General features: G+C 42.6%; 3 protein-coding genes across 10 annotated transcripts; 1 reads left to right on the forward strand and 2 right to left on the reverse strand.

Moving 5' to 3' along the window:
- The first annotated feature begins 19,979 nt into the window (after positions 1-19,979).
- SH2D3A (SH2 domain containing 3A) lies at positions 19,980-60,126 on the forward strand. Of its 2 annotated transcripts, none has more exons than XM_089486325.1 (10): positions 19,980-20,345; positions 38,042-38,169; positions 39,992-40,416; positions 41,593-41,690; positions 44,290-44,852; positions 47,292-47,407; positions 48,988-49,159; positions 51,269-51,380; positions 55,713-55,904; positions 57,743-60,126. In XM_089486325.1, exons 2-10 carry the CDS (start codon positions 38,056-38,058, stop codon positions 57,892-57,894), a joined length of 1,944 nt encoding a protein of 647 aa, XP_089342451.1. In that variant the 5' UTR covers positions 19,980-20,345; positions 38,042-38,055; the 3' UTR covers positions 57,895-60,126. The 2 variants fall into 2 exon arrangements, with proteins under 2 accessions (XP_089342451.1, XP_089342458.1); XM_089486332.1 differs by lacking the exon at positions 19,980-20,345 and adding an exon at positions 30,160-30,201.
- Positions 60,127-60,580: 454 nt separating this feature from the next.
- Positions 60,581-166,967, reverse strand: TRIP10 (thyroid hormone receptor interactor 10). Of its 2 annotated transcripts, XM_089486339.1 has the most exons (15): positions 166,822-166,967; positions 99,600-99,715; positions 95,480-95,536; positions 91,809-91,956; positions 90,567-90,629; positions 88,178-88,282; positions 86,819-86,947; positions 84,607-84,753; positions 83,726-83,929; positions 77,014-77,193; positions 73,248-73,357; positions 65,526-65,658; positions 64,575-64,699; positions 63,353-63,483; positions 60,581-61,750 (listed from the first exon to the last, which is right to left on the reverse strand). In XM_089486339.1, exons 1-15 carry the CDS (start codon positions 166,843-166,845, stop codon positions 61,602-61,604), a joined length of 1,821 nt encoding a protein of 606 aa, XP_089342465.1. In that variant the 5' UTR covers positions 166,846-166,967; the 3' UTR covers positions 60,581-61,601. The 2 variants fall into 2 exon arrangements, with proteins under 2 accessions (XP_089342465.1, XP_089342472.1); XM_089486346.1 differs by lacking the exon at positions 77,014-77,193.
- Positions 166,968-175,311: 8,344 nt separating this feature from the next.
- LOC149323034 (retinol dehydrogenase 8-like) lies at positions 175,312-217,538 on the reverse strand. Of its 6 annotated transcripts, none has more exons than XR_016272367.1 (8): positions 216,374-217,237; positions 200,507-200,611; positions 197,909-198,070; positions 197,258-197,437; positions 194,732-194,825; positions 191,370-191,553; positions 182,841-183,227; positions 175,312-176,573 (listed from the first exon to the last, which is right to left on the reverse strand). XR_016272367.1 is itself a non-coding variant. In XM_089486357.1 (8 exons), exons 2-8 carry the CDS (start codon positions 216,429-216,431, stop codon positions 182,997-182,999), a joined length of 1,014 nt encoding a protein of 337 aa, XP_089342483.1. In that variant the 5' UTR covers positions 216,432-216,570; positions 217,510-217,538; the 3' UTR covers positions 175,312-182,996. The 6 variants fall into 6 exon arrangements, 5 of the variants coding, with proteins under 5 accessions (XP_089342483.1, XP_089342492.1, XP_089342517.1 ...); XM_089486357.1 differs by adding an exon at positions 217,510-217,538 and having other exon boundaries at positions 175,312-183,227; positions 216,374-216,570; XM_089486366.1 differs by lacking the exon at positions 216,374-217,237 and adding an exon at positions 217,510-217,538 and having other exon boundaries at positions 175,312-183,227.
- Between the last annotated feature and the right edge of the window lie 39,965 nt (positions 217,539-257,503).

The following is a 257,503-nucleotide window of genomic DNA, read 5'->3' on the forward strand; positions in this document are numbered from 1 at the left end:
ACATGAAGGCCAGCAAGGTCAAGTCAGATATGGCAATGCTCTCTTGGAGCCCTTTCTAATAACTAATGGTGTGAAACAAGGTTGTGTTCTCGCTCCAACTCTATTTACAATCTTCTTCAGCATGATGCTCCAAAGGGCTATGGCAGATCTCAAAGAAGAAGACGATGGCATTTACATATGCTACAATACTGATGGTAGCCTGTTTAACTTAAGCCGCCTGAGGGTCCGCACTAAGACTCTAAACTATCTAGTCCGTGAGCTGCTTTTTGCTGACGATGCTGCCCTCGTTGCCCATACGGAAGCAGCTCTGCAGCGCCTAAATCTTGCTTTGCAACAGCTGCAGAGCTCTTTGGACTGGAAGTCAGTCTGAAGAAAACAGAAGTTCTCTACCAGCCGACACCTCAGGAAGAACACTACCATCCCCACATCATTGTAGGCACATCTGTGCTTAAGTCCATCCAGCAGTTCACCTACCTGGGAAGCATCATCTCCTCAGACGCCAAGATTGATAAAGAGATCGATCACAGACTGGCAAAGGCATATAGTGCATTCGGAAGGCTCCATAAAAGAGTCTGGAGTAACAAACACTTGAGGCGAAGCACAAAAAATCAGTGTGTATAGAGCCATTGTACTGTCTATTCTCCTCTATGGGTCTGAAACATGGGTCACCTATCGCCAACACCTACAACTCCTTGGATGCTTTCATCAGCGCTGTTTACGCACAATTCTAAATATACACTGGACTGACTATGTGACGAATGTTGCTGTCCTTGAGCAAGCAGGGATCACCAGCATTGAGGCCATGCTATTGAGGACGCAGCTGCGCTGGGCAGGACACATTTCTAGGATGAAGGACCATCGCCTCCCAAAAGTAGTATTCTACGGTGAACTCGCCACTGGTCAGTGCGTTGGATACTGGCCAGTGCATTGGATACTGGTCAGTGCATTGGATACTGGTCAGTGCGTTGGATACTGACCAGTACGTTGGATACTGGTCAGTGCATTGGATACTGGTCAGTTCGTTTTTGGATACTGGTCAGTGTGCTGGATACTGGTCAGTGCTGTTCTGGGCCTTGGTCGGACCAGACCTGTTCTTGGAGGGCACTTGGCTTGGGTCTACCCAATTTCTCAGCATCACAATGCCAAGTGTGTGGAAGTCCATCAAAAAGTGTGGCGGGGTAAGCAGAGGTGGAGCCCTGAGGTGACCATTGAGGCCATAGCTCTGGACAGCCATCCTTTCTCTGACTCTCATTCCTCTCTTGCCTCTGCAGAGGGCCAAGAAGACTGTGGTGAAATGGTTTTCCTGCTCCATACGACCAGTGGATGAGGAGGACGATGCCCTGTCTCTTCCCCTTCCAAGGTAAGTCCCCATGTCCTTCCATCCTCCCTCCCTCCCTCCCTCCCTCCCTCCCTCCCTCCCTCCCTCCCTTCCTTCCCTCTGTTCCTTCTTTCCTTCCTCCCTCCCTCCGTTCCTTCCTTCCCTCTGTCTCTACTTCTTACTACCTCCCTCCGTTCTTTCTGTCTCCTTCCTTCCTTCCTTCCTGCTTGCTTGCCTGCCTTCCTTCCATCCTTTCTCCCTTCCTCCCTCCCTTCCTTCCCTCTGTTCCTTCTTTCCTTCCTCCCTCCCTCTGTTCCTTCATTCCCTCTGTCTCTACTTCTTAATACCTCCCTCCCTCCCTCCCTCCCTCCCTCCCTCCCTCCCTTCTGTTTCAACTTGTCTGCCTCTTTTCCTTTCTTCTTTCTGTCTCTTTCCCTTCCTTCCTTCCTTCCTTCCTTCCTTCCTTCCTTCCTTCCTTCCTTCTTCCTTCTGCCTCTACTTCTTACTGCCTCATTTCCTTCCTTCTTTAATCTGCATCTTTTTGACACTGATTTTTCCCCACTTCTTTTCAACCAAATCCAGTCGGCGCAAGGGGGAACCAGAAGCGGATTGGAATCAATTCAAATTTCCCCTTCGGCCACCTAGGACTGAATGCTTTTGAATTGATTCATTGGTGAATGGGAACCACAAGTGGTTTATTTTGATTCGATTCCATTCTAGAAAATGTGATTGGGGCAAATGTAGGGAACCATGATCCGATGTCGAATCGATCCATCGATTTGGATTGGAGACTGATTTATCTGTAAGTGGGAATGAGGCCGCTGTTTGCTAGAGAGAGGTACTGTATATACTCATGTATAAGTTTAGAAATTCAGGTCGAAAAATTGACCCCAAAAACCCTGAGCTGACTTACCCATGGGTCAATGTAAGTACTGTATCTTAAAGCAAGTGTATAATCTGTCCTGGAAGCACCGACCCCACCTACTCTCTCATCCATCCATTTTTAAGAGTGAGGACAAAGAGTTATGTCTGCTGGAATTTTGTAAGTGCTTTGACATTGTTTTGCTTTGCTTCAACCTTTGGATCCTTTGTTAGAATGCCCTTAAGTTTTAGCCTCAACTTATCCACCGGTCTTAGTAAAATCCATCATTTTGGCCCCAAAACCTGGCCTCGATTTATAGGTGAGGTCGACTTATAGTCGAGTCTATATGGTAGATCTGCTGGTGTTTTCATATCGTCCTTTGGGAAATGGGGAAAGGCTGAGTGGAGCTTCCAAGGAGTTTCTTTGGGGAATTTTTCCAGATCTCTCTCCTCTGCGCTAAGGTCTTTTCCTGTCTCCACGCTACGGCTTTTGCAGATGTCACTTTTGGGCTTTCTAGACGGTCAGTGGTGCTAGGGATATCTGGAGTGGTCACACTGAATGGCCTTTTCCTGTCCCCATTTCAGACTTACGGAGCCGCAAGGAACCTGCGTCAAGGAGGAGGACGTCGCCTATCATGCGCTTTCCATGGAGGTCCATCCCTCTGTGCCGGTAAGGAAAGAGTTTTTCAGACTCACAGAGGCCCCTGTGAATACAGAAAACCCGCAAATGACAAAAACATCGTGTTTTTACCTGAGAGGACACCTCTCTAGGAATCTCTAGGTCCTCCAGTGCAACTCTGTGGTCAACGTCCGACAGAGAATGACCATAGAACTGCACTGGAGGAGCTACAAAGGCCTAGTAGAGTATTCTCTCCAGTAATCTCTAGGTCTTTCAGTGCAACTGTTAATTAACGTTGACCATAGTGTTGCACTGGAGGACCTAGATATTCCTAGAGGGAACATATAAATCAAATCCACGAATAATCAAATCCACAAATATCAAAGCCGCAGATATGGAGGGATGAGTGTATACACACACACAAAGTGGGTCCTTGTTATCCACTGAGGTCTGGTTCCAGGATTCCCCCGTGGATAACAAAATTAATGGATGCTCAAGTCCCATTAGATATAATGGCAGAGCAAAATGGTGTCCCTTATATAAAATGGAAAATCAAGGTTTGCCATTTGAAATTTATACTTTTGTGGAATATTTTCAAGCTGTGTGTTCTTGAATCCATGTTAAATAAAAATCTATGGATAAGGAGGACCGACTGCATGTGTGTGTGTGTGTGTGGAAAGCGAGTCTTGGTGGATTTCACTTCTCCCCTCCCTGCACTACTTGTTTTCAGGATACAGACTTCCATAGAGAGGAGAATGAGGCACATTGCCTTAGGTCCACTTTGGCCAGGTACTCTGAGGGCAGTTAACAGTAACAAAAGGGAAGGGATGGGTGCTGTAATGCCTCACCCTGGAGAAATGGCTGGGTGCTTCTGGAAGGAGCACTCCCTTCATCAGTCCATGGGCTTCCATAAGGATGCCCTTGAGGTCCCTCAGTGGGCTGTCTGGAGCATCATTCTGGCCCCAGAGGGATGCTCTGAAGGTGTCACATTTCATGAACTTTTCCTGCCCCCATTTTAGACATCCGGAGCCAATAGGGCTGCATTGAGGAAGAGGAGATCTCTCAGAGGTTTGACAGGGGGAAGATTCGCTCCTTAGAATCATAGAATCGTAGAGTTGGAAGAGACCACAAGGTCCATCCAGTCCAACCCCTTTCTGCCATGCAGGAACTCTCAAAGCATCCCGGACAGATGGCCATCCAGACTTCCAAGGAGGGAGACTCAACCAAAATCTCAGAGGAAGGGTTGTGTTCCACTGTTGAACAACCTTTAGTGTCAGGAAGTTCCTCCTAACGTTGAGCTGGAATCTCTTTTCCTGTAGCTTGCATCCATTCTTCCCAGTCCTGTTCTCTGGAGCAGCAGAAAACAAGCTTGCTCCCCCCTCAATACAGCATCCCTTCAAGTATTTAAACAGGGCTATCATATTACCTCTTAACCTTCTCTTCTCCAGGCTAAACATCCCCACATCCCTGAGTCTTTCCTCATGGGGATTCATAGTTTCCAGGCCCTTCACCATTTTAGTCGCCTTCCTTTGGACACGCTCCAGTTTCTCAGAAAGGAGAGTCTGGTTGACCCACAGAGGGGTCTCATCTTTTGCCATTCTGGACCCATGGAAGAGTGCCCAATAGAGTCTTGAGAAGGGACCATGATCTGTGGTCAGGCACGGAAAGATCCTGACCTCCTCCTTTTCCAGGACGTTTCCTCCTCCTGTCCAGGAGGAATCCCATAAGGTCTTCTGTTATGAGTGTGACAAAGAGGCCCATTGAGCGGGGTGGCCATGACACCTTCCAGGACACGTCCTACTTTTCAAGCGTGCAAATGGAGCCTTAGAAGGTGGCAGTTACCTAATTTCCCCCCTCTCCTCCCCCCCAGGGAAAGAAGGCTCTTCATGAACCTTGCATGTTCTGCAATCTGGATCCTTCAATTGCCAAGATCGTTGCAGGCAATGGAGCCGAGAATAATTTAGAATTAATCTTGGATCACTATTTAGAGTCATCCGAAAGGTAGGCGGATTGCCTGCTATTCTCCCACGCATCCCTGGGGCCCTGAGCCTATTTTCCATCTCTGGGGCTGGAAGTCCAGTAAGCATGCGACTTACCACTCCTTTCCTATTTCTCTTGACAGCCACTGTTATAAGTACACGCATAGCGTCCTGACTTCATCCAAATGCGACCTACACCATGCGCTGTTATACCTCTTAGCCGATGTGAATGACTCCTCTTGGAATAAGGATTACTTTGGGAGGAAGGTAAGGACATCACCCAGAAGGGGTCTTTCCTGCTGACCCTCCCATGGCTGCTCCACATGGAGCAAATTCAAATGCTCCCCATCTGCGCCTTGTTTTTGGGAGTTGGGGAGGAGAACCGGGTGACCCTCGATCTCTGTTGAGACCAGAATCTTCTTCCTAACTCAGGTGAGGGCGATCAAAGCTCTTGGCTTAATCGTAAATGACATCGTGTATGATGAGATGCTGGAGCCGTGGATACCCATCCTCTCGAACACCTTGTTTTATATCATGCGTACATCCAGTGTCCATGATGAGACCCACAAGACGTTCGAAGAGTAAGCTGTGTTACAAGTAGAGGCTGGGGGAGTAATGGTCAGTGGTGGTTTCTAGTCCGCTGGATGTGGCCAGATGGAGGAATGCAAATCTCTCTACTGAGCAAACAGGGTTTTCTGTTGACTTAGTGAGGTGATATTTGCTCCCTTTTCTCTGCAGGGAATTAAGTCACATCATCAATCCTCTGTTGGAGAGGTACATGCCCGACATTGAGGTCTTGCTTGATGTCACCCGTCGGGGTGAGTATTGGTTCCCTCTGTCTCTCTCTGGGGGAGAGTGCCTTTCCCCCTTCCCCAACCCCTGAGCTGTGGTGATTTCTCCACCCCAAAAGAAAGGGAGAATGGGATTGTTCACAGCTTTACTGGGGTAAACTATAGAGGAAGTCTGTATGAATGTCCATGTGGGATATTACAACCCATGGGCTTCAAAGGGGAAGTCAAAAACATCTCTGTTTTCTCTTCTTTTCCAGGCATACGAAGCCAGCGCTCCCGCAGAGAAGAGACATGGGCTGTATAAGCCTGAATGCCTGGCCGAGGGAAGAGGTGCCTCTTAGGAATCTCTGGAGGATCAGTGGAGGCTTCACCGGGGCAAATTCTCCTCTTCCCTGCCCATCGGACCTCTTGGCACCAGGGAATGGCATGGGGATGGAAGGAGGAGAGCGAACAGAAGGAGAGGAGGCACAGGAGCCCCAGCTGCCCAGGGAAGGGGGTGGCTGCCTTTAGGGCCTCAATGGTCAAAAAAGATGGGGCTGGAAGAGAAGGAGGGGGAGGGATTTTGTCCCTGATGGCGGTGCGGGTGCATGCATACCATCATTGGGGACAATATGGGCTTGCCATCCGCGGATACTAATATCTGCAGCCAGGCTGAGGCCGCGTGACCCATTCATTTTAATGGTGGTCGCCCCTAGAATGGCCCCAGTTCCCCCCTAGAATGATGGTGGGGTCTCTTTCTTTGAGAAATGTCTCCCAAACAACGCTGGGCAGCTTGATGGGAATGCTTTAGCAGCTGGAGGTTTCGCACCATTGGGAACTGCCTTGGGACCATGGATAGTTTCTTTAATGGACTGAAAGACAGTAATAGATAGCACCATTAATCTGGGGATGGTCTTGAGGACCATGGATAGCACCATTAATGGACTGGAATGGTCTTCAGGACCATGGATAATACCATTAATGGACTGGGGTGGCATTCAGGACCATAAGCATCTTTAACAAATTAAACTCCTCTTGGCATCCAGGGCCCTGAATCAAAATCTCCAAAGCAGGACGATTTTGCCCCATTTGGAGACAGTGCAAAAAGGGGCTGCGCTGCATCCCTCTCCAAAGAAACCCCCAGATCTTTCTAGTCCATTCCAGGGATTTCCATTGCTGCAGAGCCTCCTTTTGCCTTCCTGTTCAGTGCCAGGCTTCCCAAGGGACTGGGTCCCTTTTTTTTGCAAATCTGGGAAGGGAAGGAGGGTCTATTTAAGGCTTGGATTCAACAGCCTTTTCAGCAGCCACTCCAAACATTTGTAATGATCTGCCTTATTACATCTCTCAACGCCTTTAAAAAGGCAATAAAGATGGATCTCTTTTGGCAGGTCTTCCCAGACTGACCTCCTAATAGAACAGGACTATTTGTCCATCCAAACCAGCCCCCCCCCCCTCAATGCCACTCCTGTTTTAATTGTCTTAAATAACGTTATTGTTTATTGTATGGATTTATTGTTATGATTTATATGTGAAGGTGGGAGGGGAGGAGGTTTGGGGAAATTAAGGGAATGTTTTTATTATTGATTATATAATTTATATTTGAACTTTACCGTTCCCATCTTAACCCTGAAAAAAGGAGAGACAGGAAACAAATAAATATTTTGTTGTTATGTTGTTGTTGTTGTTGTTAAATTGGATCCACCTTACCTCTTCCTCTGGAATTTGCATTTTTGCAGCTAAGAAGGAAGGAAGGAAGGAAGGAAGGAAGAGAGGAAGAAGTGGAAAGTTTTTGCAAGCGTACATGGGCGCAGAGAATTTTGCAAAAAAGCATTGCAATTTTGCAAACTTTATGCATGGACTTTGGGGATTTTTGGGGGGTGGTGGGAGGTGGAGTTCTAGGGGGGAAATTGGGGGGGGGTCCCAAGGAGGAATAAGTGGGGAACATTAAGTGGGGGTCGTGCCTCTATTCCTAATTTGTTTAGAATCATAGAATCATAGAGTTAGAAGAGACCCCAAGGGCCATCCAGTCCAACTCCATTCTGCCATGCAGGAACTCTCAGTCAAAGAATACCCAGCAGATGGCCATCCAGCCTCTGTTTAAAGACCTCCAAGGAAGGAGACTCCAGTACACTCAAAGGGAGTTTGTTCCACTGTCGAACAGCCCTTACTGTCAGGAAGTTCCTCCTAATGTTGAGCTGGAATCTCTTTTCCTGTAGCTTGCATCCATTGTTCCGGGTCCTGATCTTTGGAGCAGCAGAAAACAATATGACATCCCTTCAAACACTAAAACAGGACTATCATATCACCTCTTAACCTTTTCTTCTCCAGGCTAAACATCCCCAGCTCCCTGAGCCATTCCTCATAAGGCATGGTTTCCAGACCCTTTCTTTCCTGCTGCATTGAAGCAGTGTCATATTAAGGATGAATCAAGCTTGACTTCTGCTGCTCCAGAGAATAGGGACCCAGAGCAATGGATGCAAGAGATTCCAGCTCAACATTAGGAGGAACCTTCTGACAGGAAATGCTCCCCATCTTGGATTCTACTGCAATAAGGGGGAAAATAGTAATTCCGCTTGTCTTTCTCAGGTCCGTTTCAGGTCAAATGTAAAATGGAAGATGTACAGATGTAAAAAGGAAGAGGAACTGCAACTACTGTATGGCAATGTGTCTGCCTGTGAGAATCTTGCAAGTTCCTTTGAAACATTTTCCTCATTATTAAATTGTAACTTCCCACTCAGTGCAGCATGGTAATTTGAATTACAAAGAAGTACCATATTTTCAAAATTGTACAAGTCTACAAATCTTAATCTGTTACCCCTACATTAATACCATTAATAATCTGTTTAGGATGGAATGACTGAATAGCTACACAAAGTCGGGGATGCTTTGACTGAGATTTCCTGCATGGCAGGGGGTTGGACGGGATGGCCCTTGGGGTCTCTTCCAACTCTATGATTCTATGATCAGTTGCAAGAGGTAATGTCTACCTAAACTGTCTACCTTTTACACAGTCAAGGAGAGTGAAGGACACATGTCACATCTTTAGGCTTTGCCTCCTATGGTTGAACATCCATCCTGCTTATTAAGAAAGGACTCTTTCAGACTGGCGATTTGTGCCAGTTCCTGTTGAATAATTTCATGTTGCTTTGTGATAGTTCATACTGCTTAGTGGCACTTTTTGCCACTTCCCTGTCCAAATGTTAAAGGCATCATTTGTGGGTCATTCTGTTGTGTGGATGAGCAAAGGGAGCTCTGGTCGTAGGTGGAAGGAATCTCATCCACATGGCAGCAGCAGCAGTGGCAGCAACAGCAGCAACAAGAGGATTTACTTCTTTCAAAAATGGTGTGATCTGCCCCTTTTGCCTCTCCTGCCAGACAGAAGGAGAAGGGAACAGGTCCAGGGACACAGTGCTGGAAAAGAGGGGATATAATCTGCATTTCATTTCAGGAAACCATGATTAAATGGATTCACTGCCCTCGACATCTGACATGGGAGTATCACTAACTGCTTGGCAGTCCACTGCCCTACAACATGAAGCGGGCATCAGAGTGGCTAACCTTCAGCAGGAAACTTGCTTTGATGCTGGTTTGCATCCCTGTCATGCTGCCCATTGGCTTCTTCCCTGCACTTACCTACCAAGAAAGGGCAAGAGAGGTGCGGCATAATAATAATAATAATAATAATAATAATAATAATAATAATAATAATAATAATAATACCCCACCTATTTTCAAGTCATGGATGCTTGAATCTGTGGATAAAGATAAAGATAAAGCAGGGGGCTGCCTGTATAAAGAGGCTGAGTGTCCCTTATCAAAAATGTTTAGGACCAGATGTGTTTTGGATTTTTGAATATTTGTATATACATAATGAGCTATCTTGGAGATGGGAACCAGGTTTAAATATAGCCTGATAATTTTATACATAATATTTGTGAATGATTTTTGTGAAAGAAACAAGGGTTGTGTACACTGAACCATCATAATGCAAGGGTGTCTCTATCAGCCGTCCATGGAAAAAGTTTTGGATTTTGGGATATTATAAAAAAAAACAACCTTGGCTTTTAGGTAAGAATAGAGGGGGAGTATAAAACAAGGGGAGAGAGCCTAAGGCATTAATAAAACAAGGGCCAAGATCCTGCACCAGATACGTCTCTCAGTTCAACTACCCCAAAAATCCACTTTAGAAGCCATGCAGATGCATCAACGCAGAGATTTCTGAAACTCTGGGAAGCAGGGTGATGAGTGAAGCATTTCCAGCCCTCTCCTAAAATTGTGGTGTTTTGCAACAGGGAGATGTTGGGACCCCTTCCTGGCACCTTGGAAATCCCTGTGTTGTTGTGGTTGCCTGGCTTCTTAGGTAGGTTTTTTTCTTGGGGAGGGGAGCACTCTCCCTTGTTACGCTGTATGTTACATTTGTTTACTACTTAGAAGGTGGTCTGTAAATGGATAAATGTTCCTTAATTAATCAACAATAAAATTACTGATGTAGTCTAGCTAGTGCTGAAGGCAACCCCAGACACCGAGTCATTTATAAGCTGGTTAATTGCAGGATTATTTGTCCCTGTTAGCTTTGTAGTACAATTTGTTTAGCTGTTTGGTGAAAGATGTCAATGCATTTAATTGCCAATGCTGTGCCAGCGGGATCTTAGCAGCAGCCAACAAATTCATCATAACATGTCTCTGTTGAAATGCAATCTCTTCCTTCAGGTGCCCAGCTAACTCTTCGTGTGAATCCAGTGGGATAACTTTCTGTTCATATATATTAGTTGTTATTTTCAACTCTTCTCTTCAGTAAATGAGCATTTTATTTTGTGAGCAGTTCTGCGAACCATGCAAAAAGTCAGTATCTATATCATTATATTGTCATCACTTAAAAACTCTCAAATCACCTTAGAGAGGTGGGATTAAATAGCAATGGTAAGAAGTTAAAGCATGAGCTTAAAAGTTCTATACTGCCTGAGTATTCTGTTGATTAGTAGCAAATAGAGTTGTTGTTGTTGTTGTTGTTGTTGTTGTTGTGTGCCTTCAAGTTATTTCTGACTTATAGCTACCCTAAGGCAAACCTGTCATGGGGTATTCTTGGCAAGATTTGTTCAGAAGAAGTTTGTTATTGTCTCCCCTTGAGTCTGAGAGAGTGTGACTTGCCCCAGGTCACCCTGTGGGTTTCATGGCTGGGCTGGGAACTGAACTCTAGTCTCCAACAAACATAGTCATAGTCCAACACTCAAACCACTGTTTGCCACGCTAGCCCTAACTAAAGGAGATCCATTCAATGAATTGTTGAACGATTAGTTAAAACATAAGTAAATCCTGTTGACACAATGGGTCTACATTAAGTAGGCTTAGCAACGGAATTGAGGCCATTGTTTGTATCTAATTTTTTTAGAATCATAGAATCCAAGACATACAGGTGGATTGTCATGGATTGGGTATCTCATCTAAACTAGATTAAACAAAAGGAAACCAAGAAATGGAATAGGAACCCTGAGTGCCCTGTTTGACAGATCATAGCATAAAATTTACAGCATGTATCCTAGGTTGGTAAATCATATTGGGGCATTCTATGCAAGAAGCCTTTTTGTGACTGAAGATGTGACAATTTTTAGACATCTGCGTAAATCTGAAACCTACTACTGTCAACGTATTTTTGCCACTTCTAATATACCGTGACATACAGGCTCTAGGACAAAGCTTCTTAAGTTTTTAATATGGGGGGTTGACAGTTCAGTTTCATGAGTTATATACTCAACTTTCTATGAAAGTCAGTGTGTGACTTAGTATAAATGAACAAGGACACAGACCATTAGTGAAACGCAGAGCCTGCAGAGTGTCTGAAAGAAGTGAGTGTTGCTTTTGAACAAAATCTCTGCTCCCCCCTCCTGCTTTTTTGGCCAAATGCATCCACAAGAGGTCATTCTTGTCCATAAACTGCACCTTGGGCAGCCAAAGAGGTGAGAGAACTTCCCTTGCTGCTTCTCCCTGTGCAAATGTTTGTTCATTTGGCTGAGGTTCAAGTTCTTTTCATTGCAAGCACCAGCTTGGTAGGTTATATACAAATAACCAACATGGCTTCTTGGCACAGCAATATCTCACAGGATTGTGTTGAGTATAAAATAGGAAGGGAGGGATCATGTGTGCTGTCTTGAGTTCCTTGGAAGAAAGGCAGGAATTAAGTGTAGAAGGAAATAAAAATAAAAGGCCTAGCTAAATATTAAATGTTGATGTTGTGTGCCTTCAAGTCATTTCTGATTTAAGGTGAACTTTTCACAAAGTTTTCTTGGCAAGGTTTGTTCAGAGGAGGTTTGCCTTTGCCCTCCTCTGAGACTGAGAGAGGATGACTTGTCCAAGATAACCTAGTGGGTTTCTATGGCCAAGTAGAGATTTGAACCCTGATCTCCAGGGTCATAGCCCAAACTTTCAAACCACTACACCAAGCTGGCTTTCTATTAAATCTTTATCTGTCCCCAGTTGACAGTCCCAAAGTCTGAGCATCACAACTGAGAAGTACTGTACCAACAGGAGTTACCACTTTCCTCATCTCAGAGGATGGGGCAGCCTAAAACGATGGTGAGAGAGGGACCTAAATATCATTTGACCTCTTGGTTGAGCTTGGCAAAGTTACCTTTTTGGACTAAAACTCCAAATAGTCCAGTATTGAGTCTGGTAGCAGGGGATTTATGACAGTTCTGATCCAAAAAAAGTAACTTTCTGTAAGTCCTATTTCTTAGGGTGCATCTACTACACTATAGAAATAATGTAACTTGACATCACTGAGGCATTGGTTATTAATTTGATTTACCTCTATCCATTTTAAAGCTGAATTCGGGCAGCATCTTGATCTTATCAGACTTTTTTGCTGCTGAATCTGCTGCCCGAATACAGCCCAGGTCCATCCCCACTTCCAGAGATGCTCCACCAGCCATTTTCTTAAGTCAGAAAACAGTTGGATCCAGAAAGAACCGGGTGGAGGAGCTCTGGAGCCAGGGATGGACCCAGGCTGTATTTGAGCAGCAAATTCGTTGGCAAAAAGCATCTAATAAGATCAGGATGCCGCCCAAATTCAGCTTTAAAACGGATAGAGGTAAATCGATTTAATAACCAATAACCTCTATATCTCCATCTTATTGTATCCTGGGTCTTGTAGTTTTATAAGGTCTTTAGCCTTATTTGCAATAGCGTACTGGTACCTCACACAACTATAAATCCCAGGATTCTGTAAGATGGCAATTAAAGTGGTGTCATGATGCCTTACAATCATATCCATATCCACGGATTCTTTATCCCCAGATTCAACCATCCACATCTTGAAAATATTCCAGGGGAAAGAAATTCCAAAAAGCAACCCTTCATTTCACCATTTTATATAGGGGGACACCATTTTATTCTGTCACTGTATTTAATGCAGTGCTTCTCAATTATTTTCTGTCATGCCCCCCCAGGAAGAAGAAAACATTTCGCGCCCCCCGCGCGACTGTAAATACTGTAGTATCATTTGTCTATAAAATTGTTATAAGTACACCTCTGCATAACAGAGCCTCGCGCCCCCCTTTACGGAGCCTCGCGCCCCCCCTGGGGGGCCCGCCCCACTATTTGAGAAAGGCTGATTTAATGGAACTTGAGCATCCATGGATTTTGGTATCCATTCTAGGTCCTGGAACCAAATCCCAGGGGATACCAAGGGCCCATTCTATAGCACATCTCTGAGTTTGTGGGCATATTTGTGATGTTGTTTGTGAAGGAATAAATGGCATGCCCCTCACTTCTGTCTCATTTTTCCAGATCCACATTTTGCCCAGTTACCATTTTTTACTAAACCCCAGGGGATACCAAAGCCTGCTGTAGTACATCCATGAAGCCAGTCTGTGCATCGTTGTTTTAAGCAAACAGTACAGTAAAATAATTTGGGCAACATTCATTTTATTACTCTGAAGCCTGTATATCAACCCACCCCCAAATAAAATTGTACTTTTGGTTGTTGTTAAATAAATAAATAAATTCCAAGCACACAGTGTGTAGTCCAACTAGGGTGAGGCTATATGCCTGCATGTGGAAACAGGCTTTTGTGTGTGTAATCATTAATACAAAGATGCAAGTGACATGCATGTTTTCTCAGACCAGTCCAGCTGCAATGCCTGCATAGCTCGCTCTTTTAGAAAAGAGAGTATCCCGCATATCAGCAGTTCAGAAAAGAGGGTGGCAGGGAACAGGAATCAATTCCCCTGAACCTCTTTCCAGCCAAACAATTGTTTGATAGGATTTAAGCTTTTAAAAGGAGTGCTGAGACAGCTTTGATTGCTCTGCCTATGGATCAAAGCCAGTGTTGGTAGAACAAAAACAAAAACGTGTGCTTCAGCAGAAGTGTGAGCCCACCTTTCATGTGAACCTTTGTCAAGGGTTCAAAAATGGTTCAGTTCTGGCGGACAATGGCTAGTTTTATTTTTCCCCAGGGTGGGTCCAAAATGGTACCATTCTTTTGAATTGCTCCTTTTAAAGTAGCAGGACATAATTGAAACCTTCGACCCTTTCGATTTGCTGGCATCTGACCCAGCGGTTAAATATTTTAAGTATCCAGGCTAGGACATTCTCCAGGACTGAGTCATCACTGTAAGTATTCAACAGAGGAGAGGATGCAACAACACGAAGGGCAGAGGTAGAGTGCATCAGTACTCATGACAACAGTGGCTTTTGTAAAAGTTGAATAGTTCTGGGTGGAATCAGGATCTCTGGTTAAATACAGTACATGGCTGGATTTTTAGCCCTCAATACTAGTCAGACAATGGCTAGTCTAGGGGCTTTATCGCACCAGCTCCATTCTCACTCCAGTTGTACTTTTCTGTGAAAACAGAATTATATCTGTTTGTACTCACCGCACAACCACATATCACTGCCATAGCATGACTGCCACCTTTGTGCTCTCTTTCTAACTAATTCTTAACTTTGCCTCTTTGCCCTACACAGCATGGCTTCCAGTTTATATTTTAATTTTTTTTACACTTTTTAACTCAATTCCAGAGTGTCATTTTGGCTTATGGAGGCCCTAAAGCGACCCTATCATGGGGTTTCCTTGTCAAAATTTGTTCAGTAATCAAAAAAGGTAATGAAAAGGGACACTCTAATTGTGGTAGGGGACACAACAGTTACGAGTTGGAAGCATTGTCATGTGAAAAGTATCACCAAAGTCACTTTGTTCCAGAGCTAAACACAGTTTAAAAGCAGCACATAGTAATCTAAAATGAACTTAGCCTTGAATGGCTATTGATTACCTTATCTCACTATAAGATGCAAAGTGGCACTACTCCTGCACCTTTTAGTATTACCTTTCTGATCCTTCTTGGGAATAAGTATCTGTTGTTGTTGTTGTTGTTGTTGTTATTATTATTATTATTATTCAATCAATCAGTCAATGTTTATTGATTAGCCCATGGGCCATGGCAAAAAAATACCACAAAGCTAAATACAGGGATGACCTAGTTAATGGAGTGCAAGTGGTGGGATCCTTAGGAGGGAGTGATCATGCACTCCTGGAGTTTGTTATACAATGGAAAGGAGAAGCCAGGCATAGTCAAACACGCATTCTAGACTTTAGGAATGCTGATTTAGTAAACTTAAAGAAATACTCGGGGTGATCCCATGGTCAAGAATACGAAAAGAGAAGGGAGTTCAAGACAGATGGGAGTTTCTCAAAAAGGAGATACTGAAGGTACAATTTCAAATAGTTCCAATGAGGAAGAAAAATGGGAGATGTCTCAAGAAACCAGGATGGATGACTAAGGAACTTTCAACTGAGCTAAGTTTGAAACGGAACATGTATAAGAAATGGAAAAATGGGGAAATCACCAAAGAGGAATTCAAAGAAATAGCAGGCATGTGTAGGGGTAAAGTCAGAAAAGGTAAGCACAGGATGAACTCAGGCTTGCTAGAGAGGTTAAAAAGAATAAAAAGGGATTTTTTGGATATGTCCGCAGCAAAAGGAAGAAGAAGGAAACGGTAGGGCCACTGCGTGGAAAAGATGGCAAAATGCTAACAGGGGACAGAGAAAAGGCAGAATTATTCAACACCTTCTTTGCCTCAGTCTTCTCAGAAAAGGCAAAGGGTGCTCAACCTGAGGATAATGGAGCAGAGGACAGAATAGGGGAATTTCAGCACAGAATAAGTAGAGATAGTAGAGAAATACCTTGTTAATCTAAATGAATTTAAGTCTCCAGGACCAGATGAACTACATCCAAGGGTACTAAAAGAAGTGGCAAATGTAATATCGGAGCCATTGGCAATAATCTTTGAAAACTCTTGGAAAACAAGAGAAATCCCAGCAGACTGGCGTAGGGCAAACGTTGTCCCCATCTTCAAAAAGGGGGAAAAGAGGATCCCAACAATTATCGTCCAGTTAGTCTGACATCAGTTCTAGGAAAGATTCTGGAGGAGATCATTAAACAGAGAATCTGTGAACATCTAGAAAGCAATGCCACAATCACAAAAAACCAACATGGGTTTCAGAGAAACAAGTCATGCCAGACTAATCTAATCTCTTTTTTTTGATAAAATTACCAGCTTGTTAAATTTTTTCATTTTTATTCATTTATATCCCACCTTTCTCTCAATAATGAGACTCAAGGCAGCTAACAACATATTTAAAAACAATAGCTTAAAACTATACAAAAGCTTCAATTAATAATATAAATATATTTTTAATAAACAATTAAATAATTGATAAAGTTATTAACATTTGAGGAGGGAACAAGCTTGTTTTCTGCTGCTCCAGAGACTAGAACGCGGAGCAATGGATGCAAACTGCAGGAAAAGAGATTCCACCTCAACATTCGGAGGAACTTCCTGACAGTGAGGGCTGTTCGACAGTGGAACAAACTCCCTTGGAGTGTAGTGGAGTCTCCTTCCTTGGAGGTCTTTAAACAGAGGCTGGATGGACATCTGCTGGGGATGCTTTGATTTGGATTTCCTGCATGGCAGAATGGGGCTGGCCTGGATGGCCCTTGCGGTCTCTTCCAACTCTATGATTCTACAATTCTATGAATTTGACCCTTGACTGGAAGAACACCAGTCATCAAAATGAATGTCCTGCCCAAATTAATATTTCTTTTTCGTAATCTGCCCATTGTTACAGATTAAAAAAAAAACATTTAGAGACAGGAACAAAGAATTAAGGAATTTTAGGGGGGGGGGCAGAATTAGATGGAAAACATTAAAAGATTATAAAGAAAGAGGAGGATGTCAACTACCAGATTTAGAGCGATGCCACCAAGCCTGTGCCCTGTTATGGATAGAGGATTGGGTGAAATTTAAAAAACGAAAAGCTACTGGGTTTAGAAAGTGCAAATCTAAGATTATGGGCTGCATGTGTTTCTGTGGTATAATAAAATACAGGTGAATAAAGAATTCAACAATCACATCATAAGAAAGGCATTATTAAAGATTTGGTATCAAATAAAGAGCAAATTTTTATCATAAAATACGTATATGGATCTCAGTCCAGGAAACTCTTTTGGGGAGATGGGAAACAGTTCCACATTGGATAACATATAAAGGACTAATTATCAAAGACAGAAGGTAACAAATAAGACCAAGGGGAGGAATGAGAAGAACAGAAAATTAATGTGCAATGGTTCAGTTATCTCCAAATCAAAAGGAAATTCAATGAAGATTTTGAGGAAAATTCTAATGAGATGGATAAAATATTCTGGTCCCAAGAAAACAAAAAAGTAACTAAATTATACAAACTTCTTTTACCAAGAGATCTAGAGGCTGAATTAGTTCAACCATCAATGATACAATGGACGCAAGATGTGGTATATGGTATAATATTCTGTTAGAGAGATGGGAAAATGCATGGAAAACAACCAATAAATCCACTGCATCAGAAGAGTTAAAAGACAATTTTCTTAAGATGTTTAACAGATGGTATTATATGCCCTGGAAACTAGACAAAATTTAACAAGGATAACAATAAATGTTGGAAGTGTCAGGAAGAAATAGGTATATTATACCACATGTGGTGGACGAGCCCCAAAATAAAGACATTTTGGGTAAGAATACATACAAACATACAAAAAAATGTTCAGCTTACACTTTCCACTCAATCCAGAGATCTACTTTCTCAAGTGCAATACTAAATAAAGAAGATGAGGTTAGATAGTGGAGAATTTTATTATAGCTAGTAACAGCTGCTAGATTAGTTATAGCAAGGAAACAGAAAACAGAAACTATTCTATCTATAGAGGAATGGCTTCAAAAGATTCACAAGATGAGAGAAATGGATATATTAATGCATTTAATAAATAATAAATCAACACAAGAAGTTGAAAATGAATGGAAGCCAATGGTTAAATACTGGACGGGGATATGAGACATAAACTGTAGTTTACTATAACTCACTGTTATAATACAGTAAATACTATAACAATACTATAACTACCAACAATTTGAAATATTCACCAAAAAAGTGATATGGGAGAGTATAAATGTGACATACTATATAGAAGTAATGTAAAATGCTTGTAGACAAATGATAGTAAGTGGATAATAGCTGTAAGTAGCAAAATGCTGTAAGAGGTGCTGTGGCATATATAAGGTCCATCAATAAGAATTTTAAGTTACTAAATCAAATGAGGAGGTGGCAATAGATCGATATAAAAGAATTCATATAGGAATAAGGAGAAGTAATTAAAAAGGTGGGAATGTGATATTTATGTCTAAGATATATGGCTGTGCAATTAATATAATCAATGTAATATGGACTAATATTTTACTTACCTCTAGATTTCATGTTATGTCTATGAGGTAGATACATTATATAATATATGAGGTGAATTATGCTTGTATTTGTAAAACCACCGTAGCGATGGAAGAAACAGAAAGTTGGAGAGAGTGAAAAAGAAAGGAAGAATAGAAAAGAAAGAAAGACAGCTCTCTTTTATGTAATAGACAGTGTTTGTGTTAGAATGAAGTTTCATTTGTATTTCAGTGAATTGTCCCAATATTGAATAAAAATATTAATTAAATACTGTATATATATATATGAACCACATCTATGTGCCTCTCTGTGAGTTCGGTTGCTCACAGGTGTCAGCAGCTGAGTTGATGGTGCAAATGTATTCAAAACAATATTCAAGGCATGCAGAGTTTCATCCTGATTTATCCTAGGTCTGTCCACATTCGTTTATTCACACAGCTGACAATGCAAATCTTTTAGGGAAAAACCAAGGGGAAAAAACCCAGCATCAATTATTCTGGGTTAAGTGGGGGTTTTGGCAGCCCTCCGCCCCAAAATAGAAACTTCATCCGGTGCATTGAAATGCATGTGAACAACAAAGATTCAATGCAGGTTCTACCTGGATTATTTTCACTATCTGAGGCTCCATGCACACTGGAGAAGTGGTACCATTCCCAGAATTCCATAGCCTTGAGCCATGGCAGTTAAAGCAGTTAAACTGGATTATTTCTCCAGTGTGGATGCACTGGGGAATACTTCTTCATAGGGAACTATAGAACACTTACTCATAGGGAAACATATATTCCCCTATGGGCAAGTATCCTCCTATGTTTCTCTAGGGACAAATGTTCTCCTACATTTCCCTATGGGTAAGTATCCCTTGGCATTTTAAAATCATGCAAGCCTGGCTTTATGTGGGCGGGAGGGTTTGTTTTAGATTTTTAGACTGTGTTTTAGCTTTTGCATGTCTTGAATTTTAACTTTGTAGTGTTTTAATTAAAGGTAGGTAAAAAGGTAAAAATATTGTGTATATGTGTGTGTGTATGTAGGTATGTGTGTGTATATATAAATATATATAATATATATCATACACATATATGTATGATATATACACATTTTATATATATATATATATATATATATACACACACACACACTTATATGGAATATATATATATATATATGAATATATATGTGTGTGTGTGTATATATATATATATATATATAGTGTTTTAATTAGGTTACTTTAATTGTTTTTAATTGTTTTTGTTTTAATGTGCTTGTATATTGTGAGCCGCCTTGGGTCCCTTTTTGGGGGAGAAAGGTGGCATAAAAATAAATTATCATTAATAATAATAACAACCACATTTATTTATTTATTTATTTATTTACCCATGGGCCAGTGTCTCCCTCTGGGCAAGCCCTGCCGGTCCCTCCCTGGGAGTCCAGTGGTGAGCAGCTGAGGAGGAGGCAGGAAGGCAGGCGCAGGTGGGGCAGGAAGGCAGGCAGGGAGAGCCCCAGGCTGTCTCCCTCCCTCCCTCCCTCCCTCTCCAGGGCTCCTCCTCCTCCTCCTCCCCCCTTGCCTCCTTCTTCTGCCCAGGAGGAGGCATCCCCAGAGGTCCTCCCTCTGGAGCAGCAGGACTCAGGACGCCTGGCTCCCTCTCTCTCGGAGTGTGTTGCACTTTGTCCTCCCTCTGGCCCCCTTCTCCTCCTCCTCCTCCTGGGGAGGACACCTGGCAGCTTCTCCTTCCCCAGGACCTGTCCTCCTCCCTTGCTGCAACCTCCCTGCTCCAGCCTGCCTCCATTTTGAGCAGGAGAAGGAGGAGGAGGACGCAGAAGAAGAAGAAGAAGAAGCCTGCTGAGGAGGAGTGTTTGGAGCTGATCTGGGCCCCTGTCCTCCCTTTTCCGGGACTGCCCTCCATTTGGCAGTGCCTTGGCTCCTCTTCCTCAGAAGAAGACCCTTTCCCCCAAGCCTCCTCTTCTTGCCTGGCTCTTCTGGGACCCCCAACCAGCCCCACTTTCTTCTCTCTCTAGGACAGCCTTGGCCCTGGTCTGCCCCCCTCGGAAGAAGGTAGGTACCTCGGTTCCCCCCCCCCCCTTTTTTTTTTTTTTTTTGGAAACCTGGGTGGAATATTGAAACCTTTCTTTAAATATAATATGGGGTTCAGTTTTGTGCCCCATTGAATAGAAAATGGAGTTTTGCTTTCTTTCTATCTTTTGCTGGAAGCTCAGTGTGATCAGGCGTCCTCCTTTTCCAGGATCTGTCCTCCATTTCCCCCATCTTCCCAGGAGGAATTTCAGAATGTCCTCCCTTTTGAGAAGGACCAAGAAGCCCATTCAGGGTGACCAGGGGTCCTCCTTTTCCAGGAGCAGCCCTCCATTTCCCCCTTCTGTCCAAGAGGAGTTTCAAAATGTCCTCCCTTTTGAGAAGGATTAAGAAACCCATTCAGGGTGACCAAGGGTCCTCCTTTTCCAGGACAGGTCCTCTGTGCCCACCTTCTGTCCAGGAGGAATTCTAAAGGGTCCTCCATTTTGAGCTATGACCATGAAGCTTTGGCTTATCTTTATAGGAGTGGTTTTGGTTGGTCATGTCCTCCATTTTTCTCAAGTGCCCTACATTTCGCCCTGTCCTCCTTTGTGGTTAGGACGTCCGGTCACTCTGGATAAGCAGACACCCAGCCTCTATCATCCAAATCTGAGGAGGCAGTGGGTCTTCTGCCCCCAACTGAAGTGTGGGAACCAAATCTGACTTTTCCCCTTTCTGTACTTATGAAAACATGAGTTTTCGGCTGCCAGATCCAGGGCATTGCCCAAAGGAATGTGCGCAAGAATGTGTCCTGAACATGTTAATCTTCTCAGCTTGCAGGAATCGGAGGGAAAGAAGGGACAGAACCAAATGTGGAAGCATGCTTTCTGTCCTGTAGGAAAATGTTCTTTATATGGTACTGCCAGTTTGCATGATAATTGGTTGATATTGTGCTTGTGTGCCTTCAGGTCTTTCCCGACTTACTGCGACCCTATCATTGGGGTTTTCTTGGCAAGAGTTTCTTTGGAGGGGGTTTGCCATCGCCTTCCCCTGAGGCTGAGAGAGTGTGACTTGGCTAAGGTCACCCAGTGAGTTTCATGGCTGAGCAGGGATCCAAAACCTGGTCTCAGAGTCATAGTACAACACTCAAACCACTATGCTATGCTGGCTCTCATATATATATAGGTTCTCCACATTTGCGGCTTTAAGAATCTCCAGGTCCTCCAGCACAACTCTGCCAGAAGTTGATCATAGAGATGCCCTGGAGGACCTAGAGTTACTAGACAAAACACTTCTCTAGGCATTTGTGGGTCCTCCAATGTAATTCTGTGGTCAACTTCTGGCAGATGTTGACCATAGAGTTGCACTGGAGGACCTAGAGACTCCCAAAGAGCTGTTCTCTAAAAAAAATCAGTGGTTTTTTATTTACATCTTTCCTACTTTCACAGGAGTCTTGTGTCCCTAACCTCAGAGAATGTGGAAGGCCTACTGTATAATATAATATAATGTATGATAATATGTACATTAATGTAAGCTAAATATCCCTTTTACGAGCTAAGAAGCATAAGATATAAATGGAGGTTGTGGTGACATTCCTAAGTGTGGTCTTTCTTTATGAAGCAGTTGGAGAATGAATGAAAGTACGCAATGCACACACATACACCTGTGCATGTATTGTATATTGAAATGGTTTTATTTGTAAGCCGCTTTGATTGTTTGCTAACAGAAAAGCGGGATACAAATAAATTATTATTATTATTATTATTATTATTATTACACTGAACACACAATTCTTGCTTTCCACTATGAAAGCTGTTTGCTGATCATTTCCTTCTGCCCTTGCTCCAACTAACTTTCTGATCTGGGAGAATGGCTGGTGGCAAATGAGAAGGAAAAATGGCTCCTACAGCATTTTGTATGGATTCAGTGGCAGATCGCATGTTGATCCACAGGTCTGCTATTGTTGCATCTAATTTTACATTTAGAAATGGGCTGCATCTGCACTGCAGGAATAATGTGATTTGACGTCATTTTAACTGCTGTGGCTACATCCTACGAAATCATGGGATTTGTAGTGGCACCACAGCTCTTTGACAGAGAAGGCTAAAAATCTCATAAAACTACAAACCCCAGAATCCACAGCGTTGCAGTGCAGATTCAGCCCTGCTTGCACAGTCATGTCAGTAGTGGATTGGGAGCCAGCGTGGTATTGCGTGTTAAAGTGGACTTGGGTAGAGATGTGATGGATTTGGGGGGGGGGGGGTAATACAGAGTGGGAAACGCTTCCCAAGCCCAGAGAAAAAAAATTAAAAATGGATGATGGGATATGTCAGTATATGCCAACAGATATGGAAAACAAATGGATTATGGAATATGTTAACAGATAAGGAAAACAAAACAATGGTCAACAGATTGGAAACAGTCAATATGCGCCCCATCCACAAAAAAGGAGACAGAAGAGACTGCAGCAACTATAGGACCATAGCCCTGACCTGCCACACAAGCAAAATTATGCTCAAAATTCCCCAACATAGACTCGAACCATGCATGGAGAGAGAAATCCCAGAGGTCCAAGTGGGTTTCAGGAAAGAAAGAGGCACTAGACACCACATTGCAAACATACAGTGGGTAATGGAGCACACCAAGGAGTTGCAAAAGAAAATCAGCATGTGCTTTATAGACTATTGCAAATCCTTTGACTGCATAGCTCATGTATGGTTATGGCATGCCCTTAAAGACATGGGAGTGGCAGGCAATACATCTGATAATCCTAATGAAAAATCTGTACTCATCAGATTTTCTTTGATGAGAGAGAAATCTGTCAGAACACAACACAGAGAAACAGAATGGTTTCCAGTTGGCAAAGGGGTCATGCAAGGCTATATTCTTTCACCCTGTCTGCAGAACCTATTACATATGAAAAATAGGCTTCAACACAGAAGGAGGAGGAGTGAAAATAGGAGGAAGGAATATCAACAGTCTAAGGTATGCAGATGACATAATACTAGTAGTAGAAAACATCACAGACCTAGAGTAACTACTAAGGAAGATCAAGGAGGAAAGCTCAATGGCACGCTTATTGTTGAACATAAACAAAACAAAGATAATCATCACTGAGAATTTACACAAATTCAGCCTAGACAATGAGGAAATAGAAACAGTAAAAGAGGTCTCATACCTAGGTTCAAACGATTGGAGCAAGGACTGCAGTCAAAAAATCATAGGAAGATTAAGAATGAGGAGGGCAGCTATGAAAGAACGAGAAAAAATCCTAAAATCGTACAAGCCATTGTATTCCCTACTACCATGTATGGATGCAAGAGCTGGACATTTAAAAAAGTGGATAGGAAGAAAATCAATTCATTCGAAATGTAGTGCTGAAGAAGAGTGCTGAGCATCTTGTGGACAACCAAGAAGTCAAACAAATGAGTCCTAGAACAGATCAAACCAGAAATCTCTCTGGAAGCCAATATGACTAGACTAAAGCTGTTGTACTTTGGCTACATCAAGAGAAAGCAGGACTCATTGGAGAAAACAATAATGGTAGGAAAGGTGAAGCAGAAAGAGAGGAAGGCCAAATGCTAGATGGATGGACTCTATAAAAGAGGTCATGGGTATGCATTTGCAGGAACTGTGCAGAGCAGTGGAAGCTAGGGAATCTTGGGGATGTCTCATGTATAGGGTTGTCATGGGGTGAGACCAACTCAAGGGTGGATAACAACAATGGAAAACTTTAGTTTGGAATCATGAATAAAATATTTAAGGCAAGGTATTAATATAACAACAACAACAACACCAATTTATTTTGGCCATTGACCAGTATATAAATAAGTACAATCATTAAAACAAGGAGCAAGGTTAATCTCTTCCATGACTATTAACAATTTGACGGTGTATCTTACGCATAAAACTTTGCTACTTTAAGTATAACAGTTTGGTTCTTACTATCCAACAGATAGCATAAAAAAGAACATCTGTCTGGGAAATTTAATTAGAAGGGGGAGGTAATCAGCTGGTGGTGAATATCCTTATAAAATTGACAACACAAAAGTACATGAGCTGTAGTTTCTATAGCACCAGTATCACAAGGACAGAACTGGAGGTCATAGGGAATTTTCCCATATTTCCTTTCCAGTACTGTTGTTGGGAAAACATTGAATTGAGCTAATGATAAAGGTCTCTTAAATTTAGGGACTGTAATATAGGTATGTAGCCAGATTAGAAGCCAGCATTTGATTGTTTGCAAATGTGTAATTGGAAAAGGTAGCAGGTATCTGACCTTCTATATCTAGAATCCTTTGCCTTTCAAATGATTTTGCTTGATCTAGTCCAAACTAAGAATGGTGTCTCTGGAAAATCCCTATAGGCTCAGTTTCTCATGGATAGCTGTTTTCCAAGAGGATATGTATATTTACTGTTGTTGTGATCTTTCAAGTTATTTCTGACTTATGGCGACCCCAAGGCAAACCTCTCCTAGGTTTTTCTTGACATGTTTCTCCAGAACTTTGCCTATGCCATCCTCTGAAGTTGAATGAATGTGACCCAGTGGGTTCACATAGCTGAACTGGGATCCAAACCATGTTCTCCAGGGTCATAGTCCAACAGTCAAAACCACTCTGCCACACTAGCTCTCTGGCTTCACTAAATACCGTGTAGCAAGTCACCTCATTGTAATTCCATCAGTTCCCTTTATGGCATTTAAAAAAAAATCTGCCTGGTGTTGCACAGGATTAGAGGAGACAAAATACTTTCTCTTGTTTTATAAATGTTTGTACAGTGTATTTGCTTTTGAATACCAGGGGTTTGTTTTTGAGCGCACATAAAATGTATGGGATGCAAAAATGTTACTCGCCACCAGCTATGCCTAGTTGCATGGATGTATCTGGCAACTTCTTGCATAGTTGCTGTCCTCCTAAGAATCCACCCAAAATGCCATGACATTTGATTCAGAATGAGGAGTGGCTCTAGGGTTTTTCAGAGGAAGCTGAGAGCTGAATCTGTGTTAAGTTGTCAGTGTGGGACTGGGAGTGTGATTCAGATCAGTTGAGTGACAGGGTGTGTGTCAGGAAGTTTACTCAGTTTGCTTCCCTCAGAACAATGTCTGGACTTAGTCCTGGAGGGACTGAGTTCATACAAAATTGAGGAAGTATCCTTTTTCCCCTTTTTGGTTGCTGCAGATGCTTTGTCATGTATTAAGTATTATTCATGGTGATGTAAAAAAATAACCCTTCTTCTGCTGTGTCTGATATGTAATCGTGAGGTTGTGGTTTTCCCTGTAACTGGTTCTATCCAGATGAGCTAGCTGCATTCTGGAGGATGGGGATGATAATAAGAGATACCAGAATCCAAGATGAAGTGAGTGTGATGAGTCTGACATTGAAATATGAAGACAAATAAATGAGGATCCATTGCCTCTGGGAAAAGAAAATAACTGGTTCCAGCAGTGGAATGTGCTCTTGGAGCAATTCCAGATGAACTGGCAAAACATCTGAATTAAATTGTTATAAATAAGATCACATTAGCACATTTGCATAACATGACACTACCTCGAACATGCCACATTATATGATGATACCTTAGCGATCTCTTAGGTTCTTTGATAGTATCTGAATCATTGGTGTTACAAAATACCAGTCAATAATATCAGGTAGAATGTGAAACTAAGAATAGAAACCACTACCATCGCTATCAGATGCTGCTCTTTTCCTGAAGATATCAGAATCTATAATTTGATACAGAAAGACAACAGAGGAATTAGAAAGAAATAGAAATGGATCAAGTGGAAACTCACTGGGTGACTTGGGTAAGTCACAGTCTCTCAACCTTAGAGGAAGATAGAGGCAAACTCTCTCTGAACATATCTTGTCAAGAAAAAAAAATGTTTGCCTTAGGATCACCATAAGTTGGAAATGACTTGAAGGCACACAACAACAAAGGGGAGAAATTTTTTTCAGTTATACAGTCAGCTTTCTGTATCCACAGATTCTGCATCCATGGATTCAGCCATCCACAGCTTGAAAATACTGAGGCTTAGTTGCAGTAGTTATGGAGCTAAGAGTTTGTGACCAAGGCTTAATGTAAAAGTGTGCTCTCAGGAAGGATTTGGAAGAAGCAAGGCAAGTGGTCTTGAAGGTTTTTGTGAGAAGCAGTGGCAGATGTAAGGGACAAGGAAGAGAGAAGATGGTAAAATTATTTGAGGAAGCTGAATGCTTTTGTTAGCTGAAGGTGTATGAGCTGTGGGCCAGAACTCATAGGCAAGAAAGGCTGTGTGTTGGTATGAGGTTGAATAGGAGAGAATTTATTTGCTTTTATCACAGGGGGACAACTGTGGTTGCCTTGGGGTTAGTTTTCTGCCAGGCAGGGAGCATAAAACCACCAATAAATGAAAGAAAAAACTGGAAGTGGCTTGAAGTTTAACACATTGTAGGCTCCTTAGAGCACTGTTTCATGGAAAGAAAGAAAGAAAGAAAGAAAGACTCTACCAGTAGTTTTTAATGCTGAACTGTGCAAAGAAGTGGGGGTGGGGATTTTAATATATTTAAAGGTGAAATGCCGTTCTGGAAAATTTACAGGAGAAGCAATTTGCTGGCCCTTTTTGGCAGAAAATTCTAGGGAGTTTGGAGGGATCAAGGACCACAAAAACAGCCCCAGTGGAGGGCTCACTTTTCCCATCCTCTGCAAACTAGGTCTTTCTGAAATGAATGGAGTCAAATGCTCTGCTGGTGAAAAAAGAAGGGTTGTTTTCTTTTGAAATTTGTTAGGGCTGGATCTCCCTCCTTTCTCTGTCTGAAGTTTTGTTGCAACTGGTGCATGAAGGTTTGACAGCTTTCTCTGTCTGAGGATCTGAGTTGCTATTTCAGGATAGGGAAGGACTGGCAGGAATATTTGACAGCTTGCCTTTGGATATATTCAAGTTTACAAGATGTACTTTAAGAACATTTATTACGGTGATGTAATATACCTTTTAAATGAGCAGAGGTTTTAAAAGCTGCTCTGGACAAAGTGCATGTGGCCCGATTTGAACACACACACATACTTTCATTCTCTTTCTTCAGTGTCACCACTCTCAAGAAAGGTGTTGCAGCTAAAGATTGTTGTAGTGTGCCTTCAAGTCCCAACCTATGGTGGCCCTAAGGTGAAACTATCATGGGGGTTTCTTGTCAAGATTTGTTTAGAGGAAGTTTGCCATGGACTTCTCCTGAGTCTGAGAGCATGTGACCTGCCCAAGAGTTGCATGGCCAAGCTGGAAATCAAACCCAGGTCTCCACTGTCATACTCCAACACTCCTTGCAGCTGAAGGCCTTCCACATAAGTGGCCTTCCAGCAAACACTTGCCCCTTCTAAAATGGCTATTGTTGTTTGATTTCAAGTAGTTTTTGACTTATGAAAACTCTGAGGTAACTCTATCATGGGGGTTTCTTGGCAAGATTTGTTCAGAGCGGATTTGCCTTGCCTTTTTCTGAGGCTGAATGAGTGACTTGCTGAAGGTCACCCAGTGGGTTTCCATGGCTGAGTGGGAATTTGAACCCTGACCTGCAGAGTATAGCCTCAAACCACTACACCATGCTGGTTCTCTGAAATGCTTGCTGCTAGTTGGAATAAGGAGTAAAATTCAATAAGAAAGGGGTGGGTGGGGGTGGCTGAGCAATCTCCAGCAAGGAACATTTCCTGTCCTATTGTATGGCTCATTCCATTTCTCTGTGTGTTGATTCCAGCTATCGGGGTGAATATCAGGAGCCTGGCAGCTAGGAAGTTTATATTATGTGAGTTTGTGCATGAAGGGTGCATGTCAAAGATATAGCTGAGTTAGGGGCAAAACAGACCGGCATAAAAAACTGGCTTCCGGGCATCTTGGGAGCATGGCATACAGATGACACACTCCCCCAAGACACTGGCTTCAAGCCAGGCAGCTGCCCACACATAGGCTGGCTTATGGGCATTCCAGCAAGGTGGTATTTACACACCACATGCCACCAGAGCACCTTAAAGCCAGCTTCCTGCCATGGCAGAGCAGAAAGCCAACTTTTTGCTGTTTGCCGCTCCTTTTTCAGCCAGCAAAAAGGCAGATTGGGGCTGCAATGTGAGGTTGCCACAGGGGTAGTCTGTTTTGCCCATTAGTCTGTTTCAGAATACAGTGGACTCTTGTTATACGCTGGGGTTTTGGTTCCAGGATCCTCTGTGGATAACAAAATCTGTGGATGCTCAAGTCCCACTAAATATAATGACATTGCACAATGGTGTCCCTTATAACAAATGGAAAATTAAGGTTTGATATTCGATTTTTTAAAAACATTTTCAAACCATGGATGCTTGAATCCATGTGAGCCAACTGTATAATGGAATAGGGGATGGGGAAGTAAAGGAATCAAGCAGCACCTTTGAGGCTATTTTATTGTGAGCTTTGTGGATGTCAGTCTGCTTCTTGAGATGCACTTGCAGAGATGTAAGTACAGTCACACATATACTGAAATTGCTGGGTTTTGGTGGGGTCAGAGACCAACAGGATACAGAAAGATGGAACCTGTGACTCAGGTTGTGTCTCTCAAAGAGTTATGTGCAGTGATGATACATACATTTCTCTCCAACAGTTGGTCTGTAGTCCTGAGATGTGATACTTAGATCAAGGCTAAGGAAGTACTTAAAGCAATACTGAAGAAGTGCTGAAATAATTATTAAGGCTACTTGTGCAATATCTGACGCAATGCTCAAAAAAAGTGTGAAAAGTCAGTTCTCTGAGCCTGGGAAATGGTTTGGAGGAGGTTCCTTATGTACATACGCAGTTGTGAAGACCCAGATATTAATATTTGTAGTATCCCAGGAAACCATTATTTCTGTTCATTCCTCTGGTAGCGGATAGTCATTTGTCAATGTACTACTATTCACCTCTTTCTCTTTCTAATCCTCTCTTGAAATGTGTGAATAGCTACTTAAAGGTCATTGATTATATGTCCAGGAAGTTTGGAGCATGGTCATTTCTAACATCAAACTTGTGTCCATTTATTCTCTTTTATAGAGACTGGCCAATGTAGTGTGTATTGCTGACAAAGGATGGTATTAGGGGATGAGCAGCTAAGTTTACCCCTGATGTTGTGAGTCATGTTATTAGGACCATAGTGTTGGTGGCAGGGTATATGTAGGGACAGAGTTGGCATATGGGTTTGTGCCGGGGTCTTGTCCCTGTATCACCATCCATGGTGTGTGTCCTGTTGTTAAGTGAGTAACTGTTTGAGCTTGGAGGGCTGTCTGTAAGCAAGTAAAGGCCTGCTGTACGGTACCTGCAAGAGGGCTGTCCTTCATATCAGTGACAAGAATCTTGACCAACTTTCTTTTTATATTAGATCATGCTACAAAAGCTGGAAGCACCATATTTTCTATTTTATCTTTCCTTTTTTTGTTAGCAAGGAAGAGGTACATGCAGACACGTATACACACTGTACTCAAGTTCATTTGAGCCTGTTATCTTCTCAAAAACATTCCATCATGATGCCCCAGATGTGTGTGTTTAGCTTGGCTGGAGGCCTGTTTTGCTGGATCAGATCAGTTCAAAGAGATCTGTATGAAGAGCATTCCCATATTCCACTGGAGGAAATGTTTTTGTACTCCAGACTTCTGTAAACAGTTGAGACCTTGCCAACTCCCTGAAACAGCATCTAAACAAACATGTAATAGCTTTCTTCTGGGGGGGGGAGTCCAAACCGAAGTTCTGCTTTTTTCCCCTGACACATCTTTGTGACATCCATTTCCTCTTCCATTGACCCTTTCCATTGCCTTTGCTGTCCTTTTAAAAGGAAGTACTCTCTGCAGGCTGAGAAATGCAAGAGCAAAAGCAGTTGGGCGGCTGCTGGAAAGAGGACCATTCTGTGCAAAAATTTGTACCAGGAGTTCAAATGCTGGGAGGAAGGTATGTACTGTAATGCCTTCTGCTCATTTATTTTAAACACTTAATTTCCCCCAAGGGAAAAAAAAGTCCTGATATCTTCTGCCTTGTTTAATCAGAGATGTATAGAAATGGTTGGAATATGGCTTTTTTCCTGGGTTCAATTTTCCATGCCAAATCTCATTATTTCTCTGGGCTTCTTCACCCGACAAAAGAATCAAGCAGAATGGGGGGGGGGGGGGAGGGGGGAACATCTTATTTTGGATTTGTTGTTGTTGTTAGTTGTCCTTGAGTCCACCTCAACTCATGGCGACCCTGTGGATGAGACTTCTCCAAGACCCCCTGTCTTCCATTGCTCTGCTCATGTCCTGCAGGCGGAGGCCTGTGGACGCTCTGATTGAGTCCATCCATCTGACATGCAATCTCCATCTCTTTCTGCTGCATTCTACCTTTCCTAGCCTTATTATCCTTTCTAATGATTCAGGCCTTCTCGTGATGTGGTCAAAATACAACAGCCTCAGTTTCATCATCCTGGCTTCCAGGGAGAATATGGGTTTGATCTGTTCAACAACCCATTTGTTTGTTTTCTTGGCCATCCATGGTATCCTCAACACTCTTCTCCAGCATCACATCTCAAATAAGTATATTTTCTTTCTGTCAGCTTTCTTCACTGTCCAGCTCCTACATCCAGACATGGCAATGGCTTGGAAGATCCTCTTTGCTCTTTAGGATCTTGTCATAGCTGCCCTTCCCAATCCTAGCCTTTTCTATTTTTCTCAGCTGCACTCTCCATTCTGGTTAATATTTTATCCATGGGATAGGGACTTGGATTATTTCCATTTTCTCATTATCTAGGATGAATTCTTGTAAATCTTCCATTGCCATTATTTTTGTTTTCTTAATGTTCAACATCACTTTCCTTCTCCACCCACTTCTATAATTGCTCTAGGTCTTGGTTGGTTTCTGCTACTAGGTTTGTGTCATGTGCATGTCATAGGTTGTTAATGTTCTACTTCCACTCTTCACTTCTCCTGCCTCTGAATCTTAACCTGTTCTCCATATGATGCTTTCAGCATACAGGTTGAATAAATAGGGTGATAGTATGCAACCTTGCCTGACCCCTTTTCCGATTAGGCACCATTCTGTTTCTGCATACTCAGTTCTGATAGCAGCCTCTTGTCCTGAGTACAGATTACACATCAAGACAGTCAAATGTACTGATACTCCCATTTCTTTGAGAGAATTCCATAGTTTTTTGTGGTCTGTGAAGTCAAAGGCTTTCCTGTAGTCAATAGAGCATATGCAGATTTTCTTATGGAATTCCCTGGTGTACTCCATTACCAGTTCCTATAAATCCCAGGAGTTGTCACCCCTACTTTTCAAAGTAATTTTTACAAGTTGTTAAAGTGAGGCATGCTCTCTAGAAACGATATCAAGGACATATTCTGTCTAGAATCAATATCAAGGGAAACCAGTTCTGTGAGTTTGCTCTAAAACACATTGCAGAAATAATCCAGGTTGAGACTGCTCAATGCTAGGGAATTCTGGGAACTGTAGTTTTGAGAGACATTTAGCTTTCTCTGTCAGAGAGCTCTGGTACCACAATAAACTACAATTCCCAGGATTTGCTAGCACTGATCCAGGGCAGTTAAAGTGATCACAAACTGGATTATAAATGCAGTATGTTTTGGACCTAAGTCTTAGAAGCCATCTTTATTTGGTCTGATTAGTGATCTGTGTGTGTCTTCTTGTAAAGGCCCAGAAAAGTATGGGAGTAAACTGTTTTTTTCCCCCACTTCTTTTATTTTTTGGAAACATTGAAAAATGGATTATGGAATATATTATTTTCTAATGATAAATCAAATGTTTAAAACAAGTCATCTTGTAAAAGTAAACTGAGGATCAGATAATTCCAATTCTTCATCTTGGTTATTGAGAATGAATACTTTATGTCTGCCTGATACTATGGAGACTAAAAGAGACAAAATAGTTTTCTTTGTTTTTGCTAATGTTGATGGTTTCTTCTGTTTTTATTGTGGTTTTTTTTTGGTGTGGTTCTCATCAACAGGAAAAACCAATTTATAGTTCAAGTGTTCTGTTCAAGATTGTGTCGCTTCATTTGTAACTAAAAACTAAAAAAACCCTAAATTCCAGTTGTAACTACTGTGTGAATAAACTGCACCGTTTAAAAACCTTTTTACCTTTTTAATAAAAATTGCACATTTAATATTCCAAACATGAAAATTTTAGGCCACACCAATTTATAGTTGTTATTGTGCGCCTTCAAGTCCTTTCCAGGTTATGACAACCCAAAGGCAAACCTTTCACAGGGGTTTCTTGGCAAGATTTGTTCAGAGCTGCTTTGTCTTTGCCTTCTTCTGAAGCTGAGAGAATGTGATATGCCCAAGGTAACCCAGTGGGTTCCCGTGGCTGAGTGGTGATTTGAACCCAGTTCTCCTGGTCCAACGCTCAAACCACTGCACCACACTTGCTCTCTTAGGTATAATATATTTCATATTCCTAAAGTAACTAAGGGCCCGTACACACAGGCCAAAATAAAGCTGCTTCTGGTCACTTTGGAGGTATGCTGTTTAAATGATGCATGCGTCCTAAGAGGCCAGAAGCTGTGCCAAAGCTATGCTCCAGTCCTAAGAACTGGAGCATAGCTTTGATGCAGCTTCTGGCCTCTTAATATGTGTGTGTCATTTAAACAGCATACCTCTAAAGCAGGGGTAGGCAACCCTTTTGAGCCGGGGGCCAGGTTGCTGTCCCTCAGACAACTGGGGGGCCAAAGCCAAAAAATAAATAATTAAATAATTTTTTAAAATTTTAAATAAATAAATAAACCAGGACAAATGTAGGGCAAACTTTTCAAATGGTGGACACTTTTTTTAAAAAGTGGAGGACACATGAAAAAATTTGCTGATTTTTTTAAAAATGTTAATATAAATGCATGTTTTTGAGGCTTCTATAGACAATTGCCCCTGCGCGCGAATGGCCAAAGGCCCCGGCGGCAATCGGCGGCAGGACCGGGCTGGGGCCGGTCCCAAGGCCTCGCCGGGCCGCATCCGGCCCGCGGGCCGCAGGTTGCCTACCCCTGCTCTAAAGGGACCCGAAGCAGCTTTATTTTGGCCTGTCTGTACGGGCTCATAGTGACTTTAAGTTTATAAAGAGCATCATATTGTATTTTTTCCAGTTTTGACAAAACATTCTGTTCCGCCCACCAACTCCTCCCCCTCGGAAACCAAACTTTAGTTTCAAAATTTCCAGAAATTTTACATCTCTAATCTTTTCACAAACCTCTCTCAGTGGAGTTGCTTCCCAGCTTAAACCATGGATGTGATGTGTTTAATATGCACAAGTGGCACTTTGTAAACCAAAAGTACAGGGCATGCTTGAAAGAAAACTGAAGGTGAAATCTGATAGGAAGGCAATTAGCATGCAAAAGGCAGAAAGGGAGAACTGGACTCGTTCCACAGGCCAAAGCAAAAACATGCTGGATCCTGTTTTAAGGTACATCTTAAGATCAGTATTTGAGCAGGATGGTAGAATAACACCAAGAATGTGGCTGGAATTGGTAGTGCATTTTTCTTTGTAGAAGTATAAAGAAACATTGTTAACAATATATTTCTTTGCAGGTGTGCTCAGACAGTTATCCTGCTAAATACCAGTACATTGGCACACTGTCAGGTAAATAGATACAGGAAAGAACCACAGCCTAGGGTCCAAAACATATTGCAGAAATAATCCAGTTTGTGACTGCTTTAACTGCCTTGGCTCAGGCTAGGAAATCCTGGGAATTGTAGTTTATTATGGCACCAGAGCTCTCTGACAGAGAAGGTGAAATGTCTCACAGTTAAAGCACTCTCAAACTGGATTTTTTTCTGCAGTGTGTTTTGGACCTGTGCGAATAATGTTGATTTTAGATGTTAAAAGTTCCCCCTTGTTACTATTTATTTATGCTTATTGTAATTATTTGTGTAGCATACATTTAAAATAACTGTATAGATTGAGTGTTCCTTACCCAACATATCTGGGACCAAAAGTGTTTTGGATTTTGGATTTTTATGGATTTTGGAATACCTGTATTTGCATATATAGTGGGCCCTTGGTATCTGCTGAGGTTTGGTTCCTGAAACCCCTGTGGATACCAAAATCTGTGGATGTTTAAGTCCCATTAATTACAATTGATAGTTAAATGGTGTGCTTTATATACAATGACAAAAACAAGCTTTATTGTTTGTAATAAATTATATATTTTTAATGTTTCCAAACCTTGGATGTTTGAATTCATGGGGGGGGGGGGGAATCCATGGATATGGTGGGCCGACTATATGTACATAATGAGGTACTGTATCTTGGAGATGGGACCCAAATTGCATATACACCTTATAGCCAGAAGGTAGTTTTATTCAATATTTTAAAATAATTTTGTGCATGAAATAAAGTCTGTCTACAACAAACCATCACAGTGCAAAAGTTTCACTATCTCAGCAATTCATGAAGAAAAGTTTTGGTAGTACAGATTTAAAACAGATGATTTTAACAGAGACATGTTGTCAGGCAGATTTGGGCAGGGGATTCATAGCATACCTTTTGGCTTGTGTTTCTTCACTTGCTGTGAGCATGGTTTTGACTGCATAGCATAGCCTGTCGTCGCCTACCCACCCTTTTCTGTTAATGACTAACTCTATCTTAGGCAAATAGCTGTCATAGTTGCACTTGCAACAAACTTGTTACTGCCGCCGCTGTTCCTGCAGGGCTATCCTAACCAGCTGCTCCACTGTAATTGGTAAAGTTTGCTTCATTGATCTCTTGTGATATTACAGAAGATGCCGAGGGCTTCACAAACTGTGATTGAGGACTTGTACACTAGTGCTCTCTGTGGCTCCCAGGGGTTAATGGGTGTGTGTGTGTCACAGTATTTATATTCAGTATACAGTATATCATCAGCTGATATGCAGGGGGGGGGGGGGGAATTGGCATCATACATATAAAACAGGTGCAGCTAGAAAAGGTGTGGCAGCCAGTTTCTTCCTGGGCAACTGCAGAGGGCTGCACTATCCAATTTTTTATTTAAAATTGCAATGGAAAGTGACTTCTAATTGAAATTTTGGAGGATTGATTGGTTTAAACCAAATTCTAATCTAACCAAGATCTAATCTGCACAGTAGGATTAATCCAGTTTGACACTGCTTGAATTGCCATGGGCTCAATGCTATGGAATTCTGGAGTTTGGTCTTTTGTGAGATATTTAGCCTTCTCTATCAGTGCACTCTGGTGCCACAAGAAACTATAAATCCCAGAATTCCTTAGCATTGAGCCATGGCAGTTAAAGCATAGTCAAATAGGTTTAATTCTGCAGTGAAAATACACGAGATTGTTTATCATTTAAAACCATTTCAAATAATTGGATAGAACTGGGGGAAATCAGTTATGACACAAAGGCTTTTAAAAGAAGCCATCACTTTGATTTGGTGCCAAAATGACACCAGCTTTAACTGTTCAGCCTCCAAAGGGATGGTTGTTGATAGCGGGGTTGCAAAGGCAAAGAAGACCCTCCCACATCCTTCCACAAGTGTATTTCTCAAGCTGGTGGTCACAGAGAAGGACCCTCCTCAGTTCTCAGGTTGGCATATATGGGCAGAGGCACTCATTGATGTATTGAGGTCCCAAGCCATTTAGGGCTTCAAAAGTTCAGATTGTTGAGAACCCTTAAATAATCATGCCCTAGAACATCTTATCACAGAACTGAACCTAAGGAAGCAACACAGGGCTTAAAATTAAGTGGTGCTATCCAGGAATTACTGTAAGATATGAGTGTTGTTGAGTCAATTGGAAATGGTGATGACAGGGTTATAATGTGTAAGTGAACAAGTGCCATGAATGTCCAATAAAGTCAGACTTGATTTTGAAATAGGAAACTTCTCTAGAATGGGGGAGCAATTAAAAAGGAAGTGGAAAGAAAGAATTAAGAAGGTCAGATCTTAGAAGCTCAGCTAGAATGTGAACTGCAGGTCAGAAAAGACAAGATGAAATCCAAGAGGATGATAAAATAATTTGTTGTATGGAAAAAGAGGCCCAGGTTAAGTCTTTCCTACCTACCTGGGGCATCCCCTGATGCTGACCTGCAGTTGGGGAGACTCATGTCAGGTGAAAGGAAGTATTTCTCCAGACACCACACAGGTAAACTATGGGATCTGCTGCCGTGAGGTATAGTGATGGCTGCTGATTTGGGCTTTAAATGGCTTTAAAAGAGGTTTAGACAAATGTATGAAAGCTGACTGTCAGCGGTGGCTACTAATGGCCAAGTATTATTTTTACCACCAGAGACAGTGTGCCTGTCAATACCAACAGTTTGAGAATGCAAGTGGAAGAGAGCTTTGGGACCCATATTTTTCTGAGTGGCTTCTCATGGGCAGTGTTGCGCTTCACTGTGGGAACAGAACACTTTAGTCTGATACTTTAGTCTTTTGGTGTTATGATATATATAGATTGTTTACTCTTCTTTCATCTTAAATTGTTGAAAGTAGAGTGTAGTAATATGTGCTACAAGATCAAATTTTAAGTGCCTCATTGTGCATTTATAAATTTGTGGTTTGTTTGTTTTTTAAATCCCATCTTTTCTACAAGAAACTCAAAGTAATTAATATAGTTCTCTTTCCTAAACCAAATTTATCTTCATAACAAGGCTGTGAGATGGGTTCAATTGAGAGAGACTGGCTGGTTTAAAATCACCCAGGGAGCTTCAGTGCTGGGAGATTTCAGCTGGACCCCTTTCCTAAAGTGACACTTAAGCCACCCAAAAACTATGGAATGACCTGTCAGAGGAGATCAGTCTTATTACCACCTTAGATGCTTTTAAGAAAGCTGCGGGCCTTTCCATCTGACCCTGTGTAAAATAGCCCCATCCACCTCAAGGCTCCAACTCATTGATTATGACTAGATAAGGAATTTTAACTTTTAATTCTATTATTGTATTATGGGAGGGTTATTTTTGTTGGATTTATTATTGCTGATTGTATTTGTATTGTGCTGTATTGCTGATTGTATTTTATCCCATTGTACTGCCTTGATTCATAGGGAGAGGTGGGAAATATAATTCATTTATTCATTTATTTATTATTGAGTATAGCAATAGAAATAGCATTAAGTTTCTGTACTGCTTCATATTGTACTAAGTAGTATCTAAGCGTTTTACAACGTGTAAGCTATTTGCTCCCAACACGCTGGGTACTCATTTGTACCGACCTACAAAAGGATAGAAGCCTGAGTCAACCTGGAGCTCTAGGATTGAACTCGTTATCTTGTGCCTGCAATACTGGCTGCAGTACTGCCATTTAACTATGGCATCATCCGGGCTCCCTAGACTTAAGGGACTATACTCTATGATAGCATACATATTAAGGGCATGGCATGGCATGGCATGGCCTTCAGCAAAAGCATGTTAAATTTGAAGGGTATTTTTGTAAATTGAATATCCATATAGGCAGTCCCCCCAAAAAAAAATATTTGTTCTCTTTTGTGTATCCTACTTGCATAGTACCTCCTTGCCCCAATACTTCTCTTTTTCAGAGTGAAACCAGGTAGTAGCATTTGCTAGGGAGCTTGTATGGAGTAGTGGTTTCAGTGTTGACTTTGGAGACCACGCTTTAATTCCCTGCTTGGCCATGAAACCCATTGGGTGACCTTGGGCAAATTATACTCTTAGCCTCAGGGGAAAGCAATGGCAACCTTCCTTTGAACAAATCTTCCCAAGAAAAACCCATCATAGGTTTGCCATAAGTTGGAAACAACATGAAGGCACACAATACACTGAAACGTGATATTTGCACTAACTTCGTATTCCTTTTGATTTCTGCAGAAGGCGTATTTCAGATGAAAATGGAACTGGTCAGTGAGAAACTAAGGAAGGAGCTTGAAGAAGAGTTGAAACTTGGCACTGAGCAGCTGCGCAGCCACGCCTGGTACCATGCCTGCCTGCCACGTCGGGTAATAGCCCGAAGTTAGTGTTTGAAGGGGAGGGAAGAGGGGCAACTCTTAATAATATCTTCCTGGTGCTTTCTACTTTCTGAGTTGCAGAAGTCGCCTGAAAGTACACAAATTATTTCAAATGGATAGGCGTGCTGCCACCAGTGTAGACTCATTGGTAGTGGTGCTTGTAGTGCGTTACCTATCCAGCAAGAATCTGTTCTTTTGTAAAACAGTATTTGGCAGAGATGGCAATGGAATATCCCATCAGTGTTACCTGCCTAGTGTGCACCTCCAGATGGAGGCTGGCTAATTCTAGAGTGGTCTGTTTTATCAGTATCTGGTTCTAAAGGGTTAGATAGGTTGGGAATTCATCTGTGCCATTTTGATGGCAGTTTCTCAAGCTACCCCTGTCATAAATGCCTCAGCTTAAAAATGACCCCCTGCCCTCCAACAACCAGGCATTGATGAAACAGGCCATTCTAGAAATAGTGATCTATCTGGAGGAGCTTGCAAGATGGCTTGTTTGTCCTGTGGTAGTGCCACTGAAGTTTGTCACCACCATTCATCTTCTGATTGAGGAATATTGGATGCCTTCCTGTACAAGCAACAGAACAGCCAAGCTGTTCACAAAATGGGCCATTCCATTATAGAAATGCCTGTCTTTATTCTCTCTTCTTTAGCTTTTTAGAAGTATGGTGAGCCCTTGGTATCTGCTGGGGTTTGGTTCCCCCCCCCCCCGCCCCAATGGATACCAAAATCCATGGATGCTCAAGTCCCATTAAATACATAGTAAAATGATGCCTCTTATATAAATCGATAGATTTGCTTTCTGGAATGTATGTTGTTGTTGTTGTATTTTCAAACCATGATAGTTGAATCCATGGATAAAATATCTGTGGATACAAAGGGCTGACTGTACTGGTGAAATGAACTGTTCCAAGTATGGAAATGGTTTAAACCAAGTGTGGGTAAAGTAGTAATGTGCCCCCCTCCCAGGGTTGTTTGTTGTACCAACCCCCCTCACCCTTACAGGGGTCCAAAAACTGCAAAAAACAAAATAATTTTGTTTTGATCAAAAATGTCATCTTGGGGGCATTTCCCCATGTTTTTAACCCCAGGGCCCTTTAGGCCTGAGATAATTTTTTAAAAGGCATCTTCTGGACCTACAATGATGCAGGAGGACTTAAAATATGATTAAAAACATCCTTTTATTCCAGAAACTATTTTAGGGCAATTGTTTGCGAGGATCTGCAGTGGATGAGTGCAGCCCTCCAAGGTCTTTGGGTTGTGTGTGCTAATGCAGCCTCCTTGCCTTCCATGATTGTATATCTCTGATTTGAACAAATACAATAGTTTATGCATATTGGTTAGTAGAATGGGCGGTGGGAGAAAGAAATATACAGGGAAATGGGTTTGTGCCTATCATCAGAGCATTTACAGCTCTATTTCACTTCTGTAGAAGTTGACACAGACCCATCAGAAGGTTCCTCCAAAGAAAGACCTCACTTTATATTCAAAGCTGTGCTTCATGTTTACATTAGCAGATCTCATGTTCAAGGAGAGGCAGGATTGGTGCTGCTTTTAGGTTTGACAGAAGATGACTGAAGTTCTTTGTATCATGGTGATGGAAGAATCAAGGATTACAAAGCTATTAAAGATACAGGAGTGCCATGCTGGGCCTAGTGATGCTGCTAACTGACTCTTTAGTATCATTCAGTTGACTCCTTAATTCCTTTTCATCTGCTAGAGTGTTTCCATCTTGCTTGAACATCAATGCTAGCATGTCGACCATCCACTTTAGCAAATGACGCCCTTCCCTCTTTTTCTTCTCCTGCTGCAGGAGGCAGAATCCCTGCTGCAGGATGATGGTGATTTCCTGATCCGAGACTCTCGCTCCAGCCAAGGTGACTATGTCCTGTCGTGCTCCTGGGGTGGCAAGGCACTGCACTTCAAGATCATCCGCGTGGTACTTCGCCCCCGGAAGGGCTATTCCCGAACACTATTTCAGTTTGAACAGGAGCAGTTTGACAACGTCCCTGCTCTAGTGCGCTTCTATGTGGGCAACCGGAGGCCCATCTCGGACGTCTCGGGAGCTGTGGTGTCCCGGCCAGTCAATAGGAGTGTTCCCCTCCGGTGTATCAAGGAGCGCTACAGTGACACTGGCCAGCCCCCTGGACTCAGCAAGGAAGATGGGGTGCCCCTTCGACGGTTTAGCTTTCGTGCAGCCCCAGCTGCGGAAGAAATGGGAGAAGGGAGCCTACTCAGGTGACAAACAATTGCAGTCATGCTGTGGGAGAGCTGGCACCTGTGGGAGAGCTGGCACATAGGGTTGGGGCAAAGTTGTGAGGGTGGGCATGCCACAGCTTTCCTAACCTGTGAAGCAATGCATACCAGGTACCATTGAAATAACTGAGATTCATACTGAAGTTACCCTGAGCAAGTCTGCAATAACTTTATTATGGTCAAAGATCAGCAAATCAAAAATAAAATAGCTCATATAACAAGCTACTCAGTTTTAAAAACAAAACAAGGAGATACAAACTTCCCAACTAACAGATTAAAATAACAACATTTAAACTGCTAAAAGAATAGTTCAGGTAAAATAGCAAAAGAATAATACCATTCAAGCAAGTAATGAGAAATGAGAAAGCTGATGGCATACTAGCAGACCTATCTCAATAAGATCTGCTATCCTTGGTTTATTATACTTTTTCTGCAAGTGATAGCACATTGTGCTGCTTTATATGTGATCAGTGAGTTCCAGTCTGATAATAAATATTCTAAATAAAAAGCTTCAGATCTTCCTGGTTTTCTTAAAAGAATTGGAGTAATCAGATCTTTACAGAAAGCATAGTAAAAGGGACAATAAAATAATACCTGGGCACAGTTTCCACATTTCTTGTGTTACAAGGACATAATTGCTCCTGAACAGGGATCTTACTATATCTGCCCTTACCCTGGGCAAGTCTCTATTCTCATCCAGATTTAGCATCAAACATTCTAATTGGAATGAGGCTTCACATATACTTAAGTGTGTAAGAAGTGCCCAACTGAATGAGACCATCTCACCCATCATTCTGTTCCCATAGTGACCTATTAGATGCCTATGGGAAGCTCCAAAACAAGGCATGAGGGCAATAGCATCATCCTGCTCTTGTTTCTTGCACCTGAGGTTGAAAAAACACCACAAGCCATTGTAACCAGTAGACATTTACTGTATAGACCTGTGTGCCTTCCTCCCATCCTTTTCTCTCTTAGTCTCGGATAAACATGTGGGCAGCCCTTGTGCTTTTACACTCTTGATACCTCATCTGTATGAGGCCTATGTTTGAGTTTGAGGTAGGCTGCCGAGGCCCTTTTCTGTGAGATTTTTTGAAAGACATATTTTATGGAGTGGAATAGGTCAGTAAGATCTTTTTTTCTCTTTCTCCTCTTGTACAGGTCAAAAGATCGAAGTGGAAGTGACCCCAGCTGTCTAGACCAACTTGGACTGAGACCTTCCTTGCAGAGCGCCCAGTCAGACAGCAATTTACTGTCAGGTGAGAGCTGACTAAAAATGAGCAGATCGAAACAAGCTGAAAGAACTGGTAGAGTTCAGCTTCTATTTTATTTGCAGCATAGTCATCACTACACTTAAATGGTTGGATTTTCATAGAATCTCTCAAGAGAAGAGGGTTTCTCATTTATGTAGGGCAACATGTTCCCTTGACTTATTGTTCTGTTAGTTGTTTCAGCCACTTATTCCTGGTATCTGTCTTAATTTAAGCAGGGCAACAATGGGCTGTATGCAAAAACAATGAAGTTATCATGCCCCATAATTTCGCAGTGGGACAGGATGTGCAGAGCAAAATATCCACAAAGTGGCTGCTATGGTGGATGTGCTTATTGACAAAATACCTGTTTTAGAGAAGCTGAACTTAGGTTGAAAGACAAGCAGCCAGCTCAAGAGATTTCATACAAGGAGTCTGAGCTCCAAGATAGCAGGTCATTCCTTTGAACTTGTGATTTTCTGCTCCAGCAAAATATCCATTTCACAGCAATACAAAGAAGAAGAGATAAAAGTAACTTGAACACACCATTAACAACAACCACCACCAAGTTTTAAAGAAGGCACATAAAATTTCTCTCCCTACATGAGAAACAAACACACAGAGAGGAGTCCATATTTTAAGCTTGCTTTTAATTTTACTGTCATTTAATTCTTTTAAACATCTTTTTATAAATAATGTTTACTTGAATCTTGTTTTTTAAATGCCTTGGATCCTCCATAAGAAGAAAATTGATATAAATTGAATCAATCAATCAAATAAATAAGGGCTGCTCACTACCCTCAGGAGTTTATCACACAGAGGCAAATTGTTTAAGTCCCATGCAGAAATGGTATTTAAAATCTCTTTCCATTCAGATTATTTTCGCGTTATTTCTCTTTCACACAGACGTCGTCTGAAAAACAACCCACATTTGCAGGTTTCTTCTACTTTCTGTCCGGGTTAACCCCGAACATCATGTGAAAAACAACCAGCAAAGGCCAAGTTTCTGCCTCCATGTGATAAACTCCTCAGATTGGTTCCCACAACTCTTCAAGTCCCCCTAGCTGGCTATATCCAGCCACTGTTTTAGCTTATAATTTCTCAGCTATGCTGCTGGCTGTCTGCTGCTTTTCCTGACTCTCTTTTAAAGGTGTTTTTGGAACATTTCGAAGTGAAGCACTAGCTTCTAGTTATGCACAGTCTTCTTAGGAATGCTCCTGGATCCACTTGGGGCTTAGCAGCATTCATGGTAAATGAAAATGGAGGTGCCTGGAGAGCCTTGCTTCACATTTTAAAAACATTTTTAAAACCAAGTGGGTTTAAGATGCCCAGGGAGGTGTCTGGCAGCACATAGGTGTCTGTGTACTTCTGACCCCCCTCCCCCCAACACACACCTTGCACCATGTAGATATATTGGCTGGGTTTTGTAAGAGCTTAAAAAACCCTTGGTCACACAATATCACTTCAATAGTACAAGACACAAGTAGGTCAGCTTAGAAGACAAGCACTTCATGAGCTTGATGTCTATTTTTTAAATATTTTATTGCTTCAAAAACAGAGCACTCTCTCTCTTTATGATGTTAGTCATTCATATGAATATACATTGTTTTTGAAAGAGTGTGATTTATGTCTAAAATTGATTGACTTGACAGCAATACACAAAAATAAATACAACCCCTCTCCCTCCAAAAAAATACCAAGGTGCATTGCAAAGCTACAGAGTAAGTTGTTCATGTTTCTGAATGCATTATGTTGATTTCTCTTGCAAAATTGTTTCTTTGATTTAAGGCAAACTGACTGGAAATGATGGGAGCTGAGGTATATGAGAATAATAGATAGTGGTGTAAACATGCACACCAGTCAAAAAGACACTAGGTTGAGCCCGTAGCTTAGGGCCCCTTTCATTTCCATTGTAGTCTAAGCTTGTTTTTGTTTTTGTTGTTGTTATATTTGGAGAAAAGGAGGGATATAAATATTTGAAACTCAAGGCAGCTTATAACAATATCATATTTGGATGTATAGTCGGCCTTCCTTATCCATGGATTTCTTGTCCACAGATTCAAGCATCCAGAGCTTGAAGATATTCTAAAAAAGTATAAGTTTCCAATAGCACACCTTGATTTTCCATTTTATGTAAAGAACATCATTTTGCACTGCTATTATATTTAATGGGACTTGAGTATCCACGGGTTTTGTTATCCATGGGGGATCCTGGAACCAAACCCCAGCGGATAACAAGACACCACTGTATATTTTCTAGGACTGATAGCAATAGCACTTTACATTTCTATACTGCTTCATAGTGAACTAAGCAAGTTTTAAGTTGATTACAGTGTGTTAGCCAGTTGTCCCCCAAAAGCTGGATACTCATTTTACCAAACTACGAAAAGATGGAAGGCTGAGTCAACCTGGAGCCCTGTAGGATCGAACTAACAATATTGTGGCTGCAGTACTGCCATTTAACCACTGCACCACCAGGGCTCTTTATATTTGTTTCTAATATATTTGTTTCAGTTACTAAAGTAGCAGGGCTTAATTCCTGACAGTTAGAATGTGGGCAATCCCTTCTGCTACTCAGCTTAGCTCCCACTCTTTCTTTTCTCCAAAGGCAGCCCAGAAGCTTCACCTGGATGCAAGAACCAAACTCACCTCCCTCCTTTATCCCCGGCATTCCGCACAGGGAGCGACCCTGTCTTGAGGGCAAATGCCCCATTGTCTCACCCGCTGGGAGGCCCAGCACTGAGCAGCTCCGAAGGGCGTCTCCACTCCAAGGCTCCCCCCAAGCCCCTGAGGGTCCCATCCATGCTGGTGAGCGACTATTGTGAACTGGTCCCCAAGCCTCCTGAAGGCCCAAGAAGCCACGTGGAACGCCTGCAGTCAGAGGAGAGGTGGCGTGGTCGGGCACACATCACAGAGACGGCCTTTGGGTTCCTGGACACTGAGGTGACCCCTTCTCCCCTGCCCCACTTGGTGGAAACTGAAGAAGAGCCAGAATTTGAGAGGCCTGAGCTGGAGGGAGCCTCCTCCTTTCATCCCCATGACTTCTGTTCACTCCTCTTGAGTCCCGACAACAAACCCTTGGAGCCCAGTACCCTCAAGCGCCTCAAGGAGATATTTGCCCAACATGACTGTCATGCAACAGCCCTTCACATTCTTCAGATGGACTGCCAGGTGAGAGGACGTTGGTAGCTAGCAGGAAACTTGTCCTGTTAGTCCCAAGTAGGGACAGCCTGCTGAAGCAATTGTTGAATGGTGACTCAGTACCTTGGCAAATCTAATTGTTTCAGTGGGCCTACTAATGATAATACTCAGGCCAAAATATTCATTCTTGTGATACCCAGTTAGGCACTTTGCTTTTTTTTTGGACTAATTTTACAGAGAACAGATTATGCCCAAATCAGCTCTGAGGGCTTGCAAATGAGATGGGATGTGAATGCTGATTTTTCAGATGCTCTCTGCTGGGCCACAGGGCGGGCTGCTGTTTAAAACAACTGGTCCAGGAAATGGTGAGGATAGGGAGAATTCCTTCTAACATTTGGGCCACAGTCTGTTACTTGGAAAAATTACCTTTTTGGACTGTAACTCCCAGAATTGACCAGCCAGCATGGGCAGTGTCTGTGCTGGCTGGATAATAAAGGAGATATGGGCCCAGTACATACTGCCAATCAGCGGCGTACCAGGGCTGATTCTAGGGTTAGGGACCGCGCAGCAACTGCATGGTCCTTAACCCTAGAACGTAATGGCAGCATAACAATGGCGGCGCCCTGTATACATGGGCACCACCATTGTTATATGAGTGCCGCGTGGCATCCGCACGTTGCTGTGTGGCGCTTACGTAATGAGTGCACCAGTGACGCACTTGTTACACCACCCCTGCGGCTTTAAAAGAATCCTCAGTTAAAACCTGACAATATAGTTTTAACAACAATTAGAATAATCATATTTTAAAAAGTATAAAATTAATTGAAAAGCAAACAAAAGTTTTAAAAAAAGCACACACTGTAATAAGAAGCCTCCCTGTGAGCAATTACATATTAAAAGACTGCTTAAGCCAAACGGTCTTTGAATGCCAGCAAAAAGGGAGCAGGGAGGGAGCCATTGAGAAGGTTCTCTTTTGTGTCTTCACTAGGCATACGATAGACATTCACTCTTTAAAGACTTTTCTATGCACTGCCTGGGACAACTGTTTTTCTTAGTGGGCTAGATTACACATTTTGACAGAGTTCTGCAGCATACAAGCAAGGTCTGGCTACCAAAGGCAGAGGCAGCTCAAGGCATTTTGATTTCTGATTTCCCACACACACAAAAAAACCCCTGCCATTTTGCTGGCCTTTACTGTTGGCAGAACTGTGCTGTCTGGAACAGTCTGCCTTATGCACTTTAATTATGAGGCCTCTCTTTTACAAGTGGCAGATCTATCTCTAAGTGACAGAATTCATACTTTGTGAATGAATGAGGAGGCTATATTCATTTATTTTGATTTATATCCTGTTGGGATGAGGTATTATCTACTCTGAGAGCTAAACTGATAGAGTAAGGTATACATTTTATTTTTAAAAAAGTAATGCATCTTAGAGCAGGACATTCTTCTCCCTTTAGCCCTTTTGCTTATTTTCACCCATGTGAAATCAAACAATTGATTTCAATGGTTTCTGTGCATACACATATTTAGTTTTTCCTTATCCAGGCAGAAGATGTGTGTATATCTATAGCAGCAGGCTTGTCATGAGGGTTTTTACAAAAACCTAGGACCCTCTCAGGGAAAATGAAACAAGAATTATGCTCATGTGTGCAAATGTGGAACTGGAAAAGAGGCAGGGAATGTCATGTGGTCAGGTTCTAGTTGTTCATTTGGAAATGGGGTGAGGAATACTAGTATTTGTTGCAGCTCCTTATGATATTTAGCAGAATGGTCTAAAGGTTATAATGCCTCCCTGTTCTGATGGCTTAATGCTGCTTGCAAACACACTGGATAAAATACATGACTAATGGCTGGCATCCGGTTCAGTATCTATGCTGTTGTAAGCCAGACGTAAGCCATTGTAAATATTGAAATTCACATTTATTGTCATTGCACCAGTGCAACAACTAAAAGTCCCCCCAAAAGCCCACTTTAGAAGCCAGACATCAGGATATCCAAGGTGCTGGGGAGTGGCACTGTGAGTGAAGAGGCTTCCAGCCCTCTTCTGGAAGAAAAGGGCTTTGGTTACAGCTATTGTATTTGTTGCAAAACACCTTGCTGCTGGGAGAGGGCATGCTTCTTCACTTACTGCTGGGCTCAGCAGTGTCTTCAAAATCCCAGTGTTGGTGCTGCTGCCTGGCATCTAAAGTGGGTTTTCAGGGGTTGTTTAAGTTAGTGACCATTGTCATAGCTACCTTGCTTGATCTAGGACCTCCCCTGATTATTTCTACTCTGTTGCTTGCCATGGATGCTTGATGTTTTTCTTCTGCACAAAAATAGCCTCTTTTCATACAGAGCAGATTTTCTTGCCATCCTTTTGGGGAGGATCTGGCCTGCAGAAGAAATTTCCCCAGGAGAAGAGAAAGGAGGGAAGAAGTCAATTGTCTCTATCTTCTAATCCATTGTTGAATGCCCCATCTATTCCTCAGGCTGCCAGAATAATTGGCATATCCAAGGAGCAGCGACGGGCAATGGGGGTGAGCTCGGGTCTGGAACTCATAACTCTACCTCAAGGACATCAGTTACGGCAAGACTTGCTGGAAAGGTATTGAGCTGCGTGTGCTGTGTATGGGTGTGTGTAGTGTGAGTAACAGTGTGAGGTCTTTAGCATGGCTGTCTACAGGAATCAGCGGCTTGTGGCTGAGGCAGCTGCCTCTTGGGTATGTCAGGGTAGCCAATTCAATGGGGACATTGTGATGTTTGCTAAAGAATTTGTAGGGTGGTGGAACTAAATTTTCCTTGGATGAGTGTTTTAAAGACCTTTAAGAAACACTTACATTGGTCACAGTTTTTGTGTGTCTCGAGACAAAGATGCACAGCTGTATACCATGTGGTGACTTAGTAACAGCAAATGTATTTGTAACCTCTGGCCATGTTGTTTGTCCCACCAGATGGCTACTACATGTCACTCTAAGTTGGATAGTTACTAGGAGCGTAATCCTCTATGCATCCTGTCAAATCTCACACTGTGGTTGAGATGCAGTTCTGACTAATATAAATTCCAAATTCTAAGTGCTTTGTCATAAAGGGTTTCAGCCCTTGCCATCCCAAAATTTCTTTTGGACGCCTGAATCTAGTGTAACATAATGGCTAAGGAAGTGGCAAGTTTCTAGTTCATTGGTTACAGTACTTTTTGAATGAATTCATTAGATGAAGCCACTCTTAGTCCCTTATCTATAGTGTGAGATTGTACTACTTGTCTACTTTACTGATTCTGAGTTCTGAGAAATTACAGCATACATTTAAAGCAGTTAAACACTTAAGGGTGGTTTAAAATTCTAAATGTTATTTTGCTGATGTGCAGGAGAAACTTTAATTGCAAATTGGAGCATGTTATCTTATGACTTAGGGAAACTAGAATAGATCCATTGAAACAACTGTTGACTGGTGAGTCAACACATAGGTTAATCCCTTTGATTCAGCGATTCTACTATAATTGGGATTAACAATATAGTCCATTGTCTTGAGACGTATAGTATTCCCCCCCCCCTTCAGTAAAACCTATTTAGCGCTAACTGGTGTATGTGTAATTCCATTTGCTGTGCCACAGCTCCCTCTGGTGCCACACATAGTGGTGGTAAGGAGAAAGCTCTGAAAGCTTTCAGTGGGATTTGGACATGCTGTCACTTGTTTTTGGCTTGTTGTCATTGTGAGAATTGGTGGAGAAAGGAGGCTTTTTAAACAGGTGGCTACCTCTCTGGGGTGTTTTAGTTGTGGATTCCTTCTGTGGTTGGGGGTTGGACTATATGGCTCTTAGGGTCCCTTCCCACTCTGTTTCAATTACTGTTCCCCTGTTACTGTTTTCATGTGCTTTCAGGTCAGTACATACTTATGGCAATCCTCTCATAGAGTATTCTTTCAGAGGAGTTTTGCCATTGCCTTTCTCTTAGGGCTGAGAGAATGGGTTTCCATGACCGATTGGGGCTTTGAACCCAGGTCTCCCAGAGTCCTAGTCCAATGCTCAAACCACTGCATCACACTGGTTCTCCTGTCCTGAATTCTGGAGATGTGAGTTTCAGCTGACAGCCCTGGAGGAATGTATCCTAAAAAAGTATTTTGTCTTGAGAGAGGCAGCTGCCTCCTCCACATGCTTGAGATTCCTTTGTCTTCTTCGTCAATCTTCAGGCACCATCTCATTGCTCTGGGCATCGCTGTGGACATCCTGGGCTGCACAGGAGCAGTGGATGAAAGGGCAGCCACCTTGGACAAAATCATCCAGCTGGCTGTGGAACTGTGGAGATCAGCTGGGGACCTCTTTGCTCTCTCTGCTGTGATGAAAGCCCTGCAACTACCACAGGTGAAGAATGGGTTTGGGGAGGAAGGGAAGAGCAGCATAGCTGTGGAGGAGACTTCGGGGCATCTGCTTGATGTTTTTGGCTACTGGATGCACGGAGTGGGATGTGAAAAGTCACAATCATAATGTAGATTCTTGCTCAAAAGGAAGGGTTTGATTAATGTTGTAGATGTCCCTCATTCTTAGGATGGACCATGTCTTAAGGTAGTCCTACTAGTAATTTGTGTGCCTTTTAGCTGGTACATATTTAATTTCTGCTCACTCTTCCCTGCCCGATTCCACTTTCAGCTGATGACACTGATAGAGAGAGGGCTCCTGCTGTTTGAAAGTGTTGTGCAGCTATTTTGTCTTTCTTACGGGATTTAATCTAGTATGAAAAAAACAACAACTGAAAGCAAGAGAAAAACATAGGGAAAACAAGGGAGGCCTGCAACTGGGGATGGTGTTCCAAGGTGAAGAAAGAAGTGCAGTCTAGAAGTGCAAATAAAACAACTCTCATTTTTCTAGAACTCTCTGGATAAGGGTTGCTTTAATGCATCATTCACTCCTACTGCACAGTCTCTATTCACTGCAGTTGGAGTTCATGTGGGATTTTCTTGCAAAAACTTTTGATGCTCAGCACCACATGGGTATGCTGCTACCAGTGCTCAAGGCATTGCCCAGGAGGCTTGCATGCTCTATCCCCAAGGCTAACTGCTCATGGCCTCCAATCACATTCCTATCCACCTGTACCTATTGACCCTATTGAAATAAATGATTTCCAGCAGAAGTTGACCACAGAATCATGCTGGAGGGCCTCTTGCACAATTCTGTGGTCAACTTCTACTGGAAGCATACCACGGAATTACACTGGAAGACCTAGAAAATGCCTTGAGGGAACATATTTTTTCAAACACGGGTAAGTGAAATCATGGGTACAGGTTCTGCAGATATAGGGGTTATACTGTAGTTTTAGGATGTCTTGTTTTAAAAACTTCTAACTGAAATGCAGGTTATAAATATTTTAAATTAATATTCATAGAATCTGCTAATAGAGCTATACTTTGAATGAGGAGATTCTGGTGCTTAATAGCCATTTTATCTCAATGAACCTTTATACAGTAATTTGCAGTAGGTGAAAAGTGCTTCCTTCTGTTGATTTTGAATTTACTGTTTGCGATCCAATTAACAAAGCTCTAAATAAAATGCAGAGATGTATGGAAGTTTGAATCTTCTAGTCATAGGGTATGCTTGCTTGATTTACTGCCTTGTCCCCGATAGACCCATTTGGTTCTTGAGCTAATCTGGAGAGGCCATCCTGATAGCACCTCATGCTCCTGAGGTCTGGGCATTTAGCATTGTGATACCCACTGTGGCATAGCCTTCCTTCTGAAATTCAACATGTGCCAGCAATGTCCACACAAGTGCCTTTCAGACATGTGGAAACATTATGTAGTTTTGCAAATCCAACCTGATATTTATTTCATAGAAACAAAAGTACTGTATTTTAATTTTATTATGTGGTGTTTTATGTTTTCTTATGGCTATAATCTCCTTTATAAGAATTTATAAATAAATGCTCCAAAATCTGAAATTACCACATATAGTCCACATGTCTGAAATTGTGGTATCTTTGCTTTCTAATTGTTCAGTAAGCACAAACTGTTTCATATTTTATATTGGGTATAAAATTACCTTTAGGCTATGTCTATAGGGTGTGCATGAAACATAAATGAATTTCATGTTTTGACCTTGGTTCCATCTCCAAGATACCTCATTATGTATATGTAAATATTCAAAAATCCCAAAGAATATGAAATGCAAAACATCTCTGGTCCCAAGCATTTTGGATAAGGGATACTCAACTTGTAATAAGAAGCCAAGCAGCAGTGAATCATTAGGGCAGACACTATAGAAGCAGGGAAGCTGTGGTCTTCCAAGTGTTCTTGGACTCCAGCTCCCATCATTCCTAATCACTGAGCACAGATTCACCATCCTGGTGTAAAACATTTATATTCCATTTTACCTCGACTGAGCTCCACACGCTAGCAGACCATTTTCTCAGTTTGAATGAACCTACACGATAAGGACCTGGGATAGTAAATTCAGTTATTTCTCTTACCCCTGGTATAGATCACACGACTGGAACAAACATGGAAGCTCTTGCGCCAAAGCTACACCCAAAGTGCCATCATCTTTGAAAAAGAGCTGAAGCCTCTCATGGGACGCCTGAACAGGGCTGAAGGTGAGGTTGGGGTAGACTTTTCAGCCATTTTGGAGGCAAGGGAAGGATTGAGGGCCACTTAAGTAGAATTAGAAATAGAAACTTGTGACGAGTTTACCAAGCTTATGTGTCTCTAAATAGGCTCTCAATGTCTGAAATCAAGAAAATGGACAATAAAGCATGCTTAACCACAGCTGCATTTGCCCTGCAATTCAGGGGAGCAGCAGCCAAGGAAATCCCCAGAAAGTGACACTACTGAGTCCAGCTTCCACAGCTATACTGTTCAAATCAAACTTAAATTCAACTTTATTTTTTGAAAATGTGTCTAGCCCTTTTAAAGATATTCCTGTTATAAATGTGTGACCAAATCCACATTTCAGAGGTGAATAATAATTTTTAATGATCAGTCATAGTGTTTTTACACATCCTATTTAGATTGCTCACTGCTGTCCCCATATCACACACAGATGCACTATGGAAAGAGTTGGCACCATAAAAACGTCAGAAGGAATTCTGCAGAATAAGGGGAATCATGCACATTGACATTGGAATAATCCCTAGAGGTTTCAGAATTCAGCATTTGATGTTACAGAATCTGTGTCCCTTTGGTGCAAAATTAGGAGGTATTTTCAGCACAAGATATACTCAGCTCTTACCTTTCAAAGATGTAGATGTCTGGAAAATCAGTATGCAAAGGGATCTTGTAGCACCTTTAAGACTAACTGTAAGAAGTTGGTAACATGAGCTTTCATCAGCTCTCGTTGTTAGCTGCCCTGAGTGTATCTCAACTCATGGCAACCCTCATTGATGATTCATGGATGAGACATCTCCAAGCTCCCCTATCCTCTGTTGCTCTGCTTAGGATTTGAATCTACAAATTAGAGAGGCATGTAGATTCCTGCCTAATGGAATCCATCCATCTAGCCTGCAGTCTTCCTCTTTCTACTACCCTCTCACTTTCCTAGCATTGTTGTCTTTTCTAATGAAGTCATGCCTTCTCAAGATGTGGCCAAAGTATGACAGCCTCAATTTGATCGTCTTGGTTTAAAGGGAGAGCTTAGGCCCAATTTGTTCAAGGACCCATACCTTAAGTCTTTTTGGCTGTCCACAGTGGTTGTGAAGACACACCCAACTAAAGGTGGTGGCAGGTTTGGGTGTGCAACGCCGGTACCCTGGTGAGATCAAACTCTTCTACCCAAAAAAGGCTCTGAAGCTGAATGTAAAGTTTAAAAGGGGGGAAATTTAATTTAAAGGACAAAATAAAGAGTTTTCTCCTCCCCAGCTCTAAACAAAAGGTACTTTACAGTTGCAGCAATCTTCAGGTTGTCATCTTTCTGGGTCTGATGGTTTGCTCTCCTCACTCAATGGAGCTGGTGCAGGGTCTTTCAGCTCCTGGATTCCTCTATTTTCTTGCTGATGGTAACTAATTCGGCTGGGGTGTAATAAATGCCCTTTCCGGCTGTCTGGGCCTGCTTGCCACCAAAAGACAGCTCTCTGCTTGCTCTCAGCAAAGACTGCTCCCAACTAAAACTTCTAGCTACAGCAGAGCATGCTGGGAAAGGGCAAACCAAACCTGGAAATAATGCAGGGGAAACCTACAGCTCCTCCCACAAACTAATACAATAAACTTTTCTACACTAAAATAATCTATGGCCTGAACCAAAACAAAAGAAAATGCAGGGGGAAGTCCAATCAGTCCTGGCAGGACATCACAGTGGTGGTGAATATACCTCTAGTACTTAAAAGAAGCCTGAGTCTTTGGTTAAGTCCCCATAAACACTTGTACTCACAGCTGTTGGGGTCAGAAACTTTGCCTCTTCCTTTGTTGCCAGCACATTGGACTGGCAGTTGAATTCTACTTCAGCGCTGGCAATAAAATGACATCCTCCATGACATCTGAGGCAGAAGGCTAATTTACGAGATCCAGAACAGGTTGGGTGGAGAACAAACCTCTGCTCTTCAAAAAAGGGGAACTGCTGGGGAATTCAGGATGAACAGCTCTTGCCCCAAAATTGCTGCCCAAGGCAGTTGCCTCATTTTGCTTAATAGCAGAACCAACCCCTTGTCTGGCCCTAACTAGTCACTTTCATCCCCTTTGATTTTACTTACTTTTTTTATTCTAGCTATAAGATACTTTAAGAGAGAGAGAGAGAGAGAGAGAGAGAGAAATGGTACAGTTGTTTTAAATAACTTCTGCTAGTAATACTATTTATGCAAACGGTGGTCCAAAAATGTGATGTAGAACATGGCCAAATAGTTATGTTTGCAAAATGGTATGCCCGCACTACAGGTGTAGTCCTAGTTGAAGCATGTGAAATGGAAAGTAGCCGACACTGAAACAACATCACCATGCAAGCACACTGCATGGTTTGCAAACACATGTGACATGGCAGTCAGGTTGGTCAAGACCTCCAACACAGGTTGAATATACCTGATCAGGCTCTAAGGATTGTCTTGAAAATGTGGGTTGATGAAGGAAACATTTGGCACAAATCCACAGTTATATGTGGCCTTGAATTGTCAACTTATGGTGATACTGAACAATCATGTGACTTAACCTCCAAGAGGCGTAAGATGAAGTGTAGCCCATGGGGACATGCCATTAAATTCCCCTTGTACAAAGCACCACAAATATGTTTGGCTTGTCACTGTAGCTGCCAGTGGGCTTCTAGTCAATATTTGAGGTGGTCATTATGACATTTAAAGCACTAAATGGGTTGAGACCACAATATTTGAAAGTCTCTCTCCCTATAAGCATCCCCCTGAGGACTGAGGTCTGTTGGAGGGGTGCTCCCCTGTATCCCAGCAGGGGGACAATAAACTGAGAGGATGTGGGAGGGGAGGACCATCTTACCTGTGGTACCCCAGTTGTAGAATGTCCTCTCCTTAGAGGACCAGGTGGCACTAATGCTGCATCATATAATCATCAGTAGCTTAACAGATTTATTCCAAAATACCCATGCACATGGATTTAAATTGGTTTAAATGTTGAGCCGCTTTAAACTTGTTACCATGTTATGTTTTTAGTGTATTAAAATTATTTTTTATTGTTTTTAATAATTTAAGCTGTTTAAATTGATTTTACTTGTACGCTTCCATGAAATATCGTGATGTAGGTGGAAGATAAATATTTTACTAAACAAAAACAAATACCATCACAGGGTCAGAACAGTTTATATAACTATTAGTCTGTCAATGTGATATTTCTTTTGTTTGTTTGATTGATAAGGCAGTCTTCTGCAGGGTGGCGCCCTCCAGATTGGTTGGAATATGTGCCCCATCATCCTCAGAAAGTGTGCTGTTTGGGCTAAGGAGGGTTGTTGTCTAATGTGTCAAAGGAGAAAATAAGGTTGGGGAGGCTAAGTTAGATGTGTTCATATGGATATTTATTTTGGTTTGAGCTGCATTGGTCTCTACTGGGAAAAAGCAGAATATACATTAAATGAACAAGGTGGACTCAAGACAATAATACTTGAAGATTTTGCGTGTGTGGGCCCCATGGTAGACTGACTCTAATAGGATGGTAGTGCTGTACACAGGTTTTAGGTTTTGGTGTACACCACCAAGACTTTCTGCATATTAAATGTTGTAAGTGGGCATGGATATATACAACCAATTTACCACAGCATGGGTGTTATGATGTGCAGGCTTCTCCTTTAGCTGGATGGCCTCTGGACAGCCATGTCAATCTCTGTCCTTCCTGAATCCTTGCAGTTAAGGCATGGTTGCTATTCTGTTGTACAAGGAAGTTGGGCTCTGAAAGGTTTGCAGTGAAGACTAAACTGCCTTGCACCAAGTTTGACTGTTGGTCCATCTAATCCAGTGCGGTCTTTTCTGACCAGTAGCAGCACTGCAAGGACTCAAGCTCTTTCCCAGTTTGTCTCCCTAGGATCCTTTTAACTCATGGGTGGGTAAAGTGTTGTATGCCCACTGCATGTGGCCCTTAGAGCTCTGCTACATCCCTGTGCTACCCAATATTTTTTTGCAGATTTTCTGCCTAGCTCTTCAATGGCTCAAGATCACTACAAAAAGCAATTTTGTTCTCCCGCTGGAATCTCCCTCACCGAAGGGAAAAAATGATTGAATATTGGCTGAAATCAAATATTATGTCACTTCAGGTCACATTGGGTGTGCCAGTGCAGCCTTCTAGGGTTTGCGGCTTGGAGCCAAAAACTGGTTCTGTTCCCCTCTGCATCTGTCCACACTTGTTTTAACTGGAAGGACTGAGTGTGGGGCTTCTTCATGCAAGACAGGTGTCCATCCACTGAGTGAAGGAGTCTCTTCCCAGAAGGGATTCAATTCACTGAATCATTTCTGTAAAGGATCTATGACAGTTCTCCCTCTGCCCCACAGAAGATCTAGTCCTTGCCCCAAAGGAGGTTGCAGTTCCCCACATCTTGCCCCTCCTCTGCCTTATGGAAGGAGAAGAACTGTGGGGCGACAGTGGAGACACATGTGATGTTCTTCTACGAACGCTAGCAGCTGCCCGCTTCATTGCCACCAATGCCAGTGCCTATCATGTCAGTGCTGAGATTAGGCTCCAAGGTAAGAGAGCTCTTCATGGGGAAGAGGGTGCTCAGAACAGAGAAAGCCATGCTGACCTTTGGGTTCAGGCTGGCCATTTCTTCTTTTGATGTGTCTCTGGGGTTGCTCCTTTCAAAATACATGGGGCTACTTCCCTCTACTTTCATTGCAAAGTAGACTCAACTAAGAGAGATGTGTCTAAGGATCAAGTGCGCTCCAGAGCTGTGCATGGATCAGTAGGTATGCTTCTTATGGTCAACTATGCCATCACTTACTTTTTCAGTGACCTGCAGGGTGTAAGTCTACTGCTTGATTAATTAGTATTGTAGGATGCGCTCTTGTTCACTTTTTCTTCATCCTAGTCAGATCGGTTCAACTTGGCCTTTAGTAGTTACATTGTCCCATTTCCTTCTGTTGCAGACACAGAGCCCATTTCTTCCCCTTTGGCTTCAATAGAGTAGAGGTGGGTAGACTTAAGGCTTGTGAAACATATGTTGTCCTAAACCCAGCTGAAAGTAGATTTCTTGAATCTGTAGGGCTTACATATGTGTGGATTTACTAGTTTCTCACAGATTTAGTTGGTCTACTTTAGTTGAGACTAGCAAATGTATTTAGGCCAGATGAGGGCAAAATGGAGCTATCCAGATGTTATTGGACTGTAGCTCCTGCTGTTCATCTGTGCTCGCTAGGGCTGATCAGCGTTGTCATCCAGCAGCAACTACACTGTGGTTTTTAAATAGAATCTCAACCTTTACTACCTAGAGTCTGTAGAAAAGGATAAACACGTTGAATTCAGTATTTAGAGCTCAGGATTTTGTTATTTGGTACAGAACTTACTGGTTTCCTACAGACACCTTTGCTTAGAACCTTGCGTCTTTATTGCAGCAATATAATTTCAGGCAGGAAAGCATCATTTTGTTGGCTGTTGTTGAAAAACCAGCATCTGAAATCCTTGCCAAGCTACTAACTTGCAGAAATCAGTAGGTCTGTGCTTTTCTGCCCGCCTTTGAAATAAAAGATAATCAAGCAAGAGACACATCTTGTAGTAGCAGGTATTTAGGATAAAAACCTGAAATGGTGATGAATTTTTGAAAGTCTTGGTTGCACCATATTTTAGGATCAACCCTGAAAGAACGGGTTTCATTCTTTGGGATCTGTGACTTCTGCTAAGGATCTGGGGCTTTTCTTGCTCCATGAAAAAAAGAAGTCTAGCTGCCCCTTTCATTCTTCTGTGTCAGCAAGCCTAGCCCTAGACAAACTTTGTCGTCACCCAGCTCCAACTAAGAAAGACTTGTTACATTTTTGTTCAGTGGTGACAAGATGGCTACAGGAGCTTGTTAAATTCATTTCACTGCAGGCCAGAACAAAATCAAATGTGGGACATGTTATATCTGTCAACATGAAATCCTGAGGTTATTTTGCTCAACATGTGAACACAGGTTGAGGCATGCTTAGCATTCCTGTTTTTGCAGCTAACAGTTATATACTAGTAAGTAAAAGTCAGTTGAAGAAGTTAAGAACTGGATCAGATTGGATCACATCCCTGCTCCTTTGTGTCATGTGTAAATTGTGGGATCCTAGAATATGATTCAGCAGGGAGACTTTCTGTTAACACTTTTTTTTGTGTTCTAGATCAGCTTTTCTCTATAACTTGGGTAATGAAACCTCCCCTTGTATCATTTTCACTACTCTGGAGCTGTGACACAATGCCTGTCCCCACTTCTTACTTGCAGGATGACACTTTATAGCTGCTTTAACAGGAGATATTACAATTCTAGGGGCAATCACTATGTATGTGACTAAGCTTTACAGACCTCTGTGATCTGTGCTCACACTTCCTTTGTTTCTTCTTCATTTAGGGTTCCAAGCCACTCCAGAGCTCCTGGAAGCATTTCGGACAGAATTCTCTCTTCGTTTATTCTGGGGCAGTAAAGGAGCTGAGGCAAACCGGGCTGAGAGGTACAAGAAATTTGAACGGATCCTGACTGTCCTTTCACAGAAACTGGAGTGAAAGACTCATGAAAGAATTTTGTTCCTCTGTGGCACCAACTAGGAGTGGAAAAGAGAAACAAAAGGAAGAGCTACCCACTGCTTGTTGAATAAGATCCACAGTGAGCTGAAACCTGGGAGTGTGACAGGCACTGAATGGTGTAGAGAATACTGTTTACAAGGAGCAGGAAGCACACCAGTGATACAGATTGTACACAAGAGGAAAATGGCCTTATTTCCACAACGGCAGGGCAGAAAAGGTGGTTCGTTCCCCTTAAACATGGTACCTTTTTTGCTAGTACCAGCAGCCTCTTCAAAGGGCTTGATATATAATAAGGAAAGGAACGGATAGCTCTTTGTTGGTATGTGGTGTTGGAAAGTACTCTTGTTTCCACCTACTGCAAACCAGAAGTTTAGCAGACTAAGATTACTGGGAGAGGATAAAGTCACAGAATCCCCCATTTGCCTTGGTAACAGTTATGATCATGGAGAGGGTGGGGAGAGGATTCCTTTGTGATTCTTGGCACCTTTGAAACAGGGCAAGAAAAGGAAATGTACCTTAAAATGGGAGAAGAGTTTACATTTTTGTGATCTACTGTACTTTTGTTTTTCACTCAGCCCCCAAAGTGTAGCAGATGTGAAATAGTTACTCAAAAAAGAAGACAGAACTGAAGTACAAAATCTGTTTGAGCATTTGGAATTTACTCAGTCTTCTTGTTGAGTGCCTTCAAGTCATTTCCAAACTATGGTGACCCTAAGGCGAACCAACCTATCATGGAGTTTTCTTTGCAAGATTTGTTGAAAGGAGATTTGCCATTGCTTTCCTCTGAGGCTGAGAGCATGTGACTTGCCCAAGGTCACCCAGTGGGTTTCATGACCAAATTTGGTATCGAACCCTGGTTTCAAGAGTCATAGTCAAACCTCTACACCATGCCGGTGCTCTACTCAGTCTAGAAAGTTTGTTTTCAGCACCAGAACTGGGATGTGTACATAAATTTGTATACAACTCCCATTTTTAAATTTCGGGAGCTAAATTTATGAGGCAAAGAAAGCTTTTTGCTATTGGTAAACCTACTGGGAGTTAGAAACTACTCCTGACCTGCATGCTTTGTCTTGATAGAAAAAAACATCTGTTTCTACCTACTCAGTGGTAAAGAAACTCTGCAAGTAACAGAAAGATTGCTAATTCCTTCATAAAACAACCCCACTAAGGGAACCTGTCTCCACAATGTCCTGAGGTTGCTATAGAAGGGAGACACTTAGGTAAGGCCACTTGGAGCAAGAAGAATGAATCCAACTGGCACAGCAGCAAAGACAACTGATAGAACAGGAGGTAGGTGAAGTTTTGCTGCAGGATACTTCCCTATCCATCTGTCTCTCATTCAGGAAGCCATCCAAATGAGATTAACAGGGTGTGCAGACTGGCCATTAAGGCCACCATAGGGGTAGAATGGGGTGTGCTGTCTGCACAATGCATGCCCGGACTCTACCACCATGCTGGCGTGATGCCACATGTCACATGGTGCGCGGCATCCCAGTGTTCTTCTGGCGCTGCGTCCAAATGACACAGCACCAACAGAGCACAGAGAAGCTGCAGCACTGGTGGCTAGGGCACTCTTTTTGAAGAACAGAAAGGAGCCGTGGAAAGGCCAGATCGGAGCTGCAGCATGTAGTTGCCACAGCCCCAATCTGGCGCTAAAAGGGGCGGCCTGTACAGCCTCTAAGACCTGTTTTTTGCTAGGAGCTCCTGCCTAACTTTATCTGATTTTTGGAAGCTAATCTGCAACATTTTTTATTCTTTTTTCCTTCTTAGGTATGCATCTTTTTATGGCCACAGTAGCGTAAGCGGGGAATGCTCTCTGTGGTACAATTCAAAGACATGTTAGTCTGGAAAGTCAATATAACAAAGGGATCTTATAGCACCTTGGACACTAACTGAAAGAAAGAAGTTGGTAGCATGAGCGTTTGTGGGCTTGAGCCTACTTCCTGTGCACTGGAGCAAATAGGCTTGTGTCTACGAAAGCTCATGCTACCAACTTCTTTCTTTCAGTTACTCCTAAAGGTGCTACAAAATCTATTAACTGTTCCTTCTTCTTCATGGTCTCTGTGACGCACACATATTGGGTTGTTCTGTGCCTGTGTAGATTTTATATTTTTGGCTTAAAACAGGAGGGCAGCTCAGGCTCACAGGCTACAACCCTCCCCCATTGGTTGTATCAGTGCAGGATGTGATAAAATAAAATAACTGAGGGTGGCAATAGTCTTCCAGCTCCTGAATGACTACATACAAATCATAATCTAGTATTTTTATAAACGTTTTTAAAAACCCACGCTTGCGAGGCCAGAGAAACAAACAAGAAGTCAACTGCACAGGCACCCACAAGTTACTTCTGTCTACTATTTACATAAAGTGTAAAAAGGCACCTGGAAATACATTCTACATTGCCAGAGAGGGGTTCAGGCCCCCTCTGCGCTGTCCACCAATGCACAAAGGAATTAGAGAGCCAGGGATGTGGTTGGTTTTTACAGATTATGTGAACAAAAAGCTAAACTGAGTGGTAAAATAAAATTGGTCACTGTATAAAAAGGCTAATTCATTAGCGTCCTCATCTTTAAAAACACACAAATACATAAGTGGGGGTGGAGATGGAGGATGGGACAGGAGAAAATCAGGACACCCAACTTCCCTGACAGCAAAGGCTTTGAAGGAAAGAGGGGGAAACAAACTTTATTTAAGGAACAGGCACTTTTGAATGGCTGAATGGTTCAGGCCAATCATATCCAGGGAAAATAAAGTGCATTTCAAGAAAAAAATAATCTGGACATTGGTTTGATGCCAGTATGGCATCTGGCCTGACTTCTATGTAAAGATCCTCTAGGTGGTACTTACATCTCACTTAGACAGCTATGGCAGCTGATGTTCTCTGCTATGCAAATACTCTCAACTCCCTCACCATCCTGAACCACACACAAAAGGAAAGCCAAAAGGCAGATGCAGCAGCAGCAGTTGTGAAAGTGAAAGTTAGTCTTCTAACCTAACCCTCTCCACACTCATACTTGGCACCCTAGTGTGTCATACACACGCACACATGTCCCTCTCTTGGCTTATGGGCACAGTTTCATGAAAGCAGCATAAAGCAGTTACTGAGATCTAGAGGATACAGTTCTGCTCTGACAACTTGACAAATGAGGGGAAGGGACAGGACCACTACCACATTGGGCTGGGGGGAAAGGAGTCAGTGCAGCTATGAGAGGGAGCTATGTGCATGCACCTTAGAGCTCAAAAAAGAGGCTCTCCTTTATGCAAAATTGTGTAACCACTGGCCAAGGAGAGGAGGGATGGCACTCTTTTAACTCTTCCTTCTAGTGCACATTTTGCAAGGAGTATAGTTTAGCTCTGCTTGCCCTGAAGGTATCTGGGGAGGGGGGGTGAGGGAGAGGGATAACGACGGTTGGGTGCCTGGGCAAGACAGTCAACCCCCTCTCTTGTGCTCTTATCTTGTTTTTGAGTAGGCTATAGCCTACTGTATTCTATTCAACAAGGCTATTCTTGTCTCCCACAGCTCTGCAGTAATGATTTGGCATGAGATTCCTTCCTTTTATGGTGCTTGTTCACAGCAGGTACTGTGAAGCTCTTCCCAGTCAAATGAAACACCACACCTCTTCCTCTCATGTTCTGATGTTGCCTTCCAAGCTGCCATTCCTGGGATGCCAAAGCCAACTCCCCACTCAGTTTACATTCACCCGCAGGTAGGAGGTAGGGACATAACCTTCACCCCCTTTGCTTCGCCGTACACGCGTCCATCCATCCCCTTTGTCCTCCTCCATCAAGCTGAGCTCTTCACCCTCCATCATGGAGATTGTGCCCTCACTGGAACCTGGAGGGGAAAAAACCCACCAACAAACATGTGTAAGGTGAAATTAAGACTAACCAGAAGGCAGAAGAGTAAAAATGAAATGGTTGTAAAAAGACATTCAAATAATGAACAACCTTAGCATTATAGGTAGAGGAACAGGACAAAAACAAGTGAACAAAAAACCCAATTATTCTCCTAAACACTTCAAAGTCCAGGATTATTCAGTGTTCAATTTCTGGCCCATCAAGCTGAAAGCAGTAGTAACTATAGCCCATGCATTGGTCAGTCAAAATTTCTGTAAAGGTTTTTTTTTTTACATCTCTCTCCATACTTCACAATGCTTTATTAGTTAGCTAAAGACTGCCAGTTTAAAAAAATAAATAGAATTGTTTATAAAATTCAATGATATAAATAACTTACAACTGCAAAATACCAAACACAAATACAGATAATGCATGCCTCTATACTTTACATTGTCACTGGTCCCAACAAGGACAACAGGGATATACCTATAGGTGCTCCCTGCACAGCATTATGGAGACTTTTGCCATTTTTCAGGCCTGGAAGAGCCAGTAGCATTCCAGGGAGACAAAACTTTTTGCCTGCAGAGGCGCTTTTGTTGACAAATGCTGGCATAAGCTCCAGTTACACCACCAGCATATAAATTTTGGGTGACATTGTAGAAGAAGGTATTCTGTACTTCCTTGGGCAACAACAACTGAGGGACTTAACCCCATGCCCCTGGTGACAGAAGGGCACCCATGTGTATTCCACTGGACTTCATGTACCAAGGGAAAACTGTGGAGGAGGCTGCTCCCTTCTCTAGTGAATGAGAACAGCTGGTCTGCATCCAAGTGCACCTCCACAGATAGTCAGTGAATGAGGGTAACAGCGGCCCCATGAGCTTCACCCGATAACATGAATGTATACTGGTGGGAGCAAATGGGAAAGAGGGAACCATCTCTGCTCCCTTGGACAATGAATGACATAAGGATTTATGCTCTGCTAGTGTGCTTAATGTGTAAGTTTAGCCTCCTGAGAACTTAGCCTCCTGAGAACCTCACTTTTCAAAAGGCCTATTCTCATAATATTACCTGCAGCAATATGTCTAAGAAAATATAGGAGGCCTGGGAACAACAAGGCTCCGGTAAATGGGTCTGAATAGTCCCATTGGAAGAAAAAGTTACAGTACGATACATGTTTTTAACAATGGGCAATGCCATCTGTAATCTAAGAGGCCAGGAGAATGGCCATTTCAAGAGAAGAAAAGTCATTTCAATGGTCTAAATAGCATGTTTTAATTAGCATACTTCACAGGGTTTGCAAAATTCAGTTTATCTGTTCAGGTGCTTTGATTGTGAGTTCCTGCATGGCAAGGGCACTGGACTTGATGGCCCTTGAGGTCTCTTCCAACTCTATGATTCTATTATTATTATTTTATCTACCTCCCGCATCCTTTCCAATGTGAGGAAAGTGATGTTGACCAAAACCAATCCATCCCACCCTGCTGCATCTTTCACAAGCAATCACTCCAAAGTAGCCGAGTTGGAAACAACTCACATACAACCCCAGACTAGGGTAATTCACTCTGAATGCAGCAACAGGGAAACTTTGAGTACTTACCTTCAAACTGATAGAGAGCCACACAGGTACCAATCGGTGAAGCCAAATCCTCCTCAAAGTCCTCCTCAAATTCTGTGTAGATGGGCTGGTTGAGTGTGTCCTGGCTCTCATCAGAGTGAGTGGTTTCGGGGCTGTCAGGGGAAGAAAAAAACAGCAATAAGTGGCATGAGAGCTTCCATCTGCAGACCTGGTTCTCCCACAAGCAACTAGCATGCAACACGGCCAAGAAACAGGCCTGCTAGAATTCATCCACAACTTCCAATGAGAAATGCTAACATTTCTAATTTCCAAATCATGCTCTTTAAAAAAAAACAAAAAACCCTGAAATGCTTTTATTTAAAAATTTACAAACACAAAATTGCACTGGCCTGCTGTTTGAAGGACCCTGAGAGCTATTGTCCAAAGAAAGGGAACATGAAAGACAACACTTTTCATATGACAAAATTCCTCTGGAATAGAGGAAGGCAAAAGGATCTAACCCTCCTTTTGGTGGGTATTGGGCAGATGCGGGGGAAGGAGCCTTTCATATTGTGGCTCCTATCTTCACTTAAAAGGAGGACTGATCTTTCAGTACAATGCACAATGAGTAAAGCAATGGGTTTCAATTTAGGAGGAATCTCCCAACAGGCTTCTATCCCAGAAAATTTATCCCAGTCTGAGGTTTTACAACATAAGATGACTGAAACAAACAATATTTCAAAGCAGGGCCAAAAATCATATGGCCCTCCAGATACTGCTGGGCTGCAGGTTGGCATGCAACAAGCTCTGGGTAGGAGCACATGATTCCTAGTCTTCTGTTCCAAAAGGATAAGCATCTCCATTTCTTTCAGAAACAACAATGACGGAATATGCAGCTAACAGCTTTCTGTTGGTTCCCTTTCTACCCTTTAACATTTGGGATTTAGAGAAGCGAGAGTAAAAGTACTGTTTAGACAGAGGCAGGCTGGGGAAGAAAAGCCACAACCTAAAATAGCTGCGATCTAAGGATCTATGTGCTGCTCAAGGCAATTTTCAGGTTTTTGTCCCATTAAGAGGGGCAACTCAATTCATGGAGATCGTGCCAAAAGAGCAAGTGATTTTAGCAACTACAAAACAGCTCCCAGTGATACAGAGATTCAAATATCCAGAGCTTATCTCTTCTCCTGTTCATGCAGAGGGTTTCTTTCCAACAACATTAAGTACAGCCACCTTGGCTTCTATATTCCCCATACCCAGCTCTTACCTGTCCTTCTCATGGGAGCAGTTGTTGTTGTTCAGGGAACTGGCATGATCCAAGTGGCGGCTGTAGCGTGTGACTGTATCAGGCCGGTTACTCAGCATCCTGTTTTCTGCATCTGCCAGCCAAGCCTACAGGGGCCAAAGAGAAAGGTGGGAATGAAGGCTCCATGAGGTGTTTTCCTAATGGCCTACATAACAGCAATTGTCCATGGCCTCTGTTCACAATCCTCCCTGTAAGTTGCAGTTGCTTGAAGGGTAAAAAAGACTTGCCTGGTTTTACCACAAGATGTGCTGAACAGAACTGCTCAGACTTTCTCTGTGATTAACCCTTCCCATGTTCTAACCATGTCAGAACTGGGAGTGGAAGAATCAAAATTGGCTCTTTCTCAAGTAGCCACTTTTCACAGCTTCATGGAAGAGAAGTTAACATAAGGTAAAATAAATAAATAAAAGTGTAGGATTTATTAGCTCCATTTCTACTAATAATTGCTGTCCAAAGTGAAGTACAAAGATGAAATTACATTAACCTTATAAAACATAGACAGCAGACTATAGGATAAAACTGGTGTTTGTGTGTGTGTGTGTGTGTGTGCAGGGACGTAGCCAGGATTTTGGGAAGGGGGGGTCCAGACTAAGTGCCACCATTATAATGGGGCTTGGGTGCGGTGGCGCGGCAGCACACACCATTCATTTTATCTAACGGAAGGGGGGGTCCAGACCCCAAGAACCGCCCCCCCTGGCTACGACCCTGGTGTGTGTGTGTGTGTGTGTGTGTGTGTGTGTGAAGTGCACCATCAGTGTAATCCAGACTTTTAGAGAGAGCAGAGTCTTTAAAAGGACATCCTTGACTTGGGATGCAGCAACACCTGGGATGTGGACATGGTGTTTGGATAACTGCAAGGAGAAGCACAGCGAGTAATACAAGATGAACCCTCCCTCCCTGTCAAGTCCTTACTTCACATTTCTGGATTTCTAGGCGCAATCTCTCAATGTTGCCCAGTGTCTCTGAAATCTTTGGCTCAAGACTACTTGGGTCTCCCATCTGTGGTGTCTTCTGATAAACATCTTTCATCTTATTTAAGGCATCCCTGGAAGAAGAGCAAGAGTAGGTTACCAGGCTAAGACTTATGGCACTGAGGGATTATCAAGAAAGTTGGCCCCCAAAATCTAAGGCATTTGGAGTGGAATGAACAGATGATCCTAAGACAAAATCCATTCAGAAGCATTACTGTTTGCTTTGTTGGCTTGGACAAGCCTCCAAACACCATCCAGCTCAGCTTAATCCTTTGTCCCCTCATAAACACACACGAAAAAATATTCCTAGCTGTTTCCAAAGCTGTTTCTTAAGAGTCTTGGAGCACCTATCAGGTTTTGTGGAGTAGAACTCATTTATCATCAGAAGCACTAAGTGTTATCCTAAATGTAAACAGTGTGGTTAGAGGTGAATGAAATGCAAAAACAACGATATTTATGCTAAAGATGTATGTAAAATAATGGCAGCCACTATTCACAAAGCAACTATTAAGACAAATATCCTCACACTGATAAACCAATTTGTGTGATAGTAGTGTGATATAAATTCTGAACGGAGAGATTTTAAAGATCCCACTGCATGTGTTAATTAGCCTCACAGTGCCAGTTTCTAAAAAGCCTTGGCATACTATGCTTTTGTACACCAAAGCAAAATAATGGCACACATTTTTTCAGTCTTAAACACCCATTTACTGTCCCTCTGCCAAAATACTGATTAACAAACAATGCCTTTGTGGTTTTTCAGCAAGCCTGGCTATAATGTTCTTGTACTGGAAATGGCCAAAGATGGACAGGTTGCTTACCTGTAACGGTATTTCTTCGAGTGGTCATCTGCGAATACATACAAATGGGTTGTACTGCACCTGCGCAGTGCCTTCGGAAACTTCTGGAATCACTAGGCAAAGTACACTTTGCAACATGTTGAAACTTTTTGGCGGTAACCCTGCCCATCCCCTATAAAGCCTCCGTTCCCGCTCTTTTCCCCAGTTCCGCAATTTTCCGCCGTGTAGGCGACAAAAAATGAGCCAATCAGAGCAGGACACTGAGGGGAGGATGGGCGGGATTTGTATGTATTCGCAAATGACCACTCGAAGAAATACCGTTACAGGTAAGCAACCTGTCCTTCTTCTTCGTGGTCTCTGCGAATCATACAAATGGGTTGAGACTGGCAAGCAAGGTCAGTGGAGGCGGGAGTGTCATGATACTTCAGTGAACCAACAAGTTAATGGTCAATAAAGGATAACTGAACACAAGTATAAGAGTTGATGGTTTGTTTATAAACCTGCAAAGAAATCCCACCTCATGAAACAAGCCCAAACGAGGGCATCCAAACACCAAGCATTGAGTCTTTCGAGAATGCCTAGTCTTGTGCTGTCTGCCTGGAACACAGTAGACAGCTAAACATAATCAATGTAGTCCTGATACCAACACAGCCCTCCCGAAAGCTGCATCCCTTTTGGCTCTAGTGTCCAACCTGTAGTGTTTAATAAAGGTTAAAGGTTGTGACCATACAGCAGCCTTACAAATGTCGTCCAAAGGAATACCAGACAGGAAGGCAGAAGAGGCCGCTACTGCCCTTGTGGCATGGGAGCGGATCCTGGTCGGCAAGGGCTTGCCCAAAAGCTCATAAGATAGGGCAATAGTACTAGAAACCCACTTAGAGAGTCTCTGAGCCGACACGGGCAGTCCTCTCTTCGGTCCCGAGTAGCACTGGAACAGTCTCTCAGAGCGGCTCGAGTCCCTAGTTCTGTCCAGGTAAAAGGATAGGGCCCTACGGACGTCCAGGGAGTGGAGGGTCCTCTCGGTATCGGTAGTCGGGCTCGGTGCCAGGGTAGGTAGCACAATATCCTGGCACATATGGAAGGTGGAAACAACCTTGGGTAAGAAGGTAATATCTGTCCTGAGAACTACCTTGTCCAAGTGAAATCTAAGGAAGGGCTGGTCCCGGCGTAAGGCACAAAGCTCGCCCGCACGGCGGGCAGAAGTGCTAGCCACCAGAAATACCGTTTTCCAAGTTAAAAGTCTAATGTCAGTGGTGGCTAGAGGTTCAAATGGTTTAGACTGTAAGGCCCCCAACACCGTCTCGAGGCTCCAAGCTGGAGTCGGTAAGGATACCTGAGGGTGTAAGTTATTGCATCCCTTCAGGAATCCCTTGACCAGGGGGTCCTTGAAGAAAGAGGGCTTGCCGTCAAACTGGAAGGAAGAGCAGATAGCGGACAGGTAGCACTTAACAGATGTGATACAGAGGCCCGCATCAATCAGGGACATCAGGAATTCCAGGACCACCGGTGTCGTCACCTGGGCTAGGGAGAGGTGTCTGTCAGACAGGAACCGAAGAAATCTGTTCCACTTAAGGCTACAGGACTTCTGGGTGGCCGGTTTTCGGGCAGCCAAGATGACATTCCGTACCGAGGCCGGTAGCTGGGCTAGGGATGGATTCTCCATGCCACCAGGGGAAGGCCTCGATGTCCGGATGTCGAACTCGTCCTCCCTGAACCGTGAGGAGATCTGGCTTGGGCTCGAGCCGGAGAAAGTTGGCTCGAGAGAGGTGAAGAAGGCAAGGAAACCAGGGCTGTCCTGGCCACCAAGGCGTGATCAGGATCGCGTTGGCTGCATCTGAGACCATCTTGGAGACCGTCCTGGTGATCAACGGGAAGGGGGGAAAGGCGTAGAGTGCTATCCCCGACCATCGGAACCCGAATGCATTCCCGAGGGAGTCATCATCCGGCGTCCGGGAGCAGAACTGGGGACAATGGGAGTTGTACACGGTTGCAAACAGGTCTATCTGTGGGGTTCCCCATCGGACAAAGAGGTCGTGTACAGTCTCTGGGTGGAGTCTCCACTCGTGGCATGACGAGGGGGACCTGCTTAGTAGGTCTGCATGAGAGTTCTGGGTGCCCGGTAAGTGTACTGCTTGAAGCAAAATGTCTCGGGCGATGCACCAGTCCCAAAGTCGGAGCGTGATGTCTAGGAGGGTGCGCGACCTGGTGCCTCCTTGTTTGTTCAGGTAGTACATCACCGTGGTGTTGTCTGTCCTGAGCTGGATGACCTTTCCCGACAATGAGGACTCAAAAGCTTTTAAGGCCTTTTCCACCGCCAACAGTTCTAGCGCGTTGATGTGGAGTGCCCTCTCGTCCAGGGACCAGATGCCCTTGGCCCACAGGTCTAGGGCGTGGGCTCCCCATCCTTCTTCCGATGCATCCGTGGTCAACACCAACTCTGGCTGGGGCGGCGAAAAAGGCATACCGACGCAGACGTTCTGGCAGTCGAGCCACCAACGGAGGGAGCGTATGACTGGTCTTGGTGCGGTGAGTCTGCGGGAAGGGGGGTCTCTTTCCAGGTCGAAGACCGACAGGAACCACAACTGCAGCGGTCGAGAACGAAGTCTTGCCCACGGAGTGACGAATGTTGTTGATGCCATGTGGCCCAAAGCCACCTGGACGTCCCTGGCCATAACCCGCCTTTGGGTGGTGCACCTGCTGACGGCTCGGACCAAGGCCTGGAAACGGTCTGGAGGCAGGTATGCCGTACAACTGTCTGAGTCGAGGATGGACCCGATGAACCTTATCCGCCTGGTGGGGAGCAGTTGGGATTTTTCGAGATTGACCACCAGTCCCAGGTCCCGTAAGAGCTGGAGTGTCTCTGAGGTGTGCCGTTGCAGCTCTTGACGTGAAGGGGCCACGAAGAGCCAGTCGTCCAGCTACGGGAAGACCCTCATGCCGTGGCGATGTAGGTGAGATATCACGGGCGCCATGCACTTGGTGAAGATGCGAGGAGCTGTAGATAGGCCGAAGGGGAGGACGTTGTATCTGTATGCGTTCGTCCCGAGGGCGAACGCCAGAAACCTGCGGTGGGACTCTCGGATGCTGACATGGAAATAAGCGTCCTTTAAGTCGATCGTTGCAAACCACAGGTCCTGCTGCAACAGAGGTAGAATAGAAGCAAGCGTTACCATCCGGAAACGGCGATAAGACAGGTAAGCATTCAATTGTCTAAGGTCCAATATAGGCCTGATTCCTCCGTCAGGCTTCGGGACCGTAAAATAACGGGAGAAGAAACATCTAGGGATGTCGACGGGATCGACAGGGGAGATGGCGCCTTTGGCAAGAAGGGTGCGTACTTCGTCGAGAAGGGTGTCTGAGGGGTGTGTGGACAGGATAGCTCCAGTTGGTGGGAGCTCTTCAAATTCAAGGGCATAACCCCTACAGACGATGGTGAGGGCCCAAGAATTGGTGGTGATTGCGGCCCAGGTCTTAGAAAAAGGCCTCAGTCTGTCCAGGAAGGAAGGGACAGGAGAAACGACGGAGTACGCTGCGTCCCCTCAGTTTCTTTTCTTATTTGGGTCCGAATCTTGCCTCCTGTAATTCTTTTTGTATTTGGGCCCAGACCGACGGCCCGAGGAGGAGGAAGACTGGGACGGAAAGCGCTGTCTGGCCTGATCCTGGCGCTGGAAAGGCCGATCCTGCTGGTAGGGTCTCTGGCCCTGGCCATACCACTGGCGTACCGCAGTGAAGCGCTTGTGAGAAGATGACTGGGGGGAAGAAGACATACCGTGCTTCTTAGCCGCGGTTCTCATTCTATATTTGAAATTGAGCTTCTCGTCGGTCTCGCGATGGAAGAGGCCATCCTCATCGAAGGGCATGTCCTCGATGGTAGAACGAGCATTTTGGTTTAGGTCCGAAGACCTTAGCCAGGCGTGTCTGCGGAGTGCTATGGCAGCCGCCATGGACTTAGCAGAACAGTCAGTGACATGTCTGGCTGAGGTGATGAGCCACCCTCCAATCGAGTGGGCCTCGTCACGGACCTCCGAGAGGATAGCCTGGGACTCGTCAGGTAAGTCCGGTATGAGGGGGGAGACTTTCTCCATGAGCCACTGGATGTACGCACCCATGCATGCGTTGTAATTTGCCACCCTCATGCCCAGCGCCGAAGAGAAGTAAGCCTTTTTAGCCAAGGCGTCGATCTTCTTGGCCTCCTTGTCCGAGGGCATTAGGGAGGCCTTCGGGGTGGACGCACGCTGAGAGCCCTCTACAATGGCTGAGTTTTGTTTGGGGTGGCCAAACAGCCAAGATGGATTCGTCGGCGAGATTCTATAGAGGGACTCGACCTTCCTGTTATTTGATGCCGTAGATGCAGGAGCCTCCCAAGAGCGCCTGGCCAACTTCTCCATGGAGGGAAGAAGAGGTATTGCTGGCGGGGTAGGCAGTCTACCATGGACTCGTCTCTCGATCGGGTCCGACGCTTCCTCCTCGGTCTGGGAGATTTTAATATCCAGAGCATTGCTCATTTTAATGACGTGCTCCGCGAAGTTTCGGACGTCGTCTGACGGGGAAACTGCACCCGGCTGAGCAAAATCCTGGTTGACCGACTGATAGTCATCGTCCCGGGAAGAGAGTGAGTCACGTCTTGGACGATAACGGACCTGGGAAGATGCCTCCTCGTCCGACTCGAGGTTCACGACGTCCGGATCAGTAGTGGCTTCCACGCGACGGGGTGAAAACGCCGATACCCTGGAGGGTCTAGAAGAGGCTCTCGGTCTGGGCCTCCGATCTCGGTGCTCGAGGAAGGACTCGACATCATCCTGAGGGACTAGCTTATAGTACCTGCCCGTCTCAGAGTCATAGTAATAATCAGGCTCAGGGTCTCTGGATGGGGACGGTGAAACGACCCGACGTGTGCGGGTAGGCATCGGAGTAGGAGAGCGACATTCATCTCTGGAGCCAACAGGAGAAGCAGGTTCCGAGAGGAGTTGGACGGCCTCCTCACAAGTGTGATGGAAGGTGGGTAGAGGTCGGGACCCCAAGGCCAGATCGAGGGGACGATCTGAACGGCTGGTACCGGTGTCATGTGTCTTGGAGGTCGAGCTCTTTGCCCTCTTGGCCGCCAGGCGCGGATCTGATGGTCGTGAGTCGGTATCCGACGGTCTGCAGTCGGCATCCGAGCGCCTGCGTACGGTGTCGGAGCGGACTTCGGAGCGGACTTGGAGAGTGCCCTCCTGGTCTCGTTCCAACGAGTGGTGTCGTTTTGGTGCTTGATGGTCGTCATCCAAGGAAGAAGAACGGGGCGGGGCCTCTTAGAAGAAGCAGAGGCTGCCGTTTGAGTTGGAGACTTGGTCGCTCCCGGAGACGTCAGGGTCTTGGTAGTCGAAGGTCTCGAAGCAGAACCCGACTTCGAAGTGGTAGAAGTGGGTGCCTTCGGGACAGAGGATCTCGAGGCAGAACCCTTATGGGAGCTCGAGTCCTTGTCAACGGTCCGGCTCTCCTTGGGGACCTTCTTATGTTTTTTGTCCTTCTTAGGGGGTTTGGAAACCTCTTCGGACGGGCCTTGGGACTCAGATGGAACATCCACGGCGAGAGCCGGCGGATCAGCCAATGGCGGCTGAGTTGGAGTCTCAGTAAGGGTCGGCAGGGGAGTTGCGGTCGAAGACGAAGCTCCCACAGAAGACATTGCCCCCGAAGTGAAGACTTTGGTATAAATCGCGGCCTTCAATCTGGTCTCCCGATTTTTCCTCGCTTGAGGGGTTAGAGACTTGCACAAGGCGCAAGAGGCTGGGACGTGAGTCTCCCCTAAACACAGAAGACAGGATGAATGGGGATCCTGGCCGGGAATCTTACCCCCACACACGGAGCACTTCTTAAAGGGCACCGATGGCATGATCCGAAGAGCGAAGTCAGACGGTCCGGTTGGCAATGAGCGAGGAAAACAAGCCGAGGGAGAGACAAGCGCGAGGTCAAAACAGTCCGGGGTCTTAATAGCCAAAATCAGTTCAAGGGCAGGGCAGAGAAGAGTCAAAAAACGGTCCGAGGTCAAATTTTCCAGTGATTCCTTATCTGAGATAGAGAGCGAAGTTCCTAGTGGCAGCTAACGCGGCGGAAAAAAGGAACTGGGGAAAAGAGCGGGAACGGAGGCTTTATAGGGGATGGGCGGGGTTACCGCCAAAAAGTTTCAACATGTTGCAAAGTGTACTTTGCCTAGTGATTCCAGAAGTTTCCGAAGGCACTGCGCAGGCGCAGTACAACCCATTTGTATGTATTCACAGAGACCACGAAGAAGAAATTATTTTCCCCCAACTCTCCAAGATAGAAGACATGGTGGATATTAGTATTTGAGGTTGCAAGCTACTGAAGGTTGTGCTAACCTGGGAATAGCTCCTATTGAAATCAGTGGGATGTACACTTGAACACACATATACAAGACTGCCTTGCAAATGTTACAGAGAGATGAGGAAGTTGGTGCCTTCCATATGACTGGTGCAGTGAATCTTAAAGGAGCCTGTCAAGGTGCTGGACTTAATTTGGAGTCAGGGGTCAGAATGGTGTATAGTTCCTTAAAATTTCAGATTGAAACCCAGACTGGATTTATTGCCCACTGGCCTTGAAGCCACCAGCCACCAAGGCAAGTAAGGCACACAATGGCAGTGTTTTGAATCAAATCTATTTGATAAAACACATTAAATACTGGACTGTTAACATTTGTCCATAAAGATTTATGGAAATGACAGATTTTGAAAAAAACAAAAATAAAAATTTAAACCTCAGATCCAGCAGGTTTTCATTTTTTTAAACAAAGGTTAACTAGTTTTGTTTAGTTTGCACTGGCTTAAAGCCCAACTAAAGACAGTGAGGGCTGTTTTTCAGTCTCTGACCTCTGATCTATCTCTTTCTGTAATTCCCGGTTTCTTTCTTCAATCTTCTGCTGGAGCTTTTTCCTCCTCTGCTCTGGAGGCAGATGGCTAAAGTCTTCTGTGATCACAGTCTGGCAAAAGGAAAGACACACATATCAGTTTCCTCCTTGCTCCACCTAGACACTTCCTTGCTTTGCCCTACTGACTGGTAACTCCTGCCTACAAGCTGATCTCTGCGATGTTAAGCTGCCCACTTCAGGATGCTGTGGTTAAGGCACACCACTTTCCATAATCAGATATGGACAATTAATAAACTGGAGCAGTCAGTGATTCTCACAGGACCTGACATTTTATCAGACCTATTCACTTTTGCGCACAGGAGAGATCAAGCAGCATAACCAACAATTAAACAGTGCTTTCAAGCCTTCAAAACACTTCACAACATTACTTGTAGTCCTTATAAAAAGCTTGCAGGGTGGGTGAGCTATTCCAGTAGCAAAACAGGCCCATGGAGAATGAATTAAATATTGCTCCACCCACATACAGGATCTTCCACCTCCTTCTATCCCTAGGCATTCTGGGTTTTTAAATCATGGGAAAGAGCATCATGGAGCAGTCCATTATTGAGCCTTAAGTGGCTTGGCTGCAACCACTTTGCAATAGTTGAGACTTCATTTGAACTGGAGAGTTCTCGGCACATAGAATCATAGGATTGGAAGAGATGACAAGGACCATCCAGTCTAACCTCCTGCCATGCAGGAACACAGAATCAAAGCACCCAACAGATGACCATCCAGCCTCCATTTAAAAACTTCCAAAGGTGACTCCCTCCACCTGCAAGGCAGCATATTTCACTGTCGTACAGCTCTTATTGCCAGGAAGTTCTTCCTAATGCTTTTCCTGTGCAGTAGTTTGAATTCACTTCTCCAGTTCCTAGTCTCTGGAACTGCAGCAAACCAACTTGCTCCATCCTCAATATGACATCCCTTCAAATATTTAAACAGGGTTATCAGCCTTCTCTTTAGATAGTAAAAATAAGCATGGTTCTCTTTGGATAGCCAAACTGTCCATCCTGGGACTGCTCAGAAAAGATGGCATCTCTGACCTGCTTGGACCATCAAAAATCATCCTGGTCACTGGTTGTGAGCCTAGTAATGGTATCTCAAGCAGGAAATGACCTGGCCTGTAAACACGTGGTAATCTAGCCATCCTTGGCCTAAAGGAAGGCTGTAACCTGTCCCCATCCCAACTTGTTTGTCCTTGGGTTGTGGCTTACACAGCAAGAGATCTTTTAGGGTCCCCCTATGCGATGAGTGATAGGATTTCATGTTCTTCTGATCTTGTCTAACACCTTGATCCTGAAGGTTTCCCAAAACCAGACAGCACAGACAGGGACTGGCTGATCACCAAGGCTGTTCTGGCAAGAAAAATCTACCCCAGAACAGTTTGACAGCGACTGGGAAAGGCTGTTGAGGAGCAGGAATTATATGGCCCTATAGATAATGTTGACTCTACAGATACTGTTGAACAACAACTCCTAGCATTCCTCACCACTGGCCACACTGGGTAGGGCTGCTGTAACATGCAGTCCACATGATTCTGTCCCCTGTCCTCCTGTGTGTGGTTTGGCTTAGGTGGATGATTTCCTTTGACCATTTCACACCATGCTTACTCTCCTGTTTTTATAAGATAACTGTGGCCTCACCAGGCACAGGAATGATTGCCTTCCTCTGAGCAGAGGGTCAAGCTGGAAGGCTGCCTTCTGATCTGTCCCATCTCAAAAGGCTGTACCAGTTACCATTTGAAAGCCATTCTATCTGAGAGTTGAGCCACAAACCTTTTCTACACTACACTCATTAAAAACCTGTCCTCCCCTTGAATCTTGGGCAATAAAACCACAAACGTGCAGCCTTATTGCTGGATCTGGCCACAGAATGCATGACCCTATCCACCCCAGATTTGAGGTATCCTGCTACCCCTATTCCCTCTGCCACCTTCAAATGTATTTGTTCAAACATTACAGTCCCCATCTCTTCCCTTGGCACTGCCACTGCTGCTGGCTCACAGCCACTTGCTAAAGTCAGACAAGGTGTCCACATCCCATGGCTGGGCACCTCAATTGCCTCAAGAATGATGGGCATACCAGAAGAGCTGGTGCTGCCCAGGAGGAGAAGGAAAACCATTTGGGCCAGGAACTGACCTGGACAAGGTTTGAAGGTGACAACAGTGGCGACAGGATGGGGGCAGAAGCAGCAGTGGCACACCCAGGAAACACTGCAGGGGATAGTTGAGTAGTGCAGACAATCTACCTAATGTCTTTGTAGAGAAAATGGTATGTGGGGTGGTGCTAGGGCAAGCGTGGGGGCAGGAGGGGGCATAAATCAATTCAGACTTTTGCCCTTTGCATAGACTAGCCCACAGTCCCTTAAGAAATGCAGCAAATAAGCCTTCCTCCAATTTTTAGTCTGAAATACTTGGGACATGGCTTTGTGGAAGAGGGTCATAAAATGCTATTAGAACAGTGTGCCCATGGTATCTGCTGGGGTTTGGTTCCAGGAAACACCCCCCTCCCCCCAAAATGGATACAAAAATCTTTGCTCAAATCTCTTTATTTACAATGGCACAATAAAATGGTATGTAATTAAAAGAAAGAGGTTGGTAGCATGAGCTTCTGTAGACTTTAGCCTAATTCTTCAAATGCATCTGCGGAAGTAGGCTCAAATCTACAAAACTTCATGCTACCAACTTCTTTCTTTTAGTTAGTCTCAAAGGTGCTACAAGATCCCTTTGTATACTGATTTTCCAGACTAACATGGTGCCCCTTATATAAAATTACAAAATCAAAGTTTGCTTTTTTGGAGTTTATGTATTTTTAAGGTATTTTCAATCCATAGATGCTTGATTCTGTGCATTAAAAAATCCATGGATACAGAGGGCTGACTGTAAATATGTTTTTAAAAGCTCATACACACACAGTAACAACATTTTTGAGCAGACCCTAGTTCTTACCCAGGTCTGTGCCAAAAAGGAGAAGGTTGAGGTAGGGGTGGGTGGGTGGGTGGCACAACTAGAATGCAGATGACCCCAGCTTCAGGCAGGCATTCTCCAGCCCTGTCTGTGCCACATGGCTTAGAGGCTTCTGACCTCTATGAGTACTCAAAGCTCTCCTGCCATTGGCCTTTTGCTACTGTGAGGCTTTTGTTGATCATTCTCTATGAGCTGCAATGTTCAGAGATGGATAATTTCTCTCTTTCAGTGCCTGAAACTCAGTAATAAGGATACACCCCCCCAAACTATTTTTTGGTGGTGGTGACCCCCTGCCATATCCCTAGACCCTGAGGCTGAAAAAAAGAACAGATGCCTTGCTAAAAGACTTGATACAGCAAGTGGTCCTGTGCCAAAAAGTGTAGCCTAAATCAGAACTTAGGAAAGTTCCTTTTTGAGGGACTAAATTTCCCAGAATTTCCAGCAGTCATTCTAGCTTTAGAGTTCTGATAGATGAAGCCCAAACAAGTAACTTTCCTTGCCTCTGGTCTGAAAGTAGATAAACTGAACAGTTTTTCCAGTCTGCAATCTCTCTTTGCCATGAATTGTGCACTGCCAAATAATGGCTACTTTAAACACAAATAGTAGAGGGCTGTGACTGGTGTTGTTTTTTTAATATATATATATATATATATATATATATAATCAGCACCAAAGACACAAATGATTTTCTCCCTGGCAGGTGCCTTTAGAAGCAGCAGACACATGAGCTGGATTTAGCAAACAAAATGTATCCACTTACCCCCCGTTTGAGGCTGCGGAAGGACGTGATGCGGGGTTTGACTGTCTTATTGATCTCGTTCAAACAGTAAGACAGGGGGTCACGGGTGAATTTGGGGGATGGAGGTCCATTGATGGCAGATGAGGAAGGGGAAGATGAGGAGGGTGGGCAATTTAAAGGGGAAAGGGGAGGGGGTGGGAGCTAGCGACGGACAAGGGCCATAAACAAGAAACGAAAAGACACACGGAAGAACGGGGAAAAAAAACTCAGTAAGAAAATAAAAAGGCACGCACACACACAAAATCCCAAACGAGAACAAGGAAAATTACAGTACATTCCATCTATACTGTACATGTTTACAACAGAGGACAACAAGGATGGCTTATTTTTCTTTTTTGGGGTAACCTTTTGTCCTAAGCAGCAATGGCAAAGTTCACTTTATGTATGTACTGCCTACCTCATTCACCTGACTAGATAATCTGGCACGCCCAATATAACAGGAATGCACTGTAATAGATAAAACAAAAATAAAAACCAAGAATACGTGGGGTGTCGGGGTGGGGAAGAGAGAAGGAAGCAAAAGCACAAAGTACAGAATAGCACCTCACCATCAGGAAGCATAAGAGAGAGAATGACAGTCATGCCAAAATGCAGAGATGATCTCCCATGTGGGTGCCTCATTCTAATAGGCTTTAGCAAGCCCCATTTTCCCCAATCCTAAAATCCCTGGTCGTATGACTTTGGAGATGTAAAGACTTAAACCGGCCCTAAACCACAGTGGCACAGGAGGACCTGGATTTGAAGGAATGAGGTGTAGTGTGGCACAGGAAACCATTCTGATCCTTCAGAGGAAGAGTCCAGAGAGGAAAAGAATGCTAGAAAAGCTGCTGAGAACAGGGGACATAATTTCCTCATCTCTCTTGCTCTCTCTGCCTCAACTGAGCTCTTCTATTTCTGGCATCTAACCCCCGCCCCCCCCACTACCACCACCTTTTCCTTGAAAAGGTGCTTTATGCATAGCTTGGAAGTAATCTGTTAAAAATAGTTCTTACACCAAATACGTTAAAATTTTCAACAGTGGTTTTAAAATCTACTAGTCTGAGTGTCAGACACTAACAACGTTAGAATAATATAATCATAGAGTTGGAAGAGACCTCAAGGACCATCAAGTCAAATGCCCTGCCATGCAGCAACTCACAATCAAAGCACCCTGACAGATGGCCATCCAGCTTCTGTTGAAAGACCTCCAAAGAGGGAGACTCCACCTCTCTTTGAGGGAGTGTGTTCCACTGTAAAACAGCTCTTATTGTCAGAAAGTTCTTCCTAATGTTTAGGTAGAATCTCTTTTCCTGTAGTTTAAATCCACTGCTCTGAATCCTATTCTCTGGAGCAGCAGAAAACAAGCTTGCTCCATCCACAGTATCTCATCCCTCCAAATATTTAAGCAGAGCTATCATATCACCTCTTAACCTTCTCTTCCACAGCTCCCTAAGTCGCTCCTCATAGGGCATGGTTTCCAGACCTTCCACCAGTTTGGCCGCCATGCTCCAGCTTGTCAACATCCTTTTTGAATTGAATTGAATTACATTTGATCAGTTATGATTTGTCTTTGGCACCTGAATGCATAATTGGCCATTTGAAATCATTGTAGTTTTTTTCCAGAAATTTAATAATGAAACAATAAATGAACTACTTTGATAACATTTTACTAACAATTTAATATCAACCAGCAAATCTTCTCTCACAACAACGTAAAAGTAGGGTTAACACGAATATTTCTGACCTTATGTTACCGATTGCCATTTGGGAGAAGGAATTCAGCCTGCTTTGAATAACTTAGATGTGTTGTTTGTGCCAGATTCAGTCCAGCACTTGGAGGCCTAGGTTTTGGCCTGTTTGCACAGCTGGGCCTAACATGCTATCTATATCCTGAAGATGCTGAATCCAGTCACAGTGAAACAGATGCTTTAGTGATGTCCCATGTGGAGCTGCCTTTGAAAAACATTCAGATACCTCAGCTGCTCCAGAATGCTGTGGCCAGAGTCTTGATCAGAGACCCTTACAGGGATGACATAACTTTTTGTTGCTTCATTAACTATGGGCTTGTTGCCAGGTACCCTTCAAAGTGCTGTTATAAAGACCTACCCTATCTGTGGCCTGGCCATTATCCATCAGAATCTTGCCTAGGTTCTATGATTTTCAAGGCCTGAAAATCTCATTTCTAGCACCATCTGAGGGATGGCTAGTGGGGATGTGAAAGGGGGCTTTATTGATGGCTGCTACAAAGCTATATAACTTTCCAGGTTACCTACAGGATCATCTTCTCCCATACAATCTGCCCTACACTCAGGTCCCCTGGGAAATGTTGGGTCCAAAAGGCCAGGATTAGACTGGCAATGGTTTCCCAAAGGCCTTTTTTTTTGTCTGCTAAACCGTGGAATGACCTGCCAGAAGAGACTGCAGATGACTGCAGTTAAAACAACATTGAAGGCATACTTCTAGCCTTCACTAAATAAAGGTTGAAAATACACAAACCTTGTGTCTTGCAGAATGATCTGCATTGTGGATCAAGGGATTCCCTAGTGTTGACAGCCCAAACTCTATGCATCTCTAAATCCCCCTGCCCCCCAAATCACTAAGTTGGAAGAAAATTCTAATGATCCCAGCCTCTGCCTCCCAGCAACAACTTCTTGTGGGACCGTGCATACTGGCAACTTCTTTGCAAGTCCAAAAGAACAATATATGACCTCTACCAAGATGGCCATGCCTCCCAAGGACTACAGCTGTGTGACTGCAACTCCTGTCCTTGCTGCGAAGAGAAATGTAGACATTGTATATGTACAGTCAGTGTGCTCTGTCCTGGCCTGCATACTTTTCTTTTTTTGAAGCCTCACTGGCCAATAAAGATATTTCTGAGAGCCTGTAAGACTCAACATGTGGTGCAGCCAAATGAAAAGTGGTTTTGGACATGTAACATATGACTTCTTAGAAGCAGGACTTATTGCTAGTATAAACTATGGGTAGTGGAAAATGACAGCTAACACAGCATCAGAAGCCACTGTGAAGCAGTAGATAAGAGACAGAGATATAAAGCAAGATGCTTTTGGTTTACATTTCACCTCTGTCATGATTTCACCAAAGACACACAGTATCTTTAAGACCTTGTTCTGCAATACTGCTATAAAATCTACTGCTATACAGGTCTGCTATAAAATCTACTGGGGCAATACAAAGAATACTTCAGAAACATTACAGAATGTACTGGGCGGATATTCAATACTCAACGCTTGGAAAAGTTGCCTTTTTGGACTACAGTTTCAAGCATAGCCATTGGATTTTACAAGTTGTAGTTCAAAAAAAGTAACATTTCCGTTATTTCCAGACCCTAATAAGACTTCCCAGAGGACCTCCAGTAATTTCTCCATGCCTAAACATCCTCAGACTGCCCTTAGGAACAGTCACAAAAGACACTGCCCAATACCAGGTCAGATTTGTATATTTTAGGTCCACTTATATGGTAATCCACATGGAACCATCCGTCCAGGCAGAGATTCTCCACAGTACTACCTTATCTGCTCATTTCAACTGTTGATGTCAGGACTGAATGTCCTACATGAAACATGTGCTCTGCCACTGACTGGGTTGTGCTCTTCTTTTATGCATCTTTCATTTTCCTCTCAAATCAACACTGCTTGCAAAATGCAGATACTGGAGTGATTACTGGATTAATAGTAAAGTCCACTAAGGATAATTCACAAGTATAGTACTGTAATGTTTGCATTCATTTAGTAATGCTTCTAGTTGCAAAAAGAGGCCTTTCTGAAAACTCATTATTTTCAGTACAGGGAGGAATAACTAAGAGAGATGTAATCTGAGGATATGAGGGAGGGACCTTACCAAAATTACTTTTTTGTATTACAGCTCCCAGCCAAGACAGCCTCATATATTTGTGTATGTGTGTGTATATACTGTCACACACACACACACACACACACACACACACACACACACACACTAGTTGTGTTGTTTGTGTCCTAGCTTGCTGATTTTTAAACCTCAGCTAACCAATGCAGATATTTTTCACTGTCCGCATGACTTATCGTTTGGGGCTGTGTATGCTGGCTGGGGGGTTTGGGGAGCTATAATCTAATGTATACTGAACCCTTGTTATACACTGGGGTTTTATTCCAAGATCCCCCATGGATAACAAAATCCATGGATGCTCAAGTCCCATTAAACATAACGACATAGCAAAATAGTGTTCCTTATAAAAATGGACAATCAAGGATTGATATTTGAAATTTATACTTTCTTTAACATTTTCAAATGGGGGATGCTTGAATCCATGTATAAAAAGTCAGTGTATAAGAAGGGTTGACTGTAATCTAAAAAAGTAACCTTTTCAACTCTAAGGAATGTGATCTTGGCACAGATTCTAAACAACTTGTGAGTGAGGAAAACAAAATAAATACTGCTGTGCTCCCAATATCCCTGAGTGTCTCTTATATGATAAAAGGAGCCTTAACAAGCTTTGTTACAGAGAGATTTAGAATGTCACTTAGACCTCTTGTTTCTTCACACCCTGAGGACATTCATAAAGAAGCAAGGAGAAACAGGTCAAAAGGCAGCAAGGTTACAGATGTCCAAAGGCAGAAAGACAACACAGAAGACATGGAAGAAATGACACAAATAAAAAATGCTCCAAGCAAAAAAGAGGCCAGTAACAGAGAAGAGCCAAGCCAGCTGACTCTGGCACTCCTGTGACTTCTGCACTGGACAATTTACAAAGCAGATGTGAAGAGAAGAGACACAGCCCAGAACTAGCAACAAAGAGGGCAAGAGAGATGCAAAGGAAGAATTTTGATCTCCATGATGCCTGTGACTGGTGCTCAGGTGGAAGAAAATGGACCATGTAGCTGGACGGAAGGAAGGGAGGGAGAGGGAAGTAAGGAAGCCTTTGCTAAAATGTATTTTCCATTTAAATACAGCATATGCAGAGATGTGAAGGCCCGGGGGGGGGGGGGGGGGCTGGAAAAATTCAGTAGATGTGCCTTCCAATTTTCCTAGTTTTTCCCCCCAACAGCTTTTTTTCTGGAAAAGTTGAAAATAAAATGGAAAAATTGGCTTGTAGAATATTTTCATTTAAAATTTATTAATAGAAGGTTTAACAGAAGGGATTCGTATATTCTGTTATTGTGTGCCTTTAAGTTGTTTCCAACTTATGGCAACCCTAAGGCCAACCTATCATGGGGGTTTTTTTTGGCAAGATTTGTTCAAAGGAGGCTTGCCATTGCCTTCCCCCAAGGCTGAGAGAGTGTGACTTGCCCAAGGTCACCTAGCGGGTTCCATGGTTGAGCAGCGATTCAAACCGTTCCCTAGAGTTCTCGTCCAGTACTCAAATCACTATACCACTCTCATCCATGTATTTACTCCCCACAAATTCTTTGTAAAAACTATATGACAGGAAGACATTTATGGGAATAAAATGTTTCTGTCTGCTTGAAACCATGGAGTACTAGAGGAGCCTAATAATTTTTTTTCTTTTTTGCTAATCTTAATGATTTCTTCTGTTTTTATTGGATTTTGCCTGCTTTTAACAAGCTACCAAAGCAAAAAAGTTGTTTATAGTTCAGGATACTGCAACTCCATTTTGTATCCAGAAATAAAAATTTAATAAAGGAAATTGGATTTATAACTACTGCCTCAATAAACTCTACTTTTAATACACCAAACATGATAATTTTAATCCCCCCAAAGCTAAATAAAAAAACATTTAGGTCACTAAAGTAACAAAATGATTTTCAATTTGTAAAGGCCACTAATACCTTTTACATTTTGAAATACAAATTGAAATGCATTTTTCATTTTTTCAGAAAATTTCTGGGTTTTTCCCCTCAAAACGAGAGAGATAAAATATTTTCCCCCTCCATGGCTTCAAAATTTCCAGAAATTTTGCCTTTGCAAAGTCATGTACAAGGTATAAAGGAGCTGCTTTGGATAGCAAGCAGGAAAAGCCAAGGCTTGCTGAAGCAAACCTTGGGCCTTTTCCATAACCATCTCCAGAATATAAACACAGAGGTCAACTAAGGATTGTAGGAAAAAGGAACACCCAACCCTGAATGACAGGTACAGCTGGGAATCGCTTCATATCAGGTCCCATGGAAAAATATATCTGCAGCCTTCATAGTCAGAGGGCCAGGGTGACATGAAATGCAGGAGGCTGAAGAGGCTGAGGAGTGTTTGGAACATTGCTTTCCAAGGGGATTGTCAAAAACTATTCCAACAGAGAAATATATTCTTTGGAAGTACTGGTTAGGCCCAGAAAGTTGGAGGTGAAAGCTTTTTCATGAGGACTAGTACAAGCAGCCAGAGAGGAGACAGGAGGCAGCCAGAGCCTGGATGAAAGTGGTGGAGAGTACAATGGCATTTTGCTTATTTGCATGTAGTCTGCCTTACTCGTTAAGCAAACCAATACTGTCTTCAGGATCTGTGCACAATGGTTTGATAGGCAAGCGTTTGTAGACACATAATCTACAGTGATAATCTATGCCACATGGCACACTTTGCTATGGCACTTACCATGTCATGTCGTTTCCTGTAGTACACCCTCCCCATTAATGCATCCCTACTTCACTGCCAGAGCTATCAAGAGAAGTCGGGAGCTCAGGGGATCCTTGACTGACTGACCAAACCAAGAGAACCACCACCCTTTCTCTTCTATGTTGGTCCCCACCTTATTTTTCCTGCTGAAGGGCCAACGTTTTCCCTTGTTCTTGCCCAGCAGGCGTGGGTCCAGTCGGCCATCCAGAGTGCCACGAGGGGTGCCAAGGCTGCTATCTGATGAAGTGCGGTTGATTGGCTGGCTGAAGTCTTCAAAATCCATGTCTCCTGGTCTCTCAAAACCAGATTTATGTAGTTCAATTAGGACCTGTGAATCCTGGGGAAGATAAACACGCTTTTGAGTGGCTCTCAAGAATAAAATCATGTAGAAATACTATCACAACACAGCTTGCAATCAAAGCCAAACATGCAAGCTAGCAGCAAATCTCTGTCATCTGTCCTGACAGAGATCCAAGTAGCATCTGGTAGTAGCATAGTGGTGGTAGTCTACCCTGGGCTGGCCATCAGAAATCAAACTGAAATAGCAAACCCCAAATGCAAGGTGATGAGTATCTTTAATACAATCTGCAGTGCCCACTTATAGCCTCCGTGGCTTTGTACACACCATCAGGTTATCAGGAGGTGGAGAGATATGTATTGACAGTGTAGTCTAGATATCTTCACCCTGCCATTTTCTGGATATTTTGGACTACAAGCCCCATGAAACATGGGCAAGTGGTGTTGAAGACGCTGGAACTGAACCTAGAGACTTCTGCATGTAAGGTATTTTCTCTATCACTGAATGATGATACTGTTCCAGAAAGCAATCCACTTGCTCAGAAATGACATGCTGCCTGGGGGTAATGGGAATTACAGTTTATCATAGCTGGAGGGCACCACCAAGGTAGAGGCAAGCTACTGTATCCCATTCCGATTAGAAGGCACACTACCTATTTTTCAGCCTCTAAGGGGTTGGGTGGGAAAAATACGGTAATTCATCTGGCTAGCCCTCACGTTTTTCTCATCAACTACATCTGCTGCGGCTTTCATGCCTTCCAGGCACTTGCCAATGATGGGCATGACTTGCTGCTCCGTCTCTGAAAAGATGCTATAGCCTTCCTTGAGACGCTGCGTCCTCCGTTCGTCCATCTCCTGCAGTTTCTAAGGAAGGAGAAAAGAGGACAGTAAACTTGAATAATAGTCTGGATCTAAGTGCTAGCAACCAACAGCACAATCTTATCTTATGCCAGGCACCCACTGCTTCGTTTAACCAACATGACTGCTAGAATGAAGATTATTGCTCTTGTGTGCCTTGCAGCTAACATGGCATTTTAAAAGGTACAGTACCTAATATCATCACCAGTTTTAATTGCTTTTTTCAAAAAATTTTATCTTATTGAAATGTTACAGAAAGTTGTATCCCATTTGTATAAATCATATTATTCAACAAAACACCAACAGTAATTCCTCCCTCCCACCCCAATAACTTGCAACTGAATTATAGTCCAAGTTTTGGACTACCCTGGTCCACTGTACACATTGCTTTTTGATGACTCAAGCTTGATTGAGCCTTTGGTGATATGTTCATTTAAAGCTCATTTAAATTTAATTTATATACTTTGCCTCACTACTACTACATACCAGCAATATATTTTGAGGGAAAACCTGATGTGATTCCCCCTTAGCTTTTTTATAAGAAAGGAGGAAGTGGGAAGAAAGGGAGAATGAGAACATAAGCTAAGGAATGATCTATTAAAAGCAGCAGAAGGTAAGGAGACCTCTTCTAATTGGATGATTTGAGCTTTTCAAATTTTAGTGAGGTGCCTTTGGCCTTCTAAGACTAGAATATCTAAAACAAAATGAAGTCTACAGCCTCATACTGCTGATGCTCTGGATCTATCTATCTTCAAAATACATGTTGCAGCATACACAGGACTGTAATCTGTAGATACATAATTGATATGGGCAGACTTCATAACTGGAGAGAGCAAATTTTAATTGGCTGGACCATGAACAGACTTGTTTCTTTTTAAATCTGTAGTGAAAGATGCATCAAAAGGGCTTCAAAACAGACCTATTTTTTTGAGTACAGGTTGATTCGCTTTTATCTGAAAAGCTTCGGACTAGATAGGTTTTGGATTTTGATTTTGATTTTGGAATACCTGTATTTGCATATACATACATAATGAGCTATCTTGGAGATGGGACCCAAGTCTAAACATGAAATTCATTTATGTTTCCTATATACCTTATACACATAGCCTGAAGATAATTTTAAACAATGTTTTAAATAATTTTGTGCATGAAACAAAGTTTGTGTACACTGAAACATCAGAAAGCAAAGGTGTCACTCTCTCAGCCATCCATGAAAAAGTTTGGTTTCTGGAGCAATTCAGATTTCAGAACTCCGGATAATGGAGACTCAACCTGTAGTAACTTTGATTTATTTATTAAATGGCTAAAGAAATCAATTCTTCCAGAATGTGGCCACATAGCCTGGAAAATCCACATAAAACTATTAAATGGCAGTTACTGAAGAGGAGCAAAAGAAAGTCTATAATAACTTCCACTATTTTTCATTATCATAAGACTATTTCACCCTGAGACTAAAGCAAGGAGGAAGTTCCATCTTTGATGTAGGGTCTTGGCAAAGGGGGAAAATATATTTCTATGATATTTTAACAATTTTCCTAAGATGTGGGAAGCCTTTCCTGAGATAAAAGATTAACCGGACTGCAGTGGTCCAGAATGAATTTATCAACAAAGACAGCTCTCATGGATTATTAGAGGGGAAAAAGAGTCTAACTAACATCTGAAGACACAAGGAGAGAATTTATATTGCCATAAGGAAGCTGGGAAAGAGCTTTTACCAGAAGGGACTCCTTTTCTGGAATTCCATTCTGAGAGGGATTTATGAAGCCTTCTCTTCGAATTTTTAAAGTGACTTTGTGCAGGTCTTTCTTTCTTTTTACTTCAGACTTACTGAAGTCCCTTGGAGTTCCATTCTTCCCCCTGATATTTTGCTAGCTTTTAGAACAGTTTCTGCTGTTACTCTACATTTTGAAAAATGTTTTAAGATTATAGTGTAAAGCTGACTTGAAATTGTTATTTTATTAGGGTTTTTTGCGGGGGGTGTTTTGCAAGCTGCTTTTGGGACTACTTAGTATAGAAAAGGAGCATATTAATCTAAACTTAAGAACATGAAGAAGCTATGCAAGAAACATACATTGAAGATCTGTGGCATCTCCAGAAAGTAAAATTGGCTCTGATTGTGGTTGAATTTCTGCAGACATGACGCATATTCATTCTTGCTGTCCTCAGCCATATGACTTCGTAGGTTGGCCTGCTGCTTTGCCTGGAGGTCAGGGGAAAAAAACTGTTTACTGGGATGATAATGTTACAGTGAACTCTGCAGCCGTCTTTTGCTCCACAGGAAGGAAGGAAGGAAGAGTACAGATGAAAAAATATGACAGTTCTCCTTCACAGATGTCTACCTACCTTGAATGGCCTCAAGTGGACTTAGAACCAATAAGGCAGAATTAAGGTATTTTTACATGTTCAGAAAGACCTGGCCTCAAATCCTTGCTCACCTACAAAATTCAGTGGGTAAGGATGAATTTTCCTTCCTCTTTTTAATACTCAGACAAACATGACCATCTCTTTGAAAATTATCTTACCAGTCATGCTAAAGTAGGTCAGTATTAGTACACCATCTGACAAAACTAGGAAAGTAGAGCTAAGAGAAAACAACTTAACAGGCTTAAGGTCACCTTGCAAGTTCAAGGTGAGGATTTGAACTGAATTTTTTTCTGGTTTAGGGGCTAGCCACCATTCTGCAAACTAGATCTGACCCATCGGAGTCTGCAGGTATCAACTCTTCTGGGGCTTCATTTTATCTGTTACATTATACACAGTGCTCTTCTTCCAGATGGCTTGAAACAATCTACACATTTTGCCCAGGCAGCCTCCTTATCCAAGGTGTTTACAGGGCTAGATCCTCTCATGTCCAAAACACACTGCAGAAATAATCCAGTTTGAGACTGCTTTAATTGCCCTGATGCAATGCTAGGGAATGCTAGGAACTGTAGTTTTGTGAGGCATTTAGCCTTCTCTGTCAGAGAACTCATACCACAATAAACTACAATTCCTAGGGTTCCTTAGCACTGAGCCAGGGCAGTTAAAGCTGTTTCAGAATTATTTCTGCAGTGTGTTTTGAACTTCAGATTCAGCAGCAGACCTGCACTCTATCCCTCCTGGACAGGGGGTTCTCATTACAGTTTTTATGGCAGACTGCATAAACTGCTGCATCAACCTCTCTCTTGGTCTCCAAAAACGCAACATTTTTCAGGACTTCCTTCCTGAAGAAATGCCTCAGGTTCTGTGGCTAAGTGGAGGAAAGCAGCCTAAGCCTGCTTAGAAATGCTACAAAAACAAGACCAAGGGAAAATGAACATGGTTTCATTACTGGGCATCAGCACAAGTTATTTAGGAGACTGCTCTCAGTTTTCAGTACATAATTACTTCTGTACTCTGCTAAGCACCATGAGGTCTGGAAATACTGCCCCACTCTCATGGAGACACTGACCTTCTCCACATCTGCTTTGGTAGCATTGATGTCCTGGTCCAGTTTCTCAGCTGTTAAGACAGCTTTCTCAGCCTCCCTGCAGTCACGCTCAAACTTGCGTTTGCTCTGTGGAATAAACAGGGCCTGAGTGAGTGACACTAATAACAACAGTGAGCTTCCAAAAGGCGCACACAGAACCACATACTTATACAGTTGACCCTCCACAGTAGCAGCTTTGACTTTTGCGGCTTAGATTAATATGTTCTCTCTAGGAATCTCTAAGTCCTCCAGTGCAATTCTGCTGGAGGTTGATCACAGAGTTGTGCTGGAGAAAGCTAGACGTTCCTAGAGAAAACACCTCTGGGCATTAGTAGGTCCTCCAATATGATTATGTGAACAATTTCTGGCAGATGTTGACCACAGAGTTGCACTGGAGGACCTGGAGATTCCTGGAGAGGTGTTCTCTTAGGTAAAAAGAACAGCGTTTTTATTTGCATTTTTTCCACATTCACAGGGGTCTTTCACCCCAAACCCCAGGGAATGTGGCAGCACCATTGTACTCTCAGTTCAGTGCTGTAGGTGCTCTCATTGACTTGCTGATGCTGGCATCACTCAAACTTATGTAATTAATTTTCATAGGCAGGAATACAAGCACAGATAGGAATCACCATTCTACAAATAAACAAACTATTTTGTTAGCCATTCTGGGCTTCTAAATAAGAACTGGAAAGGAGAAAGAGAGTTAAAGGCTAATAACTTTGCTTTTAAAGTGCCACAGAAATAATAATACAAACAAAGTACTTCAAAACAATATTATGAAAGAGAATATCAGCTTGCAGGGTTACAGTCTATTAACATAGGTAAACATTTACTCAAAGTGTGGGCGAAAACAAGCTTATCAGCTCTGCTTGTGTATACATAAACTGGAGGTGCTCAAACAAGAATCTAAGGGATACTTCACCAACCTACATGCAGACACTATAAAGAGAATAATATCAATTATTATATCAATTATATTTCTCCAGGTATTGCTGATCCTGACCTCATCATGGGACAAGTGACTTTTCTGCTTTGCACTACAAGTGGTTTCTGCTTTGCAGGGTTAACTCCACTGAAGTTCGCTAACTAAAATGTTTGGACAGCCACTTGAATTCACATTAACATTTATGTATAACCTAGAGTTTATTTTGCTTAAGGGTTTAAATCCAAAAGTGCGTACTATCTACAAACAAACACAACACACCTGATACAAAAGCAAACAAAATCACTTGCTTATATGTGAAAAAGCAGAAGTGTATTTGTACACAGCAGAGTATAGAAGGATTAAACTGCAGCAGAAGCACTGTATAAGCAAAACATGGAAGTCATGACCAGGTTTTCACACATGATATGATGTAAAATTTGAATGTGAGTTTATGTGTAGATAGAAGGTATGCGCAATATAGGTATGCAAATTCTTATGTTATGGAAACATGCTGCTTCTGAGCAAAGATGCCCTTTCTTTTTGATATCACAGCAAATGTACACTGCCACACAGTTCTTAAGAAAACATTTAAAGGTTACAGCAATCTGTTCTTCTTTCTGTTCAAGACCTGAACCTCAGATAATCTGAAAATGATTTCTTGAAGCTCTGCCTGCAAATCTGTCATGCAACAAGAAAGTGATGGACAAAAATCCCAAACATTGGCTTGATTTTTGACTCTGAGAGCTTGCATCTCGGCTATTAATGAGATTTATCCCCAGCATGAGTGTTGGATATGACTCTGAAGACTAGGGTTCAATTCCTCACTCGGCCATGAAACACATCGGGTGACCTTGGGAAAGTTGCACGCTCTCAGCCTCAGGAGAAGGCAATGGCAAACATCCTCTGAACAAATCTTGTCAAAAAAACCCACAAAATACCATTATAGATTCACTTTTGGGTCGCCATAAGTCAGAAATGAATTGAAGGTACAACAACAATAACATGGAGCCACCAAATCAGTGATTCAAATTTCTGTAAAAGCTATGAGGTTTTTGGAAACTTTCAAAGGTCACACAAGGTACTCTATGGCCAATGACCTGAAATCAAGCTATAGCTCTTGCTTTACATGGGCTCTGACATTTCCATTCTCTCCAACTGGTTACACCCACTAATCACAAGGTTGTTTTAAAGAATGGACAGAGGAAACTTTCAGAATAAAAAGCTCCTTTCAGTGCCTTCATCACATTCCCGTCCACCAAATGTTTGGAGAATTCTAAGGGGAACAATGACCTCTACAGCTGTGTTCCTGCTCTGAACATCAGCCAAATCAATAGAACTACTTTTAGGCTTTCCAAGGTTATGACCCCTCCAAGTTTATATCCACTCTACGGTGTCTAGAATTAGGCTGAGGTTTTAAAACACACACACAAAATATAGAGAACTCACATTTTCAAGTTGCTTGAAGGTGTTCTCCAGCTGCTGCTGAGCCCTTCGGCCCTCTTGCAAGTACTAGGAAAGAAAGGCGAGGGTAAGTGAAAGACAATCTTCATCAGATATTCTTGTAAGAGCCCACCAAATTTTTTAGATTATCTGATAACAGAAGTAACCCCCCCCCCCAAAAAAAAGCTAAAAGCTACCTACAAGTCCAGATATCAACATCAAAGAGTTTTCTAGCAGTCGCTGTTATCTGACTTCCTTTACATAAAATAAAACTTTGCTTTATGTCGGCCCTAACACAACTGTGTAATGCTTTTCAAGTTGTGGATGGAACTTTTCAGCAGAATATTAGAATTCTAAGAATGGAAGAAAAAATACCAAAACTATTAGGGTCTGTGGCTGTCAGATGAAAAACAAAGCAGGTCGCCTGTACTCTATTAAGAATAGTTAGAAGAGATAACAAATGGGTGAGAAAGGATGAGGTAAGGGAGGAGCCCAGAAACACCAGACGCAAAATGCTCCAGCCATACCAGTGGCACAAGTAAGCAATAGTGATCAGACTGCTATGTAATGCCACCCACCCTATTTTGTTGTGATGTTGATGTTAACATGTTTTGCCTGGAGCATCTAGTGAAAAGGCAAATGATGATCTAACAGCTGAGATGCAAAACACTGCTTAGGCTTACACTGTCTAAGTGGAATATTTATCTCTTTTTCATGAGTTACTGCCTGTCTCTTGCTATACTGTGAAGAGTTACTGAAATTCCCCTCAGGTTCAATACGTTGTGGCTGCTGGTTTAAATAAAAATAAATCTATTGCATGCTTGGGGTCACAGAACTAATTTCAGCAGATCTTATCCAGAGCCAATCTATATTAGGTTTGGGCCTGTCTGACTGGTGCTTATAGCTGCAGTTCCATAACCTTGAAACTTAAACATCCTAAACTTGGTAAGCAGGCTATGAGCATCCCTAGGGTGTGCAACTGGGTTTCTGTAATTAATATGAATGTGTGTCTGGGTGTAAAACCAGCAATACTATTTTCAATCACTAGGTGGCAGTCTTCTCTAGTCATAACATACATTTACATTTGATATAGTGAGAAGGCATCAAGCATCAAGGCAGAAAGCATCAAGATATGCCAAAGGCAAAGTAATCAGAATCCAATTTGATCCCAGTTTACCATCTTTACTATCACACTTGATCTCTTGTAATTACACATTGTTATCTGTCACAGATTAGGGACTTCATTACCAGTTTCCTCTCCTGCTTGAGCTCCTGTGAGTACTTGGCAAGCTCCAGACAGATTCGTGTCAGAAGGTTTTCTGCTACCACTTCTCGCTGGCCGGCAAAGTCATTCAGTTCTTTCACCACCTGAAGGAAGGCCTGATATTGACAGAACCTGCACATGAAAGAAAGGACAGAAAATTGCTCATGACTGTACACATTTGTAACAAAACAGAGACTCATCTGTCTCTTCCACTGCCACTCACATCTTCATCACCCATGCTGAGGTGGAATGATAACTCTGTTTTCCTCACCCTTAGAGTACAATTCTGGATCTTCACAGCAATGATGTCAAAATGCATTTCCATCTCGAAAATCCCAGAGTGCTCTCCACAATGCTTAAACATTTTTTCCTGCCTCTTTGCCACTATAACCATAACTATAGTGACATTCCAGCCTCTAATTGTGGATGCTTGACCCTTAGAGGCTAAAAAGCAGGACAGCCAAATGTAACATTGTAAAATACTGCTGCAAGACTCTGCAAGTATCTGAATGCCACCCATGACGTGCAGAAGTAGTGTGGCTCAGTGCTACTCTATCAGTGCCAGTCCACAAGCCTACAGCTGCTGGTCCCTGGAGGGCTTCCAGGGAAGAAAAAGACAATTATAGGCAACAGGCAAAAATATGGTGTTGGTTTTTGTCACATTGGAGAAAAATGCTGGTCCCCCTCATCAGATAGTTTTGCAGATAAGATCAGATTTAGCAAAAGGAGTAATTCCTATATATACCCATGTTTAAGTCTAGAATTTTTTTATCAAGAAATTGATGCAAAAAAACTGGGTGGACTTGTCCACAGGTCAATGTAAGTACTGTATTTTAACTCTTATATAAAAAGGAACCATCTCCTGGTGAAAGGCAATAATGTAATCTGTCCTGAAAGCACTGACCCCCTCCCTACTCTCTCATCCATCCACCCTTTAGGATGAACACAAACTGATATGCTTGCTGGAATTGTGTAAATTCTTTGGCTGTGTTTTCCTTTGCTTCATCTTTTAGACCCTTTCTTACATGCCCCTAAATTTTACCCTTGACTTATCCATGGGTCACATCAAAATCCATAATTTTGGTCCCAAAACCTACCCTCAACATACACATGAGGTCAACTTATCGTCAAGTATATACAGTAACAACAATTACACAGTTAGACACCTGGTTTTGTTAACTCTCTAGCAGTAGTTACCAACATGTTTGGTCATCACACACCTTAAACAAGGTACATATATTGAGGGGATTCCCTGCCACCAACAAAACAAAGTCACTCTTATTATACTGATTTTTATGACTTCTTCTAACAAACCGTTTGTTAGGGGCGAGCCCTCCAGATTTTGGATGGCAGCTCCCATCATCCCTTATCGCTGGTTATGGTGGCTAGGGCTGATAAAACTATAGTCCATAACCTGGAGGGCCATGGATTGTCCACCTTTCATATATGTAATCTATCGAAGGACAACCTTTGTGCCCCTAGGTCATATAGCAGGATGAACCATATATTTGCTCTGTCGGGGTGGGGGAAAGTAAAAAATGGGCAGGATCTAGATTTCCTACTGCCCAAGAATGTAAACAATCACATACACTTTCCCATGACTCGTTCTCTTACAGTACTTGCACAATTTTTATAGAATCCTTTGTTGATGTCCTGCAAAAGGGACTACCTTCAGGACCTTGCAGGTGGGAATGGTAAAACCTCTTGTTTCTCTGCACATCTCGTTCTCTAGGCAGGGAAGTATTTCCTCTCTACCTCTTCTTTCTCAGTTATTTCTTCTTGAAAGAATTTTCATTGGAAACCACAGAGCAGAGGTAGCTAGAACATCTTGTGACAATTAACTCAGCTGTTTTCCACAGTCAACCACAAAGTAGAATGAACTAGAACAGCAAAATATGTTGGAAGGACCAAAGATATCCATTATAGGTCTCAGGGGAAAGGCCTAGAGAAAATGAGGTGTTGCTGAAGCAGGAGGCAGGGAACTGGGGAATGTGGGCACTGGTGGGTCTCAATGGGCCTCTGATGAACCAATGTGATTTTTTATGGAGGACTGCTCTGCACATGACCTACTGTCTTCACCTGTTTTCTCTTCCCATCTTATGTGCAATGTGAAATGTAACCCTGTCCCCCCAATGACCATAGTAAAACTGTACTTGCCACCTCATCTCCATACTCACAAGGTTCTGAATTTGAACTGATATTTCTACACATAAATGACTTACACAGGTCTGTGTCTGGATTCTCCACCCCAAAACATATATCTGAGGAAGTAGGCTCAAGTCTACAAAAGCTCATGCTACCAAATGTTTCTTTCCGTTAGTCTCAAGGGCACGACAAGATCCCTTTGCATACTGATTGTCAACCACAGTCATTAATTACAAATTCTCTTAACATTGTTTAGAAAATGACTCCTCCCTGTGTGAATGCCTTGAAGTATGGCCAGCTTGCAAGGATTTCATACTGGGAGGAACCATTTGATTTTATGTTGTTGCAAAAGTTTTCCAAACAAGTTTTCCAAACAAGCTGGATTCTACAAAAAGCTTTGTTTAGAGCTGCTGGGTACAGACACCCAAAAGCAGAATTACAGAGCCATGCTGAATTGGCTTTGATATGTTCTGTAAATATTCATTAGAGTTAAACAATGATTATGAAATGAAACTGATGAAAGAATGAGAAAAGATCCTAAAGAGTAAAACATACAGAGCGTGAAAGTTAGAATTGGCCACCCCATGGAAGGAAAAAAACTTTTCTCGGGGCATTAGAACTCACAAATCAGTTTGTCAACTTTGTATTGACTGGCCAAAAAAGCTGGGTCACACAATGTATAATTTATCGGCACTGTTAACAGTGTAGTTAGGGCCATAAAGATAGATGGACTTAAAGGCTATTTAGACAAATTCACTGCAGACATGTTATCAACCACTGTGCACAGTGTAATTGTTAAATGAAACCCATGGTTTCAAGTCATTTATTTATTTTATACCCCACCTTTCTCTCAACATGGGAGGTAATGTACAACATTTTAAAAGCACAGTACAATTATGCTGCAAAATTCTGAGGGGACAGGCATCAGATTTACAGGCTACATGTTTTATATTTGTGTATTATCATCCAATAACAACTAAGATTCCGTATGATGTCTTTTGCAAATGTGTTTTATCTTTGTTGTGTCTCATTGAAAAACTATAGAAGAGTAAAAGGAAACAAAGTCCCAAAGGCCTTTCCTTCCAATACTCAGAGTATCCACTTTGTTAAGAGTTCCAGAAATTTCTGGTAATAGCCCCTGAAGAAGGCAATGGGAACAAATGCACGAAGCAGGATGAATAGTGAAAGCACATGCTTTAAAGAAAGATAAATTATTTTCTATAGCCAACTAGCCATTTCTGGGATCAATAACCCTGAGACAGTTGAAAACACTGAACAATCCCCAAGATTTCATTGTATGATCCAAGGGATGGGACTTCAGGATTCCTCATCATGTGGCAATATTTGCTGCTATTGCCTTATGGGCCACTATATATACATATATGCCACTATCATGACTGAATTGTTGGGATTGCTGATCCTAGAAAATCAAAACTTTGCCCAGGCTTTGCTAAAAGAACGTTCGAAAACAGCCAGACTAGCATGTGTGCGATTGGGTCAAAGTACCTACTTTGATTCTAGATCTTCTCGTGCAGTCCTCTTGGGGAGATGCTTTTTTACAAGGTTCCTGCAAAAGAAAAAACAGTGAGAGAAGTATAAATGAGCTTGAAGAGAAGCACCCAACAGAACCATGTCTTTGCCCCTCACTCCCTTCCCATCATCACACCAGACATCACTTCCAAACTTCATCTGCTCCCTTTAATTCTTCCACTTGAAGCAGCTTTGCTGCAGGATAAGACTGGCTGATGAAATAGATCAAAACTTGAATAATGTTTTTATGACATCTTTCAAGAAGCTGCTTGAATTGATTTAGTTTGTCAGGGGAAATGCCAATACACACTCTATGATAAACATCCTATTCATATAAAATACGATAAAGGTTTAATAAAGCAGATGAAGTTCTGTACAACAAATTTTCAGCAATATCAGATATTCACTCAGTGGGTAACACAGAAACACATTATGCATTATTTTCTTGTTTTTTCCTCAAATATACATATGGAAGTTATTCATGGTAAGATGATAGTTTTCAATACTATGACACATATTTTCTTACACAACAATATCCTAGTAGTTAGATTTTTGTTTTTTGTAATCAAGCAGAAGTGTCATGAAAATGGAAAAGTATTGCACAACTGAGCCAGAGTATAATAGGAGTTTCCAATGGAATGAAATCAAGACTGAACTAGGCATATGTCTTGAATAAGAAATATCAACCCTACTTTCTAGGGAACAATATTTTCTGACAAACAATGAAAACAATAATACATTGAGGGAATATAAGACATTGCTACCACCATTTCTTTTTTTAAAAAAATGGGGGGGAAAGACCTGTGGCTCTAGCAGGAAAGACAAAAGTAGAAATCACAATCCACTGAGAATTTCCCATGCATGGGTCTTTTAGAAATGAAAGACTCCCCCTTATTTAAGTGTGCCTTCCACAGGATATGTTCTCTGTGGAGCAACTCCATACTTTAAAATTCAGCGGTGCTATGCAATTGCAAGATGTCACTGCATACAGATCTGCTGTCAATGTTAAACAACTTAGCAACTTCTCTTCTCCCTGCTCAGCCAGTACTTTTCAATTACTATTTCTATTCTGAATTACTGATTTTTTTTTTAAAAAATTGAATACAATGATATTCTGTTCCAGGTTGACCTGAAAAAAAATTGCTTTTTAAAACACTAAAGGTGCAGGGGAGCAGTCTACAACCTACAGGTTGGGTCTCTTGGTTCAGTGTATACAAACTTTGCTTCATGCACAACATTATTAGAAAAATTGCACAAGATTACCTTCAGGCTATGTGTATAATGTATATATGAAACATAAATGAATTTTGTGTTTAGACTTGGGTTCCAGCTCCTAGATAGCTTATTATGTATGTGTAGGCAAATACAGTCATTCAAAAATAAATAAATAAATAAATAAATAAATACATACATACATACATACAAAAGCCAAAACTGTTTTCATTCCTGTGATCACTTTTCTTTCCCACTTTCCTTCAGCTGCCTAAACTGTAGTTCCAAATGCTCAACCAACGTTTTAAGTTACTGCAAAATGTGAGAAATCTAGTGAATGAAGGGAAATTTTGGGAGAGGCAAAATTCTTATTTTGGAGGAGACAATGCTGTTGTTTCCCCTCTCCATAGATGCCTTCTGGAACCAGGAAAGGCATGCACACAAAAAGGGCATATCTCAGCCCTGTTGCCTGAGAAGAAATGTGGGGAGGGACAAGCTGAACGTCTTGAGAAGCCATCCTGGGCAGAAGCAATCACTTTCCTCTTCAGGCAGGCTCAGAAAGTTCTGCCGTGCGCTCATTCCATCTATTAGGTCCATAATCTGTGGCTAAGAGAGGCGTTTCCTTTCTCTGGCTATAAAAAGACCTTGCAGCATCTTCTTGGCACTCTCATAGGGCAAAAGGCAAGTGCTGTAAGCAGCCAACAGGCCAGTGTGTTAGCAAATGAGGCTTTGACAGGGCCACTCATTTTTAGAAGCAAATTTTAGAGGCCTGTTTGGACTCACAGATCCAAAAGTACTCATCAGCCACCAAGCCTGCATACCTTTCCCACTGAGGTTCTCAATGGGTCCTCTCCTCCCACATTTACAGTTTGTCCCTTCACTGGCCTTCTTTGTTCGATGTCTATGGGTCACAGTGTGAGGGAAAAAAATTCACAGAAAAGTATTACAAACAAGCTTTTAGGATTTGAGTGTAAGGGGCTTTTAATGGTGTACTGTCTTGTTAATTTTTATTTTCTTTCTTTGAATGGTTTTCAAATGGTCCTAGGTCTACAGGCTGTTTAATTGTACAGTCAGCCCTCCACATTCGTGGGAGTTAGGGGAACAAGACCCCCCCCCCCCCGAATGTGGAAAAACAGCCAATAACCTGCCCACTGCAGTAGCCATACTTTTACTCCCATTCTGTCTATGTGCAAATTTTCATTTAAAAGGATACTGACCATCTTGAAAAGAAACAGTGTTGCTACAGATTCCACACCTGCATAATCCAAATTGCACCAATGTCCAACTGATAAGCAGCTGATATCGGAGATGGCCTGCACTGCAGCTTAAAAACTCAAACTGATCATGGCAACTCAGCCATTGGTTCTAAGTGCCACTATAAGCAATTTCAGAACTGGGATAAGAGCAGGGCAACACCTGCTGCGCAAATACCTTTAGTTATTTCCCAGGAGTATGGTTTAAAGGCTCATGTGAAAAGCAGTCCCACTTGTGATGGAAAATTGGGCTCTGTATTCTTCTTGTTCTTTACAACTCTATGACTTAAGAATGGAGAAGGAGTCAGGCAAGTAATCCCTGACTCACTCTGGAGGGTGAAGGTTTCAGAATGGGGAAAGGAAAAGCATTGACAATTGTGAAGCAAAGTCACTCGCAGTTCCAGAAATCAAATGGGAAGTAAGGTTTTAGCCCAGACCTCAAAGAATCCTGGGATGCAGCACTCAAAGAATCCTGGGAGACTTTGGGAGGAAAGTGAGTGGAAAACAGACGTATTCGGCCTGGGTAGCAGCAGAACAAATTGCCTCAGAGGCCTCTTGTTCCCAGTACTGAGTTGCCTGGAAATGAAGAGTAGATCTATGCCAGCAGACTGGTGGCGGGGGGAAGTGAGGTGAGGATGGAGGGGAAGAATGGGAGTCACAGCTAAAGAATCTGGCCAAAGAGTGAAGGGGACTTGGATGATTCTTGAAGCAGCTGGACAGCCAGAAGGTCTAGACTTTATGGGTCCTTCCGGAAAAAGGATTCTATAGTAACAGAGCTTTTGGATCAGCTTCAAGAATACTTGGAAAAAGCAGCTGAAAAGGAAGAAAGTTTTTTAGAAAATGGCAAACAGGGATGAAAGATATGAGAGAGTGGACAACACAGGTGCTTTCTTGAACGCTAGATAAAACATGCTGAGTGCATCAAAGAAAGTGTGAGAGGGAAAAGAAAAATATACAGAGGGGATGGAAAGAACCTTTTGCAGAGCTGTGACAGGACAGATGGTAGAAAATGAACATGGAAGTCCTGATTAAGAACTGATTAGCTGGACCTGAACAAAAGGTCCATTTAACACAGTATCCTGCTTCTAACAGTGGTGAGACTGATGTCTGGATGCCTATGTGAGGCACGAAGGCAACAATTCTTCCTTTTTTATCCCCAGCATCTAACATTCAGAGGTACATGGCCTCTAAACATGGTGGCTAGTTCTATTCCATCTAAACATTATACTAGTTCATAGAGGATGAGTTTAAGCAGTCATGGTAATTATCTAAGCTGCATTTTGTGGTAGTTAATTCCATAATTATCAAGAGTGTAAAGTTCTTCCCTTTGCCTGTCCTTAATCCACTGTAAAATGAACTTCATTGCTAACCTTGAGTTTTAAGGGAGAGAACAATATGTTTCCATCCACTGTTATACTATTTAGGAATTTATGAGCAAAACTGAGGACAACCCAAGAAAGAGTCCAACTTCTTAATTCTTATTTTGTGCTGTCTAAACACTCTTTCCTCGAGCCAAGCACAAACAAATTCCGTGTTTGACATCTGGCCCCCTTACATCAAAGACCTAAACCCCAAATCTCAAGTTTTGGCATTCCCTTCTAGGCACCTCTGTCCTCATATCATCTGGATACCTACCTCAGTTGCTTTGCATACGACTGCTCAATCTCTGTCCGCTCTTTCACAAACTTGACATATTTCTCCATCAGGTCCAGGCCCCACTGTGTGTGACGCTCCACTATGTCAAATTGATCCTGGAGGAAGAGGATAAAAGCAGGGGGATCATTACCGAACAGAGTTCAATAACAGGTTCTATACTTGGCCCCCAAACCCTGAGCCACAAAATTCTGTTTCTTGCAGAGATGGTAAAATTTAAACATTGATTGCTAAGGTGCAGGATGCAGGTTCCAAAACTCATGCAAAGTTCTCTGTAGGAAGAAAACTAGCATATTAAGCAGATAGCTAGGACAGAACTCTTCCACTTAACAAGCCAGTATGCAAAGGGATCTTGTAGCACCTTTGAGATTAAGTGAAAGAATTTGTAGGTGTGAACCATTTTCAGTGTCTCACTTGTTGCAATGCTAGAAAATTTTGTGAATGAAAGTGGGGCAGAACTGTTACTGGGGGAAATACCCTCATCCTGCATCATCTTCAAAGGTTACACCTCTGGTAAGGTCTGGACACAGGCTTGACAACTCAGTAAGAGGTAGGTCAAAGTATAAGACACCAAGTCTGTCTGTCTGGAAAGTAAGAGCAGATTATGATGCAGAACAAAATTGACATTAATTCTTTTTTTTAGGGTATCCTGATCCACCCTCTTTCAGATCAGCAGTTTGATATAGGTCTAACCAGATATATATAGGGTTTCAGGTATATTGGGTCTTCATTCGCCTCTACCTGGCTTCATGGATAAGTCAAACCTGCACCATTTTGGGGTCAAGAGGTGGAAACACAAGGCAAAAATCATTAAAGCACTTTCCCATGCTTGTGACTCATCAAAATGAATTAAGGTGAACACCTGAACCATCTCTTCTCAGCTGCTCTGGATAGCATGGCAGAGGAGAGAGGTCTGCCTCTTCACTCAGCATGGAACTCACACACTGTCACGACTACAGGTAGAAACTGTTCATAAGACTCCAGCCAATATTAATTATCAGATTTTCCACAAGTTAAATCTCAGAACTTTAACTAAATGTAAAGAGGAGAAATATGCATGGCACAGGTTTCTGGTGACACTAATCTGAGCAAAACCCTTGAATGCTTCTAGCAATCATGGGGGAGGACTTGAATCATCTGGCACATGCTTTTTTGAATCTCTTGCCCCAGCGTTACACTTCCTTCTCCAATATGCTACTTCCCTACCTTCCTTCTTTACATGGAATTCAGATTACGACACAATAGAAAGTTATCTTCAGCAGAGTCCTTTATGGATCTGAGCCAGTAAGAAGAATAAACATTCATCAACATGCTCAGAAACCTGCATCTTCCTTCTATTTATCTAGCAAGCTGTTGTCAATCTCCGACACTGGGGAATTTACTCTTTGTAATGCATTGCAGAATTGATATCTATTTCCAGACAAAATTCAAAGTCCTGAGCAGGATTTGGGCCCAGACTATCTGAAAGCCTGTTAAACTGCCCCTCCCTACAATGTAAGCCTGTCTGAGTCATAAGATCTTCACAGGATGTCCTCTCTCAACTCAATCATCATCACAGGTACATTTGGTGAGGACATGGGAAAGAGATGTCTTGATTGCTGATCCCACACTGTGGAACTCACTACTACAGGTTGGCTCCCTCTCTGCCCTTTTTCTGTGGCAGGCAAAGGCCATTTTATTTAGGCAAGCCTTCAGCTCTTAACTTGTTGTGGCAGAAAGGGCTTTTAATGAGGTGTGTTATACTGTTATCTTTTGTCTGTATTTTAAACTGTTTTAACTTAATGGTTTTTAGTAGTGCTCAAACCACTACACCATGTGGGCTCTTCATGGAGGACTTTGTCCCTAATTAGTCTGAGGAAGCATCAGAGGCAATGGTTGCTATATACAATGTTGGGACTGTTACCATGAACATGGAGAAAGTGTTCAATACAAAGCATCTCTTTCCAGCTCACAAGGGGCCAAGACACACTGCAGAAATAATCCAGTTTGAGACTGCTTTAACTGCCCTGGGCTCAATGCTAGAGATTTCTGGGAACTATAGATTTGTGAGACGTTGAGTCTTCTCTGTCAGAGAGCGCTCCCTGCAAGAGCCTGGATGTCACAGTCACCATCATCTACACTCGCCCAAAACCCCTCCTTAGCATTTTGCCAACTTTTGCATTTGGGGAGCTAAATGTACCCAAATCATCTTATTTAGAATCAAGGAAGACAAGATATTTTATTTCTTTCACCCTCGATTCAAAAGTCATGACCTTCATTAGTCTGCCTGTGAACACGTTGTTACCAGTATTAAATGTCTTCAATATTAAAGCTGAACATTTATGAATAGATTAGGCTGTTTTATTCTGAATGAAGCCACTAGCCACCTAACCCAACATTTTTTTACACCTAGATGACAGGTGCCTCAGATGAACTCTTAATACGTAATGAATTATAATAACGCAGGAAAGGCCGACAGTAATCCTTCAGGAGCTTTCATAGCTGATTCTGGCACACAATTACCATAGGCTTCTAAGACTTGTGGAAAAAACCACGCTTACTTTAAATCCCTAGCTACTAATTGCAATTTTAAGGAAAAACTCTTGCAGGCATTCAGGCCTTAAGAGCGATCAAGGTTTTTCTTCATCTTTGTGGAGTTCAGCATAGCTAGTCATCTTTTAGTTCCTCAACTTGGCACACTATTTGTGCCAACCTGCAACTGGGGCATGGTTGAGGAAGCTTTCCAGCACAGTCGCCAGCAGCTTTCAATTTTCACGCATGCCTGCATGCTTGAGGATGGGAAGAACACTAACTACACTGTCTCAGTGCCTCTCTGAATATATTGTAAATATAACTATTTGGTGGTCTGCTGCTAAAATTTAATCACATTGCATTGCATAAGGATAATTAAAGCACTTTGCTTAAAATCCACAGCAAGGCATAAACCCAGAGGCAACCAGCTACATTTTACTCTAGTCAGCATATCTGTTCCAAACGTTGTGTTATTTTAGGTAGTTAGTGTGTTGTGTGACTTGCCCTCCTCTTTCAAAACTTCCGTATAATTCACACACAACAATCAAATAATTGAAGCCCACATCTTTCACACCTCACAATGCATTCTGGATGATTTGGCACTATGTCAGCAATCTCTGCTCTAAGACTACTCACAGCTTTTCCTGAAGTTAACAAATACAGTATTCTATGTATAGGATTATGTTCTGTTTTGACACAGCACTCCCACTGAAAACCCACAGCCCTGTGTCAAGTTCTTTTCCACTATAATGCAGATCAGTTACACTGTATTGGCATTTCCTTGCTATCACTGACTTGCCAATGATGGGGAGTCAGGAACTACACACAAGATAATGATGTAACATCTCAAAATAAACAATTCAACACAGGGATGCCATTTTCTGGGGCATGTTTTCACTCAAATACATTTGTCCCATGTTTTCACTCAAATATATTCGGGCTCAATAAACCAAACACCAAAAAGAAGCCTGTTATGTAATGGTAACGTCTAGTTTAAGGTTGACAGCAAGGCAGTATTTTGGCCAACAGGAAAGCACAAATAATCCTTGCAATGACCAGAATGAATCATTTTAATGGCTTGTCTTTCATGCCATTTTTCTGAGTAATTTCATCACTTCATCCTTGGCTCTGCCTCCAGTACAATACAATACAAAGAGAGAAGGAGAGGGAGTGAGCAAAAAGCAAAACACACAACTGCTCTTAAGCAGAAAAAGAAGGCCACTTGTTATTCACAAGCCAAGAAGAAAAGTTCTAAGAGAAAAAAGGGACAGAGTGTTGTTGGCATTAGTAATTCCTTAGGCAGATTGTGAACAAGAGCATCTACAAAACAATGACACATCCCATTTACTTTGTAGCTGGAACAAATCATCCAATTTCACTTCAACAAATTGTCATACTTTCTGTGCAGGCTATCAACTTCAGCATGATGCATCAATGTCCAGTGCTCAGAATTCGTTGTTGTTGTGTGCCTTCAAGTCCATTCCAACTTATGGGAACCCTAAGGGGAATCTATCACAGGGTTTTCTGGAGTTGAGAGTGTGTGACTCATCCAACATCACCCAACGGGTTTCCATGGCTGAGCGGGGAATTGAATTCTGATCTCCAGAGCCATAGTCCACCACAACAGGGGAGCTTTTCACACTACAGTTATAGTGCTTTGATTCAACTTCAACTGCCCTTGATGCACCCCATTGAACCCTAGGATTTGTAGCTTGGTGAGACACCAGGGTTCTCTGGCTGATAATTCTAATGTCCCTCCCTAAACTACAAACCCCAGAATTCCATAAGATGTTAGCTGGCAGTGAAATCACAGCACTGTAATTGTATAGTGTAGATGCTACACTACAGTTGGGCCACTAGGCTCATTTTAATTCTTCTTCATTCATGTCAATCATTTAACATGGCAGGCAGTGGGAAAAGAGAGCCAAGCTACATCTAAAGCAACTTCCCTTTTATGGTGACCTTCCATGCTCCATTTCAGATGGAGAGATGTTCAACGACAGCAAATCTTACTAGATGGGATTAATTTCATGTGGTCCTCATTTTTAAGCAAATCAACCTAATACACACTTTCTACTAAAATGCAGCTACAGTGAGAAGTAGAAGTGTCTCTGATCTTGTGCCCCCTTGCTTATTCAGTTAGAGGAGCACTGTGGTGTTGTTGCTCCTGAACAGCCCTGCCTATTATAGTTATTGTTTGTAATGCATTATTCTCATAATTTTATGTAATGCAGTTCTTTGCTCAAAAATTATATATAAGCTGCATGCATTGCACAGAAATGTTGCACAGAAAAATACATATAGTAGGGAAAAGTGAACTGAATATTTCGTAGTTTAAAAAAAATAAAACCCTGCAGACCAATGCAAAAATTGGACCAAACAAACTTTGGACTGAATACTCACAAACCTGACCAGAGATAAGAAATCATGTATCCATCTCAACACCTTTTAAAAACCAACATAGAAAGGAGGCTGCAACAAGGAACCTGGTAACTCCTCTGAAATCTGCAGTCTAAACAAACCATCTTATGGTACAAGCCCTACATGTCGTGGGAGTGGGGTAGGAGTGCCAGCCTGGAACTTAAGGAATTTGGACAAAGTCTCCTGTTTATCTATATGTAAATCACCAAGCAGACCTTTAGGCAGAAATTTTGCAAGTGTGGGTAAATAACAGGCCTTCTGACGTGTACCAAAAGCAGAAAAGGGTAAAATACAAATGATCTGAGACCAAATTCCTAAGCTCCTTTACTGTCAATACTTTCTGAATAGGGCAGGAGGCTCACTTTTGAGTAAACATACTTAGAACTGTGCTATGAGTTATTGAAATGATTCCAACGAAATTTTTAAAATGTGCTAAGTACTTGCCAAACATTCATTGTACTGCATGCATTGCTCTAAACACAGAAGGCCAGGTTGCTTACCTGTAACTGTAGTTCTTTTAGTGGTTATCTGTGAACCCATGCAAATAAATGGGTTAGCAATGTGTGCAGAACCTTCAAGAGCTGCTATTCAAGCATTTTTGTGGTAGCCCTGCCTACTCCCCATGCGCCTGATGGACCTCTCTACCTAATGCCTCAGTTCTGTAGATGGCAGGACATGATGAGAGGAGGATGGGAAGGGTTGTATGTGTGTTCACAGATGACCATTCGAAGAACTAGTTACAGGTAAGCAATGTGTCTTTCTTTTCCATGGTGATCTCTGTGACTCACACAAATGGGAGACCAGAAGCTTCTAACCACAGGAGGTAGGAGTGTCTTCCCAGACAGGGAAAAAGGGCACCCCTTCTAAAAGTTGCCTTTTCCCAAGATTGACGTAAGGACAGCCTTATCTTTATGGAACTGGGGGTATGGCTGATTAAATCTCAGTGCATAGAGTTCATTAGTTCTTCTGGCTAATACCCACAAGGAGAGCAGTTTTCCATGTAAGTAATCTTAAGATCACATGTCAGCACAGGTTCAAAAGATGCTTTATGCAACTGAGAGAGGACCAGTTCTAGACTCCACTGAGAGGCAGGTCCAAAAACCAGTGGATGAAAGTTCTTATAAACCTTGAGAAATCTCTTCACTAGTGGATCATGAAAGCATAATGGTTTCCCCAAATGACTGAAATACCAAGAGACTGCAACCAAATAACATCTAAAAGGAGAAAGGGAAAGTCCTTTGTCCCATAAGATGACCAAGAAGTTCAGCACATGAGACACATTCACTGCATCCTGAGGGGTATCCCTTAATTGGAAGAATTCAAGGAACGTGGCCCTCTTAAATGTGTAAGATCACTTAGATGGTCTATGAGCCACCTCTAGTGTTTGCACAATTGAGTCTGACAGTACTGTCACATGCAGATCCTTCATACTGTGAGGCTGAGAGTCTGTAGATCTGGATACCTCACCGTTCCATTGTGGAGTGAGTGAAGTAGGAGCTCCATGTAGAGACCCTTAGACAGATGCAGGATGGGTGCAAACTATGGCTGCCTTGGTCATCATGGGAGTCACCAGTATACATTTGGTTCTGTCCTGTCAGATTTTCAAAACTGCAGTCAATCCTTCCCATCTGCAGAAATTTGGTTCGGTTCCAGTCCACCCACCCCATGAAGATGGGGAAAAACACAGATCTGCAAGCCCTGTATTATACAATGGGTGATAATGTGCATGTTCACACAGGTGGGTGCCACAGTTGGATAATATGGGGTATGGTAATCTGTGGATGGTCCATTGTGGTGGACCCACTGGTAGTTAACGGAAATGCATACATCACAAGTTCTGTCCAGCTAAACAGGAATGCACTGCTGAGAAAAACCCTTTCCCTGCGAGCCCTGGAGCAGAAACTCTTGCACTGCTTATTCTGTGGGGATGTAAAGATGTCTATGGATGATGTCCTCCACAGCCTAAAAGACCTTGTGAAGAACTCTCTGGTGCAACATCCATTTCTGACAAGACTTCATGCATTTGACAAAGTGTTGTTTTTGCCTAGGGGATGTATAACTGATGGTAGTATGCTCCCATAGATCAATAGTGAGAAGTAGAAGGCTCTCTGATCGTGTCCCCTTGCTTGTTCAGGCAGAGGGCCACCATGATGTTGTTGTTGGCCACCTGAACAACCCTGCCTGTTATAGTCTGTTTGAAGGCTTGGAATGCTTTCACCACAGCCAGCATTTTGAGAGCACTGCAGTGAAGGGGTTTCTCATCTGGGAACCATTGGCTTCTGATTATCATTTCTGCAGAGTGTGCACTCCAACTGTTGCAGGATTCATCTCTTGATCAGCATCAGGTAAATCATTGTAAATCTGACCAAATGTTACTGAGATAAACACTACAACAAGTTCCTATGTTGCCATTGCAGAACCAGACGAAAAGAAACTGAGGTGTTAGGTAGGAAATGTGTCCGTTAGCTGATGTGGCTACCACCAAAATGTTTGCATAACAGCTTTAGAAAATTCAGTGTTATGTGCTGCACAGGAGTAATAACCCATTTGTATGAGTCACAGAGACCATGAAGATGAAAGGTGAGAAGAGGTTTACGTCTGCAGAAGCGGCACTTGCATATTAAGACACAAATATGTTATAATGTTTAGGAAAAGTAAAAATTAAGAAAAGGGGCCTGAAATATCTTTATGAGAACTAGGCTCACCCAAACTCTCTGTTGTTAAGACTTTGATTGCTAGACAGATTCTATCTGTAAAATATGTAAAATTGCTCTGCTTTCTTTCCATTGTTGGGTCAAACATACCACCCAACACTTGCAGTCAAAATGGAAATGAAGATAGATTCACTGAATACGTCTATTACAAAAGTAGAAGTGAATTACCATCAAATTTTATAACAAGGTAGAAAATACAAGTATATTTTCTAAATATAAAGCAAAATGGAGTCATATGGTGATTGCAGACATCAAGGTCAAAGTGTGAGGATACTGAGAACATTTCCCAGCCTTGTTTTTAAACCCACATCCTAGGTTTAACTGAGCTGAAATATGGCCACACCTTTGTCAGAGAAAAAAGACAATACTTGCTTCTTAAGTGTCTTCTGTCCCAAGGTAATTATAATGTGCAGCAGCTTTTGGCCAGGAAGATGCTGGGACCACAGAGTGGGGATGTGGTCTTGCTCAAAGATATGCAATGAGACAGTTAAAATGAAGAATTCATGAGTCTTACTAGACAAATGATTTCAGAGGATAATCAAAACCTTGTGTTTTCATATCTTCATGTCTGCATTCTAGCAGCAACTTAGAAAAGTTACTTTATTGGACTATAATCCCAGCAAACATAGCTAGCTATAGTAACAAAAAGTAACTTTCCAAGTAACTTTCCCAAGCTCTTTTCTTGATTTTGTAGTTAATCTCTGCTGTCCAATCCAAGGACAAAAGAAAAAGACAGCTTTTCATTCTTTGGAGTGGGAATTCTAGCATACCAGAAGCCTCCTTTCTGTTCTGTATGCCTTTGCAACGTGAACTAGAGTTTTCACAGGAACTCCGGTTACTTTTTTTTTATAAAGGAAGTATATTTCTAGCTCTCATGGCTATGGAGGGAAATTTGAAAAAGGAATGGTGAGGGTCTATTCATTAAAGGCTCCAAGATGCAAGAGTGGATTCCTGCTCATGCAGAAAGGTAAAGAAGAAGCAACAAAACACAGCATTCTAACCTAAATGGTTGGGCTAATGCAAACTGGAATGGAGAAAATTTAACCCTCCAGATTTTTTAGACTTCAACTCACAGAAGTCCTAGCTAGGATAGCCTATCGTTATGGAGTATGGGAGTTGTAGTCTAAAATTAAATGGTTTAGACTACAGTTTCCATACTCCATAACCATAGGGCCATCCTTGTTAGGACTTTTGTGAATTGAAGTCTAAAACATCTGGAAAAGTTAAAGCTTCTTCATTCCAACTCCCATTAGGACCAAAGGTTCCCAAGCCCTGAATCAGAGATGCCGTCTTATCTATTCTGACGAGATCGGGCATGTTCAGGGTGATATGACCGTAGGCGCCATCTTATCTATACTGCTCACTTTTTCATAGTTTAAACATTCAACACTCAACACTAACTCAGCCATGTACGAAGGTAATAACATACAGTGGACCCTTGATATCCACTGGGATTTGGTTCCAGGACCTCTCATGGATACCAAAATCTGTGGATGCTCAAGTCCCATTGAATGTAATGGCACAGTAAAATGGTGTCCCTTACATAAAATGCTTTTTAGAACTTACATTTTTTGGAATATTCTTAATCCATGGATGCTCGAATCCATGGATAAAAAAAAATCTGTGAATATGGAGTGTCAACTGTATAAGCCAGACACTTCATGGTGAAGTACAGTCGGCCCCCTATACCCATGGATTCGTTATCTATGGATTCAACCATCCACAGCTTCACTATATTGTAAAAATATATAAATTCCAAAAAGCAAACCTTGATTTTGCCATTTTACGTTTGGCATACCATTTGACTATACCACTGTATTGAATGGGACAAGCATCCGTGGATTTTGGTATCTATGGGGGATCCTGAAACCAAACGCCAGTGGATACCAAGGGTTCACTGTAATCTTATCAGATTCCTTTATAACCCTTCACTTTTTGAAGAACAGAAACTGTAAAAGCAACACTTCCATAAGATACCTGGCCAACATATTATGTCCCTCACACAGACATAGCAACTGATGCTTCAAGTGGGATAGTGTTGGATATATGAACTGGGGAGCTGAGGGAGAAGAATGAAAAAAAAGAATCATTCAAAATATTTGAGCCAAAAACCTCTTGGGAAGCAAAGTCAAGGGATCAAGTCTGTAACCATATCCTTGGCACACCAAGGATGGGATTAAACAGGCCAGAAGGACAATATCCAAAGGACATATTTTTCAGGAACAAATCAATGGCACATACAGAGGGCCCTCCACATTCACTGGGGTCAGGGACACAGGACACCTGTGAAAATGGAAAAAACAGGAACAAAAAACATCTTTTTAAAAAAAAAAACCTGAGAGAACACCTGTCTAGGAATCTCTAGGTCCTCCAGCACAAGATCATCTTCCAGAAGCAGACCATAGAATTACGCTGGAGGACCTACAAATCCTTAGAGAAGTGTTTTCTCTAGTAATCTCTAGATCCTTCAGCACAACTCTATGGTCAACTTCTAACATAGTTGTGCTGAAGGACCTAGTGATTCCTAAACAGAACATATTAATAAAATTTGCAAATAATCATACCCACAAAACTCAAAGCTGAAAATGTGGAGGGCCAACTGTATTTACTTTTTGACATGTTCACATGTCAGCAGTGATAGTCCAAACTCCATTGGGAGCAGAGTTCCTATATTATAAACTTCCGTTTCCCTCATTTACTAGAGCATCTCACCCCACTGTAACAAAAGCCTTTGGAGCTTGCTAATACCAATTTTTCAAACAGGCAGGGAGAAGAGGTCATTGGCTTTGGGGTGGACTTTGACCCCTCAAGCTCCCCTGCAAAGCAAGGACAAATGCTGTTAAGACACTTCTTTAGAAAAATCTCATAAAAATCCAAGCCTAGATAATAGAGGAACTTTTCCAAAGCTCTCCCTGGGTTACATTCCTGAAGACTCGCAGAGTTTCACCACATTTCCATAGAAATTTGGGAAACACTGCCTGTTTCTATTGATGGGTTGCACACAGTGGCAAACTTTAGGGTCAGCAAGCCAATTCTTGACAGGGATATTTAGTTTGTTATAACAGGAATAGTCTGGAATGCATAATGTAAAAGGAATGAAGAATAAGTGTGGCATCTGCATGTAAAATGATCCAGCAAGTGCCATAACTCTTGAAGGTCCAACAGAGCTGATGGCCATTTTAACATTTTTGTTTAAGCAAAGTTTTTAAGTGCCAGGTCCTGAGAAGTAAACCACCAGGCTGAGTGGTTGTAACAATCCCATTTTCTCCCATGCATCTTTGGTAATGATCTCAGACTGTCATCTGGGACCAAAAAGGTTAGCTGCCTGTTTGCCTCTTCTCAACACCAAGCCTTTAGAAGATGGGGAAAAAACATGGCAGGAGCATCCATGACATTGTCCCCCTCCCAAAATATCACCATAGCAGAAAGCCTAGCATGCCTACAACTACCAGGACTGAGATGTCCCAGCATGAGTTTTGTTTGGTTCATCCACTCTAAAGCCAGATGCTGAGACAGGCACTGGGCAAGGCAACTACACGATCATTCTCTACATTCACCCATTTTCCTACCCAGTCACCTTGTTGGAGTGGTGTTTTGGGCAGGTCAAGAAGGCATCCTGGGAGGCCCCTTAAACCTTCTACCAGGCCACGTGAAAAACCCAAGGGTGTCCAAAGATGCATTCAACTTGCCTGTGAAATGGAACCAAATTTTTCCACGGAGAATACAAAGGTACTGCAAGACAATGAAGACCCAAAACTTGCTCCTCCTTGGGGTGGGGGGGGAGGGGACTGTGGTAGATATGAAGGGGTGGTCACCATGTCTGTTATTTATCTGTCTATTCCCTCAGTCTGCATACAACAGGACAGAGACAGCATCATTTTTATACAACAAGGAGCACACATGTGGGTGTGTGTGACGAAGATCTCCTTTATTACCTCATCACATTTTGTTGCTTCAAGCATTTTTCTTTTTAGGCCAGCTCATTTCCAGTACTGGAGTCAAACTGGGGAACGCATTTCTGAATAAAACACAGGGAAGTAAGCCAAGTTCAGTTCTCCTCTATGCTGTCACATAAGTGAATAGGGCAAACACATGAATGAACCTGACTGCTATTGTCAACTTTCAGTGATGTCAAGCTACTGTACCCATTATATTTCCAAAGGTGCTGGGCTCCAACATGTTGCCCACATTTCCAATTCAAGAGTCAATAAGCTAGGCTAAGACTTTAGAATGGGGGTGGGAACTGTGTGGCCATCCAAATGAACCACAGTTACCAACAAACCACACCATTGATTATGTTGACTACGACTGATGCAAAGTTCAATCCAACAACACCTAGAGGGATGCCCAATTTAGAAGCTGGCACATTCAGGGTGCCTCATGGGAATTGGAGGCTCTGTAAAGCTGGTAAGAGATGACATAACATTAAGTTAAAATGAAATGCATTTAAAAAGAATGGAAGAACAATTGAGACGTTTCAGCAGAAATCAACTATGAGGAGCTCTTAAAAGTTTTCTTTTAAAAAGGAGGGATCCTAGGGGACATTGAAGTGGTATTTCACTTCTTATGTGCCTTACAGTTGCACAGTAAGGGAATGCAACATACATTTCAGAAGCTACTTAGGCCAGGGAAACAGCTTCCACACTGCAAATATCCCTCTGTTTCAGAGCTCACTATTGCATCATCCTGATGCAGAGAAGGCTTGCTGTTTCCTAATAAAATGAGTCAATTGTCATCAGCCAAGTAGTTCTCCCAATGCTCTCATGGTCTCACAACTGCGTAGCTTGAAACCTCCACCCAGAAACAGCACTCTCCCACTCTACTCCCATGCACACTGCCTAGGCACATCCACCCCTCCCAAAGGTTAAAGGACACCTTCCCAGGGCAAGAAAGACAAGGTGTTTTTCAATGAAAACCAGATGGACATTTGTCAAATAATAAAGAAATTCTTTGGGGTCATCCCACCAACTAGGCTTTTAACACAGAGAGTATTATCCCTGCTACACAAATGAAGAAACAGTATTGTTATCAGGTCAGGCAGTTTCAACTGCAGATGGAAAGAGCTCCCTAAAAAGAAGTTTGGAAGATTTTAAGATCGCCACCTGAGAGACCAGGACACCTAGGGATGCCATATCCCTCCGGTCCTGGTCCGGTTTTGCGCCAAAGGCAGAACTGCCCCGCCCACGGCCACCCACCTCCTCCTCCGCCTCCTTCTCTTCTGACCGCGTGCGGCTGCTCATGCAGCCAGCGGGACCTCAGCCACCGCCTCCTCCTCTGGCTCCGCCTCCCGGGCCCAAGGCAAGTGCCTAGCGCGGTCACGCGGAGGAGGCGGTGGGTGGCTACCTGCCTGCTGCCTTGGCACACGGGGAGCATGCCAAGGCAGGCAGGCACTTCCACCGCCTCCTCTGCCTCCGCCTCCCGGGCCCAAGGAAGTGCCTAGCGCGGTCGCGCAGAATCGCGTGAGGCGGAGGCAGAGGAGCCTGCCTGGCTTGGCGCGCTCCCCCCGCCCACGCGCCAAGGCAGCAGGCAGGCAGCCACCCACCACTGCCTCCGCGCGACCGCGCTAGACACTTCCTTGGGCCCGGGAGGCAGAGGAGGAGGCTGAGGTGGGTGGCTGCCTGCCTGCTGCCTTGGCGCGTGGGCGGGGAGCGCACCAAGCCAGGCAGGCACCTCTGCCTCCTCCTCTGGCTACGCCTCCGCCTGCCGGGGCCAAGCCAAGCGCCGTGCGCGGTCGCGCGGAGGTGTGCGAGGTGGAGGAGGCAGTGGGTGGCTGCCTGCCTGCTGCCTTGGCGCGCGGGCGGGGGGAGCGTGCCAAGGCAGCCACCCACCTCCTCCTCCGCTTGGTCCCAGGAGGCAGAGGAGGAAGAGGGAGGAAGGAGGGAGGAAGGATGAGGAGGAAGAAGAGGAGGAGGAGGAAGAGGATAGTGATGATGATGATGATGATGATGATGATGATGATGATGATGATATGAGCCAGCTTCTGAGGCACGACCAATGTAAGTTGCTCTGATTTTTACAAACTCATGCGCAGTGAAAAAAAACAAAGTCCCTTGACCAAGTACACACTTCTGAGAAGTACAGTTGAATCCGAGGGCAAACCCACTTCTTGTTAAACCACCTTGACATATTCAGTATGAATGCATAGCATGTTCAGTGTGAAACCCAAAGAGTTTGGTTATACAATAAGCCTCTGAAATATGCAAGAGATTGCCATGTTAAGTAAAGCCATGTTCAATGCCCAAAAGTGCTGTTTGGAATGGGGGAGGGGGGTGGCCAGAAAGGGAAAGTACATTTCTGCCATCTTTCTAGGAATAATGCCCAAATGCCCTCCATTTTGATCATGCCTAAGAAACATGCATTTATAGTAACATTTTTTAAAAATCATCAAATTTTTTCGCATGTCCTCCATTTTTTAAAAATGTGCTCTACATTTGAACATTTTATCCTACATTTGTCCTACATTTGTCCTGGTTTGGAGGTCCAGACTTACGGCAACCCTAAGGACACCCAAACTGGCTTTTGACACATCCCCCATTACCATATGCAAAATTCAGCACAAAGGCCCTCACTTTAGCCTTTGCCAAGAAAAGTACCTACTTGGAAGAACTGCCCAAAGCATTGAGGACAGGGAGATTAAATGAAAGGGAAGGTGCTCTCTAAGGATTTAATTGGCCAGGCTTTCTCTCTAAAATCACTCTAACAGCATATTGTCCTAAATCCTAACCCGCCAAAACCTGCCACTCATTCATTCCATGGCCTAGCTGGAACAAAATGTTCAAGATATTACAACCTTTTCGATAAACTATTCAAATGCAAGAATACAAGATTATCATAGCAATTTTACATAATTATAGCAGAATGTTAGGCAACTGACAGCTGAGTACCTCAATTACTATCTGAATAATCCTTACAACATTCTTTTTCAGGAAAGGTGAATATTTTCTCCATAATATATATGCAGGAGTGAATGGAAGAGCCAGGGAAGAGAGATGAGGATTTTTTCAGGCAGTCTTCAAGGTTGTGGGGCTAAATAGAGATTTTCAGCAGAAGCTTCTGCTGTTCATGTTTCTTAGTTGCTACTCCATGTCACCTGTAATTACGACAATATATTAAGGTGGTCCATCACAGCCACCTTGTTCTCCAGTGTATTATTTGCAGGTGAGAGACTGCAACCAGTTATGCTGAGGCTGAAGTGTTGCAACTGCAAGGCAAGTGACCTGAAACTGCCAGAATCTTACTGGTTCACTAGACCCTGTTAACTAAAGGGCATCAGAGCGACCTGCCGAGAGCAGAAAGTGGTATATTGAAATACAAAAACTTTGGAAAAAACAGAGAACAAGCTGTTGCTTCCAGGGAATAGGACATCTGGCAGGAAGGATGGCTGGTTGGCTGGCCAGCAAATGAAGCTTGGCTGAGAGCAAGCCTTGAGTTGGGATCCTCCCAGAGCGCAGATCCTATGGGGGGATTACAAGAGGAAATGCCGATCCTCCCACTCACAGCAACATTCAGAGGGAAAACAACTGGGGCAGGGGATGTTTACTGAGTATAAATCCTATCACAAGATAGTCCTGCTAAACAGAAGACAGCTTGTCCTGGGAATGGACAAAAAGTATACTGGTTTACGATGAGCTGGAACCCAACAGTAAGGGTGCAGGCTACCCAGGAGTCAAACAAATGTGTGTGTCTGTTCCTCTCTGTGTGTGTGTGTGTGTGTGCGCGCGCTCGCGCACGCGCACGCATGCACCCACATACTTATGTGCATACCAACCAAAGCTCTGGTTTTTACCACAAGGAACGCACTATTCTTCTACTTTCACTCAGACAGGGCAGGCACAGTCTGTCCAACTCTGGAAGCAGCATAATTTTGTTTGATGACTTCCATAAAGCTAGGTGCTTTGGCTCATGATAATCATAACTACAGGTAATGGTTTATTAAGGAAATGTCTATGAAATGCAACGAATACTTGAACTGTGCCACATTTACATACACACACTTGAATGAGAGGTCACTAAAAAAAGGGAACAGAAAGAAAAATAGAAAGAACTGAAAGTCAACTGTGATGGTTCTCACTTATAGCTCTGTCCACAGTTGCATCAGACAAAAACTAGGGCATGCTCTCTGCCCAAATTTAAAATGATCAAATTCTGCCATGCCATCTAAGGCACCTCTCTGGATCCCATGCCAAACTACTCCGCAAAAATAGTTATAGGTTAAATTTACCTTCCCTCATCCCACAACCAATTCCTATAATCTAGATGTCATTCCATGAGAGATGACGTGCTTTTTCAACCCCTGATAGGCCCCATAAATATGGTTACTAAACTGTAACCAGTGATGTTGGGCGGAAAAAATTTCTTCCCTAATTTTTTCCCATGGAAAACTTTCCATTTCTAAAAAGGCATTGTTTCATAAAATTTAATTAGTAACATAATGAGCACAGACAATGCTGCTTAAATAGGGTGGCTTCGACATTGTAATTAACTTTTCTCAGGTGACTATCCTTTGGAAGCATGCATGCATATATAATTCATAGAAATGCAATGCTCATTGGGCACATTAAAATTAGTATGCTGACAGTTTTCAAGGGGTTTTTTGTTTCCCTTTATATTTAAATAAGGAAGCTAATGATGAGATGTCTTAAAATATTCACCAGTTTTTTAAAAAAACGATTTCAGAGTAAAGATCTGAAAAATAATACTTACAACACATTAAGTGAGCTTAATTGATTCCTCCCCTCCACAAATATTTCTTTTCAAATTCTTTGAGGCTATTAGAGAGACTTCTGAAGACAGAGAAACAACCAAGACACCCACACCAGTGCACTCTGTGTAAAGTTAATATGGTGATTTCCCTACACACAGGGCCTCTCTGTAAGTCTTGGGCCACAACTCCCATCACACCTTCTAACAGGGTTTGCTAGCTGGGTTAATTGGAGTTGTAGTTCAAAACATTTGAAGGGCATCACTCTGGAGAAGGTTGTAATATGGCATGTTTTGAAATTAAATGTACTAAATTTATAACAAGCAGAATGAATGAGATCCCAATCTATTTAGGGTACTGGATATCTCAACTTCCCCATGTCCCACATCAATCTGAATAGAAGCATGAACAAATACAAAACCACTGTGGGACATTGTGGGACAGTGCAACATCTTGTGAATGAAAACTCTCATTGTGCTGAAGAAAAAGAAAAGATACTTTAGTGTTTAATGTTTGCTTTGGGGTGACAGGGGAAACTTGACTGGGACTGTAGAGCAGGGGATGCTAAATTCTTGTCAAGCCATTTGCTCAAAGAAAATTCCCTCTAACCAGTAAGCACCCATTTGCTCCAAAAGGGGAGATATGCAAATAGCCAATAAAGAGAGTTTAGGATATTTTAACTAGGGAAGTCTTGTGTTTGTATATATGTGTGTGTAAGTGTATTTGTGTGTGTGTAGAAGGGGGAGAGGTTAATACTGACATTCTTGGAACTACTTGTAAAGCTTGTAAGAGATGTAACCCCCTATCCTTTCCTCAAGCCCCTCAAAGTAAGGTTCAACATTTGGGGGGGAGCTCTAACTGGAAGAAGCAGAGCCCTCCCTCCGGTCCATCTGCCTTGGTCCAGGCCTCAGAGGGAGAGAAGAATGCTGGACCTGATCCCCTCCACCCTCACCATTCCCTTCTCCTTTTGTGTCGTGTCTTTTAGATTGTAAGCCTGAGGGCAGGGAACTGTCTGGTTAAAAATAATAATAAATGTAAGCCGCCCTGATAGCCATTAGGGCTGAAGGGCGGGATATAAATACCTAAATAAATAAATAAATAAATAAATAAAAAATAACTGGCAAAATAACAAAGTTAAAAAATTAAAAATAGAAAGAAAGAAAACAAAAACAGATGTGGACCAGATGTTCACTTCTGGTTTGGGGATTTGGAGAGGAAGTTTGGTCTTGACTCCATACCTTAATCTCCCGAACCTCTACTCTTATCGAAGCCTCTAGGAGCAGAAAAAACCTTACTTTTGCTTTACAGTGTTTGGAGGAGAATCCCTGGACTGCAAATTATACCTTTTAGATGCTGTTGGACTGGAATTCCCTATCTGCCTAGCCAGGTAGTGAAGGACGGTATGAATTACAATCCAAACATCTAGAGCAGTGGTTCTCAAAAGTTTTACCTGTCTGACCCCTTCTGCAAGAGGCAGCTTGGATTAGTAGTTTGAGTGTTGGGCTGCAACTCTGGAGACCAGGGTTTGATTTCCAGATCTGCCATGAAACCCACTGGGTGACCTTGGGCGAGTCACACTCTCTCAGCCTCAGAGGAAGGAATCGGCAAACCTCCTCTGAACAAATCTTGCCAAGAAAACTCCATGATAGGCTCGCTGTAAGTCGGAAACGACTTAATGTCATGCAACAACAGACCTCCTCTACACCTACATGAGGATGCCATGCCCCTCCCTGCTCAATGCAGTAAATAAATAAAAATATTTTGTTTAGCGTGCGTATTTTTGTTCACACATTCATGCGGCAGCATCTCATCCCAAGAACTGGGTCATTGATGGGATAGGTGGGGGGGAAGAACTGATGGTTCAGGATGGGTGCCACCAATACGGCCATGATCCAGCAAGCTTCCTTGCTCTCCTTGTCCTCCTCCCCCCTCAGGCAGCGGTGGCTGCTCCAAGTGCCCTCCTTACCTTTCTCTTTCTCTCCAGGAGAGAATAAGTTTCAGAAGAACAAGAGGAGGAGAAAGGAAGGAGTGAGATCAAGGCCTCCAAGTCTCACCTCCCTCTCCTTTGAGCAACTCTCATGCCTCACCGGAAGTCATAGTCATAGTCACCTCATAGTTTGAGAACCACTGATCTAGAGAGCCATCTGTTCCCTAAACCTGCAGTATGTGATCTGATGTAACTTTTGCAATGCTGAAAAAAAAATCCTGAACAGTAAATATAAACATTTGAACACTAAAGTCAGAGTCGTCCAAGCCACTGTATTCCCGATCACCATGTACAGATTTGAGAGCTGGATAGTGAAGAAAGTGGATAGAGGGAAAAACTAATTCATTTGAGATGTGGTGCTGGAGAAGAGTGCTGAAGTTACTGTGGATGGCCAAGAAGACAAATAAATGGGTCATTCAACATATCAAGCCTGAAATCTCTTTGGAAGCTAAGAGGAGGCTGTCACACTTTGGCCACATTATGAGAAGACATGATTCACTAGAAAAGAAACTAATGCTAGGAAAGGTAGAGGATAATAGAAGGAGGAGAGGAAGAGCACATGTTAGATGCATAGACTCAATCACAGAGATTGCAGGCATGAATTTGCAGGACCTTAGCAGAGCAGTGAAATACAGGGTATCTTGGAGACATCTCATTCGTAGGGTCACCATGAGTCGGGGTCTACTCGAAAAGCAGTTAACAACAACAAACTAAAAAATGCACATGACCGCATTTCTCTGCCTGCCCAGTTTTCTCACCTAGGTTGACCATTTGGTTAGAGGCCAAATTTTTAAAATGTATTTTGTTTATTTCAGTTTCACAAGCAACATTAAACAACTGCCACCACCACCACCACCAACAACAACAATAAAAATGATCAAATAGGTTTAGGATACGGTAAAACAAATATAAGGGACACTTAGCAGGCAATTTCATTAGGGTAATTATCCAGATGGCATAGTATGTTTCCAATTAGGATGAACATACAATTCTAAGAATGCTGCACTGAAGAAGTAGTGAACAATTGCTACCTACCTTACAGGATCTGGAAAAGTTACTTTTTTATTGTGTCTCCCAGAATCAGTACGACTGATATGCTAGTTAGAGGATTCTGGGAGATGTAGTCCACTTCCACCAACTTTTCAAACTCTTCCTAAGTGGGCATGTGCCTTCAGCATACTAAAAATTCCAATGTTCTATGTTTAGCTAGCAGTGAAAAACTTTTTTCACAAAATGGTTAAACTTCAAGAGTGCCCTCCACAAAGCGTATCCTCCAAAGCAGGGTATCAGATGTGCTGCCAACCCTAAAAACATTTTCCCCACCACTTCTTTATTTAGAGAGAGAGAAAACAGAACAGTACAGAAGGGTTTCCTTTCATCACTGTGGTCACAAAAAGTTCCTGTGGCCAATTTTAGAGGAGCCCAGATTTTTCTGGCATAGATCCCACTGAGATAATTAAGTTTTGATTCTCCCTCCATTGTCCTCTGTTGCAGCAAGAGCAACTGATTAATATACACAGCAATGCAGCTCTAGGCAAAGCTCGGGGAGAATCAATGTGGCATCCCCCAAGCTGGCGCTGTCCTTTGCTTGCAGACAGGGCAAAGTTAGAAGTAGTTTCCAGTGACCACGGAAGTTTACAATTTACCTACTCCTGAGCTGCTCAACTTTCCTACATGCTGCCTATCCTTCATGCACTCTTAAACAATCCCCAGTAACCTTTGCAAGTCTCTGCAGCTTTCATCTTCTCTTTGCATGCAGCTATCAACCTCCATTACACTGAGCCATGCATGCAACAACTTAATCTCCAACTCACAGCTATGAATGGTAAGAAAAAAGAGAGCAGAAGAGAGAGAAGCACATAGGGATGTCAAGGAAATGCAACATGGGACATGCAGTTATAGAAATAAAATATGTATGTGAGAGTCAGAATGACTAAGCATGAACAATTAAGAAATCACACAGGTGTAAAGGATGATATAATTTAGAAGTCTTGGGAGCCAAGGACAAAATTAAGGAATGTACATTGGTAACACCTGAGACTTGTTACATGTACAAGGTGATCAGATGATGTTCATGGGTTGGACTTGAGTATGGGATGAACAAAAGTCAACCAATCATTGTGAACGTACACACCCACTGGGTGGTAATTGTCTAGTGGGTGGTAACAAACATTTGCTATAATAATTGCCAGTTTTGCTAATGTAACTTGTGGGTAGTTGAGGAGTATTGGTAGAGTGTAGAGATACTGTGGATTGTTGGGCATATAGAGATAGTAACTGTATATAGTAGAATAAAGTAGATCTTTTATCTAAGACTACTGAGTTGTGTTGGTGTCTTGAGTGAAGATACAAGAACCAGCAGAATCCTGATGGTGTTTGGAGACATCTGAAGAAGAAGAGTGAGAAGGCTTGGAGAAGATTGTCAGGGTCTTCAGCCTATTCTCAGAAAACTCTGCTGCTTTGGGAGAAAGCAATAACCACTGACCAAAGCTGGTCAGCTCAGCTTCATTAACAAGGTGGTGAGTTACAGCCTGAGGTGTAGAGCAACAACTCCCATCATCCCTGCCAGTGGAAAGTCTGCAGTTTATTTCTCCCTTCAGCTCTGGATTCCTTGGGTGCTTCAAGCAACCCACAGTCTTGCATCCTTTCCTCATCCATCTATAATATGGGCATAGGTTTGCCCTACGTAAACTATGCAAACTGCTAAGAACACACCAGAAATGCAAAATCTAAGTACTAAGAACTATTTCCTCCACCCAAGCATCTATTCAGGGCAGAACATAAATGCTTTCTCTAGCCAGGCATTCTATTTATTTTCTTCTGGTATGCATGGTTTCTAGAAGTCTACAAAAGAAAAATCAGGACAAGTGTAAGCCTCTCTGTAGTTCTCAGATTCAATATAAATAACCTATTTTTCAGATGGGGTTATTGTTAACAAATACATTCTATATACTGTTCACAATAGTGGGGTGGCTAGGAAACCTCTACACTTCTTTCTGACAGGTTTTCTCCTATCTTGCTACCACCATCTTCCTGTAGACAGGAAGACGGATTTAGAACAAGATCTGAGTTCCGATTCCACAACTTTGACAGGCTCTCTATGTTTTACAGAAAGGAACATGGAAAGAACAGTGGCTTATTTCAGAGTGCAGGGCAAACTTGAGGCCTAAATCAATGTCAGCTTCACATATTACATAGTGTTATATAAATAATAAGAAGCAGAAAACAAAGCAGTCATACGTCATGCGTCCAGGGACAGCTGGTCTTATTCAGGTTCACACAGACAGGGAAAGGCAAAAATGTGAATTCAGTTCACCCTGCTTCAAACAAATACTTGGAAGTGTAGGAAGAATGCCTGGTGAATCTCCGCAGCTAGATGAACCTGGATAAGACATTCAGGGCTGCTAAACACTCCTTTCAATTTCCACATGATTTGTATAATTATTTTTTTTGCCAGAATGATGTAATGCATATACAGCTTGCAAAATTTAGAAGATTTGAACCCAGGTTTTGAGTTAATTGGATGAAGGGTTTTAATTTTTTTAAAAGTCCCTACACACAGTGGTGGATAGGAGGCTCCTCCAAGCATATTATGTTGTTTTCTTAATGCTGTTAAATGACTGAGTCAACCCCAACTCTCCAAGACCCTATTCTGTTCTCCACTGCTCAGTTTAGGTCCTGTAAATTCATGCCCATGTCCTCCCTAATTTGAGTCTATCCATCTGGCGTACTGTCTTCATCTTTTTCTAATGGCTTCCACCTTTCCTAGCTTTATAGTCTTTCTAATGAGTCTTGGCTTTTCAAGATGTGGCCAAAGTATGACAGCCTCAGTTTGATCATCTTGGCTTCCAGAGAGAGTTCAGTCTTGATCTTTCCAAGGTCCCACTTTTTTGTCTTTTTGGCTGTCCACAGTATCTTTTACCACTCCTCTCCAGCACCACATCTCAAATGAATTGATTGTCACACACAGATGTATGGTACGGAAGAGAGACACATCAAGTCGCACAGCAGAGGGCTAGAGAAATAGCTATGTAGAAAGAGAGACAAACAGAATTTGGCAATAGATGAAGAACCTTAAGAACATTTCTTTATAGTCAAACCTATATTCCTCACACAGTTCCTGTCCATGGCAGCAGATGGCTTTCATGTTACTGGGAGTGTGGAATCCACTCCAAGTTTGAAGTCCCTGTCATGCTGCACAATTACAGCGCTATTTCCACTTTAACTGTCATGGCTACAACCTATGCAATCCAAGAGTCTGTAGTTTGGTGAGGTCATTAGAACTGAGAAGTGAGCCAGTGTGACGCAGGGGATTGAGCATTGGACTACGACTCTGGAAACCAAGGTTTCATTCCTGCTTGGCCATGAAACCCACTGGGTGACCTTGGCCAAGTCACATGCTCTCAGCCTCAGGGGAAGGCAATGACCAACCTCCTCTGAATAAATCTTGCCAAGAAGTTGGTCATAAATTGGAAACTACTTGAAGGCACACAACACACACACACCTGCAAATCCCAGGATGGCACTTAAAGTAAAATCATAGTGCTATAACTATATAGTGTGAATGAGCCCTGGGTCTGATCTTTACAGGAGCTTTCTAAGGTGCTGAATGATATCCAATCAAAATAGGTTATGCATTCTGGAAAGTTCCTTTAAAGTTCAGAATTAAGACAAAGCAGATTTACCACTCTAAAATGGAAGCCTTCGGTTGAAAGTCTGGACCTGAGGATATTCTTGCAAGGACTACCAGTGCATAGGAGTAAGACATAAGCTTAGTGGTCTCTTCCCTACAGGTCCTAAACTGTGGCTCCCCTTTCCATCCCATCATAGGGCAATACTTACTTCACTGTCCTCTTATCATTCAGTCATAGGCTGCTGCCACACAGCCAAATTAATGCACTTTGACACTGCTTTAACTGTCATGGCTCCATCCTATGGAATCCTGGGATTTGTAGTTTATTAAGGTCAAATATCTCACAAAATACATATCTCAAGATTCCACAGGATTGAGCTATGGCAGATAAAACAGTCCTAAACTGCATTAATTCTGCAGTATAGACATAGTCATAGTCTTCAACTGGAAAAACAAGCTGTGGTTTTCTGTGGTGATGGGGATCAATATTCATGACGTTTTGCCAGCATCTGTGGCTGGCATCTTCAGAGAATGAGAATAAACTCTTCCAGAACATGGCCACATAGTCCGAAAAATCCACAAAAATCTAATCCCATTTTAAATTAACGAAAAGGCAAATAAAATGCTGATTTGCGCTATATCTGTACTGCAGAAATGATGCCGTTTGACATCACTTTAACTGCCATGGTTCATATAGACGGCAGTTGGTTGTGGCACACTGACAGAGAAGCTAAATATCTCACAAAACTACCAATCTCAGAATTCCATAGCACTTAGCCATGGCAGTTAAAGTGGTGTCAAACTGCATTATTTTCTGTAGTGCAGACAAAGTCTCAGAGGCAAAAGAAAAATACTAGGATCTCATGCATACATTGTCTACAGCAAAGCCAAGCCCAGCTAACAATAAAAATAACAACAAAAACAGGATAAGCAGGATAAGGTACTTCAGAGCAAGTACACAACATAGTAGAGTCGCCTCCCTCTGAATGCTCAAACAAGTCAGGCCCTTGGCTGACTTTCAGGAACCATCCTTTCAAGCCTGAGGAAGAGAAAGCTATGAGTAGCCACAGTTTCCCAGTAAATATGCATCTGTCAATTTCCCTCCAGCAAGAACCATCTCAGTAGTCACACCCATGACCCAAGTCTGAATCACTCTGGCAGTATTTTCCGGGTCACTTCCACCTTCCTGATGCTTTTTCTTTGAAGTGCAGGCTATGAAGAATGCAGCCAGCCTGGTTTTTCCTAGCTAAGAGAAGAAAAAGATCAATTTGACAACACCCACAACAAAGATGGCAGATATATGCTTGAGTGTATGATGGGGGGAGGTTGGTTTTAAAATCTTGTGCCATGTATCTGGAAAGATGCACAGACCAGAGGTTCAGTTGTCACTATTGGTCCCACAGTACAAGAAATGTATAGAAAGGGTAAAAAAACCCAACAACAACCCCACAGCAACCCTCTTATTATGACTGATGTCTCACTGAAAGAACCAGTTCCAGACATTTTGAGACATTTTGTGCCAGGCAAAGGGCAAATGGACTGATGCCTACTTCATGGCCAAACTGGCAACTGAATCTTCTATTACTTGTGATTCTGTTTCCTCATCATAGACTCATAAAACACACAGCTGTACTTACAGTATCTATTGATGGAGATGTTTTTACATTTTTAAAAAATAATAATAATGCCTCAAATTAACAATATCTGTTTAATAATATGACAAATGAAGTCCCTTACAGTGTTCCCTTGGTATCTGCGAGGGTTTCATTCTAGGATCCTCAATGGATACCGAAATCCATAGATGCTTCAAATGGAAAACCATGGAAGCTCAAGCCTCTATTAGTCAATGGGTGGCAATGCATGCACACCATCATTGACTAATATGGGATGGGTTGATTTGTGGAAGCTCCATTCTGCAGATGGCTACCAGTGGGCTCATTGTATATTGTATATGGTAGAACTGAGATAAATTGGCCTAAATCACGGTAATGCTTGAAGCAAGAAATCCAAATGTTAGCCTAGTGATGTAACAGAAGCACTCCTGGTTTCTTGTTGTTTTTTAAACACTGCATCTTCATGGCACTCTAAAATTTCCTGCCCAAAGCAAACTAATTCATCCTGCAAAATAGTAAGATTGGTTCCGGAGCTGAGCTGAGCTGAGCTAAGAGAACAGTAGCTTGCCTAAGGCCATAAAGTGAGTTTATGACTGGGATGAAACGTAGCTGCATGGCCATGTTTTTTGAAGAAAGGATCCAAGGAGCAATTAGAGCATGCAGACAAATACTGGGGGCTGCAGCAAAAGTTCCTAACCCCCATCTGAGCTTCTGCCTGAAGGAGGAATGCTACTCTGAGAAGTGAACTACTGAGAATGGAATGGGTGCATGTATGTGCCTTCAAGTCACCTGTGGACTTTTAGTAACATATTGCATAAGATTTTCTAAACACAGGAATATTCAATGGTGATTTTGTCAGTCCCTTCCTTTGAAACAGAGTGGGCCCTCGGTATCTGCTGGGGTTCAGTTTCAGGAATCCCATGAATACCAAATGTGTAAGACGCTCAACTCCCATTAAATAAAATGGCATAGTAAAATGGTGTCCCTTATATAAAATAACAAAATCAAGGTTTGCTTTCGTGTGTGTGTGTAATTTAAAGCTATGGATGTTTGAATCCATGGATACAGAGGGCTGACTGTATAGCCTACACAGCATCTGGTATTAGCAGTCTCCATCTAAGTACTAAACAGGGCTGACCCTGCTTAGTTTCCAATATCATAGAGGATCTAGTCCCTTAGGGTATTTACCTGTTTGTGAAAGATTTAAGACATTTTACGATACACTCAAGAGCCAATGTGGTATAGTGGTTTGACCATTGGACTACAACTCTGGAGAACAGGATTCGAATCCCTACTTGGCCATGGAAAACCACTAGCTGACCTTGAGCAAGTCACACACAATTCTAGAGAACAGTGTTCGAATCCTTACTTGGCCATGAAAATCCACTGGCTGACATCATACGCTCTTAGCCTCAGAGGAAGGCAATGGCAAACCTCCTCTGAACTAATTTTGCCAAGAAATCCCCATGATAAGGCTGCCTTAGAATTGCCACAAGTCGGAAACAACTTGAAGGCACAACAACAACAACAACAACAACAAATGATACACTCACTTATGGGCTAGAACCTTTCTGTTGAGTTAAGTGGGTATAAGCAGGGTTTATGCCAGAATAAATACTTTTTCTGACATTGAATAATAAAATATCCAATACCTTTTTACACAATGGTATTGCTAGCCTGTACAACAGCTGCTGGATGGCATTTGGGATTAGCTCCACCTTCCCTGTGCCCAGCTCCTTCATGCTGTCTAGCTGGTTGCCTTCATCCTTCCTCTTTCTTGGATTCCTTTTCCATTTACTACCTGAAATTCAGTGTAACTATGTTGGCAGAAACTGTGGCTGTTCCAGTTTCAAATAGGATCTTGACCACAGAACGCAGCACTACAGGATAAATTAACAAAACAGGGAAAGGCAGAGAGACTGGATGAACTGACAGGAACACCTTTGCAGAGATATGGTACCCACGTATTGAATATACTGCTCACAACAGAGATGAAACCTATTACCATCTGTATGTGGCTCACCATGGAGGGATTTTCTAGGCTAAGTAAGAGGCTCCTCAGCCAATCAAGATTTATACTATCATGATTAGCTTATATGAAACCCATCTTGAATGCAAATATGCAACTGACTCCTGTGCATGAAATGTTTTAATGTTATATGCTTCAAGATGATTAAAAATATTTGCTTAGTGGTCATCTAGGAAAGGGGAAAGCAAATGAAGACCACCCAGCAACAAAAGTCCCTTTATGATTTTTTAAAAATACACTTTATTAAAGAAAAAAGAGAGCACAACAAAATTTTACAAAATGTACAGAGTAAAACAATAGCAGTAGTGCTTATTTAACAGTATACAATATCTATGCCCAATAAAAGTACAGCCTGCGTATCTACAAAATGTACAAACTGCACTTCCAATAAAGATTAAAATAAAGACTTCCTAAACCTGATGTACTGGAGATTACTTTCCTATTCAAATTTTAACTCTTTTAAATATATAAAATTTATATAATGTTCTGTGTAACTTATCATCTTCTATTTATTCCATGTCTGAGACTCAACCCAAGTCAGAGAGTTGGTACACCAAAAATTTCCTATTCTGATAATCAATTCCATAATTTCTCACACAGTGTGATTTCCAACTGAGTTGATCATTTCAGTATCTCAGGAACATATAATTTCATATTCTTAAACAAGTTTGTCTTTAAATCATGCAAGGCAAAATAAGAGAAGTTTCATATATCCTCAAAGAGAGATTCTCAGATGTCAAAACATGTCAAAAACTTATCAAAGAAGTTCAAAACCGGTTTCCATTCAAATTTTCCTAAGGAGTTAGATTTAATTAAGTTAGTTTATCCATTTTCACTAAGTCATACATTTTCCAAATCCAAGCTAAAGCTGATGGGATCTGGTCCCCTTTACATTGTCTAGCATAAACCTGCCTAGCTACAGTCAGCATATAAACCAGAATCTTTCCATGTTTTTTTTCAAGTTCTTTTTCAAACATCCCTAACAGAAAAGTTTTCGGATTTTTCTTTAGTTTAATCGGTGTAATTTCTTCAATTATTTCATGGATTACATTCCAAAATTGTTTGGCTTTTGGGCAGGACCACCAAATATGAATTAAGGACCCTCTATCCTTCTCACATTTCCAACATTGATCCTTTCTTGTTTTAAACATGTGAGCTATTTTCACTGGGGTCATATCACCTATATTGCATCTTAAAAAATTGTTCTTTAAAATCTGTATTTACCGTATACTTCAGGTGTTTTTTTCCAACATCTTTCCCAGTCTTCTAATAAGATGGTTTCCCCACAGTCCTTAGCCCATTTTACCATACAGTCTTTTACTGTTTCTGATTCCATTTGACAATTTAATATGGTCTTGTACAATTTAGATATAGTCTTATTATTTTCTTTAAGCAGAATGTTTTCTAACTCTGATTCTACAACTTCTATACCATAATTTATTTTGTTTAGACTGTATCTTTCCATAATTTTTCTGTAAGAATACCAGTAATATTTATATCCTTCTCTTATCCATTCATCTGGAGTTTTTAGTCTATAATTTCCAGCTTGGCTTTTCTGTAACAAATCTTTATATGTAGCCCATCTATTAGCAACTATTTCTTCCCTTCTAAAGAAGGCTTCATTAGTGGAAGTCCACATTGGAATTTCTGCACATATGTATGGCTTATACCTTAACCAAATTCTGAACAAGGCTCTTCTAACATGATGTTGAAGGAAGGCCTTATTTACTTTCACTTTTTCATAAAGCATGTAAGCATGCCATCCATAATAGTTTCCTGTCCCTTCTAAGTCTAAGAGTTTTTGGTCCTTTAAAGTTACCCATTCCTTTAACTATGACAAGCATGCCGCACGATAGTATAATTTTAGGCAGGGTAAACCAAGCCCCCCTCTTTCAATTTGATCTTTCATATCTTTAAATCTTATTCTGGATTTTTTTCCTGACCAAATGAATTTCTGTGAGTCTTTTTGCCAGATGGTAATCAGGCAAATCATTAATCAGGACGGGGATAACTTGGAACAAGAACAGCATTTTGGGGAGGATGTTCATCTTAATGCTAGCTATTCTTCCAAGCAGTGATAAGTTCATTTTGGACCATTTAGACATATATTTTCTAATTTCACACCATTTCTTTTCATAATTGTTTTTATACAAATCTGAGTTTTTTGCTGTTATTGTGACCTCTAAATATTTAATTTCTTTGACAACCTTAAAGTTTGATAATTTTTCTAATTCCTCTTGGTCTTTTTCCCCTATATTCAATGTTAAGATCTTTGTTTTATCTTTATTAATAATCAAACCTGCAGATTCCCCATAGTCTCTTAGTTTGTTAAGGAGTATCTGAATTTCTTCTAGGGACTTTGCTAAATAAAACATTACATCATCTGCATACATCTTTAGTTTGAATTCATGTTGTTTAATTTTCACTCCCGTTATCTGGTTATCATTTTGAATACTTGCATTCAGAACCTCCATTGTTGAAATAAATAATAAGGGTGACAAGGGGCAGCCTTGCCTTGTTCCTCTTTCTATTTTTATTGATTTTTTAAAATAAGGAAATCCCTGACAGAGAGTTTCAGTCTGTTTATGAAAAGGAAGCATTTCAATTTGCAATCCGCTGCAGTCAAGACTGGATAGGAGGACAGGATGGTGCTGTAGGATGCAGTGGGCATAGTAGAATATTTTTAATTTATAGAAAACTGCAGCATGGCCAGACATGGTCAGTTTCATCATAGCTGGTTTGTACTAGAATTGTTGTTGCTCTACTGGGCAGGGAGTAAGTAGACTAGATGGCAGCAAATGGTTATGAAATATATGCCCTTGCTAACTGAAACTACCAAGGCTTTCTATGTTGTGTGCCTTCAGGTCATTCCAGGTGACCCTAAGCCATGGAGCTTTCTTGGCATAATTTGTTCAGAGGGGAGTTCCTATTGCCTTCCCCTGAGGCTGAAAGCATGTGCCTTGCCCAAGGTCACCCAGTGGGTTTCATGGTTGAGTTGAGAATCAAACCCTGGTCTCCAGAGTTGCAGTCCAACATTCAAACCACTAGCCCCCATTGGCTCCACCAAGGCTTTACCTTAAGTAAAAACAATCACACTCATTTTCAATAGTAACACCTACTTTCACCCTATGTGGACAATCCCTTCCATTTTATCACTATCACCACCACCATTAGTAGTAGTATTAGTTCTCTGAATAATTAACATACAAAGTACCATATAAAGTATATCAACCATTGCTTGTCCATGTAAAAGAGCCCTTTTGGTCAGTAGTCATCAAGACAGAGTGAAAGCAAGAAAGCCAGTCCAGCTCAAGTCAGTATACTGGAGGAATTAACATTTAATCTTTGTTACTCACTGGAACTTCCACCAACAATTAACATAATTGAACCAAAGGCTCAGTGTCCTACTTAATCACCAGAATTTCTAGGGTCAGGGTCAAATGTATACGCTACTCTTCACCAGGCAATACATGGAGAAGGGACTTTTCCAGACTGGTTGTTCCCTGCACAAGTCTACACAACATTCAGGCCAATTTAGGCAACCAGCATATTCAGGCCAATTCAGACAACTAAGTTCCTTCAAGCTAATGGAATTCAACATGCATTAGAGCTGCTAGGTTGGACATGTGAGGAGTCTCTTCTAAAACTTTAACCGTGAACAAATCATGGAGAAGGATGAGCTACTGTAAAGGTCCATCAAGCCAGATGAATATACCTGTCTTCCCTCACTACTCAAATCCCAACATTCAGCCACAGAGGTGTCCTCCCAACATGGCTGTTGCCTCTCCAGTGGGGAATGGAGGAAAGAGTGGTGAGGCACTGGCAACAAGAAGAGTTGGGTGCTCTTCTATGCTCCTCCCCTGCCATGTGGAAAGGGGATGTCTGTGGCTGAAAGTTGGGATTGGGAAGGTAAAGGAAGACAAGGACCTTGCTGCATCTTGACAAAGCTTTACAGTGCTTCATGCTGCTCTACAATCTGTTCAGGAACAAAGTTACAGGAGCCCCATTTTGCAATTGGCAATCCTTACATGAACGGAGGAATACTCCAGAGGACTGCTTCATGTGCCTTTAATGCTAACAGCTGTTGTTGTTATATTTATCTGTATCCTGCCCCTCTCCCAGAACTGGGACCCAGAGCAGGTCACAAAATCACAATAAAGCTATGCCATATGGTCCCACATTTTGTGTCTGCTAGAACTGCAATATTTGAAACAATTAAAAAAAAAGTTCTGTTGAACATTATATACATGCTGCAGAGAGTTTGGCGATTAAACAATTGAAAAATGTATCTCAAGGAAAAACAAGAATTGTCTACTAATTCTGGAAGAATTTGGTAGCTAACCATCTCTTCAGGTCGCTACAGAGTTTCTGTGCTTGTGTAGAAGAGCTGCTTAGAAAGAAGGCTCATTTACTAAGGCCATGTTGGGTTGGAACACTTGGAAGCACCAAGGCAGAGATTCTTGGTACTTCCAAAGCATCTCTCCCATGATGAGGATATGAGGTCAAGCTTTCACTGTGCATGCTTAGCAGAAGTCTTGGTAACAGAGAAATTCAGTCTTCCATATCCAGTATATTGAACAGACCATGGCCCCACTACTACCACTATTCAAGTTATCTGTGACATGCAGAGATCTCAAGAAAGGTAAGAGGGGCTCTTTCAGAAATGAAATGTGCTTACCAGGGAGGTATTCCATATTGCTGAGAGTTTTATGGAACTTCAGAAAGAGATTCGTGTGTCTCCAAAGTTCCAGCCTTAACAGTTACACCATTTGAGAATGTATGATGCACTCCTTTAAAGTACAACATGTTTAACAGCTTAGTGAGGCACAACATTCCTGGACAATACTGCTCCCTGCATTTCCAGCTTTTATGCTGAAATGCCAGGTGCTTCAACACAGCAATCCATGTCAATGGCACAGCAACATGCAACCCTCAGAAAAATGAGAGACATTAATGGAGAGCGTGTCAGTTACAAAACAGTCAGGAGCAGAAGCTGTTGTTGTTGCTGTTGTGTGCCTTCAAGTTATTTCCAATTTATGGTGACCCTAAGATAAAGCTAACATAGGGTTTTCTTGGCAAGATTTTTTTCAGTGAGGGCATGCCATTGCCATCCTCTGAGGCTGTGAGAGTGTGACTTGCCCAAGGTGGGCTTACATGGCTGAGCTGGGATTTGAACCCTGGTCTCCAGAGTTACAGTCCAAAGTTGAAACCCGTACATCATGGTGGCTAAGACCGAATAAATCTAGATACTCGGATGAACTATGAACACTTTGCTCCTCAACTGAAGGCAATAAAAACTGTATGCTCCAGACCCTCCCTCCCTTCTAAACAAAGTCATCATTGCTTATCTCTGTTTTCATTTGCCATGATTTAAACATGGACAGGTTACTGGAATGCACAACTGAAGTATCTCCATCTCTCCCCACCGCCCCTGGGTTTCTCTCACTCACACACACATATATACATGGAGGAAAATGCTCTATGGTAGGAGAAAAGTCATAGAGACCCTAAAGTTATTAAAAAGCAAAGCAGCTGCGACTTTTCAAATCAGGGTGGACAAGCTGTGGACCTCCAGGTCTTTTAGAACTGCAACTCCCTGAGCCTTCTCAACTGGTTATGCTGACAAGGGATGACAACAGCTGCGGTCCATTAGGACATGGAAGACTTCACATTACCCATCTCTGTTTTACATCAACGTACAAAACAGTACCTGCAGGATCTGAGCAGGGAGGTTGAGAACAGGGGGGCTTGGGGGGGTCTCATTCACAGTGCTGAAATCAACTCGAAGGCAGCTAACAACAACAACACAAAACAGAACAGACAGACTCCCAGATTGGGTCAGGATGCAAAGGCCAGGATAGGGTGACTCATGAGGCTGTGTTAAGGACAGGGTGGGAAAGTACAGACAGAGCAGTTCAACGCAAGTCTATATTCCAGAAATGGAATCATTTCTGTAAATATAAATTACATCTAAACATGCTATTACAATGGCTGCTCACTCAACCAAAGAAACAGGCGTCTAAAAGGTCAGAACTAGCACTTGTCCAATTAAAGGTGAATCAAGGGAGAGGTGGTCATATGAAACACCCTTGTACATTAAAAGCATGTGTAAAGAGAGTGGCTCTGGCTAACTTACCCCTGCACACAATGTGCTGGTTAATGATGCTCCCGCAACTTTGCTCGTTACATGCTTATGTGCATACAATCCATTCACTGGCTACTGACTTTTTGTCCAGTTGTACGGGAGGTCTGAAAAACTTGCAAAGCTAATACCATGTTTATCATGCATTGGGTGTGTGTCTAATGCCTCTGTATTGTCAGTCCAGTTTTCTAGTGATACTGGTGGTTTTGAGCCCTGTAATCTTAAAATGCTGTGCACTGAGCCTCCAGCCATTCCAAAATCACACCTTCTTTTAAAAATCCAATTTAATCTCATACTATTATCTCAGAGCAATTTAAAGGAGAGTCCTATCAAAACATATTTCCATTGTCTTTGGAACAGGATTCATTATGCAAACCAGTCCAGGAAGAGAACATCTTGTTAGAAGGGCCTTGGGTTCAGCCCTGAGCTATACTGAAGTTAGACTGCTACCAAAGCCATTATTGAGATAACCATTCTAAGTATTTGGTATTTACATGGCAATTAAGACAATCCAAAACTCTTGTTACTGCAATTCTTAGGACAGCCCTAGAAGTTAAGTTAGATTTATTTCCCCATTGCAACTGGAAAGGTTGCCTTGTTTTCGTTGTGTGCCTTCAGTCACTGCCAACTTATGGTGACCCTATAAGGGGTTTGCCATTGCCATCCTCTGAGGCTAAGTGTTCCTTGCCAAAGGTCATCCATGGGTTTCCATGGCAGAGCTAGGATTTGAACCCTGGTATCCAGATGCATAGCCCAACATTCAAACCACTACACCATGGTCACTGTAAGTCAGCAATGACTTGAAGGCACAAAGCAACAACAATGTTCAGTCTCAGGTGCTATGATACACCACTCATATCTGGAGGAGGAGGAGGAAGGAGAAAAGTGGAGGAAGAACAAATAGACTTAGTGCTTTATCACACTAGGGGGCAAACAGGATTTAAATGAGAGTTAAACAGGAAATGTTGTGTGATAAACATCAGGCATTTCTTCTTTAACTCTCGTTTAAATCCTGTTTGCCCCCTAGTGTGATAGAGCAGATACAGAGAAATCTTTACAGTTACAGGATTAGCCAGACCAAATCAACGGTACTCAACCTGACCTTTGAAAATACTGAATGTATCAGACGCAAGCAAGAGTTTAGAAGCCAATCTCAACCCCAGCAATGCCACATGCTAACATGTTTCTGTGCCCTGGGGGCTGAGATGCATGAGGAGCCATTTGGAGGTAACCCTGCAAACACAGCCCAGATTCCCCTAACAAGCAACATTGAAGCCTGGAATGCACTTCACCGGCTTGGATAAACAGAGGAAGAATTCTAATGAGGCCAGCCTCAACTGAGTCATGGGACGGCATTGTTCTGGCAACCCCAGACTAATCAGCTCTCTCATCCCCCAGCCCAAAAGGCTCAATGAGTGGCTTGAACTTTCAAATAATGTTCCATGGTGCTGGAAAGTTACTGAAAAAGACCATAAGACACCATTTAAAGCTGCTTTTGTATAGAAACTCAAATAGGTACTTGACAAATTAGAAACTCATTCTGGGCAAGAGGTGTGATTTGGTTATCGTTATGTGCCTTGAAGTCGTTGGTGACTTATGGTGATTCCCAAACTTTGGTCTTCCAGATGTTTATCACTTCAGCTGCCAGAATTCCTAATTGTTGGCCAAGCTGGCTGGGGATTCTGGAAATTGAAGTCCCAAACAGCTGGAGGGCCAAAGTTTGTGATTCACTGCCCTAAGGCATTTCTATAATAGGGTTTTCTTGGCACAATTTGTTCAGAAGAGGTTTGCCATTGCTTAAGGCTGAGAGAGTATGACTTGCCCAAGGCCATCCAGTGGGTTTCCATAGACAAGCTGGGAATCGAACCCTGGTCTCCAGAGTCATAGTCCAACATTCAAACCACTACACCAAGCTGCCTCTCTTAAGATATCACAGGTAGGCCCTGAAAACTTCATGCGCCAATCGTTACTGATGCACATAACTGCAACTGTTGATAGCATTCACACACAAATGTTCTTGTTACCCAGAAATATAAGCAAATTCTCACCAGTTTCTGAGAAACTGCAGTTTGAGAACTTAAGGAAATCTCCCATATTTTTCATCTGCATAGGGAGAAGCAATGGGAACACAGGAATGTGTATCAAGTGAATATACACATCAAAATCCTCAAGTTACATTAGGGATCTTTAAAAAATAGAGTTTGCCATCTGTTTCTCCCCACAATAAGATTGTCAGGCGCTTCCACCAAAGACACCAAGGGAGAATGAGTAAAAGAAAGTTCAAGAAGTCTCACTTTCACATCACATTACAGGTATTTTGCCTCTTTACAGTTGAAAACAGATCCTGGGAGTTACACAGGTATCAAATTTCATTCAGGTATCAATCAGAGAGAAATATCTTGCCACAAGTAAATATACAGCAACATGACAAACCATTAAGTTAAACCAGAGGCCCCATTTCACTAGCTCAGAAATATTTTTAGGGCACAGTAAGAACATTGACTATTAAAATGCTGAAAATATTAACAAGGCATCCCTCAAACACATCAGTGCATGAGGTTAAGTTAGATCCTTATGTGGGGTGGAATCTGGGTTAAGAGTGGAGGCTTCCAAGACTTGACAGTTCAAGAAAAGGAGGACTTGGCAGTTAGTGTCCAGCATCCTGGCAAATGATCCAAAGGTTAGCCAGGCAGCCAGTGAAACTAAGTGCTTTGGGGAATCTTGATGTAATTTAGGACTATGAGTTTTGGGCTTCAGAGACCTCAGAGTACACCTTAAGTTGAGGAAGTGAAGAACAAGCAGAGGAACATGCCAGCAGGAAGGAAGAAATAATAAATATTTAATCTTTATATTCAAAATGCTTTGTATTACTGCATCTAGTTCTGGGCATCACAATTCAAAAAGGATGTTGACATGTTGGAGCGTGTCCAAAGGGGAACAACCAAAATGGTGAAAGGTCTGGAAACCATGTCCTGACTTAGGGAGCTGGAGATTTTTAGTCTGGAGAAGAGAAGGTTAAGAGGTGATATGATAGCCCTGGATGTCATGTTTAGGATTAATCAAACTTGTTTTCTGCGGCTCCAGAGAATAGGACAGGGAGCTATGGATGCAAACTACAGGAAAAGATTCCAGCTCAACATTAGAAGGAACTTCCGGATAGTAAGAGATGTTCGACAGTGAAACACACTCCTTTGGAGGGTGGTGGAGTCTTCTTCTTTGGCTGGCCATCTGTCGGGGTACTTTGATAGTGTGTTCCTGCATGGCCTTGGGATCTCTTCCAACTCTATGATTCTATGAAAATTAGCAAACAATTCTCATTAGGGGTGCATGAGATAGTTATGGGGTAAAGAGAGAGCCAGCTGGACCTGCCTATAAGTGCTGGTCAATCAAACAAAAAAGCAAGGGAGTGTTCATGTGGGCTGCTGGGAGGTGGGCCCAAAATATTCAGTGCCCTATTCACTGCCCTATACAGGCCCATGCAGAGTTCCAACTGAATAGCTCAGATCTGCCTGAAGGGAGGGTCTCTCCCCTCCCACTTTTCTAATGTAGGGATTGTTCCTTGAATTTGAACCAAGGGCTTCCAACCTGTAAAACTTAAGTTCTTTGAATGGACTAGGGCTCCATCTGCAATCTCTGCAGTCCTGTTTTTTATGAATTAATAGTGCTGGCAGAATTGAAAATGTTTCCTGAGGTCTTTAGGTTCTACCAGTTACAGGGGCTGAATGGTTGGGAGTTGGGTTTGTGGTTTTTACAGTGTGGGTTCAAGTCCTGGATCTCCCAACTCATTTCTCCCTGACACACAAAAGGGGACGAGGACCAGGATCATGAATTCCCACCTCTTGTTTCTCTATTCTGTACGTCTTTTGGAAAGCCAGTGCATATTGATGGAATGAAGAGCTTTTAGCATTGCTGTATGTGTAGTGGCGTGGTGGCATGATGGGAGTGTTTCCACAGCATGTGGGCATCAATATGGGCACAGTCCCTCATGTATAAACTGTAGGTGTGACACCAGAGGTGCTGGGGGGGAGGCCTTTTCTTTATTTTTGCATTTTCCTCTGTGTTTTTAATTTTCAGCTGAGCAAATGTTGGATAGGGTGGGTGTTCTACTGATACAGCAGCAGCCTCTCTTAACTCATAGCAGTGGTATCACTAGAAGGGTGCAGGGGATACAGACAGTACCAGGTGACACCCAAAGGAAGACTGATACCACTGCTCCTCAAACATTTCTGTTTGGGTAGAAATGGGCTGTAGCATTTGCCTGCTGCTCTTTAAAATGCTTTAAGAGATGGTGTGAGTAGGGTTAAGCTCAGTGGGAGGACAAGGAGATACCCCAGGATTTTGTTTTTTAAAAAATTAAATTTCAAAATTTTAAATGTTTTTAATTTTTAATAAAAAAATTAAATCTTTATTATTTTAAAAATTTCTTTAAAAACATATTTTTCCAGAACTTCACTTTAAGCACATGAAACAATTCTATGTAAATACATTTAGATTGTGTATATGATACCGTAATTTAAAGGAATAATTTTAAATTTGCTAGTTGTTTATGACACAACTATTGCCATTACTTTCAGTGATGTATGGGAATTACAATTTATGAGTAACGTTAGTGCAAAAACCATTACTGGGGATTCTGTAGCATGTGGTATGGGAGGAGGTCAATGGGGGAGTGACAGCAGAGTTACTGCACCAGGTGACACCAACCTTAGTGACGCCACTGCCCATGGCTAAAAAGTACCTTGCCCATCTTAAAAAGGAAAATGGTGTGGCACAGAATCTAGTACAGTAGCACCTTTTAAGTCATAAATGTACTACTCACTTCCTTCTTCTCTTACCCAACCCCTTTTTATTTTAATACTGTGACGGACTAACCTGGCTATCTCTTGGTCCAAATTGGCCTCTTTCATTTGACCAAATACTAGGTGCTACTGCATGCCTACTACCAAGCATCAACAGCCACATACCTAATATTGATAGAAAATATTCAGAAATATTCCGGAATTTCCAGAATATTGCCTCAAAATACATTGAGAAGAATTTGAGGAAGTGCATGTATTCCAATTCTTATTATCAAAAACTTAGCAGTTGTATTTGTGTCTCCTTTCAAGAAGGGTAGGGCACACCAATAAAGAATAAAAGATATTCTGGCTGATCTATGTAGAGGGAATGAAGGCAAAGATATACTTAATACTTAAATTTTAAGTATTAGAAGACACCTTCATTTCACTCTATGGAACTGCACCAGATAAAACCAAAGAAGTAAAGCTAACAGGATAGAACTGAAAGTCTTTTCCATGGGGGGACATACCACAACTGACAAACATGTTTATTAAGGTGGCTTGCAAAAAGAACCCACATCACAAGTCTAAACCATCCTATATCACCAAAACCTAAATTACAGATTGAATCCAGAATCTCCAGAAACCTCTCCAAAAGAGAACTCTCCAGTCTCCTTTGCACAGATGAATCTAGAAGGCCAGAACAGAAAGAGTAACAGGCACCCACACTAAACATGATGCCAGCACCTAAGAATACTTTCTTCCAGCCCTGATGAAGTCATAACCCGAGTTTTATCTGGTGAAACGTGAAATGTCTGAAGTTTTAACTGCATGAAGGACATGCAGGATACAAGCAAGACAGCATCACAGATACCGAGCTGTCTGCCTTGGTACATTTGTGCCTTTGCAAAGCTTGTTTTTCTAGAGGGTTTTTTGGATCCAGGCCATGTCATGTGGGAGGGGATTACAGGAAGAGCGAAGGGACAGAACAAGGCACGCATCCCCACATTATACACGGCTCTCCTCTGAAGAGCTAGGCACAATCTTGCCTTGCTTGAAAGTCATTTGGCAAGTTGGCCATCAATAAAAAAAACCCAGGACTTCTCTCTCACCAGCTTCTCTATTCTAAGCTGCTGCTCATTTTCAAGGGGCATTAAAACAGAAGGGTATTCAAAGTCACCCTTGGAAGCTGGCATTTGCTGCATGATGCCCTTGCCAAGCCACTACTTCCACCATGGATTATTTTTAGGATTCAAGTAGGTTGAATGGCACAGAAAGGCGAGAAGTTCAGGCGTAAATCCAAAGCAGGGCAGCTGTTGCAGAAGTGGAGACTTAAATGGGAAAGAATAGACCTGTTAAACCTTTCAGTTCGCATTGCAAGCCATTATTTCTGCCAGTCCACATTTTGCAGTCCAAGAACCACTGCCTGACTGCAGATGACCCACTGGATCTTACCCGTCTGTAGTAAAATTGCTGCAGGAATATATGTACCAGGGCAGGATTCTAACTGCCTGGAGGGCAGAATAATGCATGGCTATAGCGCAATCGTATCTATGAATATCCAATCAATCCATTTTATTATTATGCTGCAAATATAGATTGTAGCCAAAAGAGAATTCAATAATAAGCAATCAAACAATACAATAAAGGCAAGAATGTAAGGTTTAAAAATTATTTTAAAATATATTAGAACATCAAATACAATACTTACGAACATATTTACTGAATCCACATTTTTTATGAAAACAATTAATCTCAATTATTCTTATGTGTGATTCTGAGTTGGGTGGCTTTCACTGTTAATCTAGATACATTAGCCAGGACTGACTTATTTGAACTAGGCAGCAAGTATACAATTTTAACTCTAGATTAAAGTTAGCTTCAGACTCCAAACATCTCATCAAGTATTCATTTTCTTGGATTTCCATGTAACTAACAGTGTAATATGTAAATTCAAACAAAAATCCACCAAACAGCGATACCTTTACTGGCCAACCAAAATGCACAATATACTTATTGCAAGCTTTTGAAGCTCCACTAGCTTCTTCATCAGGCAAGATGTTACATACCAAACAGGAAAAAAATTAGGTATGTTAGTAAGATGCCTGCATTTTGTTCTTTCTGTCCTTAGTTAAGATGGTATGGGGAGAGTATCTTTAGCAGGCAGGCCTCTCCTCCTCTGGCAATGCCGTAATTGGGCAAAGTCCAGGAAATTTAAAGTCATTCGCATTACAACAAACCACTACACTAAACTGACTCGTGTATGCAGAGGATAAGAAAAGTCCAGCTTTCTACCTTTATCTTTGTGGTGAATATAGTTAACTGCTAACAAGCCCCCTCTTTTGTTCTGTATTTCTGTTTAAAAAAGTGTACCCCAGTGACTTAGATCTTTGAAGCATATGTTAAAGGTATGCAAGGACTTACCTAACCCAGTACTTCAGCTGTAAGCAATTGACAACACTGTTTGGGATGAGCATTAATAGACTACCTGTTAAAGATCTTCTGGTGAGAATCTCCTAGGATTTTTTCTTTATATTTTTATAGAAATATAAACACAAAATAGATATGTTTGCTTTGAGCAATAATGGTCCTCACTAGAGAAGGGTAATTGGGCTTGGTACCAGTGATAGAAGAGGTTGCCTTTTTTGTCAAGACACATAATTTAAGATTACCCATTTCTTCCATTCCAAGTTTGAGAAGACAACCAAATTAGCTACGGATTTGCTACCTAAGGAGCCGATTCTGGACTGGCACTGAATTCTCACTGGATGAGAAAGTTTTTGACTGGGTTAACCAGGAAGAAGCCAAGCTCAGCTTAGCTCCAGAACTGGCTTCTGTGATTGATGGCTGATAATTACATATCCAACAGCTTTGCCATACTGAAATTCGCCAAGGAAGTTCAAAAACATCTGTTAAATCTTCACACTTAAAAGGCTACAGCCTTTTAGGTGCCCTCTAAAACTTTCTGTTTATCCAACTTCAGCTGATGATAAGAACATAAGAACATCTGGTAACTGGCCTGCTCAATATGATTAAGGCCCAAATCAGTGGTTAGTATATATTTTAAAAATACAACTCAATCACCTCCATCTCTGTTGGAACCCACTGTATTGTGGAACCTACTACATTGTGTTCTAACAACAAAACTGCTACAGAAAAAAGCAGTGACAGATGACACAGTAAAAACATCTATATCAAGGATCAACTGGGTTTCTACATTACTATTCTACTTCTTGTAGCACCAAGTTGTAAGAGAAAGAGAACAGACAAATTAAGATGCAGATGGAGAGTGTGTGGATTTCCAGATGTTGTTGGATTGTAACTTCCATCATACCTCTCCATTGCTCTCCACCTTTTTCCTCCATTGCCTTAACTGCTAATGGCCAATGGGAGCTGCAGTCCAGAAACATCTAGAGATCCATATTTTCTGCACACCTAACTAAGAGATTCTCAGACATACTGGGATCTGTGGCAAATTGGAAGCCTCCAACCCATCTTAATACATCCTATTCTTCATTCAGATTTCTTTTGATCTGTAATGAAAGCTAGGAAAGAGGGATGGTGAAATAGTAATGAGCTACTATGCAAAGTCTGGAATGTGGAATTCTCCAGAGCAGAGCCAAAAGGGGAACACATAATCCTCATGGCTGCACAACATGATTTTCAAATGTATTTATTTAAAGTATTTACTTATCACCTATCAGGGCCATCTGGTCTCCTGAGGCAACACACACTAGTTAAAAGCATGTTAACTACTAAAAACATATTAAAACAATTTTACGCTTAAAACAGTATTTAAAAACCAGTTTCAAAAAGTATATAATTATAATAGTCCCTAAACTCAACAGTAGTTTCTGAGCACCAAAGGTCACATGGAGCAACACAGTCTTGGCTGTGTTCCAGTAGCTCAACAAGGATGGAGTCAGCCTGACTTTAGTTGGAAAGAGTTCCACAATCAAAGTGTTGCTACAGAAAAGGGCATTTCTCAAGAATTCACCAACTTAACATCTAAGGGTGGTGGCAGATACCACAGGGAATACACTGAGGATCTTATGACAGCGAATCTAGCCTCAAGTTGTTCTTGTAGGTCAAAAGCCAGAGCTTGAATGGATCTTGGAAATAAACTGGAAGACAATGCACTTGATATAAGACAGATGATGCATAGGAGCTTTATGAGTGGACCAAAACACCCATGTTCCCCCCAGCATACATCATCCTGTTTAGATGACACAGGCCAACAGCCCCGTCCTGGGAATGGACAGACTGGATGCCAATCTAGCAGTTCTGGCCACACTGAAGCCCAAAAGTCCCTTAGCATGGTCTTTAGTAACCAGCTGTTGTAGAGGAGTTTCCTGGAAACTCCACCACCACAGCTGTCAGACTGTATAGCTGCGCACCTCATTGCCTGTTGCTGCCGTTGCCTTCCCTCTGAAGGTCCCAGTCACAGACTGTGATGTCAGAAGAAAGCACCTGACCACATGGGTAAAACCAGGTGCCCCATTTTCTCCCTTACAGGCCACAGCGGGAGTTTTCACAAGGAACGCAACAGTGGCAGCAGGTAAGGGGGCGGTGGCAATGCCATGGCACAGCACCGGGCAGGCAAACACCCACCTGTCGCTGCACTGACCCAGGTAGGTAGCAGGGACAGAAAAAGGCTGGAACTGTGGCCAGGAAACCTCTGGGTTGGACTATGGAATCCTGCCCGTACATTCAGCCCCATAGTTTCTCAGGCACACAGATGACAACTGCCTGACCTTCACATTTTGCACTCACTGTACCTTCCAAACACTTTGGAAAAACAGCCCCACATAATATATAGTGATTAGATTGTAAGCATGAAGGCAGGGAACCGTCTAATCAAATGATTTTATGTACAGTGCTGTGTAAATTTACAGCACTATATAAATAAAGTTTAATAATAATAATAATAATAACAATAATAATAATAATAATAATTTAACTGGGAGGTAATTGAGGTTTCTACTGTGGTATTCCAGGAGCAATGTTGTTTGTAAGAACACCCCCAAACAATGAATCATGCCTTTTGGAAGGAATGGAACCCCATTCTGAACAATGGTAATCCCAATCCCAATTGGATTGGGTTTTTGCCTTCTTGGGACTGAATCTCAATTTTTCCACCTACTTTCAACCACTCGCTGCATCCAAACAGTAATTCAACACTTTCACAACCTTTTTGGCATAATCTGGAAAATATGGCACAACTGAGTATTATCAGTGTAGTATCACCAAACATCAAAACTCTGGATGTCTTCATGTAGATTGGGAGTGGGAGTAATGTGCCCTTTCAGATATGGTTGAATTCTTGGTATTTCTCGCCAAGGCCCATGGTAAGTCAGACTGCTGAGCTGAAGTCCAAAGAAGGTTATACCATTTTGAGCCCTGATATAGATGTTAAAAAGAATAGGTACCAGTACTGAGTTTCGTAGGACTCCAAAGTCTAATAGCCAAGAGGCCAAAGGAACACTCCCCCTTAACACTACCTTGTATTGAAGTGTTAGGGATATAATTCAGATCTGTTGCACTTCAAGCCCTGACTATTAAAAGCCCATGGAGCACAATTAATTAATTAATTAATTAATTTGAAAATACAGTATTACTATATTGCCCTCCAGCAAAACCCGGTAAGTTTACGAGGTTAAAAAAAAGTACACATAATAAAACCACACAGAGAAGATAAGCACAGAACATGAAAGAACAATTAACATAACTTAATGCTCCAGTAAGTAGAAAGGATTTTGCCTCCCACACATCATTGAAAAGTTCTCTTGAACAAGCCCTGCTGAAACAAATGAACCATCCCCCATGAATTCACCCTTCTCAATATGGTAACTACAATGCTGTGGATGATGAGAATTTCAATCTCATATTAGCTAGAAGCACCTAGCAGTCTAATTAAATTTTCAAGCCAGTTAAGCCTGTTACCACCATCACACACTGGGCCATTTTATGAACCAGCACTTTTATCTGTCCTGAATCTGCTACCCATCCATTTGATTGATCCCAGCCTAGTATACTTTAGCTGGAGACCCTGCACTGAGCTGTGGGTTGGACTTCATAGGCCATGAGGACCCTTCCAATGGTGTGATCTGATGACTTGGTTCTATACCTCTGGGATGAGAATGGGAGAAGTTCTTTCTTTCCACACTTTTCACGCCATTCGAAATTTTATAGCTCTCCATCATGCTCTCTCATTCTCTCCTTTGCCCTCTTCATTACCACCACCACCACCACCACCACCACCACCACCACCACCACCACCACCACCACCATCACCAGTGTTTTAGTTTTTCTTATAGAAGAGGTGCTCCAGCTATCTGATCATTTTGACCACCAGTTTCTGTACTGTTTTCTATCTCCATTATAACACTGTTAAGAAAGGAGTGGTCAAAACTATGCTGAATATCCTCAACATGGCTACCGCACTACCCTTCCTCTTAACAAAGATGCATGCCCGAGTCCTTGGCTCTCATTTCATAATTCATTTTCCGGGCAGATCTCTAAAGAACTTGTCCAATCTGCAAACAAAATTAATGTTCCAGGACTGGCTTCAAGAGAGTTTGCATCACAAATCTCCCTCCCCAAAACTATCCTCCCCACCTCCAAATGTAAAGATGCAACAACTGTGTTTGCTCACAACTCTTCCACAGGAGACTAAGGCAGTGGTTCAATTCATCCAAACAAGACAAAAGCCTTCAGGAAAGTAGTCTTTCCACTGAAGTCATGCCAGGGCTTTTATCACCAAGATAAAGGTCTATTACATTACCAATAAAGTTGCTCAATAGAAACAACAAATGTCAAACACAATGGCACTAATCCTATCAACAAGAGCTACAGAGAGTGGCCAGATTACAGAAAAACCCTCAGATTACACACTGGTAGGTCAGCAACAGAGCACAGCAGGGAAGCATATGGGGGCCAGGGGATTAGATTTATCAAAACTAAGCAAAAAGAAAAAGAAATATAGGGAACAAATATTTAATTGGTTGTGGGGATACTTTTTATGCATGGTGTGCTGTATTTTTATTTTTACTGTTAATAAACTATTTCATACTTTTTAAAATGAATGATGTTTTAATATGATAGCCGTTGGTTGTATTTTAACATTTTATCATCTGGTTTTAAACTTTATCTTGTTTTAGTCCTGTTTTAATCCACTTTGTGTACCACACTGAGAGCAAGGTGGAATATAAATTAAATAAAATACTGTACGGTATTTTTGTGACTTGACTTGAGCTATTTTGCTTTCTTATCAGTACATAAAACACCAGATAAATTAATATAGTATTTCCTATACCAGTCCACCTCAGTCAAATCTTTTTCCACAAAGTTTTTTCCATGAAGTTTTCTCCCCATATAGTCCAGTACTGAACACCTATTGAAACTACAAACTATGCATGACTAGACCTCTTGGTATTCTTTATTCAGAGTACAAAGTAGCAAATGGGAAGTCTTCCGCATGAGATAAATAGCAGCTAAGGGTTATCTAAATCAGGAAAAAGAGGACTGATCTTAAAGAAAAACAGAGATGGGACACTTCAGTCTCCCTGGACAATCTGTCTTTGACCTTGCATTGGCCATTTTTGAACAAAAGAACTTCCAATACAAGATTTCAACAGGAAATGGCTGATCAAAAATTCATCAAGAGGTCCAGCTCTTATCTTATAACCCTTGATTAGGAACAAAGGCTTTTGTCTCCCTGTGTATGTTAATCAACATACAATGCAGGGATGTGTGTACTCCCACCCTGCTACTATTTGCAAAATGGAACGTTAGTCCTTACCTGAGATACGTCCCTTTACAGCAGAGAAGGTCCGGTCATCCTGACGATGGGTAGCTCCGCCTGCAAAGGCTCCTGTAGGCAGGACAAAGAATTAAAGAAACAAAGGCCAGGGGCCTGACCCCACCAACGTGGGCGGAGCGACCCCTAGCAATCCTCAGTCAATGAACAGCCTCCTTGAACATGTAGTGGCCTCGAGACATAATAGGCAACCAGACTGGGCTGGCTCAGGAGATTAGGAGAAAAATAGCAGTCCAAGTCCTTAGATCAACCCTTCAGTCATTGGTTTTCAGGCGTCCGCAGGCGGAAGGGTGGGGAGGATGACCGGACCTTCTCTGCTGTAAAGGGACGTATCTCAGGTAAGGACTAACGTTCCATTTACCAGCAGAGAAGGGGGCCGGTCATCCTGACGATGGGATTTAAAAAAGCGCTGATCCCTCTCTAGGGTGGGCCTGCTGACGCCTGGGGTGACCGTGGAACTATTTGTTGAAGGACTCTACGACCAAAGGCTGCCTCTGCTGATTGAAAAACGTCCAGCTTGTAGTGCCTAATGAACGTGGACGGAGTCTTCCATGTGGCCGCCCTGCAAATCTCGGCGAGTGGAGCATTAGTGGAGAAAGCTGCCGAGGTTGCAGAGCTTCTGGTGGAATGGGCCGTGATGTCCTTAGGAGGGGATAGGTCCAGGATCTCGTAGCTTGTGATGATGCACTGCTTGATCCACCTGGAGAGTGTCGAAACTGAGACCTTTTTGCCCTTGGATCTTGGTTGGAAGGAAACAAAGAGAGCCTCGGTTTTCCTAAAAGCTGCTGTCCTTTTGAGGTAGACCCTAATGGCTCTGCGGACGTCTAGGGTGTGCCAAATCTTCTCAAGGTCGTTTGTCGGCCTGGGGCAAAAAGAAGGCAGGACGATGTCCTGAGAAGAATGGAAAATCGAGTTTACCTTGGGGATGAAGGTCGGGTCCGGTCTCAGCAGAACTGAGTCAGGTCGTATGATGCACCGCTCCCTTCTGACTGACAGGGCCCCGATCTCCGAGACTCGTCGGGCAGATGTAATTGCCGTCAAAAAGAGAGTCTTGAAAGTAAGAAGCTTTAGGGTAGTCTCTCTGATCGGTTCGAAGGGTTGAATTGTCAAGGCTTTGAGAACTGTGTGGAGGTCCCACGAGGGAAAGCGGTGTCTAGTCGGGGCTGATTTGTTGGAGACTCCTTTGAGCAGCCGTTTGACGTGTGGGTGATGGGAGATCCGAACAGCTTGGTCGTGTGGAAGTATGGAGGTAATCGCAGCCACCTGTCTTTTCACCGTGTTAGGTCGGAGGCCCTGGTTGAAGCCATCCTGAAGGAACTGTAGGAGAGTGGGGACCGTGACCCGAACGAAGTCCTTCTTTTTGCGTTTACACCATCTCTTGAACGCCGCGAAGGTGTATTCGTAGATCTTAATGGTCGACTGGCGTCTAGATGCCAGGATCGACTCTATCACCTCGGTAGAATAGCCATATTTGGTTAGCATGTTCCTCTCAATTTCCAGGCGCGAAGCTGAAGCCAGGTCGGGTCTGGATGGTAGACTTGACCCTGTGACAACAGATCCGGTCTGGTTGGGAGAGGCAGGTTTTGTGCTGAGAGGTTGAGAAGGTCGGAAAACCACGGGCGCCTGGGCCAAGCCGGAGCTATCAGGATGACCACCGCTCCGGTCCTTCGGACTTTGGACAGAAGTTTCGTCAACAGCGTTACTGGAGGGAAGGCATAAAGGAGTCCCTTCGGCCAGCGGCACGTCAGTGCATCGAAGTCCTCTGCCCCCTGAGTCTTGAATCTCGAGAAGAACCTGGGAGTCTTGGCGTTGATGGGTGAGGCGAACAGGTCTATTATCGGTGGTCCGAAGACTTCCACTATGGTCTGGAACACCTCTGGGTGAAGGCTCCATTCTCCTTGATCGATATCTGTTCGGCTTAGCCAGTCGGCCTTGGAGTTTAGCTGACCTTGGAGGTGTTCTGCATGTAGAGACACCAGGTTGGTCTCTGCCCACGTTAACAGCAGCTGGGCTTCCTTCATCAGGGTTCGTGACCTTGTTCCTCCCTGGCGGTTGACATGTGCCTTGGCGGTAATGTTGTCCGTTCGTATGAGAACTGGCTTGTGACGAACAAGTCCCCTGAAGGATTGGAGGGCTAGCCGTATCGCTCGAAGTTCCAGCCAATTGATGCTGTGGGACTGTTCTTCCAGGGACCATCGTCCTTGGGCCAGTTGGGACCCGCAGTGGGCTCCCCAGCCTCGGAGGCTGGCATCTGTGGTGATCTGGATCTTTTCTGTCTCCCAGATGGGGCGGCCCCTGGAGACTGCCTGGGATATCCACCATCTGAGGGACTGTCGAACCTGGTCGTGTATCTGTATTTTGCGGTGACTCCTTTGTGCGATGGCCTGTTGATGTGGGAGAAGAAGCCATTGCAGGGGCCTGGCGTGGAACCTCGCCCAGGGCAGGCATTCGATAGCTGCTATCATCAGGCCCAGTAGGCGAGAGAGTAGCTGTAGGCTGGCTCGGGGAGACCTGAGAACCCTCCGGACTGTCTTCTGAATGGTTGAGGCCCGCTCCGGAGTCAGGCAGACCGCCCCCGAGTGAGTGTCTATCTGAGATCCTAGGTGGAGGATCTGTTGACTGGGCTGAATCGAGCTCTTGTCCAGGTTGACCAGAAACCCGTGGTCCTCCAATGATCTGAGGACCCTGGCAGTGTCCCTTATGGCCTGTTGAATCGAGGGGGCCCTGATTAGGAGGTCGTCCAGGTATGGATGAACGTGGATGAACTGGGTCCTCCAATGAGCGACCAGAGCCACCATGATTTTGGTGAAAACCCTGGGAGCGGACGAGAGGCCAAAAGGAAGTGACCTGAATTGGAAATGGCGCTTGCCATATTTGAATCGGAGAAAACGACGGGAAGAAGGGTGGATTAAAATATGGAGATAAGCATCTTGGAGGTCTATAGAGGACAGAAAGTCGTTGGGTTGAAGGCTGTCCAGAATAGTCTTGAGGGTCTCCATCCTGAACTTTTTCTTGCGTATGAACTGGTTGAGTGGTCTCAGGTTGAGGATGGCCCTCCAGGTTCCGTTCTTCTTGGGCACCAGAAAGAAAGTGGAATAACAACCCAGGCCCCTCTGGTCTATTGGGACCGGCTCGATGGCGTTGGCAGAGATTAGGCGGTCGATGGCTTCCAGTAGGAGGCGGTGTTTTTCGGGATCGCTGGACTTGGGGGAAGGGATGAAGAGGTCTCGAGGTGTACGGAGGAACTCTAGTCTGTATCCATCGCGGACGGTGTCGAGAACCCATCTGTCTGTTGTGGAGCCCTCCCAAACATCTGCGAATCCCTGAAGGCGACCTCCTACCGGAAGGGCCCCGTCACGCCTGTTGGTTTGCTTGATGCTTGGAGCCCCCTCCACCCTTGGAGGGGAAGGTGGATCGGCCTTGTTTGTTGGACTTAGAGTCCCCCCAGCGAGACTTGCTGGGTCTAGACTCCCTGGCTTGAAAGGAGTTGGAGGGAAAAAAGGAGCGCGAAGATCGAAAGGAAGAAGTTTTTCTGAACTGCCTTTTGTCTCCTCTCTTTTTAGTCGAGGGCAAGGCTTTCTTCTTATCTTTTCCCTCCACTAACACAGGGTCTAGGGACTCTCCGAAGAGTTTGGTACCCAGGAAGGGGGTGAAAGCCAAATTTTGTTTAGACCTGGAGTCTACCTGCCAGTTCTTGAGCCAGAACTGCCGCCTGACCGCCACGGCTGCCGCCTGTGCCCTAGCACACTGCTGAATGGCATCCAAGGTGCCGTCGGCCCCCAAGGCCAAGGCCTTAGAAATTTTGTTAATGGTTTGCCTGACCTTGGTGTCTGTGTGAGGGAGGAGTTCCAGTAGGTCCTTGGACCACTGGAGGGAGGCACGCATCACCAAGGACACAGTGGTCGCCGCCCTGATGGCAATTGAGATTGCCTCGTGGGTTCTTTTGAGTGCTCCCTCCGCCCTCCTATCCTCTGGATTTCTGAGGGTGTCCTCGCCATCTCTAGTGAACACAGCAGAAGAAACCAAAGCCGACACCGGAGCGTCCACTAGGGGGACCTTGAGGCTATCCATCACACCCTGCTGCAGAATGTAATGTTTTCGAATGGCGCTATGATTGGGCCTAGATGCTGCTGGTTTGTTCCATTCGTCTCTAATGATTTGCATAATGTTGTAGGGGCAGGCCAGTTCTTGGACTGAAGAGGTTGAGACTGGGAAAAGCTCTTCGCCCACCCTAGGGAGGTCTGAGTCAATTTTTGGAGTCTCGGTAGATGGCAGAGAAATGCCCAGGGTTTTAATGGTTTTCTTGATAAGGAGTGGGTAGTCCTCTGGCCTGAGAAGGCGAGAGGACATGGGGGTGTCCCTAGACCCCTCCCCCTCCTCCTGAGAAAGTTCGCCTTCCTCGGAATCTGAAGCCTCGGAGTCTGGGGCCATGGGGGTCCCCCTGTCCTCCGAGGATTGGGATGGGGACCTCTTTCTTTTGGATGAGTCCCTGGCATATCTAGTTCTTTTAGCTGGTGGTTGATGGGAGTGGTCCGATTCGGAGTCTGAATCGGAGTAATCACCCTGCCAGGATCTAGAGGAGGAGGGGCGATCCAGGGATCGGGGGACAGAGCGGTCCCTAGGGGCCCTGTCGTCCCCATCCCTCTGTATGTCCGACTCAACAGGTGGGCCCTGGGGTTGAGAGTCGCTGGAGCCGGAGCGGCTGGCAGAACCTCTATCCCTAGAAAGGGGAACCCGGCGCCCCTTAGGGCCGCTGCCATCCCCCCCCATGGTGCCCTGTCCTCCGCTGATATCCGCTGCGCGGTCCCGTGACCCCATTTCCGGGTCACGTGGGGCATGGCCGCCGCCCTCCCTGAACTCTGGGGAAAGATGGCCGCCCCCATAGAAGTCCACGTGGCCAAGATGGCCGCCGCCATCGCGGCCCACGTGGCTGGGATGGTGGCCTCTCGCGGCCGCCGCACGTTTGTGTGGCCTGGCGCCACGGTTAGGGGGTGAAGAGCCCGCCCCTCTGGAGGGAAACCACCCGAGGTTGGGGGCCGCTAGCCAGGGGAATCCCCATTGCGGCCCGAAAAATCCTTCCCGGTTGTTCCCAGCGGATGGCGGTCCTGAGGGAATGGAGGGGGCTTGAAAGAAGGGCCCCGGCCAGCCAAAGAAGGAGGGGCAAAACGGGGGCATCAAGGGCCCGTTCCCCCACCCTGGTGCTTCCCTGGGGTCTCCCTCGTCCCGCAGGGTGTCCTGGGAACCCCTGGGAGGCGTGCCTGGGGGGGAGCGGGGCCAGCGAAGCACCCGCGGCGCGGGGTGGCTTACCTCGTCCCCCTGCGCGGTCTCATCCAGCGGCGATGCAGGCTCTCCCTGAACCAACCCTGACCAGGTCGGATGGGGGCCGCCGGCTCCAGCAGCGGGTTGTGAGGCAGCCGCCTCAGCCCGGTGTAGCCTCGCCTCCACCCCCTGGCCGGTCTCCGTGGCCGTGGTCCCTGGGCAGGCATCCGGCAAAGCCGGGGCAGGCCCGGACCGGGTGGAGGCTAGCTCGCCCTGTGCTCTGGCCTCTTCCCCGCTCGCCATGGGGGAAGGGGGAGGGGGAAGGAAAGGAGTAGAAGGGGAAGGAAGGAGGAAAGGAGGTTTTTTTTTTTTTTTTTTTTTTTTTTTTAAAGAAAGTAAAGGAAGGGAAGGAGAAGAAAGAGTCAAGCCAGGCAAGTCTGGGGGAGCTGATCCGAAGAAGAGAAGGAAAATTCCTCTGGAAGGTATGGGAAGCGTCCTACTTGGAGCAAGGCAGGAAGCAGACTGAGGATTGCTAGGGGTCGCTCCGCCCACGTTGGTGGGGTCAGGCCCCTGGCCTTTGTTTCTTTAATTCTTTGTCCTGCCTACAGGAGCCTTTGCAGGCGGAGCTACCCATCGTCAGGATGACCGGCCCCCTTCTCTGCTGGTAAATGACTGCTACTGAGGGCAATGGGGAGGAGAAAATACACCTCTCTCCCAGTTTGAAACCATTTGTTCCCTTGTTAAAAGTAAATCAAACTTTGAATCGAGGGAGCTAAGCTGCATGGCCTCTCCCTAAGGATAGGAACCACTAAAACAAGCTAGCAACTGATTTAGGAAGACTTCTGATGATGGATCTGAAGTACACCACCATTGCCTCACCAGCTTTGAAGGTGAAGGTGGCATGGTAGGGTATGACTGAGTGAGAGGCTGCTCTTTACAAACTTGTGGAAGTGGATGTTGCTCATAACACAATGATGTCAAGGGGAAGTGCCTTTGGGATACAGAGCCATCATATATAATGCTGAGTCAACATCGAATGCTTCACTACCATAATTCATTTAGTATGCAAGGGGATCTTGCAACACCTTTGAGACTAACTGAAAGACAGAAGATGGCAGCATGAGCTTCCTAGACTTGAGTCTATTTCCTCAGATGCATTTGATGCATCTAAAGAAGTCTCTCTCTCTCTCTGGCTTTGCTTCGCAAACGAAGATTCAGGAAGGACTCATCCTGCACTTTGTACAAGCACGTTGGTGACTAAAAAGGCCAATCCGGGACAAACTGGTCCGGTTGCAGAAAGCACAGCGGTAAGTCTCTTTGGGTAATGTTTCCGGGTTGAGGTTCTTTCTGCGTTGTCGTTTCTCTTTGAGACTTATTTGCCGTGAGCTTTCGAAAAAGGCTGCAGCATCGTGGATAGTGCATCTCCATGCCTCATGATGCGAGGCCAGGGCAGACCATTGTTGGTGATCAATTTGGCCAAGCCTGAGATGTTGTTTCAGGGAGTCCTTGTATCTCTTCTTTGGGGCGCCCCTCTTACGCTGACCCGTGGCGAGTTCACCGTAGAATACTACTTTTGGGAGGCGATGGTCCTTCATCCTAGAAATGTGTCCTGCCCAGCGCAGCTTCGTCCTCAATAGCATGGCCTCAATGCTGGTGATCCCTGCTTGCTCAAGGACAGCAACATTCGTCACATAGTCAGTCCAGTGTATATTTAGAATTGTGCGTAAACAGCGCTGATGAAAGCGTCCAAGGAGTTGTAAGTGTTGGCGATAGGTGACCCATGTTTCAGACCCATAGAGGAGAATAGACAGTACAATGGCTCTATACACACTGATTTTTGTGCTTCGCCTCAAGTGTTTGTTACTCCAGACTCTTTTGTGAAGCCTTCCGAATGCACTATATGCCTTTGCCAGTCTGTGATCGATCTCTTTATCAATCTTGGCGTCTGAGGAGATGATGCTTCCCAGGTAGGTGAACTGCTGGATGGACTTAAGCACAGATGTGCCTACAATGATGTGGGGATGGTAGTGTTCTTCCTGAGGTGTCGGCTGGTAGAGAACTTCCATTTTCTTCAGACTGACTTCCAGTCCAAAGAGCTCTGCAGCTGTTGCAAAGCAAGATTTAGGCGCTGCAGAGCTGCTTCCGTATGGGCAACGAGGGCAGCATCGTCAGCAAAAAGCAGCTCACGGACTAGATAGTTTAGAGTTTTAGTGCAGGCCCTCAGGCGGCTTAAGTTAAACAGGCTACCATCAGTATGGTAGCATATGTAAATGCCATCGTCTTCTTCTTTGAGATCTGCCATAGCCCTTTGGAGCATCATGCTGAAGAAGATTGTAAATAGAGTTGGAGCGAGAACACAACCTTGTTTCACGAAAGTTCATGCTGCCAACCTCTATCCTTCTGTTAGTCTCAAAGGTGCTGCAAGATCCCTTCGCATCCCGATTTTCCAGACATGTTTGTGTCTATGAATTCATTTAACACACTTATAGCCCATTTTATAGCTCTCAAACAGGCTCAAAATAAAAATCAGAAATCAAGAAGCAAAGTTGACGGAAGTAACAAAAGGATTCAGATTAGAGCAGCAGCTTAAAGAAGCTTTATGCAACCTATGAACAGAATTCCCAACCCATCAATTCTATATTTCTGCCTTCAGTATCCTTGCTGAATTTAAGACTGCAAGCTCCTCAAGACAGGTGCCTCCACTATTCGAGGCCACTTCATTTTCAACCTAAGATAAATATAGGTATTAGACAGTGAGAAGTTTATTCTACCTTTCAACAATCCTGTTGAGGTTACATCTGGGATATCATTACATTATCAGTGTACTTCTAACAAGGCACAGATTGGTGTGGGTAAAGCGCAAGCCTTCAGATGTTGGCACCTCTCTGCACTTCTCCTCACTGGATATGCTGGCTAGGAATGATGGGAATTGCCATTCAGCAACATATGAAGGGGTGCACTTTGCCTACTCTGATTTATGTTTCATATAGAAGATTGCTTTTGCCTCTGACCCAGGAAGTCCAGTCTTCACTGGCTTAAAATACTGGACAAACATATAGCCTACAGTGAAGACCATGGAAAACATTTGCACCAATACTTCACACTAAATGCTGAACAATACTGTGTTGGAAATGATGCATGACAGAATATTGGAATCCAGAGAAGCAACTTGTTCACAGTCTGAGAATGATATAGGCTTGTTATCTTGAACCATCACTGGTGAGATTACTGACCAACAGTGAATCTGTGCCAGGCACCCAAATACGCACCCTGACAACCACAAAGATGTAGATGACAAGGCAATCTCTTGTTTCAAGGCCAGCACACCCATTTAAGGTGTGAGACAAAATTTACATCTTGTGCCAAGCAACAGTGGGTGAATGGGATAACAATCTTCAAGGCACTGTAGAAATGGCAATGAGAAATGAAGATGCTTGCTGAAATAGTGCTGATATTTCAGAACAGCTCTATCTTCCGGCAGGCCTTTCCAGACTAGGTTAGATCCATTAGACTTGCCTCCCCCTCTATTGATACCGATATCAAAATTGATTGATACCATAGCCCCTGTGACCGTCTCCCCTCCCCAGAGGAAGACTCATTTCTAGGGCTAATCTGCCCAAAATTTAAATGTATTCATATTGGAAAGTTTTAAATTTTTTTGATGTTTAATCTTTTTTTAGGGATTGATCACTGTTTTTATGATTGGGGGGAGGGGTTGGGGTTGGGGTTTTTTAAATTGTAATTTTTAATTGTTTATGTTTTATTTATACTGTTGGAATCCACTTTGATTCCTTTGTGAAAAAGCAGAATACAAATAAATATTATTATTATTATTATTATTATCATCATCATCATCATCTGTTTCTCTCTTCAACTGCTGTAAAGTGCAGGGACCACTGAATGCAACCTGTCCTCAGCACATGTAAATGTTAGTAGTCCAAGAAAAGATGGATTTAAATTGCAAACCTAGAAGCACTCACTCAACAGCTTTCCCCATGTTTTACTAATATTTCACCAATTTTTGAAACACCACAGCTCCATCAGTTCAAGAATCCCTTTTTTCTTTAAGGCAAGGATGGGAAAAATTAACTTGGCTTAGTTATACTATACAAATGGGAGTCAATATGGTTTGCGCACTGAACTAAATCTTTGGAGACACGGATTCAAATCCCTATTAGACCATGGAAGCTTACTGGGTGACACTGGGCAAATCACACTCTCAGAGGAAGGCAAATTTTGCCTTAGGGTCACCATAAGTCTTGAAGGCACACAAGGTTCAGGCAGGTGTAATTCCTTGCCTCCCAAACAAAATGTGTTGATTTTCTTGGAAATATTTTTTGAAATGAAGACAGGAGCATCAGAATCTTTGCCATCATCTCAACTTTCAACTGCTGCAAGAGCCTGTAAATATCAAAGTTCCTTAGCAGTGCTTTGTCCAACCATCCAGGAAGTTACCAAAACAACAACAACTAGGCACTTCAAGTGATCCAAGATAACAAGACTGGACAGGCAAACAGATAAGAAACTCTGAAGAGCTGCAAGCCTGCAAAACTCTCAAATTCCTTAAAGCTGACCTTACACAATATTTTTTTAAGTGCCAGCTTTCTTATATTCATTCCAGAAACCACACCAAGCTGTGGTTTACATAACCACAGTTTAGAAACTAAACCAGGGCTTGAGTTTCAAGATGGGCAGCAATGTTTCAGAAGCACTTGTCGCTTTCATTTTCTACCTTCTCAGCCTGCCTGTTCCTATGTAATGGGAGCACGAGTAACACATCACATCAAACTGTGGTTTACAAAGCCATTTCAAGGTATGTCCACAGCAACCCTAAGCCAAGGGAGAGAGAATATCATAGCTCACAATTTGGAAAGCATATGTTGTTCTCCATCATATCATGAAAATTGGAAGGCTTGGCACTCAGCATACCCAAAGTCAGTCCATCTGCTGCATGTTTCTTTTTGCCATTCAAGCACCAAAGCAGAGTGGTAAGGGTGGCACCAATTCCCACATCCACAAAAAGGAGGCCAGTAATGTTAGTATGGATTGGATCTTCTGTTTCCCCTGATATCTTTCTCTCCATGGAGAGAAGAAAAGAGAGAAATTAACTCCATTCACGCACCTAGCAACATTCTCTTTGGGACCATGGGGTTGGAGCCTTTTTTAGTTTGCTGGCTGATAACAAGCCATGTTCTGTCACTCATTACTTTTGTGCTTATCAAACTTCAGAGGGTTATTGTACAGACAAAAAGGAGAATGACAAGAAAACCAAGCAAGCCTCCCTCCATTTATTGAAGGAAGTATGCGTCAGAAATGTAACAAATTGCCCCCCAAAAAGCTTCTACTGCTGTTGAGTCAATGTCTGCATTGAGCCCATTAAGTACAAGATATCAGATTTTTGTTTCCAGCTTAGCTTCCCAAGAATGACAGAAAGCAGCAATGCACTGATTGGACTCTGAGCTTTTGGAAAAGGAGTCACAAATTCCTGAACACGGACAGGCCCTTGCTGAGCCAACAGTTCCAAGAGGGATCACATTACCCCTGCTCCCAACAGGCATGTTCTCAATGGGACTGAGATGACCTCCAGCACTCCCACGTATACTGAGCTTTTCTTACCCTGCTCTTTTAATAATGAGCAACATCACCGCACAACAGACCCCTGATTCTACAGTTGTCACATTTCACATTGCTACAAGATCAAATCCACTTTTGGACCAAAAAGAAAAAACAAGTGTGCCATCCTGCACTTTACTCTCACACTTGCAAAGAAACTCTCATCAGACAAATGTCAATTCCTTATTGCTTTTTCTTCAAACACTTAATAGAAATTAGAATTATTTATTGTTATGTGCCTTCAAGTCATTTCCGAATTATAGTGACCCTAATGAGACCCCCCAACTTGGAGTTTTATAGGCAAGGTTGTTCTGAGCGGGTTTGCCTTTGTCTTTCTCTGAGGCTCAGAGAGTGTGACTTGCCCAAGGACACCTTTCTATTTAAGCAGTTTAGACAACCTCATGGATCGTCCAAAACACAAGGCCCGAGTCTTCTGTACTGTACCATGCTTGATGCAATTAGTTATCTATGGGAAGAAGTGTAAAGATTTCTATGTCACACATTATTCCTATCTTGCCATTAATGCAAGCAGAGAGGTAGCTCTGGTGTGATTTTTAGCAGACCACAAGCTGAACATGAGTCAACATTGTGATGCAGAAGATAAAAAAGGCAAAGCAACTCTAGGCTGCATCAACAGAAATATAATATCTAGATTGAGGGAAATAATAGTGCCCCTATTCTGCTTTGGTCAGGCCTCACCTGGAATATTGCATCCAGTTCTGGGCACCACAATTAAAAAAGGAGGTTGAGAAAGTGCAGTGTGTCCAAAGGAGGACAACGAAAATGGTGAAGGGTCTAGAAACCATGCCTTATGAAGAGAGACTGAGGGAGCTAGGTATGTTTAGCCTGGAGAAAAGAGGGTTAAGAGGTGATATGATAGCCCTGTTTAAATATTTGAAGGAATGTCATATTGAGGAGGAAACAAGCTTATTTTCTGCTGCTCCAGAGAACAGGACCCGGAACAATGGATGCAAGCTGCAGGAAAAGAGATTCTACTTCAGCATTAGGAGGAACTTACTGACAATAAGTTTGACAGTAGAACACACTCTCTTGGAGAGTGGTGGAGTCTCCTTCTTTGGAGGTCTTTAAATAGAAGCTGGATGGCATCTGTTGGGGAAGCTTTGATTGTGATTTCCTGCATGGCAGAAGATGGTTGGACTGGATTGCCCTTGTGGTGTCTTCCAATTCTATGATTCTAAGAAAACCTTCTGGAAGTGGCTGGGATTTACAATAAGCAAGCAAGCAAGCAGCTTTCTTGCCAGCAGACCTACCCCTCCCACTCTCTTCCAAATTACTCAATCTTTGGCACCCTTCGCCCCCACAACCCAAGGGGATCCAATTTCCTCCACTTCACAGTCAAAACACACATCAGCTTCTCCACCTCTGTTTCTTCCTCCCCCTTCCCAATGCATTAAACTGCAAGCCAATCTCCATAGCAACTAAGGCTTCACCCCCAACAGACTAGGCCAGCTTTGTGTTCGAAACACACAGACACACATACACACACCCCACGTGTATATGCACACCCAGGGTAGTGGTGGAAGAAGCGGTAAGGTCAGGTGAACAGGTTCCTGGACAACCAAGGCGTGCAGCCACAAGTAATTGTTTTATTTATAACCCAATCTTCTAACCATTGTATTTAGAGTGGCAAGACCAGAATGAGACTAAGAGATTATTCAAACGCTGAGCTGCCCAATGACAGCAAAGTGACAAAATGAAAAACAAAAATAATGCACTCTGTTTCCTTTGGAAAGGCTGGAGGCCTCATCCAGTTGGGTATTGAGACACATAATGCAAGGCATTGATCCAGCTTTGCAACCAAACACATACACAAGAATGGAAGTTGCATAGATGCAGGATGCCAGTGGGGTGGAGTGGTTTGAAGGCTGGACTAGCACACTGAGAGATTAGGGTTCAAATCCCTGCTTGAGCATGGAAACCCACTGGATGACCTTGGGCAAGTCACACTCTCTCCGCCTCAGAGGAAGACAAGGACATGAACCAATGTCCTAACAACAAAGGCACCAAATAAAAGCTAAAACATTCATAGAAATATAAATACATGCTCCATGGTCCTGCTTAAAATGAAGGACATTTTGCGATTCCTCCTGGACAGAAGGTTGAAATGTAGGGCATGCCCTGGGAAAGGAGGACATCTGGTCACCCTGGGCAAAACCCCTCTGAACAAATTCTGCCAACAAATCCCTGGCATAGGGTCGCCATAAGTTAGAAATAAAGTGAAGACACACAACAACAAAATATCCATGTTTGCAAATGTGTTTGGTGCATATTTACAAAAAGCAAACAAGAGAAGACTCATGTTTGCAAATGTGTTTGGTGCATGTTTACAAAAAACGTCAACACATTAAGGAGCCTCCAAAAACACACACACACACACAAGAGACTATGAACATTTGGGCAAAAAGCATAATGTGTAAAGGGTGCTCACCATCTCTCAATTCCTTTCCTTAGCTACTGCAGAGAGATAGATCCCTTGTCGAATCTCACTCTTTGAAACTTATTTTCTGAACCAATGACTTTGCAGTAGGGGAAAAAATACATTACCTTCTTAAGCTCTAGCACACACACCCAAACCCCCATATAAACAAATTTAGTGTGGGAGAAAAAAGATTTGTCTTAAAAAAGAGAGACTGCTTCAAGATCCCATTATTAAACAATAGTTTAATAAATGCATAATTAAAATGTATGTCAGGGGACTTACCACTTTCACAAACAATACCTCCCCCAATATGCCTAGAAGGAGCCACTAAAAATGGAAGGAGGGCATCCAGTTTGTTTATGTAAAGCCGCTTTCTGGACACTCTTGTTTGAGACACCATTGGTTTCATTCCTACTAGGTGTGCACCAATTCCTACAAGGTCCTTGCAGACATCAGGAAGAAGATCTGACTTTTAAAAAACAACAACTGTATCTAAGTCAACACAAACAAAAAAGGAACAGCAGCTACTGCCAAGAAGTCAGCTGGTTTTATAGAAAATGCCAACATATTAAGAGGAAATGCTGGAGGCTTAAATGGCCAGAGATGGCATGTAGGGTTTTTTTTTGTAAGCAAGACAAATATTTTAACTGCACAGGGGAAATAGATATCTGCATTGAATGCCAGCAAAATCAGGCAGAATCTGCATCACTGCAGTCACTTTATTTTTTTAAAGTAAACAGTGAGAAGAAATTAGACTAAACTTCACTTTAGTTTAGAAAGTTCAGTCCAAAGTAACTATGTGCCCTTACCCCAGGATAGGAAAGTGGAAAACTGCACAAGAATGAGACGAAAGCTAAGCTACTCCCTACTCCTTATAAAACATCAAGGCTGTGTGCAGGTGATGAACTCCTTTACAATGTACAGTCGGTCCTCTGTATCCAAGGATTTTTTTTATCCATGGCTTGAAAATATTCCATAAACAAATAAATTACAAAAATCAAACTTTGATTTGGTCACTTCATACAAGGGACACCATTTTACTATCCATTCTATTTAATGGGATTTGAACATCCATGGATTTTGGGATCCTGGAACCAAACCCCAGTGGAACCAAGGGCCCACGGTAACCCTATATTCAGATCTCAAATCCAATGGGACTTACTCTCAGGTTAAGCATATGTGGGATTTTAAAGTTAGAACCATGTAAGAGAGCAAAAGATGAAGGCAATTGTGGGATGAACTCTAAAAAGAGTTCAGCTAACCAAGCAAAATTGACTTGGTCTAAATCCTCTCAACACTTCTTGCCAAGAAAACCCCATGCTAAGTTTGTCTTAGGGTCGCCATAAATCAGAAACAACTTGTAGGCATACAAAAACAACAAATTCAAATGTATATATACAGAAAGTAACACATAAAGATCGATATTACAAAAAGCTTTCTGAAAGAGTCAGACCTTTGTTTATAACAGATTTTTCACTACTATACCCCAGCTCACTTCTGAATCTATCCAGAAACTTCCCAAGATTGGTGTCAGTCCTTAACAAATACCACTGAGAACCAGCAAAAGCTCTTTCCCTTAAGAAACCAAAACAAATTACAGGACTCACTTCCCATGATAAGTGTGATTCTATGAACTATTTGGGTATACAGTATTTCTGAAGTGTCATTAAAAAACTTCTTTCAAAAGTAATGGGATCACTCCATTGCTGCTCGTAAAAGAAACTGGGACACAGATTATGCAGTATGAACCGCAGAGAGCAAAAAGAAACTTTAGATCCCAAATAATATGGAAAGGGAAGACAATAGCAAGGGAACATGTTGAAAGGAACAGACAATATACTGCCAAACACAAACAGCACTGGCTGGATGATAAATACTAGAATGTTTGATCCCACCCAATTTATCAATATAAACAGGACACTTTAGACTGTATGCATAAAGAGACTCACAACCAAAGGTCTGCAAATCTCTGGGATTCTTTGATCCATCTAAAGGTGAAAAAATACCTTAGAGGCCACACCCAGAGATCATGTAGTACAGCATAAACAACAGACAACAGGTTAAACAGATCTGCAGAGGAAGAATTCAGTACAGACCTCTTTATCTTCTGCTTCAAAGAGAAATGCCAGTGCACTTTGCAACCAAAGGCAAAACTATAATAGTAAGCATACATCCACTTGCTATTGTTCATACTGGGGCAGAGGGAGGCTCAGCAAGCATAAGTGTGCTTCAGTGCTGATTTCACCCAGGATGACCAGATAAAAGAGTAGGACACTACAAAATAAGAGCTAAAAACACTCAGGGCTATAAATCCATGCTTCGTAGTCATGCTCAAAATGGACATGTTAGGATTCCTCTTGGACAGAAGGTTGAAATTGAGGACATGTCCTGGAATAGAAGGATGTTTGGTCACTCTGATTTCGCCCCCAAAATCTCCTCCTCTACTCTGATGTAGTGATTTGGGGGTTCAATTTCTAGCTCAGCCATGAAACCAACTGGGTGACCTTGGGCACGTCACATGCTCTCAGCCTCAAGGAAAGGAAATGGCAAACCTTCCCTGAACAAATCTTGCCAAGAAAACCTCATGATAGCCTTATGGTCACCATAAGTCGGAAATTACTTGCACACAACAACTCCAACCAAGGTTCTTCCAGTCTTAATGCCTAACTGGGAACCAGAAAAAACAGCCAGCTGGGGCCATTTCAAGCAAAGAATGGAGGTGTAAAATACCCCTTTGTGCTCATTGATTCGTCTCTGCAAATTGCCTCCTCATATCAGTGCAGAAAAAATGCACTGGAATTCCAACTCTGTAAAACCCATGGGTCTTCCTTATTCTCAAAGTTTAAGTGCAGAATTCCCATTAAAAGAGAGAGAGAGAGACAGAGAGACCCCCCTCCCCATCTCTAGGTACTAAATATAGGCACTTTATGTCTGGCAAAAATGTAGACAGAGGTAATAGATGCAAGAAACAATAGCTTTGATTCTGTCCCGGACTCAGCAAAATCAAAACACGCAGCCAACCACGTAGTGAGAAAACTGTTGGTATGAATTCATCTTGACTGAATTAAGACTGCAAGACACCCTTCCATACACAGCAGACAGTATTTCTAGTTGGGGAAAAGCTGAATGACAAGACTACCAACTGTGACAATCGTACTCACACAAGCATAACAAACACACACCGTTTTGCTACAACTATGTAATAGTAGGTGTACCTGTAATAAAAAAAAAAACAACCATGGTTGGTTGGGATCTTAAATCACTTCTGTATTGGTAATACAAGCTAAATGTACAGTTTGCATGATTTCCTATAGGCAAAAGCTACCAGGGCAAGTCATTAACTAAATGAGAATTGGCTTGGGTGTAAAAAAAATCAAAAACAAAACAAGCAGCCCAAACTAAATCTACTGATCTCAATGACAATTCAAACTCCCAGTATAAAACTGCACTGTGGAGCGATGACATTCAGAATTAAGTATAACCCGAAGCCACATATGATATTAACCCAATTTTGGGGTGATTCTACACAGCCCCTAGTACACCCTCAAGATGGGACCAGAATCCAAGAGCCTGATAAACAAGGTTATATTAAGTGTTGCAGATCCAAGAGGAAACAGTTCAATTGCTGGCCATTCTCTTCTGTCAGTGAAATCCTTAAGAAACTAACACTTCAGGGCCAGAATTATTTCTCCTAGTGATGATAAACTTTGCCTCTCAAATGTGTGTGCCCTCAAATCGTTTCTCACTTATATAGTGACCCTAAGGAAAACCCATTATAGGGTTTTTTTTTTTTTTGCCCAGTGGGTTTCCATGATGGAGCTGGGATTCCAACCCTGGCGCCATTAATAGCCTGCCCTACTCTAGAAACCCAAGCAAGAGTTAATCTCTGCTCTAAGTAGATTAGACACATCAGTTTTGCCGAAGGGGTGACAAAGACACCTTTAGGATCGTGTATCTTCCATGTGAAAAAACTGAGACTGATACAAGGGAAAGGGGATGATGACTATGGGGACCCAAAAAGTACTTCTGGGGATTTAAAACAAGGAGTGAAGATGAGAAAAATCCAATCCTTTGCTTGAGTTCACTTTTTGTCAAAAAGATATCTGTCCATTTCTCCTAACATTAAATTCTCCTCTGTACAGTGTTTCAAATAGTGGGAATTTTCTTTCTTATATGTAAAACCAGATTTAGCTACATTTTGGTAGCTGTTTTCTCTCCCCAGCTACTGAAGCCTCTATCCCGATCTGTTTTGTCCTACTTTGGTACAAACCCCTCCATTTTCCATTCACCAGTGACTCTGACTTTATGTAAAGCAAGACCACTAAAAGGATAATGATCCTCAGTCAAAGCAACCCCAAAGATTTCTTGAGGCATCCTAAGAAGAACTATTCTACAGTCAGCCGGCTGTATCCACAGATTCTTTATCCATGGATTCAAGTGTCCATGGCTTGAAAATATTTTAAAATGATATAAATTCTGAAAATCAAACCCTGATTTTGCCATTTTATATAAGGGACACCATTTTACTTCCCCCAGGTATTTAATGGGACTTGAACATCCACACATTTCCACATGGGGGGGAGATCCTTTTGGAGCTCCTCACAATCCTTTTTCCAATTGTTTGTCTTAACCATCCTCAGTAATGTGGTGCCATCGACAATCACAGCCAACTGAGTGCTCACCTCTATCTCCAAAAGTTTTATGAACAAGTTTAAAAGTGGCAGTACCAATACAGGCCTGGGTGAAAAGAAAGCACTATACAATTTACATCCTTCCATGGCAAGAACTGACTATTTCTTCCTACTCTCTGCATTGTATTTTTAAAGTACAGTGGGCCCTTAGTATCTGCTGGGGTTTGGTTTCAGGACCCCACATGGGTACCAAAACCCATGAATGCTCAAGTCCCATTAAACACAATGGGATAGTGAAATGGTGTCCCTTATATAAAATGGCAAAATCAAGGTTTGCTTTTGGAATTTATATTATTTTTTAATATTTTTAAGTCATGAATAGTTGAATTCTTGGATAAAAAAATCCCTGGACTTTTCCCATTATGTTTCTTTTCTTGAACAACTTTCTTATTGCAAAGTTTTTGGGAAGTTCACGTAAACAATGGTCCAAAACATGCTGCAAAGGTAATCCAGTTTGAGACTGCTGTAAATGCCCTGACTCAGTGCTAGGGAATCCTGGGAATTGTAGTTTATTGTGGCACCAGAGCTCTCACAAAGAGCCAGGGAAGTTAAAGTGGTATCAAACTAGATTATTTCTGCAATGTGTTTTGGACCAATACTTTCTTGGTCATCCCAGCCAACATGTTTATTGACACACTTACTAGCATCAGCAAAAATTGGCCTGCAAATATACGATACAACTGAACAGTCCAAAAAATCTCACCAGCAACAGCAAAACAGCACATCACGCATACAATGTTGCCGAAGAAACTGGGGCATCCAATTCTTAAATCACAACACTGCTGTCCATCCCAGCAGGCAAAGGGATCTTGGCACAGAAGCAGAAGAGCCAAAATGGCTCATGCCACTTCAGGGTTCAAGGGGAGATGGCAGTGCACAACCCACAATTATCAACACAACAATTGAGACACAAGCATTCACTCATTCTCTCTTTTTCTTTTTCTTCCCCCATCCCTAAAAGTGACAAACATAGGGTTACTGTTGCTGGACTGAAAAGATAAGTGCCCAGTAGCATAAACCACAGTCGCATAATGGTTTGAGTGTTGGGCTACGCCATGTAAACCTAATAGGTGATCTTGGGCAAGTCACACTCTCTCAGTCTCAGAGGATGGCAAACCCCCTCTGAACAAACTTGCCAAGAAAATCCCATGTAGATTCGAGTTACCATGAATTGGAAACAACTTGATAGTACACAACAACAACAAAGCCAGTGTGGTGTGTTGGTTTGAGCATTGGACTATGACTCTAGAGACTAGGATTCGAATCCCAGCTCAGCCATGGAAACCCACTGGTGACTTTGGGCAAGCCACACTCTTCAGCCTCAGAGGATGGCAATGGCACACGCCCTCTTAAGAATTTAGTAGTAGTAGTAGTAGTACCTTGCCTTCCCCCCCAAATTGGGAAAACATGCCAAGAAAACTCCAATGATATGGCAACCCTAAAATGAACCTAAATTGTAAATGACTTGAAGGAACACAATGACAACAACTAGTAGGGGCAACTAGGGTGGGTTTAACTTTAGCTTTTAAGACTCAAACATCCAGAATGGAAAAGTAACTCCTTTTCTTTCACATGGGTTGGCTTTGCCCTGCCTAAAGAATGTTAATCACTGTTAATGCACACATATTCCTTTTGCAAGCTGGAAGCAATATCCTTTCTAGTGATGTGGAAAGATCCAGATCCCATCCCCATGGATTTGTGTGTGTGCGTGGGGGGTCCATCTATGACCCCTAAAAGCTAAAAATATTCACCCATGGGGCAGAGAAGGGTGGCAGAAGAAAGAGAAGACAACCACTAGGGTCACCAGGTGAGAGGACCAGGGCTGCTGCCACACTGGAGAATTAATGCAGTTTGACACCACTTTAGCTGCCCTGGCTCCCAGGGTGATCAGATGTCTTAACCGCAAAGGAGGACAAGGCACCGCAAAATGTAGGATATTCAAGAAAAATTGAGGACATGACCAAGTAAAAACCAAAACCCCTCACATAAATATAAATTCATGCTGCTTAGTCATGCTCAAAAGAGAGGACATTTTTGGAATTTCCTCTGGACAGAAGACTGAAATGTAGAATATGCCCTGGAAAAAGAGGACATCTAGTCACTCCGCTAGTTCTATGCTATGGAGCCCTGGGATTTGCAGTTTGCTGTGGCTCTACTGCTCTTTGACTGAGAAGGCAAAATCTCCTCCAAAAGTCCAAATCCAAGGATTCCATAGCATGGAGCCAGGGCAGTTAATGTGGCGTCAAATTGCATTATTTCTGCAGTGTAGACGGAGCCAAAGAAACAAGGATGGGAAATGGCTCCGGGTTGAGAAAGAAAAGACACATAGTAAGCACAACCACCGAGAATGGGCAAGCCACACTCTCTCAACCTCAGAGGAAGGCCATGGCAAACCTTCTCTGAACTCATATTGCCAAGAAAACCCCATTGGAGAGTTTGCCTCAGGGCAGGACAGACCTCCTCCTCTTCCAGGACATGTCCTCCATTCCAGCCTTCTGCCCAGGAGGTATTCTAAAACATCCTCCATTTTGAGCATGACTAAGAAGCATGCATTTACATTTCTAGGAATGTTTGGAGCTTTTCTTGAGTCCTGTCCTCCCTTTTTCTTAAATGGCTTCCATTTTGTGGTGCCTTCCTTTGCGGTGAAGACATCTGGACACCCTGGGAAGAAGACCAAGCTTTTGAAAGCGGATTGTTGCAGCCAGTGTGGACTAGCTGTTTGACATTGGACTATGACTCTGGGTTCGAATCCTGGCTCAGCCATAGAAACCCACTCAGGTGGGTGAGTCACACTCTCTCAGCCTCAGAGGAAGGCCATGGCGAGCCTCCTCTGAACAAACCTTGCCAAGGAAACCCCAAGAGAGGGTGGCCATGAGTCAGAAATGTCCGGGGATTTTGATGGTAAATATTGGGGGATTTGGGAGATTTTGGTAAAACATTCAGGGGAACATCTTTGAGGCTTGTTGGCAACACTGGTCAGAAAGGACTTGAAGACACACAACATCAAAAAACAGCAGCAGCAACAACAGTAAGGGGTTCTAGGAATCAGAAAAAAGGGTGAGTGAGTGGGAAGGGAGGCAAAAGGGGTGGATAGGGAAGGAATAGGGCCAAAGTCTGGGAAGGAGTTGGGGGAGGGAAGGAGAAATGGGGCCATGGAAACCCAGTGGGTGACTGTGCAGCAGTCACACTCTCTCAGCCTTCCCTGAACAAGTCTCTCTCTTGCCAAGAAAGAGAGGGGGGGGGGAGAGGGAGGAAAAGGGAGGAAGGAAGGAGGATGGAAAGAGAAAGGGAGGGAGGAAAAGAGAGGGAAGCCTTCCCTGAACAAATCTGTCTCTTGCTAAGAAAGAGAGGGAAGGAGGGAGGGAGGAAGAAGAGAAGGAAAGAGAGGGAATGAAGAAAATAAGGAAGGGAGGGAGGGAGGAAGCAAGGGAGGAAAAGGGAGGACAGGAAGGAAAGAAGGAAGGAAGGAAGGAAGGAAGGAGGAAAGAATGAAGGGAGGAAAATGAAGGGAAGGGGGAAAGGAAGAAGATAGATAGATAGATAGATAGATAGATAGATAGATAGAGGGAGGGAGGGAGGGAGGGGGGAGGGAGTCTAGAGAGCAGGCTGTGAATCCCAGCCCTGCCATGGAGTCCCTTGGGGGGGGGGCGGGAGAGTGACACTCTCTCAGCCTCCTGGGGGGAGAAAACCTTGCAAGAGAACCTCCATGGGAGGGCGTCCCTGAGTCGGAAAGGGCTTGAGGGCCAAGAACAACAAGAAGCAGAAGACAAGGGGCTAGTGCTAAGGGCAGGGCGGGGGAGGGGGAGGCCGAAGTCTGGGGAAGGGTCTGGGGGGACGGGGGGAGAGGGCTTACCCAGAGCTCCGTGCCCCAGTCCATGCTGGCAGCCTCCGCCCCCGCCTCCTCCGAAGCCCGGGCCCCGAGTCCTCCTCCTCAGTCTCCGTCTCCTTGCTCTTCGTCGGCCAAGTGGCCCGACCCTCCCCGCTTCCACCAGGCGCCGCCCAGAGCCCCGCTGCCTTCCCTCGGCCCTCCTTCCCTCCTCTTTCCCTGCCTCCTCCTTCCCAGAGTTTCTGGGGGCCGCCCCTTCCTCCTCCTCCTCCTCCTCCGTCAGTGCCTTTCCCCGCCCCTCCCCCGGAGCCTCAGGCCCAGGCCCCCTCCTCCGCCCCCAGCCTCCCCTGGACTCAGCCCCCTTCTTCCCTATCCCCCTCCTCTCTCCCTCCTCCTATCTTCCCTCCTTCCCTTTCTTTCTTTCTTTCTTTCTTTCCTTCCTTCCCCTTCCTCTCTCTGTGTCTCTCTCTCCTCCTTTCTTCCTTTCTATTCCTTCCTCTCTCTCTCTCTCTTCTTTCCTTCCTTCTTTTTATTCCTTCCTTCTTTCCTTCCTTCCTTCTTTTCATTCCTGCTTTGATTGTGATTTCCTGCATGGAAGGAGGTTGGACTGGATGGCCCAACTCTACGATTCTGTGATTCTTTCTTGCTTCTTTCCTTCCTCTCTCCTCCTTCCTTCCTTTTTCTTGTTATTCCCTTCTTCCTTCCTTCTTCCTTCTTTCCTCTCTTCCTTCCTTCCTTCCTTCCTTCCTTTTTCTTTCTTCCTTCCTTCCTTCCTTCCTTCTTTCCTTCTTCTCTCTTCCTTCCTAACTTTTTCTTGTTATTCCTTCCTTCCTATTCCTTCCTTCCTTTTTTTCCCTTCCTTCTTTCCTTCCTCTCTCTCTTCCTTTTTTATTCCTACCTCTCACTTTCTTTATTCCTTCCTCTCTACATTCCTTCCTCTCTTTATTCCTACCTCACTTTATTATTTCCCCCCCTCTCTCTCTCTCTCTCTTCCTTCCTTCCTCCCTCCCTCCCTTCCCTCCCTTTCTTTCTTCCTTCCCTTCTCCATGCCACCTTTCTCCCAGAGAGGGGTCTAAGGCAGCTCACAGTAACCAGCACAAATGTGAGGCTTGGACTCTGGCTTCAAAAGAAAGAAAGAAAGAAAGAAAAGAAAGGTGGCTCTTCTCTGTTTCATAGGTTTTAGAAAGCCCCTTCTGAGTGCCACAAATAATTTTTTCCCCTTCAACTCTAAAAAGGTGTTTTTGTTAAATACAGTTAAAGGGCGCCCAGAATGTATTTACATGCACATTGTTTCCTGTGGTTAAAGTGAAAAGTTTGGTAAGATGTGATGTTTTGAAAGAAAATGGTAAAAGAATAATGTTTCAGTAAAATAACGCATGGCTGGAATCTCTGCTCAGCCATGGAAATGTCACACTGGCAGAGGAAGGCAATGGCAAGCCTCCTCCAAATAAATCTCGCCAAGAAATCCTAGGATAGGGTGGCCAAAAGTTGGAGTCAACTGGAAGGCACATAACGTGTGCATAAGTCACAAGATGGTGCAACACCAGTGCTTGCTCTTATCGATAAATGTAGATGGTGGAGAAAAGATGGGAATGCTTTTGTAGTTTTGTGAGACATTTAGCCTTCTCTGCCAGAGAGATCTCTGGTGCCACAATAAACTACAGTTCCCAGGATTCCTTAGCACTGAGCCAGGGCAGTTAAAGTGGCCTCAAACTGGATTATTTCTGCAGTGTGTTTTGGACCCTAGTTTCCTTGAGTTCAACAGAGGTCTTAGTTGGAAGATGGAATTCACTAGCAGCAATGGATTGCTGTAGAGCTTGTATGAATCACAGTATTCTGGGGTGCCTTGGTCTCCAATGGGAAGTCCAGAGTCATAAGCCTTGCAAAAGGCCTGCTCCTATTGCTGGATCTACTTTGCTAATATGAATCAGTGTTGACGCCATCGTTTTTTAAAAAGCCTGTCCTTCAGGGCTTGGCAAGATGAACGGCAGCACTTCAAAATTTGCCATTATACCACTGTTCTCTAACAAAGCAGTACCATCAGTTCATACATTCTGTTACTGTATGTCCTTTTCTTTTGGTCCTTTCTCATGGGTACATTTGGCATTAGCAAATGAACACAAGTTTTAGATATGTTGAAGCCTTTAAACAGCAGTGGGAATCATGGCTCTCCAGATGTTGTGGGATTCAACTCTCACCATCCTCCACCAAGGCTGTAATAGGCAGAGCTGATGGGAGTTGTGGTCCAACCCCTTCGGAAGGGTTGCATTGTCCTGCTCCAGGTTATATTAAATTTGAGAGATCCTGTATCATTGCCCAAAGCATAGTGTTCTGTTGTCCCAACTGTTTTGTTTTTAAAGGTCTTATGATCTGCAGCCCTGAATAAACTGTTCAGGTTCTGAACTGGTGTCTGAGGCTAGTGAGAGATTTGAGGAAGGTAAGGAAACTGAGGCCTCATTCCCACTTACTGATAAATCAGTGTGTGATCCAAATCGATGGATCAATTCAACATCAGATTGTAGTTTACACTACACTTGCCCTGATCACATTTTCTGGCATCAGAATAACCCACTTGTGGTTCCAGTTCATGAATGATTTGGTTCCACTCAGCCGAAGGGGAAATTTGAATCGATTCCGATCTGCTTGTGGTTCACACTTGCACGGAATCGATTTATCGAAAAAACATCAATCAGTTTATCAAATCAGCATCAAAAAGACGTGGGTTAAATGGGTCTGGAGCATGGCCCCCTTCTCAGAATCGCTTCAGTGATTCGGATTAAGTGGGAACCAGGGTCGTTTGAACTGGTTCAAATGATTCATGATCCAGTTTAAAAGGTAGTGGGAATGAGGCCTGACATTTAATCTGGACACGATAGAGGTATTCTGAAGATATTTGATGTTCTGGAATAGAGATTAGCTGAGATTACAGGCCTCTTAACACGTGTCCAGAGGAGGGCGACCATTATTGTTTAATAATGTCTGAAATCAATTGAACAGTCATTGAATATGTGGGCACGCCAACCACATGTGTAGATAGATCTCTTACTTAAGTTGTCTTAAGTCACAGTTGATTTGATGGCAAATAACAGCAACAATAACTATGTTTTATACCTGCGGCTTTAGTACCACTTGGTACTGTGTGGTGTAGTGGTTTGAGTATTGGGCTACAACTCTGGAGACCAGGGTTTGATTCCCTGTTCAGCCATAAAACCCACTGGGTGACCTTGGGCAAGTCACATGCTCTCAGCCTCAGAGGATGACAACAAAAAGCCGCCTCTGAACAAATGTCACCAAGAAAACCACATGATAGGGATACCTTTGGATTTCCATAAATCAGAAATGATATGAAGGCACACAACCACAACAAAACTGCATCCGAGAGAACCAGTGTGGTGTAGCGGTTTGAGTGTTGGACTATAACTCTGAAGACCAGGGTTCGATTCCCAGCTGGGCCACGAAACCTGCTGGGTGATGTTGGGCAAGTCACATGCTCTCAGCCTCGGGGGAAGGCAATGGCAAACTCCGCTGAACAAATCTTGCCAAGAAATATTAGGGTCGCCATAAGTCAGAAACAACTTGAAGGCGCACAACAACAAAAAACTGCATCCAAAGAAGTAGGTTCATATCCACGAAAGCTCGTGTAAAAATAAAAACCAGTTAGTCTTAAAGCTGCTGCTACATTTATTTTTTATTCCCATACCTACCTCCTTTTTTAAGCAACAACAATGTGAGTATAGGACTGCAGCCTTCATTTAACTCTGGGTTGTGAGAAGCAGACTTGGGCAGATGAGCAGACAGTAGAGATATCTGAGGTATCCTTCTGCGATATCCCAAGACAACGCTTCTTCTTCTCAGTAAGAACCACAAACCTTGCAGACAGCAAAAACCACCCCAACCTTTTAGGGCAGTGAACATACACCAGCTTTCCAGACTCCTGACCACAAGAAATTTCACTTCCTTTTAAAATGGAGCTTCAGAACCAGCCGGCATCAGAAGGCAATGCAACTTTGCTTTGAAAAGGGGTGTCTGCAAAAATACTAAGGAAGGCGTGGAGGGTGTGCATTTGTGTGCAGACAGGCACTCAGGGAATCCTATTGTGTTATCATGGGGAACAGGGAGGGAAGGAGTGGCTGGAGAAGTGCCAGTGACTCAGAATGAAAACTATGCTGAGTAAAGATTTTTTCTGCTTTCCTCCCAAGCGCTTATGTTCAAGATCACTTACCCTTTAACACTCATTAACCATCCTGCTGTGATCGCAGCCGACTCAGTCGACTGTGGCGGATCTTTCCATCCTTTTGCCTCACATCCATGGTTTCATCTCTATATTAATTATCCGAACTGGGTGTAGGTAGTAAATTTAAATCTAACAGAAAAAGAGCCAAAGCCAAGACCACAGAAGGTGGCATGAAAAGGGCAAACTTTGGTTTTACTGAAGTATCCACAGGGGATGCTTTCACCATACAGCATTGCTCCTGGCAGGTTTGTATTTTGGGAATTTTTTTAAAAAAGTGATGTTGATCCTGTTTGTTAACGTACAAAATATGTAATATGACAGTCTGTACCCTCAGGATTACGCTCTAAAATTTAAGACATGCAACACAAAAGGAATAAGGGATTTTCAGAGACAAACCTGACTCCAGGGCTTATATTGTTTTGAATATAAGGATCTCTGTAGTACATTTGAGGAAGAAGACTTAGGTCTACAAAACCTCCCGCTGCCAACCTCTTTCTTTTGGTTAGTCCCGAAGGTGCTACAAGACCTCTCTACATACTGATTCTGCAGACTAACAGGATATGTTAGCTCTGTTTAAATATTTGAAGGTGTGTCATACTGAGGATGGAGCAAACTTGTTTTCTGCTGCTCCAGAGACTAGAACATGGAGCAATGGATGCAAGCTGCAGGAAAAGAGATTCCACCTCCACATTTGGAAGAACTTCCTGACAATAAGAGTGGTTTGACAGTGGAGCACACTCCCTCAGAATCTGGTGGTCTCTTTCTTTAAACAGACTGAATGGTCATGTGTCGGGGGTGCTTTGCTTGTGAGCTCCTGCATGGCAGGGAGTTGGACAGGATGGCCCTTGGGATCTCTTCCAACTCTATGATTCTACGATTTTCTGCTAGGAAATGGTCCTGGTGGTCTGAAAGGAAAGTGAGTGTCTGAATAATCTCCTTTCTCTTTACTGGAGCCAAGTCTCTTCTTTTAATCCCTATCTTCCATCAAACTGGTTCAAGGGACTCCCCAAACAGTTTGGCACAGAGAAACGGTAGGAGTGCCAGGTTTTGCTTTGATTTTGAATCTATGTTCCAGTTTTTTGGGCCACAGTTGGAGTCTGACCACCACAGCTGCAGCCTGACCCCAGGCACAAAACTGAATGGCATCCAATGTTCCATCTGCTGTGTAAGATGATGCCTTTAAAAATTTGATTAGGCCTTGTCTGATACTGGTTTTACCAAGGAGTCCCTTCTCCAATAGCTCTTTGGTTCAAGGCAGTGCTGCTCTAGTCACCATCAAGACCAAAGTTGCAGCTTTTATCATGCCTCGTGTATCTTCTTTAGGACTGTCTCAGCCCTTCTATTCTCAGGGATCTTCAATGAATCCTATCCCTGCAAAAGGGGCGTCTTCTAGGGAGACTTGCAGTTTATCCTTGACTGCCTGAGGTATGAGGGGGCATCATAAGATTTTCATTATCACCTTTAAAAAAAGTTGACACAAAGTTTGTTTTGATTTATAGTTAACTTATCTCTACATAGTCACCATCCAGATTTACACATTTCCCCCAACGTTTCTTGACCCTCCGAATACTTGATATTGTAGAAGTCTGCAGATTGTGCCTTACAAGGGGGTATCGTAAAGTAATGATTATCACCCCAAGGTTATTATGGTACATTGGTGAAATTTTGTTAGTGTCATCATTGGTCCCTAAAAGCAGCTCATTGTGTCCTTTATTATTGCGACAGGTTGTGCCAGAAGCAACTAAAGTGTAAAATCCTCAACTGTGGCGGCCTGTCTCACCTCCGACAAAGGTGCAGGGAGGGAGGTCAGGCATGAGGAAGCGTCATCTGCAGATGCGGCAGCTTCCTGCTCCTTTCTTGGCACCCCAGCAAAGTGTAGATTCGTGGAGCATCCACACCCTTGCGGGCTGGCAAGTTGCCAAGGTGGGTGAGAGATGAGGAGGTTGAGTGAGGTACCAGGGATGGGTAATAGTGGAGGAGGAGGTTAAGCAGGAGAAAGCATGCTGAAAAGTCAGTAGAGTCTTCTTTTTAAAAAAAGAAAAAGAGGAAAAGGAGGAAAGTAGGAAATAAGTGGGGCTCTGTGAAAGATTCTTGTCCTCCAGAAGCAGTAAGCAGAAAAATTCTCCTGTAACTTCCTCTGATATGATAGCCCTGTTTAAATATTTGAAGGGATGCCATGTTGAGGAGGGAACAAGCTTGTTTCCTGCTGCTCCAAAGAACAGGACATGGAGCAATGGATGCAAGCTCCAGGAAAAGATTGCAGCTCAACATTAGGAAGAACTTCCTGACAGTAAGGGCTGTTCGACAGTGGAACAAACTCCTTCCTCAGAGTGTAGTGGAGTCTCCCTCCTTGGAAGTCTTCAAATGGAGGCTGGATGGCCATCTGTTGGGGATGCTTTGACTGAGATTTCCTGCATGGCAAGGGTTTGGACTGGATGGTCCTTGCGGTCTCTTCCAACTCTCTAATTCTACAATTCTACTTTAATGTGCCTGATGTACAGGTCCTTTTTTACTCCTGTTATTGGGGCTTTATAAATGACTGAAGATGACAGGAGGTCGGTCCCTCACGTGGATATTGGACTGGCCCTCTTCAATCTTGTCCTGCTTACTAAGAGAAAATGAGCAGGAGCAACCCAAATTCCAGGGTATTCCATCCTTATCTACTGGGAAATCAAGGGATATACAATATTCTTATACAAATTTAAGGAATCATGAATGTTTCACCCAATTTTGTTGGAGTCTACTCCTAAGGGTGGCACAGTTTTGCTCTTTGTAGCTTTTCCTGCTAGATGGCTTTGGATAATGTTTGTTGTTAGCCTCTTAACATGGATTTTTTTTTCCGGAAAAAAAATGCAGCGATAATAATATTGATGTATTTGATAATCCTAATTGCCTGTTGGTATATTTTCTGTTTCTTTAAGGTTCTGACACACTTTAAATAAACTGTGAATTGTTAAATTATCAATGTTTCAATGTAGTGTATTTTTAAAATTACATACTGTAATATGGATATTGTTCTGCTAATCCACTGATGTCCTGAATTGCAACTTTTCCACAAAAATGGAAAATTGTGAATTGCACCTTTCCCACAAGCTGTTTGTGGGAAAAGTGGCATTATAAATAAATAGACTATGAATACGATTATTGATTAATTAAGAAGAACAAATAAATTCAAAGCAGGCAGCTCCTGTACATGACTATTTATTTAACAGAGTATGGAGTAGTGAAATGTGCAAAACTCAGGCTGCACTCCTATAGACCCGTGGTTCCCAACCTTTTCCATACCGCACAGTGCTGGGAAATATTTGATTAATGTATTATCACATTTGAAGATGAAGTCCTTATTTCTAATTTTTGAACCTCAACTTGATTCACATACAATGCTGAGGGTGAGCAAAATGAACTTAAAAAAAATAAGCTTTTAACTCAGTGCATAAAATGCAAATCTACACTGAGCAATGAGATTCTAATTCAGAAAAAAAACTGACTGATGACTGGTGCCTTGTCACAAGCCACTCTTTGTCGCACCACCTGAAATTCAGTTTCAGTTTGCCCTTAACTGGGAAGAAGTCCCACTGAACTGCATAGGGTTTAGTTATGAGTAAACATGCAACTGGATTGCAATATTAGTATTTTGTCTTATTAAAACTAATAAATGCCCACAGGCTGGGAGTTCTTTTGGACTTAGAGATAAATACTTCCCCATCCCCCTTATCATATAAACACTTTCCCTCCGGAATGATTCACATTACCTAATGCAGTGGTTCCCAAACTGTGGTCCTCTAGGTGTTTTGGACTTCAGTTCCCAGAATCCCTGACCATTGGCCAAGGTGGCTGAAGCTTCCACTAACCTAACTGGTTAGCTTTTCTTTTTTAGATTTTTTAATTAATTCTTAACACAAACCAACCTAATTTACAATCAAAATAATATACAATCAAAGACAAAAAAAAAAAAAAAAAAAAAATCTGGAGAGAAGAAAGAAGAGAAAAAGAAGAAGAAAGAAAGACATACAATACATAGTAAGGCTCTGACTCCCCAATCCTGATTATAATGAAAAAGTACATACAAAGGGGGGTGGGGGATGCTATGATTACAAATCCAACTAGATAATCCTAATAAAATTATTAATAATCATAGCAACATATTATTAAATCACCATATTTCTTATTGCTCCAGAAGTCCATAAATGGTTTCCAATCTTTCAAAAAGCCTTCAAATGGCATATCCAATTTTATATAAGCTGCTCCGATTGCTTGTACAAAGAAGCGGGATATAAATAAAAATGTATTTATTTATTTATTTATTTATTTATTTATCCTTTAGAATCCACATTAATTTTGCCATTTGGGCTAACTTGGGGGATTTAACAATCTATTCTTCCATCAGTGGTGCTTCAGTTCATTTCCATGTTTGAGCAAACATTATTTTTGATGCTCTTTGTAACATATCGAAGAAGTGATCCGTATTTACTAACCAGTTCTTTATCCATAATGCCCAACAAAAATATTTCTGGTAACAATACAAAATTTAGCTTTAATTTAAAAAATAATAATAATATATAAATCTTAAACCTGTAATTTTTTTGCCTTTCAAGTCCTCTACATATGAAGAAAGGATCTTCCACCCCCATTTTGACATCTTCAACATTGATTTGAAACATTGTGGGCCATTTTCGACAGCTTATTTGGGGTTAGATACCATCTATAAATGATCTTATACAGGTTTCGTTTTAAATTACTGCACAAAGTAAAATGTATATTTTGGATCGCATTTTTCTCCTTACATCCATATGAATATTATGTCTAGAATTTTAGGACCACCTTACTGCGTACTTTTTTTCAGGCTCATCTTTTGTCTGTAGTTTCAGATGAAATTTATATACTTTTTAAATTATACAATCATCATCTTTACATAACTATAAGTAAACCCTATTTCCTCTAACCTCTATGATTGCATTTCTTTTCCTTCGAGTAAATCCGTCCTTATGTTACATGTAAGTAAGCCAATTAAGATCCTTGTTTTCCTTAAGAATCCTATGTCTTGATTTAAGTTTCCAGCTATCTTGTTCAAAATACAAAAGATCGTTATAGCACAACCACCTCTAATTTAAACCCATTCTTTCCTTTAAAAGGCTTCATGCAGTGAGGTAGCTAATATTACCTTAGGATAAAAATTCTGTTTATACTTATACCAAACTTCATTGCCTGAATAATATTTTCACCAAAGTCCATTCTCTCCAGATTTTGAAATAAATAGTTCTAAGAAATACGATCAAATGCATTTAAAAAATCAAAATGACTTTTTTGTCATTATGATGTTCCAAAAATTCAATAATATTCAGAACAGTACTTGCATTATTTCTTAATTGTCTTTTTGACATAAAACAAAAACCACCCTGGTCTTCATGGATATTCTCTGAAGTGTATCTTCTCAACCTGCTTGCCAAGCACTAACGGATTTAAAACAGACAGTATTTGGTGTGTCTTATGAGCCACTCTAGTGAAGAACTTGATAAGAAGATTGAAGCAGTATCTAGGCAAAACTCTGCATATTTAAAGAGGGGAAAAAAACATCCAGTAGATGTGATAATTCATTTCCCACACAAAAGAGATGAAATATTGAAAACACACTTTCAGAAACAGCTTACAATTTAAAAAAAGACTTAAAATAAATGAGAGATTAATGAAACCAGAGCTGATACAGGAACGTCCATAAGTGGGAGCCTTAGCCTCTCCATCACCCCTCTGGATAGCAAATACATCCATCTAGTGCATGATGGTGGGCTCCTGGCTAGGAGCCCATTCTGTGTGCCCATGACATGAGAAACTACCTCTGGGAAAGCTGCTATCAGTCCCTCATGCTTTTGTTTAGCTCTGAGCTCAGAAACCTGCTATGTGCCCCCCGTTACACTGGACCCTTGATAATCTGCCATTAAACTCAAGGTCTTTTCTACCTTTTTCAACAAAACAGGAAAATCAAACATATCAAAAAGTCACATCAATTCCCTCTCTGGGAACTCATCCCCTTCTTCATGAGACAAGTCCCCTCTTCTATCTGGAGCCAGATGGGAAGCAGTATTTGCTGATTCCCGAGAGCATGAGGCTGAGGACATGTGCCTGCACTTCCTCCTGGCCTTTCTGGGAAGGGAATCACTCTGACAGAAGCTTCTACCATGCCCTCCTCTTCCGAGGAGATAGAGAAAGCCTCTGCCCAGCCTCTCTACTCCTCATCTGAGGAAAGTTATAAATTCCCGGCTTCTACCCCTCCTAACTGCTCCCGGTCCTTGGAGGGTGAGTTTAAGAAGCTTAGAGCAGTGGTTCCCAACCTGTGGGTCGGGACCCCTTTGGGAGTTGAACAACCCTTTCACAGGGGTCACCTAAGACCATCGGAAAATACATATTTGCATGTAGCAATGAAAATAATTGTATGGTTGGGGGTCACCACAACATGGGGAACTGTATTAAAGGCTCACGACATTAGGAAGATTGAGAACCACTGGCTTAGAGGCCGCTTTTAAAAGTCAAAAACTCTCAGCTGAAAGAACAACAGCGCATGTGGTCCCTGACATACCCAAGCCATGGCAGCACTCAGGCAAGACACAACCGGGAAGGGGAGGGTCTGAGTCTCTGCCATGGGCCAGGAGCTTCAGGACTGGGATCCAGAGTAAGAGTTTGACGAGGAGGCAAATCTTCCAGAGAACTGCCTGGTGTTCTGTTGCAGAGCAGCCTCAGTCAACTCTCCCTGCTGAACTGCAGCCTCGGACAGGACAAAGGTAAGACTCACCTGCTGATGACACAGAGGACACAACTGCAGTCCTAAGTCCTCAATCAAGGAGGTGGGACAAAAGGCTACAATAAAGATGCTCAGCCAGGCTGCGGGCCAAGCAGCAACAGGGAAGCTCCGATTAGGAGCAGCTGGTGTCTAGCCATTTAAGAGTTGAGTCTGCCTAAGTCTAGTGCTGGAAGCAACTCATCTGTTTCATGACCAGCATTCCTGTCCCTGATACCTATTTCGAGATTCCTGCACTTCATACATCGGACATCCTGGCTTCTTTGACCCTTGGATCATGTTATTCTTGTTGTCTCCCTTGACTCGGGCTGCTTGATGAATGCCTTTCTTGTAACAGGCTCCCATAGGAAAGGACACTTTCTAGTTGCTGGTAATTTACTCCTGTTCCTGCACTATCAGTTGATGATTCCTGCCCAGCCAGCCTATGTAACCGTTTGGTAACTCAGGACACTCCCTCTAAGGGTTGGTGAATTTGAGTGAGTTTTGGAGTGGAGGAGGAGCACGACCCAATGGAAGGATTGTCTCCCTGCACTGCAGGAAAAAACCTGATTTCTTGTTTATACTGTTGTAATAATTCCATCTTCAGAAACAGATACTGAGTCTCCATCTAAATTGTGTTTGCTCCATTTTCAAGAATATTGTGATAGGATTATAATCTGAATTTTTTATTTAAAAAGTTTTATTTTTGTAAAATGTCTTTATTAAGTTAGCCAAATTCATAGAATTCTTGAACATATCTATTCTGAAAAAAATATTCATGAAGGTAGGTATAGTCTCTATAAAGTTTGGTTGTAAATTTCTCCAACCATCTATTAAATCAAAGTACTGTACACTGTATATGAAGGCTTTCACGGCCAGCATCCATAGTTTTTTGTGGGCTTTTTGGGCTATGTGGCCATTTTCTAGAAGAGTTCTGATGTTTTGCCAGCATCTGTGCCTGGCATCTTCAGAGAATGCTGGCATGGAAGTACACTGTATAGTTAAAGAAGGTTTCAGGTAGTCTCCCTTAATTTTCTTTAATGCCTTTACTGGGACTTTTAGCTTTAGTAGGATCAACAACCCTGTTCCAATCGCTCATTCAAAGCAGATTTTGTAATTCAGACGTCTTTCCCAATCAATTTTCACAAAATGTTGATTTCATTGAGGACATAAAATTAATTAAATCAAATGCATTAAATTAATTAATTAAATTAATTTAATTAAATGCATTATCTTGCCATTCAGGATGATTTCTACAATTATATACATGTACTTTGTCCAGCGTCAAAAATCAATGTATAAATCAACATAAAATACCCCAACATTTCTTTTTGTTTGCAGACACAAACACTAAGCCCATATCTCTATTCTGCAAAACTCTATACAGTGCACTCTTGCTTTACATGGGGGATCTGTTCTGGACTCTCCCACGTAAAGCAAATACTGTGCATGCTCAAGCCCCATTTAACTGAATGGGGCTCGTGCATGTGGTGGCGTGGCGGTGGGCACATGCCTCATTAAGCCTAATGGGATGCACCGCCCTTGCGGCTTTCAGCATATGCTGAAAGCCATGTATGAAGCAGGCACACTGTAGTCTCTCTTTCGTATATTAATCTCTTGAAGATAAATAATTTCATATTTAGGATTTTTATTGCCCTTCCCTCCTTTTTTTCCTGGGGCAATTTCAGTCCATTTAAATTCCATGAAGTTATTTTCAGATTCATTTTAGCAGTTGTATTAAAATATTTTATTGTTATTTCTTCTCAATTATTTAAATATGTATTTCTGAGCCTTCTTTCAACATTTTGAACAAACCTCCCACTCTCTCCAAAAAATCTATTGTATATATTTTACCTGCATAAGTGGTTATCAAACCCTATGGGACTATCCAACAAATTACGCATTTGAGCAGCTCCAGCAAGAATTTATACACCCTAAAATTTCCAACATTTTGGGAGGATTTATTTAAACATAATTATTTCATTCCCATTTATTTCCAGCCTTTTCTTACGAGTGCTCTCAATATTTCATCTCTAGTGCTTTTATTTGTGAAGTGAATTGTCACATCTCTTGGAAATTTTTCCCCTGTGCATAAGCAGAGTTTTGCATATATATTGCTTCTATCTTCTTGTCAAATTCTACATTAGAACTGTTTGTAATATACATCACAGCATTGTAGAATGCCTGTTTTAAGTCATTCAGTCTGATGTAAGAGCTCTTAATTTAATCTGTTTCCTTTGATTTTGACTCTAACTTCATAATTCTAAGCTGTGATTTTCCAAATCCTGCTGTACAATGCCCATTCTCTTTGAATTATCAGAGATACCATGTTCATGTTTGTGTGTCATCTTTGTACGATTCTGAACTGACACCGTTATCTCATTGAACTATTTTTCAGCAAGCTCTTTAAAATGATTTTCTTGTCCCGTAATCTCTAAACTTAAGTGCAGTTTCTTCTCTAAATTCCCATTTCTGTAACATGTTTATTGAAATAAAATCTGGTTAGACACTTCAGATATTAAGGCCTGAATTTTAATGAGCACAGGATCAGTTGTGGCTATCCTAGCTCTGGACATTTTCCTTGTGGCCAAGTTTAGGATGCCGTGTAAACCACTCTCTGTATATTCAGGCTTCAGGGGCCATATTTATTTCTCCTTTTCTAAAATAAGTCTTCCATAAAGATCTTTTAATTGTTTAAGTCTTAAGACACTAATTCTCTTTCTGGTTTTCAGTCCAAATTGCACATCAAATATTTATGATGCAAATTGCTTGTACTCACTCCAGCATAGTAAATCATCACTTGAGCAGGGTTTTCTCCATCCTTGTTCAGCATGGGCCATCTAAGGTCCTCTGATATTATTGTAAATCTTTGTTTGGAGAAGCTTCTCTCTAGTCAATTTTAATGAATCCTTGTGATTCTTTGGCTGTGCAGTGGGGAATGTTTTAATTTCCAGGGCATGTATTTCTAACAGACAGCTTCCCAGCCCACTCCTGGATTCCACAAGGGCAGAAATGTAATTTCCCAGATAATTTATCCAGGAAACTGCATTTGTGCCCTTGTGAAATCCTTCTGTACACTGTACACTTAAAGACAGTAAGAAATACTACAAAGCTAGGTGCAGCACATAAACCGTGATACTGTCAGCCATCTTGGCCATAGCCTCATTTTTCAGTGGGCTTCTACATCCTTATTTAACCCATAACGAAAAATATTTGAAAACAGAGTTAAAAAGAAGATGAAAAAGCAGCACAGCAATGAAAAAAAGTAAGGACAGTCCTACCAAGGGTCACTTTATTTACCAGTTTCATCCTACTCTTGATCCAGGGACATCAGGTTAAAAAAAATGTGTCTCTCCACTTATCCTCACACTTAAACCTATGAGACCTGTGTCAGAATGACAGTGAGTGGCTCAATGGGGCCACACAGCCTTCAGAGCAGTGGAATGAATGTGGGTATCTCTGATATACATCCAGCACTCTTCCACATGCTACATGAGTTGTGAGGCCATGCCGACAGGCCAATAAGGTACCCCAGACTATCCAAGAGGTGTGCTTTAGAGTCCCATGCAGTACAGCAGAAAATCCTCTCAGCCAGCATAAATTGGTGCTTTTAAAAATATTGTTGTGCTAGTGACTTCCGGATTTACACAACTGCATGCTAACACGCCACCTCTGGTAACCAGTTCCTTCATCATTGCCCTCCATTGCTCTGGACTTTCCTCTGCCCTTGAATTTTCTGACTTTTATTTATTTAAATGTGTTTATATTGTTTCTCCAAAGTTGTTTACAAAACCAAAAATCAATTGCTTCCTCTTCTGACATTTTTCTTGGTCCCATCTCCCCACTTCTAGTCTATCTCCTGTATTTTGCTCCATGGTTCCTTTTCATCTGGATTTCTTCAGCAGACATAGCCTTAATATTGGTTTTTCATTAGTAGAAGAAGTGGAAAAAGTTACTTTTCGGACTGCATCATCTAGAATCCCCCAAGTCATAATCCTATGGGATTCTGGGAATTGCAGTCTCAAAAAGTAACCTTTCTGAGCTCTGATTCTCAGGGTCACTTGAAAGGTGAAATGGAAGATTCAAGAATGGGTATAATATCTACAGCAGGAATTCTGCCAGTGTATGCTGGGAGCCAGATTCCCTGTTATATTTCTGTTTTAGGGAAGCATAAAACTGGTCTGGGAGCCAGTCAATATATGATGCAGTACAATTTGACAGCACATCACTTCAGGCCACAGATGAAGGCTTCTTCTTTGGATTCAGGAGAGGTGGCATAATTGAGTGGGAAAGCTGGCAGAGCATGGATATTTGGGTTTTTTTTTTTTTTTTTGCTTACACAAAGGACCATTCAGAAATACGACACATATATGTTGCAGTCTAAAGCGGTGCAGCCCAGAATGCCATCATCTCATTCTAATTCCTCATACAGCACAGTGTGTAGAACAGATCCAAGTAGGCAGCTACAACATGGAAGACTTGGAATTGGTCCTTTCTCAAGATATTTATGGGCCTGATTCTCTCTCATCTCTCCTTTAAAAAACAACAACACACATCCAAAAAATAGTGGAGGGAATAATGACCCAGTCAGCTCTTGCTGCTTGTCCAGGCTAGACAAAATAATCATTTAGGTCACTTCTGGTAATGAGATTCCTAAATGTTTCAGAGAAGACATGATGCTGAGGCAAGTCCCATGCAGAGCACTGGGACATTTCACTCCAGCAAGAAGACTTTGCTTGTCCTCATCTGCAGGTAGGTATTTGGAATCTCTCAAGAGGAGCCAACAGTTTCTCACCTCTGGTGCCCGAGGTGGTGGTGGAATAATAATGATGATGTCAAAATGACACCCTACTCTCACTCCTTGGAATATATGGGACAAAATCCACTAGGAAGATGCCTTGTACAAGATGTAAGGAAATAAATGGAAATGATAAAGCATGACTTTGCTAACAGATTGTGCCCCATGGATCAGTTCTGTCTGTCTCCACTCTGCCACTGAAAGACATCTTCTAGAATATAATGCCTGAGGCAGGAGATACGCACCTTGCCTCAGAATAGTGCAGCCTCTGCATCCAGTGTGTGAATGCAGTCCCTGTAGCCAGGGCTATACTTGACGCTAAACTCTCTAGGACGCCTGCAAGTGGGCCGTGTCCTCTATCCTGAGAGTGACAGGCTCTGAGGTGGGGAACCCACTTCTTCTCAGGGGGTCTTGTTATAATCCATGTCCCGTCGCTTCCTCCACTGAAGCATTTTGAGGAGGCTGAGGCTAGCTTTGAAAAGCCGATCGTGCTGGAAGATCATTTGATGGAATGTGTTCAGGGGCAGGTTCCCGCTCGGGTCAGCGTGTTTGAGGGTGGTAATGGGAGTGTAGAGGCTGTTGGTCTGGTACCGAAATGGAGGCTGCTCTGAAGTGATCACTTTCATAGCATGCTGCCAGAAGAAAAGTGGAATGACAAGTGTTAGAAATATGGCAATAACCACCACAATACCAAGCAGGGCCACCATTTTAGAATTCAGTAGGCAATGCAAAGACACTGCTCTGTGGGGAGGGCAGCTTTCCTGGTAAAATTTAAAGTCTTTTCCTTCAGTACAATAAAGGCTAAAGAGCCTGCTCCCAGTTTTAAAAAAAATCGACTTCTGTTGCAAATGTTGTTATTGGACATTGAAGACATTAACAACACAGGCTAATTGTCTTCCCCTCCACCCCAAAATGTACCCGTCCTTTATACAAAGGCCTATTTCACTGACTATGTACAACAGCCGTTAAGGAAGAAATAAATGAGCAGTGAGTTGCTGCCTCACTGTGCCTAATGGTAGGGTGAGCCCTAGTCAAGGGCAGAAAGTGGTTCCCTGCACCTCTTGTAGTTGCCCAGCCATGCACTAAGAAGATACCAGTCTGGTGAATACCTGTTTTTACAACTCTTCTCAGGTATTAAGGAAAAGGATAGCATACTAATCACAATACTGTAAACAGCTACTGGGAACTAAATCCAATTGATAGGCACAAAATGAGAATCTTAAAACTGCAATCCTATGCATATTTGCCTAGCAGTCCTATTAAAGTCAATAATCTTATTTCTGAGAATTCATCTACTGTACTTGAAGGCTCAAATTTATTAAAAACATAAACTTGACAGTTTCTTAGCCTTAGAGGATGCTAACTGCAAACCACCTCTGAAGAATTTTGCCAAAAAAATCCCTGTAATAGGTTCGCCTTAAATCAGAAATGACTTGAAGGCAAACAACATACATACACATACACTGAGCATCCTTTCATTCAAACTGTCAATGGAAAGGATTCATTTCCAGTTGCAAAAAGCTCTCTTTCTATAGCTGCCATTGTTTGAAATGAGAACCTTTAACTCTAATCTTATCTTCATCAATAATAAAATTGTCATGCTAAGGTCCATGATAAATATAAGGTTCAGTGTTCAAAGCCTTAAGTCTTTTTGATCTGAAAGGCACAAAAACAGGCCAAATTGGTTTTATTTGGCCAGTTGATGACCCTTAATCTATTTCAGGCTATAGCTCTGCTGGTACTCCCTCAAATTGGTTATAGAGATATATGATCTTCAGGTTTGAGCAAAGGATCAGTAGCATTTCTATGCATTCGATCATGTTTCTTTTCTTGTCCTTCAATGAAGTCATGCCCTATCAACAATGCTGGGAGGGAGATCACGTCTAGTAGTTTCTGCTTGAAAGTTCTCATTTCTAACTGACTGGCTGAGCAAAGGGAGTGTGCAGTAGGTTTGCTTATCGTTTTTAATATGTCTGTAGCCTAATCTGCAAACATGGAATAGTAGTTTGAGCACTGGACTAGGACTCTGGAGACCAGGGTTCAAATCTCGGCTTGGACATGATTGGCCCTGGACAAGTCATACTCACTCGGCCTCAGGAAGACAATGGTAAACCTCCTCTGAACAATTCTTGCCATTAAAACCCCATGATACAGTTGCCATAACTCTGAAACGACTTCAAGGCATACAATAACGACAATCCTAATATGCACTGTTTTTGCTTTCTTGTCAATTTAGCTGGTTTATTCTAAATACAGTATTTAGTCTCAAATAGAGTAGATCCTGTCTGATCTTGGAATCCAAGCAGGGTCAGCCCTGGTTAGTACTCATATGGGAAATGACTAGTGAATACAAGGTGCTACATTTGTAAGGAAGCAACTGGCAAAACCACACCTGAGTTTTCTTTACCTAAGAAAATTATTACTTCAGCACTCTAAATTGCCTTGAACCACACAACTGGTTTTCCACTAGCATAAACAAAGTATGGAACTTCAAAAGATTTTGTCGAAAAAATGTCAAACTATACACTGAGAAAACTAAGTGGAGCAATTTGCCACTTAAAGGCTATTCAAAGGAGGGTGATGGTAGCTCTTTCTCAGGCCCCCAATCAACAGTTAAAAGAAACTGCTTTTAACTGCTTTTAACTTTAACAAAATACTTTTTCGGGCCCAATAAAAGACCAGGGGAAGGGAGAAAGGTCAGAGAATAACATTTAAATCATGATTGCTCTCCAGAGAGTTTAAGACATGATTTGCTGGACATTTTTTTGAGGTGTTAGTCGGCGTGTGGAGCCCACCAAGATTCAGGAAGGATAAAAATAGGCCCCAGATCTTCAAAAGCTTTCCACCTCTGCAGCAATCCAGTTATGTCACTATTTGGAAAAATTGGAATATCTGTTCTTTTTGTCTCATCTTGTGTGTTCATTTTGGTCTTCCTTTTGTATCAGGATTATGTTAGCAGACAAAGAAATACAAATCGAGGACCAAAACATTTTGATACAAGGGTTTGGGGTTGCAACAGAACTTGCTAATAATTCCTGAGTATTTGTGAATATTTTGGTGAATCCCATAATGGGACTACCTATCCACAATAGTGGGATTGCATGTTTATGTGAGGAAAGAGGCTTAGCTGATGGGATCAGTGCTGCTTGCAGAGTCTACCATGTCAGAGAGGCTTTTGCTGAGGAGCCAGACTAAATGTGCCAAACAGCTACTTGGTGGCAGTAGTAATATGTCTGTGTGATGGTAACACTGGCAGAAGATCTCTCAGAGAGATTGGCAATCTCACTATCACTAGTATTGCACAGAAGAAGGCACAGTAAACACCTTTTTAATGTCTTTTATCACAAAAATCTATGATGAAACAATCCAAAATGAAACAAAAGACAGTGCCAGAAGAGGAAACTGTCAGGTCAGATGGCATGCAGCCAACTGCTGGGGTACAGCAGAGGACAAATACAAGTAGTACTATGGCTCATAACCCAACTGGACTCAAACCAAAAGGATGTTTAGCTGCTATCTTCAGAGGTGAAAATAATGTCCAAAGCTGCACACACATTATAGAAACATGGAATGTGAGAAGCATGAACTGGGGAAAGCTAGACACAATGAAATGAGAAATGGAATGAATTCCAATATTTGGGGTGAACGAACTAAAGTAGATGGGGCATTTTGAATGAGATAATCCCACAGTATTTTACTCAAGAACTGAAAATCTAAGTAGAAATGGGGTGGCATTAATAGTGAGGAGAGATGTAGCAAAACAATATAATGCAAAAGGATGTAAAAAGATATAATGCAAAGTCTGACTGAATCATATCAATAAGACTTCAGAGAAAACCAATCAATATAACCATAATCCAAGTTTATAATCCAACTACAGAAGCAGAAGAAAAAATGAAAAGATTATCAGCTGGAGCCCAGAACGAAACTGTCCATACACCAAAGCAGGACAGATGAGAAGCAAAAGTAAAAAGTGACAGAAATATACTCAGAACCCTGAATGTAACTATTCAGCCACTTGTGCAAAGAGACAAGGAGAACTACTGTAATAACAATGCAGAGAAAGAAATAATAACAAAAAAAAAGAAGAACAAGACCACTTCTGTAAGTTCTGAGAAATCAAAAGGAAACTTACACCAAGACTGGAGATGCTCTATGACCAGCAGAGAAACACATTTTAAAACCAAGTACAAATAAAAGGTGATGAAAACAAAACACCGAAGAAGAGATGAAAAGATGACGGAGTTATTCAAGAGAAGGCCATTCAAATATGAACCTACAGTTTTAGGAAGTAAAGTGGAAGCTGGACTCAGAGCACCAGGAACACATGGCACACCAATGGAGCTGCTTCAAGCTTCAGAGATAGAATATACTCTACTTCTAACTAAGACCTGTCAACAAATATGAAAAACAAAACAATGGTCTATAGATTGGAAACACTCAACATACATTCCAGTCCTGAAGAAAGGGGGGACCAGGGATTGCAGTAACCACTGCATTAATCTACATGCAAATGTTCAAAATTCTACATTTTTAAACCATATATGGAGTGAGAAATGTCCATTGTCCAAGCTGGGTTCAGGAATAGAAGAGGGATGAAGAACAATATTGAAAACATGTTGGATAATGGAGCGTATCAAAGGATTTTAAAAAAACAGCCTGTGCTTTATAGATAGCAAAATAGATTCTTATAGATCATGAGAAACTATAGATAGCTGTTAAAGAAATGGATGTGCTACAACATTTTATTGTCCTGATGTGTAACCTGAACTGGGAACAAGAGGCTACTGTCCTGACAGAATATGGAGAAACAGAATGATTACCAGTTGGCAAGGCAGTCAGGCAAGGCTGCATTTTATAATCCTATCAGTTTAACATGGATGCTGAACATATATGTAAAGCCGGATTAGATTCAGAGGAAGGAGATGTGAAAATTGGAGGAAAAAATATCAATAATTTAAGATATGCAAATGACACCATACAACATCCACAGATTCAACCATTCAATGCTTGAAAATATAAAAACAAAAATGATGACTACCGATGAATTACACAACTTTAAACTCAAGCATGAAGACACTGAAGTAGTCTTGGCTCAGTCATTAATTAGAATAGAGACTGCAGTCAAGAACACTAGAACTTAGAAGGGCAATGAAGGAACTAGAGAAAATCCCGAAGTGTTAGTCATTAAATAATAAAGTTAGGATTGTCCATGCCATCATACTTCTATGGCTGTGCAAGCTGGACTGTAAAGGAAGCTGATAGGAAGAAAACCAACTCATTGGGAATATGGTGCTGGAGAAGGGTTCTGCAGATTGTATGGTTTGCTTAAAAAGACAAGTGAATGAGTCCTGGAGCAAATCAAGCCTGAATTCTTCCTACAAGCCAAGATGATTAAACTGAGACTGTGATACTTTGGACATATCATGAGAAGACTTGGCTCCCTAGAAAATACAATAATGTGTGGTAAGTTAGAAGGCAGTAGGAAAAGAAGACCACTTTTCACATAGATAGACTCAATCAAGTAAGCTATAGCCTTGAGTCTACAAGACTTGAGTAGGGATCTTGATGACAGGGGGACTTGGAGTTCTCTCATTCATAGGGACACCATAGGTAGAAGTCAACTCGATGGCAGTTAAAAAAAACAATGACTTTTTTAAAAAATGTAATTCTACTGGAAGACTGATTAAATTAGGAAGTGTCTGTAACAGCACAAGGATATTCTTCATTTCTGTTCCACAGAACTGCTCTTGGAAAGATTCATGACACAGTACATATTATCCTTATACTAATTGCGAAATCCATATTGAGACTACACCTTTATTGCGACAATGAAAAAGCCACAAAGTTCACCATACAAACTTTCAAAACACACAAGGACCCTCTTGCATAAGCTTCCATGATGAATATACTGCTCCATATTTGTTTGAAGTGGCTCAACAGTGCTGCAGACAAGAACTACAAGCTGGACCTTATGCAGTCTGTCATGCTGTGGCCTGTGTTTGTGGCCAGTGCTGGATGGAGTTTTCTAACGTCCCCAGACAACGTTCCTACCAGATGGTGGGGCTCTTGTTTCATTACATTAGCCCTTTCTCCTAAGACTGAGCCTGAAAGCAGCTCATAGTAAAACAGATTTCAAAACAAACCAAGCATGCAACAAATACTTAAAATAATTTCATTTAAAAGCACAACTTTAAAGAATGAAAAGCCTGCCCAAGTAAAATTATCTTTCTCTGCTGGTGAAAGACAAGAGAGTGCGATAACGTAGCTTCCCCTGGGTTTTGCCATCTCTTCTTGTTTCTTAATTCTGTCTCTCCTGCTTCACTCTTATCTTCAGAATAATTAAAATGGATTCAGTGCAGGAAAGTATGTCTTCAATAGGCATGTGCATACATGTATGCACACATACACACACACTTTACTGCCTCTCTGATATATTTGTAACTCCCAGATGGGACTAGAAAGCATGAGCACGCTCTCTCTTTCTCTCTCTGCAACTCAGCCCAACCAGCAGATGGCAACAGCTCAGTGATCACCCACTGAGCACACATATCTTCCACCTCAGTTTCTACTTAATTTCACAAGAACTGGTGCCCTTTCTTCTGAAATTGATCCTGTCTTCAGTTTCTGCTGCCTAAAAAGGTTAATCAGCACTTCAAACGTATTTAGATTCCCCATCAGTAACTATGTCAAATTACCTGAGAAATTCAGATTCACATCTCTCTTGCCATATCAGGGCATCTTTTTTCTGGAATACTGTTCAGTTGTTCCTCACACACACACATACACACTTTTCCCCCTCTTTCTACGCTGGGCAGAAATAAATAATTTAAAGAAATAAACTGGTTTTCTTTCCTGTGACTACAGACCATGTTTACTATTTCTCAACAGTGCTAGCATACTCTAACACTCCTCTTGCTGAATATGGGGTATTCATATTTACTATCTAGTGTGGAGCATGACTGGAAGTCATGATGAAGACCTGACATGTATTTTTTTGTGGGGGATCACAGTGACCCAAGGAAGGTGAAACACACCAGTATCAGGGTCACTTGATCTAGGGCATCCCCAGCCTAGATAGAACAATAGGTTCCATAGGTTAACATGACACACAGTGTTGCCAATTTCGGGTGAATTCCCCAGAATCCAGGGAATTTAATTAATTTCTTTCCCTTCCTCCTGCTTGGTTATTTTGCATTTCTGAAAGGAAAGGAAAGAACAAAGGAAGACATTTGTAAAACTGACAGAAACCAAAAGCTTGTTTTCCCTGTTTGAAGTTCCCCTCCACTTTCTCTGCCTGTCCAGTAATCAAAGGTTTGCTTCAGATCACATAAATGCATTCACACCTTGGTGTTAAATATCACTTAAGTTTCCAGGACCAGTTTGTCTGTTCCCTGGAAAACATCAAAGCTTTTCCCATGCCTTTCTGGGTTCAGAGACACTGCCCTGAAGGCAGGAAAGATATAAAACCCCCACTCAAACTTCAACTATATTGTTCACTTTTTCTAGGTGTACCCTTGGATCACTGTCCAAATCTCTAGTGTTTTTCTATGTTCACGTTTTCCACATGCACCCTTGGATGCTGTCCTAATCTTAAGCTTTGCTCTTTCTTGGCATTCCTTTGGTTTTGTCCAGGTTTTCAATGTTTTTTCCTCACATTTGCTTTTTATTGACATCTTTCTACAGATGGCCCTCTGCCAGACTGGTAATTTTTCCCACTTAACCCTTAACTGTCCTCTATCCAAGTTTCAACTCTCTGTTCCATAGTCTTGTGTGAATCTTTGGTTGTTTTGCTCTGTTCTTGTGTGTATGTGTGTATCTTTTCCACATTTCTAGAGGAAAAACCGCTTATTTGAAACTGAAATTTCCACTGTGGTTCTTTCTGGCTCAAACAGGTGTAAAACATCCTAATAGGTTACCCCATCTCTTGCATGCCTGATTTCATAGAATCATAGAGTTGGAAGAGACCACATGGGCCATCCAGTCCAATCCCTGGCCATGAAGCAACTCACAGTCAAAGCATCCCAACAGATGGCCAGCCAGCCTCTGTTTAAAGACCTCTAAGGAGGGAGACTCCACCACTGTGCAAAGAAGTCTGTTCCAGTGTCGAACAGCCCTTACTGTCAGGAAGTTCCTCCTAATGCTGAGGTAGAATCTCTTTTTCTGCACCCTGCATCCAGTGTTCTGGGTCCTGTTCTCTGGAGCAGCAGAAAAAAAGCTTATTCCCTCCTCAATATGACATCCTTTCAAATATTTAAACAGGGCTATTGTATCACTTCTTAACCTTCTCTTCTCCAGACTAAACATCCCCAGCTCCCTAAGTCGTTCACACAATATATATACCCAACTCCTTTCCAGGCAAGCATTCTCTGAAGATGCCAGCCACAGATGCTGGTGAAACGTCAGGAAGAAATTCTTCTAGAACATGGCCACATAACCTGAAAAGCCCACAAAAAACTATGGATGCCAGCCATGAAAGCCTTCGAATACACTTTTTGCTATTATAACACCAAACCAATGGAAACTCCAGTGAAGTATGGCATTGCAACCTTTGCCTTAAGAGGAGTGTTCTTGCTTAGATTTCGAGCCAGCCACTTCCTCTAAACAGGGTATTTCACTCCCAGGTCTCTAGAAAAGTGATGGGCTCCATGGCCACAACTCATTGACGTTGGTTAGCATTACAGAGCTGGTCCCCCTTCACTGCCCCAGAGCCATTTTATGCTGCTTTCTGTAGCTTGAATGCACAGGTGGGTCAGGAGAAAGTAACATCCTACCTCTGCCACTTCATCTGGAGATTGCCCCAGTGCGGTGAAGACCTCCTTGGAGTAGGTCATGTAGAACCCCTGAAATATATCCAGTGTCTCTTTATCTACTGCAGAGAGATCCATACTGGCTGCGTCTTCATAGAGCTTCCTCTCAAACTCTGTTATCACTGGCCCAGGTTCAATCAGACTGATGCTGTGGAATAAAAAAAGCAGGAGACCATTGGAAGTTGCCCCTTCTCTCTGTTGAACTTAGCTACCCAGCAACCAGACTGCAAGTAGGCCTCTGACAGCCAAGAAAGATATTTCTGATTTGTTTAGGACACATGCAACTCTATTCTGAATAGACGTACTTGCATAATATGATCATCCCTGCTTCGACACAGAAACCCACCAAAGGGATCATGGGCACATCTCACTCTTTCAGCCTCAAAAAAAGACAAAGGCAATCCCTCCTTGAACACATCTTGCCAAGAAAACCCCATGATAGGGTTACTTTAGGATCACTATAAGTCTGAAATAACTTGAAGGCATACAACAACAACAATGCACACAAAGAAATGCTGAATGCACAAAACAGGATGTCCCATAAGCTACAATGACTACTAGACCTTGGATTGACACCTTCAACTGTGAAAACACAGAGAGACACACATTCATTCAACCAAGAAGTTAAACTGTATGATTATTCAGCAGCTGTGTTTTCATTTTAGCATGGCAAAGTTATTTTTCTGGACTGTAATACCTAAGTCGCTCAACCTTCGTGGAAATACAGTGTGCAACAGTAATCTCTCTCAAGCCCTGTTCTCAATGGATTCTTGTCCACTTTCTACCATTCTGAACCAGTAGCAGAGACCAAACCATGTAGGTAGAATAATCCTAAATTTAACACTTCCACATTTTTTTTATTCCGTGGAACATCCCTGTACTGTCTTTTGGTATCACAAAAGGCCTCCAGTTCAATTCATACTATAAAAATGTACCAGTACATCAGAAATAAACTTGCCTTACGAGGATATACAGGATATACTTGCAGAACACAGAGGGTGTCAGCTGGGGGGGGGGGCAGTGAAAACAAAAGATGGGTGGGGAGATAACTGGTATGTTTGAGCTTCTAATAGTAAGTATGGTATCCTAGATAAAAAGCCTAAATGCCTTGAAGGCACCAGATCCTGCCTGACCTTGAAAACTAAACAGGGTTAGGTTTGATTGTTACTTGAATCAGGGATTGCCAAGGAATATGAAGGGTTGAGGTCCATGCTTCAGAGGAAGGCAACGGAAAACCACCTCTGAGTATTCTTGCCTAAGAAAATCCTAGTAAATTTATGGAGTCACTCTAAGTCCACAAGCAGTTTGGAGGCACTTATACACACGCAGACGGAAGAGAGTTCAAAATCTGGAGAACATGAAGATGCGCTTGTAACTCTGTAATGAAGAGGCCCATCTCTACACACACACACACACACACACACACACACACACACACACACACTTCTGCTGGCAGGTAGAAACCTTTTTAATTAAAGAACCATTTGCTCTACCAGTCTGATTTGTTTTGTTGGTGTGCAATGTAATCTCAATATGCTTTTAATGGCTGTTATCTGAATTTTTATCTACTCTTATCAGATTGCTGTACTATTTTTAGTGTTTTATGCCTTACTGTATTTCTCCTTATACTGACTGGTGATGCTTTACAATGTATTTTATTGTTACTTACATTGGGTATTATATATTGGAAGCAAAGATATACATTAAAAATTAGAAGATTAAAAAACTTCCGCCTTTTTACACCATATGGCAAAATTTTAATAGGGTGGGAAATGGCACCTTTTCCTCTTTTCACAAACTACAGAGGCCTCCCCCCTTTCTTTTAAAGTGAGGGAAAGGGAACAGATATGGCTGTATTCTGAAACTTGAAAGCAAAGTGTAATTTGGCAGACAGCTCTGCTGCCTACAGGAGATGGGAGCTGTACTCCAACACATCAGGAGGACACCAGGTTAAGGGAGGCTGCCAAAGAATATCAGGCTCTGACAAGTTTTACTGGATGTATATTCCACAGGATGGTGCCAGAACAGAAGCTCCACTCGAGCGGCTACCTGCCACAGCTGATGAAGAGCATGGCACAGATACTGTGGGGACCCAATGTGTGTACACTTCAGGGTTATTTTATTATTTAAATGTATTAATTTATTTTAATCTATTTAAATCTGTCTGTAGATGCCATGCTTCCATTATTGGGTGGTTACTTGAAGGAACGCCTCTCCCTATACAATCCACCCCACACTCTCAGAACTACAGGTAAGAACCTATTGGACTGCCTGAAGACTAGATTAAGATCTACTTCCCATAGGGCATTCACTGTGATGGCTCCCAAATTGTGGAATGGCTTGCCGGAAGAGATCCATCTCATTGCTACCTTAGATGCCTTTAAGAAGGCAATCAAGATAGATCTCTTCCGCTTTAACAGCTTAAGATGATACTCCACTCGGAACTTGATGAGGAACCAGAATTTGATATTCCACACGTACAGGTATTTTAATGTGTTTTTAAATTTGGTTTGTATAATGAGAATGTATTTTAACTATGTGTAAACTTATATATGTGCTGTTCTCCCACCTCAATCCATAGGGAGAGGCGGGATATATAAATAAAAATTATTATTATTATTATTATTATTATTATTATTATTATTATAATCAATTTAAATGTGACTGTAGCCTGCAATGCTATAGTTACATTTATCTAGCCATAACACATGTATTAACTAGGATGATGAAACATATTAAAATAAGGGATTCTACATGAAACCAGCTTGGAAAAATATGACTAGCAGCGAAAAAAAAAAACTGATGCAAGAATAACTGAGACCACAGAGGAGCAGACAAAATGGGGAAAGACGGATTCACTGGAGACAGCAAAAGAAATTGCTTGCAAGACAGGAGGGAAGAAGAGGTCCAACTGCCCCAGATAAATCATGTCTCCTATTACAGAAAACTACCTCATGAGAAGGCAAGCAGAAGTGTCTACAGATCTCACTGACCATGCCTTCATTCCAAACAGAAATAATGTGCCTAAGGTTAATACAGGCATAATGTTGTATATCACAGTGCATGGGAGGCAAAGCCATGTACATCTGTTAGATTGTTCAAAAAGGAATGAGTGAAATAAGAAGAGTGTTTATTTTTATTACTCTGTCCTTGTGAGAAGACACTTCAGGCTGCCTGGCCCAAGGTCACAGAGACAGGATATCATGGCTGATCTTTTCATCATTCACATATCAATGTTCTAACCACTACACTCTCTTGGCTCTTAGTAGCCTAGTAAAACACTCTACTGCAAGTCCTTCTCACTGGTAAGGCAATGGCATACTCACTTGACTCCAAACTTCAAAGCCTGAAGAGCCAGGCTTTCACAAAAACCCTCCACAGCAAATTTGGAGGCAGAGTAGATGTCATTGAAGAGGAGACCTGGATGAAATAGAACACAGGGAAGGGGGAAAAGATGTTTACCCATGGAGAAAAATGTTGCTCTTTTGTGTGACCTCTTTTACAGCCAAACACACATAAAAGCCCCTCTCAAAAAGAGAAGCACTTTGCCAGTCAGAAGTAGAATCATCAGCTTGCTTATTATCCCTGCTCCTATGCTTTTAATAGCAGCCCCATGTGCAGAAATTAAAATTGTATAGTTTTTCCTTCCAGAAAAATAAAAGTGTCACTTGAGGAGAAGGTCATTAACAGAGGTAGCAGCCCTACTCAGACAATGTGGAATTCACCCATCACATCCCTTCTGGGGCAGGGAGTGGATCTTTCAAGCACTTCAAAAATAAAAGAGGAAAAACCCTAAAAGAATTGATCAGTTTGTGAAGCACACTCCAACATGACTGAGAAAATAAGGATGAGCTTTTGGGGTTGAAAGAAACTGGCAGACAAAAGAGAAATCTGCCAACATACCCTGAATGTCAACAAGCTTAGATTAGAAATCTGGGTTCTTGTGTTTTATTTTTATAGCATGAAATACAATATTCAGGAACAGCAAATGGTTCAGGGGTGGGAAACTGAATTAGGCCTGGGACCAATTTTCTGTCCAAACCCACCTCCCCTTGTGACACACCCCTCTTACAACAAGCCCAAATACCTCAATTTTCTTCTGCTGCCACTCTCAAAATGGCAACAGGAAGTGAAAATGTGCCTCTTCCTTTCACAATTTTGAGCATGGCTACATAAGATATTTGGGTTAGTATGGGATTCTGGGGGGCTTGTGAGGGTATTTTGGCATGTTTTCATGTTTTGGAATGGGGTTTTGTGTGATTTGCGGCACAAATTGCCCAAACATTGTGCTGATTAAAAAAAACCAAACAGATAGATTGAGAGCTTTAGAGGAGTGATGGGGACTTCAGGGACCACAAAAGTAGGATCCAGGGACCGCATGCTATCTGGCGGGTGTGCCTTGGCCAACCACTGAATGAACTAAAGACTCAAAGTGAGCTAAACATTTTGTTAAACAGAATGTTTAGGGTCAGGAAGAATTTTGTGCACCAGGAATATTATCTTCAATTTCCTGCCTTGCAATTTCTTTCTTTACTATGTAAGGTCTGGCTCACTGGCATAATCTGTCTTGACTTTTTTGCCTGTAGCAAAGTAGTAGTTCAGCATGAAAACACATTGTTTGTACACAAAAGGGTTCAGGTTGAAATGCCAGTATCTCCAGATAACGCTGTGTAGCAAGTCTGAAACTGGAGCCACCAATCAGTGTAGACCTGGCACCCTCTGGATGTAATAATAAAAATAAATATTCTCCTCATCTTTGATGCATCATTTCTACTGAGTTAGATCTATCTAACAACACTGTCTACACCACTGAGGTGTTCTGGTGCCCCCAGATGTTTTGGATTACAACACCCATTACCACAGCCCACATAAGACATTGATAATAGATCATGGGAGATGAAGAGCAAAACAGCTGAAGGGCATTAGGCTGCCAACCCCTGGTGTAGACAATACTAAGTACTGGGAATTTAAGTACTACATTTGAACAAGAATCTTTCTTAGTTACTGGGCCAAGATCAGCCTGTGACGACATAGCTCAATACTGTCCAGATGAATCAACAGCCATAATAATACCTTATGCTGGCACCCTTCCAGCTATGATCCTTAGTCTCTGTTCTGCAACATGGCTGCCCTAGGAAGCACAAACTGACCAGAGGCTGGTGGACAGGTGGTCTTGCTTTGGGAGCTGGCTTGGTCCTCTGCTCGTGATACATTCTGCAATCTTGATTAACAAGAGGTTAAATGTGTGGGAACCAAAGATGGGCTAGCATAAGGAAGATTCTCCTTTCCATCTGGCAGGATGACAGAGGAAAGCCTGCTTACCTAGAGGTTATTTTCACACTGTAGAAGGTTTGGTAAATGATGGTTTTCTCCTTGAGAAACAAATCTGGAGATTCAAAAACAGAAATATGGCAGGCTGGGGACTAAGATGGAGTGGCATACAAAGGTTTTTTTTTTTTAGGAAGTTATCCCAAAATGGAAGGAATGTAGCTCAGTGGCAGAATGACACATGGTTCATGTTCAGAAGATTCTAGGTTCAGCCTTTGGCACTTCCAATTAAAAGAATTGTAGCAAAGTGGAGGTCTTGGAGAGACACTGCCTGTCAGCCAGACCCCAAAGGTTGACTTGATGTAAGATAGCTTCATGTATTTTAAGAGGCAGAGATGAACTGCCCATAACTAAGAAGGTTTTCCACCCATAAGGGAAATAACAATGTTCCTGCTTTGTGCATCTCCCACCTTCAGGCACTCCACTACTACTCCTCTTCTCATCCAATCAATATTTGCTACCCAGAAGGCTCCACAACAGACACCACCCCACCCTACCTAACTCCATCCCCTTGTAAACTTCACCTTGCAAACCCAAGACACTGCTCATCACTACCACGTGCCCCTGTTTTCGTCGCTTCATGTCAGGGAAGACTTCCTTGATGAGGCGCACCAAGCCGAAGAAGTTGGTATCAAAGAGATGCTGTACTGAAGCCATTGTCTGGCTTTCCACTGGACCAATCATGCCCAATCCCGCATTGTTCACTGTGAAGGGAGAAAGCAATGAGTTAGCAATGTGGATGGGGAGAAAGAATTCCTTTCCCATTACCCCTGTGGTAGTATTTATTCACCACCAGAGAGGAGAATATGGGATCCATTCTGTAGTTCCCTTCTCACTAATACCATGCGCCCATTCCCAATCCTGGCAATCATGATTAAAGCTTCCTATCAACCTCATCCAATGATAATCCCAAAATGACTATTTCTCTGCTGCTAACAGGGAAACAGCAATTTCTTCCTATGCCTTTCCTCTGATGGTTACGTGGCAAGGAAAAGTGGGCAGAGCACCCTGGGATGGCAGACCACATAAATATTAGCCAAAGACTACATGTGGTTCATGTATTGCCCATAAGTGATGCGGCAGGACTTAGGAAGATCAAACCCAGCTTATCCTACAGCAAGAGTGGTTCTTCTTAGAGCTTTAACTGTTGAGGGTCAAGGGAAGAGACTTCATACCAAGCACATCCACCCTGCGCTGGGGGATGCTGTCCACACAGTGCCGGATTGACTCCTCACTGGTCACATCCAGCTCCTTGATCTCCAGAGTTTCATCCAGCACAGGCCCTGCTTGCTTCTCCAGGGCTTGCCTCTTCGCCAAATTCCTCATGGTGGCAATAACTATGGAGGAAATGCAAAAGTCTGAAGTTATATGGTGCCACTCTATTCAAGCTAGGCAAACTCTACCTGGGATTGAGATCCCCAACGTAGATGTACCTGTGGACAACCTGCCATGGTCCCCCTCCAGGCTCCTTGCCCCTTAATAATAATAATAATAATAATAAAAACTTTTATTTTTATCCTGCTTTTCTGTGATGAGACAATCAAAGTGGTTCACAACACATTAAAATATCCACATTCAATATTATGTCTCAAATTCCCCCCTTAAAACAGGATTAAACATGATACAATTAAAATTGGAGATTAAAATATCTGTTAGTGTGTGTGTGTGTGTGTGTGTGTGTGACAATAAAAATATAAGGAGGACAGAGTGGTGGCCTAATACATGATGTGAGGGGCGATCATTCTGTGGCCAGACACTTTTATTCCTTGGGATTCTTTTTTAAAACTACCTATTTCTTTTAAATGTAAACTAGGAAGCTGCAAAGCCAATGCATTGGCCATAAGCAATGACTCAGTCACCCACCCACCCATAAGCTGCCCATGCATTCTTAGAAAATGAAAATGCTGGGCAACTGGAGGACATAGGTTCCTTCTATATTCTATAGCATGCCCTGCTACTCAGGAAAAGCAAAAGCAAAGAGTAGACTGAAGACGATGGAAAGAAAGCTAAAGGCAGACAGTGGAGCCACCATCTTGGGGGGATAAAGAAGATGGGGGGGGGGCATTTTGCCTATGAGTATGTGTGGTAGTTGGCTTGCAATGTGATGTGTGCTAGTTGGGCTGTCTGCTTACTTTGGTGTGGAATGTGTTAGCCTGGTTTTGTGTGTGTTCTCTGTGCACCTCTTGTCTGACTTCTGTGAAGTGGGCATGCTACTCTGTTTTGTGTGACAAAATATATGATTTAGCATTTAGGGCTCCATATCCATCTCTGCACTGTACTCAGTTTCTTAGACAACATCTTCCTTCTGTGAAATGGATTCAGAAAGGGAGTTTTGTGTGTTGGAGACCACTTTCCTGCCTCACACTTGGGATTCTTGGGCACATTACTTTTTTCTTAGCCTCCTCAATTTGTCATTAGGAAACTAGAACTAGAAGACAGCCTTATAATAAAATTCACAAAAGGCACAAGGTCATGCTTTGCTTTGCTCTTCACTAGAATACCAGCAGACATGTATCTGTGGTAATCATATGTGGTTGCAAGACATCAGGAAACAGCCTTTGTAGAGCTGCCCCGTCTGAAGAAGATACCTACTTGCTACAGACAACCAGGTATGTGATACCAGGCAGAAGACACATTTGATTAGTACAGATTGGGGTATTATTATTATTCAAAGGGTTGGGACAGTTGCCTACCTCTTGGAGCAAGACAGATGCAGTGCTTAATATAGGGTTCTTGCAAAACCATTGCTGTTCACAGCAGAGCAGAGAGGGCTAAATGTTGCCTATGTTTTGGGAGAGCTCATGTAGGCTGAACCCACATTACGTCTTTACCTTCAGCCCATGCGCCTATCCAAATATTGTTGTTGCTGTTGTGAGCCTTGAAGTCATTACCGACTTACGGCAACCCTATCATACAATTTTCATAACAAGATCTGTGCCTTTGCCTTCCTCTGAGGCATGACATTTTGCCCAAGGTCACCAAGTGGGTTTCTATGGACAAGTAGGGATTTGAACCACTGTCTCCAAACTTGAAGTCCAACACTTAAACCACTATACTGTGTTGGTTCTCAAGCCTATCAAAATACATCACCCTGTTAAATCATAGAATTGTAGAGTTGGAAGAGACCACAAGGGCCATCCAGTCCAACCCCTGCCATGCAGGAAATCTCAATCAAAGCATCCTCGACAGATGGCTATCAAGCTTCTGTTTAAAGACCTCCAAGGAAGAAGACTCCACTACTCTTCAAGGGAGTGTGTTCCACTGTTGAACAGCCCTTACTGTCAGGAAGTTCCTCCTAATGTTGAGCTGGAATCTCTTTTCCTGTAGCTTGCATCCATTGCTCCATTGGGTCCTGTTCTCTGGAGCAGCAGAAAACAAGCTTGCTCTCTCCTCAATATGACATCCCTTCAAATATTTAAACAAGGCTATCATATCATCTCTTAACCTTCTCTTCTCCAGGCTAAACATCCCCAGCTCCCTAAGTCATTCCTCAATTGATGTTGTAATAGGGCATGGTTTCCAGGTCCTTCACCACCAAAGATGTTGTCTGCCAATGCTCTACGTCCCATTTGAGGATTACGAATGCTACATTAGTCCCCAAACCTTGCACAATTTTAAAACTGCAACTTCTCCTGGGAATTCTTCATCTTATCTTTCATCCTCAAGGTGGGAAAGCAAGAATAGACTCAACAATGAAGGATCAAATCACTGCACTCTGCTACTCCAAAGAACATGAGTTCCTGTCCCCACCCCAACTTCGGGCAACCTCTTACCTCGGAATCGTTTCAGCTCATCTCTGGCCAAACGCACTGCCAGCGCCAGCCCAATACCAGAGGAGCAGCCAGTGACCAGCACATTCCGAATAGCCATATTAGTACCTGCAAAGGGGAAGGAGAAGAATAAGAGTAAATCCTTGGGAAAGAAGTGAAGGTCTTACAATGAAAGAGCCACACTCACAGAGCTTTTTAGGACAAACAGTAGGGTAGAGATCAAGAAGTACACTAGTGAGCCACCACTTCAGATCTTGTCTCTATCAAGGATTCAATAGACTCACCCACTAAAACTTGGGCCCCATTTAAAAATATGAAAATAATAGTAATTATCTATCCTGCAAGATCTTGGTAGCTAAGCAGGATCAGCCGTGGTTAGTACTTGGATGAGGAACACAAAGGAACACCAGTGCTGTAAACAATATTACAGAGGAAGGAACTGACAAAACCATCTCTGAGTATCCCTTGCCTAAGAAAACCTTTTAAAATTAACTGGGATACTATAAATTGACAGGAGACTGGAAGATAATACACCCTGTAGGACTACTGTAAAGATTGCTAAGATGATATGTGAAGTGTTCTGAACATGCAGAAAGCATAATCATTACAAACAACTCAAGCTAAAATATTATTGTGAACGAATATTCTGCAGTTGGAGGGTGTCAGACTTGAGCAAATTCAAAGCTACAAAAGTGCTATGGGGAACAGGCAAAGGATTCTGGGATATTCTGCAGGTTCTCTGGGGATTTTGAAAGTTGTACTCAAGAAAAGGTAACGTCTTAAGATCTTGAACAAGAGTGATTCTGCCACCAGCATCTGACAGTTTCTCTACCATCAAAGAAAATGCAATACCAAGCCACAATCCAGCAATAGCAAATACTGAACTCAGTACACTGGCATATGAAAGAAAATGCAGGACTGGCATCTGGGTGAAAATGCCAGCAACCTTCATGTTTGAAGAAACAAAACGTATTTCAAAAAAAAAAAGGGGGGGGCACCATCCCTCTCTAAGCTGAAGGCCATTCTGCCAATAAAATGAGGAGCCAGGCTATTCAAGTCTTACCTGCACAGTTTGACACTACTTTAATAACCATGGCTCAATGCTATGGAATTCTGGGATGTGTAGTTTTGTGAGATATTTAGCCTTCTCTGTCAAGAGAGCTCTAGTGCCACAACAAATTACAAATTCTGATATTCCATAGGATGGACCCATGCCAGTTAAAATGGTGTCAAACTGCTTTATTTCAATTTAACCCATGTCTCCCCACAGTTCTTCATCTTTTCTAACTAGCTTGCTTTCTGCTTGCCGTTTCCCATTTCTCACATTAGTCAATACAGTAACCCCTCTGTTTTTGCGGGGAATCCATTCCGGACCTATTCCCCTGGAAAAATGGAAAATTGGGGGTATTCAAGCGCCATTGGCATGAATGGTGTTGCACTCCCCATTTTGTCCCCCTGCATTTGCCGCCCACGAACAGGCAAGGGATGCAGATTCAAAGTCCGCAAAAACGGAGGGGTAACTGTACTACATTCATATGGTTGCCTACCACCTTTCCTCCAAAACTATCTGGGAAGCTACTGATCTTTTTACTTCTGTAGAGAAATATGCAAGCAAAGGATGAGCAAGCTGGGAAAACTGAAAGGCCAGAGTCATAAATCATATTGCTTCAAACCCACACAAACACACTCTCTTGCCCAATCTGGACAGCAATGATATGCAGTGACTCTTGGAAGCTAGTGAACTGTCTGTCTTATTTGCTCTATCAGGCAGAAAGAGGGTTGGCAGCCACCACATACCTTCATCACTGGAGTACCATGGAGACGTGCGTCAAGATGTTGCAACCAATCACCTTTCCATATAAAAGGTGTTTGCACATTACACATGTGGCGAAAGAAAAAAGAGGGTTGGGGACGGTAGGCCCCACAGCTGTTTTGTATGTTAATGGGAAAAGAAGTCAGCCAAAGGATAATTCTCATCTTCACACATGCAGCTCAGCAGCTGATATGTGGGCAGACCACAAAAAAATCTGACTCCGCTTGTCCAGCTTAAGTATTCACCATATATACTCAACTTTAAGTCTACCTCATGTATAAGTTGAAGGCAGGTTTTGAGTCCAAAATTATGGATATGGCACATGGACATGGATAAGTCGAGGGTCAAACAAAGAATCTAAAGGATGAAGCAAAGGAAAATGATGCTAAAGAACTCACAAAATTCCAGCAGGTGTAATTGTTTGTGCTCATACTAAAGGCTGGATGGATGAGAGAGCAGAGAGGTGTCAGTGCTTCCAGAACAGATTACACTCCTGCCTTTCACTAGGGAGGGTCCCTTTTTTAAAAGTACATTACTTACATTGACCCATGGATAGGTCGACTCAGGTTTTTGAGGTCAACTGTTTGACTAATTTTTTTAGACTATATATACTCATCTATAAGTAAAAAAATTATGCCTAAAATTGGTCCCAAAATCCCAGGTCAACTTATTCACAGGTCAGTGTAGTAATGTGATAGCAGCTCTTTTAGATTTCCCGATGCAGTCAGGAGAGCATAGAATCATAGAGTTGGAAGAGACCACAGGGGCCATCCAGTCCAACCCCCTGCCATGCAGGAAATCACAATCAAAGCATCCCCGACAGATGGCCATCCAGCCTCTGCTTGAAGACCTCCAAGGAAGGAGACTCCACTACATTCCAAGGGAGTTTGTTCCACTGTTGAACAGCCCTTACCGTCAGGATGTTCCTCCTAATGTTGAGGTGGAATCTCTTTTCCTGCAGTTTGCATCCATTGCTTCGGGTCCTAGTCTCTGGAGCAGCAGAAAATAAGCTTGCTCCCTCCTCAATATGACATCCCTTCAAATATTTGAACAGGGCTATCATATCACCTCTTAATCTTCTCTTCTCCAGGCTAAACATCCCCAGCTCCCTAAGTCATTCCTCGTAGGGCATGGTTTCCAGACCTTTCACCATTTTAGTCGCCCTCCTTTGGACACGCTCTAGTTTCTCAATGTCCTTTTTGAATTGTGGTGCTCAGAACTGGACACAATATTCCAGGTGGGGCCTGACCAGAGCAGAATATAGTGGCACTATGACTTCCCTTGATCTAGACACTATACTTCTATTGATGCAGCCTAAAATCGCATTGGCCTTGTTAGCTGCCGCATCGCACTGTTGACTCATGTTCAACAGTTTCTTTCTCTTTTGAGCCAAGCAGAAAGAGTGCTGGGTGACTGACTGATATTGCTGTTTGTTTCAGAATCCCTCTCCAGCCAGTGAGCCAGGCTGAAACGAAAGCTGAAATGCCAAAGCAAAACGCCTCAATTTGAGTTCCTCTTGCCACATACACACAGTAAAGGAGTCATGGCAAAATCTATAATTTTGGCCCCAAAACCTGCCCTCAACTTATATATGAGGTTGACTTACAGTTGAATATATATGGTATATACAGTATGCTCCCCAAAACCTACATTACATTATTTCTCTCTCTCTCTCATTTTCTCTGCCTTCCTCAAGACTGACCTTTTCTTGGGAGCCTTTCACCTCTCTGTTTCCATCTGCAACCAAAAGGAAGCCAAGATGTGTAACTGCATCTGTTTATGTACTGATGTAAAAATTTATACCACAGCTTTCGACTTATACAGAAAGTTTGTACAGTATACATCTGCTCCTTGTATTTATCCCCAGTGGCATACCTAGTCTATTTGACACCCAATGCTGATTATTTTTAAATACCTCCTCTCTTCAATAGCCTTTTCTGGGTCTGGCAGATATGCTGACCAGGCAGGAGAGAGGGGCAACTGTATTTACTGTCGAACCAGCAGCCCCTTCCCACTAGCACACCCAATGACATCCTCCCAAGGTGTCACCCAGTGTGATCTGCACCCCCAGTAGTACCCCCGTTTAGCCCATCCCAGCCCTCCAGGTACTGTCTCCCCCATGGCTAAAATTTAAGGGGTAAGCTCTTTTTTGCCCATACAGTGGTCCCTCCACATTCACTGGGGTTAGGGATGAAGGACTCCCATGAATGGGGAAAAATCACAAATAAAAAAACACTATTCTTTTTACTTAAGGGAACATCTCTAGGAATCTCCAGGTCCTCCAGCGCAACTCTATGGCCAACATATGCCAGATGTCGACCACAGAATCTTGCTGGAGGACTACAAATCCCTAGAGAAGTGTTTTCTCTAAGACTTCTAGGTTCTCCAGCACAACTCTATGGTCAACTCCTGGCAGAGCTGCGCGGGGGGACTTAAGAGATTTCTAGAGAGAACATATTAATCAAATAATCAAATCTACAAAAGTCAAAGCTGCAAATGTGGAGAGCAAACTGTTTAACTTTGTAAAAGCACAATTTGCACTGGAAGTATTTAACAACAATAAATGTGATTGCTTCATTGGCAAAATGAAGTGACACATTTGCTCTGACCTGTCTGTTTACATTACTGGCTTGTAAGGTGCTAACTATACTATCACACGGAGATACCATAATGAAATCTGATACACACATTCAGAACGCAATTCTATATTTTACATTTAAATGCAACCCAGGCACCACACCCATTGATAAAGAGGGGTGAGAAATTATATAGTTATAGATATGTGTTACAGGCCAGATGAATTTTAGTTGGCAAACTCCTCAGCCTGTGCATATACTATTAAAATGTTTATATGCTATTGAATAAGGACATATAAGTTAGTAAAACCTATAGATAACAGAATATAGAGTCTAAGATTCACAACAGTGTCTTGTAATAAAAGACGGGAAAAGTTTGTTCAGGTTTCAAGTCTGGGAAGACTGCCAGACATTCCCTTAGAACAGGTAAACAAAACCTGCAAAGAATGACCTCGGGTCACCCTGAGAGTCCATTAAAAGACTCCTGAAGACAGGGAGTGGGGTATAATCTAAATGTGGGATGTGCACTAGACTGGAGTACACTGCACAAAAAGATAAGATGTAAACATCCGATTGGATAACCAAGGCACTAAGCGGATGTCAGAAAAGAATAAAAGAGCTCAAAGAGAGCCATGTAATTAGTTTGCTATTCCCAAGAAAAGTTCCCAAATGCCCTGACATGCTGCCCTAAAATGCTGATTCTGCTAAGGCTCGGAGACATATACTCCCATGTAATTAACTTCGTTAAGACTTACTTAAGAAGGGCTTACGGTTTAACCCTTGAATGTCTGTGTTACCCAGAAGCCTGTTAAGTATTGTAAAATTTCTCAGATGACATTGTCTTGGAAAATTGGTTAAAAGTATAAAATAGCTAAGAATGTGATAAGGGAATGTGCGTGTGTGCATCAATTAATATTTATAATAAATAGCCTAAAAGAGTACCCCAAGAGTCTGTTCATTTCCATGTAAATATCCTGGAACTTCAAGACTTTAAGAAATTTAAGTCAAGTGTTGATGCTAACCTGGCCTATTTGGCTTAGCCATTGTCTAGGGGACTTTGGTGACTACTATCTAGGGGACTTTGGTGACCACTATCTAGGGAAATTTGGTGACAAGTAGCAAGGACAGTGTTAGGAAACCACGACTGTTTCATATAGATATAGTCTACAGATAAAAATTATTGACATTATAACATACTGTCTCTGCAACATCTATAGATATCTATAGATAAAATTATTGACATTATAATGTACTGCCTCTGCAACACTGAGATACAAGAACAACAGAAGAGTATTGGGCAAAATTCCATATTTAAAGACCAAACTCCCACATCTGTTTACAAAATACTCATTTCAAGATACACAGTAATATGTTAAAATATTGCAACAAAATTTGATGTATACACTTTTGGCTCTCCAAACAATCTGTTGGATTGACAGAAGCTGTAGTCTAACACATCTGGAAGGCTTTGGTATGGGGAGAGTCGATTAATGGCATAATTGTCTATTTTACCTTTTTAAAAAATGACCGTTCCACATACACATTTTATGAGGGGAGAAGGGATGGAAAAATGTATTTATATTTTGTTAGATGATGGTAAAACCAAAACCAAAAGATATGGAAGAGTATTGTTTTATAGGGTTTTTTGTGGGTTTTTTTGGGCTCTATGGCCATGTTCTAGAAGATTTTATTCCTGACATTTCGCCTGCATCTGTGGCTGGCATCTGTGGCTGACATTCTCTGAAGATGCCAGCCACAGATGCAGGTGAAATGTCAGGAATAAAATCTTCTAGAACATGGTCACATAGCTCAAAAAACCCACAAAAAACTAAGGATGCCAGCCATGAAAGCCTTCGACTTCACAGTATTGTTTTATATGATAACAGCTGCCAGGGTCACTTATGTCAAAAGATGGAAAAAGGAAAACATGCCTGAAATATCATAGTGATTATGGAGGTTAGAGGAGTATATGGAGAATGATAAATTAAGACAATTGCTGAGAAATAAGCCTATAGAAAAGTTTGAGAAAGACTGGACAGAAGTGACAAATTATTTAGACATTTTACCGGAATGTAAAAAAATTGTTAAGAGGTAAATAAGTATATATATAGAGAGAGAGTGAGTACAGAAGGAATATATAACTATAAGCTCACTCCATAAAATGTCCAACATGTAAAATAGTTGTGTGAGGTATGATCAAGTAGAGGGATTTATTGGTATTTCTTTTTTTTTTTTTTTTTTGGAATTGCAATTAAAAGGAATTAAAAAGGAAATATATTTCAAGATTAAGACCCAATTGAGAGGGTAGGAAGTATTGTTTGTTTTTAATGTTTAGAATAGTAACTGCTAAGTTAGGTTTTGTATTGATTTGCATTGTGGTGTTTGTTTTTCTATATGGTTGGAAATAATTTGTGCTAATAAATGTATGTTTTTTTAAAAAAGCTCAGCTTGATACTCTAATTAGAGCAGACCCAATGAATCAGTGAGATTTACATAAATATTGATTTACCATCCCTGAACTGGTTCAATGAGTTTACTCTAGGTAGGACCAGCAACTAGACAGTATGAACCTACCTAGAGTGAACTGGATTAACATAGATAGGATTGGGACTGTTCATCCCACAAGAAGTACCACTCTTATCCTGTCCTTATAGGCCAAAATTGGGAATGGGTATGTGCAAACATAGTCTCAAATCTTGATTCGTGGAAACACAGCAGCCCTGGCAAAACCAAACACTGGAACTGAAAACTGCAATACGCCAATAGTCTTGCTTTCCATTGTTACTGAGGCTGCAACCCATTCTGCAGAAATAATCCAGTTTGACACCGTTTTAATTGCCACAGCTCAAGGCTATGGAATCCTGCAATTTTCTAGTTTGCTGTGGCACCAGAGCTCTCTGACAGGGAAGGCTAAGCATCTCACAAAACTACAGGTCCCATGATTCTATAAAATGGAGCCCTGGCATTTAAAGCAGTGTCAAACTGCATTATTTCTGAAGTGCAGATGCAGCCTGAGTTGTGGAGGAGCCAAAGCATTCCAGCTCAGAGCCTAGACATAGTTGTTTTCTGGAATACAACTCCCAGAATCCTGCAGCCAGCGTGACTTCAAATAGTACCTCCGTGGCCTTTCCCTCAGTAACTAGACTCCACCTCTACTTACCAGCCAGGCCCTCCTTTTCTCCTTCAAAGGGGAAATCAGATTAGCTTACTGTTGTTTCAAAGAGCTTCTTCTGCCAGGCCACAATATAATGCACTTGCAAATGGAACACACAGCGCTTACTAAAATGGCCCTTTTAGTAATCCACATAGGAGAGCAGAGACACACAAAATGCTGAGTTAGAGCAAACATAGCTTTGGGATTTCCCTGGGATGAGCAACTCATTCTTGCCACTAGGTGCATTTTCCACCATTCCCTACACACACAATAATTTGGTCTCTCTCTTCTAGTACACTTCTTGAACTAGACCCTATACTGAGATGTTACTATTATTACATAATATATGAGGCAGATTTCCAAGCCCTAGAAAGCAGATGTGACAAAGCTCAAGGCTCCGCAGGGCATTTGAGACAAAGGTGAGTCACACCAGGACTAGTTTTTTCACTGCAGTCACTTATGCTTGGAAGCATCAACACACTCTACTTCAGTGGTTCCCAACCTGTGGGTCGGGACCCCTTTGGGGGTCAAATGACCCTTTCATGGGGGTCACCTAAGGCCATTGGAAAACACCTATTTAATTACAGTTATGAAGTAGCAATGAAAATAATTTCATGGGTTTGGGTCACCACAACATGAGGAACTGTATTAAAGGGTCGCGGCATTAGGAAGGTTGGGAACCACTGCTCTACTTGCACTGATGGCATGCAGGAACTGTGGTGTGTTATTCTCACATCACAGATTTCCTCTGTTGCCACCAACTTCAGCATTGCTACAGAATCCATGGAAGGAAATCTATTATCAGAAAAGCACCAGGAGGACTACTCTTTTTCAGGATGACCAGATGTCCTGACTGCAAAGCTAATTTGCCCCCAACAATCTGGGTACTCATTTTAGCGACCTCCTCGGAAGGATGCAAGCCTGAGTCAAGCTTGAACCCCTTTGCTGGTCTTGAAATCGCAACCTTGTGGTTTTGATTGAGTGGCTGCAGTACAGGCATTTAACCACTGCGCCACCAGGGACCATGGTGGTGTGTTCACTTGCACTGAATAGCACTGTTATTCATGTGGCTTTGACTTTTGCAGATTTCATTATTTGCAGTTTTGATTCATGTGTTCTGTCTAGGAATCTCTAGGTCCTCCAGCGCAACTCTGCCAGAGGCTGACCATAGAGTTGTGCTGGAGAACCTAAATGTTGCTAGAGAAAACATTTCTTTAGGCATTTTAGCATAATTCTATGATCAACTTCTGGCAGATGTTGCCCACAGAGTTGCACTGGAGGACCTGGAGATGCCTAGAGAGGTGTTCGCTTAGATAAAAAGAATGTTTTTGTTTTTTTAACTTGTAGTTTTTCCATATTCACGGGGGTCCTTCACTCCTAATCCCAACAAATGTAGAAGGACCACTGTATACTACTTTGCCCAAAATTTAATACTGATTTATGAGCAAGCTTTTGAAGCTCCTTTCCCATAAAGAGTGTATCATTTCTTTTTAGGATTTATGGGGCATTTAGTCAAACCAGAACTAGCAAAATTTACTCTCTGGACTACAATTCACAGAATCCCACAGCCAGCATTGGTATTTGGAAAGCAACACTTCCTTAACAGCAGTAATCTGGCCTTGGATGAAACACAGGAAACCCATTTTACACCTCCTGCTGTTTCCAACAGCTGTGTATGAGAGAGTGAAGTCCTAAATTCAAGATGAAGATGTCATACAGCTGGGATTTCGGCAATCTGGTTAATGGAGTTATGATACGTAGGCTTTGTTCTCCAGATTAGTGGGACAATGGGTGGCACACAAAAAAGTAAATAAAGGCAAACTTACCAGGAAACAGGTGCCCTAGAACAGTTAAATAAAAGATAAAGTGACTTCGCATCATTCCCCTGAGTGGAACAATAGGTGTCTCAGGTCCAAAACACACTGCAGAAATAATCCAATTCATGACTGCTTTAACTGCCCTGGCTCAGTGCTAGGGAATCCTGGGAATTGTAGCTTATTGTGGCTCCTCTTTACTTTGCTAAAGCCTGCTCTGGCTTCCAAATCTCCACTCTCCCTCCCATTTTTTGCAGAGGACTCTGATTTTTCTGACAAAGTTCCCATAATCTTCCACCTTCCTGACCCAGCTGTCCACTAAGTCCTTTCCCCCTTCTTTTACACTATTTTATGAGTACTGTTTCCTCTCTTCCCACTTGTCTGTCAGGTTCCCTTCATTCATCCTACAGCATGGGAATGACTGTACTAACTGGGGGTTTTTAAAAAGACTTTTCATTCAAAAAAGCAACGCTTCAAAACTCTGAGTCAAACCCATGATCAGATGGGAAGTGAAGTATTAAACAAGTAGGCTGCTACTTTTATTCCTTTCCAAAGATAAAGATTATTCTTCTTGTAGCAGCAGCAGGCAAAGGGGAACCAAAGGCTTGAGGAAGCGACCAAATTGGGCTTCTTAATTTCATTTATATTAACAATTTAATCACACTGTTTAGGTCAGTTACAAACCTCAGTGAGACTCAAAAGCAGCCCAATCTAATTTGTCATAATGTAGTCTGGAAGCCAATGAGGCAAACACTTTGATGGCTTTTGTTTCATTTTTAATAATCCTACTCTTGTGCCATCTGCCCATCAAAATTTATTACCGTAGTTAAAACTTCCCCTGACACTTTATCTCAGTTTAGATGAGAAAAGCATCATATGCTTCATTTCTTCTTCCTTTAAAAAACAAACAAACCACCAAGGTGCTGTGCTGAAGACACAGAAACAAAGTGAAAAAAAGAAAAGACGGCAAAGGTAAGAACTCCAAGGACCCTTTTTGTTCCTTTCAAAAAAAAAGGTCTCCCAAGTCAGAATGACAAGAATAAGTTTAAAAGTGTGTTTTGCTTGCCTTATAGGAGACATTTGGGTTAACTACAGCTTTGTCAAGTTGATCAAGGTTACAAGGGTTTCTTTCCACCTCCAGATTAATATTTGGAGTGATTAGGCATTTCCCAAATTCCTGTGAAATTAGGCAGAATTGGAATACCCTCCCAACAGGCTTTTATGATATACTGTAGTACAGTTAGTCCTCCATATCCACAATTTTTTTTAAATCCACGGATTCATGCATCCATGATTTGAAAATAGTTTTTAAATATATAAATTCCAAAAGGCAACACTGATTTTGCCATTTTAGATAAGGGACACCATTGTACTGTATTTAATGGGACTTGAGCATTCACGGATTTTGTTATCCATGCGGGGTCCTGGAACTCAATCCCAGCAGATACCAAGGGGCCATTGTACTGGCCACATCCAAATTGCTTAGAGTTTAATTACATTTTGCAAATGGAGTAGGAGTCGGTTGTCATTTGTTGTGGCAGCAGTGTTCTCTGACAGAGAAGGCTAAAAATCTACCAAAACTACAAATCCTAGAATCCATAGTATTGAGCCACAGCAGTTAAAGCAGTGTCAAACTGTATTAATTCTGCAGTATAGATGCATCCTAGGTCTTCTTTTGGGAAACAATCCTCCTGATGGTGTCATGTCTGGTTTTGGATCACTGAAGACATGTGCCAGGAACACATGTCAGTTCCCAATGACGCAATGAATTTACTCTACTAACCGGATTTAGGACTTTGCCCAGCATGGTGCAGTGGTTTGAGCATTAGACTAGTACTCTGGAGACCAAGGTTCAAACCTTGTAAACCCACTGGGTGACCCTGGGGAAATCAGGGTGGACTCTTGGCCTCAGAGGATGGCAATGGCAAACCTTCCCTGAACAAATTTTGCCAAGGAAAATCCATGATAGGTTTTCCTAGGGTCGCCATAAGTTGGAAATGACTTGAAGGCACAACAAACAACTACCATACATCTACGCATGCAGTATAATATTCCCTGTATGAATATCTAGTAATGCATGGGGTACGGTGGGGGGCTACATAGCTTTGATTTTATGCTTTGGTGTTAATTACAGTCAATTCAATTTTGACTCAAGGTGATCCTATGAATGAGAGGTTATGGCTTCCTTACCGAGTCTCTCCACCTGTAATGTAGTCTCCTTCTTTCCCTATGATCTTCCGCCTTACCTAACATTGTTCTCTTTTGTAATGAGACATGCCTTCTCGTGATACAAGCCAAATGATTTTGTGCTACTTGCTTCCAGGCAGATGCCCCCCCATGCCATTATAGTACTGCTCTTCCATATACACTCATGCATAAGGAGTTCTGTTTTCTTCTCAGTCAATATTTTGGATTATATCAACACAGGTGCAAAACACACTGCAGAAATAATCCATTTTGAGACCCCTTTAACTGTCCTGGCGCAATGCTAGGAATTCTAGGAACTGTAGTATTGTGAGACATTTTGCCTTCTCTGTCAGAGAGCACTGGTGTCACAATAAACTACAATTCCCAGGATTCCTTAGCACTAAACCAGGGTAGTTAAAGCAATCTCAAACTGGTTTATTTCTGCAGCGTGTTTTACACCTTAGATGTTTTGCAGATTGGGACACTATGCCTTTGAAGATGCCTCAGCATCATCTCCTACTCAAAACTTTATTTTCAGGTAATGCACATTAATATAGGAGGGGTTAGGAAATAGAAACCGAGGGAGGGACTGCATGCTAAAGTAATCTCTGGACCACCTCCAGATCTTCTACCAGCATGCAGCTGGCTCTGGCACTTACTCAGCACATCTGTTTCTGTGCAAGCATAATCCCTTAAATCGTCATCAATGGTGTATTGCTCTATTGCTGCTTTACTATTATTTTGTCAGTGCTGTTTTATTATTTGTTTTGTGTTGTAATAAAGGTTTTATTGGTTTACTGTTTTGTGACTGGAAGAAACAACCTTTTTAAATATTAAGATATGCATAAAGCAGGGCTCAAATACCTTAAAAACAAACAAAAAACTATAGATATTTCATACTTTCATTATCCCCAAATCCACAATCTAGTTAAGTATTACAAGGGGACATTCAAAACCGTACCAATAATTTACTTATTCTATATCCATTTCTTTGCTGGATATCTATAACCAGCCCTTTTCCCAAAGATGGGACTCAAGACATCTTACAGTTATATTAAATACAAGACGATTAAAACATAGATAGGATTTATTATTACAGAACAGAATTACAGTGGTCTCTCCATATTCGCTGGGGTTAGGGGTGAAGGATCCCCATGAATGTGGAAAAACCAAATAAAAAACGCTATTCTCTCTACCTAAGAGAACACCTCTCTAAGAATCTCCAGGTCCTCCAATGCAACTCTATGATCAACATCTGCCAGAAGTTGATCATAGGAACATTCTAGAGGACCTACAAAATGCTTAGAAAAGTGTTTCCTCTAGGAACGTCTAGGTTCTCCAGCACACCTCTATGGTCAACTTCTGGTAGAGTTGCACTGGAGGATCTAAAACAGTGGTTCCCAAACTTCGGTCCTTCACATTTCTGGATTTCAGATCCCATATTGCCTGATGGTTGGCTAAGCTGGCTGGGGCTTTTGAGAATTAAGTTCAAAACATCATGAGCACCAAAGTTTGGGAACCACTGAACTAGAGATTCCTAAAGAGAACATTTTAATCAAAACTGCAAATAATCAAATCTTCAAAAGTCAAAGCTGCAAATATAGTGGGCCAACTGTAAATGAAAAGCACAAATTAAAAAAATTCAAAGCACAACTTAAAAGTGTGTCCCTAAGAAAAAGCACAATGCTGAACTATATTGCTCCATTCACATTGATTTCTTTACAGCAGAAGTGTGAAACATGTGACTGTCCTAATGTTGCTGAACTACAATGATTCTACAACCCTCTCCAGCCTCCCATCATTACTCTACAGTAGTGATTCCCAAACTGTGGTCCTCCAGATGTTTTTTACTTCAGCTCTCTGACAGTTGGCCAACCTGGCTGGGGCTTCTGGGAGTTGAAGTCCAAAACACTTGGAGGACCAAAGTTTAGGAACCATTGCTGCCTCCTGTCTCCACAAGAGCCTCCTTTGAGCTATTATCTGGATATCGCACTAACAAGAACTTAATTGAAACAACTTGGCCATGGACACTTAATGGGTGACCTTCCATAAGTCACACATTCTCAGCCCCAGAAAACCTCATGATAGGGTTGACATAAGTTGGAAATGACTTGAAGGCACACAACAAGTATTCACTGGCATGAGAATGCCATTTGGGATAAACCCTCTTCCCAAGTTATACAGGTACATTTGCAGAGCAGGGAACTCTTTTAACAATGACTTGTGCAAAAATAAAACAAAACAAAGCAATAACCTGGATACAATGGTATGACATTTTACAGGTGAAAAATCTCCTGTGGTGGGGGATGTGCCATTTGGGACCGCTCAAATCTTATTTGGGATAAACGTTCATTCACGCGTGTACTGGTTTGATATTGCCTTGCTTAACAACAATTATGTCAACAGGGTAAGTTAGGTCAGACAATGCCTACAACAAGGGAGGGGAAGTGTTTAGTCGCAGGCCTAATCCAGCCCATAGTGAGTACAATAGGGATGCATCTCACTCTCTAAAGCCCCACATAGAGTAGGGCAGGAATCCATTAAAAGGTAGCCTGTTGATGTAGGCATCCTCTGGGATTTTTTGTTGTTGTGTGCCTTCGTGTTGTTTCTGACTTACAGCAACCCTCAGGCAAACCTATCATGGGTTTATTTTTGGCAAGATTGGTTCAGAGGAATTTTACTATTGCCTTCTGAGGCTGAGAGAGTGTGACTTGTCCAAGGTCACCCAGTGGTTTCCATGGCTGATCTGAGAATCGAACCCTGTTCCAGAGAGTTGGACCCAGAGCAATGGATGCAAGTTACAGGAAAGGGGATTCCACCTCAACATTAGGAGGAACTTCCTGACAGTAAGAGCTATTCGACAGTGGAACACACTCCCTTGGAGAGTGGTGGAGTATCCTTCTTTGGAAGAGGTTTTTAAACAGAGGATAGGTAGCCATCTGTCAGGGATGCTTTGATTGTGAGTTCCTGCATGGCAGGGGGTTGGACTGGATGGCCATTATGGTCTCTTCCAACTCTATGATTCTATGGTTCTCCGGAGTCATAGTCCAATAGTCAAACCGCTACACCACATTAGCTCACATCCTCTGGGGTGGCCCAAACTTATTCTCTAGTCTGAAGCACCCTGTTCCTTATTTTTAAATGTGACCTAGTGCAATGTCAGTGTGGCACAAGAAAATTGCTGAAAGTGCAGCTGCGTCTCAAAGGGGGCAGTAATAAAGGGGTGCATGCCTATGTGCCTCCAAGTCACCTATTGACTTATGGTGGCCCCTTGAATTTCTTACAGAGGTGGTTTGAGTGTTGGACTATGGCTCTGGAGAATGGGGTTTGAATCCCTGCTTGGCCATGAAACCATCTAACTTAGCGACCTTGGGCAGGCCACATTCTCTCAGACTCATAGGAATACTCCTGGCAAATCCTCTCTGATGAAACTTGCCATGAAAACCCCATGATAGGCTTGCCTTAGGATCTCCATAATGGCTTAAAGGCACACAACAACAACAACAACAACAACAACAGCAACAACAAGGCTTATGTTAGGGGTCCAGGGATACAGAAACTGCACTGCCATATTCAGGTGGGAATCAGGAGCCCCTTCGGCCTCACTCCCCCAGGACTTTCAGCACAAGGTGACCAAATGTCCTCAATGCAAAGAAAGATGTAGGCTATTCCAGAAAAATGTAACACCTGACCAAATACAAGCTAAAAACACATTTAAATGTAAATTCATGCTTCTTTGTCACGCTCAAAGTGGCGGACATTTTGGAATTCCTCCCGGACAGGAGGCTGAAATCTCCTGGAAAAGGAAGATGTCTGCATGTCCTGGTGTTAATGCCTCTTTTCTTGCAAGAGGCTAGGGAGGGTGACATTCTGGCTAGGCAACCATAACCGCCATAGAAGAGCCAGAGTGGTGTAGTGGTTTCAGAGGTTTGACTAGGGTTCCAGGAGTCCAGGGTTCAAATCCCCATGGAAACCTACTGGGTGACCTTCAGCAAGTCACACATCTGGTCTCTTTTCCCAGCTTGAAGGTGACATAGTGTATATATGTGCGTGAGTGTGTGTAATCTTCCTCTGTTTAAAAACCAGAAAGCCCTGCCAGCTGGCCAGCTCTTGTCGCCAGACAAGCCATGTCCTGGGGAGAGGCTTAAAAGGTGTCCACCTGCAGCCATAAGCCAGTAGGAAGACAAGGAAGAAGGGAAGGTGGCAGCAAGGGCAAGAGAGAAGGGAATATCTTTGCAAGGAAGGTCACCTTGGAGGCTGCAAACCCTGGGAGCAAGAAAAGCAACAGGCCCCCTTGTATTTTCTCCTTGCCTTCCCTCACATCACCTGGCATGCACTGGCACAAATTCAGGACGACCAGGGATCCTCCTTTTCCAGGACACATCCTCCATTTTAACCTTCTGTCCAGGAGGAATTCAAAGGTCCTCTCTTTTAAGCATCACTAAGAAGCCCCTTGCAAATGTTGAAAGCACAGTGGATAGAAGAGAGGAATACTTCAAACGTAGATTCAGTCAAATGATTTCCTAGAATAGATAATAGTGCTTGGTAAGGTAGAAAGTGGGAGAAATCCATAGAAATAGAAATCCATGCTTGCTGGTCCTGCTCAAAATGGAGGGCATCCAAGTAAAAGTTAGGGCATGACAGGCATAAGAGCACAAAACACTCCTAGAAATAGAAATCCGTGCTTCTTAGTCAAGTTCAAAATGGGTACATGGAAGAAAAAGGTAGGATGGGACCCAATAAAAGCTAGAAACACTCCAAGAAATAGAAACCCATGCTTCTTAGTGATGTTCAAAGTGGAGGACATGAAAGAAAAAGGTAGGACGGTATAAAATAACAGCTAAAAACACTCATAGACTTGTAAATCCATGCTTCTTAGCCCTGCCCAAAATGGAGGCTAGCCAAGAAAAAGCTAAGAGATGACCAAAAAAAGAAAGAAAGTTTGAAACACTTGTATAAATATAAGTCCATGCTTCTTAGTGATGCTCAAAATGGAGAACATCCAAGAAAAAGGCAGGAAAGGACCCAATAAAATAAAAGCTTGAAGCACTCCAAGAAATAGAAACCCATGCTTCTTAGCCTTGCTCAAAATGGAGGACATGTCAGAAAAAGGAAGGACAGGACAAAAATTAAAAGAAAAGTGTGAAACACTCCTATAAACATAAACCTGTGTTTCTGAGCGATGCTCAAAATGGAGGGCAGCCAAGAAAAAAGGGCAGGGCAGGGCAGGGCCAAACAGCTCAGAAAAAAAACCCTCCCAGGAATGTAAGCCCAAAATGGAGGAAAATCCTCCTGGGCAGAAGGCTGAAATGGAGGGCGCCCCAAAGACACAGCAACCTTGCAGGGTTGCCCAGGAAGGTGCCCTCCTGCTCCCTCCTAAACCAGACTAAAGCCCTTGCTCCTTCCTCCTCCTCCTCCTCCCTGCTTCCCAGCAGCAGAGCTCCCCCAGCCTTTCCTCCTACCTGCTGCTCCCAGAGTCGGCCTCAGCTCTCCCTCCCTGTCGCTGGGAGAAGGAGGAGGAGGAGGGACCAGGAGGCCGCCCTCTTTCCCCGGAGGACGACGGGCCTTGTAGTCCTGGCCTGAAGGAGGAAGGGCTCCACCACCACCACCACCAGCAGCCCTGGGCCAGGCTGGCTCTCTGCCTGGAGATGGAAGAGACCAACACTCAGCTACCATGAAACAACACACACACTGCCTGGCCTTAGGCAAAGCACACTCTCTCAGTCTCAAAGGGAGGCCAGGGCAAAAGTAAAACAGATCTCAAGACACTGGGCAAGAAAATCCTGTGATATTTTGACCTTGGGCAAGTCACACTCTCTCAGCCTCAGGGGAAGGCCATGGGGGAACTTTCTGCCATGCAGGGTGACACAACCACACTTTTTAAATACCTCAAGGGCTGCCACAGTGAGGAGGGGGGCAGGCAGGCCTGTTCGCTTCCACCTCAGAGGAGTTTATCACCCGGGGCTAATTTCGGTATTAAAGAGACATTAAAGCAAAGTTAAACCATCCCACAAATAAAGAGGAAACGGCATGCAATTTCGCAAATGAGGATCACACACGTTTGTGTTCCGCGGCGCATAGTAACGTGAAAATGGGGGGGAACCTGAAGTTGCATTTCATATTCAGGATGTTTACAGCAAAGATAAAGTAGAAATAAAGGAGAATTGGATGTACTGCACATGTCCACAAACGGAGGGGGAGTCGTCCCGTAGCTGGAAATCATGGATCCCCACAGCTTCTACCTCCTTTTGTGATGGCTAGGAGGTGGGAGCCTTGGACTCCCTTCCCTATCACTATGTCTTATTTTCGGAGTATGATGGCTTTTATTTTGCAAATGCTTATAAATCCTGCTACGGCTTATTTTATGGGAATGTCTTATTTTCGGGGAAACAGGGTATTACACTATATGTCTTCATGTGTGCACATATATATATATATATATATGTATACATATTATTATTATTATTATTATTATTATTATTATATTTATTTGTATCCCGCTCTTTTCCCAGGACTGGGACTCAGAACGGCCTCACAGCATTAAAAATAGTACAATTAAAAACATTTTTAAAAAGTACTGTACATTAAAAAGGAATTAAATTATTACACTATTAAAACAGATAGTTATTAAAAGAATAAAACATATTTTTTAAAAATAAAACTATAAATAAGGGGGGGGGGGGGGAACTGTAACAAATTTTAAAAATGGTCCAACATCCCAGCCTGTCCTTATAGCAATTCCTTAAACGTCTGTGTGAATAGGTAGGTCTTCACCTGCCGGCAGAAGGCCATCAAGGAGGGAGCCGTTCTGATCTCCTTGGGTAAGGCGTTCCAAACTCTAGGGGCAGCCACCAAAAAGGCCCTCTCTCGTATCCCCACCAACTGTGTTTGTGATGGTATTGGGACAGAGAGAAGGGCTTCTCCAGAGGATCTCAGACTCCAAGCCGGTTCATACCAGGAGAAACGGTCTGCCAAATAGTATGGACCTGAGCCATGTAGGGCTTTATAGGTAATACCCAGCACCTTACATATATAAAAGCACATAGTGCTTTTCCAGTAAATATATGGTTTCAGAAACCAAAACATGTTACACACATTCTGTCAGCCAGCATCAAGTCCACCAAACGCTACCTCCCCAAGGAATGGGCAATTCTGTGCCTAACCTCCCTTTCCAAAAGCAAAATAACCACATATCAAAACCAGATGCAATCTCGATGGAGGGGGGGAGAGGCAGTAGCTCTTTTTCCAAGGCACAACTGGCAACAATCCCAACCCATAGAACCATGGGAAAACCAGGAAGACAAGAAAAATGAGGGTTACCATGAAGATAACATGAATTTGGCTATCATAACATCGCAATTTTGCAAATAAAGCAAATTTGAAAATGCATTTTTGCTAAAGTTCCTAACTTAAAAAGATGTGGATTGACCCTACTTTATGTCTGGTTTAACTGCAGTCTGTGTGACGTTCTGAAATTGTGCCACATAATTACATTTTTTCCCGGGATATTTCTGGGATAACCGCTCGATCTTCGTGTGATAAACTTCAGAGTGTAGGACCAGGTCTAATAGTCTGAAGTTACAGGAGTGTAGATTTCAACTGAACATTAGAAGGAATCAGTTTGGTAATTGAACCAACTGCCTAGAGAGGTAGTGTGGGGTCTTCTTTGGATGTCTTCAACAGGAGACTGGACAGCTCCTGCTGGGAATGCTTTAGTTGGAGATCTTGCACTGAGTTGGGAGTTGAATCCAATGGCCATAAGACCCCTTCATACTTTGGGGTTCTATGACTAATTGTAGCTGGCACAAACCTTAACTCTTAATGTATTGTGTATGTGTATTGTGTTGTACTGTATTAGAGTTGTATTATATTGTATTGTTGTATTGCATTCCATTAGAGTTGCATTTGCTATTATTATATAATGCTTGTGGGAGTAAAGGGACCATGTTCTCTCCTTGTTACTGTTTTATCGCTGTATTGCAATACTGTATTGTCTTTCTGTTATTTTGCTGCCAGGGGAATGTTGGGAATTGCCATCTAGATGTCATGCCTTAATTATTACCATGTTGTGTGTTTTGGATTTGGGGTTTTGTATCTTTATTAGACATTATGCTATGTCATGTACTTTGAATTATATTTGTTGTATTCTTTATTCCTTATTTCTGCTTTTTGTATAATTATTTTATTGTTATTATGTTTGTTATGCTACAATTGGTGGGGAGGCTATATTTTTTGTATTTGATACCTATCTTTTGTAATCCACCTTGATTCCACGAGGAAAAAGTGGAATATAAATAAATCATTTATTATTATTATTATTATTATTATTATTAGCTTCTAAAGAGCCTTCTAGATCAGAGCTTGAAATTAATTTGTTGTATAACTCATTATCAATTCATTAATTTCTCTAATTATTTCACATAATGTTCTAGATTCCACAATGAATGAAGTTAAACTATATGTTTATACTAATGCATTAATTTTCCAGTTTTTAATGTTTAACATTATCAAATTAATTTTCAGACCTCATTTTCCGAACTCTGATCTGGATAGGCCCTGTATGTAGATTGAGATTCCTACCAACCTCTGTGGTGTTATGTTTTTAATTCTAGATTCAAAATTTGGTCAAATTGATCCTGGCTTCTTCTTCTTCTTTTCTTTCTGTGACTTAAGGCTTGTCTATACTTACTGTAAGATTCAAGTAGGCTCTGAGTTGTCCAAATTCAGAGTGACCCTGGGCATATCTACACTATTGCTATGGATATCTGCGTCGAATTCAGGTTAAACAGCTACACATTTCCCCATTCTGAGGTCACCTTGTTGTAAAATGGTGGCCCACAAGCTAGTTTCTCCACATGTTTGTGGCCACTCCACTTTAGATTTCCGCCACTGTCCATCAAGCATATGAACATAGGCATTTCTGCTTTAATAATAATAATAATAATAAAATTTATTTATATTCCACCCCTCTACAAGATGTAATTGGGGCAGCTTACAAAGATTAAAAAACATACAGTCCAAATCCCTCAACACCCTTTAAAATAGTATTAATCAATGTAAGAATTGAAACATACTTAAAAATTAATATAATAAACAATAGACTGTGACTAAGGTGAGGTTGGAGTTCAGCAGTTAGCATTTTCTTCTAGTGGCCGAGGAACTATTCAGGAAAGGGCTGTCGGAAGAGATCCGTCTTTATAGCTTTTAAAAAGCTGTTTAGGGTGATAATATGATGAATCTTGTCCGGCAAGCCATTCCACAATCTGGGCGTGAAAATTTAATGATAATGCTTTCATTGTCAGTTTCTGCCCAGGATACTCCTCTGCCTCCTTTTTTATCAAGTGGGGACTGGATTTTGGCCATCACAAAAGCTAAGTGCAGAGGTGTGCAGATACAGATATAAATATCTAGGTAAAGGTATTCCCCATTGACAAGGTTATCACGTCGTGTCCGACCATAGGGGGAAGTGCTCATCTCTGTTACTAAGCTGAAGAGCCAGTGTGAATGTACAAAACCACCAAAGCAGTACCTATTTAGCTAATTGCATTTGCATGCTTTTGAACTGCTAGGTTGGCAGAAGCTGGGACTAGTGATAGGAGCTCACCCCATCATGTGGCACCCAGGCCTCGAACTGCCAACCTGTCAGTCTTGCAATCAACAGAGTCAGCGTCTTAACCACTTGAGCCCTCACATCTACCAAGCCAATATACTGATACCCAGTTATGTGCACAAATGTAGCACCCTTTAAAAAATGGCAACTGGGCTTCTAGAATTTCTTGTTTCTTGAGAATTGCCACTTCATGGAGGGAAAGATTCTGTGACTGCAGGCCCCTTTCCATCTTGCCTAAATGACCACAAGTTCCTCCCTCTGCTGCCAGTGTGAATCTGTAGGTCCCACATCTGATCCTCCAAATTTTCCAGGAAATTCTAAAGAAAAATCAAGTTTATTTTTTCTGCAGGTTGAAATCCTTGGACACCTAAAAGCCCTACACCTGTTGCAAATTGGTCAAAATTTCATGTGTCTGGATAGCAGCCAATTTGAAGGGAGTGAGGTTTTTTTTAAATAGTGCAGACAAGCCCTAAAATGCATGAGAAGCAGGAGTTCACCAAGCATAGCTATCCCCAGCACTGCATCACCACCCAACTTATAAGGCTACTTTCCTAATACAAAACTCCTAACATCCCTCCCTCCCTGTGTGATGTTAAGCTGAGGGAAATGGATGAATTTAGTAAGATCTCAACTTTCTCTTCACAGCTCTAGCCCCTTCTTTTTCTAATACTGCTTATTCATTTTGGATGAAATTATTAAAATTATATATATCGAGGGACAGAAGTACATGTCAAAAAGATTTAGCAAGAAGCCAACAAATGCATGTATTTATGGAGATTGAAGAACTTTGGAGCTCATTAAAATTTCCTGCTTGAAAGTGCTTGGAATGTGACATCTGCAAACACTCCTAAGTCAGCAAAAGCATCAGTGCTGTTAATGATCCTACACACAGAGAGACCCGGTGGAAAGGGACATGGCCACCATGCTGTTTCAACACAAGAAGAACGATTGGACTTTTGAAGAGGTTGAAAGCACATCACACATTCCAGAAAATGCGTAAGGGGCTGTAAGAAACAGTTGGTTGTCTTTCATCCTGGTCTGATCATGGATGTGAAAATGGACCCCTGAAGAGAACTACCAGATCTCCTTCCTATTTGAGTGTTAACACCTTCTGGGCTATTTCCAAAGAAACCAAGAGGAGCCTTGTTTGTGCTGTTGCATATGCTGCTCTTATGATTGTTTCTTCGCTTTTGCATAGTTAAAGAGCACAACAGGAACCCAGTGGATCAGGCCAAAGTGAGAACACTTCCAAAAACAGGATGTGATGGCTCTTTCAAGCCACAGGGCTGGACTCTAAAGGGTTTCAGAGGCCACATTCCCGTGGTAGGTGGGATGAAAACAAACTGTGGGACCACCACATTTTATCTTATCTTTTAAGATCAGTAACAAAGCATTAGGAGAAACAATTCACCCTTTTAAAATGGGGAGAAAACCTGTATAAAAGCTGGGAAACCATCACCTATGGTGATCCTGAGGGCCTAGCTACCTGGAGACCCCTGGAGGACCAGATTCGATCCCAGGACTGATGATATTCCTTATAGCTGCAATGGGATTTCTCAACTCATACCATTATTTATTTTCTGTAATGTGATTTAATTTTGGCCTCTTCACAAGTTTAGCTGTTGCACACAAATAGCTCCTTGCATAAAAAATCGAAACAATTGCGCAACTAGTCTATCTTTCTCTTGATAGGTTTTTTTAAAAATTAAAACAAAAAAGAGGAATGGAAAACATGGGAGTGTTACCAATGAATGACAACAACATCTGGATTTGGCTGCAACACTTTTCTTCTAATAAAAGCAGTCTTCAAAATGTGCTTGAAAAATAATGGGCAGGTTGGGAAAAGAATGATAAATTCTTTGGTATATTCCAGAACCAGATGGGTTACTTGCAAAACTCGCTGAGATCTATAGGACTCCAAGTCCCTCGTGGAATAAGTTCCTCTTTAAAAATGAACATGGAGGGGGGGGGGGGGGGAACCTATGCTCCCATTCAGTTAACAACATGGAAAATGAATAACCCACCCATTTTTGATAATATATGCAGCTAAGATGTAGGGAATGTGGAAATGCAAGCTTTCTGAAGAATCACAAAAGCAGTTTTAATGCTTCAATAAATGCTTTTATTAAAATGATCTCATTTTTGGTTTAGCATTCTCATTCTCTTACCACCACTCCACTTCCATGCAGAATCTTTATCAGATATTTTCAGGCTTAATAGTAGATATATTCTTAAAGTTTTTTTTTGTGTATGTTATGCATAACAAAGGGTCTATTCTTTTCTCTGTAGATACAGTTTTGGAATCAAAATGGTCTGTAATAACATTAGTGCCATTTAAAAATATTGCACTTTTGCTCCAGTGCAAAAATGATTTTTTTTTTAAAGAAGTAAAAAATTATCTGGATATAAAGGAAGGGACATATATAGATAATCACTGGAATTGCATGCAGATCAAGCATGCAGGCTATGCAACAGCAGCCCACTCAACCTGCCAGGTTCCTCAGCTGCGCTCTGAAGTCTATCCTGGAGGGAATGGCACAGAATTGTAAATTGTAATTCCATTAAAAGTCAGCAAAATCCTCCTAATCAGCAAAGTCATTTAAAAAGATACAAAGCCAACATGGAAAACATTAGAATTCAAATGGTCTGGCGATGAGATGGGCTGCATCTGCACTGCAGATATAATGCAGTTTGACACCACTTTAACTACCATGGAATTCTGAGATTTGTAGTTCTGTTTTTAGCCTCTGTAAGGGAGTTTTAGTACCACGACAAACTACAAATCCCAGGATTCCACAGGATGGAGCCATGTCAGTTAAAGTGGTATCAGACTACATTAATTCTGCAGTATATATACATCCCTTGTCTGTATCCTCAAGAGAATATGAAGTAATGTGAAAACAACACAGGGTTCCATTTAGCCTGGGCCAGTTATGAGGTTACAGCACGAACGACACATTAAGCAGCATAAACTGCATCCTCTGATCTACAAAAAGGCTGCTGCTACTGACAACCCAGTGGATTTTCAGATCCAACCAGCAGTATCCCCATAATATACAGCAGACTTCAGATGAATGTATTTACTAGGTGAAAAATCTGTCCCTGGAGAGAAGTTCTTTTTCTTGTTGATGATGCAGGATGAGTGATGGTTATTGAGAAGAAGGATACAGCTGTGTCATTATGCTTCCAGATGGTCCTCAGGAGATGACAGAAAGAAGCATCTCCTCCTTCCTACTGCATGCAGCCCACTTCTGTCAATTGATCAACAAAATTTTGAAGATCCTGGCAAAATACTTGGCGGTTTGCTTGGTTGCACTCCTCAGTGGTGGGCCACAATTCAATCCATGAGTGGCTAGTAAGTACATAAGCCATTCTAAAAAACAGATTGAGCAAAAATTAGGTTTTCAGTATCTGTATACTATATACTACATTACTACTACTACTACTACTACTACTACATTATTGCTGTTGTATGCATTCAAGTTTTCGACTTATGGCAACGTATCATAGGGGTTTCTTGACAAGATTCGTTCAGAGGGAGGTTACCTTTGACTTCTTCTGAGGCTGAGAGGGGATGACTTGCCCAAAGCCACCCAGCAGGTTTCCATGGCTGAGCAGGGATTTGAACCCTAGTTCAACACTCAAACCACTACATCATGGTGACTCTTATGAGTCCACCATCCATCACCCACAATTGTGGTGAGACAAAAGGCTGGTGTGATGAAGTCCTAGGATAATCAAACAATCCTGGCCTGGATCAAAGCATGCAAACAATACACTAGTGTCTCACAGGTAGAAAGTGGCAGATTGAGATACTAATTCTTCATGGATTAATGCTTTCACCAAAAGCACATATTTTCAAAAAACTTACTAGGATGAATGGAAAGAAAATATTTTAGTGCCTCAAGCATTTTAATTAGTGAGAGAGCCAGAGTGGTGTGTAATACTTGGATCACTGGACTAGGATTCTGGAGACCAGGATTTGAATTGTAAACCCCAGAGTGACTTTGGGCAAGTCACACTCTCACAGCCTCAGAGGATGGTAATGGCAAGCCCCCTCTGAAGAAACATGTCAAGAAAACCCCTTGATAGGTTCACCTTAGGATCACCATATGTCCAAAATGATTTGAAGGCACACAGCAGCAGTAACAACAACACCCTGCATGATCTTGGAAGCTAAGCAGTCAGACCTGCTTAATACTTGGATAAGAGCCCACCAATAAATACCAGGTGCTGTAGACCATATTTTGGATCAAGGAACTGGTAAAATCATATCTCAATAGTCCTTGCCTAAGAAAACCCTATGAAATTCATGGGGTCATCATGATTTGAAGCCACACACACACACACACACACATATATATATGCATACACACACACACACACACACACACACACATTGGAAGGAAGTTGTATTTTAAATTCCCTTCCGGCATTGGTGACTAGGGTGGACCCCTCCCTGCTCTCCTTTTGTTGGCAGGGCTTTTCAATATGTAATCACTCTCAAGGAAGTTTTTTATTGGGGTGTATGCTTTATTTTTTTTTTTTAAAAAATGTATGCTTTTAAATAGCTTTTTTGTTTTAAGGTGATGATTTTAAAAGTTTTAAAATTTAATGGTTAAGTTCTAATTGGTTCCTTTTGTGAGCCACCTTGGGTCCCACTCAGGCATAAGGGAGCATATAAACAAAATGAATAAATCCATAAATCCACAGATCCATAAATTTATGGTTTCATTCTGCTGTTTCAATTCAAATTTGATTGTTATTTGTTTTATTGGACTGAATTTTTATATTGCACATTTTATCATTTTTTAAAATTTGTACTGTAAACCACAATAGGAAAAGAAGGGCTCTGTAGAATAGTAGAATGACAGAGTTGCAAGAGATTGCAATGGTCATCAAGGCCAAGCCGCTGCCATGCAGGAATACACAGTCGAAGCAGCCCCGACAGCTGGCCATCCAGTGTCAGTTTAAAAACCTCCAAAGAAGAAGACTCCACCACCCTCTGAGGGAGTGTGTTCCTCTGTCGAGCAGCTCTGTCAGGAAGTTCTTCCTATTGTTGAGGAGAAATCTGTTTTCCTCTAGTTTGAATCCATTGTCCATATTCTCTGAAGTTTCAAAAAACAAGCTTGTTCCATCCTCAACATGACACCCCTTCAAATATTTAAACAGGACTCTCATATCTTAACCTTCTCTTCTCCAGACTAAATACCTAGCTCCCTTAAGTTACTCCTTTTCCAGGTTTCCAGGCCCTTCACCATTTTGGTCATCCTCCTCTGGATTTGTCAACATCCTTTTTGAACTATGGTGCCCAGAAGTGGAAACAGTATTCCAGGTGGAGCCTGACCAAAACAGTGTATAAATGCATTAAATATATTAATCAGACCTTTTGCTACTACATGATGGCACTTTACAGTCCAAGAGCCATTGCCTCAGGACCCCTCAAAATGTGACAAAAGATGCTGGGAACTCAGTCACAGCTGATGTAGTGCATGCTGTTCTACCAAAGACTATATTCCTACTAAATACTCACTCTTTCTGAAGGTCCCACATGTCACTATGGAGACCCCAGATCAAGCACTCACTGTTCACCTTCAGACTCAGGGTCTCCTTGCAGCGTATGGAACTAATGAACTGCCAGGTCTTTCCGTGGGCAGCTATATCTGTCTCTGCAATAAAATTAATAGGGGAGGAAGAAGGAAGAAAATGGCAGAACAAATATTGGAGGCTAAAAACAAACAACTGGATAAATGAAAGATCTATTGTTTCCCCAGCTGATCTTGCTTACACAAAGAGAATACCAGAATGATTGTGACAAGCTGATGTTGAACAAGATCAGACTTTTAAGAAGTAGTATAAGATATAGTATCGTTTCCCAGTTTTTCCCAGTTAATGTTTAAAACTTGTTTGGGTATAGTTAACCTACCAAAGCTTGATTGGTTGTATTGTTATTGTTCCGAGCCAGATTCTTATGTCTCAGTTTTTAAATTATTAATAATCTAAGGTCTTATCTAGATAATCAAATTTGTTATCATGATTCCTGACTTCATCAGCTAAGAATTTTAGAGTGTTTCAGGCACACAATCTTGCTCTCTAGATTGTGATATTAAAAGCTGATGTGTAATTGCAGGGAATTTTGCACTCCACCCACCTCTGTATGCCAGAAACAACAAGAAGACTCTTTCTAAAAATTCTTCCTAGTTGTCTTCATTCAGACCTCTAGCCCAAGTTTAACACTAAGAAGAATACCACACTGCGTTCTGAGAACGTTCTGAGAACGTGATGAGAACGGAACACGTTTAAGAATACCGCACGTCTGTGTTCCAATCGGGTTCTGAGAACGTTCTAAATGTGTTCTACATGTGTTCCAGGAGGGGATGGATTGAATGTTTTCCCAGCGAGCTGTAACGTGATGAGAACGTTCCAACAGAGGTCTGTGTGGTATTCTTATCCGTTCTCAAAACCGTTCTCTCATTCCTCCGTCTCCTGATTGGCTGAAAGAATGACAGGCAGGGAGGCAGGGAGGCAGGTAGGCGAGCGACTGCAGTGAGGGAAGGTGTGTGTGTGTGTGAGGGGGGAAAGAAGGAGGGAGGGAAGGGAGGAAAGTTGGGACAAGGGAGAGAAGAGGAAAGGAGGGAAAGAGAGAGAAAGAGAAACTGGGGGCCAGCGCAGAGAGCAAGAGGGAGAGGGTCTGGCTGCTTCTGCGGGGGGGGGGGGGGGGGCTCTGGTGTCATGTCCAGCAGGGCTCCTGTGCTGGCAGCCTGCAGGAGGCAGGGATGGCAGGGATGCCCAGGACCTTCTCCTCCTTCCCTCCAGGAAGGAACCCACAAAAGCTCCTCTGTTTGGAGCACCACACAAAAGCAAGCAAACAACTCCCAGAATTCCATAGCAAAGAGCCAGACAAGAATTAAAGCGGGGAGGGAAGCTCACAGGCCCCACCTGGAATATTTTGTCCAGTTCTGGGCACCACAATTCAAAAAGGACATTGAGAAACTGGAGCGTGTCCAAAGGAGGGCGACTAAAATGGTGAAAGGTCTGGAAACCATGCCCTACGAGGAACGACTTAGGGAGCTGGGGATGTTTAGCCTGGAGAAGAGAAGATTAAGAGGTGATATGATAGCCCTGTTTAAATATTTGAAGGAATGTCATATTGAGGAGGGAGCAAGCTTGTTTTCTGCTGCTCCAGAGACTAGGACCCGGAGCAATGGATGCAAGCTCCAGGAAAAGAGATTCCATCTCAACATTAGGAGGAACTTCCTGACAGTAAGGGCTGTTCAACAGTGGAACACACTCCTTCGGAGAGTGGTGGAGTCTCCCTCCTTGGAGATCTTTAAGCAGAGGCTGGATGGCCATCTGCTGGGGATGCTTTGATTTGGATTTCCTGCATGGCAGAATGGGGTTGGACTGGATGGTCCTTGTGGTCTCTTCCAACTCTATGATTCTATGATTCTATGAAGGCACACATTACATGCGCACACACACAGGAGGCAAAAGGCTGACAAGCAGCCAAAATGGGGAATTGGGATGACAGCAGAGGACTCTTCTTTTCTAACCGGTTTAAAGAGCTGCTATGGCTGCCGGGGCTCTGCCCTTGGCCCAGTCCCTCCCTGGCAACTTGCTTTCCTTCGGCTTGAAGAGACCTGCATGGAGCTCCTCCTTCTTCCCTCCCTTCCCTCCCTCCTTCTTTCCCCCTCTCTCTCTCACACACACACACACCTTCCCTCACTGCAGTCACTCGCCCGCCTGCCTCCCTGCCTGTCATTCTTTCAGCCAATCAGGAGACGGAGGAATGAGAGAATGGATTTCTCTCGGCCTTGGTGGAATATGTTCTCAAGAAAAAGGAAGCGCTGTGTGGTAAAATGTGTTCTCATCACGTTCTGATCACGTTCTAGTTTGCTAATGCGGTAATATCCGTTCCAGGAACGTTCTCATCACGTTACGACACGGAACGTTCTGAGAACGATATGCGATAATCTCCTAACTCTACAACACAGCTCCCTCTCTGCTGGTCCTATAAATGTCTTCTCTTTTTCCATTTCCACCTTCACATTATTTCTTACTCCCTCTACCCCATTATGTTTCTAAAAAAATAAAATAAAATAAAATTGCCATGGTGCTACTTTAAAAAAAGGAAAATGGTGGTACCCCTTTCTAGATTTATATATGCTCCAGAACATTGCTCAAATATGTTCATATCCATCTTCAGAGCCATGAGAACTAGCATCATGGTCTCTGCTGATTAAAAAAAAAGTGCAATACTTAGCATACTGAATTTGGGCCTTGTGGGCTGAGACTGTTTGAAAGCATGTGGCCTTTCTTCCCTGGGTGAGAAAGTTTTGCACTGGCAAATCATCCATTGTGCACAGATAATCACATATAAAATGCACTCACCTTCCTTGATGGCTTGGGCCCAGGGTACTTGGAGGACCGCCTCTCCCCGTACAATCCGCCCCGCAGTCTCAGGTCGGGTGGGAAACATCTTTTGTCTATTCCAAGTGCTCATTATAGTGCAACACAGAGGGCATTTTCAATCTCAGCCCCCAGATTATGGAATACCCTGCCCGACGAGCTCCGCACAGCCTCATCCCTTGATGGATTTAAGAGGATGCTAAAAACTTTCCTTTTCCGTCAAGCTTTCCCCCCTATGAGTTGATGTTTTATTATCTGTTTTTAGATTGTTATTTGATGTTTTAACACTGTTTTTTGCTGTTTTTATACTGTCTTTTAACGTGTACACCACTATGATCTTGAAAAAGGAATACCTGTATATAAGAATAAAGTATTATTATTATTATTATTATTATTATTATTATTATTATTATTGATGACCAGCACAATCCTCATGGTGTAGTAGGTAAATGCGCCTTTCTGTGCAATGGCATTCAGGTGAGCTTTGTAAACTAGATAGAATGAAACAGAGTTGACACAGAGGCAGTGGCATCCCTCACGTTGATGTCACCCGGTGCAAGGGGGGGGGGACTGCCATTCCTGTCCTACTAGCCAGCCAGACCATTGCAGCCCAACCCAAAGGCATGCTGCTGCCATGCTAAACCCTGAAGCAGCCTTCCCCTGCAAAAGCTTTTAAGGTCTAGCGCCAGACTCTGATGGCAGCCTCCTCAAAGCCTTCAGGGTCTGGTGGGGCTGTAACGACACCGAGCCATAAAGGCATCTGCCCCCACAGCACCTGCCACTACTGATGGGGGTGGTGCTGCAGCCTCCAGAGGGTTTGCTTAGGGACTGGTGCAGTTTCTGGGCAAGTGGAAAAGTGCCTTTTTCATTGGTCCAACACCTGTGCCAGGCTCTCCGGGTGTACCACCCCACTGGGTGACCCATAATGTGGTGTCACCCAGTGTGATCTGCACCTCTTGCACCCCCTAGTGATGTCACCATGGAGAAGAGGTTTTTTTTTTTTTTTTTTTTACAGAAAATGCATCCCTTCCCAAAGTTATTGCCCAGAATAATCTTGTTGTTGTGTGCTTTCAAGTCATTACTGACCTATGGTGACCCTAAGGCAAACTTTATTTGACATGGTGCTTGCTGTGATGCTGCACAGCCCCTAGATCTCCACTTTTTTCCTCTCTAGATTAAAGCCCTAAAGTGATTAAAAGGCTAGAATTTGTCCCAATTGTCCCATACATTGTGTGGGCAGCTCCTTGTGAAAATGAAGTGAGGTTGTTTTATTTGGTCCATGTGGACAAGCTCTGAGTATGCATGAAGAACAAAACATCTCCAGGCAAGGGTATAAATTCTTCAGCTTTGGAGGGCTCATCTCCAGGCAAGAGAAAAGGGTTGTGTGAACACCTCCAACTCAGAAGGGGAACAGTAGTTTGCTATCATCCATGAGGATTAATTGATTTGCTGCTACAACTTGCAAAGACTCTCCAGGTCTTTATGTGCTTATTTAGTTAGCTTCCTCCTTCTGTCTCAGTCATTGTGGCACCAGGGTTTACCCTCCATTCTGCTCTGCACCCACCTTCTGGCTAAAAGCAAGTAGTCTAGATTAAATATTCTTTTCCCCATCTCTCTAAGTAAGTGAGAAAAAAAAAATCTTATTTCATCTTGATCTGGGAATGTTTTAAAAAATCAAGAGAAAACTTGCTGGCATATCTTAGCAGAAACTTGGGTCCTGGTGAGGATGTTATACTGCAGTTCACCAAAGTTACAGGCCCATTTCATAGCACTGGCTACTGAAAAATAAATTGGAACATTTTGTTCTATCCTCACAGCTAGCAGAAAGTGGTATCTATAGGCAAAGATGTCAGCACTTTAAAGAATCCCAATAAAAACCTGATGGAATAATAATAATAATAATAATAATTATTATTATTATTATTATTATTATGCTTTATTTATATAGTGCTGTAGATTTGCAAAGCGCTGTACATACAAACAATAATATAGGTAAGAGTAAACCTGTACATGATGTACAATCTAAGAAATAATAGCATAATACATATAAATAATACATAACAATACAGGAAAGGGTTCAGTAAAACAGGCAACAAATTAAAAACGTCAAATAGCAAATAATAGTCACGCAATGCCAGGGAACACTTCTCTGAACAGGATGGTCTTCAACTCAGTTTTGAAACTAGTTAAAGAAGTGATGAGCCGTGTTCGTGGGGGAAGGAGATTCCAGGAATGAGGGGCAGCAAGTGAAAAGGGGCGAATCCAGGACGGGGCAGAGAAAATCCTGGGCTGAGATAGCAGACCATGACTACCAGAATGGAGGGTACGAGCGGGACGGTGAGGAGAAAGAAGGTCTGATAAATAAGGAGGAGCCAGCCCATGGAGGGCTTTAAAAGTCAGCAACAGGAGCTTATACTGAATACGGAAGGGGAAGGGGAGCCAGTGAAGGGATGATAATAAAGGAGAGATATGGTTGGAACAGTGGGTGGATGTAATAACGTGTGCAGCTGAATGCTGGATAGAAATTAAAGGACGGAGGTGAGAGAGAGGAAGCCCTGCAAGAAGGAGCTTACAATAGTCTAGTCGTGAGATGACCAGAGCATGGACCAGAGTCTTGGCAGTAGGAGGAAAATGGATATTCCAGGAGGAGAAACAAGAAGGATGAATTAATATTTTCTTACCACAATCGATACATCAACAATCTTTCTTTGAGGGTCCAATACGTGTCCAACAGTGAACAGTCGATACTTCACTAAGCAAAAGACAGAAACATTACTCCAAAGTGTTGTGCGCATGTGTATCATAGACATAAACATGCAGGGCTAGTTATAAAATCCATTTCCCCCAAATGTCCTGATTTGACAGGGACAGTTCTGATTATTCCTGTGTCATTTCACTTTTTCAGCTGCTGAAAAAGTTCCAGTTTCTCTCTCCTTTCACTTTCCCCCCTTGTCTTCAACTTATTTTATTGCTGCACACTGAGTTCAAAGTGCAGTACTCCGTTAATCCAGCAATGGCATGAGGACTCTTGTCTTTTCCAGGAGGTTCATGCAAAAGCAAACAGCCTTAGCCTCCCTCAGCTTGTGTGATCTTCCTCATTAATAACTTTTGCCATATTGATTGCACTCTGGTGTTGATTGTGTCCCAGTTTTCATCCTTAAAACGTTGCAGGGTAGAAAACTGTATTGGTATTACTCTCGCCATCATTTCCCAGTGCTATAAACATCCTCTGTCTTCTTCAGAACATTGTCTATATCTAGATACAGCTATATTGTCTTGTGCATTCCTCATGCTCTCTCTCTCTGTGTACATGCCTTCAAGTTGCCTGTTGACTTATGGTGACCCCATGAATTCCACAGGGTTTTCTCAGGCAGTGGCATCACTAGAGGGGTGTGTGGGGGGGTGCCGACTGCACCAGATGACACCCCACTGCTCCTCAAACACCTGCATTTAGACAGAAATAGGCTGTGGTATTTGCCTGTATATCTTTAAAACGTTAAAGAGTGAAAGGGTTGAGGTTCAGTGGGAGGGGAAAGGAGAGGCCCCAGTTTTTTTAAATTTAAATTTAAAATGTCAAAATTTAAATTTTTTATTTTTATTTATTTTAAAATAGCACATTCTACCAAAGTTTCACTTTAACCACACGAAAAACTCTCTCTCTATACACACACACACACACACACACACACATGTAAACACATTTACTTTGTGCATGTGATATTGTAATTTAAGGGTATAATTTTAATTTTGCTAGTTGTTTATGTCACAACTATTACCATTACATTCAGTAACATATGGGAATTATTTTTTATGAGTAACATTAGTTCAAAAACATTATTAAGGATTCTGTATGGGTGTGGAATGGGAGGAGGTCAGTGTGTGTGTGTGTGTGTGTGTGTGTGTGAGACACCAACCCTAGTGACACCAGTTTATTTTGCCAGTTCCTTTCTTTGAAATATAACCTACAACACCTTGATATTTTCCTTGCTTCCCTCAAAGGGTCCTGGGAGTGGTAGTTGTATTGCTGTCATCCCATCCCACTTTGGTTTTCAGAGATTTGTCACTAGAGGAAACTGTGATTGTGTGTAAGCAAAACCTACCTGCTAATCTTTCTTCCCCACTCCATCCCACCCCACCCCACCCCAATGTCAGTTAGCTAGGGTTCCATAAGTAGAGGAAGTTAATGTTACATTTGTTTTGAGTCTGGATTGCAGAAATTCCAATTATTTATTTTGTTTCAGTAGAAGTACCTGATATTACATATCTGCTGAGATGTCTAACCTGTCTGCCTTCTGGATTATTATACAAGGGAAGGTATCCTATTTGCAAGAAGTTTCTCAATGGCATTGAAATCATAATTGGAAAAGATAGCTAAGATTGTTGGTTTACAGATGAGGAGAGGATGGCTTCACTTTAGTGCCATCTAAATCTCCTCGTCAGTGTGGCGTAGTGATTTGACTATTGGACTATGACTCTGGGGAGCAGGGTTCAATTCCCATTATGGCCATGTAACTCACTGAATGAGCTTAGGCAAATCACATGTTCTCAGTCTCAGGGGAAGGCAATGGCCTCCGAATAAATCTTGCCAGGAAAACCCCAGGATAGGTTCACCTTAGAGTCTCCATAAGTTGGAAACAACTTGAAGGCGCACAACAACAGCATGCAACTATTACTGGCATGAGAGCCCTGTCTTCTTCTGCATTTAGCCACACTGTTTTGCCCAAAAGCCCTCACTTTGTTTAACACACTTTTATTTCATCTTCTCCAGACATAAAGTAGAAACCAACTTGCTCCCCAAAACTATTTGCAAAATTTCTTGATGTTCTGCAAATCTTGGTGGCTAATGTTTTCTGATTGTGATTAAATGCCAGTCATTTACCAGTACGCAACCAATTATTTCATAATGTTTAAAACTTCTGACTCGATAGCCAGTAAGTCTAAGAACATCTGACATGGAGCAGCTACTGTATATGCTGGACTCCAGTAGTCAAGTGTCTAGCAACAGCTGACATGGAAGACTTAGGATTTTACACTGGCCATGTGAAATCGAAGGCTTTCATGACTGGCATCCATAGTTTACTGTAGGGTTTTTGGGCTATGTGGCCATGTTCTAGGCCATGTTCCTGACATTTCAACAACAGAATAATACACAGATTAACATGGAAACCACTCCTCCCTACACAGTGTCACAAGATATATATATATACCCCACTCTCTTCCATGCCAGCATTCTCTGAAGATGCCAGCCATAGATACTGGTGAAACGTCAGGAACAAATTCTTCTAGAACATGGCCACATAGCCCATAAAATCCACAAAAAATTACTCTGTGTTTGCACTTAAGGTACACTCCTCTATTCTGCACTCCTCTCTTCCTTCTCAACCTTCAGAACTGCCATGATAAAGGGACCAGAAATTTTCATTTGTGTTCAGCTAAGAGCAGGTACTTGTAATATCCAAACTGGGAACTAGGAACAGTGTTACTTACTACGAGCTTCTTCCTTTTATTTAATCTCAAAGGTGCTACAAGATCCCTTTACATACTGATTTTCAAGACTAACATGGCTGTATCTTTGAGTGTGGCTTTTGATTTAGGGAAACAAATGAAGACTGTAAACCCACAATTTGAAGTTGGCTTGCTTTCCTAAATCAGGCCTAGAAATCATGCAGCACTCCAGAAGCTGTTTGAGTACCACTCCCCAGCAGCCCTAGACAACATGGCCAGTGTTCAGGAATGCTGGAAATTGAAGTCCAGTGATGTCTGGATGGCCTCGTGATTCCCAGTCCTGTCCTAAACCAGAGTCAGCTCTATCCTAAACCATTGCCAGGATGAAAAAAGACAACATGCTTAACTGAAAATGGAAACAAAATCTCACTGTCTCATTATCATGATGGAGCTTATCATATAGCCAAAATAACCTGGTTTACTGCTTCTGAAGTGAAACCTAAATTGGGAGGCAACCAGGTCCTACCACAAGGATTTTGCCACCAAAACCATTGGGCATGTACAGCCCAGTTGCATCCTGGTTCCCAGGCAAGCTCTGGCAGCCATTTTTCCAAGTCAGAAAGCTCTCGGCTTTGAAATAAGGCCACTGGAGCTCGCCTGGGACCCAGAATGCAGCTGGGCTGTACTTGCTCAGCGGCTTTGGTGGCAAAATCCTTGCAGTAGGACCCAGCTGTCTCCCAATTTAGGCTTCAATTTGGAAGAGGCATCAGAATCTGAGAGCTCGATCCTTACCTGCTTTCACATCAACAACTAAAAGCTTTCTCATTCCCTTTTGGGTATATCAAGACACATAACTCTCTAGACTAGATACTTTCCTTCAGTGAGGGAGCAAACAACCTCATATTCCATGAAGAATGAGGCCTTTGTGTTCAGCCACCAGGTTGTATGTGATGCCACCTATGTGGCAGAGTGTCAGCCAAATATCATTGTATGTTACCTATTGATCCAGGTGTATAGATGGTTTTATCAGTCTGGATAAAAATGTAGCCATTGTGGAAAGATAGAAGAACAATTGTCTCCAGAGTGAAGAGTGAATTGGTAGCTTGGATGTACACATAGTGGTTTCCATATTTCTTCTCTATGGCTGGAATCTACCAAAAGAAAAAGAAACGAAAAAAGAAAAGGTTTGGATAGCAATATCATATTCTTTTTAATATCATATTCTTTTTAAACAGAAAAAAAGAAACATGTTACCATCTCATGCTGTTTTTCAGAGACATTAGTGAGCAGCTAAATAAAGCAACTTACCGCTCCTGTATTCAAGCCAAATTCGGGCTACCCCCTGGTGTTATCACACAACTTTTGTCCCCAAAACCACCACCCGGGTACAGCCTGGTTCCAATACTGGTCCCTGAACTAGCTTTGGCAGCCATTTTTCAAAGTTGAGAGCTTTCCGACTTTGAAAAATAGCTGGTGAAGTGAGTTCAGGGACCAGTATTGTAACCAGGCTGTACCTGGATGGCAGTTTTGGGGACAAAAGCCGTGAGATAACACCAGGGGGCAGCCCGAATTTGGCTTGAATTTGGGAGCGGTAAAAAGTTTTATTTTGCTGTGTGATAAACTCTAAAGGGAGAGTGGCCCCAAGAAATATTTATTCTAGAAGGTACATAAAGATCAGGAAGTGAGGGGCAGTACAGATGGACGGCTCTGTGCCGTCCGTTTTTGCCCCGTGTCTATGCTGCAGCAAAACCCAGAGTGGCTTCTTTTTTGTGATGCTGGAAGCAGGAAGGGGTGTCCCCATGACACCACTTCCTGCCAACAACATCTGGTCACTGTACAGCGACGGCGGCATCATGGCATATGTCCGTACATATTAGTATTCGGGAGTGTGCGGTTGCTGTGTGCTCCTGAACCCTAAAATCACAGCCACCACGCCACAAAGCACCCGTGTGTACCAGGCCGAAGGAAGGTGAACTTGGGTGAACTAATGATTCATATTTGATTCTTGAAGAGTGTTCCATTCAAGAGCAAGTTAATATTTATATATATATATATATATATATATCCTGTTTCAGAAAGATTATCAATAAATGAACTTGGTGAAAAGTAACCAATATAGAAATGTCAAGAGGGCTTCCATACACAAGTTTCCATTCTGACTCCTGGAAAATTAGTCCCAATCCAAGCAAACAAAAACCTATTCTGCTTTTCATGTCTTCTTATTTGGATAATCTCCTAGGAAGTGTCTCTATGTTAAAAAAATGGCTCTCAACTTTAATTAATCCAGTTCTAATGTAAACAGGGCATGTTGTTTCTCTGCCATCTCCTGATCCCACCCTTCTATCCTCCACCTGAACAAACACCTGGTGTTCAGAAGCAAGAGCTTAAAAGGAATGGTGACTTCACAGTTTTATGGCCAGTGCATAATGAAGGGACCCTCTGCCACTTCCATTGTTATCCTTGTAAACCGAATTGCAGTCCTTGGAGTGAAACCCCTCTCTTGTTCAACAACAACAATTAGATTGTACTGGTTTAAAGCAAAGGCCATATAGGGCCCTAGTCTAATTGATTCCTTCTCTCCCAGGTGAGGAATACACAATAAACTTTAAAATCTGTCAGTTTTTAGTGGTAACTGGAACTTCCACTGCCATGATAGTGCCATCATTACAGGTGCCACCTCTATGTCACCACCTGGATGTGGTTTATAAGTGTGGAACTTGGGCACTCTGCTCTCTTGCCATCACTTGTGTTCACTTGTTCATTTTTGAAAAATGGCTTGCATTAATAGCAAACAGCATATTTTGCCTTTCACCCTCAACTTTTTCTGAGCTGTCCTCCACAAAACTGCTTTTGTGTCCATTTTTTCTTTGATTTTCTAAAAACAGGATGATGAGAGGTTGGACAGACATCAGTCAACATATACCAAATCAGAAATGAGTCTCTTTGCATACAAATATTCCAGATTAACATGGCTATGCCTATGATACACAACAAACTATTATAGTTTTTGATGAGCAATTTTGGGGATGGAATTTAGAGGAGAGTTTAAAGAAAATAAAGTCAGAGTGTGAACTGGGATAAAAAAACCCCAAAATTGAATGAGCTAGAGATGTCAAAAGGTACTGCTGAGGAAGCATACTGGATAAATGCAAGCAAGAAAACATTATGTCATATAATATAGTAAGTAGGGACTACATTATTACCTGTAATACCCATTTACTGTGTTTGGTGTAAGTGGTTTACAAGTGGTGCTGTGGTCTGAGTGTTAGACTAGGACACTGGGAGAGCAGGATTCAAATCTTGGCTTGACCATGGAAAGTTGCTGGATGACTTTGGGCAAGTCACACTCTCTCAGCCTCAGAGGATGGCAATGGCAATTCCCCTCTGAAAAAAACTTGCCAGGACGACCCAGTGATAGGTTCACCTTAGGGTCGCCATAAGTCAAAAATGACTTGAAGGCAAACAATGCACACATATGGCTGTAAGGATTTTTTTTTTACAGCTTCAAGCTCCGATTCTATGGTGGTGGCACAAATGGATCTCTATGTAAAACAAACTGGGAATCACACTAGCCTCTAGATATTTTTGGACTGCAACTCCCAGCACTCTTTACCATTGGCCAGGCCTGCATTAACTTGCAGTACCACATGTTACCAAGTATGGTTTTATATAAAATTTTGGGTGCCATGCGGTCTGAAGCCATGACCCCTGAGTGACCCCACAGTGATCCGACATTAACCTAAAAGTGAGGAGACCACATAGCCAGCTGCCCTGCCAAGGCATGGTCTCAGGAAAAAGGTAGATTTAAATCTTTCAGAGGAAGTTTTGGTAGTTGCAAAACCAGACTCGCAGGGACCAGCACAAGGAAGACAATAGCTGTGGCTTCCTTCTTAATGAGCCAGTGATTAACTTAACGGCTCGGCCATCAAGGTATCTGCTCTCCTGAAAAGTGTCAGACCTCATGCATTGTGCAACTATTGTGTAGCTTTTGGCTTAGACAAAGCCCAAGCAATCAACGCCTTTGTCTCACAGGCAAGCCATAGCCTGACGGCCCGTTCAGCCCTATATAAGATCCGAATTTTCAGCTTCTCACTGGGCCTTTGAGCATTAAGTTGTTTGAGCCTGAGATTCCGGATCACCTAGCTCCTCTGAAATCACTGAGCAAAGCCAAGCTCACTGTCACCAGGCCTCTAGTTAGCTTTGCCCGCCAGAACTCAGCTCTTAAGCCACTGCGGCCACTCTTTCCTTTCCCGATTCCCGCGGCCGTGATCCACCATCCATTCTACATTGCATCCAACTTCCTGGAGAAGACGTCTAAGGTAATATTCCCAACGGTGCCTCTCTCTTCCTTCCTTTACTCCCCAAACTCACCCCTCCCTTGCTATAGCATTGAATGTGTGTGTGCATGTGTGATCCCCTTTGTTGTGTGACTTTAATAAATGTTCATAGTTTAATTGCACCTCATTGGTATCCAAGTCTCTTTCTCTTGGGGGTGGACTAGGAGACCTCTGGTATACATATAGGGACACGCTCCTGTGCGTGCGTTGTTAGGACATGCCTCTTGTAGATATTTGAGCTAATTAAATTCCTCTAATTCGATCCTTCCTAACACACAATATTTGAATGGCTGCCTCATTCTCAAACATGATGTAGAAAATAATGGAGAAGGCTAGGCTGACTCTTTTTTCTATAGTATTATTTTATTGTATTAAATAACCCACCCACTCCATCACATAGGATAGGATTCAAAGATACAACCTTCCTGCTCATCCAGCCAATTCTCTGGTAGGAAAAAGATTCTCTGCTTAGTTCTACTAAATGTAAAATCCTAGCTTTACAAAACATTGTCAAGCCTCCAGTTTCATCTTCACTTTAGCAAAACCCTCCAAGCAAGAATTCCTGTATGAATATACCATGATGCAGAAGTGACAACCATTTTTTTCCCATTTGGCTCTAGTCCTTGCCTACCTTTATCTTTGCTTCAACCAAGCCATCATCAGGGTTTAGTCTGACTTCCGTCACGAACAAGCTATTCTTTTCAGGAAAATGAAAGACTCTAATTTGAACTGAAAAAGGGCTAGTGTGATCATGAGCCTCCACAATGATGGTCTCCTCGCTGTCCACACGTAAGATGCTGGGTGTGATGAGCATGTACCTGCAAGGAGGCAGCCAGGATCAGGGTTTCATTTTGAGTCAAAGCATAGCAGTATAAACTAAAACTAGTCCAGTATCTCTCCAGCACATGAATCCGCTGCCAACATTTAGGGTGAAGGGTCCTTGTCAGAATAACCTCTTGTCAGGTTAATCCCTCCATCACCAGCTAAACCAACTTGATTCAGGGCTCATCTACACACTAGCCCAAATACTCCAGGTTGCTCCTGGAGTATTTTGGTCCCAGAGCTGCACTGGATTACCCTTGGTACCTCCATACTCCAGAGTAACTGGGAGTAGCTGTCTACACATGTGTCCTGCTGTGCCTCCCACTGGTGGTAGTTGTACCCTCTGAAGTCAGAAATGAGGTGCCCAGCATTGATCACATGGCTGGGCATCTTATTGTGACTTCAGCAGGAGAACTGTGTAGACAGCCATGCCAACAGCAGCAGTACCAGGCAGCACAGTGGGACATGTAGGTAAACCGCCATCCCGCATTCTGCAAAATCTACAGCATAAGGTCAATTTTTAAAATCCAGTTTTAGCCACAGATAGATCAGATTTGGTGTAGAACTGCCATTTACTCATGAAGATAGTCCGCTCTCAAATTGGAGCTTTGGCCCTATGTCATGTAGACAGATTGCAGTAAGGTCCAGGGGGCAACTGGTGTAATTGGCACATGTAGCATACCTTGTCTCAACTGATAGATGTTGCTTCTTCCATCATCTAAATGTCACATTTTCCATCATCTAAAATGATCTTCATACCCGAGAATATAGGTCCAAAACACACTGCAGAAATAATCCAGTTTGAAACCGCTTTAACTACCCTGGCTTAATGCTAGAAAATTCTGGAAACTACATTTATGAGCCATTTTGTGAGACATGTCAGAGAGCTCTGGTGCCACAATAAACTACAATTCCCAGGATTCCCTAGCACTGAGAGAGGTCCCGCAGGCCAACACCGCCCTCGTATGTCCCACAAGAGTCTTGGCCCTGGGTTAATCACCGGCCTGGCTTGGAATGGCTCTCCGTCGTCTTCCAGGGACAAGGGGTGTACCCGCATGGTGAAGAAACTTTCCACTGGGTGGTCCCAGTCTCCACCTCCTCCTTCCCGGCGTCCCTGCAGGTAACGCCTGTTGATCTCTGCAGACCACGTGTTCCGAACCCGGGCTGTTACTTCTCCTTCATACCCCGTATCTTCTCCTACACTCAAATCGTTTGACCTGCTCAAAGAAGAAGGGAAGATCACTGACTGGTTCAGCTATGCACGACTGTCAGACAAAATGAAAAAAGATTAAAAAGAGCCTGGACTGAGTAAGGAAACTATGATCATAGATAAAATCTTATTTGATACGGAGAAAGGTCATATCTCAAAGTATTACAAGGCACTTAAAGAGAGAGATTTAGAACATGAAGAAATAAAACACAGTACAGTGGTACCCCGGGTTACGAAATTAATTCGTTCCGCCGCCGCTTTCGTAACCCGGAAACTTTCGCTAGCCGAAAAGCCCATAGGCGCTAATAGCGAAAGCTGCGATTCCGTGTGAAATCGCGCCGAAAAGCACCAAATTTTTCTTCGTAACCCGAAATAACCTTCGTAACCCGGAACAATGTTTTTAAATGGATTTTTTTCGTAACCCGGAAATTTCGTAAGGCGGCGCATTCGTATCCCGGGGTACCACTGTATGGTGGTCTGGGCTCAAGAAGTGGGAAAACCCATAGAACTGTCTAAATGGGAGAAGACACTCAAAGAATCTAACAACTTTACGCTGTGCCAAAACTACAGAGAAAATTTTTTAAAAATGTTTCATCGTTGGTATATTACTCCCCATAAGTTAAAACATATTTATAAGACAGCAAATTCAGATTGTTGGAAATGTCATAAAGCTAATGGTACATTCCTTCACATGTGGTGGAATTGTAAAATGGCAACATCTTTTTGGAAGACAATTCATACTGCATTAACTGAATTTATTTATTTATTTATTTATTTATTTAGGTATTTATATCCCGCCCTTCAGCCCTAATGGCTCTCAGGGCGGCTTACAATTATTTTTAATCAGACAGTTCCCTGCCCTCAGGCTTACAATCTAAAAGACACAAAACAAAAGGAGAAGGGAATGGTGGAGGGAAAGGGGATGAGGTCCAGTGGTTCTTCTCTCCCTCTGAGGCCTGGACCAAGGCAGATGGATTGGAGGGAGGGCTCTTCCTTCTTCCAGGCTAGCCCTGATGGAGCTGGACCTGCCTGTTCACTCCCTCACAGGCCGGCAGGTGGCAGTTATTACACAGTGTAACATACCATTTGATCCTCTACTCTATCTCTTAAATATGATACCAGAAAATCTAAGTAATGTGGCAGGAAATAGCAAGCCGAACAGACACATCATTTTGTACATGATAATGACAGCAAGGATTTTATATGCTAAACACTGGAAGAGTAACACTCTACCAACTAAAGAAGAATGGCTAAACGATCTCAACCATGCTATGCAGATGGACATCCTGACAGCAACATTGAAAGAAAAAAGACTTAAAGAAGAAGAAAAAGAATGGGTATGTGTACAGAACTACAGCTGGAAACAATGGAGAATGTATGACTTTGCCAAATTAGCAATTTGATTGTTTGCGCTCTTTTTACCTTTTATACTCTAAGGCTAGACCTCTTTGTTAAGTGTCCCTACTCTTTGAGATATAAAATACTATTAGTTCTGAAATGGGAATATTGAATGTAAATTGAAAAGTAGAAAATGTATTTAGTATAATAGTCTCTGAAATGTTCTGATACTGATAGTGTTAGTTAATGTACCAATTTGCTTACGAATCCCAATCTTACGCATAGAATTTATCTTTTTTAGTAATTATGACTCAGCTTTGTTAGAACAAGTACAGTATAGGAAACTAGGAAGTGTTTAAGAGAATATGAAGAATTCTTGCAAAATAGTTATATGTTAAATGTGTTTTCAGATGTAAGTCTTTGGATTGGTATGTATATTGCATTGGTTTTGTTTGTCTACTTGTTTGTTTGTTTGTGATGTCAGGTTATACTGTTGTTATTGTGAATGTGAAAGTTGTCCAGACTAACATTTTGTATTTTTATATTTCAATAAAATAAAATAAAAAAAAGAGAAGAAGGGCTTTGCTTTCACATATTACATGTGAACTCCCAAAGGCATCTTGTTAGTAGCTGTTGGAGAGAGAATGCTGGGTTATAAAGTGTGAAAAGAGTGAAAAACTGAGGAACCAGCAAGATGGTTCCTCAGTTTTTCACTGTTTTTGTCACCTTTCCAAAGCTGTTTCCGGTGCTGATGGTACAATTCCTCTTTATGATGGGCTCCAGTTGCAGACTGCCAACTTCCTTGTAGGTTATAAATGAAGATTAATGTTCAGTGTAAAACTACTCTTCTTTGAGAATTGCCTCCCATATCAAGGAAATTACCTTCCATGGAAGTCCAGTGTGGTCTAATCTGCACTGCAGAAATAATGCAGTTTAACATTACACTACTGCCATGGCTAAATGCTGTGGAAGTCTGGGATTTGCTGTTTTGGGAGACATTTAGCTTTTTGTCAGAGAATCCTGGTGCCATAACAAACTACAGATCCCAGCATTCAATAACATTGAGCCATGGAAGTTAAAATGGTGTCAACCTGCATGATTTCATCTGATATTTGAATTACAGGTGTAATATAGCTTATACCAGTAACTCTTTGCTATTACTCACTGGATGTTGAAGATGTTAGCATGTTGCATTACATGCTTTATTACTTTGAAAAAATACCCCAGGTTTGATCAAATAATAGCCTAAAACCTTTTTTTTTAGTTCCAATGTTTCTAAAAGTGCCTGATAATGCTCTTTCAAGGTAATTTTTTAGAAGCAGTTTGAAAGAATGACACATTACAGAAGACCGGTTCTGGACAACTTGAACACTTGTGTTCTTAATTCTTAATGGCATTTTTGTTTTGGTCCCCAAATATTGCTGTTTTGGAAGATTCTTGATAGTTTGTTTTTGAAGTATGGAAATTCAGAAGAGACGGTGAGACAGCCACTTTGCAAGCAGGTTAGGAGGAAATTCCAGGAGCAGGTGAAAGTCCTCCTCCTGTCCCATAGTGATGGGGTGAGTGACTACGTGTCCTGCAACTCACAGTAACAGATATTGTTGCCAGCCAGTAATTTGAGAAGGAAGAAATTCCTCAGGTCAACCACAGATCTGACGGTAAGCCAAGGGGAATTCCCTGCTGTATACGTAGGTTCCCCATGTTCCCCATCACCTCCACCTATTGATTAGAATTGTTTGTTTAGATTTTTCTCTGCAAGCCTCTCCTTATTACCCCTTATTCTTCGGAGTATATGAGTCTTAACTGTACAAATAAATTCTCACATTGATCTGACCTGCTTACAGACTGGTCACAGTCTTTATTTCTAAGCTACTGATTTCTGATCTTTGAAAATCATTTCCCTTTTTTTTTCTTTTTTAGGACAAAAGAATAGAATTAGGGATGACTTCATCCACCTTTTCCTCTTTAGTATTAACATGGGATGAGTCCGGTAATAATTTGAAATAATTTTGAAATAATTAGAAATAAGAACAGAAAAGATACGGGATTAACAATTTTTAAAAAATCAAATGTAAAGGAAATCTAGAAACTTGGTTAAGATAAGGTGACTTTAAATGATTTAGGAAGATTCATAAAAGATTATTGTAAAAATTTCAATGACTTTTTTATGTTTGTCGAAAAGGTATATATGTATGTCATTTAGATTTATAGATTTGTATGTCATGTAGTTTTGTATACTTGTATATTTGTATTTTAATATGAAATAAAATATTTTAAAAAAGGTTTCTTGTAGATGTTAAATAGCACAGGGACAAGATTGAACCCGGAGGGACTCCCAGGCCAATGGCCAAGAAGTCAAGCAGGATTTCTCCAGAACCATTTTCTTGCTACTCCTAGAAAGACAGACCCACTAGAACAGCACTTCTGAGACACATCCCAAAGAAGTAACACATAATATACGATCTTTTGGAGGATGAAAAAGCCGACTTGGCCTGCTTTACGGAAACCTGGCTTGGAGATGATAGCAGTGTGACCTGGGCTAAGGCCCTCCCAGCTGGGTTTACCATTAAGGAACAGGTGAGGGAAAGTGGGCGAGAGGGAGGAGTTGCCCTGGTCCATAAATTTGCCATCACCTTGACTAGGAAACCTATTGACTGACCACATTGAGTGTATTTACCTGACTTTGAAGACTAGGGACAGTCTGAGGATTCTGTTAGTCTACCATCCACCCCGTAACCTAACAAACTCCCTGGCCGAGCTGACATAGCTGGTCTCGGAGCTGGTGCTGGAGTCCCCCAGGCTTCTCGTCCTGGGGGACTTCAACATCCCCTTCGAGGCCGGCTCATCAGACCTAACAGGCGCAGCTCGGGAGTTCATGGTTTCCATGACTACCATGGGCCTGTCCCAGATAGTTTAAGTTCCAACACATTGTGCTGGTAATACACTTGATGTGTTGTTTACTACGGATCAGGAATATCCGTGGGCGGAGGTAATTCAAACCACCGCCCTGTCATGGATGGATCATTACTTGGTCAAGGTGGGACTGAAGGCTACTATCCAGACCCCCCTCAGGGGTGGAGGACCTATTAAAATGGTCCGCCCTTGAAGGCTGATGGAACCCAAAAGATTCCAAGAGGCCCTAGAGCAGGGGTAGGCAACCTTTTGAGCCAGGGGCCAGGTTGCTGTCCCTCAGACAACTGGGTGGCTGAAGCTGGGGGGGGAGCTTCCACCCCCTGGGGGCGGGGCCGCGTGCCGGGGGTGGAGCTTTAACCCTCCGGGGGCAGAGCCGCATGCCGGGGCGGAGCTTCCACCCTTCGGGGGCGGGGCCAGCGCTGGAAGCCTCCTCCTCTTTGCTGGCCCCTAAAAGGGCCCCAGGCCCCGTCAGAGACTGGCAAAAGAGCCGGCGGGGGCCGCCAGCGCTGGAGGCCTCCCCCTCTTTCCCGGCCCCATGGGCTCTTTCCCGGCCACCGCGGAGGCCGAGAAGGAGGGAGGAGGCTGGCAGCCCCCCAAAGGCTCTGCGCACTCACGCAAGAGATCTTTAGCCTCTCGTCCGAGAGGCCAAAGGCCCCGCGTGAGGGGCCCGGTTCTGCCGTGGATTGCCGCCGGTGCGGGGCCTTTGGCAATCGGTGGCAGGACCGGGCTCGGGCCGGTCTGCCAGCCTTGGTGGGCTGCATGCGGCCCGTGGGCCGGGGGTTGCCGACCCCTTCCCTAGAGGGTCTTATGATTGGGAAAGACGGCAATTCTGTCGAAGTCTTGGTTGATACCTGGGATAATAATCTTACCAGGGCTATAGACACTATCGCTCCCGAATGTCCTTTCTGGCTCAATTCTGACAAAAAAAATGGTACACTCAAGATCTTCGAAAAATGAAGCAAGCCGCGCAACGACTAGAGCGCCACTGGTGGAGACACCACCGTTTATCTGGCAAGATACGCCATAAGCCCTTTCTTCATTCTTATGGAGTGGCAATCGATGCAGCAAAGAATTCGTTCTATGCTGCTTGTATTGCATCAGCAGAGTCTCATCCAGCAGAACTGTTCAGGGTGGTTAAAGAGTTGAAACAACTTCCCACCCTGAACCCACTTTTAGAACCTACCAAAGCCTGCTGTGACTTATTTAACGACTTTTTTGCAGATAAAATCTCTCATATAAGGGCTGATCTCAGTGCCAGTATTATAACAGATACTATAAGAGAGGCGTCCAGCGACTCTGTGGACTGTGTTAGACTGGATCACTTTGAGCTTGTGAATACTGATGAAGTGGACAAGCTGCTTGGAAACGTAAGGAAGACAACTTGCCCTCTAGATTCCTGCCCATCTTGGCTGACCGCTCAGGGAGGGGATGCAGTATTAACCTTAATTCAAATTATTATCAATGCATCTCTCAGGGAGGGGATATTTCCATTAAACTTAAGCAGTGGTCAAACCACTCTTGAAAAAACCCTCCCTTGATCCCCTGGTTAGAAACAACTACAGGCCAGTCTCTTTGTTACCATTTTTGGGCAAGGTGATCAAGAGGGCAGTTGCCTTCCAACTCCAGGCTGTCTTGGACGAAGCCGATTATCTAGACCCATTTCAAACTGGCTTCAGGGCAGGTTATGGAGTTGAGACTGCCATGGTCGCCTTGGTCGATGATCTCCGTCTGGGCATCGACGGGGGAAGTGTGACCCTGTTGTTGCTTTTGGACATCTCAGCGGCTTTTGATACCATAGATCATGGTATCTTTCTGGAACGCCTGAGGGGTTTAGGTATTGGGGGCACTGTGTTGCAGTGGTTCAGATCCTACCTCTCAGGCAGACTCCAGATGGTGATGCTGGGAGACAGTTGCTCTCGTAAATGGAAGCTGACATCGGGTGTCCCTGAAGGCACCATCCTGTCTCCCATGCTGTTTAATATTTACATGAAGCCGTGTTACGCTGATGACACCCAACTCCATCTCTCCGTGTGTCCGGGAAAGCTGCCAGCAACACTGACCATAGCTGATAACAGAGCCTTTAGTTTAGTGGAAGTAAAGCAGACCCTGCAAAGAAGCAGTCCGAGGACAGGTCAAGAATACGAGCCGAAGTCAGGATTCCAGAGATTCCAACGTTCCGAAAGTCAAGCCGAAGTCAGGATACCGGGAAACAGCGTAGTCAAACAGTCCAGGGTCAAAACAGCCAAGAGATAACGAAGTCTGGTCCGAGGTCAAGGTAACAAAGAATCTAGGAGCTAGTGCTAGCAGCAATCACGCCGAGGGATCATGCAATAAACTCTAGCAACCAGCATTAGTCTCTCTCCCACTTAAGTAAGGGAAACTCTCCCTCGTGCCACCTGAGGCTGGTTGGCTAATTGCCTCTCGGCAATTCTCTGTGATCTGCGCCTGCAAGCACTCTCGGCTCTTCTCTCTTTGAAAGAAGGCACCTGCATGCAAGCTTCGTCCCCAGAGTCCCCACTAGGCAATGGTACCATAGAAGGCCTCTCTTCGGCACTAGGACCTGGTTGAATCTCCTCCTCTGGGGCTGGAGGATCACAGCTGGGACCTGGCAGGGCAGGAACAGCACCTGGCGTTGCCTCAATCAGCCCTTGCTCTGGAGGAGGCTCATCCTTCTCCTCATCCTCCGAGAGCTGATCTTGGCTGGCCATGACACCGTGTCCCCAACTACTGCAGTGACCAAGGATGGCATCTCTCCTCTAAATGCCTGTCTTGAGTCGGTAATGGGCTGGATGAGGGAAAACAAGCTCAAGTTGAATCCAGAGAAAACAGAGATACTTGCGAAAGGAACACCTGACCTGGGTGGGGAGGTTTGTCAACCAGTCCTGGATGGGGTTACACTTCTCCTAAAGGATGAGGTTAGCAGTTTGGGAGTGCTCCTTGACTTGTCTCTACAGTTGACATCTCATGTGGAGACAGTGGCCAGGAGTGCTTGGTACCAACTTCGGTTGATATGCCAGCTGCACCCTTACCTGGCTCGGAGAGACCTTGAAGCAAAGCTGCATGCACTGGTAACCTCTTGCTTAGATTTTTGTAATGCGCTCTACATGGGGCTACCTTTGTACCAAGTTTGGAAGCTTCAGTTAATCCAAAATGCTGCAGCCAGATTGGTCACGGGAACATCATGATCGGACCATATTACACCAATATTAAAATCTTTACACTGGCTGCCGATTAGCTTCCGGGCGCAATACAAAGTGTTGGTTATTACCTTTAAAGCCCTACATGGCTCGGGCCCAAGTTACTTAAGGGAACGCATCTCCCTACACAATCCGCCCCACACTCTTAGAACTTCAGGGAAGAACCTGCTGGAATATGCAAAAACTAGATTGGTCACTACTTCCCATAAAGCATTTACAGCCGCGGCCCCAAAATTATGGAACAATTTACCGGAAGAGATCCTTCTCATTACCACACTAGAAGCCTTTAAAAAGGCATTAAAGACAGATCTCTTCCGGTGGGCATATCCACCCGATCTGCTATAGTTGAATATTCCCACTCTGATTTGATAATATGGAAAACAGACGACAATCCAGATGTTTTAATTCCCCTAACGCAACACTGCTGGTTGATTAGTATTGTATTGTATAGTATTGTTATATAATGTTTTTAATCTGTTGTGCACTTTGCAATTTGTATTGTCGATATTGATGTGATCCCGCCTTGATCTGTAGGGAGAGGCGGGAAATAGAAATAATTTATTATTATTATTATTATTATTATTATTATTATTATTTAACTGAGAAGGATACCTTGGCTAATGGTACCAAAAACTGCTGAGAGGTCCAGCAGAACCAAAGTGACCAATATTGTCTCTGCCCTATAATCAAGCCTGAACCAGATTGAAATGGATCTAGATAACCCACCTCATCCAGGAATTGTTGGGAACACAACATGCTTAGAAACATAGAGTTGTATGATGCCTCAAGGGCCACCTAGTCCAACCCCCTGCCATGAAGGGAGACATAGAGCACTCCTGACAGATGGCCATCCAGCCTTTGTTTAAAAACCTCCAAAAAAGGAGACTCCACCACTCTCCAAGGCCCCATATTCCACTGTCAAACAACTCTTACTGTCAGGAACTTCTTCCTAATGTTGAGGTGGAATCTCTTTTCCTGTAGTTCAAATCCGTTGCCCCTGTCCTAATCTCTGGAGCTGCACAAAACAAGTTTGCTCCATCTTCAAATATTTGAACATGGTTGACATGTCAACCCTTAACAACCTTTCCAGATTAAACTTCCCAAAGTTGCTCTTCATGGAGCATGGTTTCCAGACCTTTCACAATTTGGCTGGCCTCCTCTGGACATGCTTCATCTTGTCAATAGCCCACTTGAATCATGGTGCCAAGAACTAGAAACAGTATTCCAGGTGAGGTCTGACCAAAGCAGAATAGAGTGGTACTATTCCTTCCCTTGATGCAGACACTACTCTCCTATTTATGTAACCTGGGACCATATTATTTTTTTTAGCTGGTGCATCACATTGTTGACTCATGTTTAGCTTGTGGTCTACTAACTCCTCAATCCTTTTCACATGTACTGTTGTGAAGCCAGGTATCACCCATCCTATATCTATGCATTTCATTTTTTCTGCCTGAGTGCAGTACCTTACATTTCTCCATGTTGAAATACATTTTGTTAGTTTTGGCTCATCTTTCTAATCTATTCAGGTCATTTTGAATTTTGATCCTGTCCTCTGGGGTATTAGCTACTCCTCCTAATTTGGTGTCATCTGCAAATTTTATAAGCATGCCCTCTATTCCATCATCCAAATCAATGATAATGATGTTGAATAGCACTGGGCCCACGACAGAACCCTGTGGCTGGTCACGGCTCTCCAGAATGAAGAGGAGCCATTGGTGAATACCCTTTGGGCTCAGTCAGTCAACCAATTGCAAATAAACCTGACAAGTGTATTGTCGAGCCCACATTATACTAGCTTTTTGCAAGGATATCATGGGGGACCTTGTCAAAGATCTTACTGAAATCAAGATGCACCATATCCACAGCATTCCTCTCATCTACCAAGCTTGTAACTCTATCAAAAAGGGAGGGGAGGGGAGAGAAATTAGATTAGTCTGGCATGAGTGTGTGCCTTAAGTCATTTCTGGCTTATGGTGACCTTAAGGTTGCAGGGTGTTGTTGTTGTTGTTGTTGTTGTTGTTGTTGTTGTTTTGGCAAGATTTCTTCAGAGGAAGTTTGTCATTGCCTTCTTAGTACCTTGCACAAAAATGGAATGTTAAAGACTGGCATATAATTACAGTAGTATCCAGGGAAATTTTTTTCTTCCAGAAGAGGTCTCACCACAGCATCCTTCAGGCCTTTTGGTACCCTTTCTTGTTGCAAAGAGGCATTAATCACTTACTCACTGGGCCACTCCTCCTCTGGCCTGTTTAATAAGCCAGAGAGGGCAAGGGTCTAGTACAGATGTGGTGGTTCTCATCTCTCCAAAGATCCTGTTCACATTCTCAGATTGCACAAACTGAGAAGTTATCAATCAACACTGGACAAGCAGTGGCCAAGGTTACATCCACTCTGTATTTATCAACTCAGGTGTCCAAATCAGAGAAAATCTGAGTGGTTCTCTCTTGTGCCAGATTATAGCTGCCCACTCAAAACAGCTCCATTGAATGGTTCTGTGCAGATGCAATAGTGTTAGCCAGAAAAGTCTTTCTTGCTACCGTTGCCACACCATAGGCTTTCAAATACTTTTTAGTCTGTTTTCTCTTGGACATACTCTGAGTTTTCTGCCACGGTGATTCTACTCTCCTTCTCTCTTGTTTCATTGCTGTCAGAAAGCCAGAGGGTTGGTTTACCTCCACTCCATATGAAGGAGTGATCGTGTCCACTGCTCTGGTCATTTTTCCACTCTAGAGATCAGCCAGGGCTCAACAGTATCACACGACAAGACAGCAGGAAACATCCCAGGAGCCATAAAGAATCCATTTAGATCCATAAGCCTGGGATGGACTGTCTTAATGGATTCCCAACCCCCACAGAGGCTCTGAGTCCCAGCAAGTCTAAACCTGAATAGGAAGCAATCTGTCCATGACAACAAAACATTACAGAGTTCCTCCATCCCCAGACCATCATCCCACCGTGTACAGTAAACAACATCTAGAGTATGCCCAGCAGCATGAGTGGGGCCAGATACCAGTTGGGACAGATCCATGATTATCACAAGCCATAGGAACTCCAACACCATCCCCAAGAACACTCTGGCTAGCTCAGGAAGGAAGACTGTTGAACAGCTGGGTGATATTCTCCTGAGAGAACATTGCACCTCCACCTCACTGACCCCCTGGTCTGGCTTGCTGCTACAGAGAGAATCCTGGTAGGCTAAATTAAGAGAGATTAACCCCAGCAACCTCGTCCAATCAGATCTCTGCAATACATGCCAGGTTGGCATGTTCATCTAGGATCAAGTGGAAGCTGACCATGCATTAAGCAGAAGTACTTAATGCACTGACCATGCATTAAGCAGCAGTACCTTAAACCCAGTGGGACTGCTACCATGGCTATCCAGTGGGATGTGAGGCAGTTTGATGGTGACTAAGGGGCTCTACAGACCAGCACTTTGTGGCAGCCTGTAGGCGCTGTGAAGGTGTAGCTTTCTGATGCTCCAAGCCCTCACCATGCCACCTGGGCGCCATCTTGGCACGTGCCTGTTTACATGGTGCACACCATAATGATGCTCATCATGCGGAGTGCCCAAATGGTGCTGTGCACAAGAAGAATCATCATGGCATGCAAGCACACTTATGGCACCCCTTCTGGGATGCAAAAAGAACCCACCCAGAAGTGGGTTCTTTTTGGTCCCTCTGGAGGCTGTGGCATGTCGTTGCCGCTGCCTCCTTCTGGGCCAAAAACAGGTGGTGTTTAGCCACCTGTCTGTACAGCCCCTCACATTCATTTGTAAATTCTTCCCCCAGGATAGTGCAACCATTTCCCATTTTTGTATTTCCCTCTAGCCTGTATAGTGTGGATGACTATGGAGCTATGACCATTAAATTAATGTCAGATTGCTTTATTTCTACAGTGTAGAAGACCAGTTTTTCTTATCAGCACTTGTTATCACTTAGTTATAACTCCAAACTCTTACTTAGCACCTCTGCATCTTTACCTAAATATTCTGAAAACTGAAATAGAACTGAGTCCACGTAGCATAGTGATGACAAATGCATTCCAGCCCCAGATGCTCTCAGTGGTTTCATCCAGATGTTGAGCAACAAAGAGAATAAAGTATAGTCTTCTGCCATACCATGACATAGTTGCTGTGAGGCACAGAAGAATTTTTGCAACAGTCATCCAGGTTGCAATAGAACCAAGGAAGTCCAATATACCTAATTCCCCTCCCCAGACAGTTGTTCCAGGAGGATACTAAATCTGAGGGTATCAGAAGCTGTGGAAAGGTCCAGGAGAAATAGCAAAGTTGCCCCCTGCTTGCTATGGATTTTGAGGCCATCTCTATCATCTTAGACAGAAAGATTGTTAGGCTACAGCAGGGGTGGGAATTGTGTGACCCTACAGATATTGTTGAACCGTAACACTCATTATCCCTAGACCACATAACTTAGGGGGAGACATGTTGGAAACTGCAGTTCAACAACATGTGTATGGCCACACAATTTCCACCTCTGGGCTGCAGGATAAGAAACCCTGCTCTGTTCTTAGTTCTACAACAGCATGTATAAATACTCAATGCTGACATCATCCTTGGACAGATTTCAATGCTTGTGATAACCCAAACATTCATGAACCAAAGCCAAGTGCAAAATGGAGGTTTAGGCAGGGACGCATATGCCAAGCATCAGTAACAGAGTGCTTCTGAGTACCTGCTCACTCTAGGAATTTGTGAACCAGTTTGACAAGTCCTTTCACACAAAAAGCCACCAGAGTCCCTTCCACTGCATTTTTTGACATCTCCATAGAGGCATTCTAGTTTTCTTGTAATGCCCCTATGGCCTCCTACACCTCACTCTGCTTGCTTTCCCTCCACCTTGGTAGTGATAGATCACTTCTCCCTCCCAGAGTTATGACCCTGGATTTGTTTAATGTTTTCCCACATAAATATGTTGACATGTTGCAATTGATTGTCTTTGGATATTATCCAGGGCCCCTTTCTATCCAACTAGTTGCCAGGAAGGCAAACCTGTTACTGGAAAACAGCTGATAACCAGCATTTCCTGATTAACTCCTGATTTCCTGATGTTCAAGAGTAGATGTAATTTGTAAACTACTTTGCAAATCTCTGTGCATTTTATTTCACAAAAATCATTGTAATACATAATATTATTGCCTTTACCAATATGTGTTCTTAACGCACAACATAAAAAAGTGTCTAGAACATGCCAGAACATTGGGTTTTGTGTGTGTGTGTGTGTGTGGGGGGGTTGTGTCTTATGAAGTGATATGTCAATTTTCTATTTTATACCTCTTACCACCTTATCTGACTATTCCCAAGTTGTGATTATACACATAGGAGGTCTAAAATTTGAACTTGTACAGATCGATACATCCTTTGTCACTCTCCACACATTTAACTGTTGTGGATTAACCTTATACTTTTTTGAGCATTATCTTCCATTTTGAAATGTCCCTGAATAAAATTTGGGAACACAACTTGGACTTGTGGGGGGATTGTGCACCACCATCTCAACTTGTTTTCTTCTAGAGGTGTTTATTTGATATATTTATGTGCCACATTTTTAATTCCTAAGAGTTTTAATTTAATCAAATAACACATGTTTATTTAAATTCAGAATACGTCCTTACTTGCTGTATCATTTAACTATCTTTAAAAACCATATGTTCACATGTCTAAGGAGATAGTGTATACAAATAAATGTAGGTTTTCCTATGTCGGTTAGGACAGAACTACAACTTAAATATGATGTGTATGTGTGTACTCAAACCTTGATGGCTCTTTCTATTAGGATAAAGAGATTTCAGGATAGTCTGTCAGTTCAGAACTACAACTTAAATATGATGTGCATGAATATAACGAACTCTGGTGAATCTTTCTATTAAGATAAAGTCATTTCAGGAGGGTGCAGTTTGGATGAGAAGAATATTAAGGCATGTGATACCAGCGGCTTTCGATACCATAGACCATGGTATCCTTCTGGGGCGCCTGGCAGAGGTGGGAATCGGGGGCACTGCGCTCCAGTGGTTCCGGTCCTACCTCTCCGGGAGGTCCCAGATGGTGCAGCTGGGAGACGTGTGCTCCGATGAGAGGGCCCTTAAAACTGGGGTCCCTCAAGGAGCCATTCTGTCTCCCATGCTATTTAACATTTACATGAAACCGCTGGGAGAGATCATCCGGAGACATGGGGCGCGGGGTTATCAGTACGCTGATGACACCCAGATTATTTTCTCTATGTCTCCGACTGATGCAGTGACCGAGGATGGCGTCTCTCCTCTCGTGGCCTGTCTGGAGTCAGTAATGGGCTGGATGAGGGAAAACCGACTCAAGCTGAATCCAGAGAAAACGGAGGTACTCGTGATAGGTTCCCCTGGTCCAGGAATGACGGTGGTTCCACCTGTCCTGAACGGGGTCACGCTCTCTGTGAAGGACTCCGTGCGCAGTCTGGGGGTGCTTCTTGACTCGTCCCTTCACCTGACTGCTCAGGTGAATGCGACGGTCAAGAGCACCTGTTATCAGCTTCGGCTTATTCGCCAGCTGCGCCCATACCTGGCCCAGAGGGACCTTGAAACTGTGGTACATGCCCTGGTAACCTCGAGACTGGATTTCTGCAACGGACTCTACATGGGACAGCCCTTATACCAAACCCGGAAGCTTCAAATGGTGCAGAACATGGCTGCTAGGTTGGTCACTGGCACGTCCAGAGCCAGCCATATAACACCGGTTTTAAAAAACCTCCATTGGCTGCCCATCCGCTTCCGGGCGCAATATAAGGTGCTGGTGTTGACCTATAAAGTCCTAAATGGCTTGGGCCCAGGATACCTGAAGGACCGCCTCTCCCCGTACATTCCGCCTCGCACCCTCAGAACATCTGGGCAGCAACTCCTTAGGGTTCCCGGGGCAAGATTATCCTCCACCTCTAGGAGGTCCTTTTCCATCGCCGCCCCGGCCCTTTGGAATACGCTGCCCATAGAGCTCCGCTCAGTTGCCTCCCTGGCCCAATTTAAACGGGACTTGAAGACCTACCTGTTTCAAATTGCATTCCCCGATTAAGTCCCTATAGCCCCCCCCCCCCGCCGCACAGGCCGCACAGGCAATACTCTGGCTAACCCGGGGGCTTTTGGCTTTTGGGTTTTGTTTTGTTGTGCTTTTTGTCTTGTTTTGTTTTGTTATAGTATGTTATGTAATGTTTGTTATGGTTTTTAGCTTGTATATTATGTATTTTTAACTGCTGTAAACCGCCCTGATCTTATGGAAGGGCGGTATACAAATAAAAATGTTTATAACCCTTGTCATGTTTGTCATAAAACAACTATAAAATCTAAAACTATAATATCTGTATAGATGGTTTGATTTAATGGTAAAATTTGTAAATGAGGTGGTACGGCCGTATTTTACCATACCATCAATCTAACCTAGTTGGGGACCAAAGTCTAATGAAGTTACCCCAACCAGCACTTTGTAGTTTAATTCTTGCTTAAACAAAAGATGTGACCGTAGTTTTGAACTGATATGTCTTGAATGTGATACTCTATAACACGATATAATGGAATTATTGATGAAGTGGTAACAACCTATTCATTATTGTGTGTTTACCTAATCATACAGTCCTATTCTTACTTTTTATAAATTATCATTTGTTTATACTCTCCAATCTGCATGTGCATGAACCTGTGGTATAAAATCAGTTTATGTTTTAAATTGGAATTTTTGTAACTGTGCTGGCCAGATACCTGTAATAAATTTTGTATTGTATTTATTGTAATTCATTTTACCTCAGTCCGGTTTAACCCTAAATTTAGGTGGCATCCTGATATTATCACAAGGTTTTTGGCTCCAGTTTTGCCACCTGAATACATGCCAGGCCCATCCTCAGTTCCAGGAGGGTTCCAGCAGCTGGAAAACTCTCGGATCAAAAAAGGAGACAGCTCTGGAAGTGGGGATATATTCAGGCAGCAAAACTGGAGCCAAAAACCTTGCAATGATATCAGTTTGCCACCCAAATTAAGGGTTAAACCAGATTGAGGTAAACTGAATTAAATATCCATGCAATAAGCTCCTCAGTAAGAGAGAGAACGAGAGAGAAGCTTCAGTTTTCATTTTGCACTTTTCTAGATGTGGTCAAGCTAAAACCACCCAGTTCATGGGATGCTTGCTGACTGCACCAACTC

Source organism: Sceloporus occidentalis, unplaced genomic scaffold (assembly GCF_023333645.1).
Source record: "Sceloporus occidentalis isolate IW3139 unplaced genomic scaffold, rSceOcc1.0.p SCAF_1, whole genome shotgun sequence".
In the NCBI taxonomy this organism is placed as follows: Eukaryota; Metazoa; Chordata; class Lepidosauria; order Squamata; family Phrynosomatidae; genus Sceloporus; species Sceloporus occidentalis.

What these genes read in the sequence shown, in the direction of transcription:
- TRIP10 (XM_089486339.1), bottom strand. Translation starts at nt 166,845, where the DNA reads ATGGACTGGGGCACGGAGCTCTGG. An exon ending in TCGTATGCAAAGCAACTGAG is followed by an intron (nt 95,537 to 99,599) that starts GTAGGTATCCAG and finishes TTTCTTTTGCAG; the next exon opens with GAACCTTGTAAAAAAGCATC. An exon ending in CCTTCAAGCAACTTGAAAAT is followed by an intron (nt 88,283 to 90,566) that starts GTGAGTTCTCTA and finishes TTTATTCCACAG; the next exon opens with AGCAAACGCAAGTTTGAGCG.
- LOC149323034 (XM_089486357.1), bottom strand. Translation starts at nt 216,431, where the DNA reads ATGTGTCCTGGAAAAGGAGGATCCCTGGTCGTCCTGAATTTGTGCCAG. An exon ending in GCGCAGGGTGGATGTGCTTG is followed by an intron (nt 197,438 to 197,908) that starts GTATGAAGTCTC and finishes CTCCCTTCACAG; the next exon opens with TGAACAATGCGGGATTGGGC. An exon ending in GCTTTGAAGTTTGGAGTCAA is followed by an intron (nt 191,554 to 194,731) that starts GTGAGTATGCCA and finishes TTTATTCCACAG; the next exon opens with CATCAGTCTGATTGAACCTG.
- SH2D3A (XM_089486325.1), top strand. Translation starts at nt 38,056, where the DNA reads ATGAAAATGGAACTGGTCAGTGAGAAACTAAGGAAGGAGCTTGAAGAA. An exon ending in ATGCCTGCCTGCCACGTCGG is followed by an intron (nt 38,170 to 39,991) that starts GTAATAGCCCGA and finishes CTCCTGCTGCAG; the next exon opens with GAGGCAGAATCCCTGCTGCA. An exon ending in AAGCCCTGCAACTACCACAG is followed by an intron (nt 49,160 to 51,268) that starts GTGAAGAATGGG and finishes CCCCTGGTATAG; the next exon opens with ATCACACGACTGGAACAAAC.